General features: G+C 43.5%; 1 protein-coding gene and 1 pseudogene across 1 annotated transcript; one reads left to right on the top strand and one right to left on the bottom strand.

Moving 5' to 3' along the window:
* Nucleotides 1-13049: 13049 nt before the first annotated feature.
* LOC143171940 (protein Largen-like) lies at nt 13050-58729 on the top strand (annotated as a pseudogene).
* A 57526-nt stretch (nt 58730-116255) lies between these two features.
* On the bottom strand, nt 116256-285413 carry LOC143171856 (adenomatous polyposis coli protein-like). The gene is made up of 16 exons (XM_076360955.1): nt 285396-285413; nt 240467-240619; nt 207929-208013; nt 206783-206984; nt 199282-199390; nt 195253-195366; nt 170251-170334; nt 161947-162051; nt 157351-157449; nt 153576-153954; nt 138715-138810; nt 137699-137838; nt 135280-135357; nt 125785-125901; nt 124568-124782; nt 116256-124051 (listed from the first exon to the last, which is right to left on the bottom strand). Exons 2-16 carry the CDS (start codon nt 240599-240601, stop codon nt 117499-117501), a joined length of 8511 nt encoding a protein of 2836 aa, XP_076217070.1. The 5' UTR covers nt 240602-240619; nt 285396-285413; the 3' UTR covers nt 116256-117498.
* Between the last annotated feature and the right edge of the window lie 2945 nt (nt 285414-288358).

Raw genomic sequence — 288358 nt, 5'->3', positions numbered from 1 at the left:
CCACCTTTTAAAAGCACAGGAGCAGGCAATACCATTGTGTCAAAAGTCAAGCAAGTGGGGCAGAAGACCAGCTTGGCTGAACAGGGAACTCCTCGAGAAGTTCAAGAGGAAAAAGAAATGGTATGATCTCTGGAAGTGAAGTCAGGCTTTGCAAGAAGATTAGAGAGCTGTGGTTCGTATATGCAGGGAGAAGACACAAAAGGCCAAAGCTCAACTAGAGTTGAAACTGGCCAGTGCTGTGTCAGACAAGAAGAAAGGCCTTTTTAAGTACGTTAATAGCAAAAGAAGGTCTAAGGAAAACATTGGACTGATACTTATTGAAGATGGTCATCTGACTAATAGGGATGAAGAAAAAGCGGAAGCATTCAATGCTTTTTTTGCCTCAGTCTTTAATAATACTGACAGACCTCGGGCTGCCCGGTCCCCTGAGTTGGAGGACCATGACTGCGGGAACAGTGACTTTCCATTTGTGGACGCTGAAATTGTAAGAGACCAGCTGTATCGGCTGAATGTTCACAAGTCCATGGGGCCTGATGGGATTCATCCCAGACTACTGAAGAAGCTAGCAGATGTTACAGCAGGACCCCTCTCTATCATCTACCAAAGGTCTTGGGAGTCTGGGGAGGTCCCCGCTGACTGCAAGCTAGCCAACGTTATTCCAATTTACAAGAAGGGCGTGAGGGAAGGCCCAGGAAACTACAGACCTGTTAGTCTAACCTCAGTACCTGGAAAAATTATGGAGAAGATCATACTGGGTGCTATTGAAAGGCATTTAAAGGACAATACAATCGTCAGGCACAGTCAACACGGGTTCACAAAGGGAAAGTCCTGTTTAACTACCTTAATATCCTTCTATGATAAGGTCACCCGCCTAGTGGATGAAGGGAAGGCGGTGGATGTAGTTTTTCTGGATTTTAGTAAGGCTTTTGCTACTGTCCCTCACAGCATCCTTCTGGACAAGTTGTCCAACTGTGGGATGAGCAGGTTCATGGTGCGCTGGGTGAAGAACTGGCTGAACGGCAGGGCTCAAAGGGTTGTAGTGAATGGGGGCTACATCTGGCTGGCGACCGGTCACAAGCGGTGTTCCTCAGGGCTCAATTCTAGGGCCAGTTCTGTTCAATATTTTTATCAATGATCTGGAGGCAGGAGCTGAACGCACCATTAGCAACTTTGCTGATGATACTAAACTGGGAGGTGCTGTTGACTCTCTCGAGGGACAAGAGGCCTTGCAGAGGGATCTGGATAGATTGGAGCATTGGGCAATCATCAGTGGCATGAAATTTAACAAGACCAAATGCCGGATTCTGCACCTGGGATGGAATAACACTGGACACAAGTATAGATTGGGAGAGGAGTGGCTGGAGAGCAGCCCTGCAGAAAGGGATCTGGGGGTGCTGGTTGCTGGTAAGCTCAATATGAGTCAGCAGTGTGCCCTGGCAGCCAAGAGGGCAAACCGCATTCTGAGCTGCAATAAACACAGCATAACCAGCTGGTCAAAAGAGGTGCTTATCCCACTGTATTTAGCATTGGTGTGGCCTCACCTTGAGTGCAGTTCTGGGCCTCACAATTTAAGGATGTTAAGGTGCCACCAGAGGAGGGCAACAAAGCTGGTGAAAGGGCTGGAAGGCATGTCCTGTGAGGAGCGGCTAAGGACTCTGGGTTTGTCTAGTTTGGAGAAAAGGAGGCTGAGGGGCGACCTCATTGCTCTCTACAGCTTCCTGAGGAGGGGAAGCGGAGAGGGAGGTGCTGATCTCTTCTCCCAGGCATCCAGTGACAGGATGCGTGGGAATAGTTCAAAGCTGTACAGGGGAGGTTTAGACTTGACATTAGGAAGCAATTCTTTACCGAGAGGGTGGTCAAACACTGGAACAGGCTTCCTAGAGAGGTGGTCGATGCCCCAAGCCTGTCAGTGTTTAAGAGGCATATGGACAATGCCCTTAACAACATGCTTTAACTTTTGGTCAGCCCTGAAGTGGTCAGGCACTTGGACTAGATGATAGTTGTAGGTCCCTTCCAACTGAACTATGCTATGCTATGCTATTTTATTTAAAAATATTAAAGTGCATTGACAAACAAGAACTCAACAACAGTGGCATTCATTTGCTCTAGCAATGATCTTATAGTCATGCAACACTAATTTTTCCTTGGAGCTGTTCTTTTGATCAGATATTCAACAAGAAGTGGCTTGCAAGATGAGTTAGTGTACCCCTCTGGCTTAACAGATTTAGGTGCATTTGGGCACCTAACTATTTCTTAAAGGGAATGTTCATAATTAACGTGTTTTTCCAAATCTACTGCAAATAATTATAAATCCTTTTAACCTAATTCTACTTTTGTTCATTCAGAGTTTTCTGTGTTTGCTAATTGGTGCTAAGCTAGTGTTGGATTTTAAATGTACCCTTGCTGTTTGAGTTTAGGTAGAGATGAGAATTAATTCTAGTCAATTGATTGCAAGTTCTAGATGGAGGTTACAAATTCTTATGCACCCGTTTTACCAGTGCTGCTATTGTTGTTGATCTTCCTTCTAGTCTGAGCATTACAGGAAAAAAGAGCTTGAGTGTCTACTTAAAAATTTAAAAGGACAAGGAAATGCAAAATAATTGTCAATCAATAAACTGGAGGTGAATGATAAACATAATAGCCACATTAAATTTGCTTTCCCCAAACAACTGATTTTTCTGCTCATTGTGTAGTGAAGATACCCAGCTGTCAAAAAGAAAAAAAAAAAAAAAATCACTGGCCTTGATTTGACTTGTTGAAGAATTTAGATTTCCATGCATGTATTAACACAGATGTTGATTCATTTTTTGGATTCAGTTAAAGAAATCCAACTCCAGCCCCGCAGAAAGGGGAGTAAGAATGAGCTGATGATGTAGCTGTTCATTCAGCAGTGTTATACTGCTCCTACAGAGCTTGAAGCCTCGGGGTATTGCTAGTGGGGGAGAAGTGGGCTTCTCTGCCGAGCTCAAATCCAGTTAATGGCTTAGGATTTCCTTAGGGTATAAAGGGATGTTTCCCCTGTACTTGTTCATGTGAATCAGGTCCAGTTTTATTGCAAAACTGAAAAAAAAGACAGATTCTGCACTACTAGAACTGCTTTTTTGTTTTTAAATATTCTAACTCCCATAGGAAATATTGTTGTGAAAAGCAGACTTACTTTGTTTTTCAACTTGCATTTTTTTTAGCTGTGTCAGTTTTACTGTATTAGTCACTTAATCTCTGTTACTTTTTCACCCTGTTTGAATTTTTCCTTCTAGGAAAAAAAAAAAACAACCCAAAAGAAAGTAACAGTAAACAGAATGAGAACTTGTGGTAATGAATCTGGACAGATAAACTGTGTTGTCCTGTCAGAGCCATTTTGTGTTGGTTTTATGTTTTACAAATGCACAGGTGACAGAAAATTTCCAATGTGTACTACATACTTGCTGGAGGGCAAGAGACTCTATAGTAATTTAAATTCAAGGAGAGTTCTTCAGGCCAGACTTTCCTGCTACTCTTGAGAAAAATTTTGCACTGTCAGAAGGACAGTTTGAATGGACCCAAACTGTGTCATCATCAGTATCTGCCGTTTCATGAAATATGTGTGATGCGTAATTACAGTTATATCCTCTATTGGGTTTACATGGCAAGGTTTTGTTAGCCTTGCCCCCATGTTGGACATAGCCAGTTCCAGCCAGCTCCAAGATGGACCCACCGTTGGCCAAAGCTGACCCAATCAGTGACACTGGTCACTGAGAAAAAGTATTTAAGAAAGGGTTAAAAAAAAAGACTGCACAGCAGCTGTGAGAGAGAGGAGTGAGACAAAAATGTGAGAGAAACACCCCTGCAGACACCAAGGTCAGAGAAGAAGGAGGGGGAGGAGGTGCTCCAGGCACCGGAGCAGATTCCCCTGCAGCCCATGGAGAATCATAGAATGGTTTGGGTTGGAAGGGACCTTTAAAGGTCATCTAGTCCAACCCCCCTGCAACGAGCAGGGACATCTTCAACTAGATCAGGTTGCTCAGAGCCCCGTCCAACCTGACCTGGAATGTTTCCAGGGATGGGGCATCCACCACCTCTCTGGGCAACCTGTTCCAGTGCTTCACCACCCTCAGCGGAAAAAATTTCTTCCTTCTATCTAGTCTGAATCTACCCCCCCTTTAGTTTAAAACCATTCCCCCTTGTCCTATCACTACAGGCCCTGCTAAAAAGTCTGTCCCCATCTTTCTTATAAGCCCCCTTTAAGTATTGAAAGGCTGCAATAAGGTCTCCCCGAAGCCTTCTCTTCTCCAGGCTGAACAACCCCAGCTCTCTCAGCCTTTCCTCATAGGAGAGGTGTTCCAGCCCTCTGATCATTTTTGTGGCCCTTGCCTGGATCCACTCTAACAGGTCCATGTCTGTCTTGTCTTCTGGGACCCCAGAGCTGGACGCAGTACTCCAGGTGGGGTCTCACCAGAGCGGAGCAGAGGGGCAGAATCACCTCCCTCGACCTGCTGGCGATGCTTCTTTTTATGCAGCCCAGGATATGGTTGGCTTTCTGGGCTGCAAGCGCACATTGCTGGCTCATATCCAGTTTTTCATCTACCTCATATCTAATTTTTTATCCACCGGTATCCCCAAGTCCTTCTCGGCAGGGCTGCTCTGAATCCATTCATTCCCCCAGTCTGTACTGATATTGGGGATTGCCCCGACCCAGGTGCAGGACCTTGCACTTGGCCTTGTTGAACTCCAACAAGTACACACACACACACACACACACACACCCACTACAAAATTACCACTAAGAAAGCAAGCGTATATATATATATTACAACAGTAAAGCAAATATATGTATATTACAACTTGCTGAGGGTACACTCAATCCCACTATGTCATTAATAAAGATATTGAACACTACTGGTCCCAATATGGACCCCATATATGAGGGATACCAGTTGATATTGATCTCCATTTGGACATTGAGACGTTGACTGTAACTCTTTGGACATGGCCATCCAGCCAATTCCTTTTTCATCTGACAGTCTGTCCATCAAATCCATATCTCTCCAGTTTAGCGACAAGGATGTTGTGTGGGACTGTGTCAAAGGCCTTACAAAAGTCAACATAGATGACATCAGCTGCTCTTCCCTTGTCCATCAATGCAGTCACTCCATCATAGAAGGCTACCAGATTAGCCATGTTGGCTATCTCTAATCACCTCCCTGAATCCATATGCCTTGACATATCTTCAAGGAGGATCTGTTCCATGATCTTACTGGGCGCAGAGGTGAGGCTGACAGGTCAATAGTTCCCAGGGTCCTCCTTTCTACCCTTTTAAAAAATAGCTGTGATGTTTCCCTTTCTCCAGTCACTGGGGACTTCGCCTGACTGCCATGACTTTTCAAATATCATGGAGAGTGGCTTGGCAACTACATCAGCCAGTTCCCTCAGGACCCTGGGATGCATCTGGTCAGGTCCCATGGACTTGTGTATGTTCAGGTTCCTCAGTTGGTCTCGAACCTGATCTTCTCCAATGATGGGAGGGACTTCATTCCCCCAGTCCCTGCCCTGAGGTTCAGGGGCTTGAGCGATGTGGGAAGAGATATTACCATTGAAAACTGAGGCAAAGAAATTGTTAAGTACCTCAGCCCTCTCCATGTTGGTTGTCACCAGCTCTCCTATCTTATTTATCGGGGGGGGTACATTTTCTTTAATCTTTCTTTTCTGGCCAACATACCTGTAGAACCATGGTGAAGCAGGTTGTCCCCCTGCAGCCCATGGAGGACCATGTTGGAGCAGATAGCCACACTGCAGACCGTGGAATATCCCATGCCGGAGCAGATGGATATGCCCTGAAGGAAGCTGCAGCCCATGGAGAGCCTATGCAGGAGCAGGCTCCTGGCAGGAACTGTGTCCAGTGGAGAGGAGCTCATGCACGTGCAGGTTTTCTGGCAGGACCTGTGGCCTGTGGAGGACCCATGCTGGAGTAGTTCATGGGAAGGACCCATGTCAGAGCAGTTCGTGAAGGAGCAGAGGAAAGTGTGAGGAAGAAAGAGTGGCAGAGACGAGCTGTTATGAACTGACTGCAACACCCCAATCCTCATCCCCCCTGCACCATTCAGGGCAGGGGGAAGAGGTAGAAGAGTTAGGAACAAAAGAGTGAAGTCGAACCTGGGAAGAAGGAGTGGGGAGGGTGTTTTTTTTAGTTTTCCTTTATTTCTCACTATCCTACTCTATTTTTAATTGGCAATAAATGAAATTAATCTTCCTCAAGTTGAGTCTGGTTTGCCCGTGACAATAATTGTTAAGCGATCTCCCTGTCTTTATCTCCACCCACAAGTTTTTCATCTTATTTTCTCCCCTTGTTTTGTTCAGGAGGGGGAGTGAGAGAGCAGCTGGGTGGGGGTCTGGGAGCCAGCCAAGGTCAACCCACCACATATCCTCAGAGCAACAGTGGAATATAACCTTTAATGTGGCCATCTCAAAATAATAAATACCAGATTTTGTTTCTGTAGAATTACATTGTGTCCTGATTTCGGCTGGGATAGAGTTAATTTTCTTCCTAGTAGCTGGTACAGTGCTGTGTTTCGGATTTAGGATGAGAATAATGTTCACTGATAACACACTGATGTTTTAGTTGTTGCTAAGTAGTGCTTACACCAGTCAAGGACTTTTCAGCTTCTCATGCTCTGCCAGCGAGAAGCTGGGAGGGGGCACAGCCAGGACACCTGACCCAAACTGGCCAAAGGGATATTCCATACCATGTGACGTCATGCTCAGGATATAAACTGGGGCGGGGAGTTAGCCGGGGGAGGGGTGACCACTGCTCAGGAACTGGCTGGGCATCGGTCGGTGGGTGGTGAGCAATTGCATTGTGCATCACTTGTTTTGTATACTCTTTTATCATCATCATTATTATTTTCCCTTCCTTTTCTGTCCTATTAAACTGTCTTTATCTCAACCCACGAATTTTACTTTTTTTTTTCCATTTCTCTCCCTCATCCCAGTGGGGGCGGGGAGTGAGCAAACGGCTGTGTGGTGTTTAGCTGCCTGCCGGGTTAAACCACAACAGTCCTTTTGGCGCCCAACGTGGGACTCGAAGGGTTGAGATAATGACAGATCTGATCAGAGTGTGTTAAGGCAAATTTGTTATAAGCATTCATCATATTGGTTTAACAGTCGCTGGTCACACTGTTGATTAATTTACATTCAAAGCTGTGTTATGTAACACCTTACTTGCTGTATATGTTCCCTGTTGTGCTGTTTATCACCTCTGGGAGCTGGATCAAGGATATCATTTTGCTGCACTGTGGCTACTCAAACCCCGTTGACAGGCACCGCAACTACTCCAGCCCCCACAACAGGCATTGCAGCTACTCAAACCCCAGCAACAGGCACTGTGGCTACTCCAACCCCGGCGACAGGCACTGCGGCTACTCCAACCCCAGCAACAGGCACTGTGGCTGAACCAAAGAACCAACCTGTGCCAGTATCATCAGTCACCCCTATACACAAGAAGAAATACACAAGAAAAATCAACTTGTTTAGTAAGGGATGAAGATGAACCAGGGCCATCACGAGAACAGGAGGAGGAGGAAGAGGCAGAACCCATAAATGAGATGGTAACCACCCGATCCCTCTCCCTGCCTGAGTGAGCTGCGAGATATGCGAAAAGATTTCAGTCATCGTCCAGGCGAGCACGTTGTCACCTGGCTGCTCCGATGCTGGGATAACGGGGCCAGTATCCTGGAATTAGAGGGTAGGGAAGCCAAGCAGCTGGGGTCCCTTTCCAGGGAAGGGGGCATTGACAAAGCAATTGGAAAAGGGGCACAATCCCTCAGCCTCTGGAGGCGACTCCTGTCAGGCGTGAAGGAGAGGTATCCCTTCAAGGAAGATGTTATATGTCACCCAGGCAAGTGGACCACCATGGAGAGAGGTATCCAGTACCTGAGGGAATTAGCCGTGCTGGAGGTGATTTATGATGACCTGGACAATGAGCAGTTATCCAAAGATCCAGATGAAGTCAGGTGCACACGACCCATGTGGCGGAAGTTTGTACGGAGCGCACCATCATCGTCATATGCCAACTCATTGGCAGTAATGACCTGGAAAGACAGAGAGGGACAAATGGTGGATGAATTGGCTGGCCAACTCCGGCAATATGAAGAAAGTCTCTCTCTTCCTCCCTACGGGCCTGCATCTCGGCTGTGGAGAAACTGCTGGACATGTTAGCCGAGGAACTGTCCCGGGAGTTCCAGCAATTCAAAGAGGCTATGTCCTACTCCCCACCTGTACGGATCAGTATCTCAGCCATCAGGAGTAAGCGTCCCTCTGCTCAAGAGAGGATATAGTGGATACACACCACGGGCCACCTTGTGGTTTTACCTGTGTGACTACGGAGAGGCCATGAGGAAGTGGGATGGAAAAAAAAAAAAAAAAATCTACCTCGACCCTAGAGGCACGGGTACGTGAGTTGCAAGGGAAAACAATCACAAAAGGGGGTTCTTCCAGGAAAATTGCTGCTCCAGTTTCCAGTGAGCAGTTCCCCAGACAGAGTAGAAGGGGCTGATCTTACTTCTGATCTCAATAAAGGGACTTCTGACTCGTATTTACAAGAAGTGAGTAACAGATACTATGACCAGGACTAGAGGGGCCCTGCCTGCAGCCAGGGGGAGGAAAGGGACAACTGGGTTTACTGGACTGTGTGGCTTCGATGGCCTGGCCCATCAGACCCACAAGAGTATAAGGCTCTAGTGGACACCGGTGCACAGCGTACCCTAATGCCATCAAGCTACAAAGGGGCAGAACCCATCTGTATTTCTGGGGTGACGGGGGGATCCCAACAGCTAACTGTATTGGAGGCTGAAGTGAGCCTAACTGGGAATGAGGGGCAGAAGCACCCCATTGTGCCTGGCCCAGAGGCATAGACTACACCCATGTGACTGGCCCTCCATGCATCCTTGGCATAGACTACCTCAGGAGAAGGTATTTCAAGGATCCAAAAGGGTACCGGTGGGCTTTTGGTGTAGCTGCCTTGGAGACGGAGGAAGTTAAACAGCTGTCCACCTTGCCCAGTCTCTCAAAGGACCCTTCTGTTGTGGGGTTGCTGAGGGTCGAAGACCAACAGGAGCCAATCGCTACCACCACGGTGCACTGGCGGCAATATCGCACCAACCGAGACTCCCTGATTCCCTTCCATAAGCTGATTCGTCGACTGGAGAGGCAAGGAGTGATCAGCAAGACTCGCTCACCCTTTAACAGTCCCATATGGCCAGTGCGGAAGTCTAATGGAGAGTGGAGACTGACAGTAGACTATCGTGGCCTAAATGAAGTCACGCCACCGCTGAGTGCTGCTGTGCCAGACATGCTAGAACTTCAATACGAACTGGAGTCAAAGGCAGCCAAGTGGTATGCCACAATTGATATCGCTAATGCATTTTTCTCAATCCCTTTGGCGGCAGAGTGCAGGCCACAGTTTGCTTTCACTTGGCGGGGCGTCCAGTACACCTGGAACCGACTGCCCCAGGGGTGGAAACAGCCCCGCCATTTGCCATGGACTGATCCAGACTGCACTGGAACAGGGTGAGGCTCCAGATCACCTGCAATACATTGATGACATCATTGTGTGGGGCAACACAGCAGAAGAGGTTTTTGAGAAAGGGAAGGAAATAGTCCAAATCCTGCTGAAGGCCGGTTTTGCCATAAAACAAAGTAAGGTCAAGGGACCTGCACAGGAGATCCAGTTTTTAGGAATAAAATGGCAAGATGGACGTCCTCAGATCCCAATGGATGTGATCAACAAAATAACAGCCATGTCTCCACCAACTAGCAAAAAGGAAACACAAGCTTTCTTAGGCGTCGTGGGTTTTTGGAGAATGCATATTCCAAATTACAGTCTGATTGTAAGCCCTCTCTACCAAGTGACCCGAAAGAAGAACGATTTCAAATGGGGCCCTGAGCAACGACAAGCCTTTGAACAAATTAAAGAGGAGATAGTTCATGCAGTAGCCCTAGGGTTTTGGAGTTGGGAATTGTCGTGGTTTAACCCCAGCCAGCTGTGTGCCCCACCACACAGCCACTTGTTCACTCCCCCTTGGTGGGATGGGGGAGAGAATCAAAAGAGTAAAAGTGAGAAAACTCGTGGGTTGAGATCAAGACAGTTTAAGAGGGAAAGCAAAAGCTGCGCAAGCAAGCACAGCAAAACAAGGAATTCATTCACTACTTCCCGTCGGCAGGCAGGTGTTCAGCCATCTCCAGGAAAGCAGGGCTCCATCACACGTAACAGTTACTTGAGAAGACAAACGCCATCACTCCAAGCGCCCCCCCTTCCTTCTTCTTCCCCCAGCTTTATATGCTGGGCATGATGTCATATGGTATGGAATATCCCTTTGGTCAGTTGGGGGTCAGCTGTCCTGGTTGTGTCCCCTCCCAGCTTCTTGTGCGCCCCCAGCCTACTCGCTGGTGTGGTGGTGTGAGAAGCAGAAACGGCCTTGACTCTGTGTAAGCACTGCTCAGCAATAGCAAAAACATCCCTGTATTATCAACACTGTTTTCAGCACAAATCCAAAACATAGCCCCATACTAGCTACGATGAAGAAAATTAACTCTATCCCAGCCAAAACCAGCACAGGGATACAGGGGATCCGAGGCCCTCCAACTGAAAAAGAGATATTGGCAGCATATGAAGGGGTTTGAGCGGCCTCGGAAGTGGTTGGTACTGAAGCACAGCTCCTCCTGGCACCCCGACTGCCGGTGCTGGGCTGGATGTTCAAACGGAGGATCCCCTGTACACATCATGCAACTGATGCTACGTGGAGTAAGTGGGTCGCACTGATCACACAAGGGGCTCGAATAGGAAGCCCCAGTCACCCAGGAATCTTGGAAGTGATCATGGACTGGCCAGAAGGCAAATATTTCGGAATATCGCCAGAGGAGGAGGTGACGTGTGCTGAAGAGGCCCCACTATATAATGAACTGCCAGAAATGAGAAGCAATATGCCCTGTTCACTGATGGGTCCTGTCGTCTTGTGGGAAAGCATCAGAGGTAGAAGCCTGCTGTGTGGAGTCCTATACAACAAGTGGCAGAAACTGCTGAAGGAGAAGGTGAATCGAGTCAGTTTGCAGAGGTGAAAGCCATCCAGCTGGCTTTAGACATTGCTGACCGAGAAAAGTGGCCAGTGCTCTATCTCTAGACTGTTTCATGGATGGTGGCAAATGCCCTGTGGGGGTGGTTGCAGCAATGGAAGCGGAGCAACTGGCAGCGCAGAGGCAATCCCATCTGGGCTGCCGCATTGTGGCAAGATATTGCTGCCCGGGTGGAGAACCTGGTTGTAAAAGTCCGTCACGTAGATGCTCACGTACCCAAGAGTCGGGCCAGTGAAGAACATCAAAACAACCAGCAGGTGGATGAGGCTGCTAAGATTGAAGTGGCTCAGGTGGATCTGGACTGGCAACAGAAGGGTGAATTATTTCTAGCTCGGTGGGCCCATGACACCTCAGGCCATCAAGGAAGAGATGCAACATACAGATGGGCTCGTGATCGAGGGGTGGACTTGACCATGGACACTATTGCGCAGGTTATCCATGAATGCGAAACATGCGCTGCAATCAAGCAAGCCAAGCGGTTAAAGCCCCTCTGGTATGGAGGACGATGGCTGAAATATAAATATGGGGAGGCCTGGCAGATCGATTATATCACACTCCCACAAACCCGCCAAGGCAAGCGCCACGTGCTTGCAATGGTGGAAGCAACCACCGGATAGCTGGAAACATATCCCGTGCCCCATGCCACTGCCCGGAACACTCTCCTGGGCCTTGAAAAGCAAGTCCTATGGCGACATGGCACCCCAGAAAGAATTGAGTCAGACAACGGGACTCATTTCCGAAACAACCTCATAGACACCTGGGCCAAAGAGCATGGCATTGAGTGGGTATATCACATCCCCTGTCATGCACCAACCTCCCAGAAAATTGAACGCTACAATGGACTGTTAAAGACTATACTGAGAGCAATGGGTGGTGGGACATTCAAACATTGGGGGACACATTTAGCAAAAGCCACCTGGTTAGTCAACACGAGGGGATCTGCCAATCGAGCTGGCCCTGCCCAGTTAAACCTTTTACGTACTGTAGAAGGGGATAAAGTCCCTGTAGGGCACGTAAAAAATATGCTGGGGAAGACAGTCTGGGTTATTCCTGCCTCGGGCAAAGGCAAACCCATCCATGGGATTGCTTTTGCTCAGGGACCTGGGTGCACTTGGTGGGTGATGCGGGAGGATGGGGAAGTCCGACGTGTACCTCAAGGGGATTTGATTTTGGGTGAGACTAGCCAATGATTTGAATTGTATGATGTTAATTGCTATATAATACTGTATGTCATCACTTCTATGGTGGCTATATGCCATATCAACAGTATTACAATAAGAACCACCCAGATTAATGAAGAATGAACTTTGATGAAACCGAGCAAAGTGCAGCGATGATAGAACCAGACAAGTGCCGCAGTGACGGGACCAGAACTGGCTTCAGCATGCAACAATCCAACACCACACACCATGTCTCCTGCCCTGAGGGACTGTTATGACAGATGGAGCCCAAAGTCATGGACTAAATGAACTCACCGAACATTTTTATAGGGATGGCCCATAGACTAAGGGAATGATATCTGTGTGTATATATATCAAAAGACAGGAAAAGTGTTGGTGATTAATGGGAATGTATTGGAAAGTGTGGGGACCTGGGCATGACGTAGATGGTATAGAATAAGGGGTGGATACTGTCCTGGTTTTGGCTGGGATAGAGTTAATTTTCTTCCTAGTAGCTGGTACAGTGCTGTGTTTTGGATTTAGGATGAGAATAATGTCGATAGCACACCGATGTTTTAGTTGTTGCTAAGTAGTGCTTACACTAGTCAAGGACTTTTCAGCTTCCCATGCCCTGCCAGCGGGAAGCTGGCGGGGGGGGGGGGGGGGGGGGGGGCGCGCACAGCCAGGACAGCTGACCCAAACTGGCGAAAGGGCTATTCCATACCATATGATGTCATGCTCAGTATATAAACTGGGGGCAGCTGGCTGGCAGGGGGCGACTGCTGCTTGGGAACTGGCTGGGCATCAGTCGGCAGGTGGTGAGCAATTGCTTTGTGCATCACTATTACTTACTTTGTATATTCTTTTATCATTATTATTATTTTTTTCCCTTCCTTTTCTGTCCTATTAAACTGTCTTTATCTCAACCCACGAATTTTACTTTTTTTTTTTATTATTTTTTTATTCTCTCTCTCTCTCTCTCCCCCATCCCACTGGGGGCGGGGAGTGAACCAACGGCTGTGTGGTGCTTAGCTGCCTGCCAGGTTAAACCACAACAGAGATGTGCTAGGATACCACATCTAGCCTCCAGCTCACCCTCCAGAATGTCACAGATCTCCCATAGGAAATCCAAGCAATTGCATGAGCTTTTTATTTGTACAACTAAGTTAGCTAGTAACATTTCTGCTACTGGGCTTTCCTTACGTATATTCTGTGAGGAAATAAGGGATGGAGAAAGATCAGTTTTAAAAATGTGTATTTATTTCCTGTGCTGTGTTTGCTCTAATTATTCATAGATTAAGACTACAGTCATTCAACTAAGTACTGAGTGGAATAGTTTTCAGGAAGGGCTTTTAACTGTTGTATGACAAAGTTTGCCTAGCTAGTAAAGGCACCATCAGTTGCATTCCCTACATAAAAGTGAGCAGAAAAAGAGATCAAACATTTTAGAAATGAAGAAAACAGAAATATGGGAGGTAGCGGACATCTTGTAATAAAATGCACGAGTTAACAAATGGTTGTAACTTTGGAAAACAAGCTACTTTCCACTTTTCTTGCAACAAATGCTATGTCAGAGGATCACAAATCTAAAGGAAAAATATTCATAAGATGAGACAATACAGTCTCATACAAGGGGGGGGTGTTGCTTCTCATTACCTAAATTATTTATGTAGAAAAGAATCAGAAAGGAGTGTGTCAAACTTATGATTGTAGGTGTATAATATCACCAATACAGAGATATCTATTTAAATCTAGATTGTGTAAAAGGTCAAAGCTAAAAGATACTCTGTATTACATTTGGATTCAGAAACTGTCATGTATAAGTTAAAGTTAAATAATTCAGACTCCTCCTCCACTGGAAGGCAAAACATAGTATTGAAGGATTGCAGTTTGCATACAGTGATGTTGCTAAGTAAACTCTAGAGGGAAAGAAATAGAATTTAATTCCAGAATGTTTCAAGTTATATTCACTTCTATATTCATTTATATTCAGATGCTGAACTAGCAAACTAGACATCCCATTTATTATTGTTGTTGTTATTACTATTATTATCATTAAGTTAGCAAAAAGGAAAAAGAAACAGTGGTGAAAAAAAATTGAATATTTATTTCTGGGAAGAACAAAAATGATTGTGAAGGGCGCTTTTGTTTCCCTTGCTTTCACTGTGGCAAGCTTTACTTGCTGTTTTTGTTCTGGCTGTTGTGCAGGTGGTTGACCAGATTAACACACTGACGTCTGACCTGCAGCTGGAAGATGAGATGATGGACAGTTCCAAAATGGATACACTCAACAGTAGCTACAGCAGCACAACAGCTTCCAGTTTGGAGAAAGTTAAGGTGAGGAGCGGTGCACCATCAAGCCCCCCCCCCGCATATCCCTCTGCAATCCTCACTGTGCTTCAGAAACCAAATCCACTCCTGCCACGACTGACGCTGGTTAAGTACGATAAGCCTCTGAGGCCACCTCCTTCAAACATCCCTGTCAAGACTAATGGGACCCTGCTTCGAAACAGGGGCTTGCCAGGAGGGTCAAACTGCATCTCAAATGGGGATATATCTTGTATACCAAACAGTAATTTGGAAAAAGTTGCAATTCAGCCTCTGATGCATAGACCTGAAAAAGAATGGTGTCCTCAGCCAGGAACAAGGGAACGGGTATGATTTAGTGAAAAAGTGCAGTACCATGGCTCTTGCCCAAACTGTGACATTCGGTATAACATTAAAAAACAGGGAGGTGCACTTGCACAGTGAGCCTGCCAGTGTGGCAGGAAAGCTCCCACACCAGTGCCCCTCCTATGCCACCTCCCCTGCCTTCATTTCCTCTAGAAAATGGTTGGTGATAAGTCCCAGTATTAGCTTTCCTCCTTCAAGACCTGCAACTGTGCCTCCACAAACTGCACCAAAAGCCCAGAACGCCATCTTGAGGAAATCAATCACTAAACCAGTGTGATGTATGCCACTTGAAAAAACTTTTTTTTTTTTTCCCCTATATATAAACATAAATAGGTAATGAGCACTTTCTACTCAAGCAATAAAAAGTCCCAATATATTACTCCCTGTGTCCAGTGAAGTGGCATAAGAATCACATGGTAAGTACAAAGTAAAATGCTTGTTGATTTTTACATGTACTCATCAAAAAAATGTCATTAAGAATCATAGAATCATAGAATAGTTGGGTTGGAAGGGCCCTTTAAAGGTCATCTAGTCCAACCCCCCCCCTGCAATTAGCAGGGACATCTTCAGCTAGATCAGGTTGCTCAGATCCCTGTCCAACCTGACCTGGAATGTTTCCAGGGATGGGGCATCCACCACCTCTCTGGGCAACCTGTTCCAGCGTTTCACCATCCTCAGCGGAAAAAATTTCTTCCTTCTATCTAGTCTGAATCTACCCTCTTTTAGTTTAAAACCATTACCCCTTGTCCTATCACTACAGGCCCTACTAAGAAGTCTGTCCCCATCTTTCTTATAAGCCCCCTTTAAGTATTGAAGGGCCGCAATAAGGTCTCCCTGGAGCCTTCTCTTCTCCAGGCTGAACAACCCTAAGAAAAATGATGCTGAGAAATGTTCTTGCTTTAGCTCATAGTTTGTAAACTTCTATTGCAGTTTCGTATCGCTAGCGTCGTTTAAAACAACAGTGAAAAGAAAGTTCAGCTTGAAAATACTACACGGCAATTCATGGTGTATTTTGGTGTACCTGACATAATGAATGACCACTGCTTCTGGGTTTTGGGAAACTTACTGTTTCTAGCAAATATGTTTTAAAATGTCATTTGACAAAGCAAAGTGGAATACCACATAATGACTTTTGACTGAATCTTAGCAAATGCATTTTTCTCTGCCTGACTGCTTGAGCAAAGGCATTGTGTTCAGAGCTGTGCAATGGGAGGTAATCATCAGACTTTCAGGCAGTTTGATCTTTGGTGTGGAAGAAATAATTGGAAGGTATATTGACATGACTTTGGAAAACTAAATTACCTTGCATTTTGTTTCCCAAAAGCTTAACGCTCTACAGCCAGGGTACAGAGTTTTCCAGAGCAGGCATAGTCACCTCTATTTCCATTGCTCCATCTACAAAGTGGTAGTAATATTTTTATTTCATGTGAGTCAGCTGTAGATTAAAGCAACAGTCCTGAATTTTTTACAAAGCTTTTGTCTCATGCAAATCTCTTTCTGAAGGCAAAGAAAAATTTGCCTTAGGCCTTCAGAGACATCCGCTTAATTAATGTAAAGAGCTTTGAAGTTGAAAAGCTCTGTGCAATTACAAAGCATTAACATTCAAAACGAGATATTTCACGTTATCACATTTTGGTGAACCCTATTCAATTCATATTCTTCTAGTTAAAAAAGTCTTCAGCATGTTTAATTATTTTATGAAAGCACATTCTTTTATTCTCAGAAAGAGAATTGTTGGGATCTAGAGTTTAAAACCCATGCAATCAGTGAAGAAAATCTGATAATAAATCTGTCAAAATTTACAAAAGTCATGCCAAATTAAGCTCTCAAATAGCCCAACAGCAGATGCTATATAAAATCAATATGTGCTTTTTAGCTGGAATATAAAACATACTCTATGGCTAGATCAAGGCTGGCTTCTCTAGTCTTACTACTCAAAACAGATTTTATATTTAGAATTCCACTTGCATATAGTAATAGGAATTAAACTGAAAACCAATCATCAAGTAGTTTCCCTGTATACACATTATTGTACATTCAGAGTATTTAATTTAAGCCAAAATAATAAAAACAATCAAAACAAAAATTCTAACAAATAATTACCCTTTGCAAACTTTTACAGTAAACAAAGGTTGAATTTTGTGCAAATATGCATTTAGGGTCTAAAGCTTCATGTTGTATTACTTGCATAAAAGTGGCAAAGCAAAGAAGTCATAATCTCATATGGTTAATCATGCTTTCCCCCAAAGTTCCCCACTTGCTTTTCATGATGCACTTCACATTTTGTATTGTTCTGTCCAATACCACTGCCTGAATCCTAGTCCCTCTTACCTGCTGCACGAGTTGCCTACTTGCCAGCTAGTCTAGCTTGATGCTCACTAGCAAACGTACACACACTCACATGCTCGTCTCACAGGCACGCCACATTCGCAAGTCCCCCTGGATACCAGCACGGCCCCTCCAACTGCTTGATATCCCTGCCTGGGCCCAGGGCCTCCTACTCACCGGATAGTCCAGCTTGAAGTTTGCTAGCAAATTATGCACGCACACCCCCATACACACCAGGTTTGGGGAAGATACACTCAGCCCCCTGCCCAACAGCCAGCACCAGGCATATGGGCTGTGACCAGTGGTCGTGCTCCAGCTGCTGGTGCTAAGCCCCTCACTCGCCTCATTCACACCAGTCCTTCCCAGTAGCTGGTTTTCCGGACACACACTGTTCCCTCCCCAGGTGCTGGTGGACAAGATGCCCACCCACTCCAGTAGCTGGCACTGAGACGTCACTCACTCCAGTAACTGACACAACAGGCCGTGGGGCACCTACACTCCTGGTCTGACTCCAGTTGCTGGCCCCAAATTTCACTCACACATGCACGAGTCTCAACCAGTAGCTGGCACTTAGTCCTTGCACCACACATATACACGGGATAGAGAATGAGATCACGCAGAGAGACAGCTAAGAAAAGATTTAATAAGGAGACAGGACAGACTGCAGTGATCAGGCACAGGGCTCAGTCAAACAAGCGGACTGACCGGCCCTATTTTACATATGACCTGGCGCCTTTTACACCCCTTTCTGTCTATTCCTCCTTTGTTCCTCCCTGCTCCCTCCCCCTTCACCTGCACATTCCCTCATCAGTTTACATAGTTCCACCTACTGCCCTCCAACATCCTGGACCCTCAGGTTTGCATCCTTATCAGTCGCAAAGTCCTGGTTTGCCTGCAGTTTCTTGATAACCCATCAATTAGTGTGACTGAGGAGGGTTTGTTTCTTGTCTTTGTCACCATTATGTTTGCCTGTCAGGTTTGTGTCTCCGTATAATTTGTTTATGTTTTCCCCCTTTTCCTTTGTATCCCATTTGACAAAGTCCTTTGTCAGATAATCTTACTGAAATAAACATTCCCACATTCCACATAGCCTTATCAATTAGTGTGACTGACTAGGTTTGGTTCTCATTTAGTGCCTCCCTATGTCCCTGTATGTTCTTGTTTATGGTTTCCTTTTTCTTATTATCGCCTTTTGCATTGAAAAGGTCCTTGTCCAGATACATTTAAAGGAGCAGACGCTCTCTCCTTCCACATACCCTTACGGAGAGCATACACGAACTCTTAAAAACTAATTTAATAATTTTTTCCTTCTTAAAAGAGCTACTGTGTAAAATAAATTACAGGAGAACATAAGCAGATGATTGATACTAAGGTCTCTGGTTGTCACAGGCTAAAGTGTTATATTTCACAGATTGAAGGACTCCTTCATGTGTCTGTTACAGATGAACATATTCATAGCTTTATAGTCAGTGCTTTTTCTCCTAATTATTCAGAATAAAGTTTCTGATGCCATCCTTTGTGCTTGAATATTGGGGGAGGGGCGAGAGAGTGAGCATTTTTTATGACATAGAAAAATATAAAGCTTTCCATCAGAAACCTATGTAGTTTCTTGTCAGAACTGGCCTAGTCTTCTAGAGTCTGATTTTAGCCTGAAGACTAAAAGGCTGAGGTCCCCCTGGGTCTCTAGACTTCCCACCAAAGTATTGATAGCTCAGGAGGTCTATTTTTATAGATCATAGTGTTGTCCCACAAGCAGGGTCCGGTACCTGGTGTGCAATAAGCCAATCGTACACACAGAGACGAGATATTTATTTAGCTCATGTTTGCGCAAAGATGGGTGCTAGGTGGTAATTCCACAAAGCTAGCACACCACACAAAAGAACTACAGCGTATTTATATTGTTACATGATTAGTAAAAAGCCCGCCTAAATTCATGCTCATTGGTTAGTTGTGTTCAAATTAGCCTTGCTTGCTATGTAAATTAGCAGGCATGCTCCTTGCAGGTGGGGGGGGGGGGGGCAAGTCTTTCCAGTCTTGAATTGTCTCGGTGGTCACGATCTCCCCCTGCCGCCTTTACCTTTCCCCTAGTTACCGCAGTTTTCTTGCTGACTTGTTTTTTTCGCAATCATCTAGCCTCCGACGCCTTCTAGGGCAGGATGTTCCCCTTCTATCAGTCTTCTAGTTCTTCTTCAAGGGCATAGTCGTTGTTTATACAAGGTAATCAGGCTAGTATAATGAAGACTACAGTCTAGGATAGGTATTAACCCAAACATATGGCTACAATAGTAGTAACTCCATCAAATAATTGAAATAAAACACTTCTTTCCTGAAACAATTTTAATGGTATATTTGTTTCCATGAATTTGTTTTAAAGTGAAAGAAAAATTTTATCAAAACGCTATAATTCCTTACCAGTACAAACACTCCTAGACTGTGTCCAGGTCAAATCTTTAAGGCAGCATATATTGTGGGCAAGAAAATCTTACAGAATGATTCTGCTGCAAATGTAAAAGCTGTTTTGTGTGTTTGTTTAATGGAGCATAGGATTGCTTGGTGCTCTCATATCAGCCCTTATTTCCCCAGTGGATGTTAACAGGATGTTGTGTACAAATTTGGAAGTGTAATTTGCCTTTTGTACAAATCAACCACTTGATTTTTTTCATCTGTTTCTAAAGAGTTATAGTATTAAATGTGTAGCTAACACCAAACAGTAAAATATGGGAAAGAAAGCTTTGCATACTGCAAATGTCCAAATACATGACCAGCAAATATTTCTTAAAATATATTCATTGGTAGGTTTAAACATGGTTAGAAATCTGCTTGAAGGGAAACTGGGAATGAGGTATTTAAAATACCATAACTCTGCTATTTTAAAATGTAGGAAAAATATTACTGAGTTTCTTTCATCCACTTATCTACGTTTTAAGCTCTAAGTGTGTAATACTCCTGATAGAAATGGGTAATCTCTGCCCCTAGAGAATTTACTAGTCTAGATTCAAGATATGTCTGACACCATCACGCTAATTTTATACTAGCTGACTTAGGTACAAGAAAATATAGAACTGGAAGGACCATATAGAGTTGAGTCCTACAATATAATGCATATCCATGCATTATTTATAGGGACTTAAAGGGATAAAAGGCTATCTAAAGAGATAAAACACAGAGTTCTCACATTTATACGACACTCGCATGTATACAATAATTTTAATGTTTTTAGCTTGTTTTTCATCAGTAATGAGGCAAAAATCAAGTGATTTGGAGGAAAAGCAGATTAAAGAATGCTGCTGAACAGGTGTCAGAAGTGGGAAGGTGAAGTAAAAGAGATATAAAAGCCTTTTTCCAAATGATTAAAATACACATTTTATTTTAGCTTCACCAGAGTGGTGTGTTAGAAATGCAAAGGTTTATTTTTTACTATAAGATGGTAGAGGTAGACTTACTGAGGTCAACCCTGCATAACAGGACTAGTCTGAAGAGTTGAAAGTGGATGGTACATCTTAACGTCCCTGTGTTTTTCCCTCAGGACAGATATTGTTCATTTGACTGTCGTTCCATGGTCATTTATAATTGGGTTGTGTCTTCCAGGCAGCTTTGCCATGCAACTTCGATCTGGTGCAGGTCTGCAAATTTGGTGACATTTCAGTTGAACTAGCCTGGGCATGCAGTGTGTTTCTGGTTGTATGTGTCAGGTTGCCTAGCATCACAGGATGCTCTGGGTTCTACCCACTGCCTGTTCTCCCCCAGGTGGAGTGGTTTGTCCTTGGAAGAGCATCCCAGGCACTGCCAGACTGCATTTGCTGTTTTCATGTCTCAGCTTGGACACAACCAAGCTTCTCATAGAAGGAACAAGACATCTTAGGACTCCATTATTACCCCTGGCCTTGTTGTAGGCCTCCTTCAGAGTCTTGCCCTGCTTGGCTCATGCATGTCCCTCATGACGGACTTCCTGGTTCTCACACTTCAGAAAGAAGAGGCTCACTAAAGTGCTGCTAAAGGTATTTAGTCACGTCAGCACTTTTACTTGAGGTGTGATGGCAGGAGAGGCAGTTAAATTGTGATTAAGAACTATGAAAGACATAGTGGAGTGCAGGAAGGATCAGTTTGGCCCAAAGACCTGAAATGTGCTTCTGCTTCTGTGGGCATAGCATAAATGTTGCCCTGGTTCATGTCCCTGAATAGGTGTAAATGGTTCCTCTTAAGGATTTTTTTAGAAGATCACACGAAGATATGTGGGTGCCATCTTACATGAGTCATGATATATCCACATTGATGTCTTTGTACAGTGGTAGTATGGTAGCTGTTAGAGTAACTCTCATGGATTAGATCAATAAAGAGTTACTTCTTTCAATGAGTGATCATCTTTCACCTCCTTTACCAGTTCAAAGCACATCTTCCTAGCAGAAAGTTATTAATAGATCACAGCCATCACAATACAACAGTTAACAAAATAAGGATAGGAATGTTTTAGCTATCATGCAAAAAATGCTGTAGGCTTTGAAGCAAAGATAATGTAGTACTAGGAAAAATGTATGCAAAGTGGCTTCTACAGAAAACATATATTAAAAGTTTGCAGATGGCAAATGTTCTCTGTTACTACCTTTTAGAGAAAGTATTTAGCACAGAGGTCTTCTGCTTGAGTATCGAGAATTTGATTTTAATGTAGTCAAGTGCAGTGCTACATGCCTGGCCACTTGGGTTAGACTTGCTGACTTTAGTGGCTATATGATGAAGCAGTGATTCCTAGAGACTTGTTAGTCCTGGTGTGGTGGGTTGACCTTGGCTGATCACCAGGTGCCCACCAAGCTGCTCTATCGCTCCCCCTCCTCAATAGGACAAGTGGAGAAAATACGATGAAAAGCTCATGGGTTGAGATAAGGACAGGGAGGTCGCTTACCAATTACCGCCATGGGCAAAACAGACTCCACTTGGGGAAACTAATTTAATTTATTGCCAATTAATAACAGATTAGGATAGTGAGAAACAAAGACAAAACTAAAAACACCTCCCCCCCCATCCCCTCCCACTTCTTCCCAGGCTCAACTTCACTCATAACTCTTCTACCTCCTCCACCCCTGTCCCAGCAGTGCGGGGTGGGGGGGGGGGGATGGGGAATGGGGGGGGGGTGCAGTCAGTTCATGACAGTTCATCTCTGTCGCTCCTTCCTCCTCACGCTCTTCCCCTGCTCCAACATGGGATCTCTCCCACAGGATACAGTCCTTCATGAACGACTGCAGCGTGGGTCCTTCCCACGGGCTGCAGTTGTTCAAGAACTACTCCAGCATGGATCCTTTCCATGGGGTACAGTCCATCAGGAACAGACTGCTCCAGCGTGGATCTGCAGTTCCTGCCAGAAAACCTGCTCCTGCATGGGGTCTCCATCGTCTGCAGTGTGGGTATCTGCACCACCATGGTCCTCCATGGACTACAGGGAGACAACCTGTTTCACCATGGTCATCTCCATGGGCTGCAGGGGAATCTCTGCTCTGGCACATGGAGCACCTCCTTCCCCTCCTTCTTCACTGACCTTTGTGTCTGCACGATTGTTCCTCTCAAATTTCTTCTCACTCCTCTCTCACAGCTTTTTTTACCCTTGCTTAAATATGTTATCACAGAGCCACCATCAACTTCAGCTTTGGCCAGCGGTGGGTCTGTGTGCTGGTTTTGGCTGGGATAGAGTTAATTTTCTTCATCGTAGCTAGTATGGGGCTATGTTTTGGATTTGTGCTGAAAACAGTGTTGATAATACAGGGATGTTTTCGTTATTGCTGGAGCAGTGCTTACACAGAGCCAAGGCCTTTTCTGCTTCTGCCACTGCCCCACCAGCAAGTAGGCTGGGCGTGCGCAAGAAGTTGGGAGGGGATACAACCAGGAGAGCTGACCCCCAACTGACCAAAGGGATATTCCATACCATATGACATCATGCTCAGCATATAAAGCTGGGGGGGGGGGGAAGAAGAAGGAAGGGGGGGGGTGCTTGGAGTGATGGCGTTTGTCTTCTCAAGTAACTGTTACGTGTGATGGAGCTCTGCTTTCCTGGAGATGGCTGAATACTTGCTGGCCGATGGGAAGTAGTGAATGAATTCCTTGTTTTGCTTTGCTTGCATGCGCAGCTTTTACTTTACCTGTTAAACTGTCTTTATCTCAACCCACGAGTTTTCTCACTTTTACTCTTTCGATTCTCTCCCCCATCCCGGGGGGGGGGAGTGAGCGAGCGGCTGTGTGGTGCTTGGTTGCCAGCTGCGGTTAAACCACGACAGTCTGTTTTGGAGCCAGCTGGAACTGGCTCTGTCCAAGGGCAGCTCTTGGTCTCTACTTACCCAGGCCACCCCTGCAGTGTTGTCCCCTGCTCCAACCTTGCCAAGTAAACCCAATACAGTACATTACAGCATTTTAAATGCTTCAATATTTCTCACATTGTCTTTCCCTGAGAGACTCTAACAGTTGAAGTACTAGTGAAAACCTGACTTTCTGAAAGATGAAAATAGCAGTCAAGAGTAGAATAATTGCAGTGAAATTTTGTTAAACATATGTAATATCAATTATTACTGAGCCGTTTAGGACTCATTTGATAAAGATTCACTGCTTCTAGGTCTTTTGACAAATAAGGTAATTGTTCACAATAAGAAATTTTGAGGGTCTTCCAAGACTTTATATGAAATGTTTTGTGCTTTTACAAGCATTGCAATAAGAATTGATTAGTAACACTGTTATTAGACTCTACAGGAAAACTTGTGTAGGCCAATAAGCCAAATTGTGATGATGCATTTATTTCCATACTTGACATTTTTGCAACCACAGTCATACTATGATACTGAGAAACTAAAGTATATCACTCTATGAAAGATTTCCCTAAAACTCTTCAGTAATTACACTTCCTGGTGATAAGCAAAAGAATACACATATGATGATTCATAATTTGCAGTTTATACATTTGAAATCTGTATAAACAACTTAATATGATCCTGAATCCATTAGAAACTAACAATTTGTTTTTTTCTGTGGTGGTCTTAGTTTTAAAAACAACAGTATTATTTTAAGACTATGTGTAACTTGCAGACTTGTAAATATATGCTACTTGAAGAATAGCTATAGTCTTTGACAACTATTTAAAATTGTTTTTTGCAGAAATGGGAAAATTTGTCATAAGATACTGAAAGGATGCTTTTCTTAGAATTTTATAAAGCATTGTTCTAGTTAGGAAAATCTGTATATAGAATATATTGAATAAATTATGTATATGCATGAAAAGGAAAATTATATTGTGTATTACTGGCAGAAAGACATGAAAAACTTGTGTTAGAAAAATAAGAATCTAGTGTCTTCATCTGAATGCCAGTATTTAACATTTACTTCATCTTTGTTAGACATCTTAAACCACACATATTTACATTTTTGTTTTATTGTCATTTATATTTGAATATATCACTGTATTATTATACAGGCCAATTATGCTCATGCAAAAGTACAGAAAACAGCAGGCTCTGTTCCAAGTAGTTTATAATCTAATATAATCTGAGGTCAATTCTGATCACATTTACACTTGAGAATAAATCTACTAAAACTGTTTGCCATTCCTCTACATGGGAAATCACTTTTAGAATCTGAATTTCATTGCTAAAGCAGAAGAAGCATTAAAGATGAAAAAAGTTGAAGTAAAACAGTAAATATGATAAGCAAAATACCATAAAAGCTTAAGGCTCAAAATGTAAATTTGTAGTATTAATGCATTTTGCCTCTACTGTTCATTTTCTCCCTGTTCCTTTTTCTGTTATTCAGTTTCAACTATATGAAAAATATGCTTTTCAAACACTTTTTTAAGGCTGGGGGAACAAGAAATAAGATTGTAAATAAATTACATCTTACTTATTGATCTCTAGAAAGAAGATGATGTGGTGGTCTTTTAGTCTGAACTTATAGGCTGAGGCAGGGAAAAAAAAAGCATTTATATATACTAGTAGCTCTTTTAACGGGTTTATTTGTCTATTACTCATAAACCATAAATGTAGGAGACTAATTACTTCTCTCTCAGACATGCGATTCCCGCACCTCTCAAGTGGATGGTCCTCAAGGCAGGGACTGGGGGAGCAAAGTCACTGTAAGAGAAGATCAGGTTCAAGAATACCTGAGGAACCTGAACATACATAAGTCTATGGGACCCGACGAGATGCATCCCAGAGTCCTGAGGGAATTGGCTGATGTAGTTGCCAATGTAGTCTCCGTTGGTATTTGAAAAGTCATGGCAGTCAGGCTAAGTCCCCAGTGACTGGAAAAGGGGAAACATTGCACCCATTTTTTAAAAAGGGTAGAAAGGAGGACCCTGGGAACTACCAACCTGTCAGCCTCACGTCTGTGCCTGGAAAGATCATGGAGCAGATCCTCCTGGAAGCTATGCTAAGGCACATGGAGGACAGGGAGGTGATTTGAGATAGCCAGCGTGGCTTCACCAAGGGCAAGTCCTGCCTGACGAACCTAATGGTCTTCTATGATGGGGTGACTACATCAGGGGACAAGGGAAGAGCTACAGATGTCACCTATCTGGACCTCTGTAAGGCCTTTGACACGGTCCCCCACAACATCCTTCTCTCTAAACTGGAGAGGTATGGAGTTGATGGGTGGACTGTCCGGTGGGTGAGGAATTGGTTAGATGGTCGCATCCAGAGCGCAGTGGTCAACGGCTCAATGTCCAGATGGAGGTTGGTGACGAGTGGCATCCTGCAGGGGTCCGTATTGGGACCGGTACTGTTTAATATCTTCATCAGTGACATAGACAGTGGGATCGAGTGCACCCTCAGCAACTTTGCAGATGACACCAAGCTGAGTGGTGCGGTCGACACGCCAGAGGGATGGGATGCCATCCAGAGGGACCTGGACAAGCTCGAGAAGTGGGCCCGTGTGAACCTCATGAGGTTTAACAGGGCCAAGTGCAAGGTCCTGCACCTGGGTCGGAGCAACCCCCGGTATCAATACAGGCTGGGGGATGAAGGGATTGAGAGCAGCCCTGCCGAGAAGGACTTGGGGGTACTGGTGGAGGAAAAGCTGGACATGAGCCAGCAATCTGCGCTCACAGCCCAGAAGGCCAATCGTATCCTGGGCTGCATCAAATGTCCCTGCCCATGGCGGGGGGGGGGGGGGGGGGGGGGGGGGGGGTTGGACTAGATGACCTTTAGAGGTCCCTTCCAACCCAAACTATTCTATGATTCTATAAGCTTCCCCCATGTCCAATAGAGCCAATGCCAGCTGGCTCCTAGATGGACCCGCCACTCACCAAAGCTCAGGCAGTCAGTGATGGTGGTAGCGCCTCTGTGATAACATATTGGGGGGGGGGGGGGGGGGGGGGGGGGGGGGCGGGAAGAACCCAAACCTGTGCAACAACAGCCAGAAGAGAGGAGTGAGAATATGTGAGATAAACAACTATGCGGACACCAAGGTCAGTGAAGAAGGAGGGGGAGGAGGTGCTCCAGGCACCGGGGCAGAGATTCCCCTGCAGCCTGTGGTGAAGACCATTGTGACGCAGGTTGTCCCCCTGCAGCCCATGGAGGTTAATGGTGGAGCAGATATCCACCTGCAGCCTGTGGAGGACCCCACGCTGGAGCAGGTGGATGTGCCCGAAGGAGGCTGTGACCCCGTGGGAAGCCCGAGCTGGAGCAGGTTCCTGGCAGGACCTGTGGACCCGTGGAGAGAGAGAGGAGCCCATTCTGGAGCAGGTTTGCTGGCAGGACTTGTGACCCTGTGGGGGACCCACACTGGAGCAGTCTGTTCCTGAAGGACTGCAGACCATGGGAAGGATCCACGTTGGAGAAGCTCGTGAAGGACTGTCTCCCGTGGGTGAGACACCCCCCCCTTCCCCCCGCCGGAGCAGGGGAAGAGTGTGAGGAGGAAGAAGTGGCAGACACATGTGATGAACTGAGCGTAACCCCCATTCCCCGCGCCGCCGCCCCCCCCCCCTCCCCCGCCACTCAGGGGAAGGAGGTAGAGAAATCAGGAGTGAAGTTGAGCCTGGGAAGAAGGGAGGGGTGGGGAAAAGGTGTTTTAAGATTTAGTTTTTATTTCTCATTATCCTACTCTGATTTGATTAGTAATAAATTAATTTCCCCGAGTTGAGTCTGTTTTGCCCATGACGGTAATTGGTGAGTGATCTCTCCCTGTCCTTATCTTGACCCATGAGCCTTTCGTTATATTTTCTCTCCCCTGTCCACCTAAGGAGGGGGAGTGATAGAGTGGCTTGGTGGGCACCTGGTGTCCAGCCAAGGTCAACAAAGGGAGTCACACTGCCTCAAGGAGTTCCTTGTCTCCTTTCATGGAAGACACATGGTAGTCTACCCGAGCAGTTGCATCTATTCACTATATGCATTTGGTATACATAAAGACATGTCTCATTGCTTGGGAATTTATAGATGTGGAAATGGTGGGGTTTAGCCCATATATAAAAATGTACCTATATACACACACACTTTAAAAGACAAATTATTCTTTGAATTGGAAGCTAGGCATTTTGTGCTCAGATACTACAATGTTACATAGCAGATTCTGAAGAACGGATACATATATTTTATACCAATATTTCTAGAGCTGTCTTGAAACCAGGATTAAGTGACGTTACTATTAATTCAAATACCACTGTACTTTGAGGGTCTCAACTGTCTAGAAGCCTGATAGTAAGATATAATGGCTTAATTTTCAAGTCATTTCTCTTTTTGTCATTGGTTCGAGTACTTTCTTTCATGTTAGTCTTCATATAAGGTACACCCTCCATAGCCATGATACTCCTCCACTTCTAACTGCTTTCCCCTTTTATAGGAAGGACAATATAGAAAGATGGCATTGCGGCTTTCTGCTATATGAAATTGTTGTGGCTTTCTATAGCTCTCAATTACCTGTCACCAAAGACACCAGCTACTGGTCACACATTACAAATTCTCCCTCTCATATTTTTCTCTTTTTCTGAAATTTCTGAAAATGCCTGACTTTTTGGAACATAGTGATATAAAACAGCAAGCAATCTTTCCCAGTTGGATACTTTTCATGGATGTACTGAACCACTAGTAAGTAAATAAATAAAAGAGACATAGTCCTATAGATGGAAGCAATAGAAAATACTAGGTGATCTTTTCTCAGGGATTTCTTTGGATAAGTTTTCCAGGTAACTGAAATCACTGCAAAGACATTCAAGCTTACGAAAGCAATCAGAAACTAGATGTCGCTGTTGATATAGGAATTTACTGGAAACATTGCTACAGAAAGTAGCCTGAATATTTGTTTCCTTTGCTGTCTATGGGTTAACCCCAGTAGGCAGCTAAGCCCCACACAGCCACTTGCTCACTCCCCCCCTCCAGTGGGATGAGGGAGAGAATTGAAAGGGTAAAAGTGAGAAAAACTCGTGGGTTCAGATAAAGACAGTTTAAGAGGGGAAAGCAAAAGCTGCATGCATGCGCAAACCAAAATAAGGAAAAAATTCACTATTTTCCATCAACAGGCAGATGTTTAGCCATTTCCAGGAAAGCAGGGCTTCATCTTGCGTAATATCCATTACTTCCATACTTGGGAAGATATAACTCTGAACGCCCCCCCGTTCCTTCTTCTTCCCCAGCTTTATATGCTGAGCATGACATCATATGGCATGGAATATCCCTTTGGTCAGTTGGGGTCAGCTGTCCCAGCTGTGTCCCCTCCCAACTGCTTGTGCGCAACCCCCCCACCCCCCCCCACTCGCTGGTGGAGTGGTGTGAGAAGCAGAAAAAGCCTTGACTCTGTGTAAGCACTGTTCAACAATAACAGAAACATCCCTATGTTATTAACACTGTTTTCAGCACAAACCCAAAATATAGCCCCATACAAGCTACTATGAAAATGTGTGAGCCGGCACAGGCAGGACGCAGGAACAACCACAAAACCATGGATGAAATGCAAAGAGTAAATTTACTTTCATTACCTCGCCAACCGGGGGATTCCCCAAAGCAGCACCCGGGCAGAGGCACACAAGCAGGGACACAGGCACTGCAGAGCTCGGTCCATGCCAGAGGATCGCCAAACCTGCTGTTTTCACCTGTATATCAGGGATTTGCGCAGGCGTAGTTTACCACAGCAGGGCAGGAATCTCAAGCATGTTCGATAGGGTGCCTCTGAGTCTATCACAGGCCTATGTTATCCAAACACAGATGGTCTACTTGTCCAACATACAAAGCTAAACAACAATTAGTATGATATATGTGGGGCTGTTTTGTTTTTTTTTTTTTTTTTTCCAACACCCCAGCTGCAAGTCACTTGAGCGTGTTCACAATCCTCCTCGCCAATCTTCTGTTATTTCCCCACATTCCACCACCTTCCGCTGGGGCTGGCAAAGCTGGAGGTGTCCATTTGGGCTTGTGGGCTGTAGGGCAGGGGAATTTACAGAGGCACGTAATAAACACATATAGAAAAAGGAATAAACATATCTCTACAATAATGCTTTGAATCAGGTGTCCCACCCATCCTGTCAGGGAATTAAACCACTCAGCCAGCCAGGCACCACCAGTATGTTTCATTAAGTCCTGGAGATGTTGAATGTCATCCTCTACGCTGGCTGATTCATCAGTTTTGTTGAAGCAACACATGCCTTCAAACTCAGAGCAGCGTTTATGGTGTCGAAGAAGGAGATGATAGTCCACCGCCAATCGATTTTGTAATGTTTCTTGGCATACAGCTGTTACCTACTCAGAAAAAATAGCAATGAGAAACATTAATATCAAAAGCACTTAGCATAGCATAATTCTGTAATACAGCTACTGGGGTTGGCACGCCAATGAAACACATTGTCAAGAGATCTGCAGCTGTTAATCCTCCCTCAATACAAAAGGCAGATGAGTTAGTTACAGTAGAGGCCAACCAGATCTAAGTATTTGCATACTGATCTCGCGGAAATGTATCCAGGGCATGTGCCTGTAGTACGACTACAAAGCACGACGAGCCAACCTGTGATAAGGGAGGAAAACGGGAGTATCATCTCCTTCCAGTAATACATACACCGTTGCTCCAGCTCCTTCAGCTAATATCACTCTGGGTTTGATACCCTGATGTGGGGTAATTGCCCACACAGATTGAAGAGCGATGGCTTGCGCTTTTTCAGATTGAACTTCAATTTGATGTTGGGTTCATGACACCAATAACACTGTTCCAATGCTATCTCCTCTAGATAAGGCACAGGTATTCGTCGAAGATACCTGAAATACAAGAACTTGAGAATCTGATATCAACAGAGGATGTAAAGTAAGAGGAGAAGTTGGGGTACAGAATCCTATGGCATTCTCAGGGGTTATTATATGAATCTTGAAGTCTAGACTAATAGGTTGCGGTCCCGCCATGCAATCCATCGGTGTAAACAATTCCATTTCCCCTGTAGTTAATATTTTGGGAGAGATGCCATCTGGAAGAATTTCAAGCCTCACCATGTTTTGTACTGAAGGTGTTGTAATATGATCATAGGGTGCTTGATTATGAACGTTCCAGCTGTTTAACAAAAAAAATACTTCAGTAAAATGTGAACTCCAATGTTGTAAACTTTTAGTACTGGTTAGCTTTTTTAATTGTTCCTTCAACATCCCATTCATTCTTTCAATCAAGCCATTAGCTTGGGGATGGTAGGCAATGTGGAATATCCAATCTATCCCTAGCCCTTGAGCACAATCTTGGACATTATGTCCACTAAAGTGTGTTCCTTGGTCACTTTGTATTTGGTGAGAAGACCCATACTGATGAATGAGTTGTTCTAATGCTTCAGTTGTGTTTTATTGATTAGCATATTTGGTGGGTTTAGCAAAAAAACCAGTCCTGACACTGTATCCACAGCAGTGAATACCTATTGCCCCCCCCCCCCCCCCCCCGACAGGGGCAGGGGGCCCATGTAATTGACCTTCCACGTATTCAAGGCCCATTGACCTAGTTTTATCTTTCCCCATGGCCTATATAATGCTCTTAAATGTACCTGCGTACATGTGGGAATGGGAATCTCACTAAGGGACATTCCTGAGTTTGATTTTAATGAGCAAACACTGTACCACCTGGCATGACAAGGCACTTAAGCAGAAAACAACGGAGAAAGGAATGTGCAGCTGGAAGGAGAAAAACAAGATAAAGACCATGAAGGCATTTCGCATGATCAGGAAGAACGGGCCAATCTGCTAGAGCATAGATGCGCGTGAACGCAAGGCTATAACCTATCTGCAAGCTGCAGGTAGCGCGTGTGTACTTCTGCTTGCTATAAAAGATGCTAACAAAAAGCAATAAAGGTCTTTGGTTGCCGTCTCTGCCGGAGTCCGTGCCGCTTTTCACCCCCACAAATGGCGCCCAACGTGGGGCGAAAATGCTGGAACAGAGCACCGGTGGGGAGCCAGCTGAACGAGTCATAGCCAGCGGGAGACAGAGCAGTCTCAGGAAAGAGCTGGAGCCGGAACTTTGAATCATCGCCTCGTTGGAGCAGAGGTGAGCAGCTGGGAAACTTAAAATGGGATCGCAACTAACTAAGGAGGAGGAATCTATACTATGTATTATTAAGAAACTGTTAGAAAAGCGTGGAGTTAAGTATGATGACCATACCCTCCGCCTATTGCTTTCATGGCTAAAACGAAAGGGAATTCCCCTTGATTCGGCTACTGCTTTTAACGGCGAGCGGGAGACCCGCTACGGGGCGCGGGACTTGCTCAGTTAATGGGGGAGGACCCTGTCAATACGCCGCAACTGCAGGCACGGCTGGCGCCTGAAATTTTAAGACAATCAGCAGACCTTGCGTTTCAAGCAATGCTAAAGGTCCCTGACACAGGACGACCGGTAAAATCTTTTACTAGCATTAAGCAAGGGAGCAACGAACCTTATATGGATTTTATCGACAAGCTCCAAGAAGCTATTCAAAACCAAATACAAAATCCTGAAGCCAAAGAGGCATTGCTTATGAAATTGGCTATAGAAAATGCCAATGAGGACTGTAAAAGAGTCTTACAGACATTGCGAAATCCGACCATAATAGACATGCTTGACGCGTGCAATCGTGTGGGTTCAATTACACATAAGAATGAGGTTTTTGCAGCCTGTTTAGCCGCTGCCTTACGTCCCGGTAACAAAGCGTGTCTCCGCTGTGGAAACTCGGGGCATTTTAAACGGCAGTGTCCTGAGAATCCTGTACAGAAGGGAGGATCGGAAGGAATTCAGCAGCCCCCTGGTATTTGCCCACGCTGCCGCAAGGGGAGGCACTATGTTAATCAATGCCGGTCGAAATACGATCTCCGCGGTCGACCCTTGTCAGGAAACGGGAAGTCGAGCGCGAGGCGGGGGCGCGCACCGACACAAATGCCACCCCAAAATCCCCAACCCCAAAACCCCATGAGACCGCTGTCTCAGCAGGCCTGGATCACCTCAAGGCCAGACCCATCGGCAGTGCCGGAGTGGATGTCTCCACAGCCACCAACCTCTCTATAAACGATCAGACTGTGCACAGGGTGCCCCTCAATGTGAGAGGCCCCCTTGGCCAGGGGCTGAGTGCCCTATTGGTGGGGAGGTCCAGTGCTACTATGCAGGGTTTGTTTGTGTTACCTGGGGTTATCGACTCTGATTATACGGGACAGCTGCAAGCGTTGCTATGGACCCCCTCTCCTCCAGTGTTTATTCCAGCTGGAAGCAGGATTGCACAGCTAGTTCCTTTTAAGAGTATGGTTCGTAATCGGGATCCTATTTCCCGGGGAGCTGGTGGATTTGGGTCCACAGGTGAACCAAATATTTTTTGGACTCAGCTTGTCCAAAGAACTCAGCCCACTTTGACCTGCACTCTAAAGAATAAAGGCAGCAAACCGGAACAACTGGTAGTGAAGGGAATGATAGATACAGGGGCAGACGTTACTATCATCAGTACTGCAAAGTGGCCTGGATCATGGGAAACCATCCCGGTCAACACGGGGCTAGTGGGAATCGGAGGCCTGTCGACGTCCTGGCAGAGTGCCAACTTAATACAGATTGTAAGCCCGGAAGGACAGGTTGCAACTATTCGACCTTTTGTGGTTCCTGCGCCGTTAAACCTGTGGGGACGAGATGTCTTGAGCACTTGGGGACTAGTGATTGGCACTGCTGATCCGCATCAACATTTTTAGCGGGGGGTCACTGGCGCTCGGCCCACCGTTCGACTCACATGGCTCACCGATCAGCCAGTGTGGGTGGATCAGTGGCCCCTATCACAGGAAAAGGCCGACGCGTTGCGAACGTTGGTGGACGAGCAAGTGAGTCAAGGACATCTGGTTCCCACCACCAGCGCCTGGAACACCCCAGTGTTTGTTATAAAAAAGAAAAGTGGCAAATGGAGACTTCTACATGATTTACGGCAAGTAAATGCCGTGATTCAAGATATGGGGACACTGCAACCAGGTATGCCTTCACCGACATTGATACCTCGTCAATGGGACATTGTGATTATCGATTTGAAAGACTGCTTTTTCACGATTCCCTTAGCGCCGGAAGATGCTCCCAGATTTGCCTTCTCTCTCCCAGTTGTAAACCATCAAGGGCCTAGGTTGCGATATCATTGGACGGTGTTGCCTCAGGGCATGAAAAACAGTCCCACAAGATGTCAAATGTATGTTGCGCGTGCGTTGTCGCCCATAAGAAACAAATATCCTGACTTAATTTGTTATCACTACATGGACGATATTTTAATCGCCGGATGAGACCCAAAGGAACTGGTCACAGTTATGAAAGATATGTTGCAGGGGTTAAAGACATACGGCTTGCAAATAGCTCCTGAAAAGGTGCAAGTGCAAGCCCCGTGGAAGTACTTGGGGTGGAAGATTTTAGAACGCATGATACAGCCCCAACCCATAACCTTGCAATCTAACATTAAAACACTGAATGACTTGCAAAAACTAGTAGGGACTATCAATTGGGTACGCCCATTGCTGGGAATAGATAATGACATGTTAACCCCACTGTTCAAGTTGTTAAAGGGTAATCCCGAGTTGACATCTCCACGAGAATTAACGACAGAGGCCAAACAAGCGCTACAAAAAATATCACAGGCGCTTACCGAAAGGCAAGCACAACGCGTAATTGAAGGATTGGGAGTTGTATGGCCTAAATCAGTCCCGACAAGCAGTGGGCCTCTTAGGCCAATGGGACACCAAGGGTACCCAGGATCCCTTAGCCATCATTGAGTGGGTATTCCTGCCGCATCAAGCACCAAAAACGATAGTGACAAGGGTGGAAATGTTTTCGATGCTTGTGCGAAAGGGACGCGCGCGATGTTTGGAATTAACGGGCACAGATCTTAAAACAATTTATCTCCCACTGACTAAAGGCCACCTTAATTGGTGTGAGGCTAATAGCCTAGAACTACAGATAGCGCTGGAAAACTTTAAGGGACAAATTCTAATTCACTATCCATCTCACAAATTATTCTCCCTTAATGAGGAAATTAGTATAATTCCTGAATCGTTGAGTAAGGAGGTACCTGTCGAAGGACCCACCTTATTCACCGATGGATCAGGACGAACAGGTAAGGCAGTTATAGTGTGGTGCGAAAAAGGGGAATGGAAACATCAAGTTCACCATGTTGTAGGAAGTCCTCAGCTGGTGGAAATATACGCAGTAATTCAGGTCTTTCGCCAATGGGAGATGCCATTAAATTTGGTTACTGATTCTCAGTACGTCGCCAACGTTGTCAGGCGCTTGGAAAAGGCTTGGCTCAAAGAAGTTGATAACGAACCAGTGTTTTTAATGTTCAAACAGGTATGGGACTTGTTGAATCGCCGCGTAAAGCCGTATTACGTGCTCCACGTGAGGAGTCATACCTCTCTCCCAGGGTTTATATCAGAAGGGAATGCGCGAGCTGATCGTCTCGCTGCCCCCGTATGGACAGTCCCTGTACCAGACGTTTCGACACAAGCCCGATTGTCGCACGAGTTTTTCCATCAATCTGCCCGAATGCTGCGTCGACAATTTGGGTTGACTTGGGACACGGCACGAAGTATTGTACAAATGTGTCCTGACTGTCAGCAATTAGTTCCCATACCCCAAACAGGGGTAAATCCCCGAGGAGAAAAGGCCCTACAGATTTGGCAAGCCGATGTTACTCATATCGGAGAATTTGGCAAACAAAAATATGTGCATGTTTCCATCGATACGTTCTCCGGAGCTCTATGGGCGACCGCAGAGACCGGAGAAAAAAGCAAAGATATTTTACGGCACTGGAAAGGGGCCTTTGCTGCTCTAGGGGTTCCACACCAGATCAAAACGGACAATGGGCCCGGGTACGTAAGTGTAAAAACGCAGGCCTTTTTGGCACAATGGGGCATTCGACATATCACTGGTATCCCTTATTCCCCTCAGAGCCAGGGTATCGTTATAACCTATCTGCAAGCTGCAGGTAGCGCGTGTGTACTTCTGCTTGCTATAAAAGATGCTAACAAAAAGCAATAAAGGTCTTTGGTTGCCGTGTCTGCCGGAGTCCGTGCCGCTTTTCACCCCCACAACCTGTGGATAAGTCTACGTAGGAGCAGAACACCCCGAAGAGTCTGTAGCCGTGGATAAGTTCATGCCGCAGCAGGTATACCTCTGAAGGGATTGTGGCCCAAGGATAAGTCCACGCTGGAGAAGGTACACCTCGAAGTATCTGTGACTGTACATAAGTCCATGCCACAGCAGGTACACCTTGTAGTGTAGTAAGGTACACCTTGTAGTGGCTGTACATGAGGCCGTGCTGGAACACCTCAAAGCATCCGTGGCTGTGGATAAGTCCATGACACAGTACACACCTGAAGGGACTGTGGCCATGGGTAAAGCCACACTGGAACAGGTGCACCTCAAGGCAACTGTGGCTGTGGATAAGTCTATGCTGCAGCAGGTATACCCCTGGAGAGACTGTGGCTCATAGATAAGGCTCCACTTGGAGCAGGTTCACCCCTAAGGGACTGCAGTCTGTGGATAAGTCCAAGCCAGAGCAGGGGCAAGGGGAGGAGTTCATTGCAATGTTAAACCCTATGGTCTGGTCCAAAGGGACCAGGGGTGGAGATTGTAATGGAAATACCTTTAAATTGTTGTAACCCAGGATTTGAGTTGCATGTTATAGGAATTGCTATAGCTGGAACCACCTGAACCAATGGAGAAGGAGCCTTACAAGAAGCAGTACAAGTGCAGCAATAACCCAACCTGAGCTGGCTTTGGTGCCCAGTAAATCCACACAACACACCACCTCTCCTGTCCTGAGTGACCACCATAACAGATGGAGCCCAAAGTCATGGACTAAATGAACTCAATGGGCATTTTGTGGACATTTGTGGACATTTTACAGACGTGTTACAGGGGTGGTCCATAGACTAAGGGAACAATATCTGTATTATATCAAAGGATGGGAAGGGGGGTGGTGGTTAATGAGGATGTATTTTGATAGTGTGGGACCTGACCATGACGTAAAAGGTATGGAATAAGGGGTGGAGAATGTGCCGGTTTTGGCTGGGATAGAGTTAATTTTCTTCATCGTAGCTAGTATGGGGCTATGTTTTGGATTTGTGCTGAAAACAGTGTTGATAATACAGGGATGTTTTCGCTATTGCTGAGCAGTGCTTACACAGAGTCAAGGCCGTTTCTGCTTCTCACACCACCACACCAGCGAGTAGGCTGGGGGCGCACAAGAAGCTGGGAGGGGACACAACCAGGACAGCTGACCCCCAACTGACCAAAGGGATATTCCATACCATATGACATCATGCTCAGCATATAAAGCTGGGGGGGGGAAGAAGAAGGAAGGGGGGGACATTTGGAGTGATGGCGTTTGTCTTCCCAAGTAACCATTACGCGTGATGGAGCCCTGCTTTCCTGGAGATGGCTGAACACCTGCCTGCCGATGTGAAGTAGTGAATGAATTCCTTGTTTTGCTTTGCTTGCATGCGCGGCTTTTACTTTACCTGTTAAACTGTCTTTATCTCAACCCACGAGTTTTCTCACTTTTACTCCTCCAATTCTCTCCCCCATCCCACCAAGGGGGAGTGAACGAGTGGCTGTGTGGTGCTTAGTTCCCAGCTGGGGTTAAACCAGGACATCATCCTATGCTGGGAGCCTCCCTGCTGGATTGCTGACATTTCCTCGTCAATGACAAAGGCGGAAGGGTGAAGAAAGGAAAGGAGAAAAGAGGTAAACATGTGCATCTCAGTTTGGTATAGTCATACTGAAGCATGTAACATGAGGTTATAGATTATTTATCAAATGGCTACTTTAATAGCGCGCTTATTCATCACAAAATAAAAATGGGGGGGTGTTTTTTCCTTTGATTCTGATTTTTAGATCTTAATGAAGAAAAAACCTAGAAGCAGAATGGTGCCTTTTTTCACATAAAAACTGTTGATATTTTATCTTTTTCTTTACCTGTTCTGGGAAGATTCCAGGCATTGTTGAATGTTCCTAGGAAAAAAAGAAAAGGAGATATTATAAAGAGAATTTATAAGGGAAGATTCCAGCCCTCAGCAAGTTCCTGCCAGGGAAACCTGCCACACCACTCTAAGCAGTTGTGTATGGAGATGTGTCTTAGCGTAAAATTTAGCTATTTTCTAGTTAAATATTGCTGAAATTGAGCCTTGCTAGAAACACACTGGTGTTGCACCCTGTTGTTCTAGCCAGAAAGGGGTAATAATGAAGCCAAGACTAAATAAGAGATTAGTCATCTCTTTCATGGTGAGCACTAATATATGTTTGATTCTGAGTAACAAGTAAATTGTATTCTGCATTTGCAAGTTGTGAGTGTTTATGGGAAAATTTTGTACAGACATTCTTAGTATTTCTAAAGATGAACCCATTGGACTTTCTTTTCATAAACTTCCATTAGTAAATAGGTATATATCTATATTTTTCTTTTTTGACACAATGTAATTTTTTACTTCTAGAAAGTCAAATTAGAAGACCTGATTATTATACTTCAGTACAGACTAAATTTTTCCTTTTTTTTTTCCTTAAATAGACAGTTCTCCTATTCAAGGTAGCTGAAGTCTTTTCTACAGGATAATATTCAAATTTTAGTAAAAGCTGTGTTCACAGAATCCTCCCTTGGAGCAAATCCTGGGATCAATCTCTCTTATAAGAGACAAAATAGCTTCTTATTCCCTATTCTGTTCCCAGACTTGATAGACCTACTATGCAAAAGAAGCTGCAGTGGTGTTCCTCAGTAGGGTATCAGTTAGTATGGGAAATCAGTTCAACTTCTTGGGTATCTCAGAAGAACTGATGGAAAGTAAAGGGTTGCGGCCAAAGCTGGGGCTTTCAGGATTGTGGGCAAAAATGAAACTGTTGCAAGCATTGCATTGCTCTCACTGATCCAGCATGAACCCTAGACGTTGGAAATTTTGCCTACTTCCATGTCAGTTCCTGAGAATGACTTTTCAATAACTGGAATCCCTCCAAAGGTAAAATCTCCAGCGTTGTTTATGCCAGGTGTTTCAGTGGCAGCAAAGGCTCTTCTAGTGCCGACAGAGGGGGCTTTTCCACTGGTATAACTATGCACTCTGTGCAGCAGAGGCCACAAGCCAAAGAAAGCTTCCATTCACTGGCACAGCGCTGCCCGCTCCATGGCTTTGCCAGCAGAACCAGTCAGGAAGGGAAAATTTCCTTGCAGTCTAGGTAATGCAGTTAGGGCAGCAAAACATTGTAGCATGCAGCTGCTCAGAAATTCAGTCTCTGAAGTTGGGCTGTTGTCAGTGTGAGGACAGTGCTTGGCATGGCTGTTGCATGGGTATCCATCCTGCTATCTGGCAGATGTATGTAGTGTTGTTACAGATGAGCTGAATGAGATAAGGTACAGAGTTTGGTCTATGAGGGGTGCACAGTATGTTTCACAGCCACTTTACATTTAGGCAGTGAACAGTTTTTCCATATTTGACAGTAATGGATTCCTAAAATCCTCATGAGCGTTTTTGTTCAAGTTGTATTTAAAGTTTTGTAGAAGTTCTGCTGTTCAAAGTCTTCCCTCTATCATCTCGTTGGAAATGTACTAGGGAAACCAAGAAAGAGATTACATGAATATATTGGTAACTGGCTGATTTGTATAGTATCATTACTTTCAGGCAGCTGTAATCACTGTACAATTTTCTCTATTCAATTATTCCACATATTTCAGTGTTTGTAGGCATCAGACATTCAAGAGAAGCACACTTTTTCATACATAGATGCATGATTACATTATCTTCATATTCTCTATTAGAAAGTAAGAGAATTATCTATCAGTAATACACTCACTACTTTGAAGGTCATGACTTGTGTAGCTTTGAAACATGGAGCAGTATTAGGATATTCAGCATACTTCTTAAAGTTTGGTACCACTAATGATTACTAAGCTTTGAGAAATCTGAATTGCTCTTATACTTTTGCTATGGGAATGATGCATATGCATAGTACTATTCAATAGGAAAATGTTAATGGCTAGTTTAATGTTATCAGTGTGGTGTACCTCACAGTGATGCAATCTGGGATACTAATGTCTTGGCAATCATAGTTATTAGCAAATTGCTGTGTTCAGATTTATGAACATAATAGCCTGTGCCAGAGAACAGAACAGAATGGAAAGAGAATTAATTTTCTTTTATCAGTGTATATTCATGAAGTGATTTTTAGTCAGTTTAGTTAGAGTTGCTTTAAAACTTGACTAGTATACATGTCAGACATGTTTTGAACTAACATGGTTTTACTTTTGTTTTGACTCACATGCTAAATATGTTGTACTGGACCCAGAGATTGTTTGGCAAAAGATAACAGACAAAGACTGGAAGAGCAAATAGATGTGTGAAATAGATACTGAGATAATGAAAAGTGTGTTTAATTTTGTTCACATGTTTAATCAAAACAAGATGGGGGATTAAAAATAGTGTGATGGAAGTGGATGGTATAATATCTGCAAATAATAGATTTCAAAAGATTTGACAAGGCAGTGTGAGTCAACAGAAAATAGAATTTAATTTTCATTGAATGTTGCTTCTTTGATCAAAATATTTCATAGCTCATTTTCCATTAAATGGTGTCTTCAGCACAGAATTTCTCTGACTCTAAATAAACATTGGTAAGTTTTGTTAGTAGTACGTATCTTCAGGTTACATCTGTCTACAGTAGCAGCAAGGAGCTTTTCATTTTATTTAACAGTTTAAGATGCTGTGCATTCCAAGAAGGAGTCAACAGGGAGGAATGTTGTCTCAAAATAATAATCTTTAGTCTCCATTTAATTATGGGTCTATCTTATAAATGTCATACAAATCATATTTAGTTTATGCTTAATTTTTAGTGCAATGGGTATAAAAGTTCACATCTTTTTATTATAGATCTTATATATTGTATAAAAGTTGAAAAATTATGTGTATAACTTTTCTGTGTGCAGTATTTCTCACAAATCTTCCTAGAACTTCAGTCATTAACTCAAATGTTTTATGGCTAACCCCTTGTGCGATGTGCTCTTACATAGCTGCCTTTTCTTTCTTAGCTGTCTTTACATTATTGGTTCTCTCTCAGAATTCATATCTACAACATTCAGCCACTGATTCACTTTGGCTTCTTCAACTTTTATGCTGTATACCTAAAATCTATCCAGGGTGCAATCAGTCTTTTATTTTGCACCCCAATCTTAAAACCTAGCCATCCAGCCTCATTACCTACACTTCATAAGTGCTACCTGGCAAGCTGTCAGCATAAAGCAATCCTTGGTTACTTCATGTTTGCTTTTCTGCTTCCCAAGGGCTATTTGTTAACTCCTGCACAGGTACTTTATTTCATCCACATCCTCTCTGGAGTGCAGAGGATTCACTTCCACACATCCTCTTTGATCAGCTTTCCTCCTTTTCATTTGTACTTCATTGATGGATACTATTTATAGCCTTTCTTGAAAAGAAAAACAACATCTAAATTATCTAACAAAATAAAGCACAAATTTCAGTGTTATAACCACAGATCTATCATTTACTTTTTGGCTTAATTTTGTTCACATTCTTTAGTTTCCTGTCTCTAATCCAAACCTGAAAGTTGTTGAAGCAGGGAGAAATGCTTTTATTTGCCTATTGTACTGGTTTTGGCTGGGATAGAGTTAATTTTTTTCATAGTAGCTTGCATGGTGCTATGTTTTAGATTTGTTCTGAAAAGAGTGTTGATAACACACCCATGTTCTAGTTATTGCTGAACAGTGCGTACACAGCGTCAAGGCTATTTCTGCTTCTCACACTGCCCTGCCAGCGAGTAGGCTGGGAGTGGGCAAGAAGTTGGGAGGGGACACAGCTGGGACAGCTGACTCAAATTGACCAAAGGGATATTCCATGCCATATGACATCGTGCTCAGCAATAAAAGCTGCGGGGAAGAAGGAGGAAGGTGGTGTCACAGTCCATTTGGATCTCAAACTTACAGGACAACATACTCTTTACATTAAACTTTATTTTATGAGCTCATTAAGAAATACAACAAACAAACACGACAAACAAGGGCTCAATCCCCTTTTGCCCAGACTAGTCTATCACGTGAATTCACTTATTCACCACTCAAGTCATAAGGTTTCATACCTTATAACCCGTAACTCTTAATCCATGCACCTATAAGCAAAAATCAGATACCTAGCGGATGGTGAGAGTGCTCATCCTTCCTCCTCCCTCCTGGTGTGGGCGTCCCCTGTATCACACCGGGAAGCACGAAAGCCTCAGCAGTCCAGCTGCTGTTGGATCTGCTTCAAAAGCTTTTTGGGTAAGCTGATGTTTTATACCTTCCATCTTGGAAGATTGGTCTATACCATTTCCATAAATTAGCAGATTCTGATGAAACTGCCAAACAATCAATATGCAAAGATGATGGCTGCATAATGGCCCTTTCTGGCCACCTGTCCTGCCTACTTGGTGCTCTCTTTGACCTAATGGCACTGCTCCAAGCATACATCAGGCCTTAGCATGAGCTATGTTAGTCAAAATCTGAGCAGGAGTTGATTGAACAGTCACAGGTGGGACGTTCGGAGTTATGGCGTTTGTCTTCCCAAGTAACCATTATGTATGATGGAGCCCTGCTTTCCTGGAAATGGCTAAACGCCTGCCTGCCGATGGGAAGTAGTGAATGAATTCCTTATTTTGCTTTGCTTGCGCATGCAGCTTTTGCTTTACCTATTCAACTGTCTTTATCTCAACCCATGAGTTTTCGCACTGTTACCCTTCTGATTCTCTACCCCATCTCACTGGAGGGGGAGTGAGTGAGCAGCTGTGTGGGGCTCAGCTGCCTACTGGGGTTAAACCACAACATCTGTAAAAACATCTCAAGCATCTATAGCATTTTCTAAAGATTTGGACTTTGCTGGTATCAGGAAAGTATCCTGGATTACTTCCTACAACCTTTTCAATTATATATTTCTCCACTCTTTCATATTCAAATTATTCTCCACTCTTTCATATTCAAATTATTACTTTAGGTATTTTGAGAAAACCTTTTGAGATATAGATTTCTAAACAAGTTTAAAAATTTATTTTTTAATACATGTGGTTGAGAGCATCTGGGTGAGGATTAGGGGGATGGAAAACAAAGCAGATGTCGTAATGGGTATCTACTATCAGTCGCCCAGCCAGGATGATAGCATCGATGACTTATTCTATAGGCAATTAGGAGAAATCTCTGGGGTTTCTCCCATAAGGACCCTTTTCAACTTCCCAGACATGAAATGGGAATACCATACTGCTGTGACTAGCAAGTCTGGGAAATTCCTGAAGTTTGTTGAAGATAATTTCTTGTGACAAGTACTCAGGGAGCCAACTAGGAAAGATGCTCTCCTAGACTTGCTATTTGTGTATAGAGAAGGACTCACGGGAGATGTGATGGTAGGAGGCTGTCTTGGCCACAGTGATCATGAAGTGGCTGAGTGTAAAATTTTCAGTGTAATGAGAAAAAAGGTCAGCAGAGTTGCTACCCTGGATTTCAAGAGAGCAAACTTTAAGCTATTCAGGGAGCTACTTAGCAGTGTCCCCTGGGAATCTGCTTTTTGAGGGCTTAGGAGTCCACGAGTGTTGGTCATTTTAAACCACCTTTTAAAAGCACAGGAGCAGGCAATACCATTGTGTCAAAAGTCAAGCAAGTGGGGCAGAAGACCAGCTTGGCTGAACAGGGAACTCCTCGAGAAGTTCAAGAGGAAAAAGAAATGGTATGATCTCTGGAAGTGAAGTCAGGCTTTGCAAGAAGATTAGAGAGCTGTGGTTCGTATATGCAGGGAGAAGACACAAAAGGCCAAAGCTCAACTAGAGTTGAAACTGGCCAGTGCTGTGTCAGACAAGAAGAAAGGCCTTTTTAAGTACGTTAATAGCAAAAGAAGGTCTAAGGAAAACATTGGACTGATACTTATTGAAGATGGTCATCTGACTAATAGGGATGAAGAAAAAGCGGAAGCATTCAATGCTTTTTTTGCCTCAGTCTTTAATAATACTGACAGACCTCGGGCTGCCCGGTCCCCTGAGTTGGAGGACCATGACTGCGGGAACAGTGACTTTCCATTTGTGGACGCTGAAATTGTAAGAGACCAGCTGTATCGGCTGAATGTTCACAAGTCCATGGGGCCTGATGGGATTCATCCCAGACTACTGAAGAAGCTAGCAGATGTTACAGCAGGACCCCTCTCTATCATCTACCAAAGGTCTTGGGAGTCTGGGGAGGTCCCCGCTGACTGCAAGCTAGCCAACGTTATTCCAATTTACAAGAAGGGCGTGAGGGAAGGCCCAGGAAACTACAGACCTGTTAGTCTAACCTCAGTACCTGGAAAAATTATGGAGAAGATCATACTGGGTGCTATTGAAAGGCATTTAAAGGACAATACAATCGTCAGGCACAGTCAACACGGGTTCACAAAGGGAAAGTCCTGTTTAACTACCTTAATATCCTTCTATGATAAGGTCACCCGCCTAGTGGATGAAGGGAAGGCGGTGGATGTAGTTTTTCTGGATTTTAGTAAGGCTTTTGCTACTGTCCCTCACAGCATCCTTCTGGACAAGTTGTCCAACTGTGGGATGAGCAGGTTCATGGTGCGCTGGGTGAAGAACTGGCTGAACGGCAGGGCTCAAAGGGTTGTAGTGAATGGGGGCTACATCTGGCTGGCGACCGGTCACAAGCGGTGTTCCTCAGGGCTCAATTCTAGGGCCAGTTCTGTTCAATATTTTTATCAATGATCTGGAGGCAGGAGCTGAACGCACCATTAGCAACTTTGCTGATGATACTAAACTGGGAGGTGCTGTTGACTCTCTCGAGGGACAAGAGGCCTTGCAGAGGGATCTGGATAGATTGGAGCATTGGGCAATCATCAGTGGCATGAAATTTAACAAGACCAAATGCCGGATTCTGCACCTGGGATGGAATAACACTGGACACAAGTATAGATTGGGAGAGGAGTGGCTGGAGAGCAGCCCTGCAGAAAGGGATCTGGGGGTGCTGGTTGCTGGTAAGCTCAATATGAGTCAGCAGTGTGCCCTGGCAGCCAAGAGGGCAAACCGCATTCTGAGCTGCAATAAACACAGCATAACCAGCTGGTCAAAAGAGGTGCTTATCCCACTGTATTTAGCATTGGTGTGGCCTCACCTTGAGTGCAGTTCTGGGCCTCACAATTTAAGGATGTTAAGGTGCCACCAGAGGAGGGCAACAAAGCTGGTGAAAGGGCTGGAAGGCATGTCCTGTGAGGAGCGGCTAAGGACTCTGGGTTTGTCTAGTTTGGAGAAAAGGAGGCTGAGGGGCGACCTCATTGCTCTCTACAGCTTCCTGAGGAGGGGAAGCGGAGAGGGAGGTGCTGATCTCTTCTCCCAGGCATCCAGTGACAGGATGCGTGGGAATAGTTCAAAGCTGTACAGGGGAGGTTTAGACTTGACATTAGGAAGCAATTCTTTACCGAGAGGGTGGTCAAACACTGGAACAGGCTTCCTAGAGAGGTGGTCGATGCCCCAAGCCTGTCAGTGTTTAAGAGGCATATGGACAATGCCCTTAACAACATGCTTTAACTTTTGGTCAGCCCTGAAGTGGTCAGGCACTTGGACTAGATGATAGTTGTAGGTCCCTTCCAACTGAACTATGCTATGCTATGCTATTTTATTTAAAAATATTAAAGTGCATTGACAAACAAGAACTCAACAACAGTGGCATTCATTTGCTCTAGCAATGATCTTATAGTCATGCAACACTAATTTTTCCTTGGAGCTGTTCTTTTGATCAGATATTCAACAAGAAGTGGCTTGCAAGATGAGTTAGTGTACCCCTCTGGCTTAACAGATTTAGGTGCATTTGGGCACCTAACTATTTCTTAAAGGGAATGTTCATAATTAACGTGTTTTTCCAAATCTACTGCAAATAATTATAAATCCTTTTAACCTAATTCTACTTTTGTTCATTCAGAGTTTTCTGTGTTTGCTAATTGGTGCTAAGCTAGTGTTGGATTTTAAATGTACCCTTGCTGTTTGAGTTTAGGTAGAGATGAGAATTAATTCTAGTCAATTGATTGCAAGTTCTAGATGGAGGTTACAAATTCTTATGCACCCGTTTTACCAGTGCTGCTATTGTTGTTGATCTTCCTTCTAGTCTGAGCATTACAGGAAAAAAGAGCTTGAGTGTCTACTTAAAAATTTAAAAGGACAAGGAAATGCAAAATAATTGTCAATCAATAAACTGGAGGTGAATGATAAACATAATAGCCACATTAAATTTGCTTTCCCCAAACAACTGATTTTTCTGCTCATTGTGTAGTGAAGATACCCAGCTGTCAAAAAGAAAAAAAAAAAAAAAATCACTGGCCTTGATTTGACTTGTTGAAGAATTTAGATTTCCATGCATGTATTAACACAGATGTTGATTCATTTTTTGGATTCAGTTAAAGAAATCCAACTCCAGCCCCGCAGAAAGGGGAGTAAGAATGAGCTGATGATGTAGCTGTTCATTCAGCAGTGTTATACTGCTCCTACAGAGCTTGAAGCCTCGGGGTATTGCTAGTGGGGGAGAAGTGGGCTTCTCTGCCGAGCTCAAATCCAGTTAATGGCTTAGGATTTCCTTAGGGTATAAAGGGATGTTTCCCCTGTACTTGTTCATGTGAATCAGGTCCAGTTTTATTGCAAAACTGAAAAAAAAGACAGATTCTGCACTACTAGAACTGCTTTTTTGTTTTTAAATATTCTAACTCCCATAGGAAATATTGTTGTGAAAAGCAGACTTACTTTGTTTTTCAACTTGCATTTTTTTTAGCTGTGTCAGTTTTACTGTATTAGTCACTTAATCTCTGTTACTTTTTCACCCTGTTTGAATTTTTCCTTCTAGGAAAAAAAAAAACCAACCCAAAAGAAAGTAACAGTAAACAGAATGAGAACTTGTGGTAATGAATCTGGACAGATAAACTGTGTTGTCCTGTCAGAGCCATTTTGTGTTGGTTTTATGTTTTACAAATGCACAGGTGACAGAAAATTTCCAATGTGTACTACATACTTGCTGGAGGGCAAGAGACTCTATAGTAATTTAAATTCAAGGAGAGTTCTTCAGGCCAGACTTTCCTGCTACTCTTGAGAAAAATTTTGCACTGTCAGAAGGACAGTTTGAATGGACCCAAACTGTGTCATCATCAGTATCTGCCGTTTCATGAAATATGTGTGATGCGTAATTACAGTTATATCCTCTATTGGGTTTACATGGCAAGGTTTTGTTAGCCTTGCCCCCATGTTGGACATAGCCAGTTCCAGCCAGCTCCAAGATGGACCCACCGTTGGCCAAAGCTGACCCAATCAGTGACACTGGTCACTGAGAAAAAGTATTTAAGAAAGGGTTAAAAAAAAAAGACTGCACAGCAGCTGTGAGAGAGAGGAGTGAGACAAAAATGTGAGAGAAACACCCCTGCAGACACCAAGGTCAGAGAAGAAGGAGGGGGAGGAGGTGCTCCAGGCACCGGAGCAGATTCCCCTGCAGCCCATGGAGAATCATAGAATGGTTTGGGTTGGAAGGGACCTTTAAAGGTCATCTAGTCCAACCCCCCTGCAACGAGCAGGGACATCTTCAACTAGATCAGGTTGCTCAGAGCCCCGTCCAACCTGACCTGGAATGTTTCCAGGGATGGGGCATCCACCACCTCTCTGGGCAACCTGTTCCAGTGCTTCACCACCCTCAGCGGAAAAAATTTCTTCCTTCTATCTAGTCTGAATCTACCCCCCCTTTAGTTTAAAACCATTCCCCCTTGTCCTATCACTACAGGCCCTGCTAAAAAGTCTGTCCCCATCTTTCTTATAAGCCCCCTTTAAGTATTGAAAGGCTGCAATAAGGTCTCCCCGAAGCCTTCTCTTCTCCAGGCTGAACAACCCCAGCTCTCTCAGCCTTTCCTCATAGGAGAGGTGTTCCAGCCCTCTGATCATTTTTGTGGCCCTTGCCTGGATCCACTCTAACAGGTCCATGTCTGTCTTGTCTTCTGGGACCCCAGAGCTGGACGCAGTACTCCAGGTGGGGTCTCACCAGAGCGGAGCAGAGGGGCAGAATCACCTCCCTCGACCTGCTGGCGATGCTTCTTTTTATGCAGCCCAGGATATGGTTGGCTTTCTGGGCTGCAAGCGCACATTGCTGGCTCATATCCAGTTTTTCATCTACCTCATATCTAATTTTTTATCCACCGGTATCCCCAAGTCCTTCTCGGCAGGGCTGCTCTGAATCCATTCATTCCCCCAGTCTGTACTGATATTGGGGATTGCCCCGACCCAGGTGCAGGACCTTGCACTTGGCCTTGTTGAACTCCAACAAGTACACACACACACACACACACACACACCCACTACAAAATTACCACTAAGAAAGCAAGCGTATATATATATATTACAACAGTAAAGCAAATATATGTATATTACAACTTGCTGAGGGTACACTCAATCCCACTATGTCATTAATAAAGATATTGAACACTACTGGTCCCAATATGGACCCCATATATGAGGGATACCAGTTGATATTGATCTCCATTTGGACATTGAGACGTTGACTGTAACTCTTTGGACATGGCCATCCAGCCAATTCCTTTTTCATCTGACAGTCTGTCCATCAAATCCATATCTCTCCAGTTTAGCGACAAGGATGTTGTGTGGGACTGTGTCAAAGGCCTTACAAAAGTCAACATAGATGACATCAGCTGCTCTTCCCTTGTCCATCAATGCAGTCACTCCATCATAGAAGGCTACCAGATTAGCCATGTTGGCTATCTCTAATCACCTCCCTGAATCCATATGCCTTGACATATCTTCAAGGAGGATCTGTTCCATGATCTTACTGGGCGCAGAGGTGAGGCTGACAGGTCAATAGTTCCCAGGGTCCTCCTTTCTACCCTTTTAAAAAATAGCTGTGATGTTTCCCTTTCTCCAGTCACTGGGGACTTCGCCTGACTGCCATGACTTTTCAAATATCATGGAGAGTGGCTTGGCAACTACATCAGCCAGTTCCCTCAGGACCCTGGGATGCATCTGGTCAGGTCCCATGGACTTGTGTATGTTCAGGTTCCTCAGTTGGTCTCGAACCTGATCTTCTCCAATGATGGGAGGGACTTCATTCCCCCAGTCCCTGCCCTGAGGTTCAGGGGCTTGAGCGATGTGGGAAGAGATATTACCATTGAAAACTGAGGCAAAGAAATTGTTAAGTACCTCAGCCCTCTCCATGTTGGTTGTCACCAGCTCTCCTATCTTATTTATCGGGGGGGGTACATTTTCTTTAATCTTTCTTTTCTGGCCAACATACCTGTAGAACCATGGTGAAGCAGGTTGTCCCCCTGCAGCCCATGGAGGACCATGTTGGAGCAGATAGCCACACTGCAGACCGTGGAATATCCCATGCCGGAGCAGATGGATATGCCCTGAAGGAAGCTGCAGCCCATGGAGAGCCTATGCAGGAGCAGGCTCCTGGCAGGAACTGTGTCCAGTGGAGAGGAGCTCATGCACGTGCAGGTTTTCTGGCAGGACCTGTGGCCTGTGGAGGACCCATGCTGGAGTAGTTCATGGGAAGGACCCATGTCAGAGCAGTTCGTGAAGGAGCAGAGGAAAGTGTGAGGAAGAAAGAGTGGCAGAGACGAGCTGTTATGAACTGACTGCAACACCCCAATCCTCATCCCCCCTGCACCATTCAGGGCAGGGGGAAGAGGTAGAAGAGTTAGGAACAAAAGAGTGAAGTCGAACCTGGGAAGAAGGAGTGGGGAGGGTGTTTTTTTTAGTTTTCCTTTATTTCTCACTATCCTACTCTATTTTTAATTGGCAATAAATGAAATTAATCTTCCTCAAGTTGAGTCTGGTTTGCCCGTGACAATAATTGTTAAGCGATCTCCCTGTCTTTATCTCCACCCACAAGTTTTTCATCTTATTTTCTCCCCTTGTTTTGTTCAGGAGGGGGAGTGAGAGAGCAGCTGGGTGGGGGTCTGGGAGCCAGCCAAGGTCAACCCACCACATATCCTCAGAGCAACAGTGGAATATAACCTTTAATGTGGCCATCTCAAAATAATAAATACCAGATTTTGTTTCTGTAGAATTACATTGTGTCCTGATTTCGGCTGGGATAGAGTTAATTTTCTTCCTAGTAGCTGGTACAGTGCTGTGTTTCGGATTTAGGATGAGAATAATGTTCACTGATAACACACTGATGTTTTAGTTGTTGCTAAGTAGTGCTTACACCAGTCAAGGACTTTTCAGCTTCTCATGCTCTGCCAGCGAGAAGCTGGGAGGGGGCACAGCCAGGACACCTGACCCAAACTGGCCAAAGGGATATTCCATACCATGTGACGTCATGCTCAGGATATAAACTGGGGCGGGGAGTTAGCCGGGGGAGGGGTGACCACTGCTCAGGAACTGGCTGGGCATCGGTCGGTGGGTGGTGAGCAATTGCATTGTGCATCACTTGTTTTGTATACTCTTTTATCATCATCATTATTATTTTCCCTTCCTTTTCTGTCCTATTAAACTGTCTTTATCTCAACCCACGAATTTTACTTTTTTTTTTTCCATTTCTCTCCCTCATCCCAGTGGGGGCGGGGAGTGAGCAAACGGCTGTGTGGTGTTTAGCTGCCTGCCGGGTTAAACCACAACAGTCCTTTTGGCGCCCAACGTGGGACTCGAAGGGTTGAGATAATGACAGATCTGATCAGAGTGTGTTAAGGCAAATTTGTTATAAGCATTCATCATATTGGTTTAACAGTCGCTGGTCACACTGTTGATTAATTTACATTCAAAGCTGTGTTATGTAACACCTTACTTGCTGTATATGTTCCCTGTTGTGCTGTTTATCACCTCTGGGAGCTGGATCAAGGATATCATTTTGCTGCACTGTGGCTACTCAAACCCCGTTGACAGGCACCGCAACTACTCCAGCCCCCACAACAGGCATTGCAGCTACTCAAACCCCAGCAACAGGCACTGTGGCTACTCCAACCCCGGCGACAGGCACTGCGGCTACTCCAACCCCAGCAACAGGCACTGTGGCTGAACCAAAGAACCAACCTGTGCCAGTATCATCAGTCACCCCTATACACAAGAAGAAATACACAAGAAAAATCAACTTGTTTAGTAAGGGATGAAGATGAACCAGGGCCATCACGAGAACAGGAGGAGGAGGAAGAGGCAGAACCCATAAATGAGATGGTAACCACCCGATCCCTCTCCCTGCCTGAGTGAGCTGCGAGATATGCGAAAAGATTTCAGTCATCGTCCAGGCGAGCACGTTGTCACCTGGCTGCTCCGATGCTGGGATAACGGGGCCAGTATCCTGGAATTAGAGGGTAGGGAAGCCAAGCAGCTGGGGTCCCTTTCCAGGGAAGGGGGCATTGACAAAGCAATTGGAAAAGGGGCACAATCCCTCAGCCTCTGGAGGCGACTCCTGTCAGGCGTGAAGGAGAGGTATCCCTTCAAGGAAGATGTTATATGTCACCCAGGCAAGTGGACCACCATGGAGAGAGGTATCCAGTACCTGAGGGAATTAGCCGTGCTGGAGGTGATTTATGATGACCTGGACAATGAGCAGTTATCCAAAGATCCAGATGAAGTCAGGTGCACACGACCCATGTGGCGGAAGTTTGTACGGAGCGCACCATCATCGTCATATGCCAACTCATTGGCAGTAATGACCTGGAAAGACAGAGAGGGACAAATGGTGGATGAATTGGCTGGCCAACTCCGGCAATATGAAGAAAGTCTCTCTCTTCCTCCCTACGGGCCTGCATCTCGGCTGTGGAGAAACTGCTGGACATGTTAGCCGAGGAACTGTCCCGGGAGTTCCAGCAATTCAAAGAGGCTATGTCCTACTCCCCACCTGTACGGATCAGTATCTCAGCCATCAGGAGTAAGCGTCCCTCTGCTCAAGAGAGGATATAGTGGATACACACCACGGGCCACCTTGTGGTTTTACCTGTGTGACTACGGAGAGGCCATGAGGAAGTGGGATGAAAAAAAAAAAAAAAATCTACCTCGACCCTAGAGGCACGGGTACGTGAGTTGCAAGGGAAAACAATCACAAAAGGGGGTTCTTCCAGGAAAATTGCTGCTCCAGTTTCCAGTGAGCAGTTCCCCAGACAGAGTAGAAGGGGCTGATCTTACTTCTGATCTCAATAAAGGGACTTCTGACTCGTATTTACAAGAAGTGAGTAACAGATACTATGACCAGGACTAGAGGGGCCCTGCCTGCAGCCAGGGGGAGGAAAGGGACAACTGGGTTTACTGGACTGTGTGGCTTCGATGGCCTGGCCCATCAGACCCACAAGAGTATAAGGCTCTAGTGGACACCGGTGCACAGCGTACCCTAATGCCATCAAGCTACAAAGGGGCAGAACCCATCTGTATTTCTGGGGTGACGGGGGGATCCCAACAGCTAACTGTATTGGAGGCTGAAGTGAGCCTAACTGGGAATGAGGGGCAGAAGCACCCCATTGTGCCTGGCCCAGAGGCATAGACTACACCCATGTGACTGGCCCTCCATGCATCCTTGGCATAGACTACCTCAGGAGAAGGTATTTCAAGGATCCAAAAGGGTACCGGTGGGCTTTTGGTGTAGCTGCCTTGGAGACGGAGGAAGTTAAACAGCTGTCCACCTTGCCCAGTCTCTCAAAGGACCCTTCTGTTGTGGGGTTGCTGAGGGTCGAAGACCAACAGGAGCCAATCGCTACCACCACGGTGCACTGGCGGCAATATCGCACCAACCGAGACTCCCTGATTCCCTTCCATAAGCTGATTCGTCGACTGGAGAGGCAAGGAGTGATCAGCAAGACTCGCTCACCCTTTAACAGTCCCATATGGCCAGTGCGGAAGTCTAATGGAGAGTGGAGACTGACAGTAGACTATCGTGGCCTAAATGAAGTCACGCCACCGCTGAGTGCTGCTGTGCCAGACATGCTAGAACTTCAATACGAACTGGAGTCAAAGGCAGCCAAGTGGTATGCCACAATTGATATCGCTAATGCATTTTTCTCAATCCCTTTGGCGGCAGAGTGCAGGCCACAGTTTGCTTTCACTTGGCGGGGCGTCCAGTACACCTGGAACCGACTGCCCCAGGGGTGGAAACAGCCCCGCCATTTGCCATGGACTGATCCAGACTACACAGGAACAGGGTGAGGCTCCAGATCACCTGCAATACATTGATGACATCATTGTGTGGGGCAACACAGCAGAAGAGGTTTTTGAGAAAGGGAAGGAAATAGTCCAAATCCTGCTGAAGGCCGGTTTTGCCATAAAACAAAGTAAGGTCAAGGGACCTGCACAGGAGATCCAGTTTTTAGGAATAAAATGGCAAGATGGACGTCCTCAGATCCCAATGGATGTGATCAACAAAATAACAGCCATGTCTCCACCAACTAGCAAAAAGGAAACACAAGCTTTCTTAGGCGTCGTGGGTTTTTGGAGAATGCATATTCCAAATTACAGTCTGATTGTAAGCCCTCTCTACCAAGTGACCCGAAAGAAGAACGATTTCAAATGGGGCCCTGAGCAACGACAAGCCTTTGAACAAATTAAAGAGGAGATAGTTCATGCAGTAGCCCTAGGGTTTTGGAGTTGGGAATTGTCGTGGTTTAACCCCAGCCAGCTGTGTGCCCCACCACACAGCCACTTGTTCACTCCCCCTTGGTGGGATGGGGGAGAGAATCAAAAGAGTAAAAGTGAGAAAACTCGTGGGTTGAGATCAAGACAGTTTAAGAGGGAAAGCAAAAGCTGCGCAAGCAAGCACAGCAAAACAAGGAATTCATTCACTACTTCCCGTCGGCAGGCAGGTGTTCAGCCATCTCCAGGAAAGCAGGGCTCCATCACACGTAACAGTTACTTGAGAAGACAAATGCCATCACTCCAAGCGCCCCCCCTTCCTTCTTCTTCCCCCAGCTTTATATGCTGGGCATGATGTCATATGGTATGGAATATCCCTTTGGTCAGTTGGGGGTCAGCTGTCCTGGTTGTGTCCCCTCCCAGCTTCTTGTGCGCCCCCAGCCTACTCGCTGGTGTGGTGGTGTGAGAAGCAGAAACGGCCTTGACTCTGTGTAAGCACTGCTCAGCAATAGCAAAAACATCCCTGTATTATCAACACTGTTTTCAGCACAAATCCAAAACATAGCCCCATACTAGCTACGATGAAGAAAATTAACTCTATCCCAGCCAAAACCAGCACAGGGATACAGGGGATCCGAGGCCCTCCAACTGAAAAAGAGATATTGGCAGCATATGAAGGGGTTTGAGCGGCCTCGGAAGTGGTTGGTACTGAAGCACAGCTCCTCCTGGCACCCCGACTGCCGGTGCTGGGCTGGATGTTCAAACGGAGGATCCCCTGTACACATCATGCAACTGATGCTACGTGGAGTAAGTGGGTCGCACTGATCACACAAGGGGCTCGAATAGGAAGCCCCAGTCACCCAGGAATCTTGGAAGTGATCATGGACTGGCCAGAAGGCAAATATTTCGGAATATCGCCAGAGGAGGAGGTGACGTGTGCTGAAGAGGCCCCACTATATAATGAACTGCCAGAAATGAGAAGCAATATGCCCTGTTCACTGATGGGTCCTGTCGTCTTGTGGGAAAGCATCAGAGGTAGAAGCCTGCTGTGTGGAGTCCTATACAACAAGTGGCAGAAACTGCTGAAGGAGAAGGTGAATCGAGTCAGTTTGCAGAGGTGAAAGCCATCCAGCTGGCTTTAGACATTGCTGACCGAGAAAAGTGGCCAGTGCTCTATCTCTAGACTGTTTCATGGATGGTGGCAAATGCCCTGTGGGGGTGGTTGCAGCAATGGAAGCGGAGCAACTGGCAGCGCAGAGGCAATCCCATCTGGGCTGCCGCATTGTGGCAAGATATTGCTGCCCGGGTGGAGAACCTGGTTGTAAAAGTCCGTCACGTAGATGCTCACGTACCCAAGAGTCGGGCCAGTGAAGAACATCAAAACAACCAGCAGGTGGATGAGGCTGCTAAGATTGAAGTGGCTCAGGTGGATCTGGACTGGCAACAGAAGGGTGAATTATTTCTAGCTCGGTGGGCCCATGACACCTCAGGCCATCAAGGAAGAGATGCAACATACAGATGGGCTCGTGATCGAGGGGTGGACTTGACCATGGACACTATTGCGCAGGTTATCCATGAATGCGAAACATGCGCTGCAATCAAGCAAGCCAAGCGGTTAAAGCCCCTCTGGTATGGAGGACGATGGCTGAAATATAAATATGGGGAGGCCTGGCAGATCGATTATATCACACTCCCACAAACCCGCCAAGGCAAGCGCCACGTGCTTGCAATGGTGGAAGCAACCACCGGATAGCTGGAAACATATCCCGTGCCCCATGCCACTGCCCGGAACACTCTCCTGGGCCTTGAAAAGCAAGTCCTATGGCGACATGGCACCCCAGAAAGAATTGAGTCAGACAACGGGACTCATTTCCGAAACAACCTCATAGACACCTGGGCCAAAGAGCATGGCATTGAGTGGGTATATCACATCCCCTGTCATGCACCAACCTCCCAGAAAATTGAACGCTACAATGGACTGTTAAAGACTATACTGAGAGCAATGGGTGGTGGGACATTCAAACATCGGGGGACACATTTAGCAAAAGCCACCTGGTTAGTCAACACGAGGGGATCTGCCAATCGAGCTGGCCCTGCCCAGTTAAACCTTTTACGTACTGTAGAAGGGGATAAAGTCCCTGTAGGGCACGTAAAAAATATGCTGGGGAAGACAGTCTGGGTTATTCCTGCCTCGGGCAAAGGCAAACCCATCCATGGGATTGCTTTTGCTCAGGGACCTGGGTGCACTTGGTGGGTGATGCGGGAGGATGGGGAAGTCCGACGTGTACCTCAAGGGGATTTGATTTTGGGTGAGACTAGCCAATGATTTGAATTGTATGATGTTAATTGCTATATAATACTGTATGTCATCACTTCTATGGTGGCTATATGCCATATCAACAGTATTACAATAAGAACCACCCAGATTAATGAAGAATGAACTTTGATGAAACCGAGCAAAGTGCAGCGATGATAGAACCAGACAAGTGCCGCAGTGACGGGACCAGAACTGGCTTCAGCATGCAACAATCCAACACCACACACCATGTCTCCTGCCCTGAGGGACTGTTATGACAGATGGAGCCCAAAGTCATGGACTAAATGAACTCACCGAACATTTTTATAGGGATGGCCCATAGACTAAGGGAATGATATCTGTGTGTATATATATCAAAAGACAGGAAAAGTGTTGGTGATTAATGGGAATGTATTGGAAAGTGTGGGGACCTGGGCATGACGTAGATGGTATAGAATAAGGGGTGGATACTGTCCTGGTTTTGGCTGGGATAGAGTTAATTTTCTTCCTAGTAGCTGGTACAGTGCTGTGTTTTGGATTTAGGATGAGAATAATGTCGATAGCACACCGATGTTTTAGTTGTTGCTAAGTAGTGCTTACACTAGTCAAGGACTTTTCAGCTTCCCATGCCCTGCCAGCGGGAAGCTGGCGGGGGGGGGGGGGGGGGGGGGGGGGGGGGGGGGCGCGCACAGCCAGGACAGCTGACCCAAACTGGCGAAAGGGCTATTCCATACCATATGATGTCATGCTCAGTATATAAACTGGGGGCAGCTGGCTGGCAGGGGGCGACTGCTGCTTGGGAACTGGCTGGGCATCAGTCGGCAGGTGGTGAGCAATTGCTTTGTGCATCACTATTACTTACTTTGTATATTCTTTTATCATTATTATTATTTTTTTCCCTTCCTTTTCTGTCCTATTAAACTGTCTTTATCTCAACCCACGAATTTTACTTTTTTTTTTTATTATTTTTTTATTCTCTCTCTCTCTCTCTCTCCCCCATCCCACTGGGGGCGGGGAGTGAACCAACGGCTGTGTGGTGCTTAGCTGCCTGCCAGGTTAAACCACAACAGAGATGTGCTAGGATACCACATCTAGCCTCCAGCTCACCCTCCAGAATGTCACAGATCTCCCATAGGAAATCCAAGCAATTGCATGAGCTTTTTATTTGTACAACTAAGTTAGCTAGTAACATTTCTGCTACTGGGCTTTCCTTACGTATATTCTGTGAGGAAATAAGGGATGGAGAAAGATCAGTTTTAAAAATGTGTATTTATTTCCTGTGCTGTGTTTGCTCTAATTATTCATAGATTAAGACTACAGTCATTCAACTAAGTACTGAGTGGAATAGTTTTCAGGAAGGGCTTTTAACTGTTGTATGACAAAGTTTGCCTAGCTAGTAAAGGCACCATCAGTTGCATTCCCTACATAAAAGTGAGCAGAAAAAGAGATCAAACATTTTAGAAATGAAGAAAACAGAAATATGGGAGGTAGCGGACATCTTGTAATAAAATGCACGAGTTAACAAATGGTTGTAACTTTGGAAAACAAGCTACTTTCCACTTTTCTTGCAACAAATGCTATGTCAGAGGATCACAAATCTAAAGGAAAAATATTCATAAGATGAGACAATACAGTCTCATACAAGGGGGGGGTGTTGCTTCTCATTACCTAAATTATTTATGTAGAAAAGAATCAGAAAGGAGTGTGTCAAACTTATGATTGTAGGTGTATAATATCACCAATACAGAGATATCTATTTAAATCTAGATTGTGTAAAAGGTCAAAGCTAAAAGATACTCTGTATTACATTTGGATTCAGAAACTGTCATGTATAAGTTAAAGTTAAATAATTCAGACTCCTCCTCCACTGGAAGGCAAAACATAGTATTGAAGGATTGCAGTTTGCATACAGTGATGTTGCTAAGTAAACTCTAGAGGGAAAGAAATAGAATTTAATTCCAGAATGTTTCAAGTTATATTCACTTCTATATTCATTTATATTCAGATGCTGAACTAGCAAACTAGACATCCCATTTATTATTGTTGTTGTTATTACTATTATTATCATTAAGTTAGCAAAAAGGAAAAAGAAACAGTGGTGAAAAAAAATTGAATATTTATTTCTGGGAAGAACAAAAATGATTGTGAAGGGCGCTTTTGTTTCCCTTGCTTTCACTGTGGCAAGCTTTACTTGCTGTTTTTGTTCTGGCTGTTGTGCAGGTGGTTGACCAGATTAACACACTGACGTCTGACCTGCAGCTGGAAGATGAGATGATGGACAGTTCCAAAATGGATACACTCAACAGTAGCTACAGCAGCACAACAGCTTCCAGTTTGGAGAAAGTTAAGGTGAGGAGCGGTGCACCATCAAGCCCCCCCCCCGCATATCCCTCTGCAATCCTCACTGTGCTTCAGAAACCAAATCCACTCCTGCCACGACTGACGCTGGTTAAGTACGATAAGCCTCTGAGGCCACCTCCTTCAAACATCCCTGTCAAGACTAATGGGACCCTGCTTCGAAACAGGGGCTTGCCAGGAGGGTCAAACTGCATCTCAAATGGGGATATATCTTGTATACCAAACAGTAATTTGGAAAAAGTTGCAATTCAGCCTCTGATGCATAGACCTGAAAAAGAATGGTGTCCTCAGCCAGGAACAAGGGAACGGGTATGATTTAGTGAAAAAGTGCAGTACCATGGCTCTTGCCCAAACTGTGACATTCGGTATAACATTAAAAAACAGGGAGGTGCACTTGCACAGTGAGCCTGCCAGTGTGGCAGGAAAGCTCCCACACCAGTGCCCCTCCTATGCCACCTCCCCTGCCTTCATTTCCTCTAGAAAATGGTTGGTGATAAGTCCCAGTATTAGCTTTCCTCCTTCAAGACCTGCAACTGTGCCTCCACAAACTGCACCAAAAGCCCAGAACGCCATCTTGAGGAAATCAATCACTAAACCAGTGTGATGTATGCCACTTGAAAAAACTTTTTTTTTTTTTCCCCTATATATAAACATAAATAGGTAATGAGCACTTTCTACTCAAGCAATAAAAAGTCCCAATATATTACTCCCTGTGTCCAGTGAAGTGGCATAAGAATCACATGGTAAGTACAAAGTAAAATGCTTGTTGATTTTTACATGTACTCATCAAAAAAATGTCATTAAGAATCATAGAATCATAGAATAGTTGGGTTGGAAGGGCCCTTTAAAGGTCATCTAGTCCAACCCCCCCCTGCAATTAGCAGGGACATCTTCAGCTAGATCAGGTTGCTCAGATCCCTGTCCAACCTGACCTGGAATGTTTCCAGGGATGGGGCATCCACCACCTCTCTGGGCAACCTGTTCCAGCGTTTCACCATCCTCAGCGGAAAAAATTTCTTCCTTCTATCTAGTCTGAATCTACCCTCTTTTAGTTTAAAACCATTACCCCTTGTCCTATCACTACAGGCCCTACTAAGAAGTCTGTCCCCATCTTTCTTATAAGCCCCCTTTAAGTATTGAAGGGCCGCAATAAGGTCTCCCTGGAGCCTTCTCTTCTCCAGGCTGAACAACCCTAAGAAAAATGATGCTGAGAAATGTTCTTGCTTTAGCTCATAGTTTGTAAACTTCTATTGCAGTTTCGTATCGCTAGCGTCGTTTAAAACAACAGTGAAAAGAAAGTTCAGCTTGAAAATACTACACGGCAATTCATGGTGTATTTTGGTGTACCTGACATAATGAATGACCACTGCTTCTGGGTTTTGGGAAACTTACTGTTTCTAGCAAATATGTTTTAAAATGTCATTTGACAAAGCAAAGTGGAATACCACATAATGACTTTTGACTGAATCTTAGCAAATGCATTTTTCTCTGCCTGACTGCTTGAGCAAAGGCATTGTGTTCAGAGCTGTGCAATGGGAGGTAATCATCAGACTTTCAGGCAGTTTGATCTTTGGTGTGGAAGAAATAATTGGAAGGTATATTGACATGACTTTGGAAAACTAAATTACCTTGCATTTTGTTTCCCAAAAGCTTAACGCTCTACAGCCAGGGTACAGAGTTTTCCAGAGCAGGCATAGTCACCTCTATTTCCATTGCTCCATCTACAAAGTGGTAGTAATATTTTTATTTCATGTGAGTCAGCTGTAGATTAAAGCAACAGTCCTGAATTTTTTACAAAGCTTTTGTCTCATGCAAATCTCTTTCTGAAGGCAAAGAAAAATTTGCCTTAGGCCTTCAGAGACATCCGCTTAATTAATGTAAAGAGCTTTGAAGTTGAAAAGCTCTGTGCAATTACAAAGCATTAACATTCAAAACGAGATATTTCACGTTATCACATTTTGGTGAACCCTATTCAATTCATATTCTTCTAGTTAAAAAAGTCTTCAGCATGTTTAATTATTTTATGAAAGCACATTCTTTTATTCTCAGAAAGAGAATTGTTGGGATCTAGAGTTTAAAACCCATGCAATCAGTGAAGAAAATCTGATAATAAATCTGTCAAAATTTACAAAAGTCATGCCAAATTAAGCTCTCAAATAGCCCAACAGCAGATGCTATATAAAATCAATATGTGCTTTTTAGCTGGAATATAAAACATACTCTATGGCTAGATCAAGGCTGGCTTCTCTAGTCTTACTACTCAAAACAGATTTTATATTTAGAATTCCACTTGCATATAGTAATAGGAATTAAACTGAAAACCAATCATCAAGTAGTTTCCCTGTATACACATTATTGTACATTCAGAGTATTTAATTTAAGCCAAAATAATAAAAACAATCAAAACAAAAATTCTAACAACTAATTACCCTTTGCAAACTTTTACAGTAAACAAAGGTTGAATTTTGTGCAAATATGCATTTAGGGTCTAAAGCTTCATGTTGTATTACTTGCATAAAAGTGGCAAAGCAAAGAAGTCATAATCTCATATGGTTAATCATGCTTTCCCCCAAAGTTCCCCACTTGCTTTTCATGATGCACTTCACATTTTGTATTGTTCTGTCCAATACCACTGCCTGAATCCTAGTCCCTCTTACCTGCTGCACGAGTTGCCTACTTGCCAGCTAGTCTAGCTTGATGCTCACTAGCAAACGTACACACACTCACATGCTCGTCTCACAGGCACGCCACATTCGCAAGTCCCCCTGGATACCAGCACGGCCCCTCCAACTGCTTGATATCCCTGCCTGGGCCCAGGGCCTCCTACTCACCGGATAGTCCAGCTTGAAGTTTGCTAGCAAATTATGCACGCACACCCCCATACACACCAGGTTTGGGGAAGATACACTCAGCCCCCTGCCCAACAGCCAGCACCAGGCATATGGGCTGTGACCAGTGGTCGTGCTCCAGCTGCTGGTGCTAAGCCCCTCACTCGCCTCATTCACACCAGTCCTTCCCAGTAGCTGGTTTTCCGGACACACACTGTTCCCTCCCCAGGTGCTGGTGGACAAGATGCCCACCCACTCCAGTAGCTGGCACTGAGACGTCACTCACTCCAGTAACTGACACAACAGGCCGTGGGGCACCTACACTCCTGGTCTGACTCCAGTTGCTGGCCCCAAATTTCACTCACACATGCACGAGTCTCAACCAGTAGCTGGCACTTAGTCCTTGCACCACACATATACACGGGATAGAGAATGAGATCACGCAGAGAGACAGCTAAGAAAAGATTTAATAAGGAGACAGGACAGACTGCAGTGATCAGGCACAGGGCTCAGTCAAACAAGCGGACTGACCGGCCCTATTTTACATATGACCCGGCGCCTTTTACACCCCTTTCTGTCTATTCCTCCTTTGTTCCTCCCTGCTCCCTCCCCCTTCACCTGCACATTCCCTCATCAGTTTACATAGTTCCACCTACTGCCCTCCAACATCCTGGACCCTCAGGTTTGCATCCTTATCAGTCGCAAAGTCCTGGTTTGCCTGCAGTTTCTTGATAACCCATCAATTAGTGTGACTGAGGAGGGTTTGTTTCTTGTCTTTGTCACCATTATGTTTGCCTGTCAGGTTTGTGTCTCCGTATAATTTGTTTATGTTTTCCCCCTTTTCCTTTGTATCCCATTTGACAAAGTAAGTCCTTTGTCAGATAATCTTACTGAAATAAACATTCCCACATTCCACATAGCCTTATCAATTAGTGTGACTGACTAGGTTTGGTTCTCATTTAGTGCCTCCCTATGTCCCTGTATGTTCTTGTTTATGGTTTCCTTTTTCTTATTATCGCCTTTTGCATTGAAAAGGTCCTTGTCCAGATACATTTAAAGGAGCAGACGCTCTCTCCTTCCACATACCCTTACGGAGAGCATACACGAACTCTTAAAAACTAATTTAATAATTTTTTCCTTCTTAAAAGAGCTACTGTGTAAAATAAATTACAGGAGAACATAAGCAGATGATTGATACTAAGGTCTCTGGTTGTCACAGGCTAAAGTGTTATATTTCACAGATTGAAGGACTCCTTCATGTGTCTGTTACAGATGAACATATTCATAGCTTTATAGTCAGTGCTTTTTCTCCTAATTATTCAGAATAAAGTTTCTGATGCCATCCTTTGTGCTTGAATATTGGGGGAGGGGCGAGAGAGTGAGCATTTTTTATGACATAGAAAAATATAAAGCTTTCCATCAGAAACCTATGTAGTTTCTTGTCAGAACTGGCCTAGTCTTCTAGAGTCTGATTTTAGCCTGAAGACTAAAAGGCTGAGGTCCCCCTGGGTCTCTAGACTTCCCACCAAAGTATTGATAGCTCAGGAGGTCTATTTTTATAGATCATAGTGTTGTCCCACAAGCAGGGTCCGGTACCTGGTGTGCAATAAGCCAATCGTACACACAGAGACGAGATATTTATTTAGCTCATGTTTGCGCAAAGATGGGTGCTAGGTGGTAATTCCACAAAGCTAGCACACCACACAAAAGAACTACAGCGTATTTATATTGTTACATGATTAGTAAAAAGCCCGCCTAAATTCATGCTCATTGGTTAGTTGTGTTCAAATTAGCCTTGCTTGCTATGTAAATTAGCAGGCATGCTCCTTGCAGGGGGGGGGGGGGGGGGGGGAAGTCTTTCCAGTCTTGAATTGTCTCGGTGGTCACGATCTCCCCCTGCCGCCTTTACCTTTCCCCTAGTTACCGCAGTTTTCTTGCTGACTTGTTTTTTTCGCAATCATCTAGCCTCCGACGCCTTCTAGGGCAGGATGTTCCCCTTCTATCAGTCTTCTAGTTCTTCTTCAAGGGCATAGTCGTTGTTTATACAAGGTAATCAGGCTAGTATAATGAAGACTACAGTCTAGGATAGGTATTAACCCAAACATATGGCTACAATAGTAGTAACTCCATCAAATAATTGAAATAAAACACTTCTTTCCTGAAACAATTTTAATGGTATATTTGTTTCCATGAATTTGTTTTAAAGTGAAAGAAAAATTTTATCAAAACGCTATAATTCCTTACCAGTACAAACACTCCTAGACTGTGTCCAGGTCAAATCTTTAAGGCAGCATATATTGTGGGCAAGAAAATCTTACAGAATGATTCTGCTGCAAATGTAAAAGCTGTTTTGTGTGTTTGTTTAATGGAGCATAGGATTGCTTGGTGCTCTCATATCAGCCCTTATTTCCCCAGTGGATGTTAACAGGATGTTGTGTACAAATTTGGAAGTGTAATTTGCCTTTTGTACAAATCAACCACTTGATTTTTTTCATCTGTTTCTAAAGAGTTATAGTATTAAATGTGTAGCTAACACCAAACAGTAAAATATGGGAAAGAAAGCTTTGCATACTGCAAATGTCCAAATACATGACCAGCAAATATTTCTTAAAATATATTCATTGGTAGGTTTAAACATGGTTAGAAATCTGCTTGAAGGGAAACTGGGAATGAGGTATTTAAAATACCATAACTCTGCTATTTTAAAATGTAGGAAAAATATTACTGAGTTTCTTTCATCCACTTATCTACGTTTTAAGCTCTAAGTGTGTAATACTCCTGATAGAAATGGGTAATCTCTGCCCCTAGAGAATTTACTAGTCTAGATTCAAGATATGTCTGACACCATCACGCTAATTTTATACTAGCTGACTTAGGTACAAGAAAATATAGAACTGGAAGGACCATATAGAGTTGAGTCCTACAATATAATGCATATCCATGCATTATTTATAGGGACTTAAAGGGATAAAAGGCTATCTAAAGAGATAAAACACAGAGTTCTCACATTTATACGACACTCGCATGTATACAATAATTTTAATGTTTTTAGCTTGTTTTTCATCAGTAATGAGGCAAAAATCAAGTGATTTGGAGGAAAAGCAGATTAAAGAATGCTGCTGAACAGGTGTCAGAAGTGGGAAGGTGAAGTAAAAGAGATATAAAAGCCTTTTTCCAAATGATTAAAATACACATTTTATTTTAGCTTCACCAGAGTGGTGTGTTAGAAATGCAAAGGTTTATTTTTTACTATAAGATGGTAGAGGTAGACTTACTGAGGTCAACCCTGCATAACAGGACTAGTCTGAAGAGTTGAAAGTGGATGGTACATCTTAACGTCCCTGTGTTTTTCCCTCAGGACAGATATTGTTCATTTGACTGTCGTTCCATGGTCATTTATAATTGGGTTGTGTCTTCCAGGCAGCTTTGCCATGCAACTTCGATCTGGTGCAGGTCTGCAAATTTGGTGACATTTCAGTTGAACTAGCCTGGGCATGCAGTGTGTTTCTGGTTGTATGTGTCAGGTTGCCTAGCATCACAGGATGCTCTGGGTTCTACCCACTGCCTGTTCTCCCCCAGGTGGAGTGGTTTGTCCTTGGAAGAGCATCCCAGGCACTGCCAGACTGCATTTGCTGTTTTCATGTCTCAGCTTGGACACAACCAAGCTTCTCATAGAAGGAACAAGACATCTTAGGACTCCATTATTACCCCTGGCCTTGTTGTAGGCCTCCTTCAGAGTCTTGCCCTGCTTGGCTCATGCATGTCCCTCATGACGGACTTCCTGGTTCTCACACTTCAGAAAGAAGAGGCTCACTAAAGTGCTGCTAAAGGTATTTAGTCACGTCAGCACTTTTACTTGAGGTGTGATGGCAGGAGAGGCAGTTAAATTGTGATTAAGAACTATGAAAGACATAGTGGAGTGCAGGAAGGATCAGTTTGGCCCAAAGACCTGAAATGTGCTTCTGCTTCTGTGGGCATAGCATAAATGTTGCCCTGGTTCATGTCCCTGAATAGGTGTAAATGGTTCCTCTTAAGGATTTTTTTTAGAAGATCACACGAAGATATGTGGGTGCCATCTTACATGAGTCATGATATATCCACATTGATGTCTTTGTACAGTGGTAGTATGGTAGCTGTTAGAGTAACTCTCATGGATTAGATCAATAAAGAGTTACTTCTTTCAATGAGTGATCATCTTTCACCTCCTTTACCAGTTCAAAGCACATCTTCCTAGCAGAAAGTTATTAATAGATCACAGCCATCACAATACAACAGTTAACAAAATAAGGATAGGAATGTTTTAGCTATCATGCAAAAAATGCTGTAGGCTTTGAAGCAAAGATAATGTAGTACTAGGAAAAATGTATGCAAAGTGGCTTCTACAGAAAACATATATTAAAAGTTTGCAGATGGCAAATGTTCTCTGTTACTACCTTTTAGAGAAAGTATTTAGCACAGAGGTCTTCTGCTTGAGTATCGAGAATTTGATTTTAATGTAGTCAAGTGCAGTGCTACATGCCTGGCCACTTGGGTTAGACTTGCTGACTTTAGTGGCTATATGATGAAGCAGTGATTCCTAGAGACTTGTTAGTCCTGGTGTGGTGGGTTGACCTTGGCTGATCACCAGGTGCCCACCAAGCTGCTCTATCGCTCCCCCTCCTCAATAGGACAAGTGGAGAAAATACGATGAAAAGCTCATGGGTTGAGATAAGGACAGGGAGGTCGCTTACCAATTACCGCCATGGGCAAAACAGACTCCACTTGGGGAAACTAATTTAATTTATTGCCAATTAATAACAGATTAGGATAGTGAGAAACAAAGACAAAACTAAAAACACCTCCCCCCCCATCCCCTCCCACTTCTTCCCAGGCTCAACTTCACTCATAACTCTTCTACCTCCTCCACCCCTGTCCCAGCAGTGCGGGGTGGGGGGGGGGGGATGGGGAATGGGGGGGGGGTGCAGTCAGTTCATGACAGTTCATCTCTGTCGCTCCTTCCTCCTCACGCTCTTCCCCTGCTCCAACATGGGATCTCTCCCACAGGATACAGTCCTTCATGAACGACTGCAGCGTGGGTCCTTCCCACGGGCTGCAGTTGTTCAAGAACTACTCCAGCATGGATCCTTTCCATGGGGTACAGTCCATCAGGAACAGACTGCTCCAGCGTGGATCTGCAGTTCCTGCCAGAAAACCTGCTCCTGCATGGGGTTTCCATCGTCTGCAGTGTGGGTATCTGCACCACCATGGTCCTCCATGGACTACAGGGAGACAACCTGTTTCACCATGGTCATCTCCATGGGCTGCAGGGGAATCTCTGCTCTGGCACATGGAGCACCTCCTTCCCCTCCTTCTTCACTGACCTTTGTGTCTGCACGATTGTTCCTCTCAAATTTCTTCTCACTCCTCTCTCACAGCTTTTTTTACCCTTGCTTAAATATGTTATCACAGAGCCACCATCAACTTCAGCTTTGGCCAGCGGTGGGTCTGTGTGCTGGTTTTGGCTGGGATAGAGTTAATTTTCTTCATCGTAGCTAGTATGGGGCTATGTTTTGGATTTGTGCTGAAAACAGTGTTGATAATACAGGGATGTTTTCGTTATTGCTGGAGCAGTGCTTACACAGAGCCAAGGCCTTTTCTGCTTCTGCCACTGCCCCACCAGCAAGTAGGCTGGGCGTGCGCAAGAAGTTGGGAGGGGATACAACCAGGAGAGCTGACCCCCAACTGACCAAAGGGATATTCCATACCATATGACATCATGCTCAGCATATAAAGCTGGGGGGGGGGGGGGGGGAAGAAGAAGGAAGGGGGGGGGTGCTTGGAGTGATGGCGTTTGTCTTCTCAAGTAACTGTTACGTGTGATGGAGCTCTGCTTTCCTGGAGATGGCTGAATACTTGCTGGCCGATGGGAAGTAGTGAATGAATTCCTTGTTTTGCTTTGCTTGCATGCGCAGCTTTTACTTTACCTGTTAAACTGTCTTTATCTCAACCCACGAGTTTTCTCACTTTTACTCTTTCGATTCTCTCCCCCATCCCGGGGGGGGGGAGTGAGCGAGCGGCTGTGTGGTGCTTGGTTGCCAGCTGCGGTTAAACCACGACAGTCTGTTTTGGAGCCAGCTGGAACTGGCTCTGTCCAAGGGCAGCTCTTGGTCTCTACTTACCCAGGCCACCCCTGCAGTGTTGTCCCCTGCTCCAACCTTGCCAAGTAAACCCAATACAGTACATTACAGCATTTTAAATGCTTCAATATTTCTCACATTGTCTTTCCCTGAGAGACTCTAACAGTTGAAGTACTAGTGAAAACCTGACTTTCTGAAAGATGAAAATAGCAGTCAAGAGTAGAATAATTGCAGTGAAATTTTGTTAAACATATGTAATATCAATTATTACTGAGCCGTTTAGGACTCATTTGATAAAGATTCACTGCTTCTAGGTCTTTTGACAAATAAGGTAATTGTTCACAATAAGAAATTTTGAGGGTCTTCCAAGACTTTATATGAAATGTTTTGTGCTTTTACAAGCATTGCAATAAGAATTGATTAGTAACACTGTTATTAGACTCTACAGGAAAACTTGTGTAGGCCAATAAGCCAAATTGTGATGATGCATTTATTTCCATACTTGACATTTTTGCAACCACAGTCATACTATGATACTGAGAAACTAAAGTATATCACTCTATGAAAGATTTCCCTAAAACTCTTCAGTAATTACACTTCCTGGTGATAAGCAAAAGAATACACATATGATGATTCATAATTTGCAGTTTATACATTTGAAATCTGTATAAACAACTTAATATGATCCTGAATCCATTAGAAACTAACAATTTGTTTTTTTCTGTGGTGGTCTTAGTTTTAAAAACAACAGTATTATTTTAAGACTATGTGTAACTTGCAGACTTGTAAATATATGCTACTTGAAGAATAGCTATAGTCTTTGACAACTATTTAAAATTGTTTTTTGCAGAAATGGGAAAATTTGTCATAAGATACTGAAAGGATGCTTTTCTTAGAATTTTATAAAGCATTGTTCTAGTTAGGAAAATCTGTATATAGAATATATTGAATAAATTATGTATATGCATGAAAAGGAAAATTATATTGTGTATTACTGGCAGAAAGACATGAAAAACTTGTGTTAGAAAAATAAGAATCTAGTGTCTTCATCTGAATGCCAGTATTTAACATTTACTTCATCTTTGTTAGACATCTTAAACCACACATATTTACATTTTTGTTTTATTGTCATTTATATTTGAATATATCACTGTATTATTATACAGGCCAATTATGCTCATGCAAAAGTACAGAAAACAGCAGGCTCTGTTCCAAGTAGTTTATAATCTGAGGTCAATTCTGATCACATTTACACTTGAGAATAAATCTACTAAAACTGTTTGCCATTCCTCTACATGGGAAATCACTTTTAGAATCTGAATTTCATTGCTAAAGCAGAAGAAGCATTAAAGATGAAAAAAGTTGAAGTAAAACAGTAAATATGATAAGCAAAATACCATAAAAGCTTAAGGCTCAAAATGTAAATTTGTAGTATTAATGCATTTTGCCTCTACTGTTCATTTTCTCCCTGTTCCTTTTTCTGTTATTCAGTTTCAACTATATGAAAAATATGCTTTTCAAACACTTTTTTAAGGCTGGGGGAACAAGAAATAAGATTGTAAATAAATTACATCTTACTTATTGATCTCTAGAAAGAAGATGATGTGGTGGTCTTTTAGTCTGAACTTATAGGCTGAGGCAGGGAAAAAAAAAGCATTTATATATACTAGTAGCTCTTTTAACGGGTTTATTTGTCTATTACTCATAAACCATAAATGTAGGAGACTAATTACTTCTCTCTCAGACATGCGATTCCCGCACCTCTCAAGTGGATGGTCCTCAAGGCAGGGACTGGGGGAGCAAAGTCACTGTAAGAGAAGATCAGGTTCAAGAATACCTGAGGAACCTGAACATACATAAGTCTATGGGACCCGACGAGATGCATCCCAGAGTCCTGAGGGAATTGGCTGATGTAGTTGCCAATGTAGTCTCCGTTGGTATTTGAAAAGTCATGGCAGTCAGGCTAAGTCCCCAGTGACTGGAAAAGGGGAAACATTGCACCCATTTTTTAAAAAGGGTAGAAAGGAGGACCCTGGGAACTACCAACCTGTCAGCCTCACGTCTGTGCCTGGAAAGATCATGGAGCAGATCCTCCTGGAAGCTATGCTAAGGCACATGGAGGACAGGGAGGTGATTTGAGATAGCCAGCGTGGCTTCACCAAGGGCAAGTCCTGCCTGACGAACCTAATGGTCTTCTATGATGGGGTGACTACATCAGGGGACAAGGGAAGAGCTACAGATGTCACCTATCTGGACCTCTGTAAGGCCTTTGACACGGTCCCCCACAACATCCTTCTCTCTAAACTGGAGAGGTATGGACTTGATGGGTGGACTGTCCGGTGGGTGAGGAATTGGTTAGATGGTCGCATCCAGAGCGCAGTGGTCAACGGCTCAATGTCCAGATGGAGGTTGGTGACGAGTGGCATCCTGCAGGGGTCCGTATTGGGACCGGTACTGTTTAATATCTTCATCAGTGACATAGACAGTGGGATCGAGTGCACCCTCAGCAACTTTGCAGATGACACCAAGCTGAGTGGTGCGGTCGACACGCCAGAGGGATGGGATGCCATCCAGAGGGACCTGGACAAGCTCGAGAAGTGGGCCCGTGTGAACCTCATGAGGTTTAACAGGGCCAAGTGCAAGGTCCTGCACCTGGGTCGGAGCAACCCCCGGTATCAATACAGGCTGGGGGATGAAGGGATTGAGAGCAGCCCTGCCGAGAAGGACTTGGGGGTACTGGTGGAGGAAAAGCTGGACATGAGCCAGCAATCTGCGCTCACAGCCCAGAAGGCCAATCGTATCCTGGGCTGCATCAAATGTCCCTGCCCATGGCGGGGGGGGGGGGGGGGGGGGGGGGGGGGTTGGACTAGATGACCTTTAGAGGTCCCTTCCAACCCAAACTATTCTATGATTCTATAAGCTTCCCCCATGTCCAATAGAGCCAATGCCAGCTGGCTCCTAGATGGACCCGCCACTCACCAAAGCTCAGGCAGTCAGTGATGGTGGTAGCGCCTCTGTGATAACATATTGGGGGGGGGGGGGGGGGGGGGCGGGAAGAACCCAAACCTGTGCAACAACAGCCAGAAGAGAGGAGTGAGAATATGTGAGATAAACAACTATGCGGACACCAAGGTCAGTGAAGAAGGAGGGGGAGGAGGTGCTCCAGGCACCGGGGCAGAGATTCCCCTGCAGCCTGTGGTGAAGACCATTGTGACGCAGGTTGTCCCCCTGCAGCCCATGGAGGTTAATGGTGGAGCAGATATCCACCTGCAGCCTGTGGAGGACCCCACGCTGGAGCAGGTGGATGTGCCCGAAGGAGGCTGTGACCCCGTGGGAAGCCCGAGCTGGAGCAGGTTCCTGGCAGGACCTGTGGACCCGTGGAGAGAGAGAGAGGAGCCCATTCTGGAGCAGGTTTGCTGGCAGGACTTGTGACCCTGTGGGGGACCCACACTGGAGCAGTCTGTTCCTGAAGGACTGCAGACCATGGGAAGGATCCACGTTGGAGAAGCTCGTGAAGGACTGTCTCCCGTGGGTGAGACACCCCCCCCTCCCCCCCGCCGGAGCAGGGGAAGAGTGTGAGGAGGAAGAAGTGGCAGACACATGTGATGAACTGAGCGTAACCCCCATTCCCCGCGCCGCCGCCCCCCCCCCCCCTCCCCCGCCACTCAGGGGAAGGAGGTAGAGAAATCAGGAGTGAAGTTGAGCCTGGGAAGAAGGGAGGGGTGGGGAAAAGGTGTTTTAAGATTTAGTTTTTATTTCTCATTATCCTACTCTGATTTGATTAGTAATAAATTAATTTCCCCGAGTTGAGTCTGTTTTGCCCATGACGGTAATTGGTGAGTGATCTCTCCCTGTCCTTATCTTGACCCATGAGCCTTTCGTTATATTTTCTCTCCCCTGTCCACCTAAGGAGGGGGAGTGATAGAGTGGCTTGGTGGGCACCTGGTGTCCAGCCAAGGTCAACAAAGGGAGTCACACTGCCTCAAGGAGTTCCTTGTCTCCTTTCATGGAAGACACATGGTAGTCTACCCGAGCAGTTGCATCTATTCACTATATGCATTTGGTATACATAAAGACATGTCTCATTGCTTGGGAATTTATAGATGTGGAAATGGTGGGGTTTAGCCCATATATAAAAATGTACCTATATACACACACACTTTAAAAGACAAATTATTCTTTGAATTGGAAGCTAGGCATTTTGTGCTCAGATACTACAATGTTACATAGCAGATTCTGAAGAACGGATACATATATTTTATACCAATATTTCTAGAGCTGTCTTGAAACCAGGATTAAGTGACGTTACTATTAATTCAAATACCACTGTACTTTGAGGGTCTCAACTGTCTAGAAGCCTGATAGTAAGATATAATGGCTTAATTTTCAAGTCATTTCTCTTTTTGTCATTGGTTCGAGTACTTTCTTTCATGTTAGTCTTCATATAAGGTACACCCTCCATAGCCATGATACTCCTCCACTTCTAACTGCTTTCCCCTTTTATAGGAAGGACAATATAGAAAGATGGCATTGCGGCTTTCTGCTATATGAAATTGTTGTGGCTTTCTATAGCTCTCAATTACCTGTCACCAAAGACACCAGCTACTGGTCACACATTACAAATTCTCCCTCTCATATTTTTCTCTTTTTCTGAAATTTCTGAAAATGCCTGACTTTTTGGAACATAGTGATATAAAACAGCAAGCAATCTTTCCCAGTTGGATACTTTTCATGGATGTACTGAACCACTAGTAAGTAAATAAATAAAAGAGACATAGTCCTATAGATGGAAGCAATAGAAAATACTAGGTGATCTTTTCTCAGGGATTTCTTTGGATAAGTTTTCCAGGTAACTGAAATCACTGCAAAGACATTCAAGCTTACGAAAGCAATCAGAAACTAGATGTCGCTGTTGATATAGGAATTTACTGGAAACATTGCTACAGAAAGTAGCCTGAATATTTGTTTCCTTTGCTGTCTATGGGTTAACCCCAGTAGGCAGCTAAGCCCCACACAGCCACTTGCTCACTCCCCCCCTCCAGTGGGATGAGGGAGAGAATTGAAAGGGTAAAAGTGAGAAAAACTCGTGGGTTCAGATAAAGACAGTTTAAGAGGGGAAAGCAAAAGCTGCATGCATGCGCAAACCAAAATAAGGAAAAAAATTCACTATTTTCCATCAACAGGCAGATGTTTAGCCATTTCCAGGAAAGCAGGGCTTCATCTTGCGTAATATCCATTACTTCCATACTTGGGAAGATATAACTCTGAACGCCCCCCCCTTCCTTCTTCTTCCCCAGCTTTATATGCTGAGCATGACATCATATGGCATGGAATATCCCTTTGGTCAGTTGGGGTCAGCTGTCCCAGCTGTGTCCCCTCCCAGCTTCTCGGTGGCAGGACATGCAAAGCTGAAAAGTTCTTGGCTAGTGTAAGGACTACTTAGCAACAACTAAACCGTCAGTGTCTTATCAACATTATTCTCATCCTAAATCCAAAACACAGCCCTATACCAGCTACTAGGAAGGAAATTAACTCTATCCCACGTGAAAGAAGGATACAATAGAAGTCAAATATTTGGCAATGTGTTTCATTTCCCACTTTCCTATCAAATTTTCAGGAATAAAATTCTGGATGCACAGTATATTTTAACCCCGTACCACACAGGCAATCTTTATTTGCATGTCTTTTTTTTTTTTTTTTTGGTCACGTTGACGAGAGTAATGATGCATTTTTAATGGTAGTTGGCCATAGTTTCTTCACTAAGATTTGACAAGGCATCTCTCTAGTTTTCTGTTAACGACTGTGCAAAGTCAGCAGAAATGTCACTGGTGGTCTCCCAGTAAGAGCAATAGCTGTAGAGAGGTTGTGTCTCTTCCCTCCACTATAGTTCTCCAAACTTTTTCTCCCTATTTGAGAAGACCGTTTCTGTGTTTCCCATTCACCAAACTACAAGAGACTACACCCTATCGAATTAAGCACAGCAACATCTATGCAGTGAGATGTTCCTTATATATATCAACTATACAAGAGTTTAGGGAAGGGCCATTCATCTGAGGCTGTCGGCCAGCATAGCTCTCAGGTTTGATATATCCCGTTCACCTTTAAGGAAGGATGCACAAAATTCTGTCTTTGTGGACACAGACAATCAAATGTCTGCACCTTAATGACTTACTACACATCAATTGAATAATGGTAACTATCGGTGTAATGCTTCTAGCAGCAGGTGTTTAATTTCAGCATCTCTCAGTCTAAGCTGGGATAGCTCTTTCCACTTGCTGTGGCTTAGGAGCAGGTACACAGTCTTTGACACACAGTAACTGCACCGTATGTCTCAGTCCTTGAGACAGATGGAGAGTATCTAGCTTGTTATTCAGCAGTACTGGTAATCCTGCCAATAGGCAGACACTGTTGCCTTAGAATCTAAAAAGCCTTTATCAAAGGAGGTCCAATTACTTACTACTTGGCTCGCGCTCCAGACTATGTCCCATTACAGATAGAACTTGCAAGAATATAGCATAGAGGAACTTCCCTTGTCAGCGTACACCCATTAGTAATTTCAAAGAGGCATTCTAGCTAGAACTACATAGGCGCTAGATCTGGTCCTATCAAAGACAGTAGGTACAAACATGACCTTCCTTCGTACAGCAGTTATTGCTGTCCACTATCCAGAACAGACATGGTGAAAATTGCGGTTAGCTCAGTGAACCATTAATGACGAGGGAGCTATGTAATCGTGGCAGCTGTGGTACTAATTGTGTGAAAGACTGTTTAGCAAAATGCCTGTGCCTGAAAGCTAAGATTACTGCTTTTCAATGATACAGCATGATTGCTTAGAAAGATATAATAGCTAAACTGTGAGTTCTCAAATATGTTGTACAGAATTTGCTTCCACTGAATTTGGGAAGGATTAACTCGACAGTAAGTGAAGTCCGGCACTAATTATAGTTTCACATGACAGACTCAAAGAAAGTTCTATGTAAAAAAAATAATTCTGTGGGAAAGTACACCCAGTGGCAGAACGTAGGGCTCAAAAATACTTAGACTTCTGCCCTCCAATCAATAAATTTTGCTCGGTACCACTGAAAAAACAGAGTCACTTTGGTTTACTGTCGAGACCATCATTGCATTGTGTGTTGCAAGAAGGGTGCATGTTAAAATTAATGTTTAGTCACTGGGGTTTTGTATGCCATGCTTTGTTTACCTTGCAGACTTCTTTCTTTGAAAGAGCAAAGAACTGCAGATCTTCTTGTCCTGTCAGCATTTCGTTAACAGCATCAAACTGTTGGCAGTAGCCAATGTGCTGATGGCCTTCTTGGATGTTGGAAAAGATACTTTAGACGAGTACTAGCATTGTTAGCATTTTAGAAATACCTAAAGATATTTTTAGTCAGGAAAGGACGGAAGTGAATGACTAATTTTGGAATCACTGGACTAACTTTTTGTTAGAGAATTCTGAAAGTCTTTCTGGACTAAATTTATTTTTTGAATGTGACCTTTGAACAAGATGGGTTCTAGTATTGAAAAGGAAGTATTAGAGTAAACCTATTTTTGCCAAAAAAAAAAAAAAAAATTAGTTAAATACTTTACAAAAGTCAGCAAAGGCATTAATGCGAAGAGTTCAGAAAAGGAAAAGTGGAATAGAGCTTAGGGCTGTTGGAAGTGGAATGTAGGCAGCCAAAGTCCGAAGTGAAATAACAAAAGGCTTTTCTTTGACAAAAAACAAAGGCAATATACGTAGTCTTTTCTAACCTGTTTCCTTTGAGGAAAGCTTCTGCCCGTCGCATCTGTATCATCAGTTAGCATCATGAAAGGAGATGATTTGCCAGCACCATTCACTCCTAGGAGGCCAAAGCACTGGTAATATAAAAGAGGAGATGAGCATAGTGCTTTTGAGGACAAGATTTGTCTGCAGAGTTTTTATCGCTGACAACAACATGCAAGATGGGAGGAAACCAGCTTGACTCTCAGAATAGGTGAAGGGAGTCAGGAGAAGCCCGAATTCCCATGCCTCTTAAGGGTTTCTCTTCAGTGCATTTACAGAATAACTTTTCGACTTTCATTTCAAGCATAAATCTTTAGGCTGGAAAAGGAACAAACTGCGGTGTCACCTTTAAGACATTTTGTATTATTGCACTGTCGCAATAATGCATCTATGGTAAACCATGGAATGTGTCCTTTTTTTTTAGTCTCTGGTCAGAGATACTGAGGCGTTTACAATCTTCAAGGTCAGGAAGGGACTGAGCCGAAAACTACTTCAACGGCTAAACCATTACCATTGTTGCCAGTGGAACATATCTGTTTCTACTCAGAGTCTATTCTATATTTTCTGTTCTTAAATACCACAGTAAAACCAAAGCAATGAATCTGACAAATGAACTTACCTGATCACATGGAATATCAACACAAACCGTATCAACTACTGGCTTTTGTTTCATTTTGTAAATCTGAAAGACCCCCCCCCCCCCAAATCTCATGAGAACAACAGTAGAAAACAGAGAACGATAGTTCGAACTGTACATAGTTATCGCTTCAAGCACGCTTCCCTGTTGATTGCACTGTAAACTCTGTGGCACTTCTATAGCAATATGTGAGCAATTATTATAATATCAGCTCATAGCCACTGTACTCAAGGAAGTAAGTGGTTAACTGAAGATTCAGATAACCAAGGAGAAGTCTTAACTCTGCACTCAACAATGCAAAGTCAGATTTGTAACTTACAAACACTTGTGCTATTCTACTGATCCAGAAAAACCCCACAGAAGGTCTGGGTCCCTATTCCCCATTGAGATATGCCACTTCAACACTTTGAATTTAGTTTCAGATACCTGAATGACATCAAAATCCCTGATAGTAGTAAAAGTTATCCCGCTGTTTGGGGGGGGGGGGGTGCGTGTACGGTGTGAAGCAGGGCCATCGTGTTTTGCATGGTTTTGTGCCAGCTATGTCAGTGAATCCTCTAGAGATGAACGCAGAGCTGTCACCTTGGTTAGTTCTATCATTTCCAAAAATATCACTTTGTCCTCCTCCACTAATTACCTTTGTGTGTCTCTGGTTATGTGTTCATCTTCATAACGCATGGGGCAACTTGCTATAGCCAAGCCTGAAGGAAAAAAAAAAAAAAATGAATGGAGTTAGAGAGAACCTCCATGGTTAATATTTCCACACACTTTTTTTCACCTACAAAGGAAGACTTCAGCTGCCTACAATTGTGAAGCAGAACAGAGCAATCCACCTGGGCTTGATGAAGAACCGTACTGAATGAGCACAGTGATAAGGAAGAAGAGTATACGCTCAACTGCCATAACAAAGAGGTTTTGCCCCTCCAAATCCCAGGACAGAGGGAACACAAAATGATTCTCTCTTGCCAATTTGAGAAAAGGACCACAGTTTTTTTTTTTTTGGACCATTGACAGATGGCTAAAAGTTTGTCCTACAGCGTATACCATGTTACCTGAGGCACTGAGGCAAATGGACAATAGAATACTTACCGGTCACAAGAGGACCTAGTAGTGCCTGGATTCGTATTTGTTACTGTAGGAGCTGGGCACATGTTACAAAATGGTAACCTTCGTCCACGGATTTTAGTCTACTATAGCAAAAGCTCTCTCACATTTCACGCAGGGGAGTGAAGCACAATGTGATTCACTGAAGAAATCTGAGGGAACAGGGCCTTCTTATAGTGAGGTGCCCAAAATGGCACACAGTACTCGAGGTGGGGCTGCACCAGTGCAGTGTAGAGTGGGACAATCACCTCCCTCAGCCGGCTAGCTATGCTGTGCTCGATGCATCCCAGGACACGGTCGGCCCTTTTGGCTGCCAGGGCACACTGTTGACTCATATTCAACTTGCCTTCAACCCAAACCTCCAGATCTCTTTCTGCGGGGCTGCTCTTCAGCCTCTCGTCCCCCAATTTGTATTTATAACCAGGATTACCCCTTCCCAGATGGAGAATCCGGCACTTGCTCTTGTTAAATTTCATACGATTGGTGACTGCCCAGCTCTCTAGTCTATCCAGATCTCTCTGTAAGGCCTCTCTACCCTCGAGGGAGTCCACAGCTCCTCCTAGTTTAGTATCATCAGAAAGCTTACTTAATGTACATTCGACTCCTGCGTCCAGATCATTTATAAAAACATTGAAGAGCACTGGCCCTAAAATCAAGCCCTGGGGAACCCCACTGGTGACTGGCTGCCAGCCTGATGTAACCCCATTTACTGTAACCCTTTGAGCCCGATCCATCAGCCAAGTGTTCACTTATTATATTATCGATTTGTCTAGCTTTGTGCTGGACATTTTGTTCAGAAAGCTATTGTGACAACAGTATCAAAAGCTTTGCTAAAATCCAAAACCCCCACATCTACTGCCTTCCCCGGGTCAACTACATGAGTAATCTCATCATAAAAGGAAATGAAGGTCATTAAACAGGACTTCCACTCGTGAACCTGTGCTGGCTATGACCAATGACTGTGTGGTTCTCAGGTGTTTTTTTTAGTAACTCCCAGAACGACGTTCTCCATAATTTTGCGAAGAACTAAAGTGAGACTGACAGGTCTGTAATTTCCTGTAATTAACGTTACAAAACAGAAAGAGTGTTTTTCGTTCCAGAAAAGGATAAATTCTATCTTAGCTTCTTTCAAAGTCTGTGCAAAATAATTTCCCAAAGCCCTTAAAGTAGTTCATGTCAAAAAAAGCAAGCATAGAAAAATTTCTAGCTCTCAAATTGATGGTTTTCACCACAGGAAGCTAGTTAAAACAAAATAAAGAGCTCTCCCATCAAGAAATTACTCTGAAGATAGCAGAAGAAGTGTTATGTTGCTCTTGTGACTTCAGCATCTCTTGTATAGAAAGTGCAAAGAAAGATCTTCTAAAAAAAAAAAAAAAAAATGCAGTCACTCTAGTTCCTTGAGAAAATGAAATTATTTTATGCGTTTTCTACTAAATATAAGCTATTAGTGCAGAGAGAAAAGAACATCAATTGACTGCACTGAAGTATATTGACCTCGGCTGGCTTGCAGACTGCTACCCAGCTTCTCTCACTCCTTGTCCTCAAGACGGCACGGGGACAAAATAATATGGAAAAGCTCATCGGTCGAGATAAAGACAGGGAGATCACTTATCTATTACCACCACAGGCAAAACAGACTCGACTTAGGGAAGATTAATTTAGTTTATTGACAATTGAAATTACAGTAGGATGATAAGAATCAAAGCCAGAGACCTAAACCACCTCACCCTCTCCACTTTCTTCCCAGGCTCAACTTCAGTCTTTCATTCCTGACTCCTCTACCTCCTGCCTGCAAAGAGGTGAAGGGCGAATGGGAAACTGAGGGCGGTGTGGTCACTTCATAACAGTTCCTCTGTGCCGCTCCTTCCTCCTGTCACTTTTCCCTGCTCCAGCGTGGACTCTCCATGGGCTGCAGCTTCCTTCAGGGGCTATCCACTTTCTCTGGTGTGAGGTCTTCCATGGCTTGCAGGAAATGCCTGCTCCGCAATGGTCTCTGCGGCAGGCTGCAGGGGAGTATTTCCTATTGTGCCTGGAGTACCCCCCCCGACTTCGGTATCTGCAGAATTGTTTCTCACACTTTTTCCTTATTCCTCTCTCATGCTGCTGACCAGCATTTTACTCTTTCTTCAATACATTTTCAGAAATGTATAACCAGGTTTGCTGATTGGCTCAGCTTTGGCCAGCGGTCAGTCTATTATGGAGCTAACTGGGCCTGGTTGTGTGTGGCAAGGAACCAGACCCGGTCTTTTCTGACAGAGACCACCCCTGCAGCCCTCCGATAACAAAACCTTGCCACGTAAATCCAGTACAGTGGCCAAAAACGAAAATATGCAACTTCATCATCCATTACAAAGTGGTGAATATTAACTAGTATCCTACTTCTTGGATGGCTATGCAGACATTGATGGAGTGCAAGCAGCTTCTGAATTTAATGGGTATATTTTCTAAGGCTCTATCGAAAGCTACCACGAAAATGACTGGTATCGTCTGGCAATGTCTACCTTTGTATATTCGTATTAAGGCAACAAAAGATGGACCACATAAAAAAAGAGCGGGTTTTTACGTCAGAGATATATTAGAGCATGAGTGCATCGCTATGACAAAATCAGATGGGGGACTTGCAGAATTTTTATCCAGGATCTACAGTGCTAGTTCCCAGAGATGTGCTTTTTGGCAGTAGGACAAATGCCATTTGTCTGAATTGCAAAGGAGCCCTTTATGAAAGGATATATTACTATGATTTTATTAGACTCTAAGCCTTCATCAAAAAAACAGTACCCTCTTGGACAGCCCAAAGTAATTTTTTTTTTAAATTATGACACCCTGACAGCTTACTTTGGGATGATCAAAGTAAAGTTGTACCCATCTCATAGACTTTTTTCCTACATACAATATGGCAAGATATTGTTTCTCTTGTCCTACACTTGTGCTGAAACCTGTCAGTCCCTCTCTGCACATACAGTGATGAAGAAAGAGCCCCTATGATTATCTGGTGTTCCCTGGAACTGAACTAGGCTGTGCAGAAGAAGGGCTACAGGATTTGTGAACTCTATGAGGTTTGGCATTTTTGAACAGAGGGGTAGCAGTCTTTTCTCAGATTATATAGAACTCCACCTCTGTCAGAAGCAGGAATCTTCAAGCTACCCGGGCTATTGCACAAATGATGACCAAAGAGCTAAATATGACAAAAATTACAGGCAGAAAGAAGATGTCATTTTGTAATGTGAATATTGTAAGGAAAAAAACCCCTGCCAAAAGCCAAATTGCCAAGCTATTTTAAAAGTCTCTTTGGAGAAAATTTGGAGAGAGAGAGCCAACTTACCTAGCACCAGCTAGGTAAAAAAAACTAGATGTGTTGCATGGTAAACTCTTTTCTCCGGCTTACGATATATTCTCTCTTTTGACATTATTGTATGTGGCTACTCTGTCTTTGAAGCATGCGTAACCGTGGAGAGAAGAAAAAAAAAGAAGGGGGGGGAAACCACCAATAGCATTTTTTTTTTCGTTTGTAACATCAGGGCATATGCAAGCTTAGAGCTTTACAATTGCGTAGATGACCATTGACCAAGCAAGACCATTGCTTTTATTATGATTTTTTTTGATTGTGTTAATGACAGAATTTAGCTTGATTAATGACAAAAAGAGAGCCAAGGAGAATCTCCTTGCTTTATTGTATGCAGAGGGGACATTGCCGCTGAGCATGATGAAAAGGCTGAGGTACTTAATGCCTTCTTTGCCTCAGTCTTTAACAGGCAGACCAGTTATCCTCAGGGTACTCGCCCCCCCCCCCCCCCCGAACTGGAAGAAAGGGACGGCGAGCAGGATGACACCCCCCCCCCCCCAATCCAAGAGGAAGCAGTCAACGACCTGCTACGCCACCTGGACACTCACAAGTCTATGGGCCGGATGGGATCCACCTGAGAGTGCTGAGGGAACTGGCGGAGGTGCTCGCCAAGCCACTCTCCATCATTTATCAGCAGTCCTGGTTAACGGGGGAGGTCCCGGACGACTGGAGGCTTGCCAATGTGATGCCCATCTCCAAGAAGGGCCGGAAGGAGGATCCGGGGAACTACAGGCCTGTCAGCCTGACCTCGGTGCCGGGGAAGATTATGGAGCGGTTCATCTTGAGGGCGCTCACAAGGCATGTGCGGGACAACCAGGGGATCAGGCCCAGCCAGCACGGATTCATGAGAGGCAGGTCCTGCTTGACCAACCTGATCTCCTTCTATGACCAGGTGACCCGCCTAGTGGATGAGGGAAAGGCTGTGGATGTGGTCTACCTGGACTTCAGCAAGGCCTTTGACACTGTCTCCCACAGCATTCTCCTAGAGAAGCTTGAGGCTCACGGCTTAGACAGGTGGACTCTGCGCTGGGTCAAAAACTGGCTGGACGGCCGGGCCCAGAGAGTTGTGGTGAATGGAGTTACATCCAGTTGGCGGCCAGTCACGAGCGGTGTTCCCCAGGGCTCAGTATTGGGGCCGGTCTTGTTCAATATCTTTATCACTGATCTGGATGAGGGGATTGAGTGCACCCTCAGTAAGTTTGCAGACGACACCAAGTTGGGCGGGAGTGTTGATCTGCTTGAGGGTAGGAAGGCCCTGCAGAGGGACCTGGACAGGCTGGATCGATGGGCCGAGGCCAACTGTATGAGGTTCAACAAGGCCAAGTGCCGGGTCCTGCACTTCGGCCACAACAACCCCATGCGGCGCTACAGGCTTGGGGAAGAGTGGCTGGAAAGCTGCCTGGCGGAAAAGGACCTGGGGGTGCTGGTTGACAGCCGGCTGAACATGAGCCGGCAGTGTGCCCAGGCGGCCAAGAAGGCCAATGGCATCCTGGCCTGTATCAGAAATAGTGTGGCCAGCAGGAGTAGGGAAGTGATCGTGCCCCTGTACTCGGCCCTGGTGAGGCCGCACCTCGAATACTGTGTTCAGTTTTGGGCCCCTCACTACAAGAAGGACGTCGAGGTGCTGGAGCGTGTCCAGAGAAGGGCAACGAGGCTGGTGAGGGGTCTGGAGACCAAGTCTTATGAGGAGCGGCTGAGGGAACTGGGGTTGTTTAGCCTGCAGAAAAGGAGGCTGAGGGGAGACCTCATCGCGCTCTACAACTACCTGAAAGGAGGTTGTAGCGAGGTGGGTGTCGGTCTCTTCTCCCAAGTAACTAGCGATAGACGAGAGGAAATGGCCTCAAGTTGCGCCAGGGGAGGTTTAGATTGGACGTGAGGAAAAAATTACTTTACTGAAAGAGTGGTGAAACATTGGAACAGGCTGCCCAGGGAAGTGGTGGAGTCCCCATCCCTGGAGGTATTTAAAAGACGAGTAGATGAGGCACTTAGGGACATGGTTTACTGGGCATGGTGGTGTTGGGTTGACGGTTGGACTCGATGATCTTAGAGGTCTTTTCGATTATAAATAATTCTATGCACAGCTTCTGCATGAGATGGTGCACGTGGTTTATTGTATTGTTTGATGCTACAGCACTCAGGGCTCCCAGCATCTAAAGGGATGTAGGTTTATCTAAATTATTCTCTTTTTAAAGTGTCAGCTCAAATAAGTAGCATTGCAAATGATACCTTAGAGAGTCTAAGTGCCTTTCTTACTGGAATCGTAACAGACGAGCACCTCCCAGTAAAAATAGGACCTTCTAGAGAAACCAGGCTTGGTGGCCTAGGAGAAAGCTAATGTAGATATAGCAGTTCTTCAAAAGTACTTGGCACATGTGAAGCACAGCAATCAGGAAGGGGATAACTGTTGTTAGAGGCCTGGGCTGTGTAATAATTCACATACAAAGATGGCTCCCTATATTTTTTTACTGTTGCCAATTTGTCATGAGTTGTTAAAATATCAGAGGCTTCCAGGGCAGAATATGCAGTTTCACAATCACCTTCCCAAAATGAAATGAGACGCGCTTGTTTTGTCATTCTTTATTTCAATGCTTATTTTGTCGATGTGCTGACAGCTTACCAGCACGTAGTGCGACTTACCATACGTCATTGTTACAATGTCGTCATTATTACAAGTCGGAAGGCAGCACAATAATGGAATTGCAAAGTTCCCAACAAGCTGGTGCTACACAAGATCTTTGTAGACGTAGAATTAAACCGTCCAATGATGTCACCCACAAAGGGAAATTTCTTAGCTGCAACCCCCAGAGACCCCCCCAAAATATGTGCTAGATCACAGTTGTAGAAAAAGTGTATAGCTTTTCTTCTGTTTTGACCTTTGTTTTCCTTATGATAGATTCATAGATGAGGCCCACTGTTGGAGAGTCGACTGCTGAAGGTTTGTTGTGGGAGGGGTTACTAAGATAGGTCTTCATCAACACAGAGATTGATGGATAATAGTCTTTCCGCAAAGTATACTGCCACATCTTACTGTACTGCGTCTGATTGGGATAGAGTTAAATTTTCTCATAGCAACCATATAGTGCTGTGCTATGTCGGGGGGGGGGGGGGGGGGGGGGGGGGGGGGCGGGGGTGTGCTTCTGTGTGAACATTGCAGAAGCTTACCGTTGTCCAAGAGAGTCAATGCCAGCTGCCCAAAAGATGGACTCACCGCTGGCCAAAGCTGAGCCATTCAGCCATGCTGGTGTTGCCTCTGTGATGAAATATTTAAGAAGGGGAAAAAAAAACTAGTGCACAACAGCAGCTGGAGGAGAAACAGCAGAGAACAGTCAGAGAAACAACTCTGCCGACACCAAGATCAGTGAAGAAGGAGGGGAGGAGGTGCTCCAGGTACCAGAGCAGAGATTCCCCTGCTGCCCGTGGTGAAGACCATGATGAGGCAGGCTGTCACCCTGCAGCCCATGGAGGACCTCATGCCGGAGGAAATGGATGTGCCTGAAGGAGGCTGTGACTCCTTGGAGACACCACGCTGGAGCAGGTTCCTGGCAGGACCTGTGGAGTCATGAAGAGAGGAACAGACGCTGCAGCACGTTTTCTGGCAGGACTTGTCATTCTGTGGGGGGACCCACGCTGGAGCAGTCTGTTCCTGAAGGACTGGATCCCATGAGAAGGACATGTGGAAAGGATCCACAGTGGAGTACTTTGTGAAGAACAGCAGACCGTGGGAAGAAGTCACGTTAGACAAAGTCATGGAGGATTGTTTCCCGTGGGACAGGCCTCACGCTACAACGTGGAAGAGCGTAAGGAAGAAGGCGCGGCAGAAGCAACGTGTGAGATGAACAGACTGCAACCACCATTCCCCATCCCCCTGTGCTTCTCAGGCGGAGGACGTAGAGAAATCGGGAGAGATGTTCAGCCTGGGAAGAAGGGAGGGGTGTGGGAAAGGTTTCTTTTAAGATTTGTTTTTATGTTTCATTATCCTGCCCTGATGTGATAGCTAATAAATTAAATTAATTTTGCCGAGTCGAGCCTGTTTTGCCTGTGATGGTAAATGGTGAGTGATCTCTCCCTGTCCTTATCTGGACCCACAAGCCTTTTTTTATATTTTTCTCTCCCCTGTCTAGCTGTGCAGGGGAGTGATAGAGTGGCTTGGTGGGCACCTGGTGTCCAGCCAGGGTCAACCCACTCTTGCAAGTACATTTATGTGTTTTAAGTTAGGCCTCCATTATTTTTGAATCATATACATAGTGTAAAATATCTCCTGGAGCTATGCCATTACTGGCCATATGTGCTGCATTTTTCTGAAGAAATTTTTGTATTGGCTTTCAGGTGCTTTTTGCAGAATAAAAATATCACAGGAAAAGGTAATCTAGAACTGGGTAAGCACAGCAAAAATGTATTTGCAAGTAGTAATGAAGCCTTTCACTACAGTTTTATTGAAATATGGAAGAATGCTTTCAGTTCCCTAAAATAAGAGATTTTTTTTTTCGAATATTATTAGATAATAGTGGAAATGATCAAACTCTCATTGTGCCATTGTCTTATTGTTTCTATGATGTTGTCCTTCATTAAACATATCTTAATATTAGTCTGAATCTGAAAACATAAATTCTGCAATTTTAAAAGATAGATTATCCAAAGAGAGACAACAAGGAAAAGTATGCCAGTTGTGCGATCAAATATGGTATTCTAATGACATAGAACAGAGAAGTCATAGTGACAAGACTGTGTCTGCTATAAGCTAAAATGTGTGGAAATAAACTGCAGCCATCATCCCTTAATATGTAGAAAGGTTTCATTTAGCTATTATAGCAATGGAAATTGAGCACTAGTTTTTTTTAAAAGCAAAGTTTTTGCCAAATGGGGTAATCTAACATTCATTTAATTATTTCTTTTGGTGTTTTCTTGAAAAATTGTATAACTTATTGTAGTGGCTTTGCTTGGACAGACTTAATTTTCTTTATAGTAAGTCATATGGTTATATATTTTGGATTTATGACCAAAACAGTATTAATAACACTTAGTTATTGCTGAATAGTGCCCTGCCAGCAAGTAGGCTGGGTTGCCCAAGAAATTCGTAGTGGACACTAGCATGACTAGTTGCGACCAAAGGGATATTCCATAGTGTATGATGTCATGCTCACCAATAAAAGCTGTGGGAGGAAAGGGGGGGCATTCGGAGTGATAGCATTTTTTTCTTCCCAAATAACCATTACGCATGATGGAGCCCTGCTTTCCTGGAGATGGCTGAACACCTGCCTGCCGATGGGAAGTAGTGAATGAATTCCTTGTTTTGCTTTGCTTGCATGCGTGGCTTTTGCTTTACCTATTAAACTGCCTTTATCTCAACCCACGAGTTTTCTCACTTTTACCCTTCCGATTCTCTCCCCATCCCACTTGGGGGGGCAAGCAAGTGGCTGTGTGGTGCTTAGCTGTGTATCGGGGTTAAACCACAACAGCTATATATGCCTTCAGAGATAGAAGCAAAGACCAAGCTGAGGTCTTTGTCTAAAAAATACTTTAACATGACCACATCTTGAAATAAGAGCACTTAGGGCACTTCAGCAGAGCTTTTTCGTTCGTCGCCATGTAGAGCTGTGCATGAGCACACACTTGTTGATACATTAGAGTAGACCAATGCATGAGAAAGGCATCGGCCAATTACAAGGCTAAACCACAGATGAAGAGAGGCTTGGATTTTGGTTTTGTTATTGTTGAAAGAACAGTTTTCTGTTGGTGAGGACTTAATAGCTACATCATAGAGAAACAGAAATAAAGAAAAACGTGTTCAGCTTTCTAAATCAGTCACACATGGATGGATTTAAGATAAATGTTTTAAGTGAACAGGGAATTACATGCTTTATTTTTCCTCTTAAAATTACACACAGGCTAATGGACTGAGACAAAAAAAAAGAAAATATATAGTTTTATGCAAAGTAGCTCTAGCATTGAAATGTTCAAAAACTGAAAAACAAAGCACTGCAGTACATAGATACGCTGGGGAATTTTTATTTTACCCCTTGAGGTGAACTAAAAACATATTTTATGCTTAAATATAAAGAGATTTAGTGGAAAAATGCATTGCAAAGAGTCTTACTGCCATATGTGGTTCTACAATGATTCTGCAAAGATTCAGCACGGGCCGATTTTTTTTATAGATATTTGCACAAGCAGTGATAGAGGTGTGGGAATCAATTGCCCTGACATGGTGTTTGGTTTACCCTAACCCTAATTCTTCTGGCCAAAGTGCCCCTGAGAAGTCACATTACACAATTATTACAAGACAGTACTGTGACATTTGTTTTCTAATTAGCAAGGGACTCCTTGTTCCTTTACGTGGACTTTTTTTGCCCCTGGCATTTCTGCTTCCAGCCAGTTTAACCAATTCTGCATTTAGGCCTTCTTGACGTCTACACTAGCTCATTCCTCTGTCACAAGTTACCACTGCTGAGCAGTTAAAATTTGCGTATCTCCTTCAGATAACATTGATTGTTCATTACTATAAAGTGTAGATTCTTGTAAGGAGCAACTCTTTACCCTGTAGCTTCTCAAGTTTTTCATAATCAAATAGCATCTTCTTTATGCATTTATGCTACCAAAAAAATCCCAAAATAACCAAAAAGTGTAAGACAAAACAAAAAAGACCCCAGTTCCTGAATAAAATGAGGAAGTTCATAAAGTTGTCTGTGTTTAATTTGGGAAACTACCACTATTACACTGCCACGAGTGGCACAGCTTGGACGGGGAATGAGGAGTTACGGTAAGTAAAATAGAGTTCCTCTCTGCTACTCCTTCATCGTCACGCTCTTCCCTATTCCGGCACAGGTCCGCTACAGGCTGCTGTTATAGTCATGGACATTCAGCGGGGGGGGGGGGGGGGGGGGGGGGGGCACGATTCCTTCACCTGCATCAGCATGGAATCCTCCATAAGCTGCAGTGTGGCTATGTGTTTCACTCTGGTCCTCTCCACAAGCTGCAGGGGAATACCTGCTCCATGGTGATTCCTCACAATTTGTCATTCCTCACTACCTCTCAGGGTTTTGCCGTTCTTTAAATATGTTTCTAAGAGGTGCCGCCCAGTTTGCTGATTCAGTCAGCTTTGGCCTGCTCTTACTCTGTTGGTCAGCCAGCTAGAACCACATGTGTGCAGCACAGAGCGGCCCCTTGTGTCTTTTCACAAAAACCACCCCTGCAGGCTTCCCCCCAACCCCATGGTGCTGCCACACCTTGCCATGTAAATGCAATAGATAAACAAAACAGAATTTTCAATAATCGTTCCTTTTATTATGTAAATAATAGTTCAAAGAATTGCAAAATTTTATAACTGAACCTTTTGTATTTGTACTTCATTGTTGATAAAGGCTTTGGTTCTCTGCTGGGACAAACGTTTTTAACTTCACTGGTATGCATTAGATTACACCACCTGGGAAGAGATCGTCCTCCTCGAACCTATGCTAAAGCAGATGGAGGACAGGGAGGTGATTCGAGACAGCCAGCATGGCTTCACCAGGGGCAAGTCCTGCCTGACTAACCTATTGGCCTTCTAGGATGGAGTGACTACATCAGTGGATACGGGAAGGGCTACAGATGTCATCTATCTGGACCTCTGTAAGGCCTTTGACACAGTCCCCCACAACATCCTTCTCTCTAAACTGGAGAGGTATGGAGTTGATGGGTGGACTATCCGGTAAAAGGTGAGGAATTGGTTAGATGGCCGCATCCAGAGGTTAGTGGTCAACGGCTCAATGTCCAGATGGAGGTTGATGATGAGTGGCATCCTGCAGGGGTCCATATTGGGACCGGTACTGTTTAATATCTTCATCAGTGACACAGACAGTGGGATCGAGTGCACCCTCAGCAAGTTTGCAGATGACACCAAGCTGAGTGGTGCAGTCGACACGCCAGAGGGACGGGATGCCATCCAGAGGGACCTGGACAAGCTCGAGAAGTGGGCCCGTGTGAACCTCATGAGGTTTAACAAGGCCAAGTGCAAGGTCCTGCACCTGGGTCGGGGCAACCCCCGGTATCAATACAGGCTGGGGGATGAAGGGATGGAGAGCAGCCCTGCCGAGAAGGACTTGGGGGTACTGGTGGAGGAAAAGCTGGACATAAGCCAGCAATGTGTACTTGCAGCCCAGAAGGCCAATCGTATCCTGGGCTGCATCAAAAGAAGCGTGGCCAGCAGGTTGAGGGAGGTGATTCTGCCCCTCTGCTCTGCTCTGGTGAGACCCCACCTGGAGTACTGTGTCCAGCTCTGGGGCCCTCAGCATAAGAAAGACATGGACCTGTTGGAGTGGGTCCAGAGGAGGGCCACGAAAATGATCAGGGGGATGGAACACCTCTCCTATGAAGAAAGGCTGAGAGAGTTGGGGTTGTTCAGCCTAGAGAAGAGAAGACTTTGGGGAGACCTTATTGCAGCCTATCAGTACTTAAAGGGGGCTTATGATAAAGAAAGAGAGAGACCTTTTTACCAGGGCTTGTAGTGACAAGTACAATGGGCAACAGTTTTAAACTGAAAGAAGGTAGATATAAATTGGATGTAAGGAAGAAAATTTTTTTAGACTGTTGGTGTCAAGACACTGGAACAGGCTGCCCCAAGATGTTGTGGATGCCCCTTCCCTGGAAGTGTTCAAGGTCAGATTGGATGGTGCTTTGAGCAGCTTCATCTAGTGAAAGATGTCCCTGTCTGTCGCAGGGGGTTTGGACTAGATGATCTTTAATAGTCCCTTCCAGCTCAAACTATTCTATGATTCTAACCTATGGCTGTGTATAAATCTTGTGGGGTTTTTTTTTTTTTTTTGGCAGAGGACAACCAGTAACGCTGCACTAAGCATCCAGATGCATGTAAAAATGCCTTAGTTCTCAGAAAAATATGTCCACTTCTTTTTCCTCAGAAAATACACACATTCCATTATATTAAGGTAAATACAGTGTTATTTAACCCTTGAAATTCTTCTGTTCCTTTAAAGGAAGTTTCCTGGTATTGTCATATCAAGTTCCTTATCCAATTCTATAGCTGTATTAGAAAAGAATTATTGCAGAATATGTAAGATATATTTCTTTTTTCAGTGAAAGCATATCATTCGAGAATCCAAGTTCCATACAGTTGTATATGATTTGCACTGAGTGACTGTCTCTGCTCCAAAGGAGTCCAGGCATGTGAGAATGGAATTGAACTCAGATTACGCCATTTACCATGCTTAGTAACTAGCTGGGTCTACAAAAGAGCAAATCATCACTGATTTAACAAATCAGACTCTGTGAGAGTAAAAATCAGTCCAGGAGCATTTGGCCTTTTATTGGTATTGCTGCTTTTATGTATTCTGGTTGTGTAAAAGCAAAGTGTGGACACAGGCCACAGTCCCTGCAGGGAGGTAGCTGCTCTGGTCTGCATGGAGTTATCTACAGCCACAGACAGTTTGAGGTGTTCCAGCATGGCCAGAGATGTTTCAACATGTTTCTGCTGTGGCATGGAGTTATCCATGGCCATAGACACTTGAGGTTTATCTGCTCCCGCATGGACTCATCCACAGGTCACAGTCCCTTTTACTCGAATTCACACTGGAGTTCCTGTCCAGTACAGCAGCACATGAAGAACAGCAATGCCCTGGCCATCTGCCAGCCCAGGCACATCGCCATTGCTGTTATCAAAATGTTCCCAGGAACAGCAGAGTAAGATGCTAGGCAGTACAGCAAAAGCCAAAAGCAGCCACTAACAAGCACTAGACCCTAATATACAGCAAAGCAAGCCCCATGGCAAGCACAGGAGCCTGCCAATTAACAGCTAAACGAGGTATAAATTTGGTCTAGCACACTCCGATCAAACCTGTCATTATCGCTAATCCTTCAAGCCCCACACTGGGCACCAACAAGGAGTGTTGTGCGTTAACCCCGATAGGCAGCTAAGGACCATAGAGCCACTTGCTCACTCCCCTCCTAGCAGGATGGGGAGAGAATCGGAAGGGTAAAAAGTGAGAAAACTCGTGGGTTGAGATAAAGACAGTTTAACAGGTAAAGTAAAAGCCGCGCATGCAAGCAAAGCAAACCAAGGAATTCGTTCACTACTTCCCATCGTCAGGCAGGTGTTCAGCCATCTCCAGGAAAGCAGGGCTTTATCACGCTTAATGGTTACTTGGGAAGACAAACGCCATGACTCCAAACGCCCCCCACTTCCTTCTTCTTCTTCTTCCCCCCAGCTTTATATGCTGAGCATGACGTCATATGGTGTGGAATATCCCTTTGGCCATTTGGGGTCAGCTGTCCTGGTTTTGTCCCCTCCCAACTTAGTGGGCACCCTCAGCGTACTCACTGGCAGAGCAGTGTGAGAAACAGAGAAGGCCTTAACACTGTGTAAGCAGTGTTCAGCAATAAATAAAACATTGGTGTGTAATCAGTGCTGTTTTGGTCACAAATCCAAAACATAGCACCGTATGAACTGCTATGAAGAAAATTTACTCTAGCCCATAGAAAAACCAGTACAGCTCGTGATCGAGAGGTAGACTTGACCATCGACACCATCACACAGATTATTCATGAATGCGAAACAAGCACCAGAATGAAACAAGCCAAGCAAGTAAAGCCTCTCTGGCATAGAGGATGATGGCTCTGATATCAACATGGGGAGGCCTGGCAGAGTGATTGCATCACACTGCTATGAACATGGCGATGCAATTGCCACATGCTTAGAATGGTGGAGGCAACTACTGGATGATTGGAAACATATCCTGTAACTCATACCATTGACCAAAACGCCATCCTGGGCATTGAAAGACAAGGTCTGTGGTGATGCAGAATGCCAAAAAAGAATTGAATCAAACTTTTCCAAAACAACCTCATAGACACCTGGGCCAAAGAGCATGGCATTGAGTGGGTATATCACATTCCCTATCATGCACCAGCCTCTGGGAAAATTGAACGATACAGTGGACTGTTAAAGACTACACTGAGAGTAATGGGTGCTGGGACACACAAACACTGAGATGCAAACTAAAGAGAAGCCACTTGGCTGGTTAGTACCAGAGGATCTGCTAATTGATCTGACCTCATTAAATTAATCCCCCACATGTTATGGAAGGACATAAGGTCCGCATAGTGCACATAAGGAAGAGGCTGGGAAAGACAGAGTGGGTTATTCCTTCCTTGGGAAAAGGCAAAGCCATTTGTGGAATTGCTTTTGCTCAAGGACCCAGTTTCTGGGGTGTGCTTTGGAGATTCTGTACCTTCTGGGGAATAAGGTCCAGGATCATCATGGAATGCCTGGGAACCCTCTGAGAAAGGCGAGAGTGTTTGCTACTGCCAGGTAAGGATGAAGTGAGAGGAGCCACAAGAGCGTGGGCGTGGGAAGCTCTAGCAGCTTCTAACAAGCATAATCAGCTGCCTTTTAACACAGAGTGCCTAAAACACTTATTACAACTGCCCGTGATTACAGACGATCAAGCACCCTTTTAGCTGGTGCTAGGTAGAGGCCCATATAAAACGCCAGCCTAGAGTACAGCTCCCAGCATATACCCAATAGAAGCAGCAGATTGTACAGTAGTGTGTAAAGAAGGAAGCCTCAGCTGAATTCATAATAGTCTCAGGTATGGTAGTAACACACTACAGGACAGTTTCCCTAGCAGGTCTTGGAGTAGCTATCCCCGCTAGGGTAGAAGCTTCAATTTAGACAGAGCTTCAGATGGTGGATGCAGCCTTCCAAGTTCCAGGTTGCAGGGAATGCCTGGGGCATCTCTCTTACACCAGGAGAGATGGTTCTCTGTCCTGCAGGAGGTGTGTTGCTTTGGAGAAGCTGTGTTGCCAAGTGGAGGAACTAAGGGAGGAAGTGAACAGGTTGTGCATCATCAGAACATAAAAGGGAGATATACAGGATTTTTTTTTTTTTCTTCTCTGAGACACACAGCAGCTTGACGAGCCTTGTACCTCAACTGCAGTAGCGAAGCAGGCAGTGTCCACCCCTAGTATTAAGGTAAGCACAACCTCTGGACAGGGTGAAGGATGGAAGCTGGTGACTTCTTGCACCAAAAGGAAGACTCCTGCCCATCTAAGGGCTTACAACTATATAATAGTTTCACAGTCCTCAAAGTTGAAGAGGAGCCAGATGTGACTTCAAGCAAAGGATCTGATTACCTGACCATGAACAATGCAAGACCACCAGGAAGAAGCAGTGAGTAATAGCAGTGGGTGACTCCTTGCTGTGGGGGACAGAGGCACCCATCTGCTGAGTTGATCTATCATCTAGAGAGGTTTGCTGGCTGCTTGAGGCCTGGATTGGAGATGTTGTGAAGGGACTGCGAAAGCTTGTCCAACCCTGTAGCTACTATCCCCTGCTGTTCTTCTGATACGGCACCAATGATACTGCTGGGGCAACCTGGAGAGTATCAAAAGTGACAACAAAGCTCTGGGAGCAGTAATCAAGGGCATGGGGGCCCAGGTGTTGTTCTCCTCTATCCTACCAGTGAGGGGCAAGGGTGTAAGGATGAGGACACTGATAAAGCAGGTAAATAATTTTCTGTGGACTTGGTGTTGTTGATGGGGTTGACGTAACAGGAAGCATTCACAAAAATTAACAAAACAGGATCAGTGCTGGCATGTAAGCAAGGAAGTACCTACAAGGCACCATTATGGAGAAAGCCCTAAAACACTTTCTCGGAAATCAGAATGCTGGGTTGCCTCTCTGAAGTGCCGATATACTAATGCATGTAGTATGGGAATATACATGAGTTAGAGATCTGTATGCATTTGCAGGGCTACCATCTTGTTGGGATCATGGAGACATGGTGGGATGGCTCCAATAACGGAAGTGCTGCAATGGAGGGATACACGCTCTTAAGGAAAGACAGGCTGGGAAGATGATGAGGAGGAGTTGTCCTTTATGTGACACAACAGCTGGAGTGCATAGAGCTCTGCCTAGGGATGGAAAATGAATCAACTGAGAGCTTATGGTAAGGACTAAAGAGCAGAACAATATGGGTGTCATTATAGTGGGTGTCTGCTGTAGGCCACCAGAACCAGAAAAACAAGTGCATGAGGCCATCTATAAACAGATAGGAGCAGCCTCAAGTTTCCAGGCCCTCATCCTCATGGGGGACTTCAACCTCCCTGCTATCGGGGGGGGGGGGGGGGGGGCTGTGTGTGTGTGTGTGTCAATACTGGGTCCAGTCCTGTTCAACATCATCATTAATGATCTGGATGACGGGGCAGAGTATACCCACAGCAAGTTTGCTGTTGACACAAAACTGGGAGGAGTGGCTGATACAGCAGAGGGTCGTGCTGCCATTCAAAGGAATCTCAGCAGGCTGTAGAAATGGGCTGACAGGAACCTGAAGTTCAACAAGGGAAAGTGTCAAGTCCTGCACCTCGGGAGGAACAACGCCCATGCACCAGTACATGCTGAGGAATGAGCAGCTGGAAAGCAGCTTTGCAGAAAAGGACCTGAGGATCCTGGTGGACAGCAATTTGAACATGAGCCAGCAATGTGCCCTTGCGGTCAAGAAGGCTAGTGGCATCCTGGGCTGCATTAGGAGGAGTATTGCCAGCAGGTCGAGGGAGGGGATCCTTCCCCTCTACTCAGCACTAGTGAGGCCACACCTGGAGGCGTAATATCCAGTCCTGGGCTCCCCAACACAAGAGAGACATGGAGCTACTGGTGAAAGTGCAAGAAAGGGCCACCAAGACGATTAAGGGAGTAGAGCATCCCTCATATGAGGAAAGGGTGAGAGAGCTGGGAATGTTCGGCCAAGTGAAGAGAAGACTCGGGGGGGGGGGGGGGCGGGGATTTATCAATGTATATAAATACATGAAGGGAGGGTGCAAAGACGATGGAGACAGGCTCTTTTCATAGAATCATAGAATAGTGTGGGTTGGAAGGGACCTTTAAAGGTCATGAAGTCCAACACCCCCCCCCCCCCCGCAATGAGCAGGGACATCTTTAGCTAGATCAGGTTGCTCAGAGCCCCGTCCAACCTGGCCTTGAATGTTTCCAGGGATGGGGCATCCACCACCTCTCTGGGCAACCTCTTCCAGTGCTTTACCACCCTCAGCGTAAAAAATTTCTTCCTTCTATCTAGTCTATATCTACCCTCTTTTAGTTTAAAACTATTACCCTTTGTCCTGTCTCAACAGGCCCTGCTAAAAAGTCTGTCCCCATCTTTTTTTTATAAGTCCCCTTTAAGTACTGATAGGCTGCAATAAGGTCTCCCCAAAGCCTTCTCTTCTCTAGGCTGAACAACCCCAACTCTCTCAGCCTTTCTTCATAGGAGAGGTGTTCCATCCCCCTGATCATTTTCGTGGCCCTCCTCTGGACCCACTCCAACAGGTCCATGTCTTTCTTATGCTGAGGGCCCCAGAGCTGGACACAGTACTCCAGATGGGGTCTCACCAGAGCAGAGCAGGGGGCAGAATCACCTCCCTCGACCTGCTGGCCACGCTTCTTTTGATGCAGCCCAGGATACGATTGGCCTTCTGGGCTGCAAGTACACATTGCTGGCTCATGTCCAGCTTTTCCTCCACCAGTACCCCCAAGTCCTTCTCGGCAGGGCTGCTCTCAATCCCTTCATCCCCCAGCCTGCATTGATACCGGGGGTTGTCCCTGACCCAGGTGCAGGACCTTGCACTTGGCCTTGTTGAACCTCATGAGATTCACACGGGCCCACTTCTCAAGCTTGTCCAGGTCCCTCTGGATGGCATCCCGTCCCTCTGGTGTGTTGACCGCACCACTCAGCTTGGTGTCATCTGCAAACTTGCTGAGGGTGCACTCGATCCCACTGTCTATGGCATTGATGAAGATATTAAACAGTACCGGTCCCAATACGGACCCCTGAGGGAGACCACTCATCACTGATCTCCATCTGGACATTGAGCCGTTGACCACTACCCTCTGGATGCAACCATCTAAGCAATTCCTCACCCAGCGGACAGTCCATCGGTCAAATCCTTATCTCTCCAAGTTAGAGACAAGGATGTTGCGGGGGCGGGGGGGGGTGGGGGGGACGACAGGGGACGGACCGTGTCAAAGGCCTTACAAAGGTCCAGAGAGATGACATCTGTAGCCCTTCCCGTGTCCACTCCATCCTAGAAGGCCACTAGGTTGGTCAGGACTTGCCCTTGGTGAAGCCATGCTGGCTGTCTTGAATCACCTCCATGTGCCTTAGCATAGCTTCCAGGAGGATCTGCCCCATGATCTTCCCAGGCACAGACGTGAGGCTGACAGGTCGGTAGTTCCCAGGGTCCTCCTTTCTACCCTTTTTAAAAATGGGTGCAATGTTTCCCTTTTCCCAGTCACTGGGGACTTTACCTGACTGCCATGACTTTTCAAATATCATGGAGAGTGGCTTGGCAACTACATCAGCCAATTCCCTCAGGACTCTGGGATGCATCTCGTCAGGTCCCATAGACTTATGTATGTTCAGGTTCCTCAGGTGGTCTCGAACCTGATCTTCTCTTACAGTGGGAGGGACTTTGCTCCCCCAGTCCCTGCTTTGCGGTCCATCCACTCAAGAGGGATGGGAAGAGAGGCTGCCAGTGAGGACTGAGGCAAAAAAGTTGTTGAGTACCTCAGCCTTTTCCTCGTCTGTTGTTACCAGCTTGCCAGTCGTATTCACCAGGCGGGGGGGGGGGGGGGGGGGTGGGGGGGTGGGGGTGGGGGGGGGGGGGGGGGGGGTGGTATGCTTTCTTTGACCTGCCTTTTCTGGCTCACATATCTATAGAAGCCCTTCTTATTATTCTTTGCATCCCTTGCGAAGTTCAGCTCCAGCTGTGCCTTAGCCTTCCTGACCCCCATCCCTGTAGAACCAGGCAGCATCCCTATACTCTTCCCAGGATACCTGTCCCTGCTTCCACTGCCTGTTCATTTCCTTCTTGCCCTTTAGTTTGACCAGCAGGTCTCGACTCATCCATGCTGATCTCCTGCCTTCCTTTCCTGATTTCTTACACCTGGAGATCGAGAGCTCTTGCACTCTATGGAAATTGTCCTTAAAGATCTGCCAGCTCTGTTCTGCTCCCTTGACCCTGAGGGCAGTTTCCCAGGGGGTCCTATTGACTAACTCCTTGAACAGCTGGAAGTTTGCTTTCCTAAAATTCAGGGTCCTGACTTTACTCTTTGCCTGTCCCATATCCGTCAGGACTGCAAACTCCACCACTGCATGATCACTGCAGCCCAGTGTCATGGTTTAACCCCAGTCGGCAACCAAGCACCACAGAGCTGCTCGCTCACCACTCCGCCCCCCCCCCCCCCCCCCCCCCCAGTGGAATGGGGAGAGAATTGGAACAGCAAAAATAAGAAAACTCGTGGGTTGAGATAAAAACAGTTTAATAATTGAAATGAAATAAAATAATAATAAATTGTAATGAAAAGGAAAACAACAAAAGAGAGAGAGAGGAACAAAACCCAGGAGAAACAAGTGATGCTCACCACCCGCCGACTGATGGCCAGCCAGTCCCCAAGCAGCGATCACTGCCCCCCTCGGCCAACTCCCCCCCCCCCCCATCTTATATACTGAGCATGATATCATATGGTATGGAATATCCCTTTGGTCAGTTGGGGGTCAGCTGTCCCAGCTGTGTCCCCTCCCAGCTTCTTGCGCACCCCCAGCGTACTCGCTAGTGGGTTTGAGAGGCAGAAAAGGCCTTGACTCTGTGTAAGCAGTGCTCAGCAATAACGAAAACATCCCTGTATTATCAACACTGTATTCAGCACAAATCCAAAACATAGCCCCATACTAGCTACGATGAAGAAAATTAACTCTATCCCAGCCAAAACCAGCACACCACACTAATGGGCAGTTATGGAAGCTGCGTGGGTTTATGACTTCTAGTGGAAGTAAAATATCAAATGCTCCTCAGATTATGGAACCGTTAAAAGCTATACAATTCCAGAGAAACTCGCTGTCATTCATCAGCCAGCTCGTACTGGTGGAAGGACAAAAGAAGAGATAAGAAATAGTCTAACAGATATTGCTGCTGAAGCCACAGCATGACTGCCATATGAACCACCGTGCTTATGAACAGTTCAATGGTCCCACTTGGTGTTGCCCGCTCCTGAAAACATATGTTTGACTGTTCCTGCTGAAGAAATTGACTCTTGGAAAAGGTATGAAGTAACTAAAGATTCCCAGGGAATATGGAGAGCAGGTATGGAAAAAAACGTTCCTATTTTATCTAAGCAATACTTGATTCCCACAGCAAAAATGTATCACCATCTAGGGCATTTTGGGACTACTGCACTAGCCCAGACAGTGCTGAAGAATTGGTTTGTGACAGGAATTTATGCTGCAGCCTAATAGGTAACCGTGTCTTGCACATACTACCTTTAGCCTTAATGAATATTCAGTAATGACTTCAACAAACAAAACCGTCTCCCTATGAAATAGTACTTGAAAGACTGATACAACTCCCCGGAACTGATGTACCCTCTCATGTAATTTTATTAGCAGGAAATGAAAATATGACCCAGTATATTTTACAGGTTCATAAATTATTAAAATACAATCAGGCCTATGCACAGCTAATGCAACCGGTACCTGTAGAAGGGGCTCTGCACTCCTTCAATCTAGGGAATTATGTTTGGGTAAAAGTACACAAAAGAAAGGCTAATTTATCTCCTTGGTGGGAGGGACCATTTTTGGTATTGCTAACCTTTTCAGCAGTAAAGGTGGAAGAAAAAAAACACATCTTGAATCCATCATTCCCACCTAAAAGCTGCAGCCAGTCTGGAAGTGGAACCAGGAAACCCTCCTGCCACTAAGGGAACATTCACCACTGCAGAGACTGATTCACCTGCAGCTGGGAACTTACACAGGGCCAGCAGATTGGCTATGAAACCACTGATCTTGCATAAGAATTCGACAACAGGAAAGTGGAAAGTAATCTGATACTTATGAATTGCAGATGGACTGAACCATACCCTTACTTAGAATTAGAGTGCAACCAAGGGATGATTATTTTTTGCTATTTGTGTCTGTTTGTTTTTCCTGTTAATAGTGATTTGGAAGCCTAGATTTTAATATGATAGCATTTCTTATAAGCCTGTGGTAGACTATTGATTCTACGTATTCATTCCATAATTTGGCCATAGCAACAGTCCAAACTATAGCAGCAGCAGCAAATAAGCCTGACTGTTGGATATGCACTAAAAGCCCATCCTCTACTGGAAATCAACTCTCCTGGGTTCCTGTCCCATTGAACACTCAATGGTACAAGGATGGGCATATATGTTATGAATTTTCACTAAAGAAAGAAAGGATACCGCCCTTTCACCAAGAAGGGTTTGTTACTACTTTGAAAAGAGATCCCCTGGATATGCTTGGAGAGCAAAGCTATTGACAAGCATACTCCTTTGTAGGGCCTGGGAACTGGAAATACCAATATATCTTTAAAATTAATAGAGTTAATGGAAATGGACAATTCAGATTTTGGGATCACATAGATGAAAAGGTGACTCTTATGCCTGGAATGTTCCATAAATTTGTTCCTATGCCTAAAGGCAATCAGTATTCCTCCACAGATTCTTCCAAAACCTTATTATATACTACATCCACTGAGTGTGGAAGGGAGATTCTCCAAAAGCCCTTACATAAAACCTATTATAATAAGGCTGTAGATTTGTTCCTGGATGGAGTTTATCAGGTCCTGCAGACTCTGAGACAATGTGGATATTTGCAGATAGATTAACTTTGTATTCTGTAAGAAGCCATAATCAAACTAAAGATAATTATAAAATTTCAGTTTCCGCTACAGGCCTATAGGATCCTGATTGCTCTGAGTCCTTTAATCCAGGTCCAAGCTTTACTCGTTTACCTAAACAAACAAACCCGACACATGCTAATCCTTTTGCAGGAAATAGCTTGCATGACTCAGATTTATTTGAACATTATACTACCCTATATACTGCTATACTATAACCTCACTCGCAGAGGCAATCAGCTCCGGTGCAGGTGCGTCCCACAGCAGAGCGTCGGATCACGGCGTACAGGGGGTTTCCTGAGCCGGGGAACCCACAGGGGAGCGCAGAGACCCGCCGGGAGCCGGCAGCTCTCACCAGGGCGGCTGATGAGGCGTGGGCGGGGCCAGGAGCAACGGCACCCACCCCCCCCCCGCCATTCCCACTAAAAGCAGCCCCAGGGAGCACTAGCCACTAGGAGCGCTGCGAACTGGATGGGCAAACAGGGTGTGGTGCATCAGCTAGGGCGTGGCACGGCAGTTTGCGAGGGAGGTCGTGCAGGGAGGGCATCTCTTCGAAGGAGAGGCATTCCACGGGCCGAGCGGGGGACTCGGCATACACATAACCCAGCAACTGGGCACAGGACAAGGGCACTCGTCCTACCGACCCTCAAGGCAGAATGGTGGGCACTCGTCTGAGGGTAAAGGCCGTGGCTCCAGCTGGGAGGTCTGCACCATCTACCCCAGCAGCAGCCGATGTCTCCACGCAGATGGAACTGCTGAAGGGAGAGGCTGCAGTGCAGACCTCAGGCTGCAGGGAGTGCCTAGACCTCTCTCCTGGGGTAGGGACAGGCAGCAGACCTGCCTGCAAAAGGTGTGCCCAGGTGGAGGACCTCCTGCAGCAGGTGGCTGAGCTGCAGGAGGCGGTGAGAAGACTGCATAACATCAGGGAGGCAGAGAAGGAGCTAGATTGCTGGTTCCAAGCACAGTCTGCAGTGGACCCGCAGCCCATGGCCAAACAGCCAAAAACTCCCCCACCGGCTCACACAGAAGGGAGCGGGGGGGGGGGGGCAATAATGCAGAAGAATGGACAGTTGCAAAGGCAAGGACTAGCAGGAGGAAGAGACTTCCCCCAAAGCCTGAGGTGCCCTTGCAGAACCGCTTCACCACTCTGCAGGCCGAAGAGGAAAGTCCTGTCACACCAGGAGAAGCGATGGAGCTGAGTAATGCAGCCCGATCTGGCCCCCGTATAACAACCAGTGCCACTAAGAAAAGGTGACGGGTGATAGTAGTAGGCGACTCTCTTCTGAGAGGTATGGAGGCACCCATTTGCCGATCAGATGCACTCTCTAGAGAGGTGTGCTGCTTACCAGGGGCTTGCATCAGGGATGTCACCGAGAGGCTACCAAGCCTCGTACAGTCCACTGACTATTATCCGCTGCTGCTGTTTCACGTGGGCACCAGTGATACAGCCAGGAGCAGTCTGAGGACTATCAAGAAGGACTACAGAGCCCTGGGAGCAGCGGTAAGGGACTCAGGAGCGCAGGTAGTTTCTTCATCAATCCTGCCGGTCAAAGGGAAGGGATTTGAAAGGGCCAGTCGAATCTGGCGAGTCAACAAATGGTTACGGGACTGGTGCCACAGCCAGGGGTTTGGCTACTTAGACCATGGGACTCGCTTTGAGAAACCTGGTCTACTGGGGGCTGACGGGGTCCATCTGTCAGAGAAGGGGAAGAGCATCTTCGGTCATAGGCTTGCCAAGCTGGTGAAGAGGGCTTTAAACTAGAGATGCCGGGGGAGGGGAACCTCAATCCATCCCACTCCTACCAGTTTGATGCCAGGGCCAGCAATAGATGCCCAGAGCCTGGAGAAGGAACACAGGTCAGCAGGAGAGCACCTGAAGAGCAACAAAGGAACTCCAGCCAGTAAGACAGCTTCATCGGGGGCCCAACTTAAATGCCTCTATGCAAACGCACGTAGCATGGGGAATAACCAAGAGGCGTTAGAGACGTGCGCACGCCTGCAGGGCTACGACCTTATTGGCATCACGGAGACGTGGTGGGATGGCTCCTATGCTTGGAGTGTTGGGATGGAGGGATACAGGCTCTTTAGGAAGGACAGGCAGGGGACATGAGGAGGGGGTGTTGCCCTCTATGTCAATGACCAGCTGGAGTGCATGGAGCTCTGCCTGGGGATGGATGAGGAGCCGACCGAGAGCTTATGGGTCAGGATTAAAGGGAAGGCAGGGACAGGTGACATTACGGTGGGGGTCTGCTGCAGGCCACCTGACCAGGAAGAACAAGCGGATGAGGCCCTCTATAAACAGATAGGAGCAGCCTCACGCTCACAAGCCCTGGTCCTCGTGGGGGACTTCAACCACCCCGACATCTGTTGGAGGGACAACAGGGCAGGGCATAAGCAATCCGGGAGGTTCCTGGAATGCGTCGATGATAACTTCCTTCTCCAAGTGGTAGAGGAGCCAGCGAGGAGAGGGGCTATGCTGGACCTTGTTCTCACCAGCAAGGAGGGGCTGGTGGGGAATGTGAAGCTCAAGGGCAGCCTGGGCTGCAGTGACCACAAAATGGTGGAGTTCAAGATCCTTAGGGCACCGAGGAGGGCGCACAGCAAGCTCACTACCCTGGACTTCAGGAGAGCGGCCTTTGGCCTCTTCAGGGATCTGCTTGGTAGAGTGCCATGGGACAAAGCCCTGGAGGGAAGAGGGGCCCAAGAAAGCTGGGTAATATTCAAGGACCACCTCCTTCAAGCGCAGGAGCGATGCGTGCCAACAAAGAGGAAGTCAGGCAAAAACGCCAGGAGGCCTGCATGGATGAACAAGGAGCTCCTGGACAAACTCAAACACAAAAAGGAAGCCTACAGAGGGTGGAAGCAAGGACAGGTAGCCTGGGAGGAATACAGAGAAATTGTCCGAGCAGCCAGGGCTCAGGTTAGGAAAGCTAAAGCCCTGATAGAATTAAATCTGGCCAGGGACAACAAGAAAAGATTCTATAGGTGCATCGGGGATAAAAGGAAGATGAGGGAAAATGTGGGCCCTCTCCAGAATGAAACAGGAGACCTGGTTACCTGGGACACGGAGAAAGCGGAGGTACTCAATGACTTTTTTGCCTCGGTCTTCACCGGCAAGTGCTCGAGCCTCACTGCCCAAGCTGCAGAAGGCAAAGGCGGGGACTGGGAGAATGAAGAGCCGCCCACTGTGGGAGAACATCAGCTTTGAGACCATCTAAGGCACCTGAAGGTGCACAAGTCCATGGGACCTGATGAGATCCATCCGCGGGTCCTGAAGGAACTGGCGGATGAAGTTGCTAAGCCACTATCCATCGTAATTGAGAAGTCGTGGCAGTCTGGAGAAGTTCCCACTGACTGGAAAAGGGGAAACATAACCCCCATTTTTAAAAAGGCTAAAAAGGAGAATGCTGGGAACTACAGGCCAGTCAGTCTCGCCTCTGTGCCTGGGAAGATCATGGAGCAGATCTTCCTGGAAGCTATGCTAAGGCACATGGAGGACGGGGAGGTGATTCGAGATAGCCAGCATGGCTTCACCAAGGACAAGTCCTGCCTGACTAACCTAGTGGCCTTCTAGGATGGAGTGACTCCATCAGTGGACACGGGAAGGGCTACAGATGTCATCTATCTGGACCTCTGTAAGGCCTTTGACACGGTCGTGTCCCGTCCCCCCCCCCCCCCCATCCTTGTCTCTAACTTGGAGAGATAAGGATTTGATGGGTGGACTGTCTCGTGGGTGAGGAATTGGTTAGATGGTCACATCCAGAGGGTAGTGGTCAACAGCTCAATGTCCAGATGGAGATGAGTGACGAGTGGTGTCCCTCAGGGGTCCGTATTGGGACCGGTACTGTTTAATATCTTCATCAGCCATAGACAGTGGGATCGAGTGCACCCTCAGCAAGTTTGCAGATGACACCAAGCTGAGTGGTGCGGTCGACACACCAGAGGGACGGGATGCCATCCAGAGGGATCTGGACAAGCTCGAGAAGTGGGCCTGTGTGAGCCTCATGAGGTTCAACAAGGCCAAGTGCAAGGTCCTGCACCTGGGTCGGGGCAACCCCCGGTATCAATACAGGCTGGGGGATGAAGGGATTGAGAGCAGCCCTGCCGAGAAGGACTTGGGGGTACTGGTGGATGAAAAGCTGGACATGAGCCAGCAATGTGTACTTGCAGCCCAGAAGGCCAATCGTATCCTGGGCTGCATCAAAAGAAGCGTGGCCAGCAGGTTGAGGGAGGTGATTCTGCCCCTCTGCTCTGCTCTGGTGAGACCCCACCTGGAGTACTGCGTCCAGCTCTGGGGCCCTCAGCATAAGAAAGACATGGACCTGTTGGAGTGGGTCCAGAGGAGGGCCACGAAAATGATCAGGGGGATGGAACACCTCTCCTATGAAGAAAGGCTGAGAGAGTTGGGGTTGTTCAGCCTAGAGAAGAGAAGGCTTTGGGGAGACCTTATTGCAGCCTATCAGTACTTAAAGGGGGCTTATAAAAAAGATGGGGACAGACTTTTTAGCAGGGCCTGTTGAGACAGGACAAAGGGTAATAGTTTTAAACTAAAAGAGGGTAGATTTAGACTAGATAGAAGGAAGAAATTTTTTACGCTGAGGGTGGTGAAGCACTGGAACAGGTTGCCCAGAGAGGTGGTGGATGCCCCATCCCTGGAAACATTCAAGGTCAGGTTGAACGGGGCTCTGAGCAACCTGATCTAGTTGAAGATGTCCCTGCTCGTTGCAGGGGGGGGGTTGGACTTGATGATCTTTAGAGGTCCCTTCCAACCCAAACTATTCTATGATTCTGTGATGTCCGTAAGACTTCAAGTGTGCTCCAGTGTATCCAGCGCGTCTCAGAGCAACAGGCTGAGGGCCTTTGCTAGCACCCTGTCCCTCTAACCTTGGTGTGTTGTCCCACAGCTTGTCACAGGCAAGCCTGATATTATCCCCCTCCCCCTTCAAGTCTAGTTTAAAGCTCTGCCAATCAGCCCCACTAGCTTGTAAGCAAAGACCCTCTTCCCTCTTTGAGAAAGGTGAATCCCATCTGACACCAGCAGGCCTGGTGCCATGTAGACCATCCTGTTATCGAAAAACCTGAAATTGTGGTGGTGACACCAGCCACAGAGCCATGTATTAATAGACTGGGTCTGTCTGTTTCTTCCAGTGTCGCTGCCCACAACTGGAAGGATGATAGAGGAAAAAAATTACCTGTGCTCCAGATTCCCTTACCAACCGTCCCAAGGCCCTGAAGTCTCTTTTGATTGCCCTTGGACTATGTGTTGCAGCTTTATCGCCACCCACATGGAAGAGCAATAATGGGTAATAGTCTGAGGGCTGTACCAGGCTAGGAAGTTTCCTAGTGATGTCCTTAACCCAGGCCTCAGGGAGGCAGCAGACTTCCCAAAGAGGAGGGTCTGTCTGGCATGTTGGACCCTCTGTTCCCCTCAGAAGGGAGTCACCTACAACTATAACCCATCTTTTCTTTCTCATGGAGGTGGTTGTGATATGGGGGGGTAGGCCTTTCTGATCTTGGCAACACCTCTAGTGTAGATGGACCATCATCCACATCATCAATTGGCCTTCCACATCCAGAGCCTCATACCTGTTGTATAGAGGCACCTGGGAAGGCGAGGTAGGCAAGGAGGGGGTTCGCCTGCCACTCCAAGTATGGACTTGCCTCCATTCACTCCTTTCTTTTAAGCTACTGCCTTCTGCCTGGCGGGGGGAGGATACAGGATTCCTTTGATCTTGTGTTTTTTCTGGTGGCTGTTTCTGTCTCAGGGAGGGCAGAGCATGGTTCCATCAGTCTATCTCTTTCTCAGACTCCCTGATGCTCCTTAACCTTTCTACTTCCTCTTGTAGCTCTGCCACCAAGCTGAGCAGATCATCCACTTGGTCACACCTCACACAACTGTTCTCACTACTGCCATCCGTCACTAGTGAAAGGTCCTGAGACCTGGATGGCTGCATGTTTTTGTGGGAGCTCTGTTTGGGTAGCCGCATCCATTCTGGTGAGTACAGAGGACATAGCTTTCTGCTGGGTGGATACCATAGCTAAGCTCCTTCTGGGAGGGTGATGACCACCAACTGAACTCACCTCTTGAGCTGGTAGGGTGATGACACCCTTCTTGCATGCACAAACCGCCATGCCACGCCACGCCCGATGCACCACGCTCTGTTTACTGCGCGCAAACTGCCGCGCCACGGTCTGTTCGCAGCGCTCCCTAGGCTGCTTTTTTATAGGTGTGGGGGTGGCCGCGGTTGCTCTGGCAACGCCCACGCCTCGTCAGCGTCTCTCGGGAGAGCTGCTGGCTCCTGGCGGGTCTCTCCGCTGCCCTGGCGTTTCCTGCTTCAGGAACCCCCCCCCGTGCACTGAGATCGGGCCGGCTCCGGAACAGCTCGCCTCAGCGACTCTTTCTTTCTGGGACACATGGGTTTAAACCCACCAAAAGGGTACTAACCTAGATCTCCTTCTGAAGCTCAATGCTCTAGCAGAGTTTAAATCAAAGAACAACCTAATGCTTTTAGGAAAAAATACTAAGAAATATTTGCCACAGTTTCATATACAATTAAATACCAGTTATGCTGAAAATTAAAGAACAAATATTAAAAGTTGCTTCTTTACCCTGCATTTTTTTTCCTTAGATTTCTGTATTTTTTTAATTTCTAAGTTACTTTGTAGACCACTTTCTTGTGCATAATGGAGTGCCATTGGACAACAACTTGAGAAATGCTGCTCTGACATTACAGTAAAGATGGCAGCAAACACAGCTGCAATTTGTGAGTGGTCCAGTACTGTCATTACATATTAATTTTGCTCTCAGTCTCCCCACCCTGAAAAACCTTTTGTATATTTGTCTGTTTAATGTTGTTATATTTGATAATTGCATGCCGTTTTTTTCCTTTGTTTGAATTCATGTAGCTTCTTAATACCAAGAAATGTGGATTAATGGCTTCTCTTTTAAAACAGTATTTAAACTTACTTTTACATAGAACAAAAGCTACATAGCCTATATCAGTATTTGTGGTGATGACATAAAGGATTTTTAAAATCTATTTCACATGGGAAAATCATAAACAATGTTGGAAATTGAGTTTGTGGAGTTACAGATTGAATTATATAGCATACATGACTGACTACAACAAGGGAAGTGTGTCTTTTCTGTAGATTCTATTATTACATACCAATCTCATTTCTTGGTGCTAGAATTCACAATATCTTAAAACTAAGATGCCTAAAATGAAGCATTAGGTACAAACATGTCAGTTTAATCCCCATCATCATTATAGAATGACTGCATTGAGTATATGGCATTCAGTCACCACGTGTTCTAGTGTCATAAGAAATTTATTTCAAACAAATTCTGCATATTTCTAGCCTGAAGAATTCAGAGACATAAATAGGTCACAAAACACACTGGCTCAGGCATGTTATAGCTGCATGCATTTTCAAAATATCTACTGTCCCTGACATCAGAAATTCAATAACTGAACAATCAAAATCTGACAGCTCCTGAACATTTTAAAGTAATATAAAGATGAGGTGTGTTAAGTGATGTTAGGAGCATGACCATCTCCTCCAGACACTCCGGCCCAGGACTCCCTCCTGCCTGGCTGCTGGAGCCCAGCCTGGTGTGCCTGTGGACCTGGGGCCTCTGCCCAGGCTGAAGGACACAGCTGCTGCTTTCCTGTTTGCAGATTCAACCAGCAGCAAAGCTGAGCATGTAGCCCAGAGACATAAACACACACACAGAGGACACTGACACAGCCAGTCACACAGACTGCCACAGACAAGGCACTGCCTTCAACAGCAGCTACATATAGGACTCAGCATAAAACATAAATACAGACAGCCAAGTCACCTTCTGTGAGAGACTGAAAGAGTTAATGTCTCAAACATTGTAGTAAAACAAGTCACGGTCTGCATAGCAGCGATAAACCTTAAACAAGAGGTCAGATAACTTAGGATGCGGAGGGTGTACCAGAGGGTGCGCAGTTCCATGTTCTGATAAGCCTGGCATGACTGCACCATATATGGCCAGAGGTCATACAGAGTTCATTTGAGGAAGGGGCCCACGACCCCCCCCCCCCAGTGGTGCCTGCACAAAGGATCAGGAGCTACATAACTCCCTGAGAGGTGGGAACTAGACTATAAAAGGCACAACTCCAAGGAGCCGTGTGCGCGCCCATCACCGGAGGATTACCACGTCCATCATCGTCATTGTGGGATCCAAGGGTGGTGATCTCTCTCTCTCTCTCTTTCCTTTTCTTCTCTTTCCTTTTCTTCTTATAAATGCCTCAATAGAATCCACACCGCCTATTATTACACTTTCCAAAGTTTAAGTTGCATGCTCCATAAATAAAGCATTTAATTGATCGCCTGGTGTCGTTTCACCTTAATTTAGCCCAAGGGAATCACAAAACCGCTATGACCCCCTGAGTCACCCAGTCTGGGTCATAACACCTTCCTCCTCTTCAACTGGTAGAGATAGAAGGTCACTAGTGAAAGCACACACACAACACTATGAACACTCTAGATTCACAAGCGTGTGCGCACACACACATTCATGGATCCCTCAAGTACTGGCACAGCCCCTCTGTTCACCCGGTACCCCTGCCCAGATCCCAGGTCCTCTAACCTGCTTCATGGGTCTCCTACTTGCTAGCTAGTCCAGCTTGATGCTTGCTATCAAACATGCATGCACTCACACGCTTGTCCCTCGTGCACTCCACATGTCCCTCTGGGCATACCAGCACATACCTGAGCGCCCCCCTACTTGCTGGCTAGTCAAGCTTGAAGTTTGCTAGCGAATATACATGCATATCCCACTCACACCAGGACTGGGTAAGACACAGACACTCGGCCCTCCACCAGCAGCTGGCACCAGGCGCACAGGTTGTGACCTGCAGTCCTGCTCCAGCCGCCAGCACTGAGCCCCTCACTCGCCTCAGTCATGCAAATTTCCCCCAGTGGCTGTTTTTTGGGACACACACTGTTCCCACTCCAGTGGCTGGAGGCAAGAGACCCTCACTCGCTCCAGTAGCTGATGCTGAAACTCCACTTGCTCCAGTAGCTGACACCATAGTCCAGGGGCACCCACACCCCTGGTCTGACTCCGGTAGCTGGCACCAAATTTCACTCACATACACACAGGTCTCACCAGCAGCAGGCAATTAGTTCTTGCAGTGCACATACACATGTAATAGAGAGTGAGATTACACAGAAAGATAGTTAAGAAAAGATGTAATAAGAAGACATAAGAAGATAGGACAGACTGCAGTGATCATGCACAGGGCTCAGCCAGACAAGCACACTGACCGGCATCGTTTTACACGTGACCATGCACACAGTCAGCAGCCAGATGTTCTTGATCAAACCCTATTTTATTACTGTTAATGGCATCTGGGAAAGAAAACTCTCACTTGCTTGTGTGTGTGTATATATATAAAATCAAGAGCATGTAAAATTATGAAGCAGAAATTCAACAGTGGTTGTGATACAGGCTGGTACATTTCACCTAAGATAAATTCAACTGCCCTAATTGGAAGTGGCAGCCCAAGCAAATACAGGTGAATTGAGCTGATACCTCTGTGTATTACAGAGAGTGTCATATACAGATACCAGCTCATTCAGACCTAACTTAGGTATTCAGTTTTCTTTAACCTGCTGTTACACTGCATAGACTACACATGCTAGAAATGCCTAAATAAAAATTGTATTAGTGAAGTCATTCAGAGAAGGAATATTTTTAGCTAGATTGGTGCAACACCTCTGTAGTGGACTGCAGATACAATACAACAAAGAAAAGTAATGCAAAGGTAAAATCTTGGTAGATTCAATAGACACTGAAGGGAAGGGGGTAAGCCGAGAAGGATTTTCTCCACAATTTTTATAAGCAAGGATTCACAAAATGTCTTTTAAAATAAAATATAGGGGCTGGAAATGAAAGAAAATGTTCAAAATGGAAACACAATGCATGATATATGACACTAAGATGGAAGTGTAGACAGGTGTAAACTAGGTCTGTCTGAGAGAAATTTGAACAGTGTAGAAAAAAGATAAAAGAATGCTGTCCTTCATTTAGATTGACAAAATGGGTATTTACATACCATGAAACTTCAGTATGCAGAATGAACCATACTATTATTCTTGGTATATTCCACATTTAAAATACTGTGTACATCACTTTCCCAAAATAAGTGATTATTTTAAGTCCATAGACTATTCCAGTTCTATTTTAACAAGCCAAAATCCTATCTTTTACATTAGGGGTATCTGGAGAAGCACTACCTCATGCCTACTTCTACAATTCATGAGACCACAACTACACAACTTACTCTATTAATCAGCAGAAAAGTCAGTTCTGTTCATCTGTATGGTAGAGTCCTATAAACAATCCTGATAGCATGTGCATCCTTAAAAAGGCATAAACATTCCCAAGATTTCTAAAGCCATATTAGGCTTACTTGTTTCAGTCTGTGTAAGTGCTACACCATAACAGCAGCAGACAATCATATAGTTGCCTTGAAACAGTCCTCCCGACTTGTATTCTGTTCAGAACTAAAAGCTTTTTGGAATATGTTACCTAGACCCAAGCCTTGACTTACATGGAGTGATTTAGAAAATACAGCAGACACTGTATACACTATTTCACTGACATATGAAGGAGACTAGCATGGACCACACTTGCCAATGGACTCTCTCCAAATCCCTGTTTAGCTGGCAACAGAATTGGCACAATGCAAATACAAAAAAAAAAAGGGATTTCTACCCATCTCTAATTCCTTGCTATTTAAAAGAATATGTGACTGGGAAAAAAGTATAGGTTTCAGTTTTACACCCAATCATCCTTTGGCCTTCCATTTTTGCCTTGTAGAACAGTTGACAGCTGTATAAAATCACAACTATGTTCCAAAAGGAACTATCAATCATCCACATGTATATGTGACATAATAATACAGTATTTGCACTGAACTCATAGCATTCACTTAAGCTAGGGGATTTCTCTCTGAAAAGCTTCCAAATTAGTTTAAACACTTAAAAGCGTCAAATAATCTATCAATCACAATTATTCTAAGAAAAAAGGTGACAACTGTCATCACCCAATTAAAAAAAACAAACAAAAAACAGATAAAAAATGGGAAGTTTCTAGCCATTCATATTATGGCTTAATCTACCTTCTTGCTCTTCCCTAGCTACTTCCATATAAAGTATTTGCCAACACAGACAATCTAGATGAGATGAACAACCAAATCTGAATTCTGTTTATTGTATATCCAAACTGCCCTCCCCCTCACCCCCAAAAATATGCTATTTTATACAGAAGATTGTTAGGAGAAGGGACAGAATTAGCCATAAACTATTTTGTATTAAATGTAATCAGTCAAAATCTCCTAGGTTTTTTAATCCTTATTGACTTTAAACAGCAGGTGATAGCAATAATGCCTTTTCTATATTCTGGCTATGAAATGTAATCTAGCTTTTTAAAAATTACTAGTAAGGGAATTTCCTTTATTATATATATCAATATTAAAAAGTTCATTTTTCTCTAGAACACTTAAAAAATAAAGTACCAGCTAATCAGTCAACCAAACTTATTAATCCTGAAATCAGAACTCATCTTCTAAACTATGAACAGTTACATGTATTAGAAAACATAGGATCTTACTAACTGCATCTTTTTTCGTTTAAATGCTTCTAAATATACGTCAAAGCCTAAAGTAAACAAAAGAGTGCAAAATATGCATGTGTATATAAATATGTTTGTGTGTGTGTGTGTGTGTGTTGGGAATTCAACTAATCTAGGTCCCTTAATAGTGTTTAATTAGGGACTAAAGAATTGCATTCATTATGTAAAAGAAAGGAGTTAACTGAGTCTCTACTGTGCTTAAAAGTCATAATGAAATAAGATCTCTTGTGAACCTCTTGTAAATAACAGATAGATTTTATATAACAGATAGAGATTATGGACTTACATCATGTTGGAACTAGATTTTATTCTGTTAGTTCATTTTAAAATGAAACACGCACGAGAACAGAGAGCTCTACTGGTGAATTATATGTCTCTCTCTGTCTTTTTTCCACTTTTTTGTTTATATGAAACATGTGACTACCACCAAAACGAAATGGAATGGGTTTTTAAGACATTAGTTCTGATACGCTCTATCATTGCCCAAGTACCTTAACAGCAACTTCCTTTTTAATTAAATTGTATTTTAATACAGCAAAACAACACATAACTTCTAGTAGTAGCCAAGAAAAGAATGACAAGGTGCAATCAAGAGGAAATTTTATATAACACTGCAAGTAATAAATAAGTTATGCATAGCAAGACTAAATTCAGAATTAGTATACTGTGAAACAAAATACATTATAATAGTTGAAAGAAGAATTAATTACAGAGTTAGGATATAAACAGTAATGCATCTCAGGCAGAAGCAAACAACAAAACCAAAGGAAAGAATTGTGGGCCGAGTTGTTAAAGAGAAACAACATTTACAGGTGGGAAAATGCATCCAAACTCAGAGGATGATGATTTAATTCTTTGCAGAGAACCAGCACAAGCTTTATGCATCTTCAGTCCCACCAAAAAGTAGGGCATAAGAGATATTCAGTTAGTACGTAGGTCTTGGGCTTGTACTCTGGACAGAAGTGCATTTCACTGAGTGAACAAGCTCCCTCTAAATCTTCATAATATCCTAACTGCAATTCCACAGCCACTCAGGCAAAGGATGCTTGCACAAACAGCAAAATTAGAAGAGTTTCCTCAAATCTTGAAGTGACAGAAATTCATAAATATATAAACCCAGAACTGTTTGGAAATTTCATAAGAAATAGATCACTTGCAAAACTTTGCTAGGGAAGCATTACCCAGTCTTCCAATAAGTAAACAGCACATCTGGTAGACTGAAAGTTGACAGCAGAAAACTTAGGTATTAAAAACACACCTTATATTCATCTGGACATTACCAATTCATTCAGACACCTACAGTACCATTGTAAACTCTTAAGCTCTTCAACCCCCACACCAAATTCCCTTGCACTTCCAATATGTAACCAAACACAACACATAACCAACTTACCACTTTGACCAAAAACTCAACCTTAACTACATTAACATTCTCTATAAACACATTTACAGATACAATCTGTTATTCTGCATACAGTAAACTATGAAGCAGGGATGAAGTTTCTAATGTGATTTGAAATGAAAAAAAAAAGCATAAGCATTTTTTCTGGTTATACTTAAAAGTGCAAAGGAGATGGCTGTGGAAGCAAAGAGTGAACACATTTGGGTGATTTGGTATCAAGAAAGTCCTTAACGTTGTAAGCATATGGAGGAAGTCAGGCTGCTTATTGACTGACAATTCACTTCTAATGCACAGCTTTATCTAGATCACACATCTCATCAAGAACAAAGCTGTCAGGTGGATGAGACTGCAAGACATTACAGTAGGTATATGAGGTTATGTTTAGGTGGAAGTCTACATGGGATTTTAGAGACACTCTTACAGCTGTTCATATTATTTCATGAGAGCTAGGTGAGAAAAAAGTTTGGGAGGCATCTAGTAAAAAAGAGAATACAAGAGCTTCTAAGAGTTCACCTAAACATTTTCCAAATCATCCCTACAAGTAGTACTGTCTTCATTAGGGAAGGAAGGGATCTGTTTTTCCCCCTTCAAGCCTCTTTGAGAAAACAACTAGTTGCAGTAAATCTTTTTATTGGATGCAATATTCCAAATTTAAAATTTGTCATCCAGAAGTTTATATATGGTAGAAAAATTGGTTCTTTGGAAAGTCTGACGAAGAAAAATTTATTTTCTATGAATACAAACTATAGACTAACATAATACTTCTGCAGAAACTTGTCAGAGTTTCCAGGATAAAGACTTGTCTGGAACATAATATGTTTAAATGCAAAGTGCTTGGGGCTATTAGGCAGTTCAGAGTGAACAACAGTTAAAGAGTCCAAAACTTTAATTTGTTTTTGCTGTTTCAAAAAGGGTGAAAAACAGTTCTGAAACTTGGCATACCAGTTTAAAATTTCATGTAATGGTTTGATCCAATATAACACTCACCGCCCATAAAGGAAGCTATCCCACCCTCTCCTCCAACCAGTCCTAGCTGTTTGCAATCTTCTCCTTTCTGCTGGCTCAGGTGGCACTTGCCTGACCCTGCACTGATCCGATTCAACACACTAAAGCAGCACTAATCTTATTCCCCTGCCAATTCTGCCAGGTAAGAGTTAAATTGGCCCACTGAAGTATGAGTGCCAAACTACAGGAGCAGCCAGGAGCATGGGAAGGGAGAAGGAAACTTCTCCTTTCAACAGTGCAAGCTGTTACTTCAGTTCAGAAATAACATGCAGTCTTTACCCTTAAAAAAGAAAGAAGACATCTACTAATAAACTGCTCATTATCTTCTTGGTAATCCCCATTTCTCTTACCTCTGACTGGGGGGGGGGGAACGGACACCTAGGAAATATTCTGAAGTGAAGATCAAAGAATTCAACTGTCAGATTAGCATACATAAGTTTTTCAGTTTCATGGCCTACTGGTATACTTTCAAAATAAAATCTCATTAATTTGCGGACAAATGTTATTCTCCTTCCTATGCAGCTTATGCAGTTTATTGGGGAAGATATGAAAGTATATCCCTGGGGAATATAAACATAGAATCATAGAATCATTAAGGTTGGAAAAGACCTCTAAGATCATCAAGTCCAACCGTCAACCCAACACCACCATGTCCACTAAACCATGTCCCTAAGCACTGCATCTACACGTCTTTTAAATACTTCCAGGGATGGGGACTCAACCACTTCCCTGGGCAGCCCGTTCCAATGTTTAACCACTCTTTCAGTAAAGAAATTTTTCCTCACGTCTAATCTAAACCTCCCCTGGCGCAACTTGAGGCCATTTCCTCTCGTCCTATCTCTAGTTACTTGGGAGAAGAGACTGACACCCACCTCGCTACAACCTCCTTTCAGATAGTTGTAGAGAGCGATGAGGTCTCCCCTCAGCCTCCTTTTCTGCAGGCTAAACAACCCCAGTTCCCTCAGCCGCTCCTCATAAGACTTGGTCTCCAGACCCCTCACCAGCCTCGTTGCCCTTCTCTGGACACGCTCCAGCACCTCGACGTCCTTCTTGTAGTGAGGGGCCCAAAACTGAACACAGTATTCGAGGTGCGGCCTCACCAGGGCCGAGTACAGGGGCACGATCACTTCCCTACTCCTGCTGGCCACACTGTTTCTGATACAGGCCAGGATGCCATTGGCCTTCTTGGCCGCCTGGGCACACTGCCGGCTCATGTTCAGCCGGCTGTCAACCAGCACCCCCGGGTCCTTTTCCGCCAGGCAGCTTTCCAGCCACTCTTCCCCAAGCCTGTAGCGTTGCATGGGGTTGTGGCTATATATGGACATTACCAATATGTCCACTAATATGGCTGACAGTCTCTGAAATTATCAATTTCCTTTTCTCCTCTGTGCCCAAGACACAACAATTAACTTCCCCAAAGCCATCAAGAGATAGTTCACATTGAAGAATACAGTATAAACTATATTTGCATTCTGAAGCCAAGTCTTGCTCGAAAAAATATTCCAGTCATGTCAGGAAATCCTGGCATCTAAGCTAGCATCTCTGACAAAGAGTTTTGAGAATTATCTTTAAGTTTTCACAGGGGGAAATATTCTGATAGAGAATTGTACATGAAAAATATAAATAGTTTAGTTCCCTTTTCAAGTCTACAATATTTAGTCAGAAGAGCTTTCACAGAAATTGAGCAATAACGTTACTATGGCACACTTATGTAACTTCCAGAGAGAAACTAAAATAAATGTACATTTAAAACGATGAACTAATTAGAATTTGTGGGGAGGTCAGGTTTCCAGTTTTCATAACAAGAGGACAAAGCTGTAAGTCAGTCTGAAATCAGCTTTATGAAGATATTTTCAGAGTAAACTGATTTTCAAGTACAATTTTGATATGTACTGGAAATGGTAAGGACAACTAAAGGTCTACATACAAATCACAAAAATTCTACCAAAATCTAGAGAAATAAAGGCAGTGCATCTCAGAAGAACAGCAAAATGAGTCTTGGTTTCCTTAGCTCCTTGCTTTTCCTCCTTTTGCCTTGACATAAACAATGTCCTGTTACCTGCTGTGGTGACTTCACAGAAATAAAACCAAGGAAGAAGAGTAAATCTTCAGCAGCATAAACCAAATATGGCTATCATTAATCTTAGGCATCATTAACAAAATCCAAGAACCAAATATATTACAGCCATTTTCCATTTTTCTGATTTTGTATTTCCAGCATCCATTTTTATAGTTAAGCTTAGAACATAACTTTGTATCCTAATCACTAACATAAATCAAACATCATGGATGTCCTTAAATATTCAAAAAGGCTCTTAATGGGTACTAAGCATTTTAGATATAGAATCAGAGAAATGTAGGTCTGGAAGGAATTTCAAAAGGTCACCTAAGCTCACCTCTCTGCATACAGGCAATATGAAATATACTAAAGTCCATCCCTGAGAGACGTTTGCTAAACCTCTTCTTAAAACTTCTATAATGAAAATTTAACAACTCCCATGGGAAGCATATTTTAGTGTTTCACTACCCTTATAGTCAGAAAGTTTATCTTATCTTACCTATCTTTGCTACAAATATAGGCTAGTTATGAGGATATTAAGAGAAACTTCCCAATTATAATGATCATGAAGTACCTCCAAGACTACCTAGAGAAGCCATTATAATTTTCAAAGACATTCTGGTGTTTGATACACATACAATTATTTAGTTATAAAACTGAAATCAGAATTTCTTTATATGGATTCAATTTAACTTTAAACTCTTAAATCAACAGGATGTAGATGTAAAGCTGATGTCAATTGACAATCATGGATTACGTGGTATACCTTCAAATTAATAGTTAAAACCCCAGCACAAAAAAAAAAACAACACATCATTTATAAGAAAGATTTTCTTGCATTTTAAACAGAGGGATGGTGTTCTGTATTCTACTCCAATGCAGTCTTGACTTTGAACAAATCACATAATCACTCTCTGTTTCTATTTAATCTTTAAAAGGACAATAACATTCATATCAAAGGTTTTGTGAGGACTACTATATAGAAAATATTTTAAATGCTAACATGAGGAGTGCTGTTTGTTTACAGATTCACCAGATGATACAGAAGTATGGCACGTCTATAAGCAAATTTGACAGGAGACAAAGAACAAAAGAGCAAATAAGATACCACTTCTTCTAAAAAGATATTTTGGTATTGGCTTTTAAGCTAATCTAAATTGATTTCTGTCTGCTGATAGTATCTCATTTCTGTTCATAAACAGTGCATGACATATGCTGAATTTAAGATAAAAATAGATTAATTTCAATATCAGATGAAGTACAAAAGCCACAGATGTGATACAATCTGCAATTGTGTTAAAGATACCATAAAGTTAAATTGCTCTATTTCAGTGCTTCCTGAAATCAAGGCATTTTGAATCCTGATTACCAATTATTTAGAATGCTAACTTTAGAATAGTCAAGATACAACAAAACTGAGATACTATTTCATGGTTCATTCAATCATGCACAAAATGGCAAATATTATGTTCTCTCCTAAGCGTTTCTACTTTGAACCAAATCTCATCTAAATTCAGGCTATATTTTTAAAGGTTTTAGCACAAACCATATTCACATCAAAAAGGCTTGAGGCAGCAAATATCCTGGTTTCCATATAAAACTTTTTCTACTATGATATCAAATTTCTTGTCATAGGATTTTTGCAATATTTTTCCTTGATCATATTTAAAAAATAAATAAACAATGCATTAAGATTTCAAATAGAATTAAAGTTTCATCTTATAGTCACTATTTAACATTCTACATTATTTTCTCCAATTAAAAGTAATATTTATAAAACAAAAGATTTAAAAAAAAAAAAAATCCGATATTGTTTCAGGCTTGCAGTTGTGAAAACAATTATACTGCTTGGCTTCTGGAAATACCCTGCTTTTAGCCTTGTTATGCACCCGAGATGTGTGAAACTGTCTCAATTACAAATATAGTACAGAAGATCTAGGGCCTGATCCTGCAATGGTTATAAGCATCTTACAACAGCCATTTGTCAGTGCTAAAGAAGAGTGAATACTGGAGGCGCAAGATTCTGCTGGATCAGGCCTTAAGTGTAAGTGCATTATACAACACATTATAAGGTGACATCTCAAAATAAAATATTGTGTTTTTATGTAATGCAGAAGTAACACATACAATTTACATATAGTAATAATTTATTCTGAAATGTTCATTTTAGTCTCTGTTGAGACATCACCCATGTCTCATTAATAGAAGAGCAGCCACCTCACCTCAAGTACCAGAATATATAACAAGTTACAGCATAGCAAAAAAAATTCTACTTTAAGATAAAATCTAGTTCAGGTAAAATAATTTTGTTCAAGGTTTTACAGTTACACAGTTGTCCGTTTTTTTGTGGAGCACAAAGAAAGTGTAAATTATTACACCATAACTATCTATGCACATTATGTGACCACAGAAATGTTAATCATTACTTCAGAAAATGAACCATCAGTTCTATTCATGCAGAAAAGCAGGCTGGGAAAGCTTGTTCAGCAGAAACCATAGTACTGTGAATTTCACAGCCACATGATTAATTATTGTGTTAGAAGGACTCACAAATACTAAAACTGAGTTACTTTTTTGCATAAATAATACCAATTCTTCCCTGATGTAGTTTAGTCAGTCTGTAATCCATAAACAATTGATAAAGCAATATGACAGTATCATCTCTATCTGTAATGCTCAAGACAAGCAATGTTTAAAGGATTATGGGATGGGATGCTAATTAAATATTATAAACATACTGTACAAATATAACTGCATTAGCAATTTTATTCCAAGCTGTCAATTAGGCATTCCTCCAAAATATTACCGGTGAAGACAAAGTATACTATCAAATATGGCTTCTAGAACAAGGACCCTCTAACAAGAATCAAACCTATTTACAAAAGATAAAAACAACAAATAAAACCAACACCCCGTCTTTTAAAGTTTCATTTGAAACAAAATTTCTAAATAGCTGCTGTATATAATACATCAATTGCATTTATTTTTTGATGTACTTAAACAGAAGTCACCAGGTAAGAGCCAGAATGACGTTTAGGACTCTGAGTTCCGCTGGAGTCTGTATTTTCAGTCTTTGAGTCATGTTTCTTTGTGCTGTTATTTATTGGCGTTGGTATTTGTGATGGCCGAGCAGAACTGTTGTCCACACTACTCTTCCTGGGACTTGGACTGTAGTTGAAAGGAGTCACTCTTGCTGCAACAGTACCACTGGGGGAGTTATGTTTGCTTGAGCTACTGGAACTGAATGGTGTACGCTCACTAACAGTACTTTCATTATTTTCTGGTGCAGGAACAGGATTATTCTGTACAGGTTTTGCTTCTGTTCCTTTCTTGTCTGGACTGTCTATCTGAAAGAAAGAGTTTGGACAATTTTCTAAACCAATGGTACAAACAGGAACATTTCCATTCCCTGGATTTTGTTTTTCATTAATCTCTTTAGAATCTTTATCATTCACGCTCCCTTTCTCTGAAACACTGTCAATAACAGGGGGAGTATTTCCAGTTGGGGATCTTCCAGATCGAGGATTATTAATAGGGCAGTCCTCTATCCTCACCCACACATCCTCTGTCTTAGAGACAGCTGGTGCCATCTGATAAATTAGAGTTTTGGAATCAGAGTCATTTGTTGCACCTGAGGAAGAATACTGAGGATCATTCATTATTTGAGGAATTTCATTTTCTTTTATTTTTCTCCAAGTACCTTTTGCTGGTGCTTGACTTTCTTTACTTTGTTTGCGTCTAGAAACAGAATTTCCATGTTGCTTTTCATCTTCACTTTTTGCCTTTTCACTGGATTCTGAAGAAGCTGACAGAATTGAGGAAGAACTTCCAGTTCTTCGCCAAGTGCTTACACGAGGAAGCGATGAGGAATGCTTACTATGTTCACGCTTCCATGTTCCTGATCTATTGATTGGCAATCTAGATGGACTCTCAGAATGAGAACGAGCTATGTCATGACGTTTTGCTGGTTTCCCATCATATTCTACAGAAGGACTCAGATTAGGGGGTAAATTTTGCCAACCACTAGTCTGGGCAGTTAAATGAGTAGATAAAGACATATCAGGAAGAGATGGACTTAAAACTGGAGTCTGTATTTGGGACCTAGTGGGAGAGCCTGGCCTGTAAGGAGACAGAGATTCAAATGAAGCAGACTCTTCTAGTTTCTGTCTTAGAGTTGGACTCGAAGCTTCTTTAATAAAAGTTGACTGACGAACCAGAACAGGTCTTTCAGATCTGTCAGATTCACTTCCGCTAGATTTTGTGGATGACATTCTGGATAGTTCAGCCTTTTTGTTTGATCCACCACTATTGAGAATTTGGTTTAATCCTTTTGAAGCAGACTCACTTCTGGGAATGCCACTGGTACTCTTAAGTAAGGCGGTTTGCTTTGTAAGGTTTTGCTGGCTCATCTGCCTGCCTGGTGCTGTATATAACATTCTTCCTGAACTTGAAGATTTAGTTGAAGCTGTACTAGGAGATGATATCCTTGACAACTGAGACAGTTTGTTGGGAGGACTTATACCGTTTCTTCCTGGGGAAATTGAGTTTCGGCCTGGAGATTGCAGAGGCTTGCTTAATGGCTGCTGTTGAGGTCTAGAAGGAATGGAGTCTCTAGATCCTGATCTAGAAGGTCCTTTACTTGATCCACTCTGTTGAGATGGTTGCCTAGTTACAGGAGCTGACTCAGGTTTCACTGATGACTTGACTCCTCTTGGAGAACTAACAGAACTTTGGCCTTCACTGGGACTCTTGGAGTTTGTATTTTTTAGTGGGGGACCTTTTTTGGAAACAGGACTAGTACTTGAGGAACTATTTCGAATTCCCGGAATATGAATCATTGTCCTGCCACGTGAAATTGAAGTCATACTTGTTTGCTGTGGTTGCTTTAACTGGCTTGAAACTTCTGAATTGGAGCAAGCTTTTCCTGTAATTATACTTTTATATACTTTTTTTCCTCCTTTGATTCCCTTATTTTCAGATTCTACTTTTTTAGACTCCAATGTACTCTTCTCCCCTGGCTTAAGAATTCTTGGACCTTTATTACTAGTAAAAGGCTTTTCTTCTTGGTCTGGGGTAAGATGAAATGGTGACCCTAGAGAAATACCAGATTTTAATGAAAGAATAGAGTCAGAGTCTGATGAAGCTTGTCTAGTCAGCGATGCAGCAGCTGCAGCTTGATGCAAGCTACTAACTATAGAATTTGCACCTTCTTGTATAGCTTTCCAATCAAAGTTCTCTGAATCAGGTGAGAAACCATGTTCTGAATCCGGCCTCTGTATCTCTCTCAAATCTAGCATTAAATCTTCTGCCAATATATCACCCATATTTTTGGAATTATTTTTTTCAATTTCACTCTTTACTTTTGAGGTTTTTTTCTTTTTAGGCATAGCAGAACTAATGCATTCCTGCAACAGATCATCTTCTGAGTCAATACTAAGAGAACTCAGAGAGCTGTTTCTAGAGAAACATACAGGAGTATCTTCAACATGAAATGATTTAGGTGCATAACCAGAAGTCTGTGGTCTATTTGATTCTATCTGTGAATCAGGAGCCTCAGTTTGTTTTGCAGGTTCACTTTCTTTGTTGTTGTTTTCTTGATCAATATCACTGAGGGAACTAAGAGATGAATTGCGAGAAAAACATACAGGTGTGTTTTCGATAGCAAAATTCTGCATTTTCTCATCTGTAGCTGCTCCTCTGTCTGGAATATCTTTAGTTGACTGAGAGAAAGTTTTAGGTTGGCTTCTGCCTGTTGGGTATTTTTGACAAACTTGTGTCCTATTACTTGGTTGCTGATTTGAAGACTGTTCTGTATTAGTGCAGTCTTCAGTTTCTGTTTCCTTTGCTTTTCCTTTTCGCAATTCTGCCTTCTCCCTTGAAAGGTCAACATCATCATCATCAAAATCTAAAGAACTTAGGGAATCATTCCGTGAAAAACAATAAGGAGTTCCCTCAATAGGCGTGTAATGATGAGGGGAATCAAATGCAAAGCTTCCTTTTACACGCTCTTCATTATTTGGAAGTTTGTCATTAAAATATCTTGAATTATTTTTAAGATTCTGTTTCTTTGTGTCTCTGTTCTCTGAATAGCTTCTTTCATTATTAATATAGCTTTTAGGCTCTGTGTTTTTTCTTACACGTGCTCTATATTCATTATTTTGGGGAATGGGCTTTACTGGTGATGTTGGCTTCTTTTTATCACGTTCTGACTGATTTTTGTTACTTACAGATAAAGATGCTTGTTGAATTTGATCCATTATCTTCTTCACTCTGGAAGGTTTGTGACTTTTTCCTTTTGGCATAGCTGAGTTAATACATTCGGCCAGAATATCACCCTCTTCTGTTTTGTCATCATCCAGTCCTGGGGCAGTCCTAGTTGAGCTTTTTGCTCTCCGAGAGTCATCTGTACTTATACCTTCTGTAGGAATGGTGTCTCTCTTTTCAAACTCCCTTGACTCTGCCCTTGTACCCACATTCTCTACATTGGCCAACTCATTCGGTAGTGATTCTATTGTGAGGTCACTCAAAGATGTAGCTGTTGAAAAATTTATTGGTGTATCCTCAACAAAATATACCCGTGGCATATCATCTCCAGGTGTAAAACTCACACGCTTTTGGGATTGCAATCCAGTTTGTGAAGGCAAAAGTTTGTAAACTGGCAGTTGGCTTGGCTTTTTGGTTACAGGAGGAGGTATTTTTGAAGCAGATGTTTGAGAAGGCTTTTTGGCTTTACGTGAAGATTTTGTTGGCATTGCAGAAATAATACATTCTTCCAATATTTCAATATCATCATCATCGGAATCATCCATAATGTCTTTTTCTTCTTCAGTAGGCTTCTCTGCTTTCTTCTCTTGGTTATCCTTTGTATCATCTGGCTGTTCAGGTTCTGCTTCATTTCCATGTTCATTTTCATGTACAGGAGGCATTATTCTTAACTCTACATCTTTCTGTATAAACGGTTCATCAAGACTCAGACCACTTAGGCTAGAAGAGCAAGAAAATCCATCCGGTGTACTTTCTGTGGCATAATGTAATAATGTATCAGCATCTGGCAGGACCTGAACTCTTTGAACAGCTTCATTTATAGCTACCTGTCTAGGACCAGACCCTTTCTTTTCTGCATTAGGTACTTTGCCTTTAGCTACTTCCCTCTTTACTTGAGCTCCTTGAGCAGGGGGTGGAGTTTTACTTCTGCTTGGAGGCATCGTTTGTCCAGGGCTGTCTGGAAGATCACTGGGACTTATAATACCACTTACCATTCCACTGCAAGGCTCACTTTGAACTGAACTAGCAATTGAATGGCTTTCGAAACTATCCAGGGAACTTACAGAAGTACATCTGCTAAACATGAGTGGAGTCTCCTGCACATAATGTTCTGGTGGACTTTTAGGAGTGTGTGCACCACTCTTTGAGGGAGATTTGGCACCTGAAGAAAATTCAACAGCTTTATGTCTTGAAGAGTCAGAAGGAGATAAACTAGGAGTCTGAAGTCTACTAGATTTTGTTCTGATGTGCTGAGATGCTGATGCAACTTCACTTACTGCACCTTCTGTAGACAGAATCCCATTGTTTTCCTTTAGTTCTGCTATCTGTAATGTGTTATTAGCATCTGTCACATGTGTGGATTGATCATGTCCTATTTCATCTTCAGCTGATGACAAAGATGACAAAGAGCTACACCTTGAAAAACATATTGGTGTATCTTCCACACAGTAAGTTTGTATAGTTTCCTGATTAATAGAGGGAGACTTACAGGAGGCAGTCTTTTGAGCATGACTGCTTCTACTCTGTGCAGAACTTGGGTGAAGCTGATTCTGTCTCTCTGAACTACCTGAAGGGGTTGATATGTTCCCACAGCTTGAGGAAATATGGTCAGTTTTAGTGCTTTGCACTGATGAACTGTTTGAAAAAGTAAAAGATGGCTTCTGAGAAGAGGGAGGAACTTCTGTTGAATATTTTAGACTATAATCAATAGGCTGATCAACATGATGTTCCTCTTCATTGTACTTTATGCTATAATTGGTTGGTCTGTCTTCTTCCTCTTTGTGTTGTTCCTCCTCAGAGTAGCGTTCACTATAGTTGGTTGGCTTATCATTGTCATAATCATCAACCTGGCACAAGGACTGGTTTACTTTCTGATTCATTCCAAGAGTTGAGCCTACTCTGCTCTGCTCTGAACCATTGGATCCTCTTGATCTAAAAGAAGAAACACACTCTTGCTGTCCAAAAGGTGACTGATATTTCATGCGCTTATCATCTCCACTTTCAGTGTACATGGAATAAGTTGCATTTTGGCTCCTTAACTGCCTTTGTTCATTTTGTTTTATTTCATCATCTATTATATGCTTAGGCCTTGCCCATCTTTCGTTCTGAGAGGGACTTTGCCTTCCAGAATTTAACTGTTCATCCGAATATTTAAGACTATAATTAATAGGAGTGTCTAGCTCTTCATCATTGTCATCCATATGATTTGCACTATGTATCTTATGTGCCAAGTCAGCTGGGTATTTACCATAACTACGAAATTTACTTTCATCATCTTCCGAGTAAGATTCAATGGAAGGTTTCATTTGGCCTCTTTTACCATAGCCATCACTGCTGCTGACACTATTTAAACTATCATTTGAAGCTCTCTTGTATTCCATTTTTGTATAAAGCATAGCACATGTCCTGTTTGAATTCTCAGATTTAGGAAAGTATGTATTTGAGTGAGTATGGGCAGCAGCTGTTCTTCTTGGGACATTTCTGTCTTCTGTCAAACAGTGCATTTCAGAAGTGGAACAAGAATTTCTGTCTTCTTGTGGAATATGCATGCTTGTTACTTCTTCCATAACTTTGACAATCTGAGCTGCAGCAGTAATCTGCATTCCTATTCTCTTAGAGGAGTTCCCAGTATTCTCTGTAGCTGGATGATAGCTATTTAAACCTACTGCTCCATCCCTATCGAGACTTCTGTCTTTCTCAGATGGAGAGTTTTCTATGTTTCCTCTACTAGAGGAAGAGGAGCCAGGCAATACTGTAGCATTTAAATATGGTGAAAGTACAGTCATATGACCAGCATTAAAACTCTCTGATCTGCAAATCCCATCATCATGTCGACTGGAATCCAAAACACACTCGTATATATTTTGCTTATGTCTCTGCTTATTATGGTGAGATGCTTTGGGGCTTAAATTATCTATGTTGTCAAAAGTCTCTGATAAATGCTGAGCATCTAATTCTGCTTCCAGTGCCTTTTGTTTTCTAACATGAAGAGATGGTAAGCTTGATCCTGGAGACATAATGTTGGCATCCTTATATTTTGCTGGCCTATTTGCCATCAGGTTTCTTAGAGCTGCAGCACTGCCCATTGCTATCATTTTGTGTTTTGAATGAATGAGATTTTTAAGCATGCTCACTGCTCCCATGTCCCACAGCGCCTCCTGATCTTTTGCATTTCGTGCAGAAAGATTCCACAGGGTCCCACATGCATTACTGACTATTGTCAAACTGTGTGACTTCAAATGCTGTAACAAGGTTTGTAAGCAGCTGTTCTCTCGCAAGATTTGCCTGGTGTTGAGTGATTGAAAACAAAAATCAGTAAGTGGCATTTCAAAAGGATAAGAGACAAAGCAAAACAAAAACCTATTACGCTATAGGCAAGTTTAATCCATAGTAAGGATAATTATGAATTCTTCAGTGCAAATTTATCTTATTTTTTCCTCAAGTTTTCATCTGAATGTTAATCAAATCCTATACAAATATGAACAGTTTGCTCCCACACTATCCTCTCCATATAAACCATTCCAGGTGGTTTCCTATGGCTGATAACAACTTATGAATTTCCTCTCTCTTTCCAGGAAAAGCTTTTAGTACAATTCATCATTTAACAAGCAGCAGATATATTGATCCTTTTGCATATTCCTGTTATCTAAATTAAATACTTGCCTTATCAAATCCATTAAAAAATGAATGCTTAATTACTATACTTAAAACATGCATTCATATTAAGACTTGGTCATACAAACTATTAAATACACTTTTGGTACCACTACTGATTTTCAGAAAAATAGAAAGTATATTCACCTGTGGTCCTCATTAGTAGCAATTAAGCTAGAAACATTTCTTAATATTCCTCCTCCACTTTCTATGATGGCTAAAGTGTTTGTTTGGCTCCGGTATGTCAGTGTACCAACTAGAAATGCAAGAGCACCATCAACAGCACATATATCACCTTTGTTCTCAGTACAGTGTGCTGACAAATTCCATAAGGCACTCAAAATGCTTTTTAGGGTGGATTCCTAGGAAAATAATAAAATGACAGAATTAGAGAGTTTTCAACTATTGATCATAAGCCCTCAGAAGTATGTAAATTAGCTTCAAGGAGGTAGTGACAAACTTGTTTTTCTAGCTCTCATGGATGCAAAGACAGCTTTGAAAATGTGAACCAAGAATAACCTAAAGGAATAATTCCTGCTGAACCTGCACACAGTCTAAAAATACAGCTCAGAGACACAAACTGCCTCACTTATTCTAATCCAGATTTGCAAATAACAGAATTCATTGACCATGGAATTTAGCTTCTTTCCAGTTCACTGCAGAATTTGATTTTTGATTGGCATGAAATTTCTACTGTGTTGTATGTTGATGACCAATGTTTTGCTTTCTGTTTTACTGCATATGCCACTATTTCTCTAGCTTTTCTTCACAAATGAGAATTAAGTGTGTTTCAGGTTCTGCTTTCTGTGCTGATAAACTAGAGGCAAGCAACAGTGCACACATAACTACTTTTGTTTGCTTCTCTCCTTCCCTCAGCTATGGGTTTGCTATTGCTTGCCAGAAAGTTTCAGAAGTATGCGCCACAATACTTGTCAGCTGCCATAACAGTAAAAAGTTTGTAGATTAGCTGGCAGGGGACACTGGGATGGAATATAATCCTGTTGGGATATAAAGTAGACATCTCTAGAATGACAAATTCACAAAATCAGAAGATGGTTTTATTAAAACTTCAAAATTATAAAAAAGGCTATTGGAACAGCACAGCTCATGAAACTGAAGAGTGAAAGCTATCAACCCTTGTAAATAAAATTACAGAAACACTAGTAGTTCTCAGATGTCATTGCTACGTTGTGATCTGCTGCCCAGTTAACTCAAAGCAATTCTCTTCTTCAAAGGAAAGTACCTGAAACACCGCAAATATTTGACTAACTGCTTATGTCAAAAAAGGATAACAATATTTGTATTTTGTGTAAAATTAATGCAATCTCTCCAAAATTGATCTCATAATCATTTATATATGATACCTTCTTAACTTCTAAAGCACATTCCATCAATGCTTTCACGCTTCCAACTTCACGTAGAGTCTTTTTACTGTTTACATCTGCTCGCCAGGACAAGTTCCTCAAAACACTTGCAATGACCTGCAAAACATGAAAGAAAAATATTGTATCTCAAAATAGCTACTCCTTTAGTAGGTTATTAGCATTTCCTCCTGGATTTCTGGAACACTATAGAATTCATTAACAGTGGCAATGTTCAGCTGCTGAACTAGCTTTTTTGCTGAAATTCACTTTTTGTTCTATTGCCAGCTAGACTGTCCTAAGATTTCAGTATGAAGTTTGATCAAAGGTACTGGCTTTTGTGTATAAAATAAAGATTTGAAAGCAGGTTCCCTGCTTTCCACACTGGCTGAAAAATTGGACCAAAACCTCAGATTTGTCCTCTACTCTGATGTCTGCTGTAGACTTATTATGCAGTCTCAGGAGAGAGATTTATATAATCTTTTTCCTCAGCTTTTCCACTTGTAAAATAGGACAATCATACTAACCTGTCCCTCAGAGGTATGGTATGATTACCTTTATTAATGTTTATCAAGCTCTTTGAATACACTGTCTTTTATAATCAGAATAGTTATCCGTCAAACATGGGTAGCCATTCAGCCTAGGTTCTTGTCCTTGGCAGCAGCTAGACTGAGATGCTTCAAAGTAAAGTGCAACTGTCAAGACAGTGGACAGTCATTAAATATTTATCTCCATCCATTTATGGGCAGCTGTAAGCATGTATATCCCTCATAAAAATATATTTGATAGAATACTGTTATCTATGGATGTTCTCATTGTCACAAAAGTGTATAACCTTGTTAGGTTATGTGATAAAAACTCATCTGCACACCCACAAAGGAGCTCAGAGAGGCAATGGCAGGTGGGGGACCCAAATCATACCCTGCTCCAGCTCCTCCCAGGCCTATCACAGGAGCCAGCAGCCCATCACAGGCCCATCTGCAGAAGCCCAGAGGAGCACAGGGATGCACAATGTCAGGCGGGAACCCAAATTAAGGACTCAGAAGAAGGGACCCCCTGTCCAGGACACTCCCAAGGCTGTCCCAGGAGAGCCATCAGCCCGTTATCCAGGTGTGAAACCCATCAAGGTGATCACTCTCCGAAGCACCTTTCAGACTGAGAGGAGTTACTGCCCTGGGGTAAAGGACACATTACGGGATGCAAGGTAAGAGCATTTCAGGATTGCACAGGACTTATTATGGGATGTTTAGAAGAGGAACCAAAGGAGGGGAAAAGGAGAGATCTAAATGATTTGGGGAGAAACAAGTGTAGGAAAATAGATGGGATAAGAGGGGCTGGTCGCATATAAATAGTTTGCTGGTCAGTATGCTTGTCTGGCTACACCCTGCACTTGATCTCTTATGCATTTTCTTCCTGTGTCTGTCCCATCTTCTTATTAAATTCCTTTCTAACTCCAACTTTCTAACTCCCTGGGTGAGCGTCATAGGGGCCCACGTGTCTGTGGTGACAGTAACAGGAGTGAGTGCAGGTGTGCAAGTGAGCGTGTGAGCACTAGCAAATATCAAGCTGGACTAGCTGGTGAATAGGTGAAGTAGTCTGGGAGCAAGGGGGTGAGTGGGTCTCTAAGGGCCAGCTCTGTGTGTGAGAGCGCCTGTATGTCTCTAAGGGCAAGAGCACAGGGGGGTCAGCTATTGGGAACTGGAAAGTCCTGGCCAGCTCTGTGTGTGTGTGTGCACGCGAGAGAGAGGCAGTCTGTACCAGCAACTGGAGTAGGGCTGTGGTCTCAGGGGCTCCTATGTCCAGGTGCCAGCAACTGGGGAGACTGGGATCCAGGAGCCAGCTACTGGGCAGAGTGTCTGAGCCCAGCTGCTGGAGGGATCCACCTTGCACATATGCATATATATTTTCTCACTACTGGATCTCCATCCTGCTCAACCAGAGAGGGGAGCAGGATAAGGCTGTTGCTGTGCTTGTGGGAGTGCTCTGCATGTCTGTCTTTGATCTTTGTGGCCAGCCATGTACCTATGTATATATGTGGTGTATACGTGTCCTCTGTGTGTGTGTGCCTACTAGGAATACATTTTCAGCCTCACTACTGGTTGGATCTGGGGGCAATGGAGCTGCAACAGCCTCGCCTCTGTTGGGATACTGGATTCGGCCCTCCCTAACAAAATTTTTAAAAATATTACTGAACTATTGGTCTTGACATTCAATGGTTAATTTAAATTTGTTGGTTTTCATTTCAATGATAAAAATGAGTAATTGGCACAATTTACCTGTGTTACATCATTCCTTATGTTGTTTTACCTCTCTCATGTCCTCATTTGTTTACGACCAAAACAGTCTGTCTTTCAATATAAGCATCTTTCAATGTTTAAAATCACTTATTTTACCTATCTCAAATCTTTTCTGCATTTTTTTATCATTAGCTGATCAGTGTGGGAATGGGAATCTCACTAACGGACATTCCTGAGTTTGATTTTAATGAGCAAACACTGCACCACCTGGCATGACAAGGCACTTAAGCAGAAAACAACGGAGAAAGGAATGTGCAGCTGGAAGGAGAAAAACAAGATAAAGACCATGAAGGCATTTCGCATGATCAGAAAGAACGGGCCAATCTGCTAGAGCATAGATGCGCGTGAACACAAGGCTGTAACCTATCTGCAAGCTGCAGGTAGCGCGTGTCCATAGTAGATAACTATATAAGCCTTGTTATAAGTGTAAATAAAGGAGAATGACCATACTCATATTGAGATCCGTCATTACTCTGGAATCGCAACTCCCGCTCCATCGTTGACACTGAACAAAGGGAAACTCCGACATCTGGTAGCAGAGGATGGTTCGGCGCGCCTCTTCGAGACTGCGGTAAGAGCAGCGAGAGAAGGGGAGCGGGAGAAAAGCAGCTGGGAGTTGTACTATCCCGATGATCGGAGGGGGATAAGATAACGGAGCAGTGCCTCCCAGTGAGCGACCGCTATCATGGAAATAGAGGCGGCAGCGGCGTTGCTCGTAAGCATCCTCTCAAAGAGAGGGATCGAGACAACGGCAAAGCAATTATGTACGTTGATTAAATTAGGACAACGTTGGGGACATTTTAAGGACAGCCATATGATCTTTTCTGTGCTCGAATGGCGAGATTTAGGAAACACTATGTGGGAACAGACTATCGAAGGGAACGAAAAAACGGAAAAAGAAATTAAAGCAGTGCGAGAACTGTGGAGATCTGTTTTAGAGACTCTGAAAGCCATGAAGGCGGAGAGGGAGGTGGCGTGTGCTGCCGCTCAGATGCTGGCCCTGCAGCCTCCGCCTGAAAAGCCAAAGAGCACAGAGTCTAGACTCTCACGGTTTTTTGGGCTGTCGGCGGTAAGAGGAATGTCGGGAAGTCCATTTAAAACTGTACAGGAGCTCAAGGACAGCGTTGAGTGTCGTTCCGGTTTGTCCGACCCGGCTAAAACATGTCCCCCGGGTCTCCCGGCTACGACCCATTGTTCTAAGAGTCCGGAAGTTGCCGGTGGGGAGGCTCACCAGGCAACTGAGGCGGTCGCGGAAGAGCGACGACCCGGGGAGGAGGAGCGGCTGGTTCCGTTAACCCCTCCCTGGCCAACAGCCCTGCCTCTAGGAGTCTCTTCAGGTGCGTCTACTCCGCCACAGGGTGACAGCAAAGCACAGAGTATGGCTGAGACTAATGAGCTCCTGAAGAAGGTAGTGCAACAGTTACGGGACTTAACAATTACAGCCCAGAGGGGAGGAATGGAGCACCTGTCCGGGGCATCAGGGGAATCCCTACCCCCTTGCCTCTCTGGACCACCAGCGACGGTTCAGCCCAGACGCTGGAGCGAAGTGGCTAGAGACGCTATGCTGGACGGGCAGTGGCAAGCGGCATCCAGCTTGGGGGCGAGTGCTTTTCCTGTGCTGCAAGAGAATAACGGCAATAAGTGGGCGCCTCATGATTGGAAAATCCTACAGCAAGCAAAAAACACTGTGTCCCAGTATGGGATAAAATCAGAAGCTTCACGTCAAATTGTAATCTGGATCTTTTCGGCTGACCTGATGTGCCCTGCTGACTGCCAAAACCTTATGAGGCTTTTATTGTCACCTACGCAGTATTTGTTGTGGGGGTCGGAGTGGTCACGGCGGGCGGCGGGTGCTGCGGCACAGCATCAAACGCAGAGGGATCCCCTCTATGGGATTACCGCGGAAATGATAACGGGGACGGGAAGGTTTAACGATATTAATGCTCAGTTGGTTTTTCCTATTGCTTTGTTGCAGTTGTCTGCCAAACTGGCGCTAGACGCCTTTTTAGCCTTACCCGGTTCGTCCGCTCCATCCCTTAGTTCTGTACAGCAAGGTGCCACTGAAGTGTATAGTCATTTTGTCGATCGCTTGTGGGGGGCGATACGTGATCATCCAGATTTGGGGGAGGATAATAAACAACAAATGTTTCGCATTTTGGCCTTTGACAATGCCAATAATGCCACTAAAAACATTTTGGCCACGCTACCCAAAGATGCAGGGGTAGAAGACATGCTCATGCGAGTAGAGCGTGCTCAAATTAAGAAACAGACTGAAGTGATGGCTGCCACACTACAAACCGCCATTAAGGAGGTAATGGACCGGTCTGGGTGCCCAGCAGATCTGTGAAGCCTGCGTTATCATCAGGACAAAGAGAATCAGAGGACCTGTAACCGCAGAACTTAGCTCATGCGATGAGCTTTCCAAAAACGGTGGTAAGAAAAAAAAAAAAAAAAAAAAAAAAAAAAAGAAAAAAAAGAAAAAAAAAGAAAAAAAAAGAAAAAAAGGAAAAAAAAGAGAAAAGAAAAAAAAAGAAAGAAAAAAAAGAAAAAGAAAAAAAGAAAAAGAAAAAAGAAAAAAAGAAAAAAGAAAAAAGAAAAAAAAAAGAAAAAAAAGAAAAAAAGAAAGAAAGAAAAAAAAAAGAAATAAGATAAGTTGTTTAGAGTGCCTACGGTGTGTACTGTGAGTATTGTGTCAGTGTTACCATTGTGATAAGAAGTGGTGGGCCCGGTGCACGCGCGCACAAAGGTGGTATGAAACTTGCTATCTGAAAGAAATAGTGCTGTATAGAATATTAATAACCACTGGACACGAAATACAGTCCACGAAACTGCCAAATTGATTATTGTTTGTAAAAAAAAAAAAGGCAATTCGCCTAGAAGAGAAAATGTTGAGCCAGGCAGATGTGATCGTAATTGGGCTAATCTTAATAATCCCAGGGTCGGCAACTATACATCGCATTAACCCAAGGGAAAATATGTGGGTAACCTGGGCAAATAAAACAGGGCAGCCCGCGTTTTGCCTTTCCCTCGCCTCAGCAACTGAGCCGTTTAGGACTTGTTTGTTAGGTATGCCTGGATATAAGGAGGGTGACTTTGCCGGGTTCAGTAATGGCAGCTGTACTAATGTGACTGCAACTAGCAAATGTAGTGCTAACTTGATAAAAGGATTAAATCACTCGCTACCCTGGGATCCCCAGGAGTTGGAACTATTAGGGTCGATGCGAGTTGGAAATACATCTAAAAATTGGACTCAGACATGTTTTATATTTGGGGGACCCCTACAGACGGGTATCCACTTCTACCAGGCAAGAAATTGGACAGGGTGGACTAATGTCACCTCCCATGCATCTTACTACAAGTATCAGGATGCGGGCGATTTTTGTGGTACCAATGACAGTGGTAATAGCTATGGTTTAGGAGCGGCTGGAGCGGAAACAAAGGGAGGAATAGGGATCTGGAACAATGGTACCCCAAAGGCGTTGCCCCCACAGGTATTTTTAATATGTGGGGACAGGGCCTGGCAGGGTATCCCAGCAAATGCTGTAGGAGGGCCATGCTACTTAGGAAAATTGACCCTGCTGGCCCCGGGAGAAAATTGGTGGAAAACCATAACAAGAAAAGGGCAACAACAAAGACGAAAAAGAGCCGCCACGGGTCTTTCCCCAGACTGTCATGATGACGTGATTCTGCCTAGCGACACCGAAAAAGTCTTCCTTTCACTATTTGTACCAGGCGCTGCAGCTACGAGGGCCCTAAATGAGGTAGGGAAATTAGCTTGTTGGGCTAAAAAGCAGGCTGATGTGACAACAGAGCTTATTGAAAAATTACTTGCAGATCAGGATAGCTTCCATCATGCGATTTTACAGAATAGAGCTGCTATTGACTTTCTGTTATTAGCACAAGGACATGGGTGTGAGGATTTTGAAGGGATGTGTTGTATGAATCTGTCTGACCATGGGGAGTCAATCCACAAACAGCTACAATGGTTAAAGGACCACGCCAAGAATATTCAACAAGATCAGGGGTTATTCGATACCTGGCTTAAGAATATATTTGGGGAACTGCCATCTTGGATAATAAGTTTAATAAAAGAAAGCTTATGCATTTTAATTGTTATATTAGTAATAAGTATATGCTCTTGTATAATTTTTAGCTGTGTGAAGAAAGCAATTATGAAAATTGTTAATCAAGTCTGGGTTGCTCAAAAACAAGAAGGGGGAATTGTGGAGGAGTGGCTGGTACAGCAGGGGCACGATCTAGGATCCATGAGCAACCCATGTTTTAAACAGTAGCAGGGATATGCTGACAAAGACGGCTGGTGTCCTTGACCATCCTTCCCTGAGCAGAAGAAGGAACCTCGCCACGTGATGAACAACAAAAGCGGAACAACACCCGGGATAAGGAGGAGGCAGAGATCGGCGAGACCAGCCGGCGGCTACCAATGAGAAGGGTGTTGTGAACGCGTGGACAGCTGTGATTAACCAATTATAGGTTGTTATGAAGCGCGTGTCCGAAGGTGTTGTGAGCGCGTGCCCAGCCACCCCATCCGTTCCGGTGAATGATGGGGGAGTGGCCGGGGAGAAAGACCCCCTGGCTGCTGCGTTTGCAGACTTGCGGGTATCAGACAGCTCCTCCTCGTGGCTGGTTAAAAGGACTAGCCAAGCTAGGAGGGATATGTGTAATAGTATTTATATGCATTTTTGTTTTGTGTACCCTGTTTGTTGCAATGTATACGAAAAATGATTGAAAGATCGGTTTCAGCAGTGTTTCTAGTAAAACAAAAAGGGGGAGATGTGGGAATGGGAATCTCACTAACGGACATTCCTGAGTTTGATTTTAATGAGCAAACACTGCACCACCTGGCATGACAAGGCACTTAAGCAGAAAACAACGGAGAAAGGAATGTGCAGCTGGAAGGAGAAAAACAAGATAAAGACCATGAAGGCATTTCGCATGATCAGAAAGAACGGGCCAATCTGCTAGAGCATAGATGCGCGTGAACACAAGGCTGTAACCTATCTGCAAGCTGCAGGTAGCGCGTGTCCATAGTAGATAACTATATAAGCCTTGTTATAAGTGTAAATAAAGGAGAATGACCATACTCATATTGAGATCCGTCATTACTCCGGAATCGCAACTCCCGCTCCGTCGTCGACACTGAACAAAGGGAAACTCCGACAGATCAGAAATAAAAAAAAAATTCCATCTATTGCAAATTATTCTTTGCTTTTTAAACACTTGCTGCATATTGAGCAGATGCTTTTGTTGACTTGTCACTACAGCGATTTCAAGCTCTTGTTTTAAATGAACTGCAACCATTCAGAAAAGTAGTAATGTATATGAACAGTTGCATTTACTTCTTCCAACATACAGTACTTTCCATTCAAATAATGAATTGCCTGTGCTGCTTATTTTAAGAAGTTTTATACACTTCTGGACTTCCTCACAGTCCTCTTTAATCTTGATAAATCTAAATACAACACTGGCACCCTGCAGTTGACTTCCTTTTCAAGAGTACTAAATATACTTAATATAAAAATAAATAAAAAATAAAACAGGGTTTTCTTTTCCAAAAGCTGTTCTGATTTGTTTACATTATCTATTTATTAAAGTGGATTATCATTTCATATTTAATAATTTTAACTTCCACACCACTGAAGAACAGTTCTGTGCTCTCAACTCTCAGGATCACCCTAAGCACTTTATAAGATTTAAGAAAAGACTGTTTATTTACAGGGTATTTTTCTTTACACAGCATGACACACTGGAAGAGACATGCTGGTTTAACACCAAACACTTTGCTGACACTTGAACAAAGTTTCTCTAGGAGGTGCTGGTGTAAAAAGCAGGTATATATGTACTAAGAGAACAATCTTATCAAGTGTCATACAGATTCTCCTTTGAAGTAGAGCTTCCTCTACTGTTATTAGTCTATTATTTATTTGCTGCTAGTGTAGGAGGAGCCTCAGATGCCACAATACTGCATTAACCCTCAGGGTAATCCTAGTCCATTAGCACCATCACTAGTAAACTAAATCAGCGAATCTCAGATTGCTCAAACTTATCTTGAAAACTGGACTTCCACTAACAGATCAGGGTCATAAAAGTGAGTTTTATAGCTGATTATATATATACTTTGGTGAGAAAACAGAATTTGATCCAGAGTAAGCGTTTTTATAACCACAAAGTTGTACTTCATAATTTACAGAACACATACAGGTACAAACTTTGCATCAAAGTTAACGCTGACAAGACAACATAAGAATGAGTACAAAAAAAGAGAATCAGACTGGGAAGGGTGGAACGTTTCAAAGAGGTAGCCTAATTAAAAAAAGAGAAAGCGCTCTATGAACAGAGCACTAGAAATCATAGAATCATAGCATCATAGAATCATAGAATCATTTAGGTTGGAAAAGACCTCTAAGATCATTGAGTCCAACCATTAACCTAACACTGCCAAGTCCACCACTAAACCATGTCCCTAAGCACCATGTCTACACATCTTTTAAATACCTCCAGGCATGGTGACTCAACCACTTCCCTGGGCAGCCTGTTCCAGTGCTTGACAACCCTTTTGGTGAAGAAATTTTTCCTAATATCTAATCTAAACCTCCCCTGGTGCAACTTGAGGCCATTTCCTCTCGTCCTATCGCTAGTTACTTGGGAGAAGAGACTGACACCCACCTCGCTACAACCTCCTTTCAGATAGTTGTAGAGAGCGATGAGGTCTCCCCTCAGCCTCCTTTTCTCCAGGCTAAACAACCCTAGTTCCCTTAGCCGCTCCTCATAAGACTTGGTCTCTCGACCCTTCACCAGCTTTGTTGCCCTTCTCTGGACACGCTCCAGCACCTCAATGTCTTTCTTGTAGTGAGGGGCCCAAAACTGAACACAGTATTCGAGGTGCGGCCTCACCAGCACCGAGTACAGGGGGACGATCACTTCCCTACTCCTGCTGGCCACATTATTTCTGATACAAGCCAGGATGCTATTGGCCACTTTGGCCACCTGCTGGCTCATATTCAGCCGGTGTCATGAAAGAAGATACGAATTTAAGCATAAAAATAACTCATGGAGAGGCCAAATGAGTGGAAAGAAAGGGGAGCAGAAATACAACATTTTAAAACAACTCAATGAAATTGAAGGGATGCAAGATGATGGAAACGTGCAAGCCAAGAACATATTTCATCTCAAAAGGAAGTACCTGCTGCAAGTCTTCACTTTCAGACTTCAGTTGGGCTACAAGAGCTCTCATGCAGTCCTTCATAGAACATAATGTAGCCTGTTAGGAATCAGGAGAAAAAAGAAAATAAATAGAGTATTAAATGACACATTAGGTGGCTCGATTGTGCATAATTCTTTGATATTTTAAGCTATTCATCTCTGAAGTTCAAAAAGGCTTAGTAAAATGTTTCCAATAACAGATATTTGATCTACAATTATTAAAATGTTAAGCATAAATATCAGTTTCTATTGTGGGAAATACATAAGTGGTGAAATTGTGCTAAATTTTATACTTTTGACAACAAGTCTGGGACCAAATCTGGAACACTAATAGTTTAGAAGCGTTCTTCACTATGTCCCGGATATGAAACTGGACACTCACCTGTAAGTTGGCAATGTGTTGTTACCTGATGTCTATTGAGTCTCAAATCATACTTTTTCTTTCAAATATATATAATATGAAAAGTAATATGACAATTTAAAACTGACACAAATACAACAACATTCCTGACTTCTGAAGACCAAATTACTTTTTAAGAATACACTAGTAATTGAAAAACCGTAAGGCTTATATTAGAAAATGTTTGTGACAAAGCACAATTAAAAATTCTTCAAAAACAAAAGTATGTTAGAAATGCATTATTCATTAGCTGGATAACACATACATTTACATCACTGAATAGTTTAGTTTGTGCTATAAACCCAACAACTGCAGCCTTGCAGCAATTACTAATCAGATGATTTTAAGAGGCAGTATTTTGTGAAGCACTTCATTTGTAGGAGGGATTTGTTTCACTCTGTTTAAAACTGGGAGCAAAAAGTGAGTAGTATGAAATCTGGTTTTATTTTTGCAGAATCACAGAATGCTTGAGGTTGGAAGGGATCTCCAGAGGTTATCTGGTCCAAACCCCCTGCTCAAGCAGGGCCAATTAGAGCCGGTTGCCCAAGACCATGTCCAGATGGCTTTTGAATATCTCCAAGGAGAGAGACTCCACAACCTCTCTGGGCAACCTGTTCCAGTGCTCGGTCACCCTCACAGTGAAAAAGTGTTTCCTGATGTTCAGATGGAACCTCCTGTGTTTCTGTTTGTGCCCATTGCCTCTTGTCTTGTCCCTGGGCACCACTGAAAAGAGCCTGGCTCTGTCTTCTTTGCACCCTCCCTTCAGGTATTTATATACATTGATGAGATCCCCCTGAGCCTTCTCTTCTCCAGGCTAAACAGTCCCAGCACCCCACCCGGTACAGAACAGGAGTACACCTCTAGTTACTGGCCTGCAACTAGACTTCATGCCACTGATCAGCACCCTCTGGGCCCGGCTGTTCAGCCAGTTCTCAGTCCACCTCACTATCTGCTCATCCAGCCCATACTTCATCAGCTTCTCTATGATGATCTGTGTCACCAGGTCCCCGTCTCCTTCAGCAGCAGGTCCACATTTTCCCTAGTCTTCTTTTTGTCGCCTATGTACTTATAGAAGCCCTTCTTGTTGCCTTTGACATCCCTCACTAGATTCAACTCTGGGTGGGCTTTGGCTTTCCTAACCACGTCTCTGCAAGCTCAGACAGTGTCTCTATATTCCTCTCAGGTTAACTGTCTCTGCATCCACCTTCTGTATACTTCCTTTTCATATCTGAGTTTTGTCAGGAGCTCTTTTGTTCATCCATGCAGGCCTCCCAGCATTTTTGCTTGACATCCTGCTTGTTGGGATGGAATTTTCACTCTTGAAGTGTCTTCCATTAGAGTAGAAAGATAAAAGTCTTGTCAGAATGAAGTTATTTGAAGATCCATGTCTTGGAAAACTCTGGGGCAAGAAATTATTAAAACTTTGTATCTTTTGAAAGCAAAGTCCTTGGTAGAAATTAGGGAATCTATTTTCTCCAGTCATTTGAAATAGCACCCATTATGAGCCAGACATGCTCCAAACATTTAAGAAAGAGGATCCAGGCTGAAGAGATTTGCAAAAATTTGTCAGACAGTAATAATATTAGTAAATAAGTGATAACTTTACAAAATTTGACTAAATTAATAGGTTTAGTTCAAAATCCTCAGAAAAATCTATTATTCATAATCATTGGTACATTATGGAAAGATCTAGCGTATTGTTTACACAAAAATAAAGCCAATAGATAAAATCTTTACTTTCAGTGACAAAATAGAAGTAACTTAATTTAATACGAAAGCCAATACTATACTTTTATGACATAACATTCAGTTTGTGCTCTGTGTTAGGAACAGGATGGAATGGCAAAGTTTTGGGGGAATTTCTGTGTCGAGCCGAAATGCAATATTCTATCCCAGAAATGCAATATCCTATCCCAGAGATTTTCATCACCTTTCTGAGAACTACAAGTCAAACACAGCTGCAAACTGAAATTATTGTATGTTTGAAATTCTATTTTACCTTGTTTGCCACATCTCCAAAAGTCAAGTTTGTCAGAGCCATTCCAGCATACCTCCTTAATATAACACTATAGTGGTCATTTGTAAGTCCATACATTTCACAATCCACTTGCAACAGTTCTGCAATGGCCTGCAAACCTCCTTTAAAAATAAATAAATAATAAATGAATAATAATAAACAATACTACTAATAATAAATTTCAATCCTAATATCAAGAATACAGTATACACACATCAAGGAGTAAATTACATTCATATGTACAGAATATATCACAAACATCTGAAAACCAAAAGGCTCAGAAAGGCAAATAATAATTTCTTAAATACACTGTTAAATATTGACTCTGGATCTTGAATTGTGTGCTTAGTACAAGCTGAAAGGTATGGTAGCATGATGTTGAGATTTTGGGGGAAGATGAGAACAGAAGCATTTATGAAGAGGTAAAAAGGACACCCGTCTTTTAATTCCACCCAGTCAAAATCACATTTGACTGATCAACTCACACCAATTACATAAAAGGTTATTCAGTAAATATGATAATTATTAATTTAATAATTATTATTACTGAATCTTATTATCCCAGAAAAAATACACATAATTTTTTCATTGATAATGAAAAGTGGCAAATTAAGGAAACTTGCATGCACAGAATTCACTGAAGATGGACTAAAGCATTCAGGCTGTTATACAGGAACCAATATGTTTAACTCATGACGCAAAAACCCCTCAGAAAGTAGTCGCCATTATAAGTCAAATACTTCTAAAATTGCAAAAATTTTCCAGGATATGAATACCCTTCCAAAAATCACAGCTCATGCCAGATATAAGAGCAACTTGCATAATGACCCGTCCACTAGGAAATAGTCTAACTATAAGTTCATTTAAACTGCATCAATCAGAGTTTAAACTAATGGTTAACAAAAAAAGCCATATATTCAGTGAGGTATACAAGAAAGGAATGTCCGCATTTTCAGGAAGCATCTCAAAGGAAGTTAGAGAAACACATTTAGTCTTACCAAGCTCATTCATGGCATGCCTGTGTTCTTCATCAAATGAAAGTTTCATCAAAACGCACACTGCAGGACAGATTTGATGATCAACTGGAGCTGGCACTGATCACGAAATAGGTAACTATTAGTATTTCTTAGGTGTATAATTTTGTCTAGATCATAAGCTTTCCAAAGAGAATCTAATCTTAAAATAAATAAAGTGCAGTTTTTTTCAGGGTTTGTATCTTCCCAGTAACACAAGAACAGACAGTTAATTAAAAACATTACTAATAAATGTGAGTACACAGAGGCTTGAATATGTGTACATACAACCAGGATTACATATATGCACTAGAAATATACTTGAAGCTGAAAAGACTCTTTATGGAAAAGAATTTAGGGAGAATTTTGAATGTATGTATAAAGTAAAAAAACCCACTTCAAATAAAAAAAAATCTAATTAATTTGGTGTCCTGGTTTCGGCAGGGATAGAGTTAATTTCCTTCCTAGTAGCTGGTACAATGCTGTGTTTTGGATTTAGGAGGAGAACAAAGTTGATAACACACCAATGTTTTAGTTGTTCCTAGGTAATGCTTACACTAGCCAAGGACTTTTTAGTTTCCCATGCTCTACTGACTGAGAAGGCTGGAGGTGCACAAGAAGCTGGGAGGGGGCACAGCCAAACTGGCCAAAGGGACATTCCATACCATGTGACGTCATGCTCAGTACATAAACTGGGGAAAGCAGGGCGAGGGGGCCGCTGCTCGGGGACTGGCTGGGCATCGGTCGGCGGGTGGTGAGCAATTGTACTGTGCATCACTTGCTTTGTGTATTATTATTATTATTATTATCATATTATTATTATCATTTTATTTCAATTATTAAACTGTTTTTATCTCAACCCACGAGTTTTTTCTCACTTGTGCTCTTCCAATTCTCTCCCCCATCCCACCGGGGGCAGGGGGAGTGAGCGAGCGGCTGGGTGGTGCTCAGTTGCTGACTGAGGTTAAACCACGACAGTCCTTTTTGGCGCCCAACGTGGGGCACGAAGGGTTTGAGATAATAACAGATTAACCGGAGTGTATTAAGGAACTTATATCTGTTAATAGTTGTGGGTCACAATGTTGGTGTCTCTGTTCTCGATATTGATTTGTATAATCTGCATGGTGCTCTTTTTTTTGCTGTACATGTTAAAGATTGGTGTTGGTTTTTGCAGTTTGCTGTGGTCTGCAGTGATTAGTGATGTCTCGCTTGTGAGGTTTGTTTTTAGAACATTGACCTTGATGTTAGCGTGGTATGTAGGTTTCGCAATGAAGCCGTTACTGTACCACGGATACCATTTCGTGGAGACAACTAGCAATTACAGTGACTTCTCTGAGAGTTTTTTTACAGAGGAAATACAGAATGGCAGTGTCACTACCTTCTTCTATGATGTTTCCTCCTTCATTACAGTAACTTTTCAGTATTTTGAACATCCTTGGGTAGGTAAGATACTTCTATTGGTACTTCTTGGGAATATTGTTTCAGTTTTGTCTAAAGTTGGTAAGCAATTTAAGAATATCATCCAGAGATCTGCCCCAAGGCTGAATAGTTATGAGTGGCAGGGTGTGTGGGACAAGATGGGCAAGTACCTAGGCCAATGGGCACCCCCAGTGTTTTGGAACGTCTCCCCTGAGCAAGTGCGGAATCCTGAAAAGTTAGTAGAATATTTGGACAAAGTATGCTGTCACCCTGGCAACTCCAGAGAGATGGAGATCATTGCAACGTGCTGGGGCTTGGCCCATGCCTACCGAGCCCTGTTCAACACTATTCAGTACCCTCAAGGGGAAGAGAAGGTCTCTGGCTCTGACAGTAAAACGACACGCCCTGCGGCCACTCAGACCCGGGCAACACACCCTGTGGCTGAACCAAAGAACCAGCCTGTGCCGGTATCAGTCGCCCCTGTACACAAGAAGAAATCTTGGAAGCGGAAGTCGGCTCATTTAGTAAGGGAGGAAGAAGCTTCTTCTAAAAGGGAAGCGGAGGAAGAACTGTACGAATACCCTGGAGAAGGGACATCACGAGAATGGGAGGAGAGCCGGCCGCTGATTAGGGAGGAAGAAGAGGAAGAACTCATAAATGAGGCAGTGACCACCCGATCTCTATCCCTGAGTGAGCTGCGAGATATACAAAAAGATTTCAGCCATCGTCCAGGCGAGCATATTGTCACCTGCCTGCTCCGATGCTGGGATAATGGGGCCATTAGCCTAGAATTAGAGGGTAGGGAAGCCAAGCAGCTGGGATCCCTTTCTAGGGAAGGGGGCCTTGACAAAGCAATTGGAAAAGGGACACGAGTCCTCAGCCTTTGGAGGCGACTCTTGGCAAGCGTGAAGGAAAGGTATCCCTTCAAGGAAGATGTCATATGTCGCCCAAGCAAGTGGGCCACCATGGAGAAGGGTATCCAGTTTCTGAGAGAATTAGCTGTGCTGGAGGTGATTTACGATGACCTGAACAATGAACAACTATCCAAAGATCCAGACGAAGTCAAGTGCACACGACCCATGTGGTCGAAGTCTATAAGGAGCTCACCATCGTCATATGCCAATTCATGGGCAGTGATGACCTGGAAAGATGGAGAGGAACAAATGGTGGATGAATTGGCTAGTCAACTCCGGCAATATGAGGAAAGTCTCTCTTCCTCCCTCGTCTCGGCTGTGGAGAAACTGTCCCAGGAGATCCAGCAACTCAGAGAGGATAGGTCCTACTCCCTACCTGTACGGACCAGTATCTCGGCTATTAGGAGTCAGCGTTCTTTTGCTCAGGAGAGAGAATATAAAGGGTACACACCACGGGGCACCCTATGGTTTTACCTGTGTGACCACGGAGAGGACATGAGGAAGTGGGATGGAAAACCTACTGCAGCCCTAGGGGCACGGGTACGTGAATTGCAAGGGAAAACAATCACAGAAAGAGGTTCTTCCAGGAACATTGCTGCTCCAGTTTCCAGCGGGCAGTTCCCCAGAGAGAGTAGAAGGGCTGATCTTACTCCTGATCTTAATGAAGAAACTTCTGACTCGTACGTACAAGAAATGAGAAATGAGTACTGTGATGAGGATTAGAGGGGCCCTGCCTCCAGCCAGGGGGAGGAAAGGAGGAAAGGTTTACTGGACTGTGTGGATTCGGTGGCCTGGCACATCAGACCCACAGAAGTATAAGGCTCTAGTGGACACCGGTGCACAGTGTACCCTAATGCCATCAAGCTATATAGGGGCAGAACCCATCTGTATTTCTGGGGTGACGGGGGGATCCCAACAGCTAACTGTATTGGAAGCCGAAGCAAGTCTAACTGGGAATGAGTGGCAGAAGCACCCCATTGTGACTGGCCCAGAGGCTCTGTGCATCCTTGGCATAGACTACCTCGGGAGAGGGTATTTCAAGGACCCAAAAGGGTACCGGTGGGCTTTTGGTATAGCTGCCTTGGAGACGGAGGAAATTAAACAGCTGTCCACCTTGCCTGGTCTCTCGGAGGACCCCTCTGTTGTGGGGTTGCTGAAGGTTGAAGACCAACAGGTGCCAATCGCTACCACCATGGTGTACCGGCGGCAATATCGCACCAACCGAGACTCCTTGATTCCCATTCATGAGCTGATTCGTCAACTGGAGAGCCAAGGAGTGATCAGCAAGACTCGCTCACCCTTTAACAGTCCCATATGGCCAGTGCGGAAGTCTAATGGAGAGTAAAGACTGACAGTAGACTATCGTGGCCTAAATGCAGTCACGCCACCGCTGAGTGCTGCCGTGCCAGACATGCTAGAACTTCAATACGAACTGGAGTCAAAGGCAGCCAAGTGGTATGCCACAATTGATATCGCTAATGCGTTTTTCTCAATCCCTTTGGTGGCAGAGTGCAGGCCACAGTTTGCTTTCACTTGGAGGGGCGTCCAGTACACCGGGAACCGACTGCCCCAGGGGTGGAAACACAGCCCCACCATTTGCCATGGACTGATCCAGACTGCACGGGAACAGGGTGGAGCTCCAGAACACCTGCAATACATTGATGATATCATTGTGTGGGGCAACACAGCAGGAGAAGTTTTTGAGAAAGGGAAGGAAATAGTCCAAACCCTTCTGAAGGCCGGTTTTGCCATAAAACAAAGTAAGGTCAAGGGACCTGCACAGGAGATCCAGTTTTTAGGAATAAAATGGCAAGATGGACGTCGTCAGATCCCAATGGATGTGATGCAACAAAATAACAGCCATGTCTCCACCAACTAGCAAAAAGGAAACACAAGCTTTCTTAGGCGTCGTGGGTTTTTGGAGAATGCTTATTCCAAATTACAGTCTGATTGTAAACCCTCCCTATCAAGTGACCCGAAAGAAGAACGATTTCAAATGGGGCCCTGAGCAACGACAAGCTTTTGAACAAATTAAAGAGGAGATAGTTCATGCAGTAGCCCTGGGGCCAGTCCGGGCAGGACAAGATGTAAAAAATGTGCTCTACACCGCAGCCAGGGAGAATGGCCCTACCTGGAGCCTCTGGCAGAAAGCACCAGGGGAGACTCGAGGTCGACCCCTAGGGTTTTGGAGTCGGGGATGCAGAGGATCCGAGGCCCACTATACTCCAGCTGAAAAAGAGATATTGGCAGCATATGAAGGGGTTCGAGCTGCTTCGGAAGTCATTGGTACTGAAGCACAGCTCCTCCTGGCACCCCGACTGCCGGTGCTGGGCTGGATGTTCAGAGGGAGGGTCCCCTGTACACATCATGCAACTGATGCTACATGGAGTAAGTGGGTCGCACTGATCACACAACGGGCTCGAATAGGAAACCCCAGTCGCCCAGGAATCCTGGAAGTGATCATGGATTGGCCAGAGGGCAAAGATTTTGGAATATCGCCAGAGGAGGAGGTGACGCGTGCTGAGGAGGCCCCAATGTATAATGAACTACCAGAAAATGAGAAGCAATATGCCCTGTTCACTGATGGGTCCTGTCATATTGTGGGAAAGCATCGGAGGTGGAAAGCTGCTGTATGGAGTCCCATGCGACAAGTGGCAGAAACTGCTGAAGGAGAAGGTGAATCGAGCCAATTTGCAGAAGTAAAGGCCATCCAGTTGGCTTTAGACATTGCTGACCGAGAAAAGTGGCCAGTGCTCTATCTCTAGACTGACTCATGGATGGTGGCAAATGCCCTGTGGGGGTGGTTGCAGCAATGGAAGCAGAGCAACTGGCAGCGCAGAGGCCAACCCATCTGGGCTGCCGCATTGTGGCAAGATATTGCTGCCCGGGTGGAGAACCTGGTTGTAAAAGTCCGTCACGTAGATGCTCACGTATCCAAGAGTCGGGCCACTGAAGAACATCAAAACAACCAGCAGGTGGATGAGGCTGCTAAGATTGAAGGGGCTCAGGTGGATCTGGACTGGCAACAGAAGGGTGAATTATTTCTAGCTCGGTGGGCCCATGACACCTCAGGTCACCAAGGAAGAGATGCAACATACAGATGAGCTCGTGATCGAGGGGTGGACTTGACCATGGACACTATTGCACAGGTTATCCATGAATGCGAAACATGCGCTGCAATCAAGCAAGCCAAGCGGTTAAAGCCCCTCTGGTATGGAGGACGATGGCTGAAATATAAATATGGGGAGGCCTGGCAGACTGTATATATCACACTCCCACAAACCCGCCAAGGCAAGCGCCACGTGCTTACAATGGTGGAGGCAACCACCGGATGGCTGGAAACATATCCCATGCCCCATGCCGCTGCCCAGAACACTCTCCTGGGCCTTGAAAAGCAAGTCCTATGGCGACATGGCACCCCAGAAAGAATTGAGTCAGACAACGGGATTCATTTCCGAAACAACCTCATAGACACCTGGGCCAAAGAGCACGGCATTGAGTGCACCAGCCTCTGGGAAAACTGAATGATACAATGGACTGTTAAAGACTCCACTGAGAGCAATGGGTGGCGGGACATTCAAACATTGGGATATGCATTTAGCAAAGGCCACCTGGTTAGTCAACAGTAGGGGATCTGCCAATCGAGCTGGCCCTGCCCAGTCAGAACTTTTACGTACTGTAGATGGGAATAAAGTCCCTGTAGGGCACATAAAAAAATATGCTGGGGAAAACAATCTGGGTTATTCCTGCCTCGGGCAGAGGCAAACCCATCCGTGGGATTGCTTTTGCTCAAGGACCTGGGTGCACTTGGTGGATAATGCGGGAGGATGGGGAAGTCCGATGTGTACCTCAAGGGGATTTGATTTTGGGTGAGAATAGCCAATGATCTGAATTATGTGATGTTAAGTACTAATTATAGTTATAATAGTTATACTAATAATACACAGATATACTAATCATACTAATAATATTATATGCCATACTAATGTTATTACAATAAGAATCACCCAGACTAATGAAGAATAACTTCAGTGAAACCAAGCAAAGCACAGTGATGATGGTACCAGAACTGACTTCAACATGAAACAATCCAACACCACATACCATCTCCATTTTTCCTGCCCTGGAAGATTATTATGACAGATGGAGCCCAAAGTCATGGACTAAATGAACTCAACAAACGTTTTAGAGGGATGGCCCACAGACTAAGGGAATGATATCTCTGTGTGTGTGTGTGTGTGTATATATACATTAAAAAAAAAAGGGGGTGGTGATTAATGAAAATGTACTGGAAAATATGAGACTTGAGCATGACGCAGATGGTATACGATAAGGGGTGGATATTGTCCTGGTTTCGGCAGGGATAGAGTTAATTTCCTTCCTAGTAGCTGGTACAATGCTGTGTTTTGGATTTAGGATGAGAACAAAGTTGATAACACACTGATGTTTTAGTTGTTGCTAGGTAATGCTTACACTAGCCTGTGGGGATGGGAATCTCACTAAGGGACATTCCTGAGATTGATTTTAATGAGCAAACACTGTACCACCTGGCATGACAAGGCACTTAAGCAGAAAACAACGGAGAAAGGAATGTGCAGCTGGAAGGAGAAAAACAAGATAAAGACCATGAAGGCATTTCGCATGATCAGGAAGAACGGGCCAATCTGCTAGAGCATAGATGCGCGTGAACACAAGGCTATAACCTATCTGCAAGCTGCAGGTAGCGCGTGTACACTTCTGCTTGCTATAAAAGATGCTAACAAAAAGCAATAAAGGTCTTTGGTTGCTGTGTCTGCCGGAGTCCGTGCCGCTTTTCACCCCCACAAATGGCGCCCAACGTGGGGCGAAAATGCTGGAGCAGAGCACCGGTGGGGAGCCAGCTGAACGAGTCATAGCCAGCGGGAGACAGAGCGTTCACAGGAAAGAGCTGGAGCCGGAACTTTGAATCATCGCCTCGTTGGAGCAGAGGTGAGCAGCTGGGAAACTTAAAATGGGATCGCAACTAACTAAGGAGGAGGAATCTATACTATGTATTATTAAGAAACTGTTAGAAAAGCGTGGAGTTAAGTATGATGACCATACCCTCCGCCTATTGCTTTCATGGCTAAAACGAAAGGGAATTCCCCTTGATTTGGCTACTGCTTTTAACGGCGAGCGGGAGACCCGCTACGGGGCGCGGGACTTGCTCAGTTAATGGGGGAGGACCCTGTCAATACGCCGCAACTGCAGGCATGGCTGGTGCCTGAAATTTTAAGACAATCAGCAGACCTTGCGTTTCGAGCAATGGTAAAGGTCCCTGATACAGGATGACCGGTAAAATCTTTTACTAGCATTAAGCAAGGGACCAACGAACCTTATATGGATTTTATCGACAAGCTCCAAGAAGCTATTCAAAAACAAATACAAAATCCTGAAGCCAAAGAGGCATTGCTTATGAAATTGGCTATAGAGAATGCCAATGAGGACTGTAAAAGAGTCTTCAGACATTGCGAAATCCGACCATAATAGACATGCTTGACGCGTGCAATCGTGTGGGTTCAATTACACATAAGAATGAGGTTTTTGCAGCCTGTTTAGCCGCTGCCTTGCGTCCCGGTAACAAAGCGTGTTTCCGCTGTGGAAACTCGGGGCATTTTAAACGGCAATGTCCTGAGAATCCTGTACAGAAGGGAGGATCGGAAGGAATTCAGCAGCCCCCTGGTATTTGCCCACGCTGCCGCAAGGGGAGGCACTATGTTAATCAATGCCGGTCGAAATACGATCTCCGCGGTCGACCCTTGTCAGGAAACGGGAAGTCGAGCGCGAGGCGGGGGCGCGCACCGACACAAATGCCACCCCAAAATCCCCAACCCCAAAACCCCATGAGACCGCTGTCTCAGCAGGCCTGGATCACCTCAAGGCCAGAACCATTGGCAGTGCCGGAGTGGATGTCTCCACAGCCACCAATCTCTCTATAAACGATCAGACTGTGCACAGGGTGCCCCTCAATGTGAGAGGCCCCCTTGGCCAGGGGCTGAGTGCCCTATTGGTGGGGAGGTCCAGTGCTACTATGCAGGGTTTGTTTGTGTTACCTGGGGTTATCGACTCTGATTATACGGGACAGCTGCAAGCGTTGCTATGGACCCCCTCTCCTCCAGTATTTATTCCAGCTGGAAGTAGGATTGCACAGCTAGTTCCTTTTAAGAGTATGGTTCGTAATCGGGATCCTATTCCTCGGGGGGCTGGTGGATTTGGGTCCACAGGTGAACCAAATATTTTTTGGACTCAGCTTGTCCAAAGAACTCAGCCCACTTTGACCTGCACTCTAAAGAATAAAGGCAGCAAACCGGAACAACTGGTAGTGAAGGGAATGATAGATACAGGGGCAGACGTTACTATCATCAGTACTGCAAAGTGGCCTGGATCATGGGAAACCATCCCGGTCAACACGGGGTTAGTGGGAATCGGAGGCCTGTCGACGTCCAGGCAGAGTGCCAACTTAATACAGATTGTAAACCCGGAAGGACAGGTTGCAACTATTCGACCTTTTGTGGTTCCTGCGCCGTTAAACCTGTGGGGATGAGATGTCTTGAGCACTTGGGGACTAGTGATTGGCACTGCTGATTCGCATCAACATTTTTAGTGGGGGTCACTGGCGCTCGGCCCACCGTTCGACTCACATGGCTCACCGATCAGCCAGTGTGGGTGGATCAGTGGCCCCTATCACAGGAAAAGGCCGACGCGCTGCGAACGTTAGTGGACGAGCAAGTGAGTCAAGGACATCTGGTTCCCACCACCAGCGCCTGGAACACCCCAGTGTTTGTTATAAAAAAGAAAAGTGGCAAATGGAGACTTCTACATGATTTACGGCAAGTAAATGCCGTGATTCAAGATATGGGGACATTGCAACCAGGTATGCCTTCACCGACATTGATACCTCGTCAATGGGACATTGTGATTATCAATTTGAAAGACTGCTTTTTCACGATTCCCTTAGTGCCGGAAGATGCTCCCAGATTTGCCTTCTCTCTCCCAGTTGTAAACCATCAAGGGCCTAGGTTGCGATATCATTGGACGGTGTTGCCTCAGGGCATGAAAAACAGTCCCACAAGATGTCAAATGTATGTTGCGCGTGCGTTGTCGCCCATAAGAAACAAATATCCTGACTTAATTTGTTATCACTACATGGACGATATTTTAATCACCGGACGAGACCCAAAGGAACTCATCACAGTTATGAAAGATATGTTGCAGGGGTTAAAGACATACGGCTTGCAAATAGCTCCTGAAAAGGTGCAAGTGCAAGCCCCGTGGAAGTACTTGGGGTGGAAGATTTTAGAACATATGATACAGCCCCAACCAATAACCTTGCAATCTAACATTAAGACACTGAATGACTTGCAAAAACTAGTAGGGACTATCAGTTGGGTACGCCCATTGCTGGGAATAGATAATGACATGTTAACCCCACTGTTCAAGTTGTTAAAGGGTAATCCCGAGTTGACATCTCCACGAGAATTAACGACAGAGGCCAAACAAGCGCTACAAAAAATATCACAGGCACTTACCGAAAGGCAAGCACAATGCGTAATTGAAGGATTGGGAGTTAACTTGTATGTCCTAAATCAGTCCCGACAAGCAGTGGGCCTCTTAGGCCAATGGGACACCAAGGGTACCCAGGATCCCTTAGCCATCATTGAATGGGTATTCCTGCCGCATCAAGCACCAAAAACGATAGTGACAAGGGTGGAAATGTTTTCGATGCTTGTGCGAAAGGGACGCGCGCGATGTTTGGAATTAACGGGCACAGATCTTAAAACAATTTATCTCCCACTGACTAAAGACCACCTTAACTGGTGTGAGGCTAATAGCCTAGAACTACAGATAGCGCTGGAAAACTTTAAGGGACAAATTCTAATTCACTATCCATCTCACAAATTATTCTCCCTTAATGAGGAAATTAGTATAATTCCTGAATCGTTGAGTAAGGAGGTACCTGTCGAAGGACCCACCTTATTCACCGATGGATCAGGACGAACAGGTAAGGCAGTTATAGTGTGGTGTGAAAAAGGGGAATGGAAACATCAAGTTCACCATGTTGTAGGAAGTCCTCAGCTGGTGGAAATATACGCAGTAATTCAGGTCTTTCGCCAATGGGAGATGCCATTAAATTTGGTTACTGATTCTCAGTACGTCGCCAACGTTGTCAGGTGCTTGGAAAAGGCTTGGCTCAAAGAAGTTGATAACGAACCAGTGTTTTTAATGTTCAAACAGGTATGGGACTTGTTGAATCGCCGCGTAAACCCGTATTACGTGCTCCACGTGAGGAGTCATACCTCTCTCCCAGGGTTTATATCAGAAGGGAATGCGCGAGCTGATCGTCTCGCTGCCCCCGTATGGACAGTCCCTGTACCAGACGTTTCTACACAAGCCCGATTGTCGCACGAGTTTTTCCATCAATCTGCCCGAATGCTGCGTCGACAATTTGGGTTGACTTGGGACACGGCACGAAGTATCGCACAAATGTGTCCTGACTGTCAGCAATTAGTTCCCATACCCCAAACAGGGGTAAATCCCCGAGGAGAAAAGGCCCTACAGATTTGGCAAGCCGATGTTACTCATATCGGAGAATTTGGCAAACAAAAATATGTGCATGTTTCCATCGATACGTTCTCCGGAGCTCTATGGGCGACCGCAGAGACCGGAGAAAAAAGCAAAGATATTTTACAGCACTGGAAAGGGGCCTTTGCTGCTCTAGGGGTTCCACACCAGATCAAAACAGATAATGGGCCCGGGTACATAAGCGCAAAAACGCAGGCCTTTTTGGCACAATGGGGCATTCGACATATCACTAGTATCCCTTATTCCCCTCAGAGCCAGGGTATCGTTGAGCGGGCTCATCTCACTCTCAAGCAGCTACTACAAAAACAAAAAGGGGGAATGCTAGGGGAATCACCACAAGCCCGCCTCCATAAAGCAGTATATGTGTTAAATCATCTTACAATAAGGGAAGACAGGACAGCAGTTGGCAGCCCTAACACGGTAATAGTGAGACACTTTACATCTTGTAACTCAGCTTCTCCAGTAGGAGAAAGGGCTCGGGTGTGGGTCAAGTCATTGGAAAATAGCCAATGGGAAGGCCCTTATGATCTTATAACATGGGGGAGAGGATATGCTTGTGTTTCCACAGATCGTGGACCCCGGTGGATACCTGCCCGCTGCGTTTGACCGTATCTGGACAAGGAGCCCAAGGAGCCCACAGATGCATCAATGGTTTGAAGTAGATTACTGGGACTTACACAAAGTATCTCATTCGATATTCGGGGAACCACCTAGTGGGCCAGGCCATGCCGGGGTATATAGGGGACCAAGTGGGTTGCCATTAGCCGTGGACTGGGAACACCAGGCGGCAGAGAACAGTCAACTGGATAATCGAGAGGTGACAGGAATTCCCTGCCTCCAGTGTCCCGGATCAACACATCACGCATGGACTTTGTGCAAATGCGATAATTGCGAAAGAAACTGGTATTGTCACTCTCAGTTCCGGGCGGGAAGGTGCACAAGGTGTAAAGGGCATACCATCGGGAGCGCCGAACCACAGATTCTACAGCTAGTGTGTGGGAGATCACATTGTGTCCCCCAGCTGTGGACTGTGTGGGAAACGGACTGGGAAAGTACCAAACGACAGCGTGACAAACAACTTGGGTGGAAACGGAACAAAAAGAGAACGTAAACCATGACGCCAGTATGGGGGGGTGTCCTGTGGCTAGTATCACTGTGTGCGGTTGCTGCGTTATGGGCACCCTCACAGCCGAAGGAAAATGTTTGGGTAACTCTGGCCAATCAGACAGGACAGGATTCCATCTGCCTGTCGATATCTTCCCCCGGTAACCCCTTTTCTACCTGCCTAGTGGGGCTTCCTTTAGATAATTGGGACTTGGGCCTGACTAGTCCTTTCAAGGAGGCCTGCGGGGGGGGACGACACGCCACTGACAATTGGGATGGATGCCTACCACATCTTAATCACTTGCCAATAGAACCTCAGGAACTCGAGCTATTAGGGTCCATAAAAATGGATTGGTGTTTGTATTTCAATTATTCAGGGGCCAATGTTTCCTGAGCCTGGCCTGGCATTCCCTCTCATATTAAAGGTGGGCCGTGTTCGTTGGGAAGATTAACTCTACTAATGCCAAACACATCTATGATCCTAGACCACAGAAGGAGCACCCCTAAGACGCGCAGTAAGCGCAGAGCACATGCCTACACTTCACAATGTGATGATGCTGTCGACCTATGGAACCAGAACACTATAGCTGCGGTTGCAATCTTGGCTCCAGGTGTCGCAGCAGCAAAGAGTTTGGTCACATTAAATAAATTAGGATGTTGGCTAGCGAAACAATCAAATGCAACCTCTGAAGCACTAACGGGATTATTAATGGATGTAGATTCTATACGACATGCTACTTTGCAAAATAGAGCAGCGATAGATTTTTTGCTTTTAGCGCAAGGCCATGGGTGTGAAGAGTTGGAGGGAATGTGTTGTATGAACCTATCTGATCATTCGGAATCAATTCACTGCAGCATTCAGATGTTGAAGGAAGGAGTACAGAAGCTAAGAGTGGAAGACCCCTGGGATTGGCTGGATAAATTATTCGGGAAATGGGGTCTAAGCGGCTGGTTAAAAGGACCAGCCAAGCTAGGAGGGCTATGCTTAGTAATGTTCCTTTGCATCCTGGTTTGTGTGCCGTGTTTATTACAAGGTATGCGAAAAATGATTGAAAGATCGGTTTCAGCAGTGTTTCTAGTAAAACAAAAAGGGGGAGATGTGGGGATGGGAATCTCACTAAGGGGCATTCCTGAGTTTGATTTTAATGAGCAAACACTGTACCACCTGGCATGACAAGGCACTTAAGCAGAAAACAACGGAGAAAGGAATGTGCAGCTGGAAGGAGAAAAACAAGATAAAGACCATGAAGGCATTTCGCATGATCAGGAAGAACAGGCCAATCTGCTAGAGCATAGATGCGCGTGAACACAAGGCTATAACCTATCTGCAAGCTGCAGGTAGCGCGTGTACACTTCTGCTTGCTATAAAAGATGCTAACAAAAAGCAATAAAGGTCTTTGGTTGCCGTGTCTGCCGGAGTCCGTGCCGCTTTTCACCCCCACACTAGCCAAGGACTTTTTAGTTTTCCATGCTCTACTGACTGAGAAGGCTGCAGGTGCACAAGAAGCTGGGAGGGGGCACAGCCAAACTGGCCAAGGAAACATTCCATACCATGTGACGTCATGCTCAGTACATAAACTGGGGAAAGCTGGCCGGGGGGGCCGCTGCTCGGGGACTGGTTGGGCATCTGTCGGCGGTTGGTGAGCAATTGTACTGTGCATCACTTGCTTTGTGTATTATTATTATTATTATCATATTATTATTATTATTATCATTTTATTTAAATTATTAAACTGTTTTTATCTCAACCCACGAGTTTTTCTCACTTGTGCTCTTCCAATTCTCTCCCCCATCCCACCGGGGGCAGGGGGAGTGAGCGAGCGGCTGTGTGGTGCTCAGTTGCCGACTGAGGTTAAACCACGACATTTGGAAAAATAATAATCTTAGTGAAACAAATCAGTAAGTTTAAATTTTCTGGCAGCATTAAATAATACAACACCTAAGGTGAAGCTGTTTCTTTGGGTGTTATGTCCTTATGAATGGTTAATTAAGCCCTTTGCTTCATAACAGAACTTTTTAAGTTCATAATTTTGTGAGCTAGACTTTCCCTAAAGCACAAATTGTATTGGTACATCTTATTCACAGACCCACTTCTACAAAATGATTCTTGCAGTAAAATCCAACATCCAAAACAGAGCCCACTGATTTCAGTAGTAATTTTGATATAGATGTCTACAGCATATATTTACAAAATGGCAACTTTAATCCTCCCTTACTTCAGAAAAGCAGTTACTGAGTAATCGAGAAGGTTACTTTTTTTTTTTTTTAAAACAACTATGAGGGAAAACTCCAATTCACGTAAATTGTCACTTCTCTGGTATTTTAACACTGAACTATTTCTTATGTACCACATTCTAAATAATAGTTCACATTATACTGAATAGACTGAGATTATTTAATTTGTGCCCTCTATCCCTTTCCTAGATGAAATTTTTATCTTCTGAACATATCTGAATGAAGAGCAATTTGGGATTATTTATTTAGATATATTTCATGATCCATTCAAATGTAAAATAGCAATGAGTAGAAATTTATGTTTAATTTGTAGATTATAAATATAAAACACTAGAATTATATCTGGAAAGCATACCAAAGCCTATGATTTAAAGAACAAGTTTATAAATGAGATATCATATCTATAATAGATACTATTTCCTGATACTACCTCAACTTGAATATACATAAATAAATGAATAAATATAAAAATAAAAAAAACCTTACATACATTTAGATTAAAGCTGAATTTTTTGTAAATTCACTGCTTTCAAAATATATTTTAAACATCTTTACACAGTTTACAGAACCTACTTGGGTTTTTGTCTTGGTCCATGCCTTCTTCATGTGCCTCCTGCCATTTCCAACATGTTTCACAGTAAGCACGGATTTGCTCCAAGAGATGAAGCACACGGATTTCCCGTCTGCCTCGCTTATCATCGGGCTGGGAGTGAACGATGTTATGCAGTGCTGCGCTGGCTCTGGCACGGGCCTCTTTACTACCACGGGAATTTCCTAACAACACAGAGTCTTTATCATTGCCATGTAAAAGCTGGATGAGGAGAGGAAGACATCCAGACTGACGCATAGCTATGCAGCTGTCTTGGGAGCTAGACATCGCTAGCAATGTTCGCGACATGTCATCTTTATCATGAGTACCAAGCATCGACAATAATGAATACACCATTTCCACCTGCAGGTCAAATGATTTTAAAAATACAATTACATTTTAAAAATACATATCAAATTAAAGCAAAGTTCTCAATAACATGCATGAGCAAAAAAGAAAATTTATTTATATAATGGTGCAAGAATTTCATAGAATCATAGAACCATAGAATGGTTTGGGTTGGAAGAGACCATCTAGTTCCAACCCCCCTGCCATGGGCAGGGATATCTTTCACTAGATCAGGTTGCTCAAAGCCCTGTCCAACCTGACCTTGAACACTTCCAGGGATGGGGCATCCACAACTTCTCTGGGCAACCTGTTCCACTGTCTCACCACCCTCATCATAAAAAATTTCTTCCTTTATCCAATCTAAATCTACCCTCTTTCAGTTTAAAAACTTTGCCCCTTGTCCTGTCACTACAGGCCCTGGTAAAAAGTCTCTCTCCGTCTTTCTTATAAGACTCCTTTAAGTATTGAAAGGCCACAATAAGGTCTCCCTGGAGCCTTCTCTTCTCTAGGCTGAACAACCCCAACTCTCTCAGCCTTTCTTCATAGGAGCGGTGTTCCAGCCCTCTGACCATTTTCGTGGCCCTCCTCTGGACCATGTCTTTTTGTGCTGGGGGCCCCAGAACTGGATGCCATACTCCAGGTGGGGTCTCACCAGAGCAGAGTAGAGGGGCAGAATCACCTCCCTCGACCTGCTGGCCACGCTTCTTTTGATGCAGCCCAGGATACGATTGGCCTTCTGGGCTGCAAGCACACATTGACGGCTCATGTCCAATTTTTCATCTACCTCATATCCCCAAGTCCTTCTCTGCAGGACTGCTCTCAATCCATCCATCACCCAGTTTTGTACTACTTTGAAATAATTAAATAAGCACTATTAGTTCTTCACCATTTATAATCTTAATAAATCTCACTTAGTGGTTAAATGGCTAGAATAACTGGGTGGTAATTATATCTAACTGTATTAATCTGCAAGACTAATGGCAAAGACTTCCATTGCACACAAGGATTAAAGAAACATACTAATGAAAGTGCTTTAGTTTGGGAATGCAGGAATATATTTAAAATTAATTTTATCTCAGAAGAGTATGTTCTGTATGAATCATACTTTCATGAAAAGATGCTCTTCAGTGAAAAATTATTTGATGTATGGCATTAAATACAGTTACTCCAGACAAGATGACTGATTTCATTAATTTTTAACATACATTGTGCTAAAAAAATCTTACACATATTTTAATGTTTTCCATTAAAACTATTTCAAATTAACCAATGAATTTTTGTTATGATGAATGATTTGCATATAGGCCAGATTATTTACAGCTAATGCAAAATTGAAGAGTTAATTTAACACTTTCTTCAAATTTACAGGGATAAAACCAATGGAGCAAACAAATGCTCATTTAATATATACAGTATAAAGTACTAAGCATTTGTCCAACTAAATCAAGCCATGAAAAACCAGCATTACACATTTAACTCAGAGCAACCAAATTTCAAATTAAAAAATAGCAATTTTTGAGGGGTTCCTTGGCTGTCATATAATATAGTGGTCAGTGCACTATTTGGTTTCTCTTTGCATTCTGTTTTCTTCAGTAATACCTTTAGATTGAGAAATGCGTTTGGTTCTTTTAGTGAACTTTTAGTAGAACAATATGATGTACAAGGTTATATTAGATACTATCTAGAAACCCCAAACTCCTAAAGCCAAGAATACAGCAAATTTCAAAATCATAGCACAACATAAAGAAACTATCAAAGGGAATTGCAAAGTAGCAGTAGCATTTTTCTAAATACTAGAATTGCTGAAGCAATAGAAATCTTAAAATTTATAAAATTGTATGATCACATGCAAAATCCGCTGAAATACTCTTGGAGCCAATTTTATGACAGCCTAGCATTCCAGTTTGTAGATCCTTACTTCCTGGTATGGGGAAAAAAATCAAATACAGTATTAAGACAATCCACTTGGATTCTCAAATGAGTTAATTCAGTCTGCTTTATGCATGCCTCTTGACAGACATTTTAAGCAGCAGCTTTAGTCCACAGTTATTTAGATTTGGAAGATAAAGTTTTTTGTCAGAGAATAAAGCTATAGAAGCCATCAAAATCTGGCCTCCAGATTCGTGGCACATATAGTACAGGAAAAACTCTAAAATATATACATATATTCTTTATATATACACTACACACAGAGGCGTCTCTTTTTGCATCTGTAAATGCTTAAAATCTCTACTGCTTTCCCTTCTTCTCATGCATTAATTTCAAGCTTTTCTTACCCCACAGCACACTAAGATGGACCTATTTATATGTCTTTTTCCTTCTACACTCAGTCCCTTTCTTTGCATTCAGGGCTCTCCCTTTGTCTGCACTTTTTGGGAATTCTACACTTTATAATGGAAAGTAGCAAACAGACACTCTAACTAATGTCACCTCCATTTGGTACACGCATACAATGAAGGGCAGAAATTACAACATAACACTGTTTTAAGGCCCAACATAACTTAATACTATGTCAAGGTCCTGCTTCCCAGAAGACTGGGATCAGCCACACATTGATAATATCTATATTGCTGCTGGTGCCAGAGATAGTATAAAGTTCAGTGGTTCAGGGACTCAATTGTGCGTTACAGATTTGCCCTTTTTTCCTCTCTTCATGCTGCTCGTATATCTTGAGTACACTCTTTATTGTATATCAAGATTCATCTCTATTTTTTCAGTAACTTTTTAGAATACATTGCAGATATATAAAAGGTTGCTTCAAAAGATGGAAAGATTACCTCCTATTTCCACTGAGAAAAAGGAAATTGCAGCTAAAGAGATTTAGTTTAGATATTAAAAATTTTAATAGTAAAAACTGAAAAATTGATAGAGATTGCTTATCATTAAAGCTTTTACCAATAGGTTAGACAGCTTTCACATGCTGTCAAGAATGCTCTTAATAAAATTAATGCATTACTGGGAGATATATTAGATGATCTCCTCAAAGTCCCTTCACATTTCCTATTTTCAATGATTATTCAATTCAAATATATTAGTCACGACGAGCATTTTCCATTCTCCATTATTCTACATTGTATTATCTGAATTACTATAGAGACAACGAACAGATATTTATTACCATCAAGGGTTTACGTAACCTTTTTTTTTTAATTTAAATTTCTTAGCAATGCCATCTGTTTTGAGGACTCAGACTCCAGTAAAGTATTCCAAGAACTGCTTTTAAAAGGGTTAGTTTTCATAATGGATTATGCATCAACATCAAAATTATTTTAGGTACTCAAATAATTTCTTGCAATCAAATTTTCCTTATTGATCATTCAGCTAATATCGGCACTATTGGCAGAAACAATGAGGTTATTGTATTAGTAAAAATGTAGCATTAGCAACCTGTGGTTTGTAATCTTCGGTTACCTTGGCACCCAGATGATTTGTCAGTCTGCGAGGAACAGAATAGTTATTACTAGAGTTCATAACACTGGCTGTCTCATGGTCCATTCGAGCAGCGGAACCCTAAAAATTTAAACAACAACTCAGTATAACACAAAATCTAACTGCAATACCAACTATTGCCTAAATCAGTTTCAGCCTTGGATGATGAAATCGTATTTATAATAATGAACTGTCAGCATGTATTTTGGTTAAGTTAGGTCCCCCCACCCTGACATAACTTAGATGTCACTGTTAAACTGGGTTTTATTATCCATTTTTCCCCTAAATTCAACCTCAAAGAAGTTATATTTTCAATGGAAGTCTTTTATAATTATTTTCACCAAGAAAAAGGAGAACTGGACTTGGCAACAAACTGAATTATGATTTTTACAGAGGGAGAAAAAAGTAGCCTCTACTTTTAGGTCAGATTATATAGTGAGTAGGAATAAGCCTATACTACCTTCAGAACACCATCATATATGCAGGAATTGACAGAGAGATTCATCTTGACAAGGAGTAACCTACTTGAACTTGTCTTTATCAAAAGCAAATCACAGGTGGATGAATCTTCTGTTTTTTAATGAAAAACTATAAAATAATGCTGACATTTGCTGCAATTTCTCTAAAAACTATGGTAGATAGCATGTTTCTACCTATTGCAACAACACCCAGTTATTAACATCTTTGCCCTTTTTTAATCTATTTTGTGTACTTATACCCCCCCCCCCCCCATTTATCTTCTCACACTCCTCTTTGGAGTGGTGTTTTTGTGTGTGTGTGGGTGTGTTTAGTTCTTTCTTTTTCTCTGCTTCCTGTCTGTGAAGCTTCCTTTACTATGTCCCTCTCTCACAAGAAGATTCCATTCAGTTTGGGGCACTTAAAAATACATTTGAATAGTATACAATTTAAGGGAAAATTGTTCTGGTTGTTTCATTGTTGTACTGAGTGAGCTTTATTTTGTCTCAAAATTGAGCTGAATGCCTTCTTATATTGAAGTTTGCCCAACATTCCATTGTCCTGAGCCTACATCACTGTATTAAGTGACTTTTTCCTGTATCAGCTCTAATAGAAGGAAGACACAATTTCCTAAGAGTTCTTAATCCTTTTATATATACCTAGGTGAATATGCTACCCACTGTGATCAAAATAGGTGGTAATATGATAAATATTTATCTGGAATCATATGTTTGTTCTCTTATCAAAACAGCCCAAATAAAAAATAAACTCTGGAAGTTGAAAAATTACTTCATATTCTAACTGTTAAACACTAACTGTGAAGGAATCACAGAAGCAAACTCCTACGAAAATCATAAATATTACTGGACCATATCAGTGACATTTAAAAAGTCATGTACAAAATAATGTATACTATTTTAAAGATACAGGTTTTTTAATCTACTGACTTTTAATTTCTGGTAGAAATTATAAAAAAGAAGTTATATATTCTAGTTATACTGGAATATTTAAACAGACTCATTTCATTCTCCATTTGAATCCAGAACATTTCATGCATATTCCAGAATAAGTATTAACATAGGATACTAAATAAGTACATCTAGAATGATTTAAATTCCAATATATATTTCCTATGTAAACAAGCACTTCTTTTTGCTGTTACGGATGGGAAAATTTGAAAAATGTAAAGCTTCCTAAATTATTTCACTTTAATAATCTGCAGTGCTATGAATATGGGAAAGAACCCTGAGATTTTTACACTGACTGATCCATTAATATCATCTTGACCTCAGACTACATTCAGAGGATTACAGGTTTCGTATATGTACATGCCAAAATTCTCCACTCAAGTTCAATATGCTCATTTTATCCAAGAAGGAAAAAAAGATGCAAGTTTGGAGCACTACCTATTAAAGTCCAGCATAGTGTAGACAGAAAGAGCATACTTTTCCTACTGTTTCTAAAAAACAGTATCAACTTTGATCCAAATAACTATTTCCTTCAAAGCCATCATTTTTGGCCTTACTACTTTGAGGATGCCATGAGGACCAAATTAAATGCAAATACCTTTCTTACTGGCTCCTAAAGACTGAGCTGAAAGAAGTAGTATAAGAAATGTGTAGCCATTCATCGGAGAAACTGGAAAATGACAGATATGTACATGGACCCTTCTTGTGTAGAACCTTCTCTTTCCAAATCTTTTCCTATCCTTCTACTTCATCTTGTTTTCTCTTTTTATACTTTCCTGTCTTTCACTTGTTGTTTGTTGTACTATACTTGCTATTTATTCTGTCAATCAGGTTGTGTTCCCTATTTTGTGGCATATTTTATTAATAAAATAGAATACCTCATTGAATTCCTTTATAAAATTTGCAAAATAAATGTTTGAATAAATTTCACTACAGTGGCAGAATAGTGAGCATAATGGAAAAGAAGAGAAGATAGCTGTAAGATGGTACAGAAAAGGACATGGCTGAATCCTGAAAAATCCTTTCTTCAATTGGCAAATTTTCAATTAGCATTGCTTATATGACTACAAAACCAATTAGCCCCAAATTATTCAGTTAAAACTTTTTGCACTCCACTTAATAGTGATTGCTCAAAGAAACAAAGTATATTGAGCTGGTTTATCAGAAATAAATGCTATGCCCAATCTATTAAGCCTTCTGTCTATGGACTTGCCCTAAAAGTAAATAATCCCCAGAAGTCTCTTAGAACACAGATTCAGAGGCTTGGATCTATCAACAACCAGGAGGAAAAAATACAAATGTTTTAAATATTTTAACGAGGCAAAGTTCAAAATTGCTCAAATCCTAAACATAAAACCTCAAATGAAGAATGAATGGTCTACTTGCATAATGTCTGCCAAGGCATATGAGAATACCTTCTTCCTTCCTTGTAAAATATCTGTTGTCCAAAATAACTCCTGATTCATACAATCAGGAAAGAAAATACAGCCACAATGCATCAATTATTTAAATACATCATGCTTTCAGCCCCAAAGCAGCGCTGAATTATTTTTTTTCCCAAGTGTCCTGGTTTCAGCTGGGATAGAGTTAATTTTCTTCCTAGTAGCTGGTATAGGGCTGTGTTTTGGATTTAGGATGAGAATAATGTTGATAACACACTGATGTTTTAGTTGTTGCTAAGTAGTGCTTACACTAGTCAAGGACTTTTCAGCTTCTCATACTTCCCTGCCAGTGAGGATGCTGGGAGGGGGGCACAGCCAGGACAGCTGACCCAAACTGGCCAAAGGGATATTCCATACCATGTGACATCATGCTCAGTATATAAAGCTGGGGGGAGTTAGCCGGGGGAGGGGTGACCGCTGCTCAGGAACTGGCTGGGCATTGTTTGGCGGGTGGTGAGCAATTGCATTGTGCATCACTTGTTTTGTATATTCTTTTATCCTTATTATTATTTTCACTTTCTTTTCTGTCCTATTAAATTGTCTTTATCTCAACCCACAAGTTTTATGTTTTTGGGGTTTTTTTGATTCTCTCCCCCATCCCACTGGGGGTGGGGGAGTGAGCGAATGGCTGTGTGGTGTTTAGCTGCCTGCCTGGTTAAACCACAACACCAAGCAATAAAGCTGTCATAAGAATTAGAGTGAGAGCCTCAAGCAACTGTTCAGATATAGCAGAAAGAACTTAATTCAAAATGGTGATCAAATATCTTTCAAAAGCAAAAGTATGGGCTATGCTTAATGTTAAATCAAATTAAACGCTCAAGCCAAACAACAATTTATATTCTTTCTGATAAATCTTCTTGTACAGGATACTTTCAGAAGAATTTAAATAATTCTACTTCCCTAAAGTAGCACAAATATTTTACACATGAATTAAACGATCAAATTTATAGCATGAAGTTTTAAGAGCCCAAATTACTAATGTGAATCTCATCTACAGCTGGAGATTATGAAGTGAATGAACATTAATTAGTGCATGATAAATAATTAAAGTATTTTTAGCCAAAGAAAGAGGTCCCAAACTTGCAAAAATATTAATATAAAAAGGTAAGTAAAGAAGAATTTAACATAGCCCTCTAAATACAGTGGTAATGTGTTTCACTAATAAAAGGAATGACAATGAAAGATTATTTAAAAGCATTTATATAATCCTTTAGCACACTTCCAGGAGATTATCTCATCAGTAATACTGTTTCAAAGCTTTATCTAAAGTAGTATTAACAAAATATTAATGATAAACCTGCCATTTGATTATTTTCGTTTTTAAAATCACTGATATTTCAGTGATAATTTATCAAGTGAAATTTTGAGCAATTTCCCATAATTAAACCATACTTCTAATATTACAGTTCACCTAGAATAAAATACATTTTCTATAGTCATTTTTTTTATTTGTTTCTTAGTATTAGGCTCATTAATCATTTAAATAAAAGAAAACGGCTCCTTGCATTATGGAATGTTTACACTTCATCCTATTAAAACATTTCTTTCTAATAAATACAAGAATTTTTCTCACTTCCAGATGGAATGAAGAAAAGTGTAAATCTTTTAAAAATGAACAAGCATACAAACGCAATAAGGTATATACCAAAATATAAGCATTGTACATTTCAAGTATTTAATTATACTATCAACATAGAAAATAATCAATTTACCTGACCAGTACCAGTAGTTGCTATGCTGATTTCTGCTGTTCCTTGACCTTCATTGTGCCTCTCTGTATCATGGGAACCCGCATCATGCTTGCTTTGAGGTGCCCTCTGTTAATACAAGAATGTATGAAATTATATACAGAAATGAAGTACACTTTGACATTCAAAGCTCTCTAAACTATAAATATATCAATGCTGTATCTTCACAAAGCCATTGAGTAGTGCTTCGTATTTTATAACTCTTAGCCTCAATAATTAACAGCTGAGACAGAGTGTCTTAGAAAAATTGCAAGATGAAAGCAAAGCATGTCCTCTCAGGATTATAGTCCTGCAAGACAAAGGATTTGCTGTGAAACACAGAAACACCATTCTCTACCAGCTGTGCTCACATCACTATCAGAAACGTAACAGAATTGGAGCAAAAAACTGTCTTCTCTGCAATGTCATGTGATCTGTGCATTTACTTGGAGACAAGGCTAGCACAGTTAAATTAAGATTCCCATTCAAACACAAACACTTTCTGGGTGAACAGAAGGGTACATGTATAGTACGAATCTTTCTACATTTTAATGACAAACAATGCAGGAGTAACCACTTTGATGCAAATAAAATTTAAATAATCTGCTACTGATCAATCTAATCATATTTTATCAAAATTAATGCAAATGATACAGCAACCTAGTACAGACACATGTTCCAGTTTCTTAAGGCGATCCAATTTTTGATACAACTACATGAAAATTAAACTGTTGTCACATCCACTCAGAGAGATCAACATCAAAAATAGGGCTTTATATATTTCCTTAATAAAGCAAATAGAATAACTGAGCAGAATACTGTGTAAAGTGTCCAACATCATCCACTAATTTGTTTAAAATGTTCTACTTTTTCAGAATGACATAAACTGTTCTGTCCTTGGAACTGGCTTGAAGTCTGAAATTCAAAAGGTATTACCTTATCTCCAAAGCAGGATTATTCTTATAATATTAGTTTTGATGCCAAGCTTCATTTTTCTGGCTCAGAGGCTACTACCATAACAGACAATACTCTCTTGTATCCCTCTCATTTCATTTGCATAACTATACTTGGTTTATCAAATTCCATTTCTATGGGGCGTTACAATTTTTATGAGCAGTCCGGCCTATGACAGCATAGTCTGCTTCATCTTGCTTTATGCAAATTTCTCTGTAACATCTAGCAGAAACATACTTCTCTTCAATGTACATACACTAAAACTTCTCTCATTACCTGAAAAATGGTGAACACACTCATACAGGACCACTGGCATGTACTCTTAATTTGTTTTATTCATATAAAAACATTAGTCTCAAATCCAGAAAATATTTAACATCCAACAAGATTTCAGAAACCAGTAACTAACTGATTAAATACATGTGAAATAATAATTTAAAAATAAATATTAAAAAATGAAATCTATACAGTTTAACTAATGGAAGAAGATACTTCAAAGAACACAGGAACATTAAACAAAGTAATAACATGAAAAAATTGAAACTTGTAATTAGTAACGTTTTACTTAATATTATTTGTTTAAGTATGGAGATGAATAACCACAAGGCAAAACTCTCAAAATATTTTAGGAGATACAGTGTTGTTATTCTTTTAAACCTGATCTGTAGTTTTAAAACTTACCATCTCTATCAGTGTGTATGAAATTATATTGTTATTGCTGCTAATACAATGACTAAAGAAATTTTGGTTCCCAACAGCAGGACCCAGTCAAAGTAAGCCCTGTTGTACTGTGTTCTGAATAGAGTATAAGGACTCTCCATGTCTCAAAGTACTTTCAATCTTGAGTATAGTAGAGTAGAGTATAGTATAGTGAAGTGATGTTTGACATAAAATCTAGATCTAAGCCTCCAATATAACACAGGACAGAACTTTCCAAACAGTCATTAGATAATAATAATTTTTAATCCCATGAAGAAAGTAGCATTCAAAGTATCTAGAGGTGAAAAGCTGAACTGTTCATTAGCAAGGCTCTGAATCACTGTGTTGCCCAGTTGATGCTATTTATATGTTATTCTTCCAAGAACAGTTCTGGGTTTGGGGCCTGAGGGGGGGTGGGGGGGAGTAATTTATTAAATAGTTTTGATGCATCTGGAGAACAAACAGGGATCTATTTCATTCCCTGACAACATAAGCAGAACTCTCTCCTACATTCTCTGTCCCTCTCTTCCCAGTCACGTAAGTTTTTTGTTTACTACATGCTATTTATGAAAGAGGTGGCTTCCCATTTCTAGAAAAAGCTCTCAAAAGTATGCCAAGACAAAAAGCAGTCAACATAACATCCAAATAAATTTATAATTATAAAGAAATTACTTACAGTTACTACCAGGGTTCACCTCATGGTAAATGCATGTTTGCAGTCACAACATGCATAAACAAGCACATACTTTACTGTCACATGAGTCATCAGCAGGGCTTGAATGTGAAACCTTCAAGTTCACAGAAAAGCCAGTTCTGGTTCCATTATCACTGTGCTTTGCTCGGTTTCATCAAAGTTCATTCTTCATTAATCTGGGTGATTCTTACTGTGATACCATTGATATGGCATATAGCCACCATAGAAGTGATGATATACAATGTTATATAGCAATTAACATCATACAATTTAATTCATTGGCTATTCTCACCCAAAATCAAATCCCCTTGAGGTACACATCGGACTTCCCCATCCTTCCGCATCACCCACCAAGTGCACCCAGGTCCTCGAGCAAAAGCAATCCCATGGATGGGTTTGCCTTTGCCCGAGGCAGGAATAACCCAGACTGTCTGCCCCAGCATATTTTTTATGTGCCCTACAGGGACTTTAGCCCTTTCTACAGTACGTAAAAGTTTTGACTGGACAGGACCAGGAGAGCCAGGAGGAGCTGTGCTTCAGTACCAATGACTTCCGAAGCAGCTCGAACCCCTTCATATGCTGCCAATATCTCTTTTTCAGTTGGAGTATAGCAGGCCTCGGATCCTCTGTATCCCCGACTCCAAAACCCCTAGGGGTCTACCTCGAGTCTCCCCTGGTGCTTTCTGCCAGAGGCTCCAGGTAGGGCCATTCTCCCCGGCTGCGGTGTAGAGCACATTTTTTACATCTTGCCCTGCCTGGACTGGCCCCAGGGCTACTGCATGAACTATCTCCTCTTTAATTTGTTCAAAGGCTTGTCATTGCCCAGGGCCCCATTTGAAATCATTCTACTTCCGGGTCACTTGGTAGAGAGGTCTTACAATCAGACTGTAATTTGGAATATGCATTCTCCAAAAACCCACGACGCCTAAGAAAGCTTGTGTTTCCTTTTTGCTAGTTGGTGGAGACATGGCTGTTATTTTGTTGATCACATCCATTGGGATCTGACGACGTCCATCTTGCCATTTTATTCCTAAAAACTGGATCTCCTGTGCAGGTCCCTTGACCTTACTTTGTTTTATGGCAAAACCGGCCTCCAGAAGGGTTTGGACTATTTCCTTCCCTTTCTCAGTTTTTAAGAGTAGTTTTTCCTTCTGCTGTGTTGCCCCATACGATGATGTCATCAATGCATTGCAGGTGTTCTGGAGCTTTACCCTGTTCCAGTGCAGTCTGGATCAGTCCATGGCAAATGGTAGGGCTGTGTTTCCACCCCTGGGGCAGTCGGTTCCCGGTGTACTGGATGCCCCTCCAAGTGAAAGCAAACTGTGGCCTGCACTCTGCCACCAAAGGGATTGAGAAAAACGCATTAGCGATATCAGTTGTGGCATACCACTTGGCTGCCTTTGACTCCAGTTCGTATTGAAGTTCTAGCATGTCTGGCACGGCAGCAGTCAGCGGTGGCATGACTTCATTTAGGCCGCGATAGTCTACTGTTAGTCTCCACTCTCCATTAGAGTTTCGCACTGGCCATATGGGACTGTTAAAGGGTGAGCGAGTCTTGCTGATCACTCCTTGGCTCTCCAGTTGAAGAATCAGTTTATGGAAGGGAATCAGGGAATCTCGGTTGGTGTGATATTGCCGCCGGTGCACTGTTGTGGTGGCGATCGGCACCTGTTGTTCTTTGACCTTCAGCAACCCCACAAGACAGGAGCAAAGTAGACAGCTGTTTAATTTCCTCCGTCTCCAAGGCAGCTATACCAAAAGCCCACTGGTACCCTTTTGGGTCCTTGAAATACCCTCTCCCGAGGTAGTCTATGCCAAGGATGCACGGAGCCTCTGGGCCAGTCACAACGGGGTGCTTCTGCCACTCATTCCCAGTTAGGCTCACTTCAGCCTCCAATACAGTTAGCTGTTAGGATCCCCCTGTCACTCCAGAAACACAGATGGGTTCTGCCCCTTTGTAGCTTGATGGCATTAGGGTACACTGTGCACCAGTGTCCACTAGAGCCTTATACTCCTGTGGGTCTGATGGGCCAGGCCATGAAATCCACACAGTCCAGTAAACCCGGTTGTCCCTTTCCTCCCCCTGGCTGGAGGCAGGGCCCCTCTAGTCCTAGTCATAGTATCCGTTACTCACTTCTTCTAAATGCAAATCAAAAGTCCCTTTATTGAGATCAGAAGTAAGATCAGCCCCTTCTATTCTGTCTGGGGAACTGCTCACTGGAAACTGGAGCAGCAATTTTCCTGGAAGAACCCCCTTTTGTGATTGTTTTCCCTTGCAACTCACGTATCCGTGCCTCTAGGGCCAAGGTAGATTTTCCATCCCACTTCCTCATGTCCTCTCTGTGGTCATGTAGGTAAAACCACAGGGTGGCCCTTTATATCCTCTCACTTGAGGAGAAGGACGCTTGCTCCTAATGGCTGAGCTACTGGTCTGTACAGGTGGGGAGTAGGACATATCCTCTTTGAATTGCTGGAACTCCCAGGACAGTTGCTCGGCTAATATGTCCGGCAGTTTCTCCACAGCCCATAGGGAGGAAGAGAGACTTTCTTTGTATTATTTGTATATTATATCCCTTTTCTGAAACTTGTCATCAGACTAGCTTTATGTGGTATAATATTTACTCTTCTCTACCAAAGGTTATTATTTCCAGAACTGTGTCCACACTACTGGACTGCAATCTGAGGAGATGTCAAGGGAGCAGATATGAATGAGGTGTTTGTTGCACACTTGAATGCAACTATAGGGAGGTTGTAAGGCAGTATGTGGTAAAGGCACAGAGAAAGGTCTTTCAGCTATTGAATTGTTTAGTTTCCCTACTAAGGAAGCTGACAGCTGTTTGATAATGTGATAGTGAACTGCTTTCACAGTGGTGTGCACGCAGATGCCTCATTTTACGATTTTACCTCCAAAAGTTATCACTGTCATTTTAGTCTACTGTGACCTCCTTATACATTGATTGAAACAGTTTGTTAGGTGGTAAAAAGGCAATTTTTTTATCACCTGATGATGACAACATAGTTACCACCATTGGTGACAGTTGATTTCCTTATCCCTAACTATGATCCCATCAGAATTAATTACAGATTTCAAGTCCAACTTCTCTCTAAACTTAGAGTAAATAAATAAACACAAATCAGATCACTAATAATAAATTGGGCATTTTTGTTCAGAAGCATTTTGAAAGCTTTTATAACACATTTTTTGAAAATATCCTCAAATTGTTTTGAAAACTATACTAATTATATCTGTCCAATAACAAACCAGATATTCTATGCAGAGAAAACCTGTACATTAGATTGGTAATTTTTGTGCTTCCCTCTCATCTTACTGAAAAGATGCATCAACTTTAATATTGAATGGTGGAACAAAAAAATGTAAATGAAATGTATTTTCATTCTGAAATAAAGATGGGCACCTCTGTCTAAATGTCACATGACAAGAGTACCACTGATTTTAGAGAAAATTACAAACATTATGCAAAGAAACGTCTTGTATAGTTATCTGAAAATAAAAAAATATACTGTAATAATATTGCTCACTAAAAGTCCATGACAGAACATGGACAAGACCCTGACCTTCCTGGACTATAGTCCTAGGCTTTAAAGACAGACGAGTATCCTCTCTTTTTTTATCACTTTCCCATTTGCCTTCTATTCAATGCCCTGAATTTAGCCAAGTCCTACATACTGTGTAGTAAAGACTAAGTGTATTTAACAAGTGTATCATATTTACACTAAAGTAGGCTATGTTGTTTTACACTGCTAACTTTTAAGTACTAAGCAATTTTATTATTTTTAACATATTTTTGCTTTATTTAAAAATAAGTATGATGCCTTACACCACCTGGGAAAACAGAAATACCATCATAGGTAACCTTATCAATCCACACTGGTCACTGGCCAGGTCAGTAACAAATACCTTTAAAATCCAAAGCACTAATCAGCATGATTTGCCTTAAAAGAATGTCTGCTAATAGGAAGAGGCTATTATCCGAGATACAGAGAAAACAGCTCAGTAAAAAGGATGTTAAAATTTTTTGTAAACCATTGACAAATGACTGCTGGAGAATAAGAATCCTAGTTTCTTTTTCTGGTTGAAGAATAAAGTTGTCTCCAGACTACATACTTGACATTTAAATATATTAATTCAAAAAAGGTTTATAGCTAATAGAGGAGCTCGTTACTTTAGAAACAAGCTTTAATAGATGCAATCATCTACTGTATCCACTCAATTAAGGTTACTTGAGAAAGGGAGGAAAGAGATGTAATTTCGCTAAAAATTACTTATGAAATGCACAAAGTTTAATTTCATAACAAAACTAGAGATTAAATCTTATAATTGCCTATTTCTGACATTTACCAGATTGCACCTTCCCTGTGGTTGCTATATACCTCTGCAACAATTTCTATCCATACAACATAAAAGTTTTATTAGGAAACTGGGAGCCTGACACACTGCCTCCTCACACCCTGCCCCCTGACTGACATCAGCAGCATAGGCAGGATGCCACCCACATTATTCACATAAGGTATGATTCTCTCAAATCACACTGCCATTGGTGGAGCCAAGAGGCAGTGCGACTCTTACCCGCAGTCAAAAGGCATTTCCACAATTGGCTGTTGCTGCCAGATGACCCGGACACCAAGTGTCCCTGGCAGTCCACCAGAGCCAGGGCATCACTTATGATCCTGCATTTGCTGTCAGTGATTGGGTGAGTCACCATATGGGTGCATTGTTGCTCATCTTTCCTACTGCCTCAATAAAGCTTTCTTTTATAATGTCTTGTCAGACTCCATTACTGTTCGGACCACAAAGCCCAATGCTATTGTCATTTAATTCATTTGCTTAATGCAACTGTGCAAGTCTGCTAGTCTGATTTTAGGAGACTTATACAAACCAAACTAGGAAACATTTTACTATGAAAGAAAAAGTCACTTCCTCTAAAAAATCAAATCCATGTTTTACCACAAGTGTGCTGACAGAATTAAATGAAAAGGTTAGGAAAATAATAATTTAATTCTCAAAAATGTTTAGTGATTTTTAAAAGCAGCAAACAAGGGCATAAATCAAACAAAATTGCAGCTGGACTGGCTAACATGTCAAAAGACTAGACAACTTTAATTATACACACTTCAGCTTCACTTATAATACCAGATTTTCCCCCAAAAAATGGAATTGTGAAATAATTTATTTTCTACAGTGGGAAAATCTCTATCCCTTAATAATTCAAAAGTTGCCCTGAACTTTCACAGTAGTTATTTTGGGCAAAGACAAACAAAATATTCAGGTCCAACATACAATTTATAGTTAATTTACAAGTATGAGAAAGAGTTGAGCTTGTAAATTAATTTCCACTGTGAGTGTAGTTTTTGTTAATGACAATTACTATTATGGACTTTGCCATTTACAGGAAACATTATCTTGTACTTCTTAATATAGAACCCAATACTTAAACACTAAAAACATGCAAGGCTTCTCTAATGAAGTCTGACAGAAACTGTATTCGCCCTTTTTTTCTTATCTCAAAAGATAAGCAAAACATGAAGCTGCTTATCAGAGATTCATATTTAGAAAGACATGCAAAACATAATTATTTGCTAAAACCAACGCTCAGCCTTTATAATACATTGCACTTTGACCTTTTTATTGAAATTGCTAGTTAAACTTTTAACTGATATATAATTATTGATTAAAATTCAACAGTAGCATAAAGAATATTCCAAGTTTTCCACCCTCAGTTCATTGCTAACAGAGCAAGTAACACGCTACTAAATTTTATTCCCAGGGCAGCTACAGCCTATGAATATTGACTAATTTATGAACCATGACATCACTTGCTGATACAAATAATGCTGCCCACCAATATACTCATTTAAGTAGATTTGCTTTTTTAAAAAGATACATATTCTAATCAAAAGAAGGCAAGAAATTGCTCACTAACCTCTGCTTCAGCTGCTTGTGACTGCAGGAGCTGTCGTATACAAAGAATGTCCTTCTCTATTTGTTGAATCCTCATCACCCTTACCTGAAATGAATGTATTTTCATGTTTGATTTTTAAAAAAAAATCCTTATACTTACTGTACAGAATAACAATGAGAAGAGTTCATTGCAAATATAGCTGACTGCAAAACAGAACTACTTCGTCCATGTGGTAATTTCACAAATGTTCTTGACAATAAAAAAACAGGCATGATTGCAAACATTCAAAATATAATGGGTAGTTGGGTTTTTAATAAAACTGACACTAATTTGGATATAATATTAGATTGTCACACAGTACAAGCCCAGGTATAGAAAAACATTTCAGTAAACTTGCACAATTTTCCTATTTCTGAAACTGACATTCTATGCAGGTTTTTAGCAAGTTATTTCATTTTAATCTCAAATGTTAGACTTCTACTTGCCTTACAGAGATTTGAGAGAGATTTATATTTGCAGAGTGTTTTGAAGGTATAAAATCCTGAATGTCTTCGATTATTTTCAGTTACTATGATGATTTGGGAAATTTGCCTATGCACAGCCTCTGAATATTTTCTGTTCCTACAAATTCCAAAGAATTTACAGAGTTAGTTAAAAGAAAACTACATACTGCTTCTTTGGTTTGTCTGGGATTTTATAGACATTTCTGATGCGAGTCTTTTATAGCTATATCGACACTTCCCACTGCAATCATTCTGTGGTTAGTAAATGGAATGTTGAAAAACCGAACTTTACAGGATACATATACTCCATGTAAGAAGTTATACTGTGGAGCACAGGATGCATTATGAATCTGTGAAACAATAAGTGAATGCAATAAGTGATATATCCCTCTATCAGCTTGCTAATAAATTGACATTATTTGACTTTAAAAGTGGGCAGAAAATAATTAGGCCAATAATAACAGGACAGAAACAAAACACTGAACTGATTAAATAGGATTTTTTTTGTATGATGGATAGCTTAAAAAATGAATGCACAGTTTAAAAAAAAAAAAATCCTGATCATTTTACCTGAATAACATTTACAGTGCTATACTAAAAGAGGAAAGACTTTGTGAATCTAGTGGACACTGCAAGGATCAGCATTGTAACCAGCCTTATTTAACATTTTTATAACACGAAAATGGAAATAAGATAAACTTTAAAAAAAGCTGCAAATGCCAAAGAATACACTTGTAAATTGTAATAGAAACACAATATAATCTAGAAATTTTAGAAACACAGAAAAAATATAATCACAAAGAACAGAATGAATTTTTAAAACATGCAGGATAATAAGCTGAGGGAAAAGCATCCTAAACACCAACACTTAGTGGAGTTACAAACAGTAAACTATAAAATAGATATTTATTTGTAAAGCAAAGTATCAGAAAAAAAGGCAGATAAAATTTGAAAGCTACACACACAGAAGCCTCAGCACAACATGAAGCAGACATAATTCATTCCCCTTCTCTCTTAGATCAGGAAATTCTTAAGTATTAGAAAGATAATAAAAACATATTATTGGGAATAACTATGCATTGGTGAGGTGATGCACGACTGACATAACGCATCTCTCCTTTTTGTCTTTAAGAATGGCTTAAATTTTCCCCAAACTGAGTTTCTTTCTGTTTAACCAGTAATTTATTTCATAAAGGGCATTGAGAGAAACTGAGTATGTGTATATACACAACTAAAAGCAGGGATTTTTTTTTTTTTTCAGAAGAAAAACAAGTAAAGATTACATGATTTGTCCAGTATCAATGATGTTCTCAAAAGGACAACAATTCAGTCCATATCTCCCAAATTTTAGTCCAGAGATTTAAACATCAGAACGTTCTTCTCTCTGCTTATTCATTATTTGTATTACAGGGAACTTGAGGAGATCCATCAAACATTTTGCACCAAACACTGTACAAGCAGAAAAAAGAATGTATTTCCTGCCCCAAAGGGTTTACAGTCCAAAGACAAACATACAACAGTAGAGGTATACAGTCAAAGAAGTACCAGGAATCAATAGTGGTAAGTTTGATGAACAGCAATCAAAACTCTAAGAACCTAACTTAATTTGTTCAATAATGAATCTGAAATGAGCCTAAAGTCAGTAAATCACTGAATGAAGACAAACTATACTTTTTGCAATGTAAACACAAAATAACAAAGCTGTGGTGGGTTGACCCTGGCTGGACGCCAGGTGCCCACCAAAGCCACTCTATCACTCCCCTTCTCAGCTGGACAGGGGAGAGGAAATATAATGAAAGGCTCATGGGTTGAGATAAGGACAGGGAGATTACTCAGCAATTACCGTCACGGCCAAAACCGACTGGACTTGGGGAAATTAGTTTAATTTATTGCCAATCAAGTCAGAGTAGGATAATGAGAAATAAAAACTAAATCTTAAAACACCTTCCCCGTACCCCTCCTTTCTTCCCGGGCTTAACTTCACTCCCGAATTCTCTACCTCCTCCACCCCAGCGGTGCAGGGGGACAGGGAATGGGGGCTGCGGTCAATTCACCACACATTGTCTCTGCCGCTCCTTCCTCCTCGGGGGGAGGACTCCTCACACTTTTCCCCTGCTCCAGCGTGGGGTCCCTCCCACGGGAGACAGTCCTCCATGAACTTCTCCAACACGAGTCCTTCCCACGGGCTGCAGTTCTTCACAAACTGCTCCAGCATGGGTCCTTTCCACGGGCTGCAGTTTTTCAGGAAGAGACTGCTCCAGCGTGGTTCCCCCACGGGGTCACAAGTCCTGCTAGCAAACCTGCTCCAGCGTGGGCTCCTCTCCACGGGGTCACAGTTCCTGCCAGGAGCCTGCTCCAGCATGGGCTCCTCTCCACGGGGTCACAGCCTCCTTCGGGCGCATCCACCTGCTCCAGTGTGGGGTCCTCCATGGGCTGCAGGTGGATATGTGCTCCACCGTTAACCTCGATGGGCTGCAGGGGGACAGCCTGCTTCACCATGGTCTTTAACACAGGCTGCAGGGGAATCTCTGCTCTGGCGCCTGGAGCACCTCCTCCCCCTCCTTCTTCACTGACCTTGGTGTCTGCAGAGTTGTTTCTCTCACATATTCTCACTCCTCTCTCCGGCTGCAGTTTGTTGCGCAGGGTTTTTTTTTTTCCCCTTTCTTAAATATGTTATCACAGAGGCGCTACCACCATCACTGATTGGCTTGGCCTCGGCCAGCGGTGGGTCCATCTTGGAGCCAGCTGGCATTAGCTCTATCGGACATAGGGGAAGCTTCTAGGAGCTTCTCACAGAAGCCACCCCTGCTACCAAAACCTTGCCACGCAAACCCAATACAAAAGCATAGCAGTAGGAATAATGTTGAGCTTTACTTAGATTAAGATGATAAGGGGAAGGCAAAAAACATCAAGAAAATGTCCATATTACTGAGTATCTTACAAGAGACCTCAGATTTGCATGGCCAGGAGGTCGAGGGAGGTAATTCTGCCCCTCTGCTCTGCTCTGGTGAGACCCCACCTGGAGTACTGTGTCCATCTCTGGAGCCCTCAGCACAAGAAAGACATGGACCTGTTGGAGCAGGTCCAGAGGAGGGCCACGAAAATGATCAGGGGGATGGAACAGCTCTCCTATGAAGAAAGGCTGAGAGAGTTGGGGTTATTCAGCCTGGAGAGGAGAAGGCTTCGGGGAGACCTTATTGCAGCCTTTCAATACTTAAAGGGGGCTTATAAGAAAGATAGGGACAAACTTCTTAGCAGGGCCCGTAGTAACAGGATAAAGGGTAATGGTTTTAAACTAAAAGAGGATAGAGATTCAGACTAGATATAAGAAAGAAATTTTCTACGCTGAGGGTGGTGAAACACTGGAACAGGTTGCCCAGAGAAGTTGTAGATGCCCCATCCCTGGAAACATTCAAGGTCAGGTTGGCCAGGGCTTTGAGCGACTTAATCTAGTTGAAGAGCATAGAATCATAGAACCGTTTAGGTTGGAAAAGACCCTTAAGACCATTGAGTCCAACCATTAACCTAACACTGCCAAATCCACCACTAAATCATGTCCCTAAGCACCACATCTACACATCTTTTAAACACCTCCAGGGATGGGGACTCAACCACCTCCCTGGGCAGCCTGTTCCAATGCTTGACAACCCTTTTGGTGAAGAAATTTTTTCCTAATATCCAATCTAAACCTCCCCTGGTGCAACTTGAGGCCATTTCCTCTCGTCCTATCGCTTGTTACTTGGGAGAAGATACCAATACCCACCTCGCTACAACCTCCTTTCAGGTAGTTGTAGAGAGTGATGAAGTCTCCCCTCAGCCTCCTCTTCTCCAGGCTAAACAACCCCAGTTCCCTCAGCCGCTCCTCATAAGACTTGGTCTCTAGACCCTTCACCATGCTCTTCTTTGGACGCGCTCCAGCACCTCAGTGTCTTTCTTGTAGTGAGGGGCCCAAAACTGAACACAGTATTCAAGGTGCGGCCTCACCAGTGCCGAGTACAGGGGGACAATCACTTCCCTACTCCTACTGGCCACACTGTTTCTGATACAGGCCAGGATGCCATTGGCCTTCTTGGCCGCCTGGGCACACTGTTGGCTCATATTCAGCTGGCTGTCAACCAACACCCCCAGGTCCTTTTCTGCCAGGCAGCTTTCCAGCCACTCTTCCCCAAGCCTGTAGTGCTGCATGGGGTTGTTGTGACCCAAGTGCAGGACCCGGCACTTGGCCTTGTGGAACCTCATACAATTGACCTTGGCCCATCGATCCAGCCTGTCCAGGTCCCTCTGCAGAGCCTTCCTACCCTCGAGCAGATCAACACTCCCGCCCAACTTGGTGTCGTCTGCAAACTTCCTGAGGGTGCACTCGATCCCCTCATCCAGATCATTGATAAAGATATTAAACAGAACTGGCCCCAAAACTGAGCCCTGGGGAACACCACTCGTGACCGGCCGCCAACTGGATTTAACTCCATTCACCACAACTCTTTGGGCCCAGCCATCCAGCCAGCTTTTTACCTAGCAAAGAGTACGCCCGTCCAAGCCATGAGCAGCCAATTTCTCCAGGAGAATGCTGTGGGAAACGGTGTCAAAGGCTTTACTAAAGTCCAGGTAAACAACATCCACAGTCTTTCCCTCATCCACTAAGCGGGTCTCCTTGTCATAGAAGGAGATCAGGTTGGTCAAGCAGGACCTGCCTTTCATAAACCCATGCTGACTGGGCCTGATCACCTGGTTGTCCTGTACGTGCCACGTGACGACGCTCAAGATGATCTGCTCCATAACCTTCCCTGGCACCGAGGTCAGACTGACAGACCTGTAGTTCCCCAGATCCTCCTTCCGGCCCTTCTTGTAGATGGGCGTCACATTTGCTAACTTCCAGTCAACTGGGACCTCCCAGATGTCCCTGCTCATTGCAGGGGGGTTGGACTAGATGACCTTTAAAGGTCCCTTCCAACCCAAACCATTCTATGATTAAGAAGTCAAATAGTTTAATATTATACAAGACAAATGGTTCTAAACTACATAATAAGAAAAATATTAAACAATTATTTAATAATAATTTTAATTATAATAATTTTATACAAATATTTTATTTAATAAGTTATTAAATAAAATAAGAAAAAATTATCTCAGTGCTCTGCATTATGTGAACGCTATGTCTATTTTTACATTAGTTAACAATGTCATTTGATTACTTGTGCTTTTGCATGACTAGGAATGAATTTTCAAGTATCTGAATGCATTTAGGAATGGTTTTAACTTTAAAATCTATACAAGAAACATCACTTTTTATTCCTATTTGTTCATAGTATATTCCTATTCATTTTATTAAATTTAATCATCACCATAAGATCTATGGATAAAGTATCTTAACATTTAAAATTAGAAATTATTTGGATTTCACTGCCCTATTAAGAATTCTAACAAAAAGAATCCTCTCTTCACAGTGACAGAAAAATAATCACTTAGTAAAAAATAAAAATAAAAATAAGGAATAGAATTTTGCTTTAAAATACTTTGTTTTAAAAACATGGATAATCTTTTCTTCAAATAAAAATATAACATAAAAAGTAGAGAAAATTATTAATGGGTTGGTCTGCATTACATTTACAATCAAGACATGTACAAATCTAACAGTGCTGAAATCTTGATCTGTGCAAGACTCCAGGTATACTGGATATGGTTGGGATGGAGTTAATTTTGTTCATAGCAGCCCCTATGGTGCTGTGGTTTAGATCTGTGACCAAAACAGTGTTGATAACACACCAATGTTTTAGCTATTGCTGAACAGTGCTTACACAGTGTCAAGGCCTTCTCTGTTTTTCACTCTGCCCCCACAAAGTGAGTAGGCTGGGGGTGGGCAAGAAGTTGGGAGGGGACACAGCCAGGACAGCTGACCCCCAACTGACCAAAGGGATATTCTATGCCATATAATGTCATGCTCAGCAATAAAATCGGGGGTTGGGGGAGTCTTTCCAAAGTCGCCGTTGCTCAGAGACTGGCAATTGACTTTGCATCACTTGCTTCCCCCCACCATTTTTCCCCCCTCTTCACTTACTCAACTGCCTTTATTTCATGCCACGAGTTTTTCTTGCTTCTGCCCTTCTGATTTTCTCCCCCATCCTGCTGTGGTGGGGAGTGAGTGAGCGAGCGGCTGTGTGGGTGCTTAGTTGCTGGCCAGGGTCAACCCACAACAGTCCTTTTCGGCACCCACCATGGGGCTTGAGGGGTTCGAGATAACAGATTTGATTGGAGTGTGTTAGACTGAATTCATAGCTGTTATAGCTGTTTAGGTGTTACTTGGCAGGCTGTTACTTGCTGTTGCTGGTCACAATGTTGACTTGTTTACTCTCAGTACTGATTTATTTGTTCCCTCTCCTGCTCCATTGATTGTTTCCTCTCTTGGTGTACATCAAACTCCAGTGCCTGTTAATGGCTGCTTTCACCTTTTGCTGTTAGCTGTGTGGTTCATCACTTGTTTTTTATTGCTTTTCCTGGGACAGCTATGATAAAAGCACTGGCCTTCAGCCTAATCTGGTATTTGGGACCTGCACTGCTGCTGTCCCAGTACTCCAGGAAGCATTTTGTGGAGACAATTAATAATTACACCTTTTTCCTTTTCTCCTCTGGGAGCCACTTTGTGGGACAAATGAAGAATGGCACCTCCCTGCTCTTCTCCAGGATAGATGTTTCCTCCCTTGTTGCAATGGCCCTTCATTTTCTTGAATATCCCAAAATGCTTGTATTGGTGTGCACCATGAATCTGATTTTGGCTTTTCCTGAGGTTAACCAATGCCACATGGGGATGTGCCCTGAGGCAGTTGAGTCATGGGTGGCAAAGTGTGGGGGAGAATTTGGGTAAGTGCCTATAACGGTTTTCACCTCCAATGGTCTGGGACTTCACACCCAAACAGGCGCAGAATCCTGTTGAAGTGGCAGACCACTTGAAGAAAGTATGCCTTGTCTTTACCAAAGAGACATAACTTCTCACACTGTGTTGGGGTCTGGCCTATACCTACCGAGCCTCTGTCCAGCACCCTTAAGGGGGCGAGAGGGTGTCTGGATCTGAGGACGGTGGGGATGGTGGCAAATGCCCTATGGGGGTGGCTACAGCAGTGGAAGAAGACCAACAGGCAGCACAGAGATAAACCCATCTGGGCTGCTGCATTGTGGCAAGACATCGCTGCCCGGGTAGAAAACATCACTCTAAAGGTACGTCATGAAGATACTCACATGCCCAAGAGTTGCGCCACCCAAGAACATCAAAAGAATGAGCAGGTAGACCAGACTGCCAGAATTGGAGTGGCTCAGGTGGATCTGGACTGGGAATGTAAGGGTGAGCTATTCATAGCTCGGTGGGCCCATGAAACATTAGGACATCTAGGGAGAGATGCAACATACAGATGGGCTTATGACTGAGGGGTGGACCTGACCACTGCCATTATCGCACAGGTTATCCATGAATGTGAAACATGCACCATAATTAAGTCAAGCAGGTAAAGCCTCTCTGGCACAGAGGATGGTGGCTGAGATATCAGTATGGGGAGGCCTAGCAGATCGATTATATCACCAAGGCAGGTGTCATGTGCTTACCATGGTGGAAGTGACTACTGGGTGGCTGGAAACATACCCTGTGACCCATACCACTGCCAGAAACACCATCCTGGGTCTTGAAAAACAAGTTCTATGGCAAAACAGGACCCCAGAAAGAATTAAGTGAGACAATGTGACTCATTTGCAAAACAACTTCATAGACACCTCGGCCAAGAAACACGACATTGACTGGGTGTATCACATCCCCTACTCACCCACAAGCCTCTGAAAAGACTGAATGATACAATGGACTGTTGAAGACTATACTGGGTGCTGGGACGTTCAAGCACTGGGATGCAAATTTAGACTAGACTAGACTAGACTAGAATAGACTATTTCAGTTGGAAGGGACCTACAACAATCATCTAGTCCAATTGCCCGATCACTTCAGGGCTGACCAAAAGATAAAGCATATTATTTAAGGGTATTGTCCAAATGCCTCTTAAACACTGACAGGCTTGGGGCATCGACCACCTCTCTAGGAAGCCTGTTCCAGTGTTTGACCACCCTCTCGGTAAAGAAATGCTTCCTAATGTCCAGTCTAAACCTCCCCTGACGCAGCTTGGACCATTCCCATGGGTCCTGTCACTGGATACCTGGGAGAAGAGCTCAGCACCTCCTTCTCCACTTCCCCTCCTCAGGAAGCTGTAGAGAGCAATGAGGTCGCCCCTCAGCCTCCTTTTCTCCAAACTAGACAAACCCAGAGTCCTTAGCCGCTCCTCATAGGACATGCCTTCCAGCCCTTTCACCAGCTTTGTTGCCCTCCTCTGGACAAATTCAAGGACATCCTTCTTAAATTGTGGGGGCCAGAACTGCACACAGTACTCAAGGTGAGGCCGCACCAACGCTGAATACAGCAGGATAATCACCTCTTTTGACCAGCTGGTTATGCTGTGTTTAAATGCACCCCAGGATGCAGTTTGCCCTCTTGGCTGCCAGGGCACACTGCTGACTCATATTGAGCTTACTGGCAACCAGCACCCCCAGATCCCTTTCTGCAGGTTTGCTCTCCAGCCACTCCTCTCCCAATCTATACTTGTGTCTGGCATTACTCCGTCCCAGGTGCAGAATCCGGCACTTGTTTGTGGGGATGGATGTCCTCACTAAGGGACATTCCTGAGTTTGATTTTAATGAGCAAACACTGTACCACCTGGCATGACAAGGCACTTAAGCAGAAAACAACGGAGAAAGGAATGTGCAGCTGGAAGGAGAAAAACAAGATAAAGACCATGAAGGCATTTCGCATGATCAGAAAGAACGGGCCAATCTGCTAGAGCATAGATGCGCGTGAACACAAGGCTATAACCTATCTGCAAGCTGCAGGTAGCGCGTGTACACTTCTGCTTGCTATAAAAGGTGCTAACAAAGAGCAATAAAGGTCTTTGGTTGCCGTGTCTGCCGGAGTCCGTGCCGCTTTTCACCCCCACAAATGGCGCCCAACGTGGGGCACGAAAATGCTGGAGCAGAGCACCGGTGGGGAGCCAGCTGAACGAGTCGCAGCCAGCGGGAGACAGAGCGTTCTCAGGAAAGAGCTGGAGCCGGAACTTTGAATCATCGCCTCGTCGGAGCAGAGGTGAGCAGCTGGGAAACTTAAAATGGGATCGCAACTAACTAAGGAGGAGGAATCTATAACTCAGCCCACTTTGACCTGCACTCTAAAGAATAAAGGCAGCAAACCGGAACAACTGGTAGTGAAGGGAATGATAGATACAGGGGCAGACGTTACTATCATCAGTACTGCAAAGTGGCCTGGATCATGGGAAACCATCCCGGTCAACACGGGGTTAGTGGGAATCGGAGGCCTGTCGACGTCCAGGCAGAGTGCCAACTTAATACAGATTGTAAACCCGGAAGGACAGGTTGCAACTATTCGACCTTTTGTGGTTCCTGCGCCGTTAAACCTGTGGGGATGAGATGTCTTGAGCACTTGGGGACTAGTGATTGGCACTGCTGATTCGCATCAACATTTTTAGTGGGGGTCACTGGCGCTCGGCCCACCGTTCGACTCACATGGCTCACCGATCAGCCAGTGTGGGTGGATCAGTGGCCCCTATCACAGGAAAAGGCCGACGCGCTGCGAACGTTAGTGGACGAGCAAGTGAGTCAAGGACATCTGGTTCCCACCACCAGCGCCTGGAACACCCCAGTGTTTGTTATAAAAAAGAAAAGTGGCAAATGGAGACTTCTACATGATTTACGGCAAGTAAATGCCGTGATTCAAGATATGGGGACATTGCAACCAGGTATGCCTTCACCGACATTGATACCTTGTCAATGGGACATTGTGATTATCGATTTGAAAGACTGCTTTTTCACGATTCCCTTAGCGCCGGAAGATGCTCCCAGATTTGCCTTCTCTCTCCCAGTTGTAAACCATCAAGGGCCTAGGTTGCGATATCATTGGACGGTGTTGCCTCAGGGCATGAAAAACAGTCCCACAATATGTCAAATGTATGTTGCGCGTGCGTTGTCGCCCATAAGAAACAAATATCCTGACTTAATTTGTTATCACTACATGGACGATATTTTAATCGCCGGATGAGACCCAAAGGAACTCATCACAGTTATGAAAGATATGTTGCAGGGGTTTAAGACATACGGCTTGCAAATAGCTCCTGAAAAGGTGCAAGTGCAAGCCCCGTGGAAGTACTTGGGGTGGAAGATTTTAGAACATATGATACAGCCCCAACCAATAACCTTGCAATCTAACATTAAGACACTGAATGACTTGCAAAAACTAGTAGGGACTATCAGTTGGGTACGCCCATTGCTGGGAATAGATAATGACATGTTAAACCCACTGTTCAAGTTGTTAAAGGGTAATCCCGAGTTGACATCTCCACGAGAATTAACGACAGAGGCCAAACAAGCGCTACAAAAAATATCACAGGCACTTACCGAAAGGCAAGCACAATGCGTAATTGAAGGATTGGGAGTTAACTTGTATGTCCTAAATCAGTCCCGACAAGCAGTGGGCCTCTTAGGCCAATGGGACACCAAGGGTACCCAGGATCCCTTAGCCATCATTGAATGGGTATTCCTGCCGCATCAAGCACTAAAAACGATAGTGACGAGGGTGGAAATGTTTTCGATGCTTGTGCGAAAAGGACGCGCGCGATGTTTGGAATTAACGGGCACAGATCTTAAAACAATTTATCTCCCACTGACTAAAGACCACCTTAATTGGTGTGAGGCTAATAGCCTAGAACTACAGATAGCGCTGGAAAACTTTAAGGGACAAATTCTAATTCACTATCCATCTCACAAATTATTCTCCCTTAATGAGGAAATTAGTATAATTCCTGAATCGTTGAGTAAGGAGGTACCTGTCGAAGGACCCACCTTATTCACCGATGGATCAGGACGAACAGGTAAAGCAGTTATAGTGTGGTGCAAAAAAGGGGAATGGAAACATCAGGTCCTCAGCTGGTGGAAATATACGCAGTAATTCAGGTCTTTCACCAATGGGAGATGCCATTAAATTTGGTTACTGATTCTCAGTACATCGCCAATGTTGTCAGGCGCTTGGAAAAGGCTTGGCTCAAAGAAGTTGATAACGAACCAGTGTTTTTAATGTTCAAACAGGTATGGGACTTGTTGAATCGCCGCGTAAACCCGTATTACGTGCTCCACGTGAGGAGTCATACCTCTCTCCCGGGGTTTATATCAGAAGGGAATGCGCGAGCTGATCGTCTCGCTGCCCCCGTATGGACAGTCCCTGTACCAGACGTTTCTACACAAGCCCGATTGTCGCACGAGTTTTTCCATCAATCTGCCCGAATGCTGCGTCGACAATTTGGGTTGACTTGGGACACGGCACGAAGTATCGCACAAATGTGTCCTGACTGTCAGCAATTAGTTCCCATACCCCAAACAGGGGTAAATCCCCGAGGAGAAAAGGCCCTACAGATTTGGCAAGCCGATGTTACTCATATCGGAGAATTTGGCAAACAAAAATATGTGCATGTTTCCATCGATACGTTCTCCGGAGCTCTATGGGCGACCGCAGAGACCGGAGAAAAAAGCAAAGATATTTTACGGCACTGGAAAGGGGCCTTTGCTGCTCTAGGGGTTCCATACCAGATCAAAACAGATAATGGGCCCGGGTACATAAGCGCAAAAACGCAGGCCTTTTTGGCACAATGGGGCATTCGACATATCACTAGTATCCCTTATTCCCCTCAGAGCCAGGGTATCGTTGAGCGGGCTCATCTCACTCTCAAGCAGCTACTACAAAAACAAAAAGGGGGAATGCTAGGGGAATCACCGCAAGCCCGCCTCCATAAAGCAGTATATGTGTTAAATCATCTTACAATAAGGGAAGACAGGACAGCAGTTGGCAGCCCTAACACGGTAATAGCGAGACACTTTACATCTTGTAACTCGGCTTCTCCAGTAGGAGAAAGGGCTCGGGTGTGGGTCAAGCCATTGGAAAATAGCCAATGGGAAGGCCCTTATGATCTTATAACATGGGGGAGAGGATATGCTTGTGTTTCCACAGATCGTGGACCCCGGTGGATACCTGCCCGCTGCGTTCGACCGTATCTGGACAAGGAGCCCAAGGAGCCCACAGATGCATCAATGGTTTGAAGTAGATTACTGGGACTTACACAAAGTATCTCATTCGATATTTGGGGAACCACCTAGTGGGCCAGGCCGTGCCGGGGTATATAGGGGACCAAGTGGGTTGCCATTAGCCGTGGACTGGGAACACCAGGCGGCAGAGAACAGTCAACTGGATAATCGAGAGGTGACAGGAATTCCCTGCCTCCAGTGTCCCGGATCAACACACCACGCATGGACTTTGTGCAAATGCGATAATTGCGAAAGAAACTGGTATTGTCACTCTCAGTTCCGGGCGGGAAGGTGCACAAGGTGTAAAGGGCATACCACCGGGAGCGCCGAACCACAGATTCTACAGCTAGTGTGTGGGAGATCACATTGTGTCCCCCAGCTGTGGACTGTGTGGGAAACGGACTGGGAAAGTACCAAACGACAGCGTGACAAACAACTTGGGTGGAAACGGAACAAAAAGAGAACGTAAACCATGACGCCAGTATGGGGGGGTGTCTTGTGGCTAGTATCACTGTGTGCGGTTGCTGCGTTATGGGCACCCTCACAGCCGAAGGAAAATATTTGGGTGACTCTGGCCAATCAGACAGGACAAGATTCCATCTGCCTGTCGGTATCTTCCCCCAGCAACCCCTTCTCCACCTGCCTAGTGGGGCTTCCTTTAGATAATTGGGACTTGGGCCTGATTAGTCCTTTCAAGGAGGCCTGCGGGGGGGGACGACACGCCACTGACAATTGGGATGGATGCCTACCACATCTTAATCACTTGCCAATAGAACCTCAGGAACTCAAGCTATTAGGGTCCATAAAAATGGATTGGTGTTTGTATTTCAATTATTCAGGGGCCAATGTTTCCCGAGCCTGGTCAGTTAACGCTACCCTGGGAATCTATAAAAATGAATCACTGTGTTGTAACCACACAAGTAGCAATATATCTAAATCATCCAATGCACCTATAGGATTACCCAGGGGGGTCTTTTTAATATGTGGAGACCGGGCCTGGCCTGGCATTCCCTCTCATATTAAAGGTGGGCCGTGTTCGTTGGGAAGATTAACTCTACTAATGCCAAACACATCTATGATCCTAGACCACAGAAGGAGCACCCCTAAGACGCGCAGTAAGCGCGGAGCACATGCCTACACTTCACAATGTGATGATGCTGTCGACCTATGGAACTGGAACACTATAGCTGCGGTTGCAATCTTGGCTCCAGGTGTCGCAGCAGCAAAGAGTTTGGTCACATTAAATAAATTAGGATGTTGGCTAGCGAAACAATCAAATGCAACCTCTGAAGCACTAACAGGATTACTAATGGATGTAGATTCTATACGACATGCTACTTTGCAAAATAGAGCAGCGATATATTTTTTGCTTTTAGCGCAAGGCCATGGGTGTGAAGAGTTGGAGGGAATGCATTGTATGAACCTATCTGATCATTCGGAATCAATTCACCGCAGCATTCAGATGTTGAAGGAAGGAGTACAGAAGCTAAGAGTGGAAGACCCCTGGGATTGGCTGGATAAATTATTCGGGAAATGGGGTCTAAGCGGCTGGTTAAAAGGACTAGCCAAGCTAGGAGGGCTATGCTTAGTAATGTTCCTTTGCATCCTGGTTTGTGTGCCGTGTTTATTACAAGGTATGCGAAAAATGATTGAAAGATCGGTTTCAGCAGTGTTTCTAGTAAAACAAAAAGGGGGAGATTTGGGGATGGGAATCTCACTAACAGACATTCCTGAGTTTGATTTTAATGAGCAAACACTGTACCACCTGGCATGACAAGGCACTTAAGCAGAAAACAACGGAGAAAGGAATGTGCAGCTGGAAGGAGAAAAACAAGATAAAGACCATGAAGGCATTTCGCATGATCAGGAAGAACGGGCCAATCTGCTAGAGCATAGATGCGCGTGAACACAAGGCTATAACCTATCTGCAAGCTGCAGGTAGCGCGTGTACACTTCTGCTTGCTATAAAAGATGCTAACAAAGAGCAATAAAGGTCTTTGGTTGCCGTGTCTGCCGGAGTCCGTGCCGCTTTTCACCCCCACACTTGTTCTTGTTAAGTTTCATGCTACTGATTATGGCCCAATGCTCCAATCTATCTAATCCCTCTGCAAGGCCTCTTGTCCCTCGAGAGACTCGATAGCACCTCCCAGTTTAGTATCATCAGCAAAGCTGCTAATGGTGCGTTCAACTCCTGCCTCCAGATCATTGATAAAAATATTGAACAGAACTGGCCCTAGAATTGAGCCCTGAGGAGCAAATAGCAAGTCTAGGAGAGCATCTTTCCTAGTTGGCTCACTGAGTACTTGTGACAAGAAGTTATCTCATCTCCTACAAACTTCAGGAATTTCCCAGACCTGCTCGTCTCAGCAGTATGATATTCCCAGTTGATGTTTGGGAAGTTGAAGTCTCCCAATCCAGAGATTTCTCCTAATTGCCTATAGAATAACTCATCAGTGCTATCATCCTGGCTGGGCGATTGAAAGTAGACACCCACTACACCATCTCCCTTGTTTTCCATTCCCCTCTCGACCACATCGTCCCTAACTGTAAGGGCTGCACAGTCAAACCTCTCCCTTACATATAGTGCAACACCTCCACCTCGCCTGCCCTGCCTATCCCTCTTGAACAGCCTGTATCCCTCCATCCCAGCACTCCAGTCATGGGACTCATTCCACCAAGTCTCAATAATACCAATGATATCGTAGCTCTGGGAACTAACCAATGCTTCCAGTTCATCCTGTTTCTTTCTCATACTGCGTGTGTTGGTATACAAGCATTTCAGATATGCTCCTGAGCCTTCCGTGCTCCCAAGAGCAGCGTTAATGATCCCATCAGCATTGCCACCCTCAGGCGATGCCATGCCAACCCTAGCAGAAGCCACTTGGCTGGTTAAGACTAGAAGATCTGCTCACCAACCTGGGCCCACCCAAACAAAACCCCTGCATACTATGGAAAGAGATAAGGTAGTGTGCGTAGGGAACTGGTTTGGAAAGACAGTATGGGTTATTCCTTCCTTGGGAAAAAGCAAACCCATTCATAGGGTAGCTTTCAAACAAGGACCTGGGTGTACTTGGTGGGTAATACATCAAGATGGGGAAATCTGGTGTATACTGTCCTGGTTTCGGCTGGGATAGAGTTCATTTTCTTCCTAGTAGCTGGTATAGGGCTGTGTTTTGGATTTAGGATGAGAATAATGTTGATAACACACTGATGTTTTAGTTGTTGCTAAGTAGTGCTTACACTAGTCAAGGACTTTTCAGCTTCTCATGCCCTGCCAGTGAGAAGCTGGGAGGGGGCACAGCCAGGACAGCTGACCCAAACTGGCCAAAGGGATATTCCATACCATATGACGTCATGCTCAGTACATTAACTAGGGAAAAACTGGCTGCAGGGCAGCTGCTCAGGGACTGGCTGGGCATCGTTTGGCGGGTGGTGAGCAATTGCATTGTGCATCACTTGCTTTGTATATTTTTACTATTATTATTATTACCATATTACTTTATTTTACTTCAATTATTAAACTGTTCTTCTCTCATCCCATGAGTTTTCTCACTTGTGCTCTTCCGATTCTCTCCCCCATCCCACCGGGCGCGGGGGAGAGTGAGCAAGCGGCTGTGTGGTGCTCAGTTGCCAGCTGGGGTTAAACCACGACAGTCCTTTTTGGTGCCCAACGTGGGGCTCAAAGGGTTTGAGAAAATAACAGATTAACCAGAGTGTGTTAAGGAATTCATATCTGTTAACAGTTGCGGGTCACAATATTGATTCATCTGTTCTCGATATTAGTTTATCTGATGTGCACCATGCTCTTTTTTTTGCTGTACACGTTAAAGATTAGTGTTGGGTTTTGCAGTTTGCTGTGCGCTGCAGTGATTAGTGATGTTTTGCCTGGGAGATTTGTTATTAAAACACTGGCCTTGAGCTTAATCTGGTATTTGAGCTTTGTACTGAAGCCATTATTGTACTTTGGAAACCACCTTGTGGAGACAATTATCATTATAGTTCTTCCTCTGAGAGGTTTTTTATGGAGGAAATACAGAATGGCAGTGTCACTACCTTCTTCTATGATGTTTCCTCCTTCATTACAGTAACTTGTCAGTATCTGGAACATCCTTGGGTAGTTAAGATACTTCTATTGGTATTTCTTGGGAATACTGTTTTGGTTTTGTCTAAGGTTAATAAGCAATTTAAGAATATCATCCAGAGATCTGCCCCGAGGCTGGATGGTTATGAGTGGCAGGGGGTGTGGGATAGCATGGGCAAGTACCTAGGACAGTGGGCACCCCCAGTGTTTTGGAACGTCTCCCCTGAGCAAGTGCAGAATCCTGAAAAACTAGTAGAATATTTGGACAAAGTATGCTGTCACCCTGGCACCTCCACAGAGATGCAGATCATTGCAACATGCTGGGGCCTGGCCCATGCCTACCGAGCCCTGTTCAACACCATTCAGTACCCTCAAGGGAAAAAGAAGGTCTCTAGATCTTACGACAAAACAACAGGCACTGTGGTTGCTCCAACCCCTGCAACAGGCACTGCAGCTACTCAAACCCCAGCAACAGGTACTGTAGCTACTCCAAACCTGGCAACAGGCACTGCGGTTACTTCAACCCCAGCGACAGGCGTTGCGGCTACTCCAAACCCAGCAGCAGGCACTGCAGCTACTCAAACCACAGTGACAGGCACTGCAGCTGAACCAGAGAACCAACCCATGCCAGTATCAGTCGCCCCTATACACAAGAAGAAATGCTGGAAAAGAAAGTCAGCTCGTTTAGTAAGGGATGATGAAAAAGCAGGGCCATCACGAGAATATGAGGAGGAAGAGGCAGAACTCATAAACAAGACGGAAAGCACCTGATCCCTATCCCTGGGTGAGCTGCGAGATATACGAAAAAGATTTCAGCCGCCGTCCAGGCGAGCACATTGTCACCTGGCTGCTCCGATGCTGGGATAACGGGGCCAGAAGCCTGGAATTAGAGGGTAGGGAAGCCAAGCAGCTGGGATCCCTTTCCAGGGAAGGGGGCATTGACAAAGCAATTGGAAAAGGGGCACAAGCCCTCAGCCTTTGGAGGCGACTCTTGGCAAGCGTGAAGGAAAGGTATCCATTCAAGGAAGATGTCATATGTCACCCAGGCAAGTGGACCACCATGGAGATAGGTATCCAGTACCTGAGAGAATTAGCCGCGCTGGAGGTGATTTATGATGACCTGAACAATGAGCAGTTATCCAAAGATCCAGATGAAGTCAGGTGCACACGACCCATGTGGCGGAAGTTTATACGGAGCGCACCATCATCATATGCCAACTCATTGGCAGTAATGACTTGGAAAGACAGAGAGGGACAAATGGTGGATGAATTGGCTGGCCAACTCCGGCAATATGAAGAAAGTCTCTCTTCCTCCCTACGGGCCTGCATCTCGGCTGTGGAGAAACTGCCGGACATGTTAGCCGAGCAACTGTCCCGGGAGTTCCAGCAATTCAAAGAGGCTATGTCCTACTCCCCACCTGTACAGACCAGTAGCTCAGCCATTGGGAGTAAGCGTCCCTCTCCTCAAGTGAGAGGATATAAAGGGTACACACCATGGGCCACCCTGTGGTTTTACCTACATGACCACAGAGAGGACATGAGGAAGTGGGATGGAAAATCTACCTTGGCCCTAGAGGCACGGATACGTGAGTTGCAAACAATCACAAAAGGGGGTTCTTCCAGGAAAATTGCTGCTCCAGTTTCCAGTGAGCAGTTCCCCAGACAGAATAGAAGGGGCTGATCTTACTTCTGATCTCAATAAAGGGACTTTTGATTTGCATTTAGAAGAAGTGAGTAACGGATACTATGACTAGGACTAGAGGGGCCCTGCCTCCAGCCAGGGGGAGGAAAGGGACAACCGGGTTTACTGGACTGTGTGGATTCGGTGGCCTGGCCCATCAGACCCACAGGAGTATAAGGCTCTAGTGGACACTGGTGCACAGTGTACCTTAATGCCATCAAGCTACAAAGGGGCAGAACCCATCTGTATTTCTGGGGTGACGGGGGGATCCTAACAGCTAACTGTATTGGAGGCTGAAGTGAGCCTAACTGGGAATGAGTGGCAGAAGCACCCCGTTGTGACTGGCCCAGAGGCTCCGTGCATCCTTGGCATAGACTACCTCGGGAGAGGGTATTTCAAGGACCCAAAAGGGTACCAGTGGGCTTTTGGTATAGCTGCCTTGGAGACAGAGGAAATTAAACAGCTGTCTACTTTGCTCCTGTCTTGTGGGGTTGCTGAAGGTCAAAGAACAACAGGTGCCGATCGCCACCACAACAGTGCACCGGCGGCAATATCACACCAACCGAGATTCCCTGATTCCCTTCCATAAACTGATTCTTCAACTGGAGAGCCAAGGAGTGATCAGCAAGACTCGCTCACCCTTTAACAGTCCCATATGGCCAGTGCGAAACTCTAATGGAGAGTGGAGACTAACAGTAGACTATCGCGGCCTAAATGAAGTCACGCCACCGCTGAGTGCTGCCGTGCCAGACATGCTAGAACTTCAATACGAATTGGAGTCAAAGGCAGCCAAGTGGTATGCCACAATTGATATCGCTAATGCGTTTTTCTCAATCCCTTTGGTGGCAGAGTGCAGGCCACAGTTTGCTTTCACTTGGAGGGGCATCCAGTACACCTGGAACCGACTGCCCCAGGGGTGGAAACACAGCCCCACCATTTGCCATGGACTGATCCAGACTGCACGGGAACAGGGTAAAGCTCCAGAACACCTGCAATGCATTGATGACATCATCGTATGGGGCAACACAGCAGGAGAAGTTTTTGAGAAAGGGAAGGAAATAGTCCAAACCCTTCTGGAGGCCGGTTTTGCCATAAAACAAAGTAAGGTCAAGGGACCTGCACAGGAGATCCAGTTTTTAGGAATAAAATGGCAAGATGGACGTCGTCAGATCCCAATGGATGTGATCAACAAAATAACAGCCATGTCTCCACCAACTAGCAAAAAGGAAACACAAGCTTTCTTAGGCATTGTGGGTTTTTGGAGAATGCATATTCCAAATTACAGTCTGATTGTAAGCCCTCTCTACCAAGTGACCCGGAAGAAGAATGAGGCCTTGAGCAACGACAAGCTTTTGAACAAATTAAAGAGGAGATAGTTCATGCAGTAGCCCTGGGGCCAGTCCAGGCAGGGCAAGATGTAAAAAATGTGCTCTACACCGCAGCCGGGGAGAATGGCCCTACCTGGAGCCTCTGGCAGTAAGCACTAGGGGAGACTCGAGGTAGACCCCTAGGGGTTTTGGAGTCGGGGATACAGAGGATCCGAGGCCTGCTATACTCCAACTGAAAAAGAGATATTGGCAGCATATGAAGGGGTTCGAGCTGCTTCGGAAGTCATTGGTACTGAAGCACAGCTCCTCCTGGCTCTCCTGGTCCTGTCCAGTCAAAATTTTACGTACTGTAGAAGGGGCTAAAGTCCCTGTAGGGCACATAAAAAATATGCTGGGGAAGACAGTCTGGGTTATTCCTGCCTCGGGCAAAGGCAAACCCATCCATGGGATTGCTTTTGCTCGAGGACCTGGGTGCACTTGGTGGGTGATGCGGAAGGATGGGGAAGTCCGATGTGTACCTCAAGGGGATTTGATTTTGGGTGAGAATAGCCAATGAATTAAATTGTATGATGTTAATTGCTATATAACATTGTATATCATCACTTCTATGGTGGCTATATGCCATATCAATGGTATCACAGTAAGAATCACCCAGATTAATGAAGAATGAACTTTGATGAAACCGAGCAAAGCACAGTGATAATGGAACCAGAACTGGCTTCAGCATGCAACAGTCCAACACCACACACCATCTCTCCTGCCCTGAAGGACTGTCATGACAGATGGAGCCCAAAGTCATGGAGTAAATGAACTCAATGAACATTTTAGAGGGATGGCCCATAGACTAAGGGAATGATAGCTGTGTGTATATATATCAAAAGACAGGAAAAGGGGTGGTGATTAATGGGAATGTATTGGAAAGTGTGGGACCTGGGCATGACATAGATGGTATCGAATAAGGGGTGGATACTGTCCTGGGTTCGGCTGGGATAGAGTTAATTTTCTTCCTAGTAGCTGGTATAGTGCTGTGTTTTGGATTTAGGATGAGAATAATGTTGATAACACACTGATGTTTTAGTTGTTGCTAAGTAGTGCTTACACTAGTCAAGGACTTTTCAGCTTCTCATACTTCCCTGCCAGTGAGGATGCTGGGAGGGGGGCACAGCCAGGACAGCTGACCCAAACTGGCCAAAGGGATATTCCATACCATGTGACATCATGCTCAGTATATTAACTACGGAAAAGCTGGCCGCGGGGCAGCTGCTCAGGGACTGGCTGGGCGTCAGTCGGCAGGTGGTGAGCAATTGCATCGTGCATCACTTGCTTTCTGTATTCTATTATTATTATTATTATTTTACTTTATTTTATTTCAATTATTAAACTGTTCTTATCTCAACCCACATGTTTTCTCACTTTTACTCTTCCGATTCTCTCCCCCATCCCACCGGGGGCAGGGAGTGAGCGAACGGCTGTGTGGTACTCAGTTGCTGGCTGGGGTTAAACCACGACAGTACCTTCAAGGAGATTTAACCTTGGGGGAAATAAGCCATGATGTGAGTGGCATGATATGCCATTGCTGTACAATGCTCCAGCAGGAGCCATCCCAAGCAATGGAGAATGATCCTCATCAGGAACTGGGCAAGTGCAGCAGTAATCCAACCTGAACTGTACCAAGTCTGGCTGGGATGGAGTTACTTTTTTTCCTAGCAGCCCATATGGTGCTGTGTTTTTGATTTGTGACCAAAACAGTGTTGATAACATATCAGTGTTTTAGCTATTTCTGAACAGTGCTTGCGCAGCATCAAGGCCGCCTCTTTTTCACTCTACCCCTCCTCAGCGAGTAAGTTGGGGGGTGGGCAAGAGATTGAGAAGGGACACAGCCAGGACAGCTGACCCTAATGACCAAAGGGATATTCCATGCCGTATAACATCATGCTCAGCAATAAAACTCGGGGGTGGATGGGGGGTAGTCTTTCCACAGTAGCTGTTGCTGGGAGACTGGCTGGGCATCAGTCTGCTTGTGGGAGGTGGTGAGTGATTGCCTTTGCATCATTTGCTTTTTTTCCCCTTTTTTCCCCCTTCACTTAAACTGTCTTTATCTTGACCCACAAGTTTTTCTCGCTTCTGCCCTTCCAATTCTCTTCTCCATCCCGCTGTGCGGGGCGAGTCAGCAAGCGGCTGGTGAGTGCTTAGTTGCTGGCCAGTGTCAACCCACACCACAATGCAAGTTTTCTGAAACCTATAGTGGTCTGCTGTTTTAGCCAATTTTTAAAGTTCTTGGAATAAATTCCTACAAGAATGATCATTTTTTTGGAGAGATTTTAAGAAACTCTAAACCTAATGAGATAATTTTTGTTCTGGCATGAAGGAAAAATACATTCTATGTGAACATGATTTCAAGTCTTGGAATTAGAATTTATTTTTTATTTTTTAAGATTTTACTGTACTGGGTCTGGCTGGGATGGAGTTAACTTTCTTCATAGCAGCCCCTATAGTGCTGTGCTTTGTATTTGTGGCTAAAGCAGTGTTGATAACACACCAATGTTTTGGCTACTACTGAACAGTGCTTGCACAGCATCAAGGCTTTCTCTCTCTTCCCTCTCCCAACAGCGAGTAGGCTGAGGGTGGACAAGAGACTGGGAGGGAACAGCCAGGACAGCTGACTCCAACTGACCAAAGGGATATTCCATACCATGAGATGTTGTGCTCAGCAATAAAAATTCAGGGAAAGGAGGAAAAAGGGAGACATTCATGCTTATGGCATTTGTCTTCCCAAGCAACCATTACATGTGCTAAGGCCCTGCTTTTCAGGAAGTGGCTGGACATCTGCCTACTGATGGGAAGTAGTGAATGAATTCTTCTTTTTGCTTTGCTTGCACATGCAGCTTTTGCTTTCCCTATTAAACTGTCGTTATTTTGATCTTTTCAACTTCCTTCTATTTTGTTCCCATCCTGTGGGAGAGGGGAGTGAATGAGAGGCTGGGGGGGCGTTTGGCTGCTAACTGAGGTCAACTCACCACATTTACAGAAATGAAATTTTACTTCTGCTTATAAGTATTGGACTACAATATTTGAATAGTCAAAATGTGATTAACTACGTCTTTTTCTTTTTTCAAATAAGAACTACCATGTGAAGTTTAAATGGATAAGCTAAAATAAATTGCTAACACTACTAATGCATCTTTTTTAATAACTGTTGGGCATGTGGTTGTATACAAACTTCATAAAGGATAATGCATAACTAATTAGTTGCTGTGAGCTAACTAATGTACACAGTGTTTCAGAAGAAGGAGGTTAAAGGAAGCAAGTCCCAATGATGACAAATGAGAAAGGGAGAAGGCTATTATTTTACTATTAATTTAAGGTCCGGGAGAAAGGGCAGCTAGTACATGAATATCTTGGCCAGCGGCAGGTTATCAGCTCTCTCACAGAATAAGTATTTGGGGACTATTAATACAGAGTTGTCTGAAATGCCAGTCTTTATATAGCTCAACTTTTCTCTTCCTCCAACTTACATTTGGCATTGTATTCTGTATCACGATCATGGAGGAACAAAAATATAGAGCAAAATGAAAGTTGAAAAACTAGCAAGTTCACTATACCTGCCAAATATGAAAAGTTCAGTTTTCACATTTGAACATTACAGTGGAATAATCTGGAATTTGCTTTTAAGTATTTATACAACAATTAACTTGTACACAGCTTTGGCACCTGTACTTAGTATAATAAAACCAATGCAGATTAGTTATTTCCTACTTTATAATCTTTATATAATCCTAATAGACACTAATCTCCATAAGTATATAGGTGTTATACATATGTATAGGGAATAAAATAGTTGTGATAAACCCATGTGCAAACATTAATTCAGAAAACCATAAAAAAATTCAACATCCTCTTGGTAGTGCCCCCCCCCCCCCAATTAAAACAGAATGTGTAGGGAAGTACACATTTAGAGACAACTTAATTACTTTCATAGTGATATAACTATAGTCAAATCTTAGAAATACTTGATTTATTCTCTGAGTGCACTTAAAGTTTGGCCAGCTTGTTAGTAAGAAGATATCTTGCTCAGAAATTCTAGAGTCGATTCAGTATTACTTTCTTTTACAACAGGGCTAACCAGACATACGCAGACAATTCTGAGTCTGTTCTGCCTTCATTTGGAGCTGGCTGCACACAAGTAGCACAGCTGTATTAGTGCAGGGCAGCACCATAGCTGATAAACCTCTATAACACAGCCATATGGCTTCCAGATCAGAGACAGTTATCCAAGCAGCTTAAAACAAGGAAGAGTGAACTTTGGTCTGTCTGAGTACATCAATATAGATCCTTACATGGCCTTAATGTACATACCTCATAGAGTGAACTCTACAATTAGAGGATGCATATTTTGCTAAAATAAGAATTTTCTGAAAAGTTCTACTAAATTACTTGCTTTAGAAAAAGCTGTTTTAAATTTTAATTACAAACATAATTCATTAGAAATATTTCATATGTAGAATTTTGTGTTGAGGTAAATTTGGTGAAGAAAATGAAGCCTAAAGAGACTATTTTTATTAAAAGTTGGCTATTAATAAAAAAACTGGCTATTTAACATCTATGGAAATAGATGGCAATATATAATTTAAATTGTCACTCTACTACTGTGGGGGAATATTTTTTTAAAGCCAGCATGCAATTGATAATTTCATTTACACACAATTACATTCTGAATTATACTTCCAAATGTGTGTAACATGATTTGCATACAGAATTATACATATACTTTATACATAAAGAATTTACAGGTAAGGATGCAAATTACATTTTGCTGATATATCTCATTTTCAAAGATTATTCCTTGATACATGCTTTCTGGTCAAGGAAACTTAACAACAGTAACTGGAATTTACTCTAAACTTAAAAGCACAAACTTCAACAACACGACAAACAAAATAAAGCAGTTGCAATTACACGTTTGTTCAAAGCTAAAATTGAAATGAATTACAACCAAATGATCAAAAATTACTTTCTTTTCAAGACATTGTCTACTACTCCCACCTACTCACAAGCTTTCTTTTAAACAGGCAGATAAAGGTCCTTTTTGCTGAGTAGGTATTTTCTATGTTTCAATTCTTATTTTTGTATTTAAAAGGCTAGATAAATGTTTTAAGGTATTCGCTGGGCTTACACACAGTTTAAAGATATGAACCACCAATAACTTAATGAAAACACAGGAAAACCTTTTCCCATTCCTTCTACTAATGAAAGAAAAACTATACCTGTGCTCGCTTCTCCATGTCCTGACAAGTACCTAGTTGTTCTTCCATTGCAGCTCTGATTTGCCTTGCCTCATACTCTAACTGCCTTCTGGTCATATCTGTTTGCAAGGAGAACTGAAATTGAAGTACAAAGAAGGCATTTTAAATAAGGTTGATATAAACTATGTATTTCTCTGAACAAAAGCAAAACAATTACATTTCCACACCAAACTTCATAAACAAAACATGAAAATAGACCCTTAAAATATTACTACATTGTTAAAAACAAGAACACGTAATATTGGTAAACAAACAGGCTACCTGCAAGTCTTGTCAAATAACTAAAAGCAATATATAAACATTGAGACAATATAATTCATTAACATTTTTTAACTAACCTGTTTTTTAACATAGCTGTTGAATTCATAACCTACAACATTGCTTAAGGAAAGGTACTCCAACCAATATATTTTTCAAGGCATCAGTAAAGCTAGTTTATAATTTTAATGTTTATTTTAAAAAACAGGTCTTTGCAACTAAGGGAAAATACTAAAAATTAGCAAGAAAGTGGGTTTAAGTTCAACTCCCTCAAGCTTTATTTTAAAAGATTATAGAAACATAGAAAAGTCTAGGCTGACAGGGACTTCTGGAGATCACCTGGTCCCACCTTCTGCTGAAAGCAGGGCCTTAGATTAGGTTATTCAGGCCCAAGTCAAGACAAGTTTTGAATATTTCCAGCAAGGCAGATTCCACCATTCCATCATATGTACACAGGTTAGTTATTCAAGCATGTGGAAAATAGTAACAGGTCCAGTAAACATGTTTGCTCAAAAAGTGAATTAGTTGATATCATCTTTTGATACACATGATTATCTTTCACTCTAACTGTTCTTGCTAGATGAATATGAATTTATTTAATTTCTTGTCAGGTCAGTGGTTTCAAATACATAGCTATACGGGAGTGGCAAGTAAAATTAAATGAATGCCATGGAAGATTAGAAGATCCATCATTTAAATATCAGCGAGAACTGTCTTTCTGGAAGAGGACATGAGCTCTTTCAAAAAAGGGAGGTGATGAGCAAATATGGCAGCTGTACTTAATTTTATGAAGACTTTTCTCTAGTCTGCTCTCCAGCAAAAAGATACTAGTAACTAAATAGACCACAAACCAAAAACAATGACTGCATGAATGTATGAAAAGAAAAACTAGAAGGCATAGTCATTCTTCAATAATAGGAACAATTATACACAAGTATAAGACGACTGATAAAATTTTAAATCTTTCAGGAAGAAGTTTTACAAAGCACCTAACTACTTGTGGTGGATTGACCCTGACTAGTCGCCAGGTGCCCACCAAGCTGCTCTATCACTCCTCCTTCTCAACAGGACAGGAGAAGAAAATATGATGAAAAGCTCATGGGTTGAAATAAGGACAGGGAGATTATTTACCAATTACCATCACAGGCAAAACAGACTCAACTTGGGGAAGATCAATTTAATTTATTGCCAATTAATAACAGAGTAGGATAGTGAGAAAATAAGAACAAATCTAAAAACATCTTCCCCCCACCCCTCCCTTCTTCCCAGGCTCAACTTCACTCCTGACTTCTCTACCTCCTCCCCCCGAGCAGCGCAGGGGGACAGGGAATGGGGGTTGCAGTCAGTTCATAGCGCTTTGTCTCTGCTGCTCCTTCCTCCTCACGTTCTTCCCCTGCTCCAGCGTGGGGTCCCACCCACAGGATACAGTCCTTCACGAACTTCTCCAACACGGGTCCTTCCCATGGGCTGCAGTCCTTCAAGAACTGCTCCAGCATGGCTCCTTTCCACGGGGTGCAGTCCTTCAGGAACAGACTGCTCCAGCATGAGTCCCCCATGGACCACAGTTCCTGCCAGAATACCTGCTCCTGCAGGGGGACAATCTGCATCACCATGGTCTTCTCCACAGGCTGCAGGGGAATCTCTGTTCCAGCACCTGGAGCACCTCCTCCCCCTCCTTCTTCACTGACCTTGGTGCCTGCAGAGTTGTTTCTCTCACATATTCTCACTCTCTCTTCCAGCTGCTGTTGCGCAGCATTTTTTGCTCTTTCTTAAATATGTTATCAAAGAGGCACCACCAGCTTTGCTGACTGGTTCAGCTTTGGCCAGCAGCGGGTCCATCTTGGAGCCGGCTGGAACCGGCTCTGTCCAACATGGGGGTGGCTTCTGGTGTCTTCTCACAGAAGTCACCCCTGCAGTGCCCCCCTCCTGAAAACCTTGCCACCTAAACCGAATACACTATTCTATAGTATTCACCGAATACTACTATTTCACCATCAGTCTTAAAACAGTGCTATGTATTACAGGGACATGGCAGACCTTTTGGCGTTACCATAGCACCACATTATTGATGGTCACTGACAGAAGACAGAAATTACCTTTGCTGCTTTGTTCTAGAGGTTCTCCTGGTATGGAAAAAGGAAAAATCAAAGCCAGTATACATTAGTCACTCTGTTCCACCAATAATATGCAGAGATCTTATGAATGCGGAATTCATTACCCTTTTTTTAAGGTAAATGAAAAGGGAAAGGGTCTTAAAAGAAGGTCAGAAGGAAGCCTTCAGCTACAGACATATGAAAAGAAAGGTAAAGCTTGAAGCACAACCCTAGTGCCCAACTGTATTCTGGCAGATGCACAGAAATGAGAAGGTTGTGCATTTCAAAGCATGAGACAAAAACATGAGCTGAACTGAGAGGCAGAAATGTGAAACTTTGAGGAAACTATGATAAAGTTGAAAAGTTTTATTTATTCTTAGAAAATTCAATTATGGCTGATGTATTTTTTCATTATTGCTAGAAGTCAACTCTTCACTGTTTTTTGACAATTATTCAGTTTGCAGATAAACAAGTCACCAACAGCAGGTCTCCCAGAAGACTTCACCAAGGTCAATTCCGAAAGCCAACAAGAGATATAACAGTCTACAAATATGTAAAACACTGCTAAAAAAGAATGGGATCTATCCTGTGGATGGAATAAGTAGTGATGGACATAAATTGCCACAAAAGAGATTTAGCATAGATGTTAAGTAAAACATTCTAATAATACGAAGAGCTAAGTTAATTGATTACCTATGAAGTTGAGGAAACTTCATCTTAAAACCTATGACACATTTAGAGTGAAACAGATACAGCTGACAATGCCTTTGGGAAATGGATGACATTTCCTCAAGGTCCCTTTTCCTTCTTTCTCCCCTTGTCCCTGGTTTTCTGATTAACTTGGCTGTGACTCAATATTAGATTTGCTGAAGCCCAGCTGTTTCACTCCAGTCACTAAAGTGTTTCCATATTCTATTTCTACTTCCAGGAAGCTGACTAGTTCTGACAGTACTGCATAAATACAGCTAAACTGATTCTTGAACAGATATGGCTCTGTAAAGATGGGCAACCAAGTCTTCCCATAACTGTATGTACATAAAGAATGCACTGTAAATATATCCAAGCTGCTGAGGTCTGACAGCAGGAAAACCTGTATTATCTGGGATATCGGAGATCTTCATTATCCCAGAAAACAGCGACTTGACTATAGTTTGGAGATGCCAAGGTAAAAGTTGGCAGGGGCATTAATACCTGCATAGGCTATAGCACCACTTTACTCACTGTTCTGAATTAAGAGCTCCTGTGTAAATGGTCTCTTAGGCTAATATTGCTCTCAAAATTAAAAGAATCCATAAAATAACAGAACTGATAGAAAAAAAAGGCCTTTGGGGGATACAGTTAAAGAAGAAACCTACTGACATATAACTCATTTGTCATAACAACTTTTCAGTGCTCCTCTCTAGCACTGACATTCATACTGATGGGTACAAATTTTAACAGGTAAAATAACATCTGAAAAACAGGGAACCGCAAAGGAAAAAATACATTATTTAGTCTGAATTAACTTTGCATAGTGAACAAAAAAATGCTTTAAATGAAAACAATAGTAGAGAATGTCCCTAAATTCATAAAATATACACAGCATATAAACAGAGATCATAGCACCAGATACATAAATGAGCATGCTGTAGTTACTTACATTTTCAGTAAGGGGGATACTATCAATCCTTTTAGTAAGTTCCTGAAGCTGAGCATAATACCAGTCCTTTTCTTTCTCTTCCTTCTCAAGCTCCACAAGCAGCAGAGATCTATCAAAAACAAAAGCCAGAAATGTCTCACTAGTAAGTCTTCATTATCAAATACAAGTACAGCAATAAGCATTGATACCTATATAAAAGGTGAAATAAGAAATGAGGTTTGATGAAGACGGCACTAACAAGAAGTTGAGAAGATGGGTTCTGTTCCCTGGCCCTAGCTAATCAAACTATCCAACTATGCTGTGCTAAGCAAGTCACTTTAACTTCTTGTATATCAGATCCACATCTGTAAAAGAAAGAATACCTATAGTTCTTTATAAAACCAGTTTGAAATCTATAGCCGAGAGGCATTTTGTGAAATCTAAGCAGTTATTAGTCACGTGCTAACTTGCATCCTGCTTCTTTATGACAATATGCTTTATACAATGCAGCAAACTACAACTGCTATTTAAGAAAAGGCTTGGATATTGCAGAAGAGTATACACCTCAGGATTCCATTACTAAATTCAGTTATCTTTTCTGCCTTTGTAGTGCCTCCTCACTCTGTCATCCATGACAAAACAATGTTAAAGCACACAAAACCATGATTATTAAAAACACTTTCAAAGAGTATTTTTCCACCATATGTTATATACAGGATACATTTACAGCTGCTTAACACATTCTAAATGGTTATCATAAGCATATTGCAGACCTGAGTAGTTATAACTACTCAGATCTGCAATATGCTTATGATACCTATTTAGAATTATAAAGATATCAGAATACCAATATAAGGAACTGAAGACGTTTATATGCAAACTATGAAAAAATATTAAAAGTTTTACATACTATTTTATCAATCCTTTATAAACTACATTTATATAGCTGCAAATTTTATCAATATAGTTACATATTGTTTATTGTTATTACACTTTTTAAAAATACATTTTAAAATTTTACAGCCCAAATCCTGCTAGTAGGGGTATACAGACAAGCCACTTTTTTTTTTCTTTAAATAAAAGTTTGTTTCTTGTAAGTGCTTTCTGCAAGCACTCTTCTTCCTTCTGACATTTTAATATTGCTCATTAACATAAAAGGAAATGCTAAAATCATATTAGTTTACAGCCAATATAAAGATAGAGGTACTTAAAAAATTAAATTAGCATAGCATTCATAAACAAAGCTGGACTGATAATGCTTAAGACTGAACTCAAACACTAACCTAGAGGACAGAAAGCTGCATACAAATTTTCCCAGTATTATTTCCCATCCCTTAACTTCTACATCCTTCTCTCTCTAAACTCAGGTTGTAGTCTTTCTGAGCAAGAGCCATATGAACCTTTGTAAAATGCACAAACAAGTCATGGATAATTACTGTAAATATTTTGTTAAGGAACAAAACCAACATACAACAAAAATAAAAATTCCCCTTGACTACTTTCTTAATGCATCTCAATCATGATTTGGAAAGAAGATAATCAAGCTTTCACATGAAAGAACTTCATGTAGGATAAAGAATTTAAAAATGCATATTTTAAAGTATCTTAGTTCCTGCTTTTAAACTATTTCAAATTAGTTTTAATGACTTAAGGTTAATATTCCATACCCAAAGCAAGTAACCTGAACATTGTTCAAATGGAAAATTAAAATTTCCAGGATCTAGTTTATATTAGTTACTGCTAAACTAATAGCCCTAATTTTTTTCAAGGACACATGGACAGAACTGAGAATAATACTGACAGGATTCGATACATCTTGGAAAGGAAAAAAAAAAAGAATTCTTGTAAAAATTCAGATGTATAAAGAAGTAACTGGCATTGCCTATTCTATTGAATCACATTTTAATGACAGCTACATTACCTATGAAAGAGGTTAAGGAAAACCATAGCGTTATGCTAACAATTCAGTTGTCAAGCTGTTCTTTAGCTGCAAAAGACTGAAAAACTACACACATCTAAGAAAAACTACACAAACCTAAGAGTGATGAATGTTTTTAAACACAAAGAATAACAGAACTTTCGAGATTTGATTTCAACAGCTACGTTGAAACAGAACTGTGGAGTTGTTTTGTTTTGTTTGCTTGTTTTTTAAATAAAGAATGTCAAGACCATAAAGTAATTTACTTGGACAGCTATTATACCAGGTGGGTTTACAATCAAAAATCAGTGAAAAGAAACAAACAACAATTACCCTACTGTTGCAGGCAACTATAGCAGAATTACAGGATAACTGGAATTCCTCAGTCACAAGGATGGGTCCGGGCAGGAATTCCCTAAGTCAAGGGCTGTAACCCTGTTGTTGGGACACATTAGTCAGACCGAATGAAATGCTAATAGATTCTGCTCAGGGAAAGTCTGTGAGAGAGTCCCTCTTTTTGCCTCCCAACTTCCCAAATCTCTAACACATACCCTGGCTGCCTGATTTCTGTACACGCAGGCATTTTGCACAGCGTCACGAAAATTTCACAACTGGCCTGTGCCGACCAAGGAGAGAGGCTAGGACGCAAAGTATAGAATTACAAGAGTAATTCTTTTATTCATGCGCCTGAGGTGTCCCATTCAAATTGGGGCACACCAAATGCAGTTTTTACACAGGGTTCTTATACCTTTCAAGCATTCAGATACAACATGATTTGACCAATCACTACTTAACACACACATACTACTGTTTGGCAAAGCAACTATAATTCTATGGCGTCATCATCCACCTGCTTCTTTCTTGATCTAGATGTCCCCAGAGTCAGTCTTGCTACAGTTACTTATCTCTGATGCCAGATAATGGTAGGGCTTCACAGAGGTGTTAGAGGGGCTAGGATGCTGGCATTATCTCGGTAGTTCAGGGGTATCCTTTATTCTTCAGGGTGCAAGGAGGAGGATGACAGCCCCTAATGAGCTGGGGTCCTTTAGTCATGCTGACTTAACCATGACTATGCAGTATACAATGTAAACTATATATATCTTAAGAAAGTTCATACAATTTCTTACTGTAAAGACTAATTGATACAACAGTTAGGGAATGACATTTTCCTAACAGCAGCTTCCCTTTTCCCCCCCCCTCCATGTGTGTCCATGCACTGGGTCTGTCCAGTTTATGAAATTAAACTTGCAAAAGTATAATTAAATCAATCCTTATAAAAAGTATTTTTATTTGTAAATGCTTTTTCTAATGGTACGAATCAGATTATTCTCATCTGTTGCTGATCATGATTTTGAAGTTAGGAGAGAGTTTAAGGTGGAAGAACTGTTACTGATCAAAGAAAAATTTTGATGGAAATTATTCCATCTTTTTACACCTCAAGATTGTTTATATCAGTACTTTCACAATATCAGAATATTCTGTTCTCTGCCATATACTGTCAAGTTCAGTGAGAATGCAGCAAGGCAAATGAAGTAAGTTTTTTTGAACATTATAATGCTTTTATGAGGAAAAAAGGTTTTCAATTTGAACTCCTTTTCTACAGGATGAGTATTTCGAAAGACTTGTCTAATGTGTGTGGGGGTGGGGGTTTGGTTTTTGTGGGGTTTTGTGATGTTTTTTTGAAGCTCCCAACAATAAGTAAAGCTGAATGAATGCAGGATCACAGAAAAGTGGTTTCTTCTTTTGGAAATCTTTTTTGGATAAATATGTCAATGTTATTCCCAGTAAGAAGGGTAAGAAAATATATGCTACTCTACTTACATTACGTAATTACTATTATAATTAATAATTTCACTTCTATTAGTAGGCCATAAAATGACAAAACCTTGAAAAGGTAACAATTCCTGAAAATTACTCTCAAAGCTACTGATATTTCAAACAGTAGCTTTTGCTCAACACCAGAGGCAAAACATGTACAACTCTCTTTCAACCAAGCAATACATAAAATAGGAAAATGAAACAGAATTGTCTGCATAAAAAAAAATAATTATTGAAACAGCAAATTTTTAGGATATGTTAGCTGTTTCTACAGAAAATACTATTAAAATTTTTTTAGGTACATGCTTCAGTAATTCAATAAAACCAAATACATCTGGAACTAGCCAGAGAGAAAGCAGGGCACATTTAATAGGAATTCTATTCTAAACTGGTAACCTAAACACATATACCCTCTCCCCCCCCCCCCAACACTTTGGAAGTAGAGGGGAGATGAGCAAAAGAGAAATATACAGACAATTTCATCATTTATTCTGGTAACCGAATCCATTTTTTTTCCCTTCAGAAGATCATTTTGGCCAAGCTAAACATGTAGTGAATTTGCCAAATTCACACACAGTTAATAAATGACTTGATCCTCAGCCAAACACTCTTGCCCACAAGCAGCATGTATTGTGCCAATGTATTAGATTCCTGGGTGGAAAAGTTCCTGTTTCAGATCTCTGAAAAACGTTAGTTTTCTTTCCAAATTGTTTAAATATTGAGATTTGCAAATTCCATGAGTTCTTTGAAAGTCTGTTTTAATACAAACAACACAATCTACTAGAAAATAAATATTTGTTAAATATGTTTAGAAACACAGAAACTTACTAAATGTGCCAAACAAATTTAAAAACAAAGCATAAGAAAATAAGTGGTTACTTTTCCTTTCAGAAATTAGTGATTCCAGATGCACTGTCCTGTGTCCCCCACCCTCAAATTCTGATTCTTTTGGCTATTCAGGGTCCATGCTGATGCCCTAAGTGTTCTTACATGTCCCCTCAAACAGCGTAATGAATAGGGCAGTTTTGATTATTAATCATTTCACTAATAATGAAGCCAGATGTTATCTGACCATGTCTCTACAGATCATTTTCTCAGCAGCACAAATCTTGACTCCCTCAATTGTGACAGTAACACTGCTTGTGTAGTGTTTCATAACCAGATCAGTGAACTCATCTCAAATAAAAATACCCCTCTCCCTTTTTTTTTCCCCAGGGTTATTTTAAACAAAGATCAGTTCACTGCTTAAGCTGTCATTATCACTGAGAAAAACATCCAAAAAACTGTCACCTTAGAATCCACAATAGTGGGAAAGGATGACAGATCATAAAAGAGATGTACTAACCACATTGAAGAACTCCAGTTGCTATAAATTAATATTCCTTGTTCTGAGTGACCTGGAGTTCATTTGAACTTTAACTGAAAGCCCCAAGTACACTTAAAGATTTTACTATAATGTGGTAGAATATAGCACTGGAAAGAATACAAACAAGTACGCTGTTTTGTTAAGATGGACATCAAAGACTACTGCAAGGTTCTTACTCTGAATAAGAACCAAGGTGCCCTGTCCCTATGAAATACCATACATGGAGAACTGTTCCATTAATCTTGCTAATAGTCTAGGCACTACAAAGAAAGTCCATTTCAATGGAAAACTGGAAGGGAAGATAGCCATTAGTTCAAATGGCAGACACATTAGATTCTTAAAGACTGGAATGAGCAAGTGGGAAGAGATTCCTAAATTAAGCGAAAATATTCTCATACAACCCTTCATGAACCTAGATTTTATGAGAGGAAGCAAACATGATTAGTGATCCTGACTAGGAAAATGAAAAAATGGAGTGTCTACTAGATCAGGATCAGAACAGACTCATGGGAAATTGCTTCAATTTTATTGATAGGACTGAAAGAAAGGGACCTAGACATAGTACCTTAGAGGAAAGTGTACTCCTTTCAGCTCTTGATTGCAAAAGTTTTACTAAACACCAGGAAAGCCCCTTCAGAGCAGGGGTTTCTAAAGTGCTACCCACCAAGCTTTTGTATTATGGTTCCAGCTGGCTCCAAGACAGACCCCACCACTGGCCAAAGCTGAGCCAATCAGCAATGTTGGTAGCGCCTCTGTGATAACATATTTAAGAAAGGGTAAAAAATGCTGCACTGCAGCTGTGAGAGAGAGGAGTGAGAAAATGTGAGAGAAACAACCCTGCAGACACCAAGGTCAGTGAAGAAGGAGGGGGAGGAGGTGCTCCAGGCACCGGAGCAGAGATTCCCCTGCAGCCCGTGGAGAAGACCATGGTGACGCAGGTTGTCCCCCTGCAGCCCATGGAGGACCCCATGCCAGAGCAGGTGGATACTCCCTGAAGGAAGCTGCAGCCCATGGAGAGCCCACACTGGAGCAGGCTCCTGGCAGGAACTGCAGCCCATGGAGAGGAGCCCATGCAGGAGCAGGTTTTCTGGCAGGACCTGTGACCCTGCGGGGGACACACGCTGGAGCAGTCTGTTCCTGAAGGACTGCACCCCGTGGGAAGGACCCACGTTGGAGCAGTTCATGAAGGACTGTGTCCCGTGGGAGGGACCCCTGCTGGAGGAGGGGAACAGCGTGAGGAAGAAGAAGCAGCAGAGACAAAGTGTTATGATCTGACCACAACCCTCATTCCCCATCACCCTGCGCCACTTGAAGTGGGGGGAAGAGATAGAGAAGTTGGGAGTGAAGCTGAGCCTGGGAAGAAGGGAGGGGTGGGTGGGAAGGTATTTTTAGTTTTGTATTTATTTGTCACTATCCTACTCTGTTATTAATTGGCAGTAAAATAAATTGATTTTCCCCAAGTCGAGTCTGGTTTGCCCGTGATGATAATGGGTGAGTGATCTCCCTGTCCTTATCTTGACCCATGAGCTTTTTCCATCGTATTTTCTTCTCCTGTACTGTTGAGGAGGGGGAGTGAGAGAGCAGCTGGGTGGGCACCTGGCAGCCAGCTAAGTTCAACCCACCACACATCCCATCCATCAAGTAGCTTTCAATGCCCACATCTTTAGAAACCCCTGTCTTGCAGAGAGGCCTCTGAAAACATCTGGGATTTCAGTCAGATTCATTTTAGAATATAAAGCAGCCTTCAATGGAAACAGCTGCATGTCTCTTACTTTGCATTTCCTTCACAATTGATTGATATTGTGGGACAACTTTGCAATATGCCCTAGATGTATGTTCTTCATATTACCTTCCAAGAAAAAAAAAAAATGTCTATGGTTTTGCCAACAGGCAAAACATCATATGGGGATGACATCTTCAAGATGCCTTTGTTTAGCAATCATTTTTGTTAAGAGAAAAGAATCACTAGGTAAACGACTCCTAATATTAAGTAACCAATCAACCACCTATGTTAGCTATAACCATTTGCAAACAAGAGAAAGACTGCACCATCACATTGCTACAGTTTCAGCACTTATCAATAGTGGTGAGGCGATATGGAGGTGTTTGGGATGCTCCACCCCCCACCTCCAAAAAATATTTAAGGTGCTGAAAATCTGCTGATCCAAATAAAATAACCTTCAGCAAACAAACAGTAACAATGAAATACATATATGCAGAAGCTATATTATGTGTTTTAGGATTTCTGATGGTTTTGTGTATTTAAATCTAATGTATATTCCTGGTTTCCTTCCCTGGTAGGATAAGTATACCACTAATCAAAATCATATGCATGATAGCTAAATATTAGATACGTTAGTAAATTTTCATGTTAAAATTAGAAGTCAATGCATACTGAATGAATAAATGAAGAAGTTTACCTCTCTCTTTCTAGCTCTTCTAAATAACCAGTGCTTCCTCTGCTTCCATTCATAAATCTTCTTCTTGGAAATGATCCTATGGGAACAGGACTGCACTCTCCTGAAGGGCTTGACACAGACCCTTCCCAGCTCCCATATGAACGCATGGACACCTTTGGCCTTAACTTCACTCCAGGGAAGTTACTACTTTCCAAGTTCAGTTCTGGGTAATAAAGAGCAAACATTTTCAGAGCTGAAATTGAGCAGCACAAATCTAAAAGATAATTTCTATCTTAATTTCATACTTCATGAACAAATCTATGACTTTTGATGGAAACAGTTAAAACATTTTGCTTTAGGATACACAGAACATAATGTGAACAAAACCAATCTTAATGGTACAGTTAGAGAATACTAATCCTCTAAATGAGATGCCCAAACTACAATCCTGCCAACCAGAACATTATCACGACACCAGTATGCCTGCCTGCCTTAAAAAATGGGCAGCGTGTGGCATAAATATCGTATGAATTGCTCGTGTCCCACTTCCTAATAGCTTCTTTCTCAGGGATCCCACAGATGCTCTGCATCATGTAAATGATAAATGTTTCCACCATAGGGGCCTAAATGTAGACATCCTCTACGTTATTTCTGGTTCTGTGATAGGAATAACAGATGTATGCAGAGAGTCACTGATCTGGGCTTGCTCTGCACATCCCATATAACGGGATGGGTACACGTTCTACCACATGCTCTAGGGAAGGGAGCATCAATTTTCAGCATGACAGATACAGTTCTAGTAATGTGACAGGGAAAGGGCAGGGCATGTAAATGAGTTCAGAATATTGGCGGAACTAATCCACCACTAATTTAAACAATTAAAACCAGTTTTTTCATGAAGAAGTGAATAAAGCGTAAGATATATCAAATGCAATTCATATGAAGCCTTGTGGTAAGAGTAGCAAAAGCACAAAAGCAACATAAGAACACATTCTTTTTTGAAAATGTGTCTTAAAATAATTGGCAAAAAATAACAGACACTGAGATTATGCCTAACTTCCAAAGTTAGCACTGGAAAGAAGATGCAGCTGAGTTGGAAAATTTTATCCTAAAGCAACAACAACTAAGAAACAAATGAACCTACTTAAAACATAATTCTAAATTTACCTTTAAGTCGTTCCATTAAGTCAATTTGTCCAGAAGATGCCATTGTCTCATCTTCAATACTTCCTTGTAGCTGTTTCAGCACCTCCTATAAGAAATTAAGCATAATTAAGAAATCCTTACAATAATAAACCAAGGTAAATACATCTTATCCTGCCCTCAAGTACACATTTATGCAACAGCTACTGTGACACTGATGTAAACTATATTTAATGTGAGCAGTGATCAAGCGTCATAACTTTAATTTCCATCAAATATATTCTACAGTATTTCCCCACTGTCACAACATAAAGTCTATACTGAATAATTCATCTTCTCTGATAATACAATTTATCAGCTTATTTAAAAGTTCTTCTCAAAGTGAATATGACTTATCTCTAATTTACAGATGGAGAAATGGAAGCACAAAGTACAGCCAAATTTCTTCAATCTGTGTTCCTAAAGTTAGTCTTGTAAATATAAAATTTGGATAAATAACTAAAAGTTACTAAAGAGTCTTGAATAGTGCATTTTTTGAACCTCAAAGATATCAGAAGAAACACTCTCCAGGATTTTTTTGTTGCAGGGGTTTTTTTTGTTGGGGTTTTTTTTTTTCTTCCTGCAAGGCCTTATCACCACTGTAAGCCAGCAGAGAGTCATATTTTTCTTACTACTACCATAACACCTATGAGGAAAAGATTTAGGGGTCCTTCATGCAGCCAAAGCTTCAAAGCTAAGAATATCCCTGCATGCTATCAAAACTACATACGATCAAATTATACAGCTAAAAGAAAATACTTCCAATGCATAAAAAGATACATAGTAAATAATGAATGCTAGATTAAAAGGGGCCTGTAAGCCCCCAAGTCCTACTGCTCAGTGGCCTAAACTGAGGTGGAAAATTAAATGCAAGTTATAGTGAACGCCTTTTCCATATTATAATAGCAGATACATCAATAGCAAGAATAAATTTAAAAGACTGACTACAAGGGAAATAGTCCTTATTATAATTTATAAATGATTCGAAATATGCTTTTGGAATAGTGCATGCGCATGGAGCGATCTGGAAAGAAAGAGGACTATTGTCCACACAAGGGGCAGAGGTGAAACATAAGGAAGAAATTTTGAGTTTATTAGAAAGTGTAAAAGCCCCTGCTGCTGTAGCTATTATGCATTGTAAAGCTCATCAGTCAGGACGAACCACTCAAGAGCAAGGAAATAAACTGGCTGATTTAGCTGCAAAGTGGGCTGCAGAAAAAGGCATAGAGGAGAAAGTGCTAGCTATAGTGCCAGAAAAGAGAATTTCCCTCCAGAAAAACCCTATTTATGATAAGCAAGATTTAAAATTAATCGAGACTTTACAAGCAGAAAGACGAGAGGATGGATGGGCAGTTACACCTACAGGTCTAGTAGTCATACCTCATTCCCTCGTGAATAATTTAGTAAAGGAAGAACACAACGCTGTGCACTGGGGAACTGAAAATTTGCTAAAATATTTGCAGAAGTTGGTTATTAGCAGGAACATGGTAGAAATTATTAAATCAGTCACACAAAGATGTGAAATATGCTGTAGGAATAATCCAAAAACACAGAATAAAATTCAATTTGGAAAAACCGCTGAAGGACAGGCACCTGGGAATATTGGCAAATAGATTTTACTGAATTGCCAAGAAAAGGAGGGCTAAAGTATTTGTTGGTCCTCGTGGATACATATACAGGTTGGCCTGAGGCCTTTCCATGTCGCACCAATAAGGCGAAAGATGTAGTAAAAATATTGTTGAAAGAAATAATTCCAAGATTTGGAGTACCTCTAGGGATGTCATCAGATAGAGGTCCACATTTTATAGCCAAAGTAATTACTGAAATAAGCAGATTATTAGATATTAATTGGAACTTACATACCCCTTATAGGCCTCAATCTAGTGGTAAAGTAGAGAGAATGAATTACACTCTTAAAACTCAGTTAAGCAAAATATGTCAGGAAACCTCAATGAATTGGACACAAGCTTTACCTCTGGCTTTGTTAAGAATTAGAGCTCAACCACGAGGTAGGCAACATCTCAGCCCGTACGAGTTGACGTATGGACGACCGTACCAAATACCTGGACTACCAGGAGAGACGCGAATACAAGGGGAAAGTGATGCAAGAAATTACTTAATTGCCCTCGGGAAAGTTTTACGAGAACTAAATAGATATGTGATTTTAAATAAATCTATAGGTCTTGATTCCCCAGTGCATCCATTTCAGCCTGGAGATTGGGTATACATCAAATCTTGGACTTCTGAACCACTACAAGAGAAATGGAAAGGACCATTTCAAATCCTGTTAACTACACGTACAGCAATTATAAGAGAAGGAGAAGAGGGCACCTTACCCACTGAAATTCGAAAGGTAATCTGGGACAATGCAACTAAATTTGAAAAGGAATTCCAATCTTGGTGGTATTTAGTTAATTTCACTTATGACCCCATCAATAATAAGGCCACAGCTTTTGTTTTAACAATTCACAATGCTTCAGTATACACCATATACCAAATTATTGCATTAGGATTAAATCACAATGGAGCTATACTCTATCCACTAGAACATAGAGTATGGGCCCAACAAAATGGAAACAAGTGGCAAACTGTCGATGTTAGCACATGCGTTGTACGAGAACAGCAGGGATTTATTTGTGAAAGTAACACCATCAAAGCCCAAGACATTTGTCTCGACACTGAGCAAAATGTCTGCCATTTTGAAATACATCCTGATGAAACACCTGAAACTGTGCTCGTATATATTGGAAAAGGATGTGTTTGTATGAGAACCCTTTGTGACTTTATTTCTGTAGATGAAATTACTGTAGATACAGACAATCGCTCAAATATATGTGTTTGTAACTTTACTAACATTATGGGATGTGATTTTAATTATTCAGCTCCTGTTACATCTTATCAATTGTTGCAATCAAATTATACATTAAGTGAAGACTTATTGCCTGCTCCCATTGGAATGAATCTTACATTGGTAAAGAAACTATTACATCACAATGATCTGTGTCAACTACTAGAACGTGTCCGAAACCATGGACACAAAACTCTAATCACTGTTCATCATGATACAAAAGAAATACATCAAATTTTGGAAAGAGTAAAGAAAGATGGAGAACATCACTGGTGGGAAATTCTTTTCGGATGGTCACCGACAGCAACAGGAGTGCTTAACCTTATGCTTCATCCAGTGGTAATTTTACTAACTCTGATCTCAATATGTTTACTGCTTATAGTTATACTGTACATAAAGGTTTGGTACATGATGAGACAAATAACCCAGCTTAGCATATACTATTAATATACTCTGCTCTTTGTGCACTGTCCCATTTATCATTGAACTTTGTTAACTCTCTCTTAATGAAATGAGGATTGCAGCTTGCTAGCTACAAATCCTCAAAAGAAAAGGAGGGATTGATACCGAAATACTAAGGAGACATATGGTTTTCTTTGTCAAAGCGAAGTAACTAAGTGTTCTGCAGACTGGACATTCCATAGATAAAAGGAATCCTTGAAGCTCTGCGTACAGGGGTGGAATGGATAAGGAAGTTATGCTGAAATCAGCTACTGCAACTAGGTGAAAAGACTGAGTTCAATTGGCGGACACAGTGAGGAAGACTATCGACGACCACCAGAGGACCCTGAGAGACCACCAATGAACATAAGAGTGCATGCGTTAAAGACTTTTGCATATGTTAATGAGTTCCAAGAAATAACATGAATATGCTAATCATTTCTTAGAAATCTAATGAATATGTATATTCTGATTGTATATAACTCCCATAGTTGAGCAGCCTGGTGCGCACACTAGGTGGAGTGATCCCCTGTGCACCTGGCGCCGCAATAAAGAATGCCTGCTTTCTAAAACTCCAAATTGAGTCTTAGAGAGTTTTTCGTCTGCCGACTTACGGTAACAGCCCATGAGAAGGAACCACACTAGAGGAGGCTCTCCTGACAGGAACTGCAGACCATGGAGGGCCCGCACTGGAGCAGGTTTATCCTGAAGGACTGCAGCCCATGGGGAAGACCCATGCTGGAGCAAGGGAAAAGCGCGAGGAGGAAGGAGCAGCAGAGAACTGTTATGAACTGACTACAACCCCCCATTCCCCATCCCCCCTGCACCACTGGGGGGGTGAATAGAGGAGTTGGGAATGAAGCTGAGCCTGGGAAAAAGGCTGGGGTGGGGGGGAAGGTGTTTTAGTTTTTGTCTTTGTTTCTCACTGTGGTGGGTTAACCTTGGCTGGACAGCAGGTGCCCATCAAGCTGCTCAATCATTCCCCCTTCTCAACTGAACAGGGGGAGAAAAATACGACGAAAGGCTCATGGGTCAATATAAGGACAGGGAGATCACTCAACAATTACCGTCACAGGCAAAATAGACTCGACTCAGGGAAATTAATTTAATTTATTGCCAATCTAAATCAGAGTAGGGTAATTTCAATACAATACAATTTAAACTAAAGGGGGTAGATATAAGGAAGAAATTTTTTACTCTGACGGTAGTGAAACACTGGAACAGGTTGCCCAGAGAGATGGTGGATGCCCCATCCCTGGAAGCATTCAAGGTCAGCTTGGACGGGGGTCTGAGCAACCTGATCTAGTTGAAGATGTCCTGGCTTATTGCAGGGGGGTTGGACTTGATGACCTTTAGAGGTCCCTTCCAACCCAAACTATTCTATGATTCTATGATAATGAGAAATAAAACCAAATCTTAAAACACCTTCCTCCCCACCCCTCCCTTCTTCCCAGGCTCAACTTCACTCCCAATTTCTCTACCTCCTCTCCCCAAGTGGTGCAGGGGGACAGGGAATGGGGGTTGTGGTCAGTCCGTTACATGTTGTCTCTGCTGCTCCTTCCTCCCAACACTCTTCCCCTGCTCCAGCGTGGGGTCCCTCCCACAGGATACAGTCCTCCATGAATTTCTCCAACATGGGTCCTTCCCATGGGCTGCAGTTCTTCACAAACTGCTCCAGCGTGGGTCCTTTCCACATGTCCTTCCCATGGGGTGCAGTCCTTCAGGAACAGAGTGCTCCAGCGTGGATCCCCCACAGGGTCACAAGTCCTGCCAGCAAACCTGCTCCAGAATGGGCTCATCTCCACAGCATCACAGCCTCCCTGGGGCACATCCACCTGCTCCGGCACGGGATCCTCCATGGGCTGCAGGTACATATCTCCCCACCGTGGACCTACATGGGGACAGCCTACGTCACCATGGTCTTCACCATGGACTGCAGGGGAATCTCTGCTCTGGCACCTGGAGCACCTCCTCCCCCTTCCTTCTTCACTAGCTGTTGTGGATTAACCTCAGTCGGCAACTGAGCACCACGCAGCCGCTCGCTCACTCCCCCTGCCCCCGGTGGGATGGGGGAGAGAATTGGAAGAGCACAAGTGAGAAAAACTCGTGGGTTGAGATAAAAACAGTTTAATAATTGAAATAAAATGATAATAATAATAATATGATAATAATAATAATAATAATACACAAATCAAGTGATGCACAGTACAACTGCTCACCACCCGCCGACCGATGCCCAGCCAGTCCCCGAGCAGCGGCCCCCCTGGCCAGCTTTCCCCAGTTTATGTACTGAGCATGACGTCACATGGTATGGAATGTCCCTTTGGCCAGGTTGGCTGTGCCCCCCTCCCAGCTTCTTGTGCACCTCCAGCCTTCTCAGTCAGTAGAGCATGGAAAACTAAAAAGTCCTTGGCTAGTGTAAGCATTACCTAGCAACAACTAAAACATTGGTGTGTTATCAACTTTGTTCTCATCCTAAATCCAAAACACAGCATTGTACCAGCTACTAGGAAGGAAATTAACTCTATCCCTGCTGAAACCAGGACAGTATCTACCCCTTATTCTATACCATCTGCGTCATGCTCGTCTCATATTTTTCCAGTACATTTTCATTAATCACCACCCCCTTTTTTTTTTTAATGTATATACACACACACACACACACAGAGATATCATTCCCTTAGTCTGTGGGCCATCCCTCTAAAATGTTCGGTGAGTTCATTTAGTCCATGACTTTGGGCTCCATCTGTCATAATAATCTTCCAGGGCAGGAAAAATGGAGATGGTATGTGGTGTTGGATTGTTTCATGTTGAAGTCAGTTCTGGTACCATCATCACTGTGCTTTGCTTGGTTTCACTGAAGTTATTCTTCATTAGTCTGGGTGATTCTTATTGTAATATCATTAGCATGGCATATAATATTATTAGTATTATTAGTATAACTATTATAACTATAATTAGTACTTAACATCACATAATTCAGATCATTGGCTATTCTCACCCAAAATCAAATCCCCTTGAGGTACACATCGGACTTCCCCATCATTCCGCATTATCCACCAAGTGCACCCAGGTCCTTCAGCAAAAGCAATCCCACGGATGGGTTTGCCTCTGCCCAAGGCAGGAATAACCCAGATTGTTTTCCCCAGCATATTTTTTTATGTGCCCTACAGGGACTTTATTCCCATCTACAGTACGTAAAAATTCTGACTGGGCAGGGCCAGTTCGACTGGCAGATCCCCTCGTGTTGACTAACCAGGTGGCCTTTGCTAAATTTGTATCCCAATGTTTGAATGTCCCGCCACCCATTGCTCTCAGTGTTAGTCTTTAACAGTCCATTGTATCATTCAATTTTCCAGGAGGCTGGTGCATGACAGGAGATGTGATATACCCACTCAATGCCGTGCTCTTTGGCCCAGGTGTCTATGAGGTTGTTTCGGAAATGAGTCCCGTTGTCTGACTCAATTCTTTCTGGGGTGCCATGTCGCCATAGGACTTGATTTTCAAGGCCCAGGAGAGTGTTCTGGGCAGCGGCATGGGGCATGGGATATGTTTCCAGCCATCCGGTGGTTGCTTTCACCATTGTAAGCACATGGCGCTTACCTTGGCGGGTTTGTAGGAGAGTGTCATAATCAATCTGCCAGGCCTCCCCATATTTATATTTCAGCCATCGTCCTCCATACCAGAGGGGCTTTAACCGCTTGGCTTGCTTGATTGCAGCGCATGCTTCGCATTCATGGATAACCTGTGCAATAGTGTCCATGGTCAAGTCCACCCCTCAATCACGACCCCATCTGTACGTTGCATCTCTTCCTTGATGGCCTGAGGTGTCATGGGCCCACCGAGCTATGTCTAAAGCAATGTCTAAAGCCAGCTGGATGGCTTTCACCTCTGCAAACTGACTCGATTCACCTTCTCCTTCAGCAGTTTCTGCCACTTGTCGCATAGGACTCCATACAGCAGCCCTCCACCTCCGATACTTTCCCACAAGATGACAGGACCCATCAGTGAACAGGGCATACTGCTTCTCATTTTCTGGTAGTTCATTATACAGTGGGGCCTCCTCAGCACGCGTCACCTCCTCCTCTGGCGATATTCCAAAATCTTTGCCCTCTGGCCAATCCATGATCACTTCCAAGAGTCCTGGGCGACTGGGGTTTCCTATTCGAGCCTGTTGTGTGATCAGTGTGACCCACTTACTCCATGTAGCATCAGTTGCAGAGGGGACCCTCCCTCTGAACATCCAGCCCAGCACCGGCAGTTGGGGTGCCAGGAGGAGCTGTGCTTCAGTACCAATGACTTCCGAAGCAGCTCGAACCCCTTCATATGCTGCCAATATCTCTTTTTCAGTTGGAGTATAGCAGGCCTCGGATCCTCTGTATCCCCGACTCCAAAACCCCTAGGGGTCGACCTCGAGTCTCCCCTGGTGCTTTCTGCCAGAGGCTCCAGGTAGGGCCATTCTCCCCGGCTGCGGTGTAGAGCACATTTTTTACATCTTGTCCTGCCTGGACTGGCCCCAGGGCTACTGCATGAACTATCTCCTCTTTAATTTGTTCAAAGGCTTGTCGTTGCTCAGGGCCTCATTCTTCTTCCGGGTCACTTGGTAGAGAGGGCTTACAATCAGACTGTAATTTGGAATATGCATTCTCCAAAAACCCACAATGCCTAAGAAAGCTTGTGTTTCCTTTTTGCTAGTTGGTGGAGACATGGCTGTTATTTTGTTGATCACATCCATTGGGATCTGAGGACATCCATCTTGCCATTTTATTCCTAAAAACTGGATCTCCTGTGCAGGTCCCTTGACCTTACTTTGTTTTATGGCAAAACCAGCCTTCAGAAGGGTTTGGACTATTTTCTTCCCTTTCTCAAAAACTTCTCCTGCTGTGTTGCCCCATACGATGATGTCATCAATGCATTGCAGGTGTTCTGGAGCCTCACCCTGTTCCAGTGCAGTCTGGATCAGTCCATGGCAAATGGTGGGGCTGTGTTTCCACCCCTGGGGCAGTCGGTTCCCGGTGTACTGGACGCCCCTCCAAGTGAAAGCAAACTGTGGCCTGCACTCTGCCACCAAAGGGATTGAGAAAAATGCATTAGCAATATCAATTGTGGCATACCACTTGGCTGCCTTTGACTCCAGTTCGTATTGAAGTTCTAGCACGTCCGGTACAACAGCACTCAGCGGTGGCATGACTTCGTTCAGGCTGCGATAGTCTACTGTTAGTCTCCACTCTCCATTAGACTTCCGCACTGGCCATATGGGACTGTTAAAGGGTGAGCGAGTCTTGCTGATCACTCCTTGGCTCTCCAGCCGACGAATCAGCTTATGGAAGGGAATCAGGGAGCCTCAGTTGGTGCAATATTGCCGCCAGTGCACCACTGAGGTGGCGATTGGCACCTGTTGGTCTTCAACCCTCAGCAACCCCACAAAAGAAGGGTCCTCCGAGAGACCGGGCAAGGTGGACAGCTGTTTAATTTCTTCCATCTCCAAGGCAGCTATACCAAAACCCCACTGGTACCCTTTTGGGTCCTTGAAATACCCTCTCCCGAGGTAGTCTATGCCAAGGATGCACGGAGCCTCTGGGCCAGTCACAATGGGGTGCTTCTGCCACTCATTCCCAGTTAGGCTCACTTCAGCCTCCAATACAGTTAGCTGTTAGGATCCCCCTGTCACTCCAGAAACACAGATGGGTTCTGCCCCTTTGTAGCTTGATGGCATTAGGGTACACTGTGCACCAGTGTCCACTAGAGCCTTATACTCCTGTGGGTCTGATGGGCCAGGCCACCGAATCCACACAGTCCAGTAAACCCGGTTGTCCCTTTCCTCCCCCTGGCTGGAGGCAGGCCCCCTCTAGTCCTGGTCATAGTGTCCGTTACTGACTTCTTCTGAATGCAAATCAGAAGTCCCTTTATCGAGATCAGCCCCTTCTACTCTCTCTGGGGAACTGCCCGCTGGAAACTGGAGCAGCAATGTTCCTGGAAGAACCCCCTTTTGTGACTGTTTTCCCTTGCAACTCACGTACCCATGCCCCTAGGGCTGCAGTAGGTTTTCCATCCCACTTCCTCATGTCCTCTCTGTGGTCATGCAGGTAAAACCACAGGGTGGCCCTTGGTGTATATCCACTATATCCTCTCACTTGAGGAGAAGGACGCTTACTCCCAATGGCTGAGCTACTGGTCTGTACAGGTGGGGAGTAGGACGTATCCTCTCTGAGTTGCTGGATCTCCCAGGCCAATTTCTCCGCAGCCGAGACGAGGGAGGAAGAGAGACTTTCTTCGTATTGCCGGAGTTGACCAGCCAATTCATCCACCATTTGTCCCTCTCTGTCTTTCCAAGTTATTACTGCCAATGAGTTGGCATATGACGATGATGGTGCACTCCATACAAACTTCCGCCACATGGGTCGTGTGCACTTGACTTCGTCTGCATCTTTGGATAACTGCTCGTTGTTCAGGTCACCATAAATCACCTCCAGCACAGCTAATTCTCTCAGAAACTGGATACCCTTCTCCATGGTGGCCCACTTCCCTGGGCGACATATGACATCTTCCTTGAAGGGATACCTTTCCTTCACGCTTGCCAAGAGTCGCCTCCAAAGGCTGAGGACTCGTGTCCCTTTTCCAATTGCTTTGTCAATGCCCCCTTCCCTAGAAAGGGGTCCCAGCTGCTTGGCTTCCCTACCCTCTAATTCTAGGCTACTGGCCCCGTTATCCCAGCATTGGAGCAGCCAGGTGACAATATGCTCGCCTGGACGACGGCTGAAATCTTTTTGTATATCTCGCAGCTCACTCAGGGATAGAGATCGGGTGGTCACTGCCTCTTTCACGAATTCTTCCTCTTCTTCCTCCCCGATCAGCGGCCGGCTCTCATCCTCCTGTTCTCATCATGGCCCTTCTCCAGGGTAGTCTGTCTCGTACACTTCTTCCTCCAGCCCCCTTTTAGAAGAAGTTTCTTCCTCCCTTACTAAACGAGCTGACTTCCACTTCCAAGATTTCTTCTTGTGTACAGGGGCGACTGATACCGGCACAGGTTGGCTCTTTGTTTCAGCTGCAGGGCATGTCGCCAGGGTCGGAGTGGCCGCAGGGCCTGTCGCCGGGGTTGGAGTGGCCACAGGGCCTGTTGTTTTATCGTCAGATCCAGAGACCTTCTCTTCCCCTTGAGGGTACTGAATAGTGTTGAACAGGGCTCGGTAGGCATGGGCCAGGCCCCAGCACGTTGCAATGATCTGCATCTCTCTGGAGTTGCCAGGGTGACAGCATACTTTGTCCAAATATTCTACTAGTTTTTCAGGATTCCGCACTTGCTCAGGGGAGACGTTCCAAAACACTGGGGGTGCCCACTGTCCTAGGTACTGGCCCATGCTATCCCACACCCCCTGCCACTCATAACCATCCAGCCTCGGGGCAGATCTCTGGATGATATTCTTAAATTGCTTATTAACCTTAGACAAAACCAAAACAATATTCCCAAGAAATACCAATAGAAGTATCTTAACTACCCAAGGATGTTCAAAATACTGACAAGTTACTGTAATGAAGGAGGAAACATCATAGAAGAAGGTAGTGACACTGCCATTCTGTATTTCCTCCATAAAAAAATTCTCAGAGGAAGAACTGTAATTGCTAGTTGTCTCCACAAAGTGGTATACGAAGTACAGTAATGGCTTCAATACGACACTCAGGTACCAACTTAAGCTCAAGGTCAGTGTGTTAAAAATAAACCTCCCAAGCAAAACATCACCAATCACCACAGCAAACTGCAAAAACCAACACCAATCTCTAACATGGACAGCAAAAAAAAAAGAGCACCATGCAGATTATACAAATCAATATCGAGAACAGAGAAACCAACATTGTGACCCACAACTATTAACAGATATAAATTCCTTAATACACTCTGGTTAATCTTCTATTATCTCAAACCCTTCATGCCCCACACGTTGGGTGCCAAAAAAGGACTGTCATGGTTTAACCTCAGTTGGCAACTGAGCACCACGCAGCCGCTCGCTCACTCCCCACCCCCCCAGTGGGATGAGGGAGAGAATTGGAAGAGCACAAGTGAGAAAAACTCGTGGGTTGAGATAAAAAACAGTTTAATAATTGAAATAAAATGATGATAATAATAATATGATAATAATAATAATACACAAAGCAAGTGATGCACAGTACAATTGCTCACCACCCGCCGACCGATGCCCAGCCAGTCCCCGAGCAGCGGCCCCCCCACAGCCAGCTTTCCCCAGTTTATGTACTGAGCATGACGTCACATGGTATGGAATATCCCTTTGGCCAGTTTGGGTCAGCTGTCCTGGCTGTGCCCCCTCCCAGCTTCTTGTGCACCTCCAGCCTTCGCAGTCAGTAGAGCATGGGAAGCTGAAAAGTCCTTGGCTAGTGTAAGCACTACCTAGCAACAACTAAAACATCAGTGTGTTATCAACTTTCTTCTCATCCTAAATCCAAAACACAGCACTGTACCAGCTACTAGGAAGAAAATTATCTCTATCCCTGCCGAAACCAGGACAGTAACATATGCCCTGCCAGCAAAGTCAGACAAACAAATAACCTGAAGGGCTCCTACATTACCCGACGTAAGGTCAGATAGCATTTGCAGACAGCAGTCTTAGCTTAAAAGCCTAAAAGGGCAACGTTGATATGTAGAGTGGTCTTTGGAGTACTTCAAGCTTCTGAAAGACCTGTCAACTCAGATAAATTTAGAAATGGCTGTCAGACCCCTTTCTCCTGAGAACAGCACTGTGATGCAGGAAAAAGAAACAAACACAAAAACAACTCAAACATCCAACCTTTCCTCCCACTTCCTTCTTAGAAGTCATCTTCTCACCTCTCTGCATGACAGTTCTGCTATTTCAAAGATCATGTTCAGGATACTTTACTACATTATGAGTCCTCTTGCTTCAAGAGCCAATATTAACAGCTAAGCAAAAATACTATCACCTTTTCCTATGTTACCAAATTACATGACTGAATGATGTCCAGGAAGCTAAGGACTGCTCTCTCTGAATATGAGGTAACAGCAAGTGCTCAACATCAGCATACCAGATCACATTTCTCAATTTTCTCTGCTACAATTCAGTAGTTGAGGTTTTAACTTTTATTTTTTAAATTTTCCACTTTTTTTTCAACCGTGTATGCTTTTTTATTTTTAGTCAACATGTAAAACTCTCCATTATTTCTTTTCCATAGAAACACTGTTTAGATAAGAATGCCATTATTAGGCTATGTGTTCTGGTTTAGAGCTTTACCTTTGACAAGTAAAAGTGGTTGTTTTAACCAGAAGGACTTAAATATGTTAAAGTTCTTGCAGGAAAATTACATATGCATAAATTGGGTAATGCAGACATCTGTTTGGTGGAATGGCAAAAATAAGAAAATGAATGCTAAACTTTATTCAGTTTAAATTCTGTATTTTGACAGTATAATATTACCCTTATGTTTAACAGATAACAAATAAAGGAAAATATATAAGGAAGCAAGTAAAAACTTGTCAGAGAAGTTCAGGTATGGAGGTACCTAAGAGTTAGAAGATTTCTCATCTCTCAAGCAATAAATTGAAATAGTGGGGATTATATAGAAAAGAAGCATTGGCTAACAAGTCATATTTGCTTTAATTGCTGCAAGGAGGGAACCTATCGCAGAGGAACTCGGTGATCCACAAACAAACAAGATGTGACCAGCTGACAAACTGATGAGACTGTTGACAGAAGGGAAATAATTTGGGTGACTGATTTTCATTATCCAAATCTCATGATTACTCTAGTAAAGGAATTCTCTTTCTTAGGCTGTAATCTGCTTTTTCTTAAAGCCAAAGGGGTCATACCTAAATTTTCCCAATTGCTGAACAGAAGAGGATGGAACAGGTTATACATTACAGTTAAAAGTACAGCAATTTCATACTCTAGTTACTTTAGAACACTTTGATGAATATTACTTCTGACATTTCACTATATCTGTTTTATCCCTTTGTTCTAAAATTTCTATTGTTAACACTTAAATTTGAGACAGGGCCACAGACATGTTTCCTCTATAGTACGGAAATATCCCTAAGCTCCGAGTCTGCAATTACTGTGGAGGTTTTACTATATTGTTTTTGGTCCATCAAGAAACTATAATCCACTGTGCTATATCTGACTTGATTTCTTAACAGAAATTATATCAGATACCTCAGATCACCTGGGAATCAGATTTCCAGTGACAGTTTTGAAACAACGCTAATATTCTAATGTGTAACAGAATGCACACAGAAATACCTAGCATACTAAATTCAAGATTCAAATATAAACATTTCTGTTACACCACAGTTTGCTTAGTACCTGTAGCCTATTCAATAAAACCAATTCCAGATCAAGTATACCTAATTTAACATAAATGTTTCTCTTATGTCTTGAACGCTTTATTTTCACATTACAACATCTTAACATCGTTCTTCAAAAAACATTATTTCTGTATGCTTTGCTGAAACATTCTACTGTGTGTGATGTCAACTAAAAATCTTTTCTCCAAAGATAAAAGGGAAAAGGCAAGACAAAGCTAAAAACGCTCTTCCTTTGGAAACAAATTGGAAAGTCCTGTTATTTGACACAGTAAGCATCCCCAGCAAACTGTTCAAGTTTCTGGTACCTTAAAGTAAAATGGGTCTCCATTAAATGCATGCATCTACCATCTACTTGAGGAATCTCATATATAAATATACACTGTATATGTGTGCATATATATAGCTTATGAATTTTGCCATGCATCAGGAATCTCTGAAAATGTTAGACTTCAAATTCTGATTTGCATGCACATGGATTATTATATGCTGTATTTTATCATGACATAATGAACTAAGTTTTATGCCAGATACAAAAATATCTCCTATCATCTTTCTGTGCATTATAATTAGGACCATTAAATACCGATGATCGGAGAAACAGACAGCTGATCAGAATAAAGCAGGGGTTTTTTTAAACACTGAACAGGCTAAGGAGGAGATTGACCATAAAATGGGGAAGGTGAGTTAAAAGAAAATCTGATCACCTGCCTACCTAATCAAGGAAATATTGGATAAAAGGAGTCACAAGTTTTGAAAAAGAGAGACTCTTCTCTGCAGTCACGTTAAAGTAAACTTTAAAGTTTGGGCAAGAAGAATAAAGGGTACCAGTAGTATCTGAAACCTTACGTACCTACAAGGGTAAAATTCTAAAAAAGGATGCAATTCAGTCACTGGAAAACCTGCTATAAAGGATCAGCATTCACTGTTCTCTTAAGGCAAATAGACCATTAAGTTCTACTTTGATACAAGGCTAACAAAGATTTCATGTCCAAGAAGTATGACAGAATATCTAAACACTGCAAGTCAGTTTGTTCCTGAAACATTCTGAACATCAATTTTTGTTTTTATAAACAAACTTATGCTAAAATATTCAAAGCTAGAAGTATTACATTTTTTAAGATTTTTTCTTTTTAATGAAACAACCAAGCTATTCTAACTGTTCTGTTAAGTTGCTAAATTGCTAGTCAGTCTGTTATTCCTGTTATGATTTGTATGTTCATCCCCTTAGTCATAAAAAGATATTATAGAAAGTTATATTTGCACAGAAAATAAAAGTTAATTATAATTTATGATAAAAATCACACTCAGTTCTAATAAGAAATAAGCTTTCTCATTCTCACAAACCCAGCGTGACAGAAACAAGATGAAAGGCACCATGACATCTTTAGTACACTTTTTACCTTCAATACTGCTAATTTAATTACTAATTAATCAACCACAGGAAGCATATACAACACTGCAATAAATCTAGGAGATTATATTCTACTGGCTTAAAATAATTTCTTTTCCAACCACATTATCTTATCTTTGCTTAACATTGCACAAACATATTCACAATCTTCAAAACATCTTAGCATTCGTTTTTGTATTTAGTCAAAATCCATTCCAATCCAAGATAACAAAGCATCACAAGGTTTATTACTCTACCATCTAATTAGCAGAAAAAAACCCACAAACGTTATCCACACCAAAAATAAACAATTCTTGGACATCAAAGTAAAAAAAAAAACCCAACCAAAACAAGAAACCCCCACATCCCACAGAAAATTATTAAAACTAAAACCTTTGAGGGCAATGATCTGCTAAAAAAAGAACTCTAAAAACCAAATAACTATAAAAATCCAAACAAGCAGCTCATGGTTTCCCTAAAAGAAAAGTTTACCTAAATACACAGTGAAATGAAAGCAATGTTTAAAGTTTTTGCCATTTTTGCATCTTTTTTGTTGATCTTCTCCATCTATTCATCCTGTACAAGACAATAACAAATTGCATCTGAAAGAGTAAAAAGCTAAATACATAAGTTACATCACTGGTTCCCAAAGTGTTTGGACCAGAAAGAGACAACTCACATATTTTGACATATTTTATGGACTAACATGAACCTTTAATATTAAAAATTGAAAACACTACTGAAAACATTAATACAATGACCAGTTAAATAAACACTGAAGTAGGAGTTTTAAGAATGTGTATTTAAGAGTACAGGTGACCAAACTTCTTGTCTTTATAAAATTTAAATATGGATTTTTTTTTTTTAATCTCAAGTATTCTAAAGAAGAAATTAACTAGACAATTAGCCGGTTCATGTTGAATTTACCTTATCAAATGAAGAAACTGCAAAATGCAAATCAGCTTCAAAATTGCACAAAATAAGATTTACTTTAAAATAGCTGCCACAAAAAAACTCCACACCTGTATGTTATATTAAAAATCTATCTTCCTTTCCTCTTTGAGTTTGAAGTTAAAATGCTACTTTGTGATAACGTATTGGGTTTACATGGCAAGAGTTTGGTAGGAGGGGGGCTGCAGGGGTGGCCTCTGTGAGAGGACACCAGGGGCTGCCCCCGTGCCAGACAGAGCCAGTTCCAGACAGCACTGCAACAGATCTACCACTGCCCAAAACTGGACCAATCAGTGATGCTGGTGACACATCTGTGAAAACATATTTAAGAAATATGTTAAGAAATATTTAAAAAACCACACCTGCGAGAAACAATCCTGCAGAGACCAAGGTCAGCAAAAAGGAGGGGGAGGAGGTGCTCCAGGTGCCAGAGCAGAGATTCCCCTGCAGCCCCTGGAGGACCCCAGCAGGAGCAGGTGGATATGCCCTGAAGGAAGCTGCAAGCCCATGGGAAGGGCCCACAATGGAGCAGGGGAAAAGCGTGAGGAGGAAGGAGCAGCAGAGAGGAACTGTTATGAACTGACCGCAGCCCCCTGTTCCCCATGTGCTGCAGGGGGGGGGATAAAAGAGTTGGGAATAAAGGAATGAAGTTCTTGTCTTTATAAAATTTATCCCCCTCACTTAGAAGAGCAGCCCCCAGGGAGCGCGAGCGACCCGGAGCGCGGCGAACAGGGCGGGCAAACAGGACATGGCGCGTCAGAAGGGCGTGGCGCGGCAGTTTGCGCGGCAGTTCGCGCAGGCAGGGCGAGCAGGCAAGGCGAGCGGGCAAGGCGCAGCCCCACTCCTGGCACTAGAGGCCAACTCAATTGGTAATCGTCGGCTTCCGAGAAGAGGACCCGCTATGGTTTCCACTCGGCCGAAAGCTGTCGCCAGAAGGAATGTGGCGACCCAGACGGAGCTCACACGCAAGCATACAGCTGTCCAGGTCTCTGGCTGCAGGGAGTGCCTGAGCCTGTCAGCTGTACTGGAGGGCAGCAGAGACACCACCTGTGTGCGGTGTGACCAGGTGGATGATCTGCTCAGCCTGGTGGCAGAGCTGAAGGAGAAAGTGGAAAGGGTAAGGAGTATCAGGGAGTGTGAGAGGGAGATAGATTGGTGGAGCCACACCCTACCATCCCTGAGGCAAAGGCAGCAGATGGAGGCTCCGCGAGAAGCAGAGGATCCCCTGCCTTCTTGCCACCAGGTAGAAAGAGGGGACCTAAGCGACGGGGGGGAATGGAAACGGGTCCCCGCCCGGCCTCCCTCACCTTCCCGGTTGCCTTTACAGATATGGGGCCCTGGAACTTGAGGGCCAGGCAAACGAGGATGTAGATGAAGGTCCATCCAGGGGGTCGCCTAGGGTGAGGCAGTCAGCCCCACGCATTATGACTGCCGCTGCTAAGAAAAAGGAGGGTAATTGTCATAGGCGATTCCCTTCTGAGGGGAACAGAGGGCCCGATATGCCGACCGGACCCGTCCCACAGGGAAGTCTGCTGCCTCCCTGGGGCCCGGGTCAGAGACATCACTAGGAAGCTCCCTGGTTTGGTATGGTCTTCTGATTACTACCCGCTGCTGGTTATACAGGCTGGCAGCGATGAGGTTCCAGAGAGAAGTCCAGAAGCGATCAAAAGGGACTTCAGGGCACTGGGGCGACTGGTTCAAGGATCGGGAGCACAGGTAGTGTTTTCCTCTATCCCTACAGTGGCAGGGAAGGATACTGAAAGGAACAGGAAAACACACCTGATCAACACGTGGCTCAGGGGCTGGTGCCATCAGAGGAATTTTGGCTTTTTTGATCATGGGGAGGTTTACACGGCACCGGGCCTGCTGGTGACAGATGGAGTTCAGCTGTCTCACAGGGGGAAAAGAATCATGGCTCATGAATTGGCGGGGCTCATTGAGAGGGCTTTAAACTAGGTTTGAAGGGGGAAGGGGATAAAACCAGGCTCACTAGAGATGAGCCTAGGGGTGGCGTGCCGATGCCAGGGGCGAAATCGATAGCCCAGCTCAAGTGCATCTACACCAATGCACGCAGCATGGGTGGCAAGCAGGAGGAGCTGGAAGCCATTGTGCAGCAGGATAGCTATGACTTAGTCGCCATCACAGAAACATGGTGGGGTGACTCTCATGACTGGAGTGCTGCAATGGATGGCTATAGACTCTTCAGAAGGGACAGGCGAGGAAGGAGAGGCGGTGGGGTGGCCCTGTATGTTAGGGAGTGTTTCGATTGTATAGAGCTCAACGATTGTGATGATGGTACGGTTGAGTGTTTATGGGTAAGGATGAGGGGGAAGGCCAACGAGGCAGATACCCTGCTGGGAGTCTGTTATAGACCACGCAACCAGGATGAAGGGGCGGATGAAGTGTTCTATAAGTGGCTGGCAGAAGTCTCTCAATCGCTAGCCCTTGTTCTCGTGGGGGACTTCAACTTCCCGGATGTCTGCTGGAAATACAACACGGCAGAGAGGAAGCAGTCTAGGAGGTTCCTGGAGTGTGTGGAAGACAACTTCCTGACACAGCTGGTAAGTGAGCCTACCAGGGGAGGTGCCTCGCTCGACCTGCTGTTTACTAACAGAGAAGGACTGGTGGGAGATGTGGTGGTCGGAGGCCGTCTTGGGCTTAGCGACCATGAAATGACAGAATTCTCCATTCTCGGTGAAGTAAGGAGAGGGGGCAGCAAAACCGCAACCATGGACTTCTGGAGGGCGGACTTTGGCCTGTTCAGGATGCTGGTTGAGAGAGTCCCTTGGGAGACAGTCCTGAAGGGCAAAGGGGTCCAGGAAGGCTGGACGATCTTCAAGAAGGAAGTCTTAAAGGCGCAGGAGCAGGCTGTCCCTGTACGCCAAAAGAAGAACGGGCGGGGAAGACGACCGGCCTGGCTGAACGGGGAGCTCTTGCTGGGACTCAGGAAAAAAAGGAGAGTTTACCACTTGTGGAAGAAGGGGCAGGCGACTCAAGAAGAGTACAGGGATCTCGTTAGGTCGTGCAGAGAAGAAATGAGAAAGTCAAAAGCCCAGCTAGAACGCAATCTGGCCGCTGTCGTTAGAGACAACTAAAAAAGCTTTTACAAATATATTAATGACAAGAAGAGAGCCAAGGAGAATCTCCATCCTTTATTGGATGCGAGGGGGAACATTGTCACTGAGGATGAGGAAAAGGCTGAGGTACTCAATGCCTTCTTTGCCTCAGTCTTTAACAGGCAGACCAGTTATCCTCAGGGTACTTGGCCCCCTGAGCTGGAAGACAGGGACGGCGAGCAGGATGAACCCCCCATAATCCAAGAGGAAGCAGTCAATGACCTGCTACGCCACCTGGACGCTCACAAGTCTATGGGGCCGGATGGGATCCACCCGAGAGTGCTGAGGGAGCTGGCGGAGGTGCTCGCCAAGCCGCTCTCCATCATTTATCAGCAGTCCTGGTTAACGGGGGAGGTCCCGGACGACTGGAGGCTTGCCAATGTGACGCCCATCTACAAGAAGGGCCGGAAGGAGGATCCGGGGAACTACAGGCCTGTCAGCCTGACCTCGGTGCCGGGGAAGATTATGGAGTGGTTCATCTTGAGGGCGCTCACAAGGCATGTGCGGGACAACCAGGGGATCCAGCCTAGCCAGCACGGATTCATGAAAGGCAGGTCCTGCCTCACCAACCTGATCTCCTTCTATGACCAGGTGACCCGCCTAGTGGACGAGGGAAAGGCTGTGGATGTGGTCTACCTGGACTCCAGTAAGGCCTTTGACACCGTCTCCCACAGCATTCTCCTAGAGAAGCTGGCAGCTCACGGCTTAGACAGGTGTACTCTGTGCTGGGTCAAAAACTGGCTGGGCGGCCGGGCCCAGAGAGTTGTGGTGAATGGAGTTACATCCAGTTGGCAGCCGGTCACGAGCGGTGTTCCCCAGGGCTCAGTTTTGGGGCCGGTCTTGTTCAATATCTTTATCGATGATCTGGATGAGGGGATTGAGCGCACCCTCAGTAAGTTTGCAGACGACACCAAGTTGGGTGGGAGTGTTGATCTGCTTGAGGGTAGGAAGGCTCTGCAGAGGGACCTGGACAGGCTGGATCGATGGGCCGAAGCCAACTGTATGAGGTTCAACAAGGCCAAGTGTGGGGATGGGAATCTCACTAACGGACATTCCTGAGTTTGATTTTAATGAGCAAACACTGTACCACCTGGCATGACAAGGCACTTAAGCAGAAAACAACGGAGAAAGGAATGTGCAGCTGGAAGGAGAAAAACAAGATAAAGACCATGAGGGCATTTCGCAGGATCAGAAAGAACGGGCCAATCTGCTAGAGCATAGATGCGCGTGAACACAAGGCTATAACCTATCTGCAAGCTGCAGGTAGCGCGTGTACACTTCTGCTTGCTATAAAAGATGCTAACAAAGAGCAATAAAGGTCTTTGGTTGCCGTGTCTGCCGGAGTCCGTGCCGCTTTTCACCCCCACAAATGGCGCCCAACGTGGGGCGAAAATGCTGGAACAGAGCACCGGTGGGGAGCCAGCTGAACGAGTCATAGCCAGCGGGAGACAGAGCAGTCTCAGGAAAGAGCTGGAGCCGGAACTTTGAATCATCGCCTCGTTGGAGCAGAGGTGAGCAGCTGGGAAACTTAAAATGGGATCGCAACTAACTAAGGAGGAGGAATCTATACTATGTACTATTAAGAAGCTGTTAGAAAAGTGTGGAATTAAGTATGATGATTATACCCTCCGCCTATTGCTTTCATGGCTAAAACGAAAGGGAATTCCCCTTGATTCGGCTACTGCTTTTAACGGCGAGCGGGAGACCCGCTACGGGGCGCAGGACTTGCTCAGTTAATGGGGGAGGACCCTGTCAATACGCCGCAACTGCAGGCACGGCTGGCGCCTGAAATTTTAAGACAATCAGCAGACCTTGCGTTTCAAGCAATGGTAAAGGTCCCTGATACAGGACGACCGGTAAAATCTTTTACTAGCATTAAGCAAGGGACCAACGAACCTTATATGGATTTTATCGACAAGCTCCAAGAAGCTATTCAAAAACAAATACAAAATCCTGAAGCCAAAGAGGCATTGCTTATGAAATGGGCTATAGAGAATGCCAATGAGGACTGTAAAAGTCTTATAGACATTGTGAAATCCGACCATAATAGACATGCTTGACGCGTGCAATCGTGTGGGTTCAATTACACATAAGAATGAGGTTTTTGCAGCCTATTTAGCCGCTGCCTTGCGTCCCGGTAACAAAGCGTGTCTCCGCTGTGGAAACTCGGGGCATTTTAAACGGCAATGTCCTGAGAATCCTGTACAGAAGGGAGGATCAGAAGGAATTCAGCAGCCCCCTGGTATTTGCCCGCGCTGCCGCAAGGGGAGGCACTATGTTAATCAATGCCGGTCGAAATACGATCTCCGCGGTCGACCCTTGTCGGGAAACGGGAAGTCGAGCGCGAGGTGGGGGCGCGCACCGACACAAATGCCACCCCAAAATCCCCAACCCCGCTGTCTCAGCAGGCCTGGATCACCTCAAGGCCAGAACCATCGGCAGTGCCGGAGTGGATGTCTCCACAGCCACCAATCTCTCTATAAACGATCAGACTGTGCACAGGGTGCCCCTCAATGTGAGAGGCCCCCTTGGCCAGGGGCTGAGTGCCCTATTGGTGGGGAGGTCCAGTGCTACTATGCAGGGTTTGTTTGTGTTACCCGGGGTTATCGACTCTGATTATACGGGACAGCTGCAAGCACTGCTATGGACCCCCTCTCCTCCAGTGTTTATTCCAGCTGGAAGTAGGATTGCACAGCTAGTTCCTTTTAAGAGTATGGTTCGTAATCGGGATCCTATTTCCCGGGGGGCTGGTGGATTTGGGTCCACAGGTGAACCAAATATTTTTTGGACTCAGCTTGTCCAAAGAACTCAGCCCACTTTGACCTGCACTCTAAAGAATAAAGGCAGCAAACCGGAACAACCGGTAGTGAAGGGAATGATAGATACAGGGGCAGACGTTACTATCATCAGTACTGCAAAGTGGCCTGGATCATGGGAAACCATCCCGGTCAACACGGGGCTAGTGGGAATCGGAGGCCTGTCGACGTCCAGGCAGAGTGCCAACTTAATACAGATTGTAAGCCCAGAAGGACAGGTTGCAACTCTTCGACCTTTTGTGGTTCCTGCGCCGTTAAACCTGTGGGGACGAGATGTCTTGAGCACTTGGGGACTAGTGATTGGCACTGCTGATTCGCATCAACATTTTTAGTGGGGGTCACTGGCGCTCGGCCCACCGTTCGACTCACATGGCTCACCGATCAGCCAGTGTGGGTGGATCAGTGGCCCCTATCACAGGAAAAGGCCGACGCGTTGCGAACGTTGGTGGATGAGCAAGTGAGTCAAGGACATCTGGTTCCCACCACCAGCGCCTGGAACACCCCAGTGTTTGTTATAAAAAAGAAAAGTGGTAAATGGAGACTTCTACATGATTTACGGCAAGTAAATGCCGTGATTCAAGATATGGGGACATTGCAACCAGGTATGCCTTCACCGACATTGATACCTCGTCAATGGGACATTGTGATTATCGATTTGAAAGACTGCTTTTTCACGATTCCCTTAGCGCCGGAAGATGCTCCCAGATTTGCCTTCTCTCTCCCAGTTGTAAACCATCAAGGGCCTAGGTTGTGATATCATTGGACGGTGTTGCCCCAGGGCATGAAAAACAGTCCCACAATATGTCAAATGTATGTTGCGCGTGTGTTGTCACCCATAAGAAACAAATATCCTGACTTAATTTGTTATCACTACATGGATGATATTTTAATCGCCGGACGAGACCCAAAGGAACTCATCACAGTTATGAAAGATATGTTGCAGGGGTTAAAGACATACGGCTTGCAAATAGCTCCTGAAAAGGTGCAAGTGCAAGCCCCGTGGAAGTACTTGGGGTGGAAGATTTTAGAACATACAATACAGCCCCAACCCATAACCTTGCAATCTAACATTAAAACACTGAATGACTTGCAAAAACTAGCAGGGACTATCAATTGGGTACGCCCATTGCTGGGAATAGATAATGACATGTTAAACCCACTGTTCAAGTTGTTAAAGGGTAATCCTGAGTTGACATCTCCACGAGAATTAACGACAGAGGCCAAACAAGCGCTACAAAAAATATCACAGGCGCTTACCGAAAGGCAAGCACAACGCGTAATTGAAGGATTGGGAGTTAACTTGTATGTCCTGAATCAGTCCCGACAAGCAGTGGGCCTCTTAGGCCAATGGGACACCAAGGGTACCCAGGATCCCTTAGCCATCATTGAATGGGTATTCCTGCCGCATCAAGCACCAAAAACGATAGTGACAAGGGTGGAAATGTTTTTGATGCTTGTGCGAAAGGGACGCGCGTGATGTTTGGAATTAACGGGCACAGATCTTAAAACAATTTATCTCCCACTGACTAAAGACCACCTTAATTGGTGTGAGGCTAATAGCCTAGAACTACAGATAGCGCTGGAAAATTTTAAGGGACAAATTCTAATTCACTATCCATCTCACAAATTATTCTCCCTTAATGAGGAAATTAGTATAATTCCTGAATCGTTGAGTAAGGAGGTACCTGTCGAAGGACCCACCTTATTCACCGATGGATCAGGACGAACAGGTAAGGCAGTTATAGTGTGGTGTGAAAAAGGGGAATGGAAACATCAAGTTCACCATGTTGTAGGAAGTCCTCAGCTGGTGGAAATATATGCAGTAATTCAGGTATTTCGCCAATGGGAGATGCCATTAAATTTGGTTACTGATTCTCAGTACGTCGCCAACGTTGTCAGGCGCTTGGAAAAGGCTTGGCTCAAAGAAGTTGATAACGAACCAGTGTTTTTAATGTTCAAACAGGTATGGGACTTGTTGAATCGCCGCGTAAACCCGTATTACGTGCTCCACGTGAGGAGTCATACCTCTCTCCCAGGGTTTATATCAGAAGGGAATGCGCGAGCTGATCGTCTCGCTGCCCCCGTATGGACAGTCCCTGTACCAGACGTTTCTACACAAGCCCGATTGTCGCACGAGTTTTTCCATCAATCTGCCTGAATGCTGCGTCGACAATTTGGGTTGACTTGGGACACGGCACTAAGTATCGTACAAATGTGTCCTGACTGTCAGCAATTAGTTCCCATACCCCAAACAGGGGTAAATCCCCGAGGAGAAAAGGCCCTACAGATTTGGTAATCCGATGTTACTCATATCGGAGAATTTGGCAAACAAAAATATGTGCATGTTTCCATCGATACGTTCTCCGGAGCTCTATGGGCGACCGCAGAGACCGGAGAAAAAAGCAAAGATATTTTACGGCACTGGAAAGGGGCCTTTGCTGCTCTAGGGGTTCCACACCAGATCAAAACGGACAATGGGCCCGGGTACATAAGCGCAAAAACGCAGGCCTTTTTGGCACAATGGGGCATTCGACATATCACTGGTATCCCTTATTCCCCTCAGAGCCAGGGTATCGTTGAGCGGGCTCATCTCACTCTCAAGCAGCTACTACAAAAACAAAAAGGGGGAATGCTAGGGTAATCACCACAAGCCCGCCTCCATAAAGCAATATATGTGTTAAATCATCTTACAATAAGGGAAGACAGGACAGCAGTTGGCAGCCCTAACACGGTAATAGCGAGACACTTTACATCTTGTAACTCGGCTTCTCCAGCAGGAGAAAGGGCTCGGGTGTGGGTCAAGTCATTGGAAAATAGCCAATGGGAAGGCCCTTATGATCTTATAACATGGGGGAGAGGATATGCTTGTGTTTCCGCAGATCGTGGACCCCGGTGGATACCTGCCCGCTGCGTTTGACCGTATCTGGACAAGGAGCCCAAGGAGCCCACGGATGCATCAACGGTTTGAAGTAGATTACTGGGACTTACACAAAGTATCTCATTCGATATTTGGGGAACCACCTAGTGGACCAGGCCGTGCTGGGGTATATAGGGGACCAAGTGGGTTGCCATTAGCCGTGGACTGGGAACACCAGGCGGCAGAGAACAGGCAACTGGATAATCGAGAGGTGACAGGAATTCCCTGCCTCCAGTGTCCTGGATCAACACATCACGCATGGACTTTGTGCAAATGTGATAATTGCGAAAGAAACCGGTATTGTCACTCTCAGTTCCGGGCGGGAAGGTGCACAAGGTGTAAAGGGAATACCACCGGGAACGCCGAACCACAGAATCTACAGCTAGTGTGTGGGAGATCACATTGTGTCCCCCAGCTGTGGACTGTGTGGGAAACGGACTGGGAAAGTACCAAACGACAGTGTGACAAACGACTTGGGTGGAAACGGAACAAAAAGAGAACGTAAACCATGACGCCAGCATGGGGGGATGTCTTGTGGCTAGTATCACTGTGTGCGGTTGCTGCGTTATGGGCACCCTCACAGCCGAAGGAAAATGTTTGGGTAACTCTGGCCAATCAGACAGGACAGGATTCCATCTGCCTGTCGATATCTTCCCCCGGTAACCCCTTTTCTACCTGCCTAGTGGGGCTTCCTTTAGATAATTGGGACTTGGGCCTGATTAGTCCTTTCAAGGAGGCCTGCGGGGGGGGACGACACGCCACTGACAATTGGGATGGATGCCTACCACATCTTAATCACTTGCCAATAGAACCTCAGGAACTTGAGCTATTAGGGTCCATAAAAATGGATTGGTGTTTGTATTTCAATTATTCAGGGGCCAATGTTTCCTGAGCCTGGCCTGGCATTCCCTCTCATATTAAAGGTGGGCCGTGTTCGTTGGGAAGATTAACTCTACTAATGCCAAACACATCTATGATCCTAGACCACAGAAGGAGCACCCCTAAGACACGCAGTAAGCGCAGAGCACATGCCTACACTTCACAATGTGATGATGCTGTCGACCTATGGAACAAGAACACTATAGCTGCGGTTGCAATCTTGGCTCCAGGTGTCGCAGCAGCAAAGAGTTTGGTCACATTAAATAAATTAGGATGTTGGCTAGCAAAACAATCAAATGCAACCTCTGAAGCACTAACGGGATTATTAATGGATGTAGATTCTATACGACATGCTACTTTGCAAAATAGAGCAGCGATAGATTTTTTGCTTTTAGCGCAAGGCCATGGGTGTGAAGAGTTGGAGGGAATGTGTTGTATGAACCTATCTGATCATTCGGAATCAATTCACCGCAGCATTCAGATGTTGAAGGAAGGAGTACAGAAGCTAAGAGTGGAAGACCCCTGGGACTGGTTGGATAAATTATTCGGGAAATGGGGTCTAAGTGGCTGGTTAAAAGGACTAGCCAAGCTAGGAGGGCTATGCTTAGTAATGTTCCTTTGCATCCTGGTTTGTGTGCCATGTCTGTTACAAGGTATGCGAAAAATGATTGAAAGATCTGTTTCAGCAGTGTTTCTAGTAAAACAAAAAGGGGGAGATGTGGGGATGGGAATCTCACTAACGGACATTCCTGAGTTTGATTTTAATGAGCAAACACTGTACCACCTGGCATGACAAGGCACTTAAGCAGAAAACAACGGAGAAAGGAATGTGCAGCTGGAAGGAGAAAAACAAGATAAAGACCATGAGGGCATTTCGCAGGATCAGAAAGAACGGGCCAATCTGCTAGAGCATAGATGCGCGTGAACACAAGGCTATAACCTATCTGCAAGCTGCAGGTAGCGCGTGTACACTTCTGCTTGCTATAAAAGATGCTAACAAAGAGCAATAAAGGTCTTTGGTTGCCGTGTCTGCCGGAGTCCGTGCCGCTTTTCACCCCCACAGCCAAGTGCCGGGTCCTGCACTTCGGCCACAACAACCCCAATGCAGCGCTACAGGCTTGGGGAAGAGTGGCTGGAAAGCTGCCTGTCGGAAAAGGACCTGGGGGTTCTGGTTGACAGCCGGCTGAACATGAGCCGGCAGTGTGCCCAGGCGGCCAAGAAGGCCAATGGCATCCTGGCCTGTATCAGAAATAGTGTGGCCAGTAGGAGTAGGGAAGTGATCGTGCCCCTGTACTCGGCACTGGTGAGGCCGCACCTCAAATACTGTGTTCAGTTTTGGGCCCCTCACTACAAGAAGGACGTTGAGGTGCTGGAGCGTGTCCAGAGAAGGGCAACAAGGCTGGTGAGGGGTCTGGAGCACAAGTCTTATGAGGAGCGGCTGAGGGAACTGGGGTTGTTTAGCCTGGAGAAGAGGAGGCTGAGGGGAGACCTCATCGCTCTCTACAACTACCTGAAAGGAGGTTGTAGCGAGGTGGGTATCGGTCTCTTCTCCCAAGTAACTAGCGATAGGACAAGAGGAAATGGCCTCAAGTTGCGCCAGGGGAGGTTTAGATTGGATGTAAGGAAAAATTTCTTTACTGAAAGAGTGGTTAAACATTGGAACAGGCTGCCCAGGGAAGTGGTGGAGTCCCCATCCCTGGAGGTATTTAAAAGACGTGTAGATGAGGCGCTTAGGGACATGGTTTAGTGGACATGGTGGTGTTGGGTCGACGGTTGGACTCGATGATCTTAGAGGTCTTTTCCAACCTCAATGATTCTATGATTCTATGATTCTAAGTTGAGTCTGGGAAAAAAGGGGCGGGGGCAAAGCTGTTTTAGTTTTTGTCTTTGTTTCTCACCAGCCTACTCTATTTTTAAACGGTAATAAATTAATTTTCCCCAAGTCAAGTCTGTTTTGCCTGTGACAATATCTCAGCCCATGAGCTTTTTTTCATCTTATTTCCTCCCTCTATCCTGTTGAGGAGGGGGAGCGAGAGCACAGCTGGGTGGGGGTCTGGCAGCCAGCCAAGGTCAACCCACCCAAGATATCTGAAAATATCTTTTTTTTTTTAACTTTGCCAACTACCAACAAATACTAGAGCTCTTCTAGACCACTAAGCATTATATAATTTTAACATTAATATATTATAGTCATACTTTTTAACTGAATTAACATGACTAGCAAAGCTGAATCACTGCAGAGATACCATATTCTTTCATCTCAACTACTGACTTCTATTCAACGACTGTTGTATTAGTCATAAATTTATGTATTTTTTCTTCTTCAAAAAGTGTATTCATCAGTGATGCTGAAAAACCTGACAATCTTTTCCTGGTAAAGTTTGACTTTCCTAAATTTCCAGAAGAAATTTATATAGCTGCATAAAATATTTCTGTTATCTAACACAATGGGATACCAAAAGTACTTAATCTCAACTGGTTTTATTTAACACTGAATCATGATTCATATTTTAAAAAATGAAAAAATTGAAAAAGTTGGTTTGCAGCTGGCAGAAAAGGAAAAATAAAAAAGTATTCTCTCCAGGAGTGTTCTCCAAAACATTAGTTTAAAATTGTCCAAACAGCAATAGTGACAAGGCACTTTTAACATGTCCTCTTGAAGACTGCACTAAAAAAAAAAATTAGTGAGGCTTAGGATACACTGTAAGAAATATAATCATAGAAATAAACTGGTCGATACTTTTCTCAAGAGCTATTCAAGCATACTTCAGCATAAAAGAGCAAAATATAAGGTTTATCTTTGCTCTTATAGCAGAGAAAAAGGAATGAACAGAAAGAGTTAAATGCATAAACCTCTTCTGTAGGGGGCAGAAAACGCAGCTTGTACTTGCATGATTTTAATCCCTATAGGACATACGTTAGAATGCTTCTCAAATAATTTAAGAAATCAAAATCAGTTCAAATGACATTCTTCCTATTTTATTATCGATACATGTGGACACAATATAGAGGCAATTAAATGAGTTGGAAAATATTATACAGAATATAAATTTACATGTATTATATAAAGATGAAAGGGAAAGCTTTTTAATCACAGAACACTGCATACAATAAAGATTGTTTTCTTACAAGACAACACATTACTCATTTTACTGTAAAAATCCAAGCAGAGACAGAGTGAATGTGGAAATCAAGCATGACATAAGTTATTATTTTGCTGCTTCTTGAATACCTGAAGTTAAATTACATGTACTTATTCCCACCAAGATCTTACATGTGGAAAGAGCTAATTCATATTAATATATTACATAAAGAAATATACACTCTGACAAAAAAAAAATACTTGTCAATTACACAAACTAAGCAGAAGAGTGTTCATTTGTAATATATATAAAAATTGAGGTCTTTTTCTGACAAGGGTTCTACATTTATAGACAGAAAGTAGATATAAATAGCACTGGACCAATTTTTTGTCTCTTTGAATTTTACAGGTTTTGAACAAAAATAAAATTGCTATCTCCATCTTTTTTCTAAATTTGTCTATAGTGTGTGTTTTATGTAGCTACTCTCATTACCTACACATCTAGACTTTAACAATTCTCCTATATTTATGGGCCAGCATCATTGTTGCACTGACTATAAAACAGCATCTGTTTATTTAAAGAGAACATTTTTTCCGTACTATTTCATCTTACAGTAAGCTAATAGTAACAGCTGCATTTCCCAAGTTTGTCATAATATTCTGAGGGATTTCTTTTGTTTGAACAGTCAATCCCTAAGAAAACACAAATTAAAAAACAAAGTGGACATTGTTTTATTAATCATTTTGGCACCCCTGATATCACACCCATCTTCATTTACCCCAACATTTTTTCTGGTCTGCAAATGGACAGTTTTCACTTTTAAATATGAAATTTAGCTTTAAACATGAAGCATTCAGACATTATTCTTATATAGGTCAGTAGTAGCTTATAATAAATGCATCTACAAGATGAGTTCATGTTAAGCTTTTAATTCTAGTATGATTATCTTACATTTCTGAGATGGAGAAATTATTAAAATGAGGCACAGTTGCACAACATTTTTAACACTGCTGCTTACAAAAGTCCTTTCTTTAAAAATATTCAATATCATCTTTAAAATGCCCTTCCCAATATTATTTAATTAGTTGTGGAAGGAAATAAGGCAGAAAAGGAGATACAAGTAAACACATCAACAGTCCAAAGAATCACTATGAGATGTTTCTACCCTAGCCCACAGAACAAAATAAATGGTATAAGAATGACAATATTGCTATAAATACGTCAGAGAACCACAGCTCATCTCCCCCACTACCAACTCCCTTTCTCTCATTAATATTTGGAATTGTATTGGGTGGGAGAAGCTGCTAGGGCTCTATTTCATCTCAAAGATGATTATATGCTATCCCAAAGGATTGGTTTTTCAAAGTATTTGGACTTTTACTTATTTATACGGTAGCTAAATAACCAGAGAAGCAGAGGTTGAAAGTCCTTCCGATTACTTTTCTTGTAATTATTCCTGAACATGGCACTAGAACTACACAAACTATGAAGCAAGCAGTCTCTTTCAGTGGAACAAAGCCATCACGTACCTTCTCCTAAAGCTTATAAAACTAAAATTATCTCTTGACCAAAGAGAATCGTGCAATGATCTCAAATTTTTTCACCCACAGACTCCAATTCCCAAGATCATTCCTAAGCCATCTTTCATAGAATCATAGAATCATAGAATCATAGAATCATAGAGGTTGGAAAAGACCTCTAAGATCATCGAGTCCAACCGTCAACCCAACACCACCATGCCCACTAAACCATGTCCCTAAGCGCCTCATCTACACGTCTTTTAAATAAATTCAAGATAAGGCAAAGCGAGGTTTGAACACTTTTCAAATACATCCAAAACAAACAAGGGAAAGAAAGTGTCTTACTTCAGGTCCAGGAGCAAACGCTCATGAGGAATAGAGCTGGTTGGGATTTTTTGATAGAATAGGGATTTAAAAAAAAAAAAAAAATCAAATTAATCTAAACAATCCTCTCCCCCCTCCACCCCAAATGAAGGAAAACATACTGAGTTTGGTGGAGGTTTTTTAGGATACATCCCTCAGGTCCAGGAAAGCATTTCAGAAAAAGAAAATATGAAATATCTACTCAAAATATACTAATAAAGACAGTTCTGTGGAGCGTGACAGAATCACTTTCTGTTTGGTGATCTGCCAGATTTGAAGTAAGGACATAAAAAGCTGTCCCACATCCCAAATTAATGCCCTAGAGACCACCTTATACAGCTGGTTTGTTTCCAAGTCACTGGAAATTTAATTATATACACAAAAGTCAAAAGAAAAAAGATAACTATATGGGGACAAAGAAGGGAAAAAGACTTTTTCTCTGTCCCTTTTTCAAACTACGAGGAAGATCATCGCCTCTCCTACTCTTCACTCCCTTATTTTAGACTGCAATGACAGGGAGAAAGGAAGAGTTATTGATAAATTTGTTATAATATTATCTTAAGAAAAACAGTATAAGTGACAGATCTAGCTCAAATTTTCTGATACATAGTTAAGCAAACAAGCAATTATTTTCAGAGTTGTTAATGCCAAATGTAGTTTCAAGTAGCTGGTGTAAAGGACTATAATTTCACTTCAATTCAGAAAGCAGAGTAATTTTCATCTTGCAGTGCAATGCAAAGATTAAATATAACTAAAAAACATGTAGTTCTTTCAAGTGTTGTCATAACTAATGACAGTAATTCAGAACACGAGAAAAATTTTCTTCTTATAATGAATATATAGCTCAATCTAGAAGCTAGAGGAAAAGAAAGTTCAATTTAAAGTATATTTAAATTGCTACATTCATCAAATCAGCACATTTCATATAATTATAAAGTAACAATAAATCTACCACGTGAACACAGTAAAGCAAGGAGATGGGCATATAAATGTTGTTTAATGTTTAGAATATGCTTACACTATACAGTAGTATATGCAGAGATACCAAAAATTTCTAAGCCATGTTAGCTTAGGTACCAAAAGCAGCCCAGTTTTCCCAGCTGTAGCACCAAGAAACAGGATGTGTCAGCTCAGGAAAAACACTACATTAATGCAGCTATATTGCTTGTGAAATTCTGCCTTGTTCAGTGCCGTGTATCACACAAATACAACTGTACCTATAGATGGATTTTGATCAGTAGAAAGATAAATTCCATCTGAGCTTAGCATTTCCTCTTGGATAGGTGGCTCCGAAGGCCTACACCTAGTCAATAAACACTAGACAGACCCACTTGGGTGAAATTAGTAAGTATAAATTTAGGCCTTGGGAGAGACTGGAGACTTGTGGTATTATTTTAAAATGAGCTTTTCTTTTTGGGATGTTAAGTAAGTATTGTAATAAAACTAAAAGTTTTTAAACTTACCTTAAATCACTGAAAATCTCCAGTCTCTCCACTGTTTTCAAAAGCTGAGCAATGCCTGCTTTTTCATAAACTATGTCAACAGACTGGACTTCTTGCTGGGAAGTACAGCAGTGGTAAAATGGTAGGGCTTATCATGACAGACCAGAAAAGATATGAAAATGGAAAGGTGTGTCTAAAAACTGTTTTGAAATGTTGTTTTAGTTTTCAAATTTCAAAAAACAGTTTTCATAATCAAGTAGATTTGATTAATAGTTTTCCCTTACACAGCCTGGAAAGGGATTTCTGTAGGAATCTAAAAGCACATAAAATTTCTTGAGCAACTACCAGTCCATTAAAACACTCATATATAATCAAAACCAAAAGGCAATAACAGAAATGGTGATACACACAGACATATAGGTTGCAATACCTTCATATTAGATGCCTCAGTTTCCAGCTTTGTTAGGTGATTTGAGTTGTCCTCTAGCTCTTGTCGAAGGTTGGAGTTCTCCATCTTTAATGCCTCAACTTGCTTTAACAACTGGTCATATGAAGCTGCAGCCATCCTGGGCTACCCTCAGCCCTGGAAAAATAAGAAGATACTAGATTTAAACATTTTAGAAAAAAAAAAAATCTAAACATAAAATTACATCTCAATCTTTCCCATTTACCACCCAACTTACTAAACATTTCATTTAAATCCATTAAACCAAACTATTAATGCCTAGAACTAACATCAATTCAATGGCTTTTTTTCAGTAGGCTTCCATTTGATACATGATTCAGCAAATGAAAGAAGATGATAACAATTGCTTTATGTATTAGAGGAAGCCAGAATACACAAGGGGAAATCATACCATTATACAAAAGCATCCTTACTTTTAAGTACTTCAATTATAACAATAAGAAACTAAGGAGATAATAGATCATATTTAATCATTTTTGAGTAGTCAACAAGCACTGTCAACCATATCTAAAAGATGCTGACTGCTCACATATTTTATGAAGTGAAATATAGACACAGATGCTCAGCATTCCTTAGAATAACACACACTAATGAAAATGTGTAAAAGGAGAACAGTAAATACTGAGGAATTTTAGCAGAACAGAAGCATCAAATGTAGTAGTAATCAAGTCTTTTGCAAAAAACTCCAAGGCATAAAGACTAAAATAAATATCCGTATATTTCTAACACAAGAAGAAGAAATACTGCACAGTTAAAGAAACAGATGAAAGGCCATTCTTAATATCAAGATACCCTATATTATAAATACAAAAAGGAAGAGTAGGAAAGATATAGTATATAAATCATAAAATATTACAGTGATTGTGTTAATAAGTCATACATGCATTTTAAGCAATCTTTATTTTGGGTAATATTGTCACACAGTCCTAAAACATTACCACAATTATTCAGCTATTACAAAGACACATAAAACACACACACTAACTTAAATGATAAAATTCAAATTGTTTCCCATTTTCCAAATCCAAAACCCAAAGTTATTCATGTAAATAAACAACATAAGATAATTAAAGCCTGGGTAACCACATTTGAAGCTATCAATTTCTTATTTGAAAATAAGCCATTCAGCAAAGTAACAGGAAGCATAGCACTTCTTACATGTACAAGTTACCCTGCCAATTTCACAGCAAGAATTTCCTAAGCAAATATGGCACCTGTAACTCAAAAGAGAAAAATATAAAAAGCTTACAGGACAACATTCCTTTTTCATTGCTACTATAGTACTTTGGAAATATCAAACATCTAAAAAGCTCATATTTAGTTTTTATTTTATTATGGAACATACTGCAAATACAGTTTGCAAGCTATCTTTAAAATTATGCTAACAGAAGAGCAATTTGTGTACCCCCTCACTAAGCCTTTGACCTTTGTAATTACAAGGTCAAGTAACTGCTTGTGTAATCAGCTTTGCTCTTCCAGACAACTCTTAATTGAATTATCAAGCTAATTAAAAAATAAGTAAAATTATCCAAAAAGGTTGGACTTAGTTCTCCAACATAAATTTTGAATTGTTTAATCTTTCAAAATTTAAACTCAATGAAAATATAAACAATAATATCTGTTATTAAAGATAGGAACACTAACAAAAGCTTCACTGCATTTGATATGGCAATTTTATTTCATTTTCAAGAAACAAAACTTCATGTTCTAAACATGTCTCATCATTAAAGAAGGGCCAAGAAAGAAATCTGCCATTTGTGGAATTGTGACTTCAATGACAGTACAAAGGGGGGGGGGGGAGGGCACACATGACACCACACCTTAATAAATTTCTTTTTCCTAATGTGGTCATGCTAGACAGGAGACCTTACTTTTAGAGAAACGAAGGCAATCCAAAATATTTATTCTATTCCATGGATTCTGTACTTTTTATAATCAGGCAGTTCCACCTAAAAGGCAGATAGCTGTCAGAGTTATAACAAAAAAAAAAAAATCCAGAAAGGCAAATTGTTTGTGGTCCATTTCATGCATGTATTCATTTGAGAAGTACTAGTTTGCCATTCTAATTAATAAAACCATCAGCTATAGTTCACATTTCTTTTCAGAACATACACTACATGGCCAATCCTGCCCAAGCAAAGGTGGATAACTTTAAAATGTTTTCACTTCTAAGTGCTATAAAATGACACTGTATTGTAATACTGATAGAATCTGTTGGTTTATATGAGGCTCTATGACTACATTGCATAAATAGTAAACAATTTTTCATTTGTTGCACCTGACATGTTAGAAATTAACTCAAGTATATCACACATTCATTTACATCTAATTGACAGAAGCCGCTGTGTGCCTTATTTTACATGCATATCAATTCTAGCTAGAGTACCTTTTTCTTACATTATGTTAATCCATGGTTAGTATGTGTACTGGTTTGGCTGGGAAAGAGTTAATTTTCTTCATAGTAGCTGGTATGGTGCTGTTTTGGATTTGTGACCAAAACAGTGTTGATAACACACCAATGTTTTAGTTATTGCTGAGCAGTGCTTACACAGCATCAAGGCCTTTTCTGTTTCTCACACTACCCCACCAGTGAGTAGGCTGGGAATGGGCAAGAAGTTGGGAGGGGACACAGCCAGGACAGCTGACCCGATGTAAGGGATGAGGCCCAAGTGACTGTGCTGTAAGCACAGACGATGCCCCAGGGAAAGCTCCAGAAGCCAGCCATGGGGAGGGGCCCGGTGTCACTCTCCTTGACTGACTAATGTCTCAACCACTCCTGGAGCTGGGGTGAGAGAAGACTCTAGAAACCTTGGGCTGGAGCCAATAAATAGGGGCACACGTGAACCTCCAGGGGGCACTCTCCACACCCACCCCCACTGGCAGGTCCGACACTGGATCCAGGATTGGTGATCTCGCTATCTCTCTCTACCTCTCTCCTGCTTCCCAGCTCTCTCTCTCCTGCTTCCCAGCTCGCTCTCTCCCCCCCCTTCTTGCTCTCTGCTTTTGATGTTACTAAGTATTACAAGGCCTACCTCAACTCCTCACAAAGCCGCTTAGCTTGTATTATATATTAAGACATAGAAGATTGATGCTTATAGAAGTGTTTGTGCCATTAAAGTTGGAGTTCGTGTTTGGACCTTGAGTGTTATTTCACCTTAATCCACACCGAGGGGATTTGCGGACCTTAGTCACTCTCCCCTTCCCGCAGGTGGGACGTGACATATTAATTGGCATCACAGACAGGATCCCCTCAGTGTTGGAAGGTCCTACGGGATACCGACTCTCCACCCAGTGAGTGCGGGCGGGGAGAGCCGGGAAGTGACCTCTCAGCTATAAGCCGGGAGAGGTTCGAGCAGTGGCAAGCCATGGCTGCCCGGGAAATGCCAGTGCTTGACTGCTCCCTTGTGGTTGAAAAGTTAAAGGAATATAAGGCATGCCCTTCCCCACCAGGAATGGCATGGGCCCATATTAGTTGGCACGACCCGAAAGCTGTAGCGGACAAAATCACAACCCTCATGAAAGAACAAAAGGCTCGACCGGGAAAAGGAAAAGCCACGGTGTGTGCTGTGTTGGGAGCAGCACTAGTGGCAGCCCAGAAGGAGAGGCACCTAGTTAAGCGAACCAACGATGAAATGGTTGAATCTTTACAAGAACAAATAAAAACCCTGCAGGGTCAACTAGCCGCTGAACGTAACACTACTCAGCGACTCCACGCGGCCCTGTCAGATGCACTAGACCGAGAAAAAATTTTACGGTCCGAATTAGAGGAAGGGGGACAAAAATCTCCTGACCGGACAGATCTTGTTTCTGTTCCGGATAGTGTGCCGGGATTTACAAGCTTGGCACAGATGGCCAAAAAGCAGAGCCTAAGACCTTTGTACCCAAGTAAAGAGCTAGAAATCGAGCGAGAAATATTTTACCCCGAGAATGGGGAAGTGGTGATGAGGCCAGTGATTAAAACGGAGACCACTGATGACAGCCAAGGTAGGGGAGCTCCGCAAATCACCACCCAAATGGTGCCGTACTCAGCGGCCAAAATGTCAAAAATCCAAGAAAAATATACTAGATTGGCTCAAGAAACTGAAACGGAATATGTATGGAGGGTATCGCTAACCGGTGGTGACCGAATCCTGTTGTCAGAAGATGAGGCCCAGGGGTACTGGGGGCCAGGGGTTTTCCTAACTACCGATGACCCCAGGGAGCTGTGGTCATTAATCCAGCGAGCTGCCTATTGGGCAGGGGGTCTAGACCCCTTGGAAAGGGGAGATCCCGTGTGTATTGAAACCCCGACCGCAAACCAGTTGATCGAGAGTCTGCAAAAGGCTGCTTGTCTTCAATTAATGCATGATAGGTGTTTGGTCCCTCAACAACCTTCCCCAATGTTATTAATTACTAACCCCGACAGAATGATTCCCCTAATCCGAGGTTTACCTGATTCCTTGAAACTATATGCAGTGCAACTGCAAGACCGCTTGCAGGATGCACTAGCCCCACGAGGAGGGAGACGAGCCCGAGGAGGGCCCGTGACTTGGGGCGAAGTAGCCCAAGAGTTAATAAATTACGGTAGGAGGATGGAAATCACTGGGGGAGCCACAAAATCGAAAACTGCGGTGCGGAGAGCGGAACAGCAGGAGAATTGACCCCCGCCCCCTGTGCAAACCTTGGGGGCAAAGAGAAACCTATTGTGGGCTGAGGGAATCGAAAAGGGGATTCCCCGGGACATAACGGATAGTATGCCCACTATAGCCTTAGAAAAACTCATCTGAGCCTGGAAAGACAAAAGGAAAATGCCCCCCAAATTTGAACAGCCCACTCAGGAGAGTATGAGGGCAGAACCCCAATTTGACGATAGGGCAATGATTGCCTCTAAGGCTCCTACCGCCCCCGAAAAGGATTTGATTGACCTGGGAATGGGAAACTGGATGCACTGTCCCCAGTAAGTGAGCCGGGGGACGGCCAGTAGGTCCATTTAAGAAGGCTCACAGAAAATAGTAAAGGGGACCTATTGATAACATTTCCCCTCGGTCCCTTTAAGACCCCTGTTACGTTCCTAGTAGATACAGGTGCTCAAATGTCAGCACTTCAGGTGGATGTTGCTAACCGCAATGGTATAGTCACTGACAAAAAGCAAATCTGAGTCACGGATGTGTTCGGAAACTCCAAACCGCAGCCCACAGCTCGAGTCAAGTGCTGGTTGCCGGGGGACACATCCCCTATTGAGGTTATGATGATATTGGGTATATTGCCTACGGATATTTTGGGACTTGATGTATTGAAGGGGCGAGCCTGGGTAGACTCAAAGGGAAGGGAGTGGAAATTTGGACTCCCCGCAGCTCTCATAAGACTTTTACAATCGGCGCCCGCACTCCCCCCCTCCAAAATTGTTAATGTAAAACCCTACGCCCTACCATTAGGAGCAAGGAAGGGAATAGCTCCTGTGATAGCCGAACTGCGAGAACAAGGGATAATCATCCCCACTCACTCACCTTATAACTCCCCAGTATGGCCAGTCCGTAAACCCAATGGAAAATGGCAATTGACAATTGATTATCGGCGTTTAAATGCCAACACGGGCCCCTTGACAGCCACAGTGCCTAACATGGCCGAATTTTTCGCAACTATACAGGAGCAAGCCCACCAAATTTTAGCAACCATTGATGTGAAAGATATGTTTTTTATGGTCCCCTTACAGGAAGTAGACAGAGATCGCTTTGCCTTTACATGGGAAGGTGTGCAATTCACCTTCACATGCCTCCCCCAAGGATATCGCCATTCGCCGACCATTGCTCACTTCGCACTGGCACAAGAGCTTGCCCGAGTCACTCCCGGAGAAGGGGTCAAAATATATCAATATATCGACGATATATTGATCGGCAGCTCTGATGCCACGGCGGTGGGACAAACCCAAACTAAGATAATTACTCACCTAGAAAATTTGGGGCTTCAGATTCCGGCAGAAAAGGTACAGCTCCCATCTTCCGAGGTAAAGTTCCTGGGCATTTGATGGAAGGGAGGAACAGTGTGTATTCCTCCCGAAACCTTAACTACCCTTGAACAAGTACAGATACTGGGAAATAAAAAGGAGCTGCAACATGCCCTAGGCTTATTGGTATTTTGGAGAAAGCATATCCCAGACTTCTCCATCATAGCCCACTCCCTTTATGATTTAACTCGCAAGAGGGCCACCTGGGACTGGACCCCCATCCATGAAGAAGCCTTAAAGTTGTTAATCTTTGAGGCTGGGGTATATCAGGCCTTGGGGCCCATACACCCAACAGACCCACTTTATATTGAATGGGGTTTCGCAATCCACAGACTATCTATACATATGTGGCAGCGCGGACCGGAGGGTCCGACCCGTCCCATCGGGTTTTACTTGCACAGCTTCAAAGACGCAGAAAAGCGTTACTCAGTTTGGGAGAAGGGCCTCTTTGTGGTGAGTCTAGCCCTACAGGAAGCTGAAAAAAATCATACGGCGACAACCAATCATTCTTCAAGGACCCTTTAAGGTCTTGAAGCCGGTACTGGCCGGAACCCCACCCCCTGCGAGGGTTGCACAGCAAGAAACAATAAGAAAGTGGTATGCGCAATTAGATCATTACTGCCATACGTGCCAGATGGAGGAGGGAGCACCTAAAATGCTCCAAATACAAGAACCTCCTGACAACCAACCAAACCAGGGACCACCCCCCTCTTATATAAAACCTGCCCCTCCATTTGACCCCCACCAGAAAAACGTATGGCTCACTGACGCGTCCTCTAGGAGAGAGGGAAAGATGTGGAAATACCGGGCGGTAGCCCTACATGTTGATTCCAGGAACCAAATCGTAACAGAAGGGGAGGGAAGTGCTCAAGTGGGAGAATTGGTAGCTGTGTGGAACGTGGTTGTTAAAGAGGCTGAGACTAAAGAACCAGTGTTTATTTACACAGACTCATACGCTGTATTCAAGGGATGCACCGAATGGCTCCCGTTTTGGGAACAGAATCAATGGGAGGTCAATCGGGTACCAGTGCGGCAACGAGAAAAATGGGAAGAAATCCTAAATATCGCCAAGCAGAAACCCTTTCTAGTAGGGTGGGTTGCCGCACACCAAGCCGGGAATCACCCAGCTCACCTTCTGAATAATCAGGTGGACTCATTAACCCGTTTAGCAGAAATGGCCATAGAAGGCAAGGGGGAAAAATGGGAACACCTGTTGGAATGGTTGCACATAAAACAAGGCCATTCAGGAAATAAAGATCTATTTAGGGAAGCAATTAGCAGAGGGTGGTCTGTAACCAGAGAGCTGTGTAACACTATTATTTCCGCGTGCAGCTTACGTCGCACCCGATTAGGGGAGCACAACCCCCTTAAGGACCCGCCTCTGCACGTAAGAGATAATAAAGGGTTGTGGGACACTTGGCAGGTGGACTACATTGGTCCATTTGGGATCTCTGAAGGAAAACAATATGTACTAGTAAGAGTTGAAGTGGTGTCGGGATTGACCCAAGCAGAAGCAGTACGACGGGTGACGGGAGATAATACTGTAAAAGGTTTAAAATTATGGTTCAGTTATCTACCTAAACCCCAATCAATCCAATCGGATAATGGAAGCCACTTTACTGCCGGGGTGGTTCAAGAGTGGGCACGAAGCAAAGGAATACAGTGGATCTTCCACACCCCATACTACCTCCAGGCAAACGGCATTGTTGAGCGCACCAACGGACTCTGAAACCGCACGAACCTGGGTGGGCACAGCAACTATCAGATGCAGTATATAAAGTTAATAGCCACTGGGGAATTAACGGGTGCCCATGACTCACCGCATTCTGCCCCAAGCCTCCGTCCATACTCCCCGGAAAAAGGGAGGCTAAAGACCCAGTGAATCCGCTCAATTTTCCAGGACAACCCGTTCTGGTGGACCTACCAACGGTGGGAGCGGTGCCTTTAACCTTAAAAAAACTGCTAAATCTCTATACTTGGGTGGCCACCGACACACATGGGAAGGGTCACCCAATCCATACCCGATGGATTGTCCCATCTTATTAATTATTGTTCGTCTTTATGAATATATTTTGCAGGTTGTCAGAAGCCCACCGTGGGACTTATGCTTTCGGTTGTTGAGTGGGTCATTCTTTGCATTGTTTGTCTGATTTTACTAAGCTTGCTCTGTTTCTTTACTAGAGAGAGATGGTGTGGGAGAAGTTTATATTTTTACTTTGTGAATGTACAATCTTGTTTCAACCAACTGGGAATTTGAATAACCAACCCAACTTGGCATGGGAGTTGATTACTGGCTTTACCCGAATCTGGAATCGAACAGACCAAGGTCTTTGTGTGGACCTCCCCACATCCGCGTCAGCGGGATTTAAATTTGCCATTATCTGGTTAAATTTTTCACGAATTCTAAATTCAAAGCTAGAAATACTAAACCAAAAGTGCATCCAAAATCCACATGGGAAAGGAAAATGTTTGTGGGGAGCAGATTCATTCCCATTCCAAGAATATAGCGGGACAACTTGGTATACACCCTCTCCAGTGGCCTATTTCCAATTAACACGACCTGGAGAGACACGTGGAATGCTACCTGTTGGAAGCAACAACTTTGTAAGGGAACTACAAGCGCTGCCTTCGCAGCCCGAAAGAACTGGACATTATGTCCCCAGGAAGTGAAGATCCCTTGCAATCTTGTACTGGAATGGATGTGGTGTCCCCGAGAGGTGGAGATCCCCTGTAACCTGGTACGGTAGTGGGACTCCCCACCTCACGGTGAACCCCTACGTCACGAATATAACGTCCCGTTCTCCCCCAGTTGGTGTATTCAAATTCCTAGTACATGGGGTGGCTACGCCCACCATGATCGTTCTCGTTATGAATATGCTTGGTCCTTTAAACATTTCTTATCCAGCCCAGATAGTATAGTTGATACGCGAGAAATAGATCCCCTACCCTATGAGAATACTCCTCTAATGAATTGCTCACGAACAATTAGCTGTGACTCGTTATCGTGGGAACCAATAGAAACCTGGTATGTACCAGAACTGCGAATCTTTATTCGAGATATGTGCATTTGTTGGGGTTTCTCAGTACCAGGATTTAAGCCTGGAGATCCCATGTGTTATGGAAATATTATCAATCAAGAAACTGCATTAAAACGTGGAGTTACGCTCACCCACAAAATGAAGTGGAATCTTGCATGGGAAGGGGAAGCCAAACTAGCCAAATCCTACGACCCATCAACATGCTCCACTGCTAAATATCCAGCCCCTCAAGGTACCTTTTGGGCATGTTCAGATGGGAAGATGTACTCACACCTACATGTACACGAAATGACAGGTTTACGCTGTGCCATCAGGATTCCATTGATGTGCCCTTCCAAAACATTTGATTTTATTAATTCTGGGTACAACCGAAAGAAACGAGATACTCAAACACCCCAATCTGCACCTGAGTGGGCAGTGCATGGAGTCCAAATACCTGACTATTATACCTGGGGCATGACAACATCTCTGATGTTAGAAAATATATTCACCCCATATGTAACTCTTAAGACACCAGTTTGTGTTAGAAAATTTAACCTGGCAAATGCATGTTTTGAGTAATTGGACCTCACATGCTTTTGGGGAATTAAATTTACAGGTGCAGCAGGTGTCGAAGATGGCCTTGCAAAACCACTTAGCCTTAGATGTGCTGCTAGTTAAAGAACAAGGTGTGTGTGGAGTGCTAAACCATACAGCTGGAGAATGCCGCGTTACCATACACAATGCCATGACCACGATCGAGGAAGCCCGTCAGAAGATGCAGGAAATCACAGCCAAGACAGGAGACTTGTTCCAATCAATGTTACCGAGTGATTGGACAGGGAATTGGAACCCAGCCTCATGGATTTCAACTTTGCTCAAAAGCCTCGGACTTACGGGATGGTGGGATTGGATAGTAGAAGCCTTAGTAATGTTTTTGTTAATATTAATCGGTCTAGCTATTGGCTTTGCTGTAATGAGGTGCCTGATTTGCCGCTCCTTCTCTTCTATCTCTTCCTCTCTGCGCTATATCCAGATCACCACCATCGAAGAGGACCTCGGAGTGTTTGAGCCACGGGGTGGTGTAAGGGACAAGGCCCATGTGGCTGTGCTGTAAGCACAGACAATGCCCCAGGGAAAGCTCCAGAAGCCAGCCATGGGGAGGGGCCCGGTGTCACTCTCCTTGACTGACTAATGTCTCAACCACTCCTGGAGCTGGGGTGAGAGAAGACTCTAGAAACCTTGGGCTGGAGCCAATAAATAGGGGTGCACGTGAACCTCCAGGGGGCACTCTCCACACCCACACACACCCCCACCCCCACCGGCAGGTCCGACGCTGGATCCAGGATTGGTGATCTCTCTATCTCTCTCCTGCTTCCCAGCTCTCTCTCTCTCCCCCCCCCTTCTTGCTCTCTGCTTCTGATGTTACTAAGTAATACAAGGCCTACCTCAACTCCTCACAAAGCCGCTTAGCTTGTATTATATATTAAGACATAGAGGATTGATGCTTATAGAAGTGTTTGTGCCATTAAAGTTGGAGTTCGTGTTTGGACCTTGAGTGTTATTTCACCTTAATCCACACCGAGGGGATTTGCGGACCTTAGTCACTCTCCCCTTCCAGGATGTCCCCATCCCTGGAGGTATTTAAAAGACGAGTAGATGAGGCACTTAGGGACATGGTTTAGTGGACATGGTGGTGTTGGGTCGACGGTTGGACTCGATGATCTTAGAGGTCTTTTCCAACCTCAATGATTCTATGATTCTATGATTCTATGACACCCCAACTGACCAAAGGGATATTCCATGCCATATGACATCATGCTCAGCAATAAAAGCTGGGGGAAAGGAGGAGCAAGGGGGGGGTCATTCGGATGAAGAAGCCCTGCTTTCCTGGAAATGTCTAAACATCTGCCTGCCAATGGGAAATAGTGAATGAATTCCTTATTTTGCTTTGCTTGCGCATGCAGCTTTTGCTTTACCTATTAAACTGTCTTTATCTCAACCCACGAGTTTTCGCACTGTTGCAACTTCTGATTCTCTCCCCCATCCCACTGTGTGGGGCTTAGCTGCCTACAGCTAAGTTGTTAAACCACAACAGTATGAAAGGTCAGATAAAATGAAGAACCTGATATATTTCATCCTTCTGTCAACTGAGAAATTCTCACTCATGCATTTCAAAGTTAAAATAATTAGCCACATTAACAAGATGTATAAACACAAAAAAGGAAAATGTAGAAAAATAAATGAGGGGAGGAACTACAATAGAAGAATAGCAATTGGATAGCTTTTTTGTTTTATATGAAAAATAAGCTTAAGCATAGTTATATTAAATGAGTAAGGATCCAGTTACTGAAGGGGAGGGGCAAGTAATGCATCTTAAATGAAGTGGCTGTCAACTCTACAAAACCAACTTTAAGGCTATATTTCACAAAGAAAAAAAGTTTTACTTACTACATACCTAATAATAAAGATTTTATTTTCCTTTAAAGAAATGAGCTCCAAATAAAATCCACCAAAATTCTCTTAGCTGAAACACTATTAAATGCTTTCAAATAACAAAAATAAGAGGCTTATTCAGCAAATTGTTAATTTCAGTTGACTTGATAAAACTCAGAGCAGAATTAAAGATTGTCTTTAGACAATCTGTTGCTACAACTCACTTCGCATATGAAAATTGGAAGCAAATCTGAAGAACAAATTTTTTTAAAATATATTTTTACCTTCTCCTCCTCCTGATATAAGTTTCCAAGCACCTTCTTCCTTTTGTGTAATGTTTGTTGGGGTTTTTTTTAATAACATGGAAGTGGGACATCAGTGCTAAGAGACAGTATTTTACCTTTGACTAGGGGTCACTTATTGATTTATTCAGATGTCAAGTATTACTCCACAGGTTTTCAGATAAAAAAAACCAAACTATTTGAATTAGTTGATTACCACAAGCTGGGTAATCCAAAACATCTCCAATTTTTATTTAATAACAGATGTCCAAATGGACAACAAGCTACACTTTCCTCTAAACCCTCTTCAGCCAGACAAGGTTCACAGCCACGTATTTCCTCATTCGCAGCAGAGACCATATAGCGAGTCCAAAGTAAAGCAAGGAATGTTCTACACTTGGCCCTTTAGTCTGAAGCTGTAACACTGCACACATACACAGAAACATATTCAAGATCCATGGGGCCAGAATCAGTTTAATCAAGAATAAATATGACTCTTCACTCCAGATATGAAGTCACTATACTGGGGAATCAAGGGGAAAGGAAAGAGGAAGAATTGTTTGTTCTAATACCAATTTCATACTCTATCCAACCCAAAGGAAAATACATGACACACAGAACACAACCCACCTTCGGTAAGTTCACTATTATGATTGAGAGTCAAGCTCCCTTTTGCACTCTAAATCTGAGTTTCTTTTTGCAGAGCAGTCCAGATTCAAATGGAAGAATGGAGATACCCCTGTTGCTAGATTTACTCCAAGAAATAACTCTGGGGATGTAGGAACTTCAGGCTTTAACTCCATCAACATAAGAAACACCTAGAATCTAGGTCTCCTAGTTCCCTAACCCATTTTCTCATTCTTAGGAGATTGGTAAGAGATTTCTTCTCCTCTAAGTAAAATGAAATTATGACAAGAAATTTCACTATGCTGTACTGAATCAGCAGTTTGCATAAATACACGTATCAAAGCAGAATTTCAAGTTGGATATAACTCTTTCAGACACTAAAACCAAAATTAATCAGCAGCCTAGATTTATGCAAATGTACTGTTAAAGATTTAGACATGCATTTTTTCTAAATTAAGAAAATTTTATTAGTTATAACTGTGCAGGAAACAGGAATTTAGATGTGCTCTTTTTAATCTGAAATCCCCATAGAGATAGGCAAAACCACCAATATTCTCTGAAAACTTACAATTTTATATTGATCGGTGTTCTTTTTTTATTTGAAATCAATAAACAATACACTCAACATACCCAGAAGAGGTTCTGCTTAAGAACCCCAAGCTCAACCATTTATGATATATTAATTAAATCTTCTTATGGAAATATTTCAACCTCCATTACTAGTTTTATTTCAGTCATAAATGCTATTACTACCAGAACTTTCTGTAGAACAAATTAGTCTTTTCAGAACAGAGGTTAAAGAATAATTTAAAATGTAAAACCCTAACATGTCTTTTTCTCAACAATATAGACAGAGTACTAGCACTGTCTATGCATATAGACAATATTTTCACTACAACCTATTTGTTTCAACTTTAAAAATCTTCAACTGAACAATTATTCAGTCACACGTGGTAACTGAGGCTGATTTTTTTTGTTTTGTTAGCAAATAAGTTGTATAGCTACTTCAGAGAACAAAAATCAGTGGAAAAAAACAAAACTATTTTCTCCAGTAAGGCCCAATCCAAATATTGAAGTCAAGTGGGGTTCCAGTTCATTACACTGATTTTGGATTATGAACTTCGTTGAAAGAGCAATAAATCTAGTCTAACTCACTAATAAGGAAACAGAATTTAGCATTCTACTACCACCACTACTGGTAAGCAGATGTGCTAATGACCAAAGATTTTTTCACAATGTAGTTACTACTCTTAAGATAACAAATTATGATCATTGTGCCTACAGTTCATTAATATCTAGATTATAATTTAGTACTGTTAGAAAGGACTATCAACTCTGATTTCTTTTACAGCCACAAATTTTACCCAACTATCCTGTGCTAAGCCAAATATCTCTTCCTTATTACTCTACTATTCTGTTAGTTTTTGTAATTCACTCCCAGGTGACTAATGGGGAATTGTTTCTTCAAGAGCATATCACACTGAATTCAGGAAAAAAACCAAACTTACTCAGTGGTAGATCATACTGTCATTAAAGCATATTTTTGAGATTTTCAAATTAGTTTCTTATTAATCCTTTTAACACATTTCAAAACATTTTTTGAAGTACTAAGTCTAAGGGTTCTGACTTGCAAGAGATTACTGCTAATGCTGGGATGGCTGGAACAGTGCCTGCCCTACCCATCTCTGCAAGGTTCCCACCCAGGGAAGAGAGGAGGGCTCAGCTGTTCACATTGCAGCTACTGAACCACTGCAGATTACTGCCTGACTACTAATGTAATCTGAAATAAGCATGCGTTTAACTTAATATGCTGGGCCATTAACCACAATGGTTCAACAACCATTATATGAGTATTTCCAAAAAGACAAGCAGGGCTGACAGACAGGGGCAAAAACCCTGCACAGCTGTTCTAAGGTAAGCCAGCTCCACCCATTAATTTCAGCCATAAACGTACAATTTTTATATAGTTACTTTTTATCAATACACTTAAAACATCAAGAAAATCAAGTAAGGTTTATTTCGTCATAATTTTTTTTTTAATATATCAAACCATGCTGATTTGCATTAATTCAACTGCTCTGTTGCCCGAATCTTTTATCAGCTTCTCCACTCTTCTGTCTGAAGCTTGACTTCAGGTTAAATGGTTTATATATAGATATCCTTCTGCTCATCCTTTTTCAAATCTGGCAAAATATCAGCAGTCTTCCAAGTCTTTTTTGGCATTTAAGAATTTATCAAAGTATCAGTAGGACAGAGACTGTCTTAGAACAGGATCACAGAATCATTTAGGTTGGAAAAGACCTTTAAGATCAAGTCCAACCGTTAACCTAGCACTGCCAAGTCCACCACTAAACCACGTCCCTAAGCACTACATCTACACGTCTTATCCAGTTCAGTTTGGGGCACGTTTTCCAGGCCTGCTAATTTAAAAATACTTATCATTCACAGGTTTTAATGCTCTCCTTGTATACTCACTGAAAAATACTCCATCCTCCTCAGGTCATAAAAGCCCATTATCCTGATTCTTTCCAGATAGAGCACAAAAATATTTGTGCCTTTTCCAGTAGCACACTGAAAAATCACAGTATTTCCACCTGGTGGCATGCCTAAGCCTTACTAGAATGGCTTTTGTTGTGAACCTATTTAGTCTTCCTATCCCTATATGCATCAAAGAACAAACCCAAAGATTCCTACTCAGTAGAAGGGAGGTTATTCTGTTTGGTTTTTTTCCTCATCTGGGCTATGTGGGCACATAGACATAATGAGGACACTAAAAGGGCTCTAAGGCTTTGGGTATAGTTAAACAAAATTAAGAAAACAGTACGGAATAAGAGTGTCCACGAATGGAACAGCAGCATTACAAATCTCATACCTTCAGTTCCTATTCTCATTCGTTTTGCATTAAGTGTGCCCAGGTCATCAGTCAGAGAGATGCGGGAAAGAGTAGAAAACAGCCATCACTGAAAACTGTTCTTTGGTTGTTCACGAGCTTGTTGTATTAGTAATAAGGACTTCGTTGCAAACTCAGTAAGTTAGAGTTGTCTTTGTCAAACCTTTTTTGTGCATCGTTGCATTTAACAGAACTAAAGAGGAGAAAAAAAAATGTTTTATCAGTTTCTTGGAGTCTCCTTAAAAATACAGAAGTCTGGTTCCAGGAAACTACTTTCAGTGTATATATTTGATATTTGTGTATTTTCAAAGAACTGTAATTTTGATAAAATATTCAGAAATTAAGTGCATTAGAAATAACAAAAAAGTGAGCTAAATAGTAAAAATAAAGTACAAAAATATTAATGTGCACTTTCAGCAGAACAAACAACAGAGGAAGGAAAAATATTTAAGTTAGAATTAATCTATATTGTATTATTCATAGATGCACAGCAATTTAATAAAAATACTTCTATACAAACTAAAAAGTTGTACATTTCCTGCTACACCTTTAAAAAGCATCTTTCAACATATGACTATCCAAACCAGTCTAAACTGAGTTTTGCTGATCCATTGAAGAAAACTATCAAATGAAAAATGCTCCCTACAGTTCATAGTCAAAGTCCTACACCTAAGTCAACAGAAAAGATTTTAAGTTTTGACTCAAATAGTAAATACGATCAAATAATTCGGCAGCATGTCTTCCAAAAATCTTGTTTTTGCAAAACCAAAGTCTATTTTGATGGCAACGACCTAACTACTAGAATAAAAGCTGCATATCTGACAAAGAGAAAGGACCCACCCATTAACATTTCCCAGAGCATTCAGGTTAAATCACAGATCTAAGCATATCTTTGCAATGTTAAATATTTTTTTAAGAAGTCAGAGAATTTTAGGGTTCATTAAACATACATTCCTCTTATAAGAATCCTCAGTATTTCTGCTGCTACATAGCTCGCAGTTGGCCACCTATCAGTGCATTTCTGAGTGCAGCAGTACAGCCCAGCTTCCCGTCCCTTTACAGCTCTCATTTTCCAGCGAAGAGAAAAAGCTACTGCAGTGAAGCACAGAGGCGGCACCGCCGCGTCCTGGAACTAACAACGCCAGGCTGGTGCCACACGCAAGGGAGCTCCTTACCGTTTCACAACAGGACGTGCATCATCCCCAGAGGAACACGTTCATGTTACGACCCCACAGGCAAGGGCTGCGCATCCTGAAATACCTGCCTCCCCTCCCCCTTCTCCCCATCGCTGCAGGGCGGCACAGCCGCACCAGGGCACAGCGATAGAGGCTTTGTGACCCTCGCCAGCAGCTGCCGCTGTGGCAGCGCGAGGGGGCAGGACGACCTCAACCCTGCTCACCATATATCCCTTCCATTCTTCGTTATCTGATACTCCTTTCCTTAGATACGGTTCCCCCTCTTCCCCGCCCCTTTTTATGTCAACAAGCCTTTTTTCTTTTTTTTTTTCGCCTATTTTAACTACAAAAGCGTTTTTTTGTCCCTTTCCGGCGCCACTGCCTCCGTCACAGGCGCGGCTGAGCACCGCATGGAGCCGTCCTCGGTTCCCCCCCGCAGCAAGGCCACCAGGATCCGGCGGCCCCGCGCCGCCGCGCGCGCACACTCGCACACTCACTCACCCCATCTCCGCAACCGCTTGTGCTCCAAATCCCGCTACCGGCGGCCCCACCCGCACCCAGCGGCTGCGCTAGTGCCGCGAGCAATACGGCCCCCCCAGTCACGTGCCGCCCGGCGCCGCCGCACAGCCAATGGGGCGGCGCGCCCCGGAGATTGTCTTCCGGTGGGGGGGGAAGGGCGGGACGGACAATAGTTGCGTACTCTGGGTCATCGCCCTAGGCGGGAGGGCTCCGGCGAGAGCCGCTTCTGAAAACGTACGTTTTGCCGTACCTAGCACTTGCTGAAACGACGGCGAGCTGCTGCTCTCGGCACCGGGAGCAGCCCTGCTCCCTGCACAGCACGCGTCGCCGACATTAAATGCTTCAGAGGGGCTAACGAGCAGCCGTGCGGACTGGACAGCACTGTAACGGGGGGGGGGGGGGCGGCGCGACGCTTCCCCTGAGTGGCTACCGCATTCCTCTTTAACGCGGATTCATCCACAGCGTTGGGGGGGAAGTAAACCCACACCACTCGGCCGCCAACAGTGAAAAGTAGGACCCAAGGGTATACCTCTGCCTGAAAGTTAATGCAAACGAGGCTAGACAAGTTAAAGCACTAGTTGCATCTGAATAACTCTGTGCAAAGACACTCATTCTACAATAACAAGGCTGTGTTAATCTCAACCAATATTACAATGCTATAGAAAGGACACACCACTAAGTACTTAAGCCATCTAAAATCTGTTGCCAGTCTGAATACACCTACTATGCACACATTACAGAATACAGAATATGATTTCTGTTAATGCACGTGACCAGTACCCCCTGTTCCTGACCCCTGGTAGCATGGTTAGCATAACCAATACCATTTTCTAACACAAACAGCCATAATATGTAAGCATGCTGATCACACATCACCCCCTTCTCTCTTCTCCTTTTCAACACTGTGGTTGTCACCAGGATGTGATGACCCCCCATTATAGAACAGATAAACCCTCTGTCAGCATTGGGACAAGACTATTTGCCCACCAAGCACTGTTGCCAGGATGTCATGCCACCCGATATGGAACAGGGAAGCGTAACAGCACATGAGATATTGACTATAAAATCAAGCAGCTGCAAGTCCCAAGTGGGACTTGGACCAGAACTGCTGCTGGATGGCAAAACCCACGATCCCCTGGTGGTCAGGGACGCCTCCACCATTGTCTTCTTCCTCCAAGGATTGAGTGACTCATGTTCTTTTAGGTAAAGTCTGAATCTAGATTATGATTACTGTATCACATGCTGATTATTAAGAATTTGACCTAATCTGGTGACTTAAAAGTCTAGGTAACTAAAAATTCTAGATAGTAAGAAAGCTACACTGATTACTAGAAATTCTGTTTAACTGAAAGCTATGCTAATTGCTAGAAATTCTGTGTAACAATAAGCTAATAATCCCTAGAAGAACCTGCCTGTCCCTGTAGTATTAAGCGACAACATATGCTCGTATTCCAACTTTTGGGTAGGTTTTGAACCACTGAGAGGGCAGGCAAGATGTTATCATAAATGCAAAAGCATTTCCAATTCTGTATTTCAGCATTAATACTTAACTCTATAGTCATGGGTAAGACATTTAAATTCTCCCTGTAGAAAATCTCACAAGTATCTGCATCACTCAGGTTGTGAAGATTATCATTCTATTTCTCCTTTCAATAAAAGGATACAGCATTGATAATATTTGGATATTTTAAAAGGAAAAGGTTCTACATGTGCTAGAACAGCCAAATCTGAGCCAATCAGCGAAGCTGGTAGCATCTCTGTGAAAACATATTTTAAAAAGGATAGAAAACACCAGATAGAGAGAGGAGAAAGGGAACAAAAAGAGTGAGAAACAGAGGGAACACCAAGGCCAGAGAAAGGAGGAGGAAGAGCTCCATAGCAGAGCAGATATTCCCTGCAGCCTATGGAGAACCTATGCTGAAGCAGATGGATATTCCTGAAGGAACTGCTGCCCATGGAGAACCCATGCCAGAGCAGGGGAAGAGAGAGAATGAAGGAGCAGCAGAGAGAAATTGTTATGTACCGACTGTAAATACACACACACCCCCATACCCATTCACACACACACACACACACACCACTGGGGGGGATTAGAGGAGTCTGGAGTGCAGTGAAGTTGGGGCAGAGGGGGAGGAAAGGTCTTGTTTTAATGTTTGTCATCTTGTTTCTCACTACCCAAATCAATATCTATTTTAATTGGCAATAAATTAATTTTCTTCAAGTTGAGTCTGTTTTGACAGTAATTGGTAAGCAATCTCCCTGTCTTTATCTTGACCCACAAGCTTTCTCACTCCTGCTCATCCTATTTCCTCCCATCCCATTGGGGGAGGGGGGGTAGTGAGCAGCTGGGCGGGAGTTTGTCTTTTAGTCAAGGCTAACCCACCACACCAGGTAATAAGTGGGATATTGTTTAAGCAATCCAGTTCTAATATAAAAGGCAGCTATGTAAAAACAGCACAATATTAAGGCGGTGGGTTTTTTTTTAATCCTCTGGAAAAAGTATTCTAGAATAAGTCAGTGAGCAGTGCAGTCCAACATCTCAGCAAAAGAGTGACTGATAGAATACATTTAAAAATGCAATGGTTTGAGCAAAGCAAGTGAATGCCCTTCCCTTATGGCACGTTGCAAACTATGGAGATATTTGCTTATGCAAGTAGACATAAGGGTAGATAGCTCATTAAAAAAATATATTCTTAACATGCCAGAGGAAATTTCATTCTTCCTATAATCATTTGATTCATATGAAACTAGTAGGCTCATAATACCTCATGGTTGGGAACAAGTGAAATGAAAGGCACTACAGGCTTATATAGGAAGTGTAAGCAACTGCACCACAAATATTTAAATATTACTACTTTCATTTCAGCTATGTTTTCATGGCTCATTTTTCCAGAGTCATAGAAGACAGTAGTCCACTCTCAGGAAAGATGCTCTTTGCTAGTTAAACTTTCAAAGGTCTTCAAGAATGAGGAAATAATGTTAGACTACATTGTCTGCTACCTTCAGCAGGGTATCACACTAAGTCCTCTTTGACTTCATCAGTATAGCTAACTATAGAACTCCCATCACATAAGCTGTTATGGTAAACCATAAACAAAGTTAACTGGGCTAGTATTCAAGGAGTGGCTCTCTATGATGAAGAAAAAGAAAAGTGTCTCATGCTACATTTTTTTTTTGTTACAAAGTTTCCATTAATTACAGCAATATTTGACAGCCTCCTGATTTTTGATCCCGTTTTATTTTAAACTCGAATATACTACAGAGACTGTACTAGTGAGTTAATAATCCTTCAGCTGTAACAAACTATCACATTACTCCTAACAGTTATAGTTTAGAACCTAATTTTGCATTAGACCTAAAGCCATCTCGCTTTGATATACGCCACCATTCCTGCCCTCAAAGAAGGGAAACAAAGTACTCCCAGTTATTACTGTGCAGCTCTATCTTAAAATTAAAGTTCGCATACCTCAAATCACTCATGTTATCTAGTTGGCAAGTTGCTATAATATGAACTGTGGCATATACTCCAACGAGGTCAGTCAAGTGATGGTTTTAAATCATGTTCACAACTTGAAAGTGCAATAGAGTCTAGAATGACTATTTTAAGTGTGCAAAGACATACTAAATGCCAGAGAAACTTATACCCTTTAAAGCTAAAGTGCACATTTAAGTATTTCTCAAGCTTAGTTTTTAACTTAGTTTTCATATACCTTTCTAGAATCCAAAATGGGAATATCAAAGATCAAAGGTTTCATAATACATTCCATTCATTTTACACACATTATACTACATTTCCTGAAACTCTGAAGAGCTATAAACTATAGTTTTCAGTCTGTGAAAAGATTCCCATTAGTCCTGACCTATAGCTTTATGAACCTGGTACTCGCAATCTAGCATTAGATTTAAGTAAATTAAGTGCTGATGGAAGACATTAGATTCACAGCTCTGTAGCCTGCATTTATTCACAGAACAAGCAGAGCATAAGCAGAAACACAGATTCTCTCATATATTCTGACAATATGACAGCTGAGTGGGAAGCAGAAAGGTTTCTCTTCCTTGCTCATAGTAATGCCCATTCTGTTATGTCTATAAAACATAGCACCTTATGTTTTGTCTGTCACATGCACTTGCCTCTGAAGCAAAATCCAATTTTAATTGCAATTCAGTTTAACATACAGCACGTTAAGAGTAATAAGATTACCTTTCCCATACTGTATATTCCAGAGGTGTTAACACACTGACATATAGCCAAACAGGTGAATGGTATTGTGATATATACTCTACTTCTTTCAAAACTTTTCTATGCATAGTATTGGCATCTGCTAATGCTACTGATATCAATGAAACAGCATTTGACTAAAAAAGGTCAGACTTGGGGGGGGGAGCACAGAAAGGAATTTTAGAGAAGAAAGTCTTGTTTAAGACTTAGAAAATAACTAACTGAAAATAAAACCATGTGGCAGAAAGAATGAGCTGGCTTTTCATTCTTTGAAAGATACCATTACCAAAACCCAAGACAGATCTAGGAATACCCACTGTGTATTATGTAAAAGCTTTGAAGTCTATTAAAAGAACTAAACCTTTGTATGTAAGCTATCAATTCCCAGAGATACAATTTCATTATCCAAAAAATCATCAGCTCTGTTTCAGTATGCACAATCCAATTATTTGTATTATTTTGGACCAGATCCCTGTAAGTCTACCCAGCAGTGTTCTCAAACAGCTAAATAGAAATTCTGCTCCAGAAGAGGAATTTACAATCTTTTCATAGAATACTTTGTGTAATTCAGGCACTAAATGTTTCCCAACCTCTTACTGTATTTATAAAAATCCAGTTTGAGATCAAACAAAATTAAGGCATAACTCTGTTATTGGGGTTTTTTTTACTCCCATACTTGTCTCCCTTATCTACAAAATAGTGTCAAACAGAAGCTCTCAGCAGATTGTGCACGTTTTTGAAAAACAAAGGACATCCCACAAACATTCACTTCATAAAAATCAGAAGTATTACAACAGAAAATGCAAGAGGTTGTGTTTTTTGATAGCTTGATCGTAAGTGGGACAGTTCTATGTGCCTTCTGCAGCAGTACCCTTCTCCCCAGAGGCCTTTCACCACTTTATATACTTAAAGAAATTGATATTTCATAACTAGTTATCGCATATGCACAGTACTAACTACCTCAGACTCTAGGCACAGTGAGTGGGTTGGATAATGTGTTGAAGTCTCTCTCTGTTGCCAGGCACTATGCTTGGTATTACTCACAAATGTGAACTGTAATGTTGGCAACTTAAGATTTGTCTTCAGAACTTTGTTTACTAATACAAAATGCAAGTTTTACACATTTATTTACATCAAGCTGCATCTTGGAAAAAAGCTGCATTAACAAATTTTATTAACAGAAAACACAAAGACATTTCATATGTTTTACCTAGATGCAAATTTCATCTTCATATAGAACTTGATAACATATTTTACCTGTTGCTACAACTGAAAGATCACCTCCTTTCTTCAACTTTATTTTAAAAATAAGTTGTTAAACATGTTCTCTTGCTTCTCATTTCCTTGGAAGTTGTGAAGTAAAGTTTCTTTCATTTCGCACTACCACACACAGACTGCTTGTTGTTCCCTCTGAGCCTTATCCTTGTGACTAGGATCATATACACAGTCATACTCATAACCTATCATCAGCATTCATGTCAGTGTTTTGACTGTGTAATGCTGTATCCCTACTTTGTAGGTCAGGATTCTCTGAGAGACACTGCATATTTTTCTCCATACAGATGATCTCTAACTACCGGCATTAAAAAGGCTATCAGAAAAAGATATTTCCTGAGGATCAAGAAACTAAAGCACCACCTTTCTCATGCAGATGGAGAGAGAATACAGAAAGGGAACACTGCTACTGTTTTGAAAGCATCATCCAGAAAACATGCATACAACTTGTCTTAGATACTAGTTCTACAGAAATAAATTGAAAAATTCCGTACTGGGTATAGAGAAACAGAAATGAAATTTTTCTTTTAAGATTTTTTTCATTATACTAATGTACTAAATTTCCACTTTTTTTTTTCTTCTTTCAGAAGGCTACACTATAAGTTCCCAAATTTCAGGTCTTTCCATGAACAGTGAAAAGACCTGTCTTTCACAGGGTCAATTAGTTACAGAAAAGTCCTGTAACAAACTGAATGAGAAAAGCAGAAATGCATGCTGTTTAGTTATTTCATATACAAGTCCGATTCACAGAATGCTATCATTGCTCTTTAAATTCATTATTATGTAATGCTCCCTGTTTGCAGCTTTGTCTGGAAGTACTATACTCTGCGGCATCTCCCACTCTTTCTTCAATTTAATTTTTTCCATCTCCATGCAGATATCTTGCTGCCACTTAAAGAAATGAATAATCAAAAAGGATTACTTCCCTCCTCACATCAGCTAGATCTAGTAAGGTGTCATGGACCAATTTGCAATTAGCTATATGCATTCTGAAAACAGTATAGAATCATTAAGGTTGGAAAAGACCTCTAAGATCATCGAGTCCAACCGTCAACCCAACACCACCATGCCCACTAAACCATGTCCCTAAGCGCCTCATCTACACGTCTTTTAAATACTTCCAGGGATGGGGACTCAACCACTTCCCTGGGCAGCCTGTTCCAATGTTTAACCACTCTTTCAGTAAAGAAATTTTTCCTCACGTCCAATCTAAACCTCCCCTGGCGCAACTTGAGGCCATTTCCTCTCGTCCTATCGCTAGTTACTTGGGAGAAGAGACCGACACCCACCTCGCTACAACCTCCTTTCAGGTAGTTGTAGAGAGCGATGAGGTCTCCCCTCAGCCTCCTCTTCTCCAGGCTAAACAACCCCAGTTCCCTCAGCCGCTCCTCATAAGACTTGGTCTCCAGACCCCTCACCAGCCTCGTTGCCCTTCTCTGGACACGCTCCAGCACCTCGACGTCCTTCTTGTAGTGAGGGGCCCAAAACTGAACACAGTATTCAAGGTGCGGCCTCACCAGTGCCGAGTACAAAGGGACGATCACTTCCCTACTCCTGCTGACCACACTATTTCTGATACAGGCCAGGATGCCATTGGCCTTCTTGGCCGCCTGGGCACACTGCCGGCTCATGTTCAGCCAGCTGTCAACCAGAACCCCCAGGTCCTTTTCCGACAGGCAGCTTTCCAGCCACTCTTCCCCAAGCCTGTAGCGTTGCATGGGGGTGTTGTGGCCGAAGTGCAGGACCCGGCACTTGGCCTTGTTGAATCTCATACAGTTGGCCTCGGCCCATCGATCCAGCCTGTCCAGGTCCCTCTGCAGAGCCTTCCTACCCTCGAGCAGATCAACACTCCCGCCCAACTTGGTGTCGTCTGCAAACTTCCTGAGGGTGCACTCGATCCCCTCATCCAGATCATCGATAAAGATATTGAACAAGACCGGCCCCAAAACTGAGCCCTGGGGAACACCGCTCGTGACCGGCCGCCAACTGGATTTAACTCCATTCACCACAACTCTCTGGGCCCGGCCGTCCAGCCAGTTTTTTACCCAGCGCAGGGTCCACCTGTCTAAGCCGTGAGCCACCAGCTTCTCTAGGAGAACGCTGTGGGAGACAGTGTCAAAGGCCTTACTGGAGTCAGGTAGACCACATCCACAGCCTTTCCCTCGTCCACTAGGCGGGTCACCTGGTCATAGAAGGAGATCAGGTTGGTCAAGCAGGACCTGCCTCTCGTGAATCCGTGCTGGCTGGGCCTGATCCCCTGGTTGTCCCGCTCATGCCTTGTGAGCGCCCTCAAGATGAACCACTCCATAATCTTCCCCGGCACCGAGGTCAGGCTGACAGGCCTGTAGTTCCCCGGATCCTCCTTCCGGCCCTTCTTGTAGATGGGCGTCACATTGGCAAGCCTCCAGTCGTCCGGGACCTCCCCCGTTAACCAGGACTGCTGATAAATGATGGAAAGTGGCTTGGCAAGCTCCTCCGCCAGCTCCCTCAGCACTCTCGGGTGGATCCCATCCGGCCCCATAGACTTGTGAGCGTCCAGGTGGCGTAGCAGGTCGTTGACTGCTTCCTCTTGGATTATGGGGGGTTCATCCTGCTCGCCGTCCCTGTCTTCCAGCTCAGGGGGCCAAGTACCCTGAGGATAACTGGTCTGCCTGTTAAAGACTGAGGCAAAGAAGGCATTAAGTACCTCAGCCTTTTCCTCATCCTCAGTGACAATGTTCCCCCTCGCATCCAATAAGGGATGGAGATTCTCCTTAGCTCTCTTCTTGTCATTAATATATTTGTAAAAACATTTTTAGTTGTCTCTAACGACAGCGGCCAGACTGCATTCTAGCTGGGCTTTTGCCTTTCTCATTTCCTCTCTGCATGACCTAACAAGATCCCTGTACTCTTCTTGAGTCGCCTGCCCCTTCTTCCACAAGTGGTAAACTCTCCTTTTTTTCCTGAGTCCCAGCAAAAGCTCCCCGTTCAGCCAGGCCGGTCGTCTTCCCCGCCCATTCTTCTTACGGCACATGGGAACAGCCTGCTCCTGTGCCTTTAAGACTTCCTTCTTGAAGAACGTCCAGCCTTCCTGGACCCCTTTGCCCTTCAGGACTGTCTCCCAAGGGACTCTCTCAACCAGCATCCTGAACAGGCCAAAGTCCGCCCTCCAGAAGTCCATGGTTGCGGTTTTGCTGGCCCCCCTCCTTACTTCACCGAGAATCGAGAATTCTACCATTTCATGGTCGCTAAGCCCAAGACAGCCTCCGACCACCACATCTCCCACCAGTCCTTCTCTGTTAGTAAACAGCAGGTCGAGCGAGGCACCTCCCCTGGTAGGCTCACTTACCAGCTGTGTCAGGAAGTTGTCTTCCACACACTCCAGGAACCTCCTAGACTGCTTCCTCTCTGCCGTGTTGTATTTCCAGCAGACATCCGGGAAGTTGAAGTCCCCCACGAGAACAAGGGCTAGCGATTGAGAGACTTCTGCCAGCCACTTATAGAACACTTCATCCGCCCCTTCATCCTGGTTGCGTGGTCTATAACAGACTCCCAGCAGGATATCTGCCTCGTTGGCCTTCCCCCTCATCCTTACCCATAAACACTCAACCATACCATCATCACAATCGTTGAGCTCTATACAATCGAAACACTCCCTAACATACAGGGCCACCCCACCGCCTCTCCTTCCTCGCCTGTCCCTTCTGAGGAGTTTATAGCCATCCATTGCAGCACTCCAGTCATGAGAGTCACCCCACCATGTTTCTGTGATGGCGACTAAGTCATAGCTATCCTGCTGCACAATGGCTTCCAGCTCCTCCTGCTTGCCACCCATGCTGCGTGCATTGGTGTAGATGCACTTGAGCTGGGCTATCGATTTCGCCCCCAGCATTGGCATGCTACCCCTAGGCTCATCTCTAGTGAGCCTGGTTTTATCCCCTTCCCCCTTCAAACCTAGTTTAAAGCCCTCTCAATGAGCCCCGCCAATTCATGAGCCATGATTCTTTTCCCCCTGTGAGACAGCTGAACTCCGTCTGTCGCCAGCAGGCCCGGTGCCGTGTAAACCTCCCCATGATCAAAAAAGCCAAAATTCCTCCGATGGCACCAGCCCCTGAGCCACGTGTTGATCAGGTGTGTTTTCCTGTTCCTTTCAGTATTCTTCCCTGCCACTGTAGGGATTGAGGAAAACACTACCTGTGCTCCTGATCCTTCAACCAGTCGCCCCAGCGCCCTGAAGTCCCTTTTGATCGCTTCTGGACTTCTCTCTGCAACCTCATCACTGCCAGCCTGTATAACCAACAGCGGGCAGTAGTCAGAAGGCCGTACCAGACCAGGGAGTTTCCTAGTAATGTCTCTGACCCGGGCCTCAGGGAGGCAGCAGACTTCCCTGTGGGATGGGTCTGGTCGACATATTGGGCCCTATGTTCCCCTCAGAAGGGAATCGCCTATGACAATTACCCTCCTTTTTTTCTTAGCAGAGGCAGCCATAATGCATGGGGCTGACTGCCTCACCCTAGGCGACCCCCTGGATGGACCTTCATCTACATCCTCATTTGCCTGGCCCTCAAGTTCCAGGGCCCCATATCTGTTGTGTAAGGGCAACTGGGAAGGTGAGGGAGGCCAGGCGGGGCATCGCCTGGCACCCCGAGCAGGGACCTGTTTCCATTCCCTCCCATCACTTAGGTCCCCTCCTTCTGCCTGGTGGCAAGAGGGCAGGGGATCCTCTGCTTCTTGTGGAGCCTCCATCTGCTGCCTTTGCCTCAAGGATGGTAGGGTGTGGCTCCACCAATCTATCTCCCTCTCACACTCCCTGATACTCCTTACCCTTTCCACTTCCTCCTTCAGCTCTGCCACCAGGCTGAGCAGATCATCCACCTGGTCACACCACACACAGGTGGTGTCTCTGCTGCCCTCCGGTACAAGTGACAGGCTCAGGCACTCCCTGCAGCCAGAGACCTGGACAGCTGTGTGCTTGTGTGAGGGCTCCGTCTGGGTCGCCACATTCCTTCTGGCGATGGCTTTCGGCCGAGTGGAAACCATAGCTGGTCCTCTTCTGGGAGGGCGATGACTACTAGTTGAGTTGGCCTCTAGAGCCAGGAGGGGGACTGCGCCCTGCCCGCTCGCCTTCCCTGCGCGAACTGACGCGCCGCGCCCTGTTTGCCTCGCTCCAGGTCGCTCGCGCTCCCTGGGGGCTGCTCTTGTATGTGAGGGGGTTTGGCCGCCGTCCCTCTTGTCCCCGCCCACGCTGAGTCAGAGCTGCCGCTCGTCAGGAGCTCCCTCCTCCGGCTCGGGGGGTGGGGGGGCTGGGGCACCCTCTCACCCCCTGTGCTTTTGCCTTCGCGGGTTTTGCCGCGGTTTTGCCGCTTTAGGAAGGGTCCCCCGGCGCGATCCTCTGCTCCGGAGCCCTTCGCCTCGGTGGCTTCCAAGTAAAAGAGCAATAGGAGTTTGTATAGCAATCCAGTAAACTTCACCATCCATTTACCCATTATTTTATCTCAACTATATAATGAACCCCATCTGACATTAACTTTGTATTACATGAACTATAGTTTCCTCATCCTCTAATTAAGAGCAGCACAGTAGCCTTGTATTGCTTTGTTTCCTCTACTGCAGCTCTTTTCAGGCATGGAAGTAGTTTATCTGTGCTGTATCACTTAATTGCCACTTCTTAATCTAGCTGCACCTTGTTTTCTTTCCCTCCTAACCAGCTGCATATTACATTTCCAGCCTCCTTTATGTTTTTTTCCACCTCCCTATAATATTATGGCAAAGTAAGAAACAAGGCCACAAAAAGGGTGGACTTGTACAAAAATTTGGAAAACTTTTTTTAAAAGACATGAGCAAGAAAGCTGTTATTTGTCTATACCACACACTGAAAGAGTCCAGTGATCAGATAAACTGAACTTGAAAGTCAGTTCTCTGTTTATTTGACTCTACAGATTCATGCATTTGTCTACCCACTCATTCCAAACCTCTAGCAAAGTAAAGGCCTATTCAGCCTTTTGGTAAACCCATAAACACACTTTCTAATCCATCTTTAATTCAGTTGCAGTAATCTCTTAATTTAATTGAAGGCTGAGCATCTGTAGTGCTGAACATCTTCCATATAAAAACCTGTGTCTAGTGTACCTCAGGGATTCTCTGGGGAAGTTCCTCCCTTCCCCCCCCCAAAAAAAAACCCCCCCACCACTTTTCCTATTTTATTAATACAGATCTTTCCTCTCTACTACATCTGGACCATAGAGTAGAAAGATGAAATGTTTAGAGAAAGACCAGGAAATTGTTTTTTGTTGGTGGTTTTTTTTTTTTTTAATGTTTCCCAAAGACTGCCAGGCTCTGGATCTGCTCAATCTCCACTAGAATTATCTTTTCTAATCAAATCATTTCATCTTAGGATATTATCCTTCAGCTGCTCAGAGACTGAATCAGTCACTCCACAGAAGAAACTGAGCACATGCCTAGAATACCTATAGTGGCCTGAGTTACAGGACAAAGCCATATTTTGCTTATTCTTAATATTAAACATCAGACAAGTTACAGTAGTCACATATATACATGACAAATGGATGACTGCACGTGCAAATGGATGATCAGATTCAGCTCCTTGGTAAGTTGAGACTGAAAGAAGTCACTGCTAAAAAAAAAATGCATACATGCAACCCGATTGTTTGAGCTTTATAGGAAACCTATGAGCATCCCAAAACTCTACACTGCTTTGGAAAGATTATCAAGGTAATTATTCCACTGAAATGATAGAGCTTCCATTTGTCAGTCTCTGCTTTGTTTGAACAAAAAAAAAAAAAAAAAAAAAAAATTATTTCTTCCTTTAATCCTTCAAGAACTGCAACTCCTTGCAACATGTGTACACAAAAAGTTGCAATGACTATAAACAAGTCTCACACTACAAAGATTCAGTCAATTACTTCTTAAGGTCAGGAAAGAAAGTCCTCCAGCTCTTCTCTCAGGACCAATACAGAATTTGCTTCATCATTAGTTGTCTTCTGTGATAGTAGAGATGAGCCAGTGCAGGACTGTACTCCTGGAGAATGGACTGGTACTCCCAGTGAGCACAAAGCACCCTCACAGATGTGTAGTGGTCTACTCCCATGACTGGAGTGCTGCAAGCTTTTTAGGAAGGACAGGATGGGAAGATGAGGAGGGGGAAGTTGTCCTTTGTGAGACAACAGTTAGTATGCATCAAGCCTAGGGATGGATGAGGAGCCACTTGAGAGCTCACTTGGGTAAGGATTAAAGAGCAGACCAACGTGGGTGACATTATAGCGGGTGTCTGCTATGGGCTGCCTTCTCAGGAAGAACAAATGGATGAAGCCCTCTACAGACAGAAGCAGCCTTGCGTTTGCAGGCCCTGGTCCTCATGGGGGACTTCAACCACCCCGATATCTGCTGGGGGGACAACACAGCAGAACATAAGCAATCCAGGAGGTTCCTGGAATGCTTTGATGATAACTTCCTCCTCCAAATGATGAGGAACCAACAAGGAGAGGTGCTCTGCTGGACCTTATACTCACCAATGAGGGGCTCATGGGGGCTGTGAAGGTCAAAGGAAGCCTTGGCTGCAGTGACCATGAGATGGTGAAGTTCAGGATCCTGAGGGCAGGGAAGAGGGTGAAAAGTAGGCTCACAACCCTGGACTTATGGAGAGCAGACTTTGGCCTCTTCAAGGCTTGGAAGAGTCCCATGGGATAAGGCCCTGGAGGGAAGAGGGGGCCCAAGAAAGCTGATTAATATTCCAGGATCACCTCCTCCAAGCTCGAGTGGTCCATCCCAACAAATACAAGTTAGGCAAAAATGCCAGGAGGCCTACATAGATGAACAAGGAGCCTCTGGCAAAACTCAAACACAAGAAGGAAGCCTACAGAAGGTGGAAGCAGAGACAGGTAATGTGGGAGGATGTGGTGGGTTGACCTTGGCTGGCTGCCATACTCCCACCCAGCTGCACTCTCATTCCTCCTCAATAGGATGAGGGGAGAAAATAAGATGGAAGAGCTTGTGGGTCAAGATAAAGACAGGGAGATCACTTACCAGTTACCATCATGGGCAAAACAGACTTGACTTGGGGAAAACTATTTTTAATTGGCAATAAATTACATTTGAGTAGGATAGTTAGAAACAAAGACAAAAACTAAAAACACCTTCCTCCCACCTACCTCCTTCTTCCCAAGCTCAACTCCGTTCCTGACTCCTCTACCTCCTCCCTGTCCCCACCACCCTGAGCAGCACGGGGGGAAATGGGGGCTGTGGTCAGTTCATAGCAGTTCCTCTCTGCTGCTCCTTCCTCCTCACTTTTCCCCTGCTCGGGCGTGGAGTCCCTCCCATGAGCTGTAGCTTCCTTCAGGGCATATCCACCTGCTCTGGCATGGGCTGCACTGTTGATATCTCTTCCCCCCCAGCATTCTTCACTGACCTTGGTGTCTAGAAGATTTTTTTTTTTTTTTAAACACACTTTTTTGTCACTTCTCTCTCACAGCTGCTGTGCAATGTTTTTTATCCTCTTAAATAAGTTATCACAGAGGTGCCATCAGCTTTGTTGATTAGCTGAGCTTTGGCCAGCGATGGATCTGTTCTGTCTCTGTCTGGCACAGGGGCAGCCCGTGGTCTCTTCTCACAGAGGCCACACCTGCCACCCCACCACCACCAAAACCTTGCCACATAAATCCAATACAAGGGAATATAGAGACACTATCTGAGCATGCAGAGACACAGTTAGGAAAGCCAAAGCCCACTTGGAGTTGAATCTGATGAGGGGCATCAAGGGCAACAAGAAGGGCTCCTGTAAGTACATAGGTGAGAAAAGGAAGGCTAGGAAAATGTGGGCCCAATGCCGAATGATGACACAGGACATGGGAAAAGGCTGAGGTACTGAATGCCGCCTTTGCCTCAGTCTTTACTAGCAAGACTGGCCTTCAGGAATCCCAGGTCCCAGAGACCAAGGGGAAAATGTGGAGCAAGGAAGATGTACCCTTGGTGGAAGAGGATCATGTGAGGGAATACTTAAGCAAACTGGACATACATAAGTCCATGGCCCCCGATGGGATGCACCCATGAGTGCTGAGGGAGCTGGCTGATGTCATTGCAGGGCCACTCTGGATAATCTTTGATCAATCATGGCGATTGGGAGAAATGCCCAAAGACTGGAGGAAAACAAACGTCCCTCTTATCTTCAAGAAGGACCCAGGGAACTACAGTCCAGTCAGCCTCACTTCGATTCCTGGGAAGGTGATCGAGCAGCTAATCCTGGGAAACATTTCCAGGCACATGAAAGACAAGAAGGTGATTAGGAATAGTCTCCAAGGATTCACTAAGGGGAGGACCAAGGATTCACAAGCTTCTATGATAAAGTGACTGACTTGGTAAATCAGGAGAGCGCAGTGGGTATCGTCTACCTTGATGCGTGTAAGGTGTTTGTCACTGTCTCCCATAACATTCTCATAGACAGGTTGCTGATGTATGGGCTGGATGAGCAGGTAGGTTCAAAACTGACTGAATGGCTGGGCCCAGAGAGTGGCGGTCAGTGGCATGAAGTCTAGTTGGAGGCCAGTAACTAGTGGTGTACCCCAGGGGTCTATACTGGGTCCAGTAGAGCAAGACCCAGATCATCCAAGGAACCATTTCATGGTAAAGAAATAAGCTTAAGAAAGCAAGAACACTTCTAAAACAAAAAATCCAAGAATCTGACATTAATCATTACATTTAATGATTAATACATCTGTTAGAAGGAAAACTGCATGCTGACACACATCTGTGAAGGGTCTAGAGAACAAGTCCTATGAGGAGCAGCTGAGGGAACCGGGGTTGTTTAGCCTGGAGAAAAGGAGGCTCAGGGGAGACCTTATCGCTCTCTACAACTACCTGAAAGGAGGTTGTAGCAAGGTGGGTATCGGTCTCTTTTCCCAAGTAACAAGTAATAGGACAAGAGGAAATGGCCTCAAGTTGCGCCGGGAAGGTTCGGATTGGATATTAGGAAAAATTTCTTCACCAAAAGGGTTATCAAGCACTGGAATGGGCTGCCCAGGGAAGTGGTTGAGTCACCATCCCTGGAGGTATTTAAGAGACATGTAGACGTGGCGCTTAGGGACATGGTTTAGTGGTGGACTTGGCAGTGTGTCGTGGTTTAACCTCAGTCGGCAACTGAGCACCACGCAGCCACCCGCTCGCTCACTCCCCCCCACCCCCCGGTGGGATGGGGGAGAGAATTGGAAGAGCACAAGTGAGAAAAACTCGTGGGTTGAGATAAAAACAGTTTAATAATTGAAATAAAATGATAATAATATAATAATAATAATAATAATAATACACAAAGCAAGTGATGCACAGTACAGTTGCTCACCACCCGCCGACCGATGCCCAGCCAGTCCCCGAGCAGCGGCCCCCCCGGCCAGCTTTCCCCAGTTTATGTACTGAGCATGACGTCACATGGTATGGAATGTTTCTTTGGCCAGTTTGGCTGTGCCCCTCTCCCAGCTTCTTGTGCACCTGCAGCCTTCTCAGTCAGTAGAGCATGGAAAACTAAAAAGTCCTTGGCTAGTGTAAGCATTACCTAGGTTATCAACTTTGTTCTCATCCTAAATCCAAAACACAGCACTGTACCAGCTACTAGGAAGGAAATTAACTCTATCCCTGCCGAAACCAGGACACAGCATTAGGTTAACAGTTGGACTTGATGATCTTAAGGGTCTTTTCCAACCTAAATGATTCTATGAAATTTTACTGAATAGTTTATAACTGCTAGTGATCCAAATTTGTGACTTCCACTACCTTTGTAGCCATCAACACCAAGGTGAGGACCAAAAAGTTTTGCAAAAACAAAAATGTTTAATTTTCAAAATGCATCTGATATTGATACGGAGTTTTGAAAACTACAGAAGAGATATTTATTCTGATTAGCATAAACCAGGACAAATAAACATCAACAGTATATACTGAGATGTTAGCAACTTGAGGCAAAGAGGAAATTCTGTGCAAGACTCATATCAGAATTTAAATCCTTTAAGAGAACCCTGCTATGACCAGTCTCCAAGAAGGAACCACTGATTAACTCTGTGTTTTTATTCAGATACTGTACACGCTAAACAGAAGATTTTTAGCTTGTTTGATCAAACTATTTTGCTCCATTTTCAGAAAGTATGTCTTGTTTCACAGTTGAATAAGTCTTACCCTATTCCAAGGGATATTATACATACACAAAGCAATGGAGGTAACTGTTGCCAATAGAAGTGCCAATTAACACTGCTACTGTTAAAAGTTACACTTTCTAATATTCTCTTTTCAGATGGTTCAAGTCAGCAAGGAATGGATTGCATTATTAAATAAATCAGAAATACAGCATTTTTTTATTCTAGGTTTTTTTTTTTTAAATGCAAAAAAGTGTTTCTGTATTTCAAGCAGTCTAACAGCAGTTATCATTCAAATAAAAGCTGTTATTCCACACTATTGGAAGAAACCTTGATCATTAAAGTATCTATTAGGATAACAAGTCACATGATTGATTATTGTACAACATGAACATAACCTGTTCAAATTCTTATACCACAGCCCTCAGAAAAGCTTCATTCCTAGAATAAGGAAGTTACTACAGTCCAGGACAGTACTGTTATGTCCAAATAAAATTTCTTTTAAAAGTTAGGAACTATGAGTCTTGTCTCTGAACTACTGAATTCCAAGGCAACTAAGTGGGGATCAACACAGTAAATTTATTTCCCAAGGCATTGTTCATATGCTCTCGCACACGTCCAAAGAAAGGTACATTAGTGTTAACTACACAATAAGGACTTCCTAGAATTTGCATTTAACATGCAAGTAGTTTATATATTAAAAAAAATACAGAATATCCATGGAAAAAGATTATCCAATTCTGCAACACAGAACTCGCATATGTGAACAGAGTCACTTCAATATATAGTCCTCTTATAATAGCATATGCTCACACAGTTTGTAAAGGAGTAGTAGTAAGTTTGGCCTTTGGGTCTACCTTGAAGAAAGAATAACTAAAACCCCCAAAACCAAAAAACCACCGATATAAGTACAGATATTCACTTCTCTCAACTTTTCAATATAGCTTGTTCTGCAGCACACTCCTCTGTTTCCGTTAATTACAGCATATAACTATTCCTTTAACCATCAACAGCTTTCCTTATATTCTCCTCCAAAACCAAGCACAACTGGCATGAAAGATAACATTATTCACATCAAACAGCATAAGGTTGGCAAATCAATCTGTTCTCTGAGAGCAGATAACAGCTGCAAGACAAGACATCGTGAGCAAGAACTTTACACCCACGGTGCAGTAACAGCTACTTTTAACAGACAGGAGAACCATAGTTATAATTGTTATTATAGAAAAGAGAACTATCAATTATCCTAAACAGAGAAGAATGCAAATTTATCATGAAGACTAGTTATGAAAAACCTCATAAAAACCACAAACAAGAAACCCTCTTTGCAACAAAATATCTCTGCTCACCATGTGCCATATTTCCCTGTTTTTATTAATACCCTACAGTTTTGTGGAAATAATACAAAGCCATTTTACATAAAGCTACTAAGATAGGCAGAGTCCTAGTAATAGTTCTCATGTAGTAACAATTTGTTCCTATGACTCAAGATTACTATTTCTCCAAGGATAACAGAAGTAGCAATATAGATTGAGATCTGTTCAGGTATATACACCAGAATACAAAGTCTGTGACCAAACAGGTTTCTACTAAAGCTATAGGGATATGTTTAATATTACAGTACTTTTGATTTTTCACCACCATGCTTGAACCTCAGTTCTTGTTTACATAACCAGAGCCTCAGTCCACAACATATTTATTTCCTCTAATACTTATCTTCCCATATTCCCCAAAATGTATATTTTTATTTATATAAATGACCAAGAAAAACATTGCTTAGTTTAAACAGACTCTGAACTGCTGTTCTTCCACTTAAAGGGCATCAGCTATGTGGGATCACCACAGCAGGGATTTTGGAAAGGGAAAAAAAGCTTGTGTGACCCCAAGAACCTTTTCCATTAACAAAGGGAGAGTCAACTCACAATTTAAGCTTTCATAATTTCTTCGCATCCCTGTCATATAACAATGAAAAGTTCTAGTTTCCTTCCAGCTCACCCCACACACCAGTTACTACAAAAAGGCCAATCTACTAACAGCCAAATTCAGTTTTGTGAAACTCAGCACCTTTCAGAATCTATTTGAAGGAAGCAACACTCATAGCATTAACTGCACAAATGAAGATTTTGTTGATCTCTGCTTTCCAGGAAGTGTGCAACTTTCACACAAACAATTTAATCTTGTGAACTAAGCCTTGAGTGATGTTTTATTGTGCCACTGGCATTCTATTACAGGATAAGAATAAAGAGTTCATATCTTAAAAAAAAAAAAATAAAACCTCACAGCATTAACAGAAGCATTGTTGGCCTATTTCACATAAACCTAAATCCTTTTTAAGATGAATTATCAAGTCCACCTAAGTAAGGTCTATTCTTCTATTAGAGATTAACAGTTCTATCAGTTTAAAAGCATCCCTAAAAAAATAGCATTACACTTATGAACAATACTTCAAAATGCTATTTAGCCTCAAACTTGTGTTTTAACTTACCGTTTCAATAGGAGTCAAACTATTCATGTTTTAATACAACTATATTAACTAATTCAAAAAGATGTTCTTGTACACTGAATTTTACTCCTCACCTTCTGAAAAACCACATGATAAAGGCAAAAATAAATTGTCTCAAAGTGTTCATACTTCTGAAATTTCTTACTTCCAGTAGCAATAATTAATATTAAAGACAATCATCCTCTAATGAAGACAAACATACTCATGGAACCCTATTAATCTTCAACTGTCGACTCAAATTAGCATAGACTAGCCTTGTGACGATGTCCAGCAAAACGTATCAGAGATACTATTAAAGTAGCACATACAGATATGACAAAGCAAGTATTGTTCTTGAAATTTTCCAACTGCCTACCTCTCCCATAAGCTTTAACAGGAAATAGCACCCCCACTCAATATAAGGCTTCTGACATTGAGTGAATGCTTATTACCTAGCGGCTTCATCCTCCAGCTACACGTGATGCAAGCTTTCAACTAAAACCGAACGATTACCATCCAACAATTAAAACAGAATTCTACAATAGCAATTGATGCTGTGCTGTTGAAGTCACTACCACAGGTTTTTAACACTTTTAGCAAACTGGTATTTATAGTAATAATACAAATTAATTCGGACCAAAAAACCCTGCAGCGTGGGGTATTAAATAGCAGAACACTAGAAGTTGAGCATGTGAATCAGGGGTCAAAGCTAAGTTTATACAGTGATTTTGCTTTCCTATTACTGGTAATAAATTAAGATAATATAAATTCAAACAGCAAACTACTTGTCGTCATTTAACTTTAGCCAGCAACTGAGCACCACACAGCCGCTTGCTCACTCTCCAACCCCCCCGTGGGATGGGAGACAGAATCGAAAAAGTGAAAAAACTCGTGGGTTGAGATAAGAACAGTTTAATAGTTGAAATAATAATAATGATAAAAGACAATACAAAGCAAGTGATGCACAATGCAATTGCTCACCACCCACTGACCAATGCCCAGCCAGTCCCCAAGCAGCAGTCACCCCTCCCCCAGCTAACTCCCCCCAGTTTATGTACTGAGCATGACATCACATGGTATGGAATGTCCCTTTGGCCAGTTTGGGTCAGCTGTCCTGGCTGTGCCCCCTCCCAGCTTCTTGTGCACCTCCAGCCTTCTCAGTCAGCAGAGCATGGGAAGCTGAAAAGTCCTTGACTAGTGTAAGCACTACTTAGCAACAACTAAAACATCAGTGTGTTATCAACATTATTCTCATCCTAAATCCAAAACACAGCCCTATGCCAGCTACTAGGAAGAAAATTAACTCTATCCCAGCCAAACCCAGGACAGTATCCACCCCTTATTCGATACCATCTATGTCATGCCCAGGTCCCACACTTTCCAATACATTCCCATTAATCACCACCACTTTTCCTGCCTTTTGATATATATACACACAGATATCATTCCCTTAGTCTACTGGCCATCCCTCTAAAAAGTTCGGTGAGTTCATTTAGACTTTGGGCTCCATCTGTCATAACAGTCCCGCAGGGCAGGAGATATGGAGATGGTAAGCAGTGTTGGATTCTTTCATGTTGAAGTCAGTTCTGGTACCATCATCACTGCGCTTTGCTCGGTTTCATCGAAGGTCATTCTTCATTAATCTGGGTGATTCTTATTGTAATACCACTGGTATGGCATATAATATAACGTAGCAATTAACATTATATAGTTCAAATCATGGGCTATTCTCACCCAAAATCAAATCCCCATGAGGTACACATCAGACTTTCCCATTCCCTTTGCCCGAGGCAGGAATAACCCAAACTGTCTTCCCCAGCATATTGTCTACGTGCACTACACAGACTTTATCCCCATCTACAGTATGTAAAAGGTGTGACTGGACAGGACCAGCTCGATTGGCAGATCCCCTAGGTGGCTGTTGCTAAATGTGTATCCCAATGTTTGAACATCCCACCACCCATTGCTCTCAGCGAAGTCTTTAACAGTCCATTGTCACATTCAATTTCCCCAGAGGCCAGTGCATGATAGGGGATGTGATATACCCACTCAATGCCGTGCTCTTTGGCCCAGCTGTCTATGAGGTTGTTTCAGAAATGAGTCCCGTTGTCTGACTCAATTCTTTCTGGGGTGCCATGTCGCCATAGGAATTGCTTTTCAAGGCCCAGGATAGTGTTCCGGGCAGTGACATAGGGCACGGGATATGTTTCCAGCCATCCGGTGGTTGCCTCCACCATTGTAAGCACGTGGCGCTTGCCTTGGCGGGTTTGTGGGAGTGTGATATAATCGATCTGCCAGGCCTCCCCATATTTATATTTCAGCCATCGTCCTCCATACCAGAGGGGCTTTAACCACTTGGCTTGCTTGATCGCAGCGCGTGTTTCACATTCATGGATAACCTGCGCAATAGTGTCCATGGTCAAGTACACCCCTCGATCACGAGCCCATCTCTATGTTGCATCTCTTCCTTGGTGACCTGAGGTGTCATGGGCCCACCGAGCTAGAAATAATGCACCCTTCTGTTGCCAGTCCAGATCCACCTGAGCCCCTTCAATCTTAGCAGCCTCATCCACCTGCTGGTTGTTTTGATGTTCTTCAGTGGCCCGACTCTTGGGTACGTGAGCATCTACGTGACGGACTTCTACAACCAGGTTCTCCACCCGGGCAGCAATATCTTGCCACAATGCGGCAGCCCAGATGGGATTGCCTCTGCGCTGCCAGTTGCTCTGCTTCCATTGCTGCAACCACCCCCACAGGGCATTTGCCACCATCCATGAGTCAGTCTAGAGATAGAGCACTGGCCACTTTTCTCGGTCAGCAATGTCTAAAGCCAGCTGGATGGCCTTTACTTCTGCAAATTGGCTCGATTCACCTTCTCCTTCAGCAGTTTCTGCCACTTGTCGCATAGGACTCCATACAGCAGCTTTCCACCTCCGATGCTTTCCCACAAGACGACAGGACCCATCAGTGAACAGGGCATATTGCTTCTCTTTTTCTGGCAGTTCATTATACATTGGGGCCTCCTCAGCATGCGTCACCTCCTCCTCTGGCGGTATTCCAAAATCTTTGCCCTCTGGCCAATCCATGATCACTTCCAGGATTCCTGGGCGACTGGGGTTTCCTATTCGAGCCCGTTGTGTGATCAGCGCGACCCACTTACTCCATGTAGCATCAGTTGCATGATGTGTACAGGGGACCCTCCCTTTGAACATCCAGCCCAGCACCGGCAGTCGGGGTGCCAGGAGGAGCTGTGCTTCAGTGCCGATCACTTCCGAAGCAGCTCGAACCCCTTCATATGCTGCCAATATCTCTTTTTCAGTTGGAGTACAGTGGGCCTCGGATCCTCTGTATCCCCGACTCCAAAACCCCTAGGGGTCGACCTCAAGTCTCCCCAGGTGCTTTCTGCCAGAGGCTCCAGGTAGGGCCATTCTCCCTGGCTGCGGTGTAGAGCACATTTTTTACATCTTGTCCTGCCTGGACTGGCCCCAGGGCTACTGCATGAACTATCTCCTCTTTAATTTGTTCAAAAGCTTGTTGTTGCTCAGGGCCCCATTTGAAATCGTTCTACTTCCGGGTCACTTGGTAGAGAGGGCTTACAATCAGACTGTAATTTGGAATAAGCATTCTCCAAAAACCCACGACGCCTAAGAAAGCTTGTGTTTCCTTTTTGCTAGTTGGTGGAGACATGGCTGTTATTTTGTTGATCACATCCATTAGGATCTGAGGACGTCCATCTTGCCATTTTATTCCTGGATCTCCTGTGCAGGTCCCTTGACCTTACTTTGTTTTATGGCAAAACCGGCCTTCAGCAGGATTTGGACTATTTCCTTCCCTTTCTCAAAAACTTCTCCTGCTGTGTTGCCCCACACGATGATGTCATCAATGTATTGCAGGTGTTCTGGAGCCTCACCCTGTTCCAGTGCAGTCTGGATCAGTCCATGGCAAAAGGTGGGGCTGTGTTTCCACCCCTGGGGCAGTCGGTTCCAGGTGTACTGGACGCCCCTCCAAGTGAAAGCAAACTGTGGCCTGCACTCTGCTGCCAAAGGGATTGAGAAAAATGCATTAGCAATATCAATTGTGGCATACCACTTGGCTGCCTTTGACTCCAATTCTTATTGAAGTTCTATAGCATGTCCGGCACAGCAGCACTCAGCGGCAGCGTGACTTCGTTCAGGCCACAATAGTCTGTCAGTCTACACTCTCCATTAGACTTCCGCACTGGCCATACGGGACTGTTAAAGGGTGAGCGAGTCTTGCTGATCACTCCTTGGCTCTCCAGCCGACGAATCAGCTTATGGAAGGGAATCAGGGAGCCTCAGTTGGTGCAATATTGCCGCCAGTGCACCACTGAGGTGGCGATCGGCACCTGTTGGTCTTCAACCCTCAGCAACCCCACAACAGAAGGGTCCTCCGAGAGACCGGGCAAGGTGGACAGCTCTTTAGTTTCTTCCATCTCCAAGGCAGCTATACCAAAAGCCCACCGGTACCCTTTTGGGTCCTTGAAATACCCTCTCCTGAGGCAGTCTATGCCAAGGATGCACGGAGCCTCTGGGCCAGTCACAATGGGGTGCTTCTGCCACTCATTCCCAGTTAGGCTCACTTCAGCCTCCAACACAGTTAGCTGTTAGGATCCCCCTGTCACTCCAGAAACACAGATGGGTTCTGCCCCTTTGTAGCTTGATGGCATTAGGGTACACTGTGCACCAGTGTCCACTAGAGCCTTATACTCCTGTGGGTCTGATGGGCCAGGCCATGAAATCCACACAGTCCAGTAAACCCGGTTGTCCCTTTCCTCCCCCTGGCTGGAGGCAGGGCCCCTCTAGTCCTGGTCATAGTGTCCGTTACTGACTTCTTCTGAATGCAAATCAAAAGTCCCTTTATTGAGATCAGCCCCTTCTACTCTCTCTGGGGAACTGCTCACTGGAAACTGGAGCAGCAATTTTCCTGGAAGAACCCCCTTTTGTGATTGTTTTCCCTTGCAACTCACGTATCCGTGCCTCTAGGGCCAAGGTAGATTTTCCATCCCACTTCCTCATGTCCTCTCTGTGGTCACGTAGATAAAACCACAGGGTGGCCCTTGGTGTATATCCACTATATCCTCTCACTTGAGGAGAAGGACGCTTACTCCCAATGGCTGAGCTACTGGTCTGTACAGGTGGGGAGTAGGACGTATCCTCTTTGAATCGCTGGAACTCCCGGGCCAATTTCTCCGCAGCCGAGACGAGGGAGGAAGAGAGACTTTCTTCGTATTGCCGGAGTTGACCAGCCAATTCATCCACCATTTGTCCCTCTCTGTCTTTCCAAGTTATTACTGCCAATGAGTTGGCATATGACGATGATGGTGCACTCCATACAAACTTCCGCCACATGGGTCGTGTGCACTTGACTTCGTCAGGATCTTTGGATAACTACTCGTTGTTCAGGTCACCATAAATCACCTCCAGCATGTCTAATTCTCTCAGGTACTGGATACCTCTCTCCATGGTGGTCCACTTGCCTGGGTGACATATAACATCTTCCTTGAAGGGATACCTTTCCTTCACGCCTGACCGGAGTCGCCTCCAGAGGCTGAGGGATCGTGCCCCTTTTCCAATTGCTTTGTCAATGCCCCCTTCCCTGGAAAGGGATCCCAGCTGCTTGGCTTCCCTACCCTCTAATTCCAGGCTACTGGCTCCATTATCCCAGCATCGGAGCAGCCAGGTGACAATGTGCTCGCCTGGACGACGGCTGAAATCTTTTTTGCATATCTCGCAGCTCACTCAGGGATAGGGATCGGGTGGCGTACCATCTCGTTTATGGGTTCTGCCTCTTCCTCCTCCCGTTCTCGTGATGGCCCTGGTTCATCTTCATCCCTTACTAAACGAGTTGATTTTCTTGTGTGTTTCTTCTTGTGTATAGGGGCGACTGATACTGGCATGGGTTGGTTCTCTAGTTCAGCCACAGTGCCTGTCACAGGGGCTGGATTAGCAGCAAAGCAGCAAAATTATATCCTTGATCCAGCTCCCAGAGGGGATAAACAGCACAACAGGGAACATATAGAGCAAGTAAGGTGTTACATAACACAAGTTTGAGAGCCAGCATGACAACTTTGAGAGTAAATTAATCAACATTGTGACCAATGTCACAATTGTTTAATGTGACCATTAAACCAATATGATGAATACTTATAACAAATTTGCCTTAACACACTCTGGTCAGATCTGTAATTATCTCAACCCTTTGTGCCCCCATGTTGAGTGCCAAAAGGACTGCTGTGGTTTAACCCGGCAGGCAGCTAAACACCACACAGCCATTTGCTCACTCCCCCGCCCCACCCAGTGGGATGGGGGAGAGAACCGGGAAAAAAAAAAGTAAAATTCATGGGTTGAGATAAAGACAGTTTAATAGGACAGAAAAGAAAGGGAAAATAATAATGATAGAAGAATATACAAAACAAGTGATGCACAACGCAATTGTTCACCACCTACCGACCGATGCCCAGCCAGTTCCCGAGCAGCAGTCACCCCTCCCCCGGCTAACTCCCCCCAGTTTATATACTAAGCATGACGTCATATGGTATGGAATAGCCCTTTGGCCAGTTTGGGTCAGCTGTCCTGGCTGTGCCCCCTCCCAGCTTCTTGCTGGCAGGGCATGAGAAGCTGAAAAGTCCTTGACTAGTGTAAGCACTACTTAGCAACAACTAAAACATCAGCGTGTTATCAACATTATTCTCATCCTAAATCCAAAACACAGCCCTATACCAGCTACTAGGAAGGAAATTAACTCTATCCCAGTCGAAACCAGGACAAGTGTTTAGAAATTAAAAAAAAAAAAAAAGAAACCACCATTCATCATCTATGCCACCATCTGGATTTCCTGAGTTTAATTTATCCCCCCCTTATACCACTAAATATAAATACTTTTTACCAAGTAACCCATTTATATTTTGGAACCTAAAACATCTAAGGAGAGTAAGTACTTGTAATTGCAAAGTCCTTTTCATCGAGCAGAAATATTCTATAAATAGCCTTCATCATAACAAGGAAGCTGAAGCATTACAACAACCTCATGACATTCAATTTAACAAGACTAATATTTCTTGAGTGCTTAAGACTGGATGAAACCATTTGGCATACAATTTTTGTCAAACAGTTTAAAAATAAGATTACAGCATCTCAAGACAATAGGAGAAAAAGTTCTGTTTCTTTATCATTTCAATTAGTGACAATCTTAATCAACCCTTGCAGTAGTCCTAACTTACCCAAGCATTATTTCTAGTAGTGATACCAATTCAGACATAACCTCCTGAAGCAAAGCTTTCAAATATGTGCTTCTCCACTGGTACACAGAAGTCTTTTCTTGTTGATTAGTAGTTGGTAGAGCCAACACGTGAAACCAAAATTTCTGCAGAAATTTTATTTTTAGGAAAGTTAAAAGTTTTTTGTCACAGTTTTACCAATAGACCTGTCTTCCCAGTTTTACAAGCCGCTACTATCACAGAGATCATAATTATTATAGAGGGCAGGAGGACAACAAACAAGTCAGTTGTAGTTTAGTACACTTGCATCTTCACTCCTCCCTTCCCCTGTAGCTCCACAATGAAACTAACTTTTATAGAGTTCTGAATTATTTTGCTTTACATTCAATCACTTCTGAAGCTATAAATGGCACTTGAGGCAAGAATGACTTCAGAAACTGAGGGTGTAGTCAGACACACCTGTACAGATCCATCCCTCATTACCAGAGGTTAGAGAGAAAACAGAAGAAATAACCCCTACTAATAGAGAGCTTTGAAGTCAAAGACTAATCTAACAGTTACAGAAAGGGTTTGCAGGTCAAGGACTTTAAATATAAATATATTTTCACAGAAGAAGCTAGTTTGTGTGTCTTACTACTATTGCCTTTGTATTCCAGCAGTATCTTAGCTATCAAATATCTGCAAATTTTTGGTCCGATTTTAAAGTATAAAAGCATCAAATAAAGTCAATTCATATTTTACAGCTAAAAAGCTAGCAATAGCTTCATTATTTAACACCTACAAGATCAGACTCCTACTGTGTGAGGGGCAGTGCCCACAGGAGACAGCCCCTATCCCAGAGCAGGGACAATCTAGCCAGATCGCAGAAAAACAGAAGGCAAGAGACAGGAGCGGGCGGCTTCAGGAAGAACACCACACAAGTCTTTGCCAGACTAACGCCTGGTTCAAACGCATCCTTCCCCCGTCCTGCCTCACAGTTCAGCATCCCCAAGGCTGCTACCGCGGAGACGAGCTCGCTCACCCATTTTCTGAAGGGGCCATTTAGCGAAGAACTACTGTGCTGTCAGCCAATGCACCCGGGAAGGACAGTCATAGTATAAGTCCGAAGCGACGGCCGACCGAAGCGGAGACAGTGCTGGGTCGCGGGGGGGGAAGGGGGCTGCCACTGGCGGGTACTGCCCGGGAGAAGGAAGGGGGAAGGACTGCTGCCCGGGGAAGCGGGCAGTGTCCATCAGGGGCCAGCTCTTCCACCGACGGGCACTCACCTGCCTGCCGCACTCTCCCCACCCAGTAGCTGCAGCAGCGCCGCCGCCACGATTCCTCCGACTCCTCCCACCGCTACGGACCCACAAAGCCAAAGGCGGCGCCCCTCAGGGCGGCACGAAGTAGCAGTCGGGGGACCCAGGCGCACATAAGGAGCAGGGGCCCAGCAGCCACCCCTCTTCCTCATCGGCAAGAGCTGGTCCCTGACCCGCCCATCTCCCCAGCTCCTCAACCCTCCAGCAGGCTCCAGGCAGCCCCGACTGCCTCACCAGCTTCTACGTGGGCTCAACCCCTACCCGGCAGTAGCATCCCTCACACACACACCTAAGCCAGGACCCACGGACCCAACGCCCCGAACGCACCCCCTCACTCACTTACCTCGGACTAATGTCCCCACCACCATCTTGCCCACGATGCGCACGCAAGCGCAACCGAGGGAACCCCGGCTTCTGCAGCAGAGGCGCGCATGCGCGAGGGCCTTAACTCCTCTGCTCCCTTCTCTTAGCACACACCTGCTGCGAGGGGTGGGCTGCAGCGGAGGTGAGGTGAAGGGTGTGGCAGGGTAGCCGTTATCCGGCTGTGGTGTGGGGCTGGAGCAGGTGCTGAGTGTGGTGAGCTCCTTTTCTCACAGGGAGATCTGGAGGTACACAGGCTGGGCTGGGCTGGGCTGGTAGGGCAAAGCTGCCAGATGGTGAGAGCCCTAAACAGTAATCAAATAGGAACAGCATGTACAGGGTCTGGCTGGGATGGAGATAACTTTCTTCATAGCAGCCTGTATGGTGCCATGTTTTGGATGTGTGGCTAAAACAGTGTTGATAACACACCAGTGTTTTGGCTATTACTGAAAAGTCCTTGCTTTCTCTGTTTCCCACTTTACCCACCCCACTCCCCTGCCCCCAGTGAGTGGGCTGGGGGTGGGCAAGAGGTTAGGAGGGGACACAGCTGTGACAGCTCACCTGAATTGGCCAAAGGGATATTCCATACCAATAACCTCAAGCTCAATTAAAAAAACAAACAAACCAACCACAACAGCAACAAAACAATGGGGGGGGGAGGGGAGGAGGTGTTGTATTCTAAGGTAGCTGTTGGTCAGAGATTGGCTGGGCATCAGCCTACTTGTGGGAGGTTGTGAGCGATTGCCTTCCGATTCTCTCCCCTGTGAAAGACAAGATGCTAACTGCAATACAACTTGCTTAGAAGAATGAACACTACCTGAGACTATGAGCTTTTACCTCAGGGTCGATGTGACTGGAAGAGCAACCTAAGCCAGCTCTTGCCAGCTGAGAACACCCCATGCCAACGACAAAACAGTAGAAGATTAACCCTTCAATGGAACCAGGCATATAACCATGGCCAGAACTGCAATCGACCAGAATCCAGGATAAACCCCCCCACCTGCATGGGACATCGGTTTAGAACAATGAGGATTAACACACCACTGACCATATGTCTGTACCACCTGCACGGGACAAGCATGTACTGATCCCGCATGGGACAAGTACATACTGATTAAGCGAGCAATAGTGACTGATTAGCCCACCCCTTAACATGAGTAATTTGATTGGTCTACACAACTGTATTGTAACATATATAAACCCTGCTTCCCTCTATATCAGGGTCCCCCGTGCATTAGGCTGGGGCACTGCTATGTGCATAGCTAAAATATAAAAGAATAAATTCCCTTGATAATTCTGTTGTGTGTGGTGTTGGACTGTTGCATGTTGTAGCCAGTTTTGGTCCCATCACTGCTGCACTTTTCCAGTTCTACCATTGGTGCACTTTGTTCAGTTTCATCAAAGTTCATTCTTCATTATTCTGGGTGATTCTCACTGTGATACCGTTGATATGGCATATAGCCACCATAGAAGTGATGATATACAATGTTATATAGCAATTAACATCATACAATTTAATTCATTGGCTATTCTCACCCAAAATCAAATCCCCTTGAGGTACACATCGGACTTCCCCATCCTTCCGCATCACCCACCAAGTGCACCCAGGTCCTCGAGCAAAAGCAATCCCACGGATGGGTTTGCCTTTGCCCGAGGCAGGAATAACCCAGACTGTCTTCCCCAGCATATTTTTTATGTGCACTACAGGGACTTTATTCCCATCTATGGTACGTAAAAGTTCTGACTGGGCAGGGCCAGCTCGATTGGCAGATCCCCTCGTGTTGACTAACCAGGTGGCCTTTGCTAAGTGTGCGTCCCAATGTTTGAACATCCCACCACCCATTGTTCTCAGTGTAGTCTTTAACAGTCCATTGTAACGTTTGATTTTCCCAGAGGCTGGTGCATGATAGGAGATGTGATATACCCACTCAATGCCGTGCTCTTTGGCCCAGGTGTCTATGAGGTTGTTTCGGAAATGAGTCCCGTTGTCTGACTCAATTCTTTCTGGGGTGCCATGTCGCCATAGGACTTGCTTTTCAAGGCCCAGGAGAGTGTTCCGGTCGGTGGCATGTGTCACAGGGTATGTTTCCAACCATCCAGTAATCGCTTCCACCATTGTAAGCACATGGTACTTGCCTTGGTGGGTTTGTGGGAGTGTGATATAATCAATCTGCCAGGCTTCCCCATATTGATATTTCAGCCATCATCCTCTATACCAAAAAGGCTTTAGCTGCTTAGCTTGTTTGATTATGGTGCACGTTTTACATTCATGGATAACCTGTGCAATAGTGTCCATGGTCAAGTCTACCCCTCGATCACGAGTATGTTTCATCCCTTCCTAAATGTCCTGATCAGTCATGGGCCCATTGAGCTAGAAATAATGCACCCTTCTGTTGCCAGTCCAGATCCACCTGAGACACTTCAATCTTAGCAGCCTCATCCACCTGCTGGTTGTTTTGATGTTCTTCAGTGGCCTGACTCTTGGGTACGTGAGCATCTACGTGACGGACTTTTACAACCAGGTTCTCCACCCGGGCAGCAATATCTTGCCACAATGCGGCAGCCCAGATGAGTTTGCCTCTGCGCTGCCAGTTGTTCTGCTTCCATTGCTGCAACCACCCCCACAGGGCATTTGCCACCATCCATGAGTCAGTCTAGAGATAAAGTACTGGCCACTTTTCTCGTTCAGCAATATGTAAAGCCAGCTGGATGGCTTTCACCTCTGCAAACTGACTTGATTCACCTTCTCCTTCAGCAGTTTCTGCCACTTGTCGTATAGGACTCCATACAGCAGCTTTCCACCTCCGATGCTTTCCCACAATATGACAGGACCCATCAGTGAACAGGGCATATTGCTTCTCTTTTTCTGGCAGTTCATTATACATTGGGGCCTCCTCAGCACGCGTCACCTCCGCTGGCGACACTCCGAAGTTTCGGCCCTCTGGC

The sequence above is a fragment of the Aptenodytes patagonicus genome, chromosome W, assembly GCF_965638725.1.
Source record: "Aptenodytes patagonicus chromosome W, bAptPat1.pri.cur, whole genome shotgun sequence".
In the NCBI taxonomy this organism is placed as follows: domain Eukaryota; kingdom Metazoa; phylum Chordata; class Aves; order Sphenisciformes; family Spheniscidae; genus Aptenodytes; species Aptenodytes patagonicus.
Note: the sequence above shows the minus strand (reverse complement) of the source record. Positions and strands in the feature narration are given on the sequence as shown.

Bases quoted from the DNA above. Each gene is read 5' to 3' on its own strand.
- LOC143171856 (XM_076360955.1), bottom strand. From the start codon at position 240,601: ATGGCTGCAGCTTCATATGACCAGTTGTTAAAGCAAGTTGAGGCATTA. The intron at 208,014-240,466 runs GTATTGCAACCT...AATTTCTTATAG, and splicing joins CTGAGGCATCTAATATGAAG to GAGGTGCTGAAACAGCTACA. The intron at 170,335-195,252 runs GTATAGTTTTTC...CATTCATTTCAG, and splicing joins ACATGGAGAAGCGAGCACAG to GTAAGGGTGATGAGGATTCA.